At 39.0% G+C, this 285,269-nt stretch overlaps 1 protein-coding gene across 2 annotated transcripts; it reads left to right on the top strand.

Annotated features, from left to right (window-relative positions):
• The first annotated feature begins 66,724 nt into the window (after positions 1 to 66,724).
• LOC136862822 (guanine nucleotide exchange factor C9orf72) lies at positions 66,725 to 278,083 on the top strand. Of its 2 annotated transcripts, XM_067139084.2 has the most exons (8): positions 66,732 to 66,764; positions 67,252 to 67,334; positions 119,304 to 120,777; positions 126,592 to 126,825; positions 183,458 to 183,562; positions 245,239 to 245,420; positions 259,985 to 260,146; positions 276,398 to 278,083. In XM_067139084.2, the coding sequence occupies exons 3-8, from the start codon at positions 119,926 to 119,928 to the stop codon at positions 276,564 to 276,566; spliced, it is 1,704 nt and encodes a 567-aa protein (XP_066995185.2). In that variant the 5' UTR covers positions 66,732 to 66,764; positions 67,252 to 67,334; positions 119,304 to 119,925; the 3' UTR covers positions 276,567 to 278,083. The 2 variants fall into 2 exon arrangements, with proteins under 2 accessions (XP_066995187.2, XP_066995185.2); XM_067139086.2 differs by lacking the exon at positions 67,252 to 67,334 and having other exon boundaries at positions 66,725 to 66,764.
• The last annotated feature ends 7,186 nt before the right edge of the window (positions 278,084 to 285,269 follow it).

Here is a 285,269-nt window from a genome sequence, read left to right as displayed (position 1 = left end):
ATGTTAAATGAAACAGTATTCAACATTTAACATTGAACATGTTGATGGTGTCATCAGTTAACATTTAACATTTTAAACACTTAACATGTCGTTGTTAAATGTTAATCAGTGGAGACCGGCCTTTATAGTCATGCCGCTGAATAAAGAGCAAAGCTTGTTGGATAGCGAATAATTCTGCGGTAAGGATCGAACAATTACTATGTAAACCGTATTGTTTCCTGACATTTATAGAAGGTATACAGAATGCAGCACCAACTCCAGTCGTATTCTTTGCACAGTCTGTAAATATCTCTATGCTTGTAGGGATACAGGAAAGTTTTTAGCAGGCACTTGTTCTTGCTCCTGTACACATATGACAGTTGAATAGTTACTGCGGGTAGACCATGTTATCTGTGGCCGATAATGAAGAACGGAATACGGTAAAGTGTAGGGTATTAAAGTTTCACTTTGCAGTACTGTACCTTGGAACGACTTTAAAGCATCAAAGGCATAATATAAAGCAGGCAGTCTGCGCGGAACTTGACGCCGGGTGGAAGAATACTCATGTAGGAGTTGCGATTTCGGGATTAATGGGTGCATCGTAAGGAAGAATTTTTAAGTAAATATTGCATAGAAAGCGTTTTTCTGCGTACATGTAAGGGAGGTTCGCAGGATTCCACCAAAAGTGCGTTAGTAGGTGATGATTTCAGAGCACCTATACAAGTGCGCAGTGCTGTAGATTGACATATATTAAGAATATTCAAATTTGTACCCGCTGCCATTTCAAAGATATGTGCTCCATAGTCCAGGATCGATCTTATCGTGGACCTGTTCAGTGATATCGCCACACACGGGTCAGCTCCCCATTGTCTACGGGTAACATATTTTAGTATCTGTATATATTGATCACTTTTCGAGCGTAAGTAGAGGAAATTCTGCTTCCATGTAAGCTTATGATCTATGAATAATCCTAAATAATTATGTTGATTAACGATAGGGATTCCATACACACCAAACGAGATCGGCGAGCGATCATAAGTACGATAGTGGGTGAAGATCATCGTTCGACATTTGGTGATAGAAAGATGAAGTCCATGAGAAGCCAACCATGCCATGGCCTCGCTAATCGTGTATACGATATGCTGTCTACAAACATGCAGATTCTCGTGCGTATAATAAATCAAAAAGTAATCTGCGAACGCCTGTATACGAGCATAGCGGAGAATGACTGATTCAAAATCCTTCATAAATATAGCAAAAAGAATGCCGCTCAATATATCTCCCTGGGGCAAACCTGTACTCACCTGACGAGGCGGTATTGTATATTGTGACATTTTAAACGACAATGTTCTATATATAAGTAGGTGTCGAAGAATGGTAATAATTTCCACAGGTATTTTAAGAGCTGCAAGTTTATCCCATAGGATATTCAGTGGTACAGAGTCGTAGGCCCGTTGAATATCTAGAAAAATCGCAACCGTGCTGTGCTTCCTATGACGGGCGAGTAACAAGTCAATGACGAACATATTAAACGCATCATATGAACTTCGCCCCTTGAAAAAGGCATGCTGATACCGTGGCGTTAGACTATAATACTCTAATGCCCAGATAAGCCTCCGAAGTAAAATCTTTAAAAATACTTTTCGAATACAAGAACCTAACACTATACCTCGGTAATTCTTCGGGTCAGAGGGCATTTGCCAATTTTTAAGAATAGGAATGAGAAAAATTCATTCCACGTAGGAGGCGTAATAGAAGTTCGAAAAATAGCATTATACATCTCCAATAGTGCTTTCTTGGTTCGAAGCGGTAATAGTTTAAGCATCTGATACGTTACATTATCAGGACCTGGTGATGAATTCGAACAAGATTGCAAGACCGCTTCTAGTTCCTGATTGTCGCACGGCTGTAATAAAACTGAAAACGGCATATCTTGCGCATCCTGGAAAGGAACACAATTGGGTACAACATAATCTGGAGTCTCGCGGACTAGAAAAGCTGACAACACGTGTTTTGGAATCGCCATGGAAGGTGCATGTTGCGTAGCTCTTGTTAACGCCCGTATAGCATTCCACAAAGATGCAATCGAAACTTGACTAGTAAGGGAAGAGATGAATTCTCGCCACGCTATACGACGATTGTCATGTAAAATTTTTCGAGTGTGTGCTATATGGTGTTTAAGTCGGAAGTAATTGTGAAGTGTGGAGTGTTGCCTATATTGATGGAACAAACGCTTTCGCGCTTGTATCAACAAATGGCATTCCTCGTTCAACCATTTAATTTTCTTAGGCCTCCTATAAGTGGGGGAGGGGGATGTTATTATAGGATGATGCAACTTAATATAATCTTGTAAAATTTGAAGTAACGATTGATAAGTTACCAGGTTATCAGGTATTCGGCGTAATCTATCTTCAAGGTACGTGGTATATAATTGCGGCTTACAACTCCGTAACGAACGGAAAGTGTTATCGGCAAGTGATGGCGAAGTTGAGGAATGAGGTCGGCCTAAACCATAGGAAATAACAATGGGGAAATGGTCACTTGAATAAGTGTCAGCTAAGGTGTGCCATGTGGTAACAAACACCATACTTCGCTTACATAGTGTGAGATCCACTGCACTGGGGGGTGCAGAAGGCGGAGTAAGACGTGTTGCAGAACCGTCATTCAATATTGCTAGAGAATGCTTATTAACAGCATTGAGGAAATAATTGCTTTGAAGTGTGTCTGAACGTCCTCCCCACGGCGTATGGTGAATATTATAGTCACCAAAAATAAAAAGATATGACTATGCATCAAATTGCTGAAAAAAATTATCCCATTGCCTTTCGGTGATGGAGACATCTGGGGGACAGTAAAGATTCACAAGCAGGATATGCTTATAATAAATGCATAGAACATACGTAGAGGGTATTGTCTGAAAATTCGAATTAATTCTGTATGTCATAAATGTGAACCAAAAATGCAACTCCTCCATATCCTGGCCCGTCATTGCGAATAACATTATAATTAGGATACGCAATGTGCTGGGAAGGGTCAAACCAGGTTTCCTGTATTGCTATGCAATGTGGTTCGGTTTCCTGAATCAGTGAGTATAACTCGTGACGTTTATTCATGAGACTCCGAGAGTTCCATTGTGTGATTATGATCATGGAACTGCACAAAATGGTTAACCTTGTCCATTAACTGATAGATAATATGAGTGAGTGTTGAGTTATCACCCAATAATTGCGCTAGTTGTGTTATAATTAGATGGATTCCATTCTGTAGGTGGTCTCTTTGCCTTTGAATAGATGATATCGGTTGCGTTATGGTGCGCTACTAGAGGTGGCAGGTACGTCTGTTGCAGCCACGGCCATCTGGCTAGGAATATGAGTAGAAGTTGATGCTCGGGGAGAATTCGTCCCCTTGCTAGATGAAGCCCTGATCAAATTGTAGTACCCATCCCTGTCGTATCTCAGGGGGGGGGCCACAGGCCGAGGTGATTGTAAAATGACCTGAGTAAATTTTCTCTTTCTTGGATTTTCCTGCGATGAGGTTGACATCTCCCGATTTAATGGGGGAAAATGTTGAAAATTTATCACAGCATTGTATTCGGCAGGTTGAACTGTTTTACAGCTTCTTTAAACGGTATATTGTCAGTACTCATGATCTTTTTAATGTGTACCTGGTGCTGTTATGCCGGGCATTCAGGTGCTCCGGTCAAATGGATTCCCTGACAATGTACACATTGACGAAATGTTTCTGTACAATCTGTAGTAATGTGGTATAGAGCGCAATGCCCACACCTAGGGCCCGTTGCCCTACAATGCTTTTCCACGTGCCCATATCTTTGACATTTCTTGAAAATAATAGGTGCAAAGACGTAGGGTTCAACTTCTAGATGTACCTGCTAAAGGGATACATACTGAGGGAGTTGCTGCGTTCGAAAGACAACTTTAATAGATCCCGTAGGAACATATTGGTTACCCTCTTGTCTAACAATCTTACGATTCAGACGTTGTACTGATTTTATAGTTGCCGTAGATTTTAATTGTTTTAAGATGGTAGCATCAGAGAGAGTTTTCCCAACTCCCCTTACAATACCCACACGCAAAATATTGGAGCTGGGCATATACGCCCTAAGTTTAAGTTCAGCTAATATGGGATGCTTAATAAATGAGTTCGTCTGAACCGCATACACAAATTCCAGTTGTACTCTGTTTCTGCCCTTTCGTGCCACCGATTTAATTCCTGGGATGTTATTCTCATAAAGAATTCGACCCAAGGTCATAGGATGCATATGACCTATGTTTTGAGAGGCGGTAGACTCCACGAAAAGAATAAATGGGCCGTAACGTGAACTGGGGTAGAATTCTTGTGTCACAGCTTGCGGAACCTGATCACTAAGATCCTTATCCGCACTCTTATCTTGCTTCTCAACATTATTCACTGTATCACTTTTATCACTCAAACTATCTTCTGCATCGTGCTCCATATGAACTGTTTCTTCACGCTCTACTATTAGCTTCGAGGGGTCAGGAGCCTCCTCATCCCCACTGTTCGCTGCCATAGCCTACGTCGTACACAAGCACTTTCACTCGTCAGAAACGTCCACTGCACCACGCTACAATAATTAACACCACGACCGCAGGCCATCATTGCTGAGAGGGAACCCTGGGCAACAGTTAAGTAGAGGAGGAGCGATTGAAAAAGCTCAAAAGACTCACTAGTCAAACGAAGTTATAGTTTAATGTTACAATTATCCAAAAATTCTTGAATAGCAAGAACAAGTGATGATGTAGGCTGTTGAACGAGGCGAGCGACTGTTGTGGGTGCTTGGATTTTTTGCGAGCGTAAAGTGTGGAAAAAACATTTTCTATGTAGGGTGAAATGGGAACATTGAAAGAAAATGTGTTTAGCGTCGGCCATAATATTATTACATGAACACATGGGTGAATCCGCTAACATTAATTTTAATTTATAAGCCGGAGTCAAAACGTGATTAAAGCGTAATCTGACAATTATAGTAATATGACTTCGTGAATATTTTATTGTTGAAAATCATGGGTGACTAGCAATACGTGGTTGCAGCTGATAGTAATATTTTCCTTTAAGTTTAGCCGAGTGTGTCCAGTTGTGCTGCAATTTTTGTTGAATAGCAAGTTTAATAATCGCCGTGAAATCTGTGTAGGGAAGGGCTATGGAAGCGTTGATGCCTGTTCCGGATGCTGCTTGCTTTGCCATTTTATAAACCTGATCATTACCGGCTTTGTTAGAATGTCCTTTTATCCATGTTAAAGTTATATCAGCACCATTTTCATCGAGTTCAAATAAAAGGCGTCGAATATTGCAGATGTACCAATTTGTATAGTACCTATGTGGCATTAAACTTTGAAGCACACTTAAAGAATCTGTAAGACTGATCGCTTTGGAGACGTGATTATGTTTTAGATATAGCAAAGTTTGTCGTATAGCGAAAGCCTCAGCAGTAAATATGAGGCATGGTGTGAAATTGTGTATTGCTCACTAACGTGTAACTGCTGAATGCAATATGCGGCCCCCGTGCCTACATTTTGTTTGGATCCATCTGTATATATTATGAGAGCAGGGTTGAGATCATTTATCGCAATTTTAAGTGTGAGTTTAGGTATTTTGGAAGGTCGCATTGTGCTGTTGGTAAAGGAAATGTGCTGAGACACTACAGTATTAGGTTTGTAGTGCATATTATTGTATGGCATTGTATTGTATGGAAGATAAGTATTTTGTTGAATGCTAGTCCGATATTGTCGCGTCAAGTGGAATGCGTCTAACAAAGCAGGAGTTCGTGATTGCTGTTGAGAACACTGCCGATATTCCTCCAGTAATTGTAGTTTGGGTAGGATAGGATGTCTAGCTAGCGCCATTCGGGGCAATAACTATTTAGAAGCTAAATACAAACGGCGATAGTGGAGAGGCATGTCACATGTTTCAACAAATAACGCATTTGTCGGGGTAGAGGTTAAAGCGCCTATACATAATCGGAGTGCTCGATGTTGAATTACGTTGAGCTTGTGAATAAGAATGCAGAAAGCAATATCAAAATAAAAGGATCCATAATCTAAAGGCGAGCGTATTGTATGCCGATAAAGTAATAAAGTTGTTACGGGATCAGCACCCCAGTTCCGTCGAACTGTTAATTTCAATATATTGGTAAATTTTTGACTCTTTTTCGAAAGATATTCAAAATGGGGTTTCCAGGACAGTTTATTATATAAATATATACCTAGATACTTGTGCACCCGTACTATCGGAATTGTCATATTTGCAATTCTGAAAGAGTCTGTATTATAATTGCGCTTATACGTAAAAATCATGGCCACATTTTTAGTAGAGGATAGTTCTAAACCATGCTCGTTTAACCATGCTTTAGCAGTAGATAATGCTTGAGTGACATTAGTTCCGCAGATGTCCAGATTTTCATTAGAAGTATAAATGACTATATCATCTGCATAAAGTAATATTCTTGCATCGCGTATTACGATACCTTCTAAATCCTTTAAGTATAGAGCGAAAAATAGGCCACTTAAAATGTCGTACTGAGGAAACCAATTAGACGCGTATCGTACATTCGATATAGAGGTTTAGCATGTGATTTCCATTCGCCGAAAATATAAAAGATGTTGGAGCATTTTTATAAAATTAGCAGGGAGGTGTATAAATTTAGTCGAACGCAGTATGTGGAGACAAATTGAGTGCCCTCAAAAGAATCTGTGGTAAAATATGGAGTGCCTCAAGGGTACGTCCTTGGTCCCTTTATCTTTCTGATCATGATAAAGGTCTTAGGGCAGATTCAACCATCTGACACCACGGCAACTTATTCGTCTACTAATGTCATTCCACGCCATCTTTCCACTGACAGCACGGATCATACCTCTTAACCGAGCAGCTCATCTTCTTTTCCCTCAAGTCTTATCAGCCTAAATTTTGCAACATGTTTGTAACGGTACTCTTTTGTTAGAAATCACCCAAAACAAATCGAGTTGTTTTCCTTTAGATCTTTTTTCCAGTTCTTGAATCAAGCAATCCTGGTGAGGGTCCCCTAAATTGGAACCATACTCTAGTAGAGATCTTACCACAGACGTATATTCCCTCTCTTTACATCCTTACTACAACCACTAAATACCCTCATAACCACGGGCAGAAATCTGTACCCTTTATTTACAATCGCGTTTATTTGATTACTCCAATGAAGGTATTTCCTTATATTAACACCTAGGTACATACAGTTATCCCCTTAAGGAACATTCACCCCATCAATACGGTAATTAAAACTGAGAGTACTTTTCCTATTTGTGAAACTCACAACCTGACTTTTAAACCCGTATATCACCATACCATTGCCTACTGTCCATCTCACAACATTATCGAAGTCATTTTGCAGGTGCTCACAATGTGGTAACTTATTTATTGCATTGTACAGAATAACATCATCTGCAAAAACCATATCTCTGATTCCAGTTCATTACTCATATCATTTATAAAAGGAAACATATACGTCAAATTATACTCTCTTGAGGAATTCCCCACTTAATTATTACAGCGTCAGATAAAGCTTCGCATACTCTGATTCTCAGAGTTCTATTTTCAAGAAATATAGCCTCCCATTCAGTCACTCCTTTGTCTACTCAAATTGCACTAATTTTTCCAGGTAGTCTCCCACGTCCACCCTAAGAAATGCCTTGCACAGGTCAATCGCGATACAGTCCATTTGATCTTGCTGGAATCCTACAAATTGACCTCCTGTTGAATAACCTTTCTTAAACTCAAACTGCCTTCTGTTGAGTCAGTAACTAATTTCGCAAACATGTGTGATATAATCAGAAACAAGTACCTCAGATATGTCTTCAGATACTGTATTTAGTATATCCCCAGAATTCTTATTAATTACACCTGCTTTTCTAGTTTTTACTTTTGTACCTTATTGTAAATGTCCTTGTTATCATAGGTACATGTCAATAGTTTTTTTTAGTATTAATCACCTCCTCTATCTGAACATTATCCCCGTAACCAACAATCTATACATACTGCTGACTGAATACTTCTGCCTTCTGAAAACCCTCGCATACACTCTCCCCTTCTTCATTAATAATTCCTGAAATATCCTTACTGGAAGCAGTTTCTCCCTTAAAGTGCCTATACATACTCTTCATTTTTCGCTACAATTTGTATGACTGCCAATTATACTTGTCATCAGTTCTCCTTACCTGACTTCTTTGCTAGATTCAGTTTCCTAGTAAATTCCTTCAGTTTCTCCTTACTTCCACAGCCATTTCTAACTCTATTTCTTTCCAACCATCGCATCCTTGTTTTTACTTCTGTGTTAAAGTATAGTGGGACTTTACCAATCCTTACCACCTTTAAAAGTAAAATCCTGTTTTCACATTCCTCAGCAATTGCTTTAAACCCACCCCGCAATGTGTTTACGTTTTCATTTACTGTTTTCCACCGATATTGGTTATGTTTTAAAAACTCCCTCATGCCTGTTTTAACAGCTATATGGTACTGACAAATAGTCCTACTTTTGAGACCTTCCTTTCTATAACATCTATTTATTTTTACCTACGATCAAAACAACTCCGTGATCACTAATACCATCTATTAGGAACTTTGGTTTCTCTATATAGCTCATCTGGTTTTACGAGAACCACGTCCTGAATATTCTTCCCTCTACTTGGTTCCATCACTTTCTGAATCAGCTGTCCTTCCCATATTAAATGATTTGCCATTTGTTGGTCGTGTTTCCTGTCGTTCACATTACCGTACACAATTGACATTTGGTAAATTGAGATCACTTGCTACAATCACGTTCCTTTCCATATGGTTTCCCACATAGCTGTTTATCTTATCAAATAATTTGGAATTAGCGTCAGCACTATCCTTTCCCGGTCCTTACACTCCAAAGATACCTAGTTGCTTATTATCTTTAGAGATTTAGAGATGAGCCTTACACCTAATATTTCATGTTTGTCATCTTTAACTTTTTCGTAGTTTACAAATACTTCTTTCACCAGAATGAATACTCCCTCTCCTAACATTCCTATACTATCTCTACGTTACACACTCCAGTTCTATGAGAAAATTTCAGTATCCATTATATCATTTCTCAGCCATGATTAAATTCCTGTTATAATATTTGGTAAGTATATATCCATTAAACCGAGCTCGATAGCTGCAGTCGCTTAATTGCGGCCAGTATCCAGTATTCGGGAGATCGTGGGTTCGAACCCCACTGTCGGCAGCCCTGAAGATGGTTTTCCGTGGTTTCCCATTTTCACACCAGGCAAATGCTGGGGCTGTACCTTAATTAAGGCCACGGCCGCTTCCTTCCCACTCCTAAACCTTCCCTGTCCCATCGTCGCCATAAGACATATCTGTGTCGGTGCGACGTAAAGCAAATAACAAAAAAAAATATATCCATTAAATTACTCAATACTATTCCTTTCTTAGTACTTCTTGTGATGAGAATTTACGGTACCCTCATTTGTTGGACATATGTATTTGTGTGTGGGAGTAGTATAATTGGATGGTTCTAGCGCCTCCGCCGCATCCTCCGCCGCCCGCCTCCTCCGCCGCCGCCGCCGCCCGCGGGAAATTTGAATTTTGGCGGGAAATTTGAATTTTGGCGGGAGATTTGAATCTGTAAACAAAGCCACGTGCTTTTTGACAGCTGTCATCGACAACAACGCATCGCTAACCTCACTGCTGCCATCTTGACTGGCCTAAACCTCACTAGTACCAACTTAACCTAACTAGCGTGAGGTAAACAAAGCCACGTGTTTTTTGACAGCCACGTGCTTTTTGACAGACAACAACGCATCGCTAACCTCAGTACTGCCATCTTGACGGGCCTAAACCTCAGTAGTGCCAACTTAACCTCACTAGCGCGAGGTAAACAAAGCCACGTGCTTTTTGACAGCCACGTGCTTTTTGACAGACAACAACGCATCGCAAACCTCAGTACTGCCATCTTGACGGGCCTAAACCTTAGTGGTACCAACTTAACCTAACTAGCATGAGGTAAACAAAGCCACGTGCTTTTTGACAGCCACGTGTTTTTTGACAGCCACGTGCTTTTTGACAGACAACAACGCATCGCTAACCTCAGTACTGCCATCTTGACGGGCCTAAACCTTAGTAGTACCAACTTAACCTAACTAGCATGAGGTAAACAAAGCCACGTGTTTTTTGACAGCCACGTGCTTTTTTGACAGCTGTCATCCGCCATCTTTAATCCAGAGAGCACCGTGCTGCCCTCTTTAGATGTAAATTCGTCACCTGTCACCCGCAGTGCTGCCATCTCGGCGGGCCTAAACCTTAGTGCTACCAACTTAACCTCACTAGCGTGAGATAAACAAAGCCACGTGCAGCTGTCATCCGCCATCTTTAATCTATAGAGCACAGTGCTGCCCTCTTTAGCTACTTACCTTTGAAATGTGGTGGCGGATAATTTGAAAAATGCTTTTTGACAGCAGCCATCTTTGAGCACGGTGCTGCCCTCTTTAGCTACTTACCTTTGAAATGTGGTGGCAGGCAATTCCACATGACGGCAGCCATCTTTGAGCACCGTGCTGCCCTCTATGTGGTGGCGGCAAATTCCACGTGCTCTTGTTTGGAAACAAACTCACGTGCTTTTTCGACAGCTGTCATCTGCCATCTTTAATCAACAGAGCACAGTGCTGCACTCTTTAGCTAGATACCTTTGAAATGTGGTGGCGGCAATTTGAAAAATTCTATGTGCTCTTGTTGGGAAACAAAGCTACGTGCTTTTTTGACAGCTGTCATCCGCCATCTTTGAGCACTATGCTGCGGGCAATTTCGTCAGCTGTCATCCGCCATCTTTAATCCAGAGAGAACAGTGCTGCACTCTATGTGGTGGCGGCAAATTCCACGTGCTTTACAAACCAATGTGCTTTTCTGACAGCTGTCATCCACCATCTTTAATCCAGAGAGAACAGTGCTGCACTCTATGTGGTGGCGGCAAATTCCACGTGCTTTACAAACCCATGTGCTTTTCTGACAGCTGTCATCCGCCATCTTTGAGAACAGTGCTGCACTCTATGTGGTGGCGGCAAATTCCACGTGCTTTACAAACCTATGCGCTTTTCTGTCATCCACCATCTTTAATCCAGAGAGAACAGTGCTGCACTCTATGTGGTGGTAGCAAATTCTACGTGCTCTTGTTTGGAAACAAATTCTACGCGCTCTTCAGCTGTCATCCGCCATCTTTAATCAAGAGAGCACCGTGCTGCCCTCTTTGTGGTGGCGGATAATTTGAAAAAATTCAGCAGCCATCTTTAATCCAGAGAGAACAGTGCTGCCCTCTTTAGCTACTTACCTTTGAGGCGGTTAATTTGAAAAATTCTTTTCGACAAGCAGCCATCTTTAATCTAGAGAGAACAGTGCTGCCCTCTTTAGCTAGTTACCTTTGAGGCGGTTAATTTGAAAAATTCAGCTGCCATCTTTAATCCAGAGAGAACAGTGCTGCCCTCTTTAGCTACTTACCTTTGAGGCGGTTAATTTGAAAAATTCTAGCTGCCATCTTTAATGAAAAGAGCATCGTGGTGCTATCTTGCGGGTAATATTTTACATCACAGCTGTCATACACCATCTTGCATTGCTAACTTTAGTGCTGCCCTCTTTAGCTACTTACCTTTGACAAGCTGTCACCCGCCATCTTGCATCGCAAACCTCAGTGCTGCACTCTATGTGGTGGCGGATAATTTGAAAAAATCTTTTTGACAAGCAGCCATCTTTGTGCACCATGCTGCCATCTTTAGCTACTGTCATCTTACATCGCTTACCTCGCTGCTGGTGGCGGCTAATTCGAACACGCATCGGGCAAGCTAGAGTAAGCACGTGCTGTTGTGATGACGTCATTGTGCATGTTTAGACTTGTCCGTTTTCTTAAGAGTAAGTCGATGTAAAGGAATGTGGTAGCGGTAAATTCGAACAAGTTTAAACATGCATCGGGAAAGCTAGAGTAAGCACGTGCTGTTGTGATGACGTCATTGTGCATGTTTAGACCTGATCGTTTTTCTTAAGAGTAAGTCGGAGTAAAGCAGTGCAATAAGTACAACATTTTTGAATGCGATCAAATATTTATTTACAAATGTACTACAACAGTGTTCGTTTTTTTTTGCTGCTGACAAGATTGGTGTGCTTCTTAACAACGTATGCTTCTGAAATGCCTCCTGCAACATTCAGATTAAACAAAGCATTTAGAAGTATATTATACTAAGTATGTTATGCTTTACAGAGAAGATCATGTACTTCTTACCTTGCTGTTATTCCTTTTCGGAATCATCATCATCATCATGAAGTACTAGAGAAAGTTCATTCATACACTGTGTACAGTGTTCAATCCTCGGATTTGGTCCATCCCAATCATCATCACCATTTTCTCCTCGATGCTTGTAATGTCGTTCACAAGTTCTGCATAAAGACACTTCGATTGACATCTTACTGTGTAGAGGAAGGATGTCCCAAAAATTATGTACGTAAGAGGCAGCGTACGTATATAAAAATCCTGGTGGTAAGTATTGAATAAGATGTTTCGGCATCGACGATCTACGTTTATAGAACATCTTAATAGCCTCACTCACTCGTGAAACATAAATAAGATGTTGCGTATGAGCATGCAAACAGCATGCACATTTACAGTTTTGTTCCATAGCGTACGATGTCGAAGCACACACTAATGAAAATGATAAAGATCTATTCTTATTTATAGTCTCGTAACAATATTCGTTAGCGGATGGTAAGTAACATCACTCATATGAATAATAAGACAATAGGCTGCTGTGTTAGCAGGAATGTTTTCAGATGTTTCAAATTCTAAACGAATATCAACTGGAGATTCTTTTATAGATTCTTCATGATAAGAGCAGTCTATAACTACAATCGGTGCTTTATTTTTAAATTCTTGAGGTGTAAATAGCGGACGATCTTCTTTCTGATAATACGATGATTGAAATTTACAAAACATGTCATAGAGCATCCCAAACTTATTTTTCTCAAAGTTAATGTCGATGTTTTCGTAGGGATACGTAATTCCATTGAGATATAGTCTAACGTGTCTTAATTTGCAGTGATCAAACAGTGAGCTATCTTTTTCGTGATTGAATTTACGATTAGTTTGAAATCCAAAAATAATGTACAAGGGTTTCTCAGTAAAACGTGATGTTTTAACAGCCCAGCTATGCTTGTTTGTAGGTGGTAACACAGGATATTCATGCAGCTCCCAACTTCTAAAACGTATAGGTAATGGTGTATCATTTTCTACAATCTTGAGCAATCGAAGTTTTTCACGATCAGATAAGGTTACATGTGGGATCCGCCACAGTATACGATGCAGTGTTATTTTCGATTCTACAGGTGTTTCTACTGCTTTTAGAGAATTGTAATCACTTCGATCACGGATTAGAATAAGCTCTTGTTTTACGTGTAAAGTCTTCTGCGAATCCAAAAATATGTTTCAGTGATAACATACCCGTAAAAGTTCCATCCTCATTAATCATCCAGTTGTTAGTAGATTTTGGACACCATCCAGCCATCCGCAAAAGATTACTTTCTTCATCACAGAAAGAAGGGTAGAGTTTCATTGCGCTTGTAATACCAACATTCTTCGTTCGATCTATTTCAACATTATTTACTTCATATCGCGCTTCAGAAAAGAGAAAAGCTAGAGCATGGTTGTTTAGTTGTGAAGTGCTTGGTCCACTTCCATCAGACTTTTCTAATCGTCCTTCAATATAGAGGTAGCTTTCGTGCGGTAAGGTGTAAACATCTTGTTGATTAATAATAAAATGAATTTCATCATTGTTATTTAATCCAAACGTAAAAGGTTGATAGGAATGAAGCTCACTTCGTACTACACCTTCACGACTTTCTGCTGTATTCGTAATGTCTAGCATTTCTTCCATTCTGTTGTAGTAGTGTATATCCTAAATATTGGAGTATCTGCTTATGGGTATCTGTTAACTCGATGAGTCTCTGCACACATGTAGTATGTCTTCGGAATGTACACCGTGTTTTATAGATAGTTTTCATACTGGTTTAAGATGTAGTTTGTAAGCTACGTACGCGTGCTGATCTAAATGAATAAGCTGATTATGTTTATTTACAAGTCTAAGAGTAATGTTGCTAATGTGTTTTACAGACACAGGATGATAAAGAACTACTGCTGGTTTCTCACAAATAGTATATCCACGTTCCTCTGTAACAATAAAGTCGTGCAGGACGTGCGAAGGTTGTAGATTACTATTCAAGTCTGTAATAATATTACAAGTAATGTTCACATTATAATCATCGAAGAGTTTTATAGGTTGATCAGACTCGTAACGTACGTTCGGTAGGAGCTCCCTCGATGACAATCCAAGCAGTGGTCCAATCGAATCAGGTTGTGATTTGAAGTCAATCTTAAATGATGATTCAATAACACATTTATGCGTAATGTTGCTTATAGTGATTGAGAACTTGTAATTATGATTACTAAAACTATCTTCCCCAAACTGATCAATTAACGTACTTTCAATTTAGTCGTGAATATCATCTACTGTATAACTACCTGAGGGTAGTGTTAGCACATACTCATCGTAATAGAACTTGTTTAAACCATCACGCACATTATAGATTTTATTGTAGCTTTCAAACGATACTAGTCCAAGACTATGCGGCTGATAACCAAGTTCGATTGGCGGATTAAAATAGATGGTTGTTTCAGGTCCTTCTCCACGTACAGCAAACGTTCTTTCACTGTTCGTCATCACGTAGACACTAATACACTTTCTCTACTGTCTGGGTTTGATATAAGAACATAAGACATAATCGTCCGCACATGCGTGTATTAAAGTTTTGCACACGGTTTTTATTGTAAACAATGTCTGCACTGCTTCCGAAATAACGTATGAGCTCAAAAGGAGGAGGTAAATCTCCATAGCTATCAAAATACCATACTTTAGATTTACGTTTTACATAAGCAACGTAATGAGTTCCAGGTCCACGACTGTCGTCTAAGTTAATTACGGCACTTTCACGTTCACGTGGACGTGCTGGTAGTTGATCGCGCATATACACTCCTCGAAAATAATGAATTCCTAGTTGTTTAGCAAACGTAAAAACTTCATCATGCGTTAGAGCTCGATATGGCAGTGCATTCAGTAGACGTTTTTTGGAGAAATGTAGATACCAAGCCCTTTCTTGTATGGCGCTAGCTTCATGTTCACACCTTTGCCTCGTAACGCAATTGCCTCCATCGTCTTTTTATGACGTTCACTCTCTTTCAACTGTTGTTTCGCTTCTTCTACAGCTTTGACAGTTCTCGCTACAGCACTAGCACCACCTAGCAATGACCCTAAAGCTGCTAAGCCAGCAAACAGCGCAGGAAGAAATCCTCCTCGTTTTGGTACAGGAATAATTCGCGCACGTTTACTAAATATTGCTCTGCACTTTGGAGAAATTCTCGCTCTTGCTGCGCGTAACGCCTTAGTAATAGCTACACGAGGATTGTATTCCCCTCGAATAGCTTTTTGCGCAGCCTTTATAACATCTTTCCATCCAACAGTTTTTACTTTCTTCTTCTTCTTCATGTCGTTTGGATATCGTTGTTTCACCATGCTGGACACGACGTTACTAGTCAATAGCAAATCATAAACTAACCGTTGCCTCTTGTTTCGTTTAATATATATATTACTATTACGTACTTTATGATTCAGTTATCATGAAGATTATAAAGCAGCAAGACACGCTACCTGTTACCGACATTGTACCACATCTCTTACCTAGTTCTAGTACAACTACAAGAAAACGTCATGGAACGTTGTTTCCTTTTACTGTTCGATGTATTATATCAGGTCCGTCGGGATGCGGTAAAACAAATCTTTTACTCACACTTATTACTTCTGTAAATGGTGTACGCTTCGAGAATATTTACGTCTTCGCAAAGTCACTCTATCATCCGCTATATACTATTCTACAAACTGTAATGCACGATCTAGTTAAAGATGGAATAAGATATTTTAAATTTAATTCACATGAGCAAGTACCATCACCAGACGATGTGCTTCCTAATTCTCTAATGATCTTTGATGATGTCGCAACAGAACAGCAAAACGTTATTCGTGCATTCTTTAGTATGGGTCGACATAAATATGTTGATTGCATCTATTTGTGCCAAACCTATTCTCGTGTGCCCAAGCAGTTGATACGCGACAACGCAAATGTTATTGTGCTTTTTCGTCAAGATGAGCGCAACATGCGACATGTGTATAACGATCATGTTAACACTGATATGACATTCGATGGCTTTAAACGTATGTGTGCTAAATGTTGGTCATTACACCGTTACAGCTTTTTAGTTATTGATAAAGAAAGTGATGTACAGCATGGACGATATCGCATGGGTTTCGATCATTTTATATGCATTAACACAGAATTACAGTAACTACTTGATTAAAAACCACCATCATGTTAACATCTAGCAAGGAGATCACAAAACATATCATCCAAGCTCGAAACAATATTCGACGGAAATTTAAAGAGCTTAAACGTATTCAAGCAGACACGGATTTATTTTTAAAAACACAACTAAGTACACCACTCAAAGAAATTTTTAATTCTACTTCATTACCGCAGTCTACTTCAAGTTTTGTTTCTATGCAAACATCATATCATAAAGAGAAGCATGAAGAAGAAAAGCATGAAGAAGATACGGAAGAGAAGAAGCAGGATGTAGATCAAGAAGAGGAAGATAAGGAAGAAGAAGAAGAAGAACTTAATGATGCATCACCATCTAAGCGTGTTGAGTTTTTAACTACAGATGTTATTGCAGAAACACCTACTACATCGACGCAAAATCTACCATCTTTGTCTGAGGTGATGATTACACCAGAGTATCGCAATCAGTTTAGAACTTTTATTCAAGATACCTATGGATCTCTCTTTGCACCTTATATAGAAAAACTTTTTACAGGACAAACTGACACTACCTATGGTATTCGCTACGAAGATGACTGTTTCCGGATAGGAAATTCAAATGTTAAGATTAATAGCAACAAACTCATTGTAAAAGGTGTTACCTATAAACCTACGAAAGGACTCTTAGAACTTCTTTTCTCACGAATACCTGACAAGGATATAATTTTACAAGATGATCTTAAAAAGTATAAAGCAATACTTTTTGCTACTGATGCAACACGACGTAATTACAAGAGAACAGAACCTGTAAATGCGAATAAGAGTTACAAGTATCGTGAGTTTATTTCTAAGCTGTTTCCGACTGCACGTAGTCTAGACGTTATCTACAAGCCTTTGTTGCCGTATGTGGATGTAAGATACTGGAATGACCCAAACTTACTCGTTGAACGATTACAACTTTTAAGAGCATCGCAAGAGGCTGGTCACACTGGTCACGGATCAGAAATTCTAGAAATAGAAAGAGAACTACGTTATGCCGGTATTATTTTGTAATGGCTCGTCAAGAGAAGATCTTACCTGTAAAGGTAAACATCGCACATGAGTTACATAAACCAGCACGTCGCACCTACTGTCGCAGACGCGTTATTACACGAGGAAAAGATGATCTCTGGCAAGCAGACTTAGTAGAAATGATTCCATATGCTTCTAGTAATAAGGGCTATAAGTATCTACTTACTGTTATCGATGTGTACTCAAAGTTTGCTTTTGCACAACCCGTGCGTTCTAAAACAGCAGCTCAAGTTAAAGAAGCATTTAAACATATTGTTGAAGATCGAAACGCTGTCCAAGGCTTCTTCAAACTGATCAAGGTAAAGAGTTTTACAACAAGGATTTTTCTTCTTACCTCAAGTTACTTGGCATTCAACACTACTCTACGTTCAGCAATCTCAAGGCAAGTGTTGTAGAACGCTTTAATCGTACACTCAAAACAATGATGTGGCGAGAATTTACAGCGCAAGGTTCATATCGTTGGATTGATCTGCTACCTAGACTTTTATCTACCTACAACGATACACCTCATCGCACTATCGGAACAAAGCCACGTCTTGTTACAAAGAATACACCTCGTCTAGATGCTATTCATCTTGTAATCAAAACAGCTGATCCACGTCGCTATCGCTTTAAAGAAGGTGATTTCGTTCGCATCAGCAAACACAAGTCTATCTTTGCAAAAGGATACACACCTAACTGGAGCACTGAAATTTTTCAAATCAGAAGTGTTAAGCTTACTAATCCAGTTACGTATTTACTTCGCGATCTCAGAGGACAGCCTATAGAAGGAGGATTCTACATCGAAGAACTGCAGAAAACAAAATATCCTGATCACTATTTAGTTGAACGTGTTATTCGACGTCGTGGTAATAAACTGTATGTTAAATGGCTTGGTTTTAATAACAGCTTTAATTCATGGATTAATAAAGAGGATGTACTTTAAATCTTATATGTGTTTCCTTTTAATCCTCTACGTTTCCTTTCTTCTAAGTCACTAGGACATGCTGTAGGATTAAACAACACCTGTAATATGTTTTGACAATTCATATTTATTTTAGACTATATACATACATTTTGATCCTTTGTTTATGTTACGGTCTTTGACACTCAGTTTTCGTTTTATTGCACCAACAACGACAAGTGCTGCTATATTCTTCTGAGCAGCTAAAGCACTAGGTAATAACACACAGCATAACTTTATGAAGCAGATTTTAACAGCTACACGACATACAGGCAGCATGTAACTACGTATCAGGCGAATGTGTTCTAGGGCCGCAGGGGAGATGAAGCATGAAGAAAAGAAGATCAATCACTCTATTGATGAGTCCACGCCCAACATGCTTCCTCATCTTTCTCCCAGCACGTTTCTTCACCTTTTCCTTGTTTACTCTCTCCACAGCCATGATAAGTGTTTATAAGCGAAGACAACTCGTTAGTTTTAGGTCCGTGATACAGTTTAATTAGTTGACATGTACGGCACTGTCTCACAGAAGGTCTTCTAGCTAAACTCACGTGTTCATGATGTAAACTACACGTTTGAAGCTCTGACAAAACAGGATCTTGAGTCCACTCACGAGGCACCTTTTCCCAAATCTTCTTTACAGCATTCGCGGCTACATTAACCAAAAATGCCTTTGGTAATGCATTTAACTCTTCTTCAGTAAAAGTGTTTAGTTTCTTTTTGCATGCATAAAACTTTACGATCGCCTTTTCAACTGCGTTACACTTAGTATCTGTTAGAAATGACATGATGTCTTTACTCTACAAATGTTTCTTTTACACTAAGGTTATTTCGACACTGCACTTTACATATGTTGTTCACTTCCCGGCATGCACTGCGACACAACCAATCAAAGAGCATACCTACATGCTGTAAAGACTGTTTACTTGTTTCTCTGCTATGCTCTTTCGGAAGAGTTTTAAATGATGGGCACCCCAATTCATGCATGTCGATAACTTCACATGATGATGGTAGAAAATCACGCAACCATTCTTTCTTTTCACAACCCCTTAAAAGAACAAGATCTGCTCTTGACAGATGTGCATTCATCATTAAAGGTAGAAAACGATAAGGTATTCCTTTTTCTTCCCACTTCAAACCTAAATTGTTTTCAATCCACTGAGTCTGCTTTTTATCTTCATCTGTTTGCAAACAGTAAGGGAACGGTGGACTAAATACTAAACTAACAAGTTTTGGAGCCCACAACACACTGCAATCTAACACAGCCACCTCTTTAAACACAAATTTGTTTCCGTTTACTTTAAAGCCTTGCACATCAACTATTAATGTTTTCGTCATGTTTGCACTCTACACTCTATCACTATTTCTCGAAGACTAAAGCTTTTAGTCAACGAACGGGTTTAAACATGCACAATGACTTCATCACAACAGCACGTGCTTACTCTAGCTTGCCCGATGCGTGTTCGAATTAGCCGCCACCAGCAGCGAGGTAAGCGATTTAAGATGGCAGTAGCTAAAGATGGCAGCATGGTGCACAAAGATGGCTGCTTGTCAAAAAGATTTTTTCAAATTATCCGCCACCACATAGAGTGCAGCACTGAGGTTTGCGATGCAAGATGGCGGGTGACAGCTTGTCAAAGGTAAGTAGCTAAAGAGGGCAGCACTAAGGTTAGCAATGCAAGATGGTGGATGACAGCTGTGATGTAAAATATTACCCGCAAGATAGCACCACGATGCTCTTTTCATTAAAGATGGCAGCTAGAATTTTTCAAATTAACCGCCTCAAAGGTAAGTAGCTAAAGAGGGCAGCACTGTTCTCTCTGGATTAAAGATGGCAGCTGAATTTTTCAAATTAACCGCCTCAAAGGTAACTAGCTAAAGAGGGCAGCACTGTTCTCTCTAGATTAAAGATGGCTGCTTGTCGAAAAGAATTTTTCAAATTAACCGCCTCAAAGGTAAGTAGCTAAAGAGGGCAGCACTGTTCTCTCTGGATTAAAGATGGCTGCTGAATTTTTTCAAATTATCCGCCACCACAAAGAGGGCAGCACGGTGCTCTCTTGATTAAAGATGGCGGATGACAGCTGAAGAGCGCGTAGAATTTGTTTCCAAACAAGAGCACGTAGAATTTGCTACCACCACATAGAGTGCAGCACTGTTCTCTCTGGATTAAAGATGGTGGATGACAGAAAAGCGCATAGGTTTGTAAAGCACGTGGAATTTGCCGCCACCACATAGAGTGCAGCACTGTTCTCAAAGATGGCGGATGACAGCTGTCAGAAAAGCACATGGGTTTGTAAAGCACGTGGAATTTGCCGCCACCACATAGAGTGCAGCACTGTTCTCTCTGGATTAAAGATGGTGGATGACAGCTGTCAGAAAAGCACATTGGTTTGTAAAGCACGTGGAATTTGCCGCCACCACATAGAGTGCAGCACTGTTCTCTCTGGATTAAAGATGGCGGATGACAGCTGACGAAATTGCCCGCAGCATAGTGCTCAAAGATGGCGGATGACAGCTGTCAAAAAAGCACGTAGCTTTGTTTCCCAACAAGAGCACATAGAATTTTTCAAATTGCCGCCACCACATTTCAAAGGTATCTAGCTAAAGAGTGCAGCACTGTGCTCTGTTGATTAAAGATGGCAGATGACAGCTGTCGAAAAAAGCACGTGAGTTTGTTTCCAAACAAGAGCACGTGGAATTTGCCGCCACCACATAGAGGGCAGCACGGTGCTCAAAGATGGCTGCTGTCATGTGGAATTGCCTGCCACCACATTTCAAAGGTAAGTAGCTAAAGAGGGCAGCACCGTGCTCAAAGATGGCTGCTGTCAAAAAGCATTTTTCAAATTATCCGCCACCACATTTCAAAGGTAAGTAGCTAAAGAGGGCAGCACTGTGCTCTATAGATTAAAGATGGCGGATGACAGCTGCACGTGGCTTTGTTTATCTCACGCTAGTGAGGTTAAGTTGGTAGCACTAAGGTTTAGGCCCACCGAGATGGCAGCACTGCGGGTGACAGGTGACGAATTTACATCTAAAGAGGGCAGCACGGTGCTCTCTGGATTAAAGATGGCGGATGACAGCTGTCAAAAAAGCACGTGGCTGTCAAAAAACACGTGGCTTTGTTTACCTCATGCTAGTTAGGTTAAGTTGGTACTACTAAGGTTTAGGCCCGTCAAGATGGCAGTACTGAGGTTAGCGATGCGTTGTTGTCTGTCAAAAAGCACGTGGCTGTCAAAAAACACGTGGCTGTCAAAAAGCACGTGGCTTTGTTTACCTCATGCTAGTTAGGTTAAGTTGGTACCACTAAGGTTTAGGCCCGTCAAGATGGCAGTACTGAGGTTTGCGATGCGTTGTTGTCTGTCAAAAAGCACGTGGCTTTGTTTACAAATCTGTCAAAAAGCACGTGGCTGTCAAAAAACACGTGGCTTTGTTTACCTCGCGCTAGTGAGGTTAAGTTGGCACTACTGAGGTTTAGGCCCGTCAAGATGGCAGTACTGAGGTTAGCGATGCGTTGTTGTCTGTCAAAAAGCACGTGGCTGTCAAAAAACACGTGGCTGTGTTTACCTCACGCTAGTTAGGTTAAGTTGGTACTAGTGAGGTTTAGGCCAGTCAAGATGGCAGCAGTGAGGTTAGCGATGCGTTGTTGTCGATGACAGCTGTCAAAAAGCTCGTGGCTTTGTTTACAAATTCAAATCCCCCGCCAAAATTCAAATTTCCCGCCAAAATTCAAATTTCCCGCGGGCGGCGGCGGCGGCGGAGGAGGAGACGGGCGGTGGAGGATGCGGCGGAGGCGCCAGAACCATCCAATTATACTACTTGTGGGTATCTTATCTGCCATTCTTGGCCATTGTTTGCATGCCGTTAATTTATGTGCCTGAACTATGCCTATTTAAATGCATATTTTGCCATTTTTACGTCAATAACTTCGATTTTCCTCGAAAAGCATGCGCAGTCTCTCTTGAACGGAGTGTTGCACGGTTTGACTGGCCGGCACGCCAGTCTGTTCCCGGCAGATCGCCATGATGGACGCGTTTGGAGGAGTTGTGTACAAAATGCGATTGAAAGTTGTTGGAGTGGAGTCTGATAAACCAGGCTAATAGCCTCGTTAATTAAGGCATTTGCCTTAGTTGTAGCGCAATAATCTTGTAGTGTGTTTCATATTTACAGTTCTTTAATATTAGTGTGACCGAACTATCTGAAGGAGGGTTCTTCATTGCAAAATGGTCTAGAACGTAAGCTATTGGATCACCGTATATTAAATTGGACACCCAAGGATGTAAGTACAAGTACCTTCTTAATTGTTTCGAAACTGTTCTGCTGCCGAATTAGTTGGAGAAGAGGAATATGTGTATCAAGCTATCTGTGACATCTATTATATTTAAATGAGAAAAGTTTTTGGCAACGCTGTTAATATTATTTCGTGTGTACTCCGGAACTGTAATTGAAATTAAGCCTATAGTTTATGGACATGTCGACCACCGTTTATTCCTTAAATTAAGCTGGAATTTCTTCTTCATCGGACATTTTAATGATATAAATTGTATCTTCTAAATATTAAAATGTAACTTAACGTGATTTTGGTAAAGTTCTATATCCAAATTATCATGGAGTAATTCTGGAACATGGTATATGCGCGGGTGAAAGGGCAATTATTCCATTCCTTTATTTAACTTGTTATGATACCGTTTTCTGTTTCCTAAGGTTATTATTATTATCATTAATTTAGCTGTTGGATTTCTTTCTACTTTTCTTGGTTCATATTTGTGGTAACCGTTGGACTGTTGTCAATGTTTTAAAAGACGTTATGCGCAAGTATTGTTTTCGTAATGGATCATTGTTTAATTACCTTTGGGATGGTTTATTTCCGGTCTTATTCGGCCATTACCGTTTTCCAGAGTCTCCTAAAATTAAAATTTAATAACCGGCGTTTAAATCCTCTATTTATACTTGGTTGAGGGAAATGTTAAATTAAATATATTATATTTATATTATTGTAATATTGTGGTCGCAGGAAGCTGAAATTTGTTTCAACCATTCCTTAAATATACTTATGGTTTCCCTCCTCAGATTATTCGCGTCCGTGTTTTCTTTCCTTCTTTCTTTCATTATTGTGTGTCATATTTTTATCTTATCTCCGGTACGCTAATTTTGTGTGGCCTTGCCTATTGTCTTTTTAAGTGGGATGTTGGCTTCGTTTTTGGGAAGCTGTATGCTTCGTGTGTACCATTGTTCGTTTTCTGTGGAATTTTAAGAGTTTCCCTTCGTAATTTGTAAATTATTGGAGACATATTTTTATTCGGGTTCGTGCGAATTTCTCTTGTGTTCTCTTAATTATTTACGTATGGAAATTTCGGTCGGCTATCGTTGCCTTAAATATTGAGTGTGTTTCGGTGTTTCTTGATGATTGAAATCTTTGTGTACAGGTTCTGGAAACAAATTTCAGTTTAATGAGATTAATTGTTGTATACCTACTCACAAAGAAAAGCTGGCAAGTTGTGTAATTAATTTTTTACGCATGGATCCATTTTAACATTTGTCATTGAGTGATTCTGATGCGAGCTGCAGACTCCGCTTACTTCTTGGTACTGTAAAGTTACTTTGGTGTGTAATCTGAGTCTGTTTTCACGATTTTAATTATTTGAAGAAAAGAAAAAGACGTTTGTCTCCTTTTTCAATGAATTAATAGGGAATTATACCTTTTTGGGGGTATAAGTCCTTCGACTTACTTATTTTATTACAGCATAAGAATTATTCTTCATTGTTATCTGAGTGTACACTCAAAATTTTATCATTTTAATAATAGATTTTGTTTAATACATAATTCATAGAGATTATTTAACATTCAATTATTTGTTCTTGATTTTGTTTATTTTTCAACATATTACAGAAAGTTATAAATATTTAAGTATCATTCATAAATTTTATCTTTTTCCCTAAATTTTAAGTAAAGGTTGATTTATTGAAAATTTCGCTTTCATTTAGTAGTTAGCGATATCACCTGGCAACACCTCAAGTAGCTAGTTTGATCCAGCCCTTTTCCTTTATGTTCTGTGCCCTCCACGCTGGTTTTGTTAATGCTGCTGCTGCTTGATGGTAAGTATTTTGCTTCTTGAGCTCATTTGGTAATATTTATGGGTTTTATTATCATACCTGTTTTTATCTTTGTCCGGTTGCAGTAGTGTTGTGGTAGCAATTCGCTGTGGTCGTTGTTGTTGTTCTAACAACTTGATAAGTTGCCCGGGTCAACGTTGCTGGCTGCCAAAAGTGACCGACCTTTTAAACTTAAAAATCGTAAAACTGAAATGGACCCAAGTAATTGTTCTTAATATGTCTAACATATCTGATCGAGACTTCCTTGTTGCTGTCCTCTTAGTAGTGAAGTATGGCGTGGCTCTGTATCTGTGCACTTGTTGCTTGTTTTATTTACCATATCCTGTGTTCAAGGAATCCTGTTGTGTTTTGGTCTACTTATTCTGTACCTGCCATGTAGGGGTAAGTTGAGGACCATTCTCACCTTTTATTAATAATTATAGTGAAATATTTACTTAACCTGCTTTTAAACTTAAATAATTGAAAATTCCTTCCACATTTTAACTTAATGAAGTGAAGTTCTTTGATCTTGTTATCTGCACCCTCTTGTTGTACTATAGGTTTTACTGGAATTGCAATGCCAGTCCTTGGAGGCATTCATTTGGATTGAATTGTGTTGTGTGTTGGAACTGCTGTTGTAACCCTGATTTAATTTCTAAGTGATGTTGTTATTCCAGCTTCTTTCGTGGTCCAGGTTGAGTGTTACAAATTTGTATTGCGATTAAATTTTCTCTTCCAGTGACTGTGTACCCATCTCGCTGTTTGGCCTGAACATGTGAAATTGATTTACAATCTTGACCCATGGTGACTCTGTCCAGCCACTTTTATTTTCTACAGTCCTGCCTTGTCCAAGTTGCTATGTGTCCTGTGTTATTATTGTGAGTTTTATTTAATGTGGTGAGTTCTCGTGTTGTTGGTGATTCTTGCTTGTGTAGGCCTATATTGGTTCATATATGGGGCATGTGCTGTGGGAATTTCTTCCTATTTTGCCTTATGTGGTCTTATTCATGTTCCCGTTCTTGACATATTACATTTCATACATACATTTATTGAACATAACAGGCGACTTCGCCCCTACACATGTTCCTATGCAGAGTAAAATAAATAATAAAGAATAATAATAATAATAATAATAATAATAATAATAATAATAATAATAATAATAATAATAATAATAATAATAATAATAATAATAATAATATTAATACCCGTGTGGGGATTTACCGGTTACCTCCATCGGGCGCGTCCCATTGGAATTGGGGAAGCTCGCTGGCTCTGCCGCCAGCAGAGTCAGAGTGTAGTAGGGAAATAAAATACCACCGTGAAAAAAACTGGTCCCTTGCCAGGGTTACGGCGAAGACTGGTAAATGACCAGAAGCCAGAAAACATCTTGAGGCAACCTCTAGGGCTAACAACCCTAGTTGTAAAAGGATGGGTACCCGTCCAAAGCAAAGTCAAGTCAAAAAGCATGATGGCACAACATTTCAAGAAACATACCCCAGGGGGTAAATCTTCGGATAAATCCCTCGGCGCACGAGTCTCGTTCGGATTCTGGGGGAGACTCGACATCATGCAAGAGACGAGTCGGGGCGTCTCGGTGTACCCCGAAGAGTCAAAAACTCAGGCCAAAATCTAAAACCTTTCTAGCAACTTTCAACATAAATTCACTTACACAAACTGGCAAGCTGAAAACCCTCACCAAAGCTCTTCACGAAAATCAGATTTCCATAATGGCCCTACAGGAAACAAGGTACCCAGATGAAGAGATTTTTGAATCCGAAGGCTACAGATTTTTCAAGAGCAAAGCGCAAAGAGAAATCCTCAATGGAGCTGTGATGCTTGGAACCGCGTTTGCTGTTAGAACCAAGATCCTTAAATCGGTTGCAAATTTCGAACCTGTGAGTGACAGATTGTTTATACTCACAATTAAATGCGCGAACAAAACCTACGCCCTAGTTAACGCACATGCTCCTACAAACGATAAGAACAAGTCTGATCCAGACGAAGTTGATAATTTCTGGGACCTACTGGATGAAAAATTAAACAAAATCCCCAAACACCATGTCAAGCTTCTTTTGGGTGACTTCAATGCCCAACTAGGTCGTGAACAGAAGTACAAGAAAGTTATAGGAAATTACCCTGCTCACAAAAGAACCAATCCCAACGGCAAAAGACTGGTGTCCATTTGCGAAAATCACAACCTGCAGGTCATGTCGACCCACTTTCGCCATCTACCCAGAAAGCAAATGACTTGGCGTTCTCCCGCCCAAGCTCTCGGAGAGTTCCAAATTGATCATGTTGCAATCTCCAGAAGAAACAGCCCTGAGATTATGAATGTCAAGGTAAAGAAAGGCATCAATGTGGACTCTGATCATTATATCTCTCTTATCAAATTCAAACCAATTCCCGCAAACACAAGGAAGACAACTAAACAGATCACACGCTTCGACAATGATAAACTTCGGCAAAGGGTCGAGGAGTTCCAGGAGAAGGCTAGACCAAATGACTGTGACTTTAACAACACCAAACGTCTCCTTGTTGAGGCCGCCAAAGACGTTGCAGAAATCAAGAGAAGCAAAAAGCATGCCTGGTGGAATAATACCTGCGAATCAGTCCTCCAAGAAAGACTCAATGCGTGGACACAGTACTACTCTACGAAATCAGAAAATGATTGGGAAACCTACAAAATCCAACGTGCCCAAGCAGGTAGGGTGTTCAGAACTGAGAAACGTAAATACGAAAAATGTCTCATTGAAATGATAGAACAAAACTTTAGAAAGAATGAAAGCAGAGAGTACTACAGAGCTTTCAAACGCAAACTCACAGGCTATAAACCACCATCTCTATGCTTTGAGCGAAAGGACGGCACACTGGCGACGTCAAATGAAGAAAATTGCAGCATTCTGGCAGATTACTTCAAGAATTTACTTAATTGCTCTAAAACGCAAAGCGCCATTGAGACCAAGGAACCCTTACTCAGGTACCCAGATTCCAGACCACCCGACAGAGATGAAATGAAGCGCCACATTGCCCGTCTCAAAAATAACAAAGCGCCGGGGGAAGACTCAGTAGTAGCAGAACTATGGAAATATGCCCCAGAGGAATCACTTGATATCTTGCGAAAGCAAATAGAAGAAATTTGGAACAAGGAGACCCTACCCGAAGATTGGAAAATAGCTTTGATCCATCCATTAAACAGAAAAGGCAGCATGAAGAACATAAACAACTACAGAGGAATATCTTTGCTACCCGTGACTTAAAAAATTCTATCACTTGCCATCCTGGAGCGTTTGGAAGCACAAGTCGAACATCAAATAGGTGAATACCAAGGAGGGTTCAGAAAAGGTCGCTCAACAGCTGAACAGATTCAAAATCTCAAAACGATCATCAGATATTGTACACTAAGGTCCAAGCAGTATGCGTCTGTCTTTGTGGACTTTAGGAAAGCGTACGATTCCATTGACCGGGAAGCCCTGCTAAACATCTTAAATGAATTTGGAGTTGATTTGAAACTGCTGGCATTAATTAGAGCCACACTGACCGATACAAAATCCAAGGTGAAGTTCCACGGATGTCTCTCGCATTCCTTTGACATCAAAACAGGAGTCCGACAAGGTGATGAGCTATCCCCGATACTCTTCAACTGTATTCTTGAAAAGATCTTCAGAACCTGGCGGGTGAGATTACTGGAAACCAAGTACAGTCCATTGAGAATAGGAACCAAATCCAAGGGGATCGCAACAGACTGCTTAGCATTTGCCGATGATATTGCTGTTCTCTCAAACGACATAGAAACCGCTAGAACTCAAGTTGAAATTTTAAAGGAAATTGCCGAACAGACTGGTTGCAGATATCGTTTGAGAAAACAGAAGTAATGACTAACATCAAAGAGGCTCCACCAAAACTCCATACAAAATACGGGGACATCACCCGAGTAAACAAATTCAAATACCTCGGTGAGATCATCATGAAAAATGGACTGGACAAAAAAGCACTTCAGGAGCGAGTACGCAAACTGGAAATAGCCTACCAAACATCCCGCACAATCTACAACAAAAAATGCCTTTCCCAAAACACCAAGATACGTCACTATAAAACAGTTCTGAAGCCAGTAGTTCTATACGCATCTGAAACCCTGTCTCTAAATGCCAACAAAGGACTCCTTGAAGAACTCGAGAAAAGAGAACGCAAAATTGTGAGAGGAATCTTGGGATCAAAGTACAGAAATGGAATCCATCAAAAGAGATCCAACAAGGAAGTCTACAGCAAAATAGAGAAAATTACCGAGACAATCAGAAAAAGACGGGCACGATTTTATGGTCATCTGAAAAGAATGGACGGAAGAAAGTTAACTAAAGGAATCTTTCACTTTTTTTGATTCAAACCCCAAAACCACAATTCCCTGGTTTAGAAATACCAAAGAAGACCTGCAAATGCTACATATCTCAGCTGAAGACGCCCTCAATAGAGATCTCTTCCGCAAGAAAATATTGACGAACGGGCTAAACCGAGACGAGCAACCGAAGAGAAGACACGGTGCCCCTTGGACAGAGGAGCGTAAGCAGACCCACTCACAAAGAATGAGGGATATTTGGACTCTAAAGAAGGCCAAGTTCAGTGTCAAATGCAACAAGGCTTAACGTGGTCCTTGATGGCCCAAGCGAATTATATATATATAGAAGAAGAAGAGGAAGAAGAAGAATATATTATTCTTCTAGCAGTCATTAGCTGTAGCAATCACTCACTCAATGTTCAAACATGCTCATCCAGTGTCCTTATTATGCTATGTATTTGCGTCACATTATTGTTCCTGACCTACACCTAATCAATAAATCAAACAACAACACTCAGCATTTCAGCACTTGCATTCCAGCCAACTTTAAAACAAACAGACCATGAAATCCCGTATCATTACCCAACTCCACATAACTAAGTACTCGACCCCTATATTCTCTAATCCATTAGAATTTTATCATACTATCCCCTTCCCTTATATACATAACTATTCCACCCCCCTATTCCCCTGCCCACCCTCTAACTCACTCTCCTTTACTCTCACAGGCCTTTTTTGTCGCACATAAATACCTGTTCAATTCACCCCCTTTTTCCCATTGTTTAATAATCCATCTCAGGATTGCGTTTTCATCCCCTCTCCCCAATATTTCCCGATGCTCGGCACCCAATAATCCATGTCTTATCTCCCTCGTTACCTCACAGTCTCTTAGCAAGTGAAAATCATCATTCACATCTTCGCAAAGTACACACCTTTTCTTATCCCTCGCCTGTAGCCACCCTGTATTCCTTTGCAAACCTAAAAGCCACCACATCATCCCATACCGTTTTGACCTATCAGCGTATCTAATATCCAACCCTGCTATCTCCTCTATTTTCTTCAAAACAGTCAGCGAGTTTCTTAGTCTGCTTTCCCCCAATAATTTCTGCCTATGGATATCTCTAATTCTCCTTTCCAGTATCTTCATCCCTCTCACTTCTGTCTTCGACCATACCTCCCCCCACAGGTGTCCAAATCCTATCCTCTCCAAATATCCCTTTATTTTTTCTAACCATCCACCCCTATACATGCTCTTACATAACTGTTCATACGCTGCCTGTAATACCCTCCCACCTTCCTGTCTTTTTAAATTCATCCAGTATCTAACTATTCTTTTCACACCCTCTGATTCTAAATCCTCCCCACACATTAATTCCGCCCCTACATTTGCTGTACACCTCGGTAAGCCCATTACTAACTTAGCAAAACTACTAACAATCCTTCTTAGTTCCTCTCTTTTCTCATCCAGCCCCCAAACTTCTGCGCCGTATAATACCCTCCCAAAAATTACCGACCTCAACACTAGCCTCAGTGTTTTATAACTGATCCCCGGGTATTTGTCTAGCAAATTTCTGACTGAGGCTAAGGCTGCCAATCCTCTATATTTCACCCTTTTGATCTGGTCATTCCAAGTTCCTTTATCATTAAAAATAACTCCTAGATATTCCAACTTCCTTACCTGTTCCAGTCTTTTTCCCTGAATTACCCAATTACCTTCTATCTTTCTTCTTTTGTCCACCTGGACTACTAATATTTTAGACTTATTTCCATTAATTCTCAGTCCACATTTCCTCGCAAATAGCGTCACTGACTTTAAGGCCCTATTGACCGCCCCTGAAGTTATCGTCATCAATAACACATCATCCGCAAATATCAGTCCTGGTACCTCTAAACAATTAATCACTGGCACAGCCCAATTTTCTGCACCAAACCCCTCTAAAATATCGTTGATAAATAAAATAAACAGTATTGGCGATAACTTGCATCCTTATTTTAAACCCACCTTGGACTCTAAGGGTCCACTCAGTCTCTCTTCTCCCAATTTTACACAAAACCTGACAACCCTATATATTCCTTCCACTGCCCTCAACATCTTCTCCGAAATCCCTAGCCTGCCTAATTTCTCTAATAGGGCCTCTCTATTCACCTTGTCAAAAGCTTTCTCAAAATCTATTGCTGCTACATAAACCGTACTTATAGCCATATTCTTATACTTTTCTAGATTAGTCTTTACTATCATTATATTATCCACTGTTCTTTTCTTTTTCCTAAATCCCCCTTGGTAATCTGTCAAAATTCCATTTTCTTCCGCCCACTCGCTTATTCTGTTCGCTAACACCCCACCGTTCTTGACATTCTGTTGATGTGGATCTGTATTGAACTCGTGAATGATTATGTCATGTGATTATGGTGTATTGATGGGAATCTCACTTGGATTTGTTATGTTTAATGCTATTAGTGTAACCTTGGGCAGTGTTCTTGTTGTCATGTACTCTGAAATGAGTGTCCTCATTGAACGGTGATAGGCTACGTCTGTATGGTTCATCTGAAATTATATTATCTTTTTAATTTGATTTGTCCATGTCAGGTAGTTCCGTCAGTTCTGTTGTGGAGTGGTTAATATCTGTAGCTCATGTGATTCATGTCTTAATTCTCTTGGTACTACTCTTCCCTTTTTATTCACCTTTTTTACTGTGTGCATGTACTTCACTCATGTGGTCTTGTTGTAATGAGGTGTGGTATTCATTTCTTTGTAAATATGGAATTTCCTTGACCTGGTTAATTGAGGTCGTTGTGTATTAGCTTCTTCCCCTTGCATATTTTCTGTCAGGTGTATCTGTACTAAATTCTTACTCTGGGTTTTGTTCTCTGCTGCTTATGATGTGTGACTAGTGTCACGCATGTGTGTGATCTTCTGGTGCTGGTTAATGATGTCAGTTTTGGCCATGTGCTTGAGTGAATTTTTTATTCGTCCTGATTTTTCATTGCTAGTCCTGGTTGGTTGCTGCATGTGTTGATTCTTGGTTGTACTTCTCTCTCTCGTTGCTATGCCTATGTGTTGTTACTGGCACTTCATGGTTCTTGTGTAGGTTCATTTCTGATTTCTGGCATGGAGTACAGCTGGCTTATCGCTGAAACGACCCTTCGCTTTTACTGTGTCTTCATGTTCGGAGTTTGGTTATGGGACTCGCAATTGTTGTGTGGTTACTGGTGCTGTTCGTCGCCTAATAATTGTGAAGTCTGTTCTGACATTAACCTTCTGCGTTAAATCTTCTTTCCTGTTCATTTTCTATGGGTTATGGGAGTGTATTTGGTAAATCTTGTCAGTTCGTTAATGTACACTGTCCTGATCATGTCTTCGTTTGATGTCTAGTGGTATGAGAGCTTATGTCTCTTTTGATTTGTATCTGTGGATCAGATGTTGTATGTGATCTGGTATTATTATGAAAAATTTGTGTCCGAGAAATTTTCCTTGCAACTAGTGGTTGTCTCTGTGTAACCTCTTCTGATTTAGCTTCCTTACATAAGGTATTCCTTAGGTGTTGCCTTTGCTAGTTTCTGAACTGGTTTCGTAGCCTAAACCCTTGTAATTTAGTTGCTTCTGGCTCTTCCCTGCATGTTTTTGCAACTTTATATGGTTGCCTGGTTTTCATCTGACTGTTTTGCGTTCTATTCCTATGAGTATGGGATCATTTGAGGGTAGTTTCGGGACTGTCGCTGAAATTCCTTGTTCGTCGTTGGGGGTATGGGACCCAACTGATTGACTGAAGGTTCCTCTCCATCAACTCCTATGCTTTGTCATCGTGTAACCTATCATTTCTTCATCGTTTATGTTTTATTATATCCCGTGTATTCCGACTGGCTGGTAGGGTGTCTGTGGTGATTGGCATAATCACACAGGGTGGGCCGTTATATTGCCACCATATTATTAGTCCTGGGTTGTCCAGAGGTTCTTTTGAACACTTGATGTTGTGATAATACACCTGTGCTCATTATATTCAAAGATTATTTATATGGAAATGTAATTTTCCCTGAATTTTAGCCCTTATTATGCTGCGTAGAGCTGGTTCTGGTTCATATAATTTCATTTTCATGTCTGGTCTGGTGTTCCATACCGTCCTGACAGTAATTGTTGGCTGTCATGTGGTTGTTGGCCTCGGTAATGGCTGCGTGGTAATCTCTAGCGGACACAAATTGAGATCTTCCCATCATCTACTATTATGCATGCGAAGTCTCCAGTTATTGCCATTGCTTGCTTCATATTCTGGGTCAAACTTCCGTGTGGTTGCTGCATTATGGTTATGGATGGTTGTATTTACTGTAATTTTTCTGCCCCTTCGTTACCTGGTATTCTAATGTTCATGTTCTGGGTTACCTGATTTCTGTATATGGTTTGTCAGTATGCGCACTGCTACCTCCACCTAGTAAATATTTTTTCCATTGTTACCTCCCTGTATCCCCTGGTCTTTTGTCTTCTCTGTTCATTGTCTTGGGATCCTTCTGGTATCTGTATGTCCTGTGAAATTATATAATGTGTGGAAGAATGCTGGTATATCATATCAATGTAAGTGAAAACTACAATGGTCTTCGACTATCAATTTGTTGAGCCTATTGAATTTCATTTGACTTACTGGGACTAAACCTACTGTAACTTGCAACTGGATACCATAAACCATCTTAAATATTCAAAATTATTTCTCTGATCTCTTGTGTTTAGTTTCGATACTAGTATGTTGTAGTGTTGGCTACTGAATGAATGATTCGAAGCAGTGTATCGATTCATTAAAGTGTCCGAGTGAATCGATTCACAGGAACGGCGAGCTCACGGCACACGATTCAGCTTACTCCCAGCGGACAGTGCTGAGTGGCGCACTCACTGGACGTTGACGGGGAGCCGAGCTTCCGCTGCAGCGATACACTGAATCATGACACATCGAAAGAATCGTGAACGAGCGTGGCTCAGTGAGACACATGATACACACGGCTCCTTATCGGCTCACTGGACACGCGGAGAGCCGAGCTTCCGCTGCAGCGAGACACTGAATCATGGCACATCGAAAGAATCGTGAACGAGCGCGGCTCAGTGAGACACTTGCTACACACGGCTCCTTATCGGCGCTCACTGGACACGCGGAGAGCCGAGCTTCCGCTGCAGCGAGACACTGAATCATGGCACATCGAAAGAATCGTGAACGAGCGCGGCTCAGTGAGACACATGATACACACGGCTCCTTATCGGCTCACTGGACACGCGGAGAGCCGAGCTTCCGCTGCAGCGAGACATACAGTGAGCCATGCTACACTGAAAGAATCGTATGCTATAATGAACTCTCGAGCTCAGCTCATTTGAAAATAATACCCATTTGCATTCACTGTCCTCTTCTTACAGGGAGGTTTAAGTAATAGATGGATTTATTTGCAGTGTTAAAAAGGTAGTCACAACATAATTCTGAAGTAGCTAGTAAGTAGGTAGGCTATTAGGTTATACTATTTATTAGTGTAATGAATCTTAGTATTATAACTTACTTGACATTTGACAATTAAACTCGACTCTAGCCTGTCCTATGACTATGAGTCATGCTCATGACCACTCAAAAGTACCTGTTTTATATTTTGGAAGAACGGCTCAGTATTCTCTCAGTTCATATGTCACATCGTTGCACAAGACTTCAATCATATGTGGACAGACGCAATAACAGTATGTTGAATCAGAAAACCAGCGGGCTACTGTACATCTCGGGTAGCCTATACAAAATATGACGATTAAAAACATCCTCAGCTGATAGAAAAATATTTTTTTTAAATAAATGACTGAGCGAGTTGTCGTGTGGTTAATATCGCGTGGCTATGCGCTTGCATTCGGGGGATGGTGGGTTCGAATTCCACCGTCAGCAGCCGTTAAGATGGTTTTTCCGTAGTTTCCCCATTTTCACACCAGGAAATGCTGGGACTGTACCTTAATTCAGGCCAGGGCTGCTACCTTCCTAAACTTTCCCACCCTGCGTCGCCGGAAACCTTCGATATATTAGAGTAACTAGCATTTTTTCTAAGAAAGGAGTTCATTGTATGAAGACCAGATGGCAGCTGAGAGCACTGAATGCTGTTGCTGCTGTCTTACCAGCACATACTACACAGATGCAGTAAGAGCGGTGACCAATGAGCCGTGAATCGGATCACTGTATCGATTCAGTAACGTGAAGGGAATCAAATGAATCGATTCAGTAAAATGAATCGAATGTCCCATCACTAGTATGTTGAAGTCTTGGAATATTTCAGTTGAGTTATTTTCCCTTTTCTTAACGTGTAAATTTTATTCAAAAGTTGTATGGGTAATACTATAACTCATAAAGTGATAATTCAAAAACTGGTGTATGTTTGCTTACTAGCCAGCAAAGGAATGTAAAGTAACTTCATTATTTTGGTAATTCTTCAAATGCCGATATAAACTATGTGGTCTGCTATAATGACGTTAACGGTGTTACTTGTATGTTTAACTCGGATGCAAAATTTGAGCTATTATCTCTGGTAAATTTAGGCATGTGGAACTTGCGTAATCCCTCGCAACATTCTGAAATATTACAAAAGTGTCCCGGAAACCTAGTTGGAAAAATTCTGTGGTCCCTTACATGTGTGGCTGAACCACTTTGGTTCATTGTGATCGGTAAATATGCACTGAGTCCCTCGCTTTTGCTCGTGTGTGTGGTGTTTCAGTTTTAATCGCGCGGCGTTACACCCATACATCTGCTGAACGGAGAACTAGTGTGTTGAACACCTATGGTTTCTTACTACGCTATGTGCTGGTGAGATTAAACTAAGTTATGTACTGTCAACTTGTGTGGTCTGTGATGTGACGCTGGCCCCGTTGTATCTTTTCTGGTCAGACTTAACGTGTTTATCTACTGGTGTATGGTGAAGTTCTGCTATCCTTCAACCAAGTAAGTCCATTCCATGTTTACTGTACTTAATATGTTGAACTATCACCTTCTGTATTCAACGTGTGATATGTAATTTGGACATTGAAATTTTACCATATAATATTGTATACCAACGTCTTGACCCTTCGCCTCCCCGAGTTTTGGCTTTCGGAGGGGAGTTATCTGCGACGAGAATTTACGGTACCCTCATTTGTTGGACATATGTATTTGTGTGTGGGGATCTTATCTGCCATTCTCGGCCATTGTTTGCATTGCCGTTAATTTATGTGCCTGAACTATGCCTATTTAAATGCATGTTTTGCCATTTTTACGTCAATAACTTCGATTTTCCTCATTGGTTCAGTAATCAAACTTTTGACTTGAGCATGCGCAGTCTCTCTTGAACGGAGTGTTGCACGGCTTGACCGGCCAGCACGCCAGTCTGTTCCCGGCAGATCGCCATGATGGACGCGTTTGGAGGAGTTGTGTACAAAATGCGATTGAAAGTTGTTGGAGTGGAGTCTGATAAACCAGGCTAATAGCCTCGTTAATTAAGGCATTTGCCTTAGTTGTAGCGCAATAATCTTGTAGTGTGTTTCATATTTACAGTTCTTTAATATTAGTGTGACCGAACTATCTGAAGGAGGGTTCTTCATTGCAAAATACCCTAGAACGTAAGCTATTGGATTACCGTATATTAAATTGGACACCCAAGGATGTAAGTACAAGTATCTTCTTAATTGTTTCGAAACTGTTCTGCTGCCGGATTATTTGGAGAAGAAGAATGCGTGTATCAAGCTATCTGTTACATCTATTATATATATATAAGAGAGGTTTTTGCCAACGCTGTTAATATTATTTCGTGTCTACTCCGCAACTGTAATCAAATTAGGCCTATACTTTATGGACATGTCGACCACCGTTTATTCGTTAAATTAAGCTGGAATTTCTTCTTCATCGGACATTTTAATGATATAAATTGTATCTTCTAAATATTAAAATGTAACTTAACGTGATTTTGGTAAAGTTCTATATCCAAATTATCATGGAGTAATTCTGGAACACGGTATATGGCAGCTGAGAGAGGCTCTCGGCCATGAACTGTGTTAATGAATATTCAGCACAATTTTGCACTTTTTCTGCGAATTTGCTCACATTCTCCGCCACTAATTTTGGATGTTTCTATATTAATTAATCTGGTGGTGTAGAAGAGCACCGCCTTTTACCACAGCGCTCAATGGATTGGCTGGGCAGAATTTGAGTCTTCTGAGCGCTAGGGAGAGAGAAAGCAATGACGTCAGAGCTGGTGTCGCTCTCAAACTCTGTACCCCAATGTCGAAAACTCTGAAGTAAAGGAGAGAAAACACATTTAAACTGTTGGCCGGTTTGAATGTAGTGAAACACGAAGTACAAGGAAAAATGGATAATAATAATAATAATAATAATAATAATAATAATAATAATAATAATAATAATAATAATAATAATAATAATGTAAAGAAGACTTGTATTAATATACATCCCCATCGTACTCAACGAAGCAATGTTAAATCGCAGAGCAGCTGGTATCTGACGGGAAATTTTCACCACTGGTATTGTTATTTCCCCAAGACTGGAAAGTTCCTGCAGGTTTTTCGGGGCTTTATGTGGTTGTCCAAAAAAAGACATTGCCTCAATTTTCTATTGTTACGTTTAACTCTGCTTGGTTTTTGGTACATCGTCTTGGATTCTGGATGAAGATTGCACGATTTCCCGTTCCCTGCTCTTTTAATAATAATAATAATAATAATAATAATAATAATAATAATAATAATAATAATAATAATAATAATAATAATAATGAGAAGAAGTAAAAGAAGAATTAATCAATTTCCCCGGTATGTTTTACTTGATCCATTATTACGTTTAACTCCGCTTGATTTTTGATACACTCTCTTGGATTCTGCATGGACTTTGTCGACTTATCAGATCTTTTGCTGTCAGTGTAATATGAGTATTACTTCTAAAAATATTGGGAGACATATTCAATTAGTCCCTGGAGAGAAGGAGGAACTATGCTCTATGCTAATGAATCACTGTTTGGAACCACTGTGTACTGCAAGCTTCCATTTCAAAGTAGATATAATAACACATCTTCCAAGGTAACATATTTAATTCCCTACATAAATATGCCACTTAAGCATTCAATTACAATTTTTGCTCTCTCAGATTCTGTTATTCATTTCTTATTCTTCTTTCTCTGATTACTCTCCAGGTTCGGTTTTTCCCTCAGACTCAGCGAGGGATCCCACCTCTACCGCTTCAAAGGCAGTGTGCTGGAGCATCAGACACTGGGTCGAATATACAACTGTGGATGATGACCAGTACCTCGCCCATGCGGCCTCTCCTGCTATGCTGAACAGGGGCCTTGCAGGGGGATGGGATGATTGGAAGGGATAGACAAGGAAGAGGGAAAGAAGCGGCCGTGGCCTTAAGTTAGGTACCATCCCGGCATTTGCCTGGAGGGGGAGTGGGAAACCACGGAAAACCACTTCCAGGATGGCTGAGATGGGAATCGCAACGACCTCTACTCAATTGACCTCCCGAGGTTGAGTGGACCCAGTTTCAGCACTCGTACCACATTTCAAATTTCGTATCAGAGCAAGGAATCGAACCCGGGCCTCCAAGGGTGGCAGCTAATCACACTAACCACTACACAAGAGAGGCGAACTCTTAATTTATGGTAAAAGTAATTACTATTCATTGGCGATTTAAACGTGCACAATGGTGCAATGCACTAGTTTATTTACACACATCTTCATTATAGACTGTTCAGTATGCACATCTCTGTGAACTTACTATACACCTCCACAATCTTCTATTTCTAACTAGCTCTGTGACCACATTTAGTTACATACATCTTATCTTTCTATCATTAGAACCCGATTCTAACCATAATCTAGGTCTACCCGTACTTCTCTTATCCTCCATGACCAAGTCCTTTAAAAGATACATTGTGATTCCTCTGGTAAACTTAGTAGTTTGTGATGTGACGGGTTCATTTCCTGCTGTAATCCATGGTGAGTTTTGTTTGTGTATTTATGCAAATTTAAATGTCAGACGTTGGCCTGTGATGTTATGGTTTAATCGTGGTGACCGTCAGCAAGTTGACTGTGAACTATGACATCATAAACACGGCTACCGTGGCTAAATAGTCTTAGAGCTTGGCAAATATTTTCATTTAATAATCACTTACAAATTGTGAAAAATCATTAATTCTGCACCTATGTTCCTTCTTAGGACATGGTAGGATTCGCCCTTAGGTTAAAAAATTTCTGAAACCCAAATTAGCGATGGTCAGCTTCTTTACTGGACCCGTCCATTCTTCCCCTAGGTAACATATTCTCCTCCATTTGCCTCTAATGGTCCCACCACCAAAGCCGGTTTATGCATACAGCTTCATTAATAGTGTTCATTGCTAACTTTGTATTTATCTTCTCACTCCGAGTGTCCTGTTGCCGTTGCTCCCACCTGCTTTTTTCAGCAATCATTCATGCTAGATTCATGTTTGGTACTTCTAACGTATGAATATGACATTTTGAGTCCACCCAGTTTTCACTTCCGTATAGCAGAGTTGGACTAAAAACAGAAAGTTGTAACACCTTGTGGGTGGGGGAAGGAGATGAAGAATACACGCATGGTATCCCCTGCTTGCCATGAGAGGCGACTAAAAGGGGCAACTTAGGTGCGGAAATGGATTGTGGCTTTTGTACCTGTGTTGTTCTGTGGATGGGAGGGGCGGCATACATCCACAGGTAAACACTGCCCGTTGTAGAAGGCAACTAAAAGTGTCATGTGGCCATTGATCCACTCTTTATATTTTTCCTGAACTTTAGTTGTAGACTGAATCAAAATTTTGATGTGTGTGCAGCTTTGGGAGGGGCCTCTTACGTGTTCGATGATGCTCAAAAGCCCAGATAAAATCCCAAGAGTCAACTTGGGTGGGAGCTCCATGTACTCAGCTGTAGTGTCCGCCTTACAATGCAGATCCCTGCACAGTCTAATGCCAGAAGGACTTTCACATTTTTACATCTATACTTATCACTCTGTATGCGCTATGGGGTACATGCTATTGCAAGTGATTTGTGGAAGGGAGTCCTTGTGCTCATAGTCTCAGTCAGCCTGTATTCGGTACTGTTCAACATTGGACCCCGGGCAATACCTGCTACGACCGGGTGGGTATTGCCTTGGCAGCTTGGTTCGGCTACAGATGCTCCTGATCGGAGTGGGTGGCATTTTGGGAGGATGTTTCTCGGCATGGCTTCAAAATATCTCAGGTCTGCCCAGGTTCGTCCGGCATCCAAGTCTTTAACTTGTGAATCCCTCAGGAACAGGCGCATCATGAAATAATGAGATCCAGCTTCCCTAGGTCTCCGCGTTCAACAAGAGCTGATGGGCAAGATTTCAAGGTGGTGAAGTCTGTTTTGTTCCGTAGATACAGTGAAGAAGTCTAAGGCAAACTGGAAGACTTAAAAAAATGCACAATGGTAGTTTGCTAATCAAGACTCACACTCCACTTCAAGATGATCAGTTGCTCAAGTTCGACCACTTTGGCAAAATCCCCATCAAATAGAAAGATCTCAAAACTTCGAACCTATTTTGTGCATTTACCTACCACTGTCATTTTATTTTGAACACTGACAATGATATGATGGAAGACATGAAGCACCGTGGCGTGACACACATCCTAACGTCCCTTTTTGATACACCTCCTGTTTACGTTTACAAGCTGCTCCCAATTTATCATTCCACCACGAAGTTCGGTTTTTCCCATCTTTACGCACAGTTGTTCCTAGATATTCAATTGCTGTTTCTATTACATTTTCCCTGTAAGCCACCCATTTTCTTTCTATATCCTGAAATTACTTACTATCTTTTGTTTGGAACGTTTCACTAACCATGTTCATGTACTCCTGTCTAATTGTTTAATCCTGCAGATTTTCTACCCCTATTCGTTTAAAGACATATTTCACTTTCTCTATCCTAGGACTAAACATACTTAGTTCGCAGCAGATCAGATAATGGTCTATATCATCAAGAAACCCTGGAATACCTCAACATCCTAACAGATTTCCTGAATAGAAGGTGCGTTATGACAGCCTATTATGGATCTGGTGCTCCTACCTTCCCATGTGTAGCAGTACCTTATGCTTGAATATTAGCACTGAAGTCCAGTAAAGGTTTCCCATTGCTATTAGCTTCCTGTTACATATCTTCCTCACATTTACCCATCACCCTGCCATATCAATCAGTTTTATTTCCACCACTCGTAATGAAATCGCCCATTAGCGCTATCTTACCCTAGGAGTTGATCCGGACGATGATGTCATCACCGATTCATGAAGATTGTCAACTTCATCCTCATCTGCATCCTCACATGGTAAATATACCGTCATAGTTCTCATACTAATTCCTCCAACAGATAAATCTACCCACATCATTTGCTCATTTGCATGCCTAACAGAAACTATGTTCAACGCAATATTATGACTAAGGAAAAGTCTTAAACCCACACTCTGCCGTTCCCTTTTTAACACCTATTAAGAACACATTATAATTTACTAACTCTTTTTCATTATTTACCCTTACCGTAATATCATTAACTCATAACCCATACAGATACATCCTCTTTTCTGAATCAGCAAGCTCTACATTCTTTCTTCCATAAGCCCTATTGAAACTGATAGTCCCCCATCGAATTCCATTTCTTACGCAAAGTTGTTTCCAATGTGTCGTTCACGTGTCAAATGGAAGTGAGACACTGTTACTCCCATAGGTATGATGCTTGCTTAAAATGTTCTGAGCACTCAAGGTAAATAATCTGCGAAGCATGATGCTACCGTACTTACACATATTCCCGGTGAGAATTTCTTGTCTAACGGATTAGAGACCACCGGTGAATCGTAGTCCAGCTAGAGATCACCGGTGGATTGTATAGTCCTAGCCACTTGAGCATAAAGGTGTACATGACTTAAAATACGTCCGAGATGTCCACTCCTATTCTATAGCAACTAGTATCCTGACTCTCAGAACCACTTACTAGGCCACTCAGCCATGGCCCATAGTTCAAGAACTACGACGTGACTACTGCAACCCACAACACGAACCATTCCAGATGATTTTATAACGCAAAATTAATGAGCTTGCAAATATGTGATAGTTATTTAAACTTTCTTTTCAGAATTTGAAGAGTAGCTGAGACAAAAGCAACGAGGAAACAACTCACAGTATTATCGCAGGACAAGAAGAATAAAAAGAAAAAGAACTTATGGTTACAAAATTATATACTATGACTGCCATTGCAAAGTGACAGTGGGGGGAAAACAAATGCAGTGTTTTGGGCTACTCGTTATGGTCACGGGCAGGAAATAAAATATCTCCAACTTACAAAAAAAAGAGAGAAAGTGTTTAGTAGGTCAGATGAGTTTAGGTCTGCCTGCCAAAACGGTGTTAAATTCTCTGCGGGAAAATGTTGGCTCTGAAGTGACGAGTTCTGACCTTTTAACAAGAATTGACCTGCACAACATAAGAAAATAATTCAGTTTAAATATTCTTTCAGAGCGGAGTCATGTAAACGATTCCTGTAGTGTTGACATTTTTGTGTAAGAATCACTGAAGCTTGGGGAACAAAATCCTGTGATTATTTACTAAAACAACGGGATGAATCACATGAGCTGTCAAGGAATTTGTGCTTATGAATGAAGCACAGAGGCATATGCTAAGAAAATTTTCAAGGAATGCCATCTGTATAGATGGAACACATAGCCTAAATGGTTATGACTTCGAACTAACAACTGTATTAGTATTAGATGACTACAACGAAGGTTTCTTTGTATTTTTCATGTTTCCTAATCGAAGAGACTGTATATTTATGAATTAATCTTCATGAAAATTAGGGGAAAAACTGGTTCTCTATATACCAAATTCTTTTTGAGTGATATCACTGAAACGTATTACATGGCATGGAAGAGTATCATGGGAGAACCAGGTTAGAGATTGCTATGTCTATGGCATGTGTTGAAAGCATAGACTGAAAATTCCTCCAAAATTAAAAAAGGCACAAACACGTGAAAAGATCATTACTTCCATAAAGATTCTTCAGTCTCTTCCTCACCAAAAGGGGTTTTCACGGGTACGTGAAGATTTTTGTGAAGAATGTGCACAAGATCCAGAGACCAAAAACTTTGGTTTGTATTTTGGAAGATATTATAGGAGTATTCCACAGATCTGGGCAAAATGCTTCAGAATAGGTTGCGATAAAAGCACAAACATGCATCCAGAAAGAGTTCACAGAACCATAATGGGATGTTTGGGACATCACTGAATGTTTTTAATTATTGAACTATATATTTAATTAATAAGATGTATATATTTAATCACTGATAGGTCATTTTAAAATTAATATGTGTATGTATATATAGGGTTTTATCATCCATTTCAATCATCTTTTCATTTCTTTGTATCGCGGCTATAACGTATTCTGAACGAACAAATTATTGGGTAAAGTATTTCAACATCATGCATATTTATAACTTGCAGTAAATTTTCCAATAGCCGTTGTGAGGTGACCAGAGTCAGCAGGCTAATTTCAGCCCAATTCCAGGAAAACTACGTCATCTAGGTTACGAGAGACCTTACCTTCTCTACCTCATTAAGAGACAGTTGATACATTATTAACACCCACTTTTCAAACTCCGTTTCGGGACGCTTTATTTCAGCGGGAAAGTTCAGCCTATGTGAATGAACGTAATGAAGCAACGTGATGGATTCCCAGCAATACATCGGAGAAGGGATGAGACCTCGAATCTTACTGGACCATGTGATATGGCTGATGGAAGGAGACTTTTGAACCGATATATACCACCGACAAGAGCTGGAGAAGTCATTCACATTCTTATTAGCATTAGCAGTCGTTTTCACATTCATACTCGTATTCTTACTCGTGAGCAGATTGTCACTTGTATTCGGACATTCTGATTCCGATTCTCACGCTTGGAAGATACTCTTACTACGATTCTACGTCTACACATCGGAGAAGATTTTAACTTAGTTCACTTCGCATCTGAGTATATTCTACTCAAAAGTTACTCTCATTGGGACTTGTTATCTCAATGACGAGAGGTAGTCAACGGGAGACCGGCTTTGACTAGTACAGGGCAGGAGAGCTTTTATTATGAATTTAGCTACGCTACTGTTCCGTAATACGGAAGAATACGAATGTATTCTCTCCATGAACATAACCCATGGTGGTTTTGCACTTAAAATTAGGACTCATTACGACTTTATGTAAGGAGTACAGTAGGAAGTGTTAAGGACAGGAAATGTAGAAGCAGGACTGGAATCCAACAACAGAGAAGGCAGCCGGTACGAGATCCACACATCATCAGCTTCAAGACAACAGAGTCTACATATGGTGAGCTTATGGCATAAATTACAGCAAGTCTTCGCGCAACAGTTCATTTTTAAAATTAATTTCATTCAATTTTTCTTTTGCTTCCGTAAGTTCAGATGTCGTTAAAACGCCGTTACGTCACGTTTTTCATCTTAATAAATAGCTGTTTTAATTTGTATTTTATGAAATGATTATTAATCATCCTTAAATTCCAAGTTAGTGTACTTAATGATTTGTGTTCCGTTCACCTCACCCCTGGGAGTTTTTTGAGTCTCATTACGTATTATTATTATTATTATTATTATTACTATTATTATTATTATTTATTATCTACTTTTGTTTTCAAGCCATAAGCTTGAAGACTGGCGCCCTTGGGATACTGTTTATGGAGAAACAATGACATATCATTTATTTACTTTAATATTAAAGTGACCCGCCACGTTATAATTTTGTCGTACATCTGTGGGCCAAGTGGGTACGTCACAATAAAGTATGAAAATTGGGAGGTGTACGTATTAAAAGACTTGATAAGGGTATACATGCTCTATTACAGTTAGTGCGAAATAAGGAATTTGACAGAATACAGAAATTAATAAAAAGCGAGCACCATGAATATTTTAAAGAGTTTGAAAAGAGGCATGAACCTGCATTGACAATGCAGGAAGAAATAATTAATGAAAATGAGTATGAATGGAAAGTGGGCATGTGCATTGTTGAGAGAAAATTGCTGGAGAACTGTTGTCAGTTGCTCTGTGATAAGTGCAAAAGCTGTGTGCATGCATTATCCTGCAGTTTCCTGAATTATCATATCAGAACCATGGTATGCAAACATGTCCACTACTGTATCGTGCATTTGACACAAAACCGTGTTGGTAACTCTCAACAAGAACTTCCCTCTTCCCTAGAAAGTTATGGTTGCCAAGAACTGCAATGTCTCATGAAATAATTGCAAAGACCTGCAGAAGCTACAGAAGAAAGTATTATGGAAGAAATTAAAAAAACAATTCAGGTAACGATAGGGGAATTAGAACTACTTCAAAATGATAAACACAAGCTAAGACTAGCTCTGAAACAGCTTAAAGCTGTTGAAGGGTTTACAGCATCACTTTTTTCCAATGACAGTCAGGATGAAACTTGCTTTACGCCAGCACAAACAGTAGAGTGTGAACATCCAAACAAGAAGGTTCAAATACAGTCGTTATTCTCAACAAATAGTCATTTACAAAAAAGCTTAAAAATAACGAATTGCAGGATAAAACCATTGGTTCCACCATGGTGCATCCACAGCTCTATCATTAGCAAGAACGTGATAATGAACACAACTATGCTGGTTAAAGTTCTTGGCCAGTTCCGTTTAGTGTGATTTCTTTTCTTCATGTTCATCAAGTGTAATAAATCACATTTTAATTTTATTTACAAGACGGAATAAAGACAAACCAACACTGATACCTCATACACCTCTCATTCCTGGTATTGTGGAACAACTGATGGACTGTGGTTCTGGTGCTATTGTTTATTGTATATATGTGGAGCAGACGATGGACTGTGTTCCTTTGCCTTCTTTAAGGAAGCAGAGATTATCAGTGGAATACTGTGTAGGAGGCAAGTAGTATGAGTCAGGGATTCTCGAACCGCCTCCGGCCCACCGCAGAGGCCTCCTCTTCCTCCACATGCCCCTCCGCAGAGGCCTCCACCGCAAGCCACGTACTCTTGTTTGTAAACAAAGCCACGTGCTTTTTTGACAGCTGTCATCCGCCATCTTGCATCGCTAACATCAGTGCCGCCATCTTGACGGGGCTAAACATTATAGTTACCAACTTAAGCACGTGGTGGCGGGCAATCTGGAAAATTCCACATGCTTTACAAATCCACGTGCTTTTTTGACTGCTGTCATCCACCATTTGCATCGCTTACCTCAGTGCTGCTATCTTTACGACACTAAACCTCATCGTGGTTGTGGGTAATTTAAAATCCACGTGCCTTTCTGACAGCTGTCATCCGCCATCCTGCATCGCAAAGTGTTTAGTGCTGCCCTCTTTACGGCACAGCGGGCAATTTGAAAAATTCCACGTGCTCTTTTGACAGCTGACAGTAGCCATCTATAAATAACAGAGCACCCTGCTGCTAACTTTACAGCTACTACCTTCGGTACGTGGTAGCAGGCAATTTGAAAAAATCCACGTACTTTTTTGACAGCTGTCATCCACCATCTTGCATCGCTTACCTCAGTGCTGCTATCTTTATGACACTAAACCTCATCGTGTTGGTGGGTAATTTAAAATCCACGTGCCTTTCTGACAGCTGTCATCCGCCATCCTGCATCGCAAAATTTTTAGTGCTGCCCTCTTTACGGCATTGCGGGCAATTTAAAAAATCCACGTGCTTTTTTGATAGCTGAGAGCAGCCATCCATAATCAACAGAGCACCGTGTTGCTATCTTTACAGCTACTACTTTAGGTACGTGGTAGCAGGCAATTTGAAAAGTTCCATGTGTTTTTTGACAGCTGTCATCCGCCATCTTTAATTAACAGAGCAAACAACGCCACATGCTTTTCTAACAGATGTCATCCGCCATCTTGCATCGCAAACCTCAGTGCTGCCCTCTTTACGGCACTACCTTTGAAATGTGGTGGCGGACAATTTTCACGTGCTTTACACACCCACGTATCTTTTGACAGCTTACACCGGCCATCTTTAATCAACAGAGCACCGTGCTTCCATCTTCATTGCACTAAAGCTCATCAATTGACATGTTGGTAGCGGGCAATTTGAAAAATTCCGTTAGCTATCGTCATTAAACAGTAAAACTTTAGTGCATTCGCGAACCTAACCTCTCATCTATCATCTTCAATGGGGGACTATCCTTAGTTTACGACAAGATGCCCTTCCCAACGCGAATTACTCAAAATAGCACTTAGAGGCTACTACACAAGATGGCGGCGGCTGTTATGGCCTCTTCCTCCTCCTCCTCCTCCTCCTCCTCCTCCTCCTCCTCCTCTTCCTCCTCCACCGCTTTCTCCTCCTCTGTCAAGGCATCGCTCTATCGAACATGCATCGCGGAAGCAAGACTGTGCACGTGTTGCATGTTTAGATTTTTACACATACTGCTGTTCAAGACATATTACAACAAGTGTTTATAACATGTCAAGGGATTCCTTTGTTCTAAGAAGATCAGATTACAAAGGAAATGCTTGAAACATAACAAGACTAGAATCGAACACTGTACTTGATGTCGTTAACTTCAACATGTGATCAGAACATTGATTGATAAGTTCAGAACACCAAATAAGTGATTAAAATATAACAAGACTAGAATCAAACACGGTTTAGAAAAAATCTTTCTCAACATAATCACTGAGCTGCTCTACCTCCTCTTCTGTCAAGGCACATCTCTATCGAACATGCATCGCGAAGGCAAGAGTGTGCTTGTGCTGCAGTGATGACATCATTGTGCATGTTTAGACTTGAACACATGCGGCTGTTCAAAATATCCTATGACTAGAATCGCATACTATAGTTCGATGTTGTAAAACACTGCATTGCAAGACTAACATCAAACACTGTTCAGAGAATTATCTTTTCCCTTCTCAACATACTTACTCAGCTGCACTTCTGAGACGATAACATACTTACGAATCTGAACAAATCTTTCTTGATGTACTTACTCTTCTTCTTCAAGTAATATACAACACTTTAAAGAGGAAGAGCGGGAGGAGGACAAGGTAATACCTAACCTAAAATAAAAGAACATGCCAATTCTACATTATTTATTGCATCTTGTATGTCCAAGTTTTATCCTAAATCATTTGCTGTAGTAATTTCCGCTTCATATATGTACATCTTACAATGTCGGTGTACCTCACCCTTCTTAAATAATAATGCAATTCTGCTAATTTTTATATGTACAAGTTTAAACTTGAATCATTCGATGTACTATGCTCTTAGTGTACATCACCCTTCTTATTATCTTTATACAATATGTACATATATATGTGAAGTAAGACAGTTTAGTGTATACATTACAAAGTACACAGCTCTAGCATAAAATTTACACACACGCACGCACACATCTGCTTTATGTGAAGTTGTACCTGTCAATACGAATATGCCCCCAGGCTACAGTGTGGGTAGAATTTTGAATGACAAACCGTTTGCAATCTTCATTCTTAATGGCTACCTTATTAATTAAATGAGTGTACAACTGATGCTTCTTGCTCCTAATAACAGCCATTTGCTTATGTAAAATAGGTGGATTACTATTAATACAATTTTCATAATTTTCTAAAATTAACCCATTCTGAACTATATTCTTTTTAATTCCTTTCAATCTCTTTATTTGTAGTTGATTTAAGAGCATTATGCAATATAATTTGGATTTGATACCTACAAAGGATTCGATAATATTTCCAGCACATTCATCTTTCATTTTACCTAGAACTCTTTTGTAGTAGATTATAATAATTATTTTCAAGATAGTTACTAGTATCAAACCTACCTTAGTCTGGCTTTATATCATTATAATAGTCATCAGTTTTGATTTGGTAAATAAACGAATCGGTATCTGTGTAGAGCAATTGCGCATTATGAGCGTACTTCTTCATCATATAATCGTAATGGAATTCATATAACAGTGTTTTAGCTAATTCAAGTACAGCAAAGCAAACGTAGGTAGGTTTCTCGTATTTAACCTAAACACGATTCATCTGTATAATAACTCAATTTTCATGTATAATAGTACAGCTATGGAAATTCGGTTTACTTATTAAACGGTTAGCACCATACCTTTGCTTAATATTTCCCCAGTTTGTAATCAATTTTCCATCTACGCGTTTGTCAACATTTCCCATGGTTTTACTAAACACACTGTTATTCAGGAGGTTATAGAAATATTTCTAAACTCGTTAACTGCATTTGTTCTTAAATCATTGTTGAGATCGATAAGTGGTTTTAGCCACGGTGACTAATTGAATTCTAGTTCGCGATGAATTTTGGTTAACTTCAAACCATGCTGCAAACACTATTTTAAATTCCGATAGTGAATGACATACTTAGTCTTGTCACACAAATTAGTGATTAGCGTCTTTGTTGTCGACGTGATGTACGGAGACTTCATATTTTCAGGGCAGAACGGTATGTCATTATCAGAAGTGTGTAACTCTTTAGGATACTGTGAGTCAACTTCAAGGAAATATCCTTTATTAGCTTTATCGTCTAGGATGTGCAGCTGTAAATCGTCAATTTCGCTCCGCGGTAGCCAGCGGAAACTATTTAATGGTAGATCCTGACTCATCGCCCAACCATACTGATTGTTAGCATCAAGATAAACAATATACTTAGATTCCTGACTAGAGTCAAAACTAGACATGTACTTATTATTTGCCATAGAATACCGCCCACTACACTGACCTAGGCCACCTCGAATAGACGATTTTATAAAGTACACCATATCGATTTCTGTTAGCAGTTCCAAATTCACTTGCGTGTATTTTAACATAGCAGCCCAAATTAACCCATGGATCAAGGCTGTAGTTTTTCTGGCAAACACAACAACAATTTTCGAAAACATCGGCTAACAAAAGTACATCCGTCTTTAAATATAAGTCAGAGTATTCGCCTAGCGTTTGAATGTGGAACTGCTCCCAGTTATGTTGTGCATGTAAATAGTCATCATCACTAATTTCATCTGAATTTAGCGAGTTGTAAATTGATTGTTTTGCGGGTAAGGCGCGTTCTTCGAGGCGTTCTACGCAGTCAATATATTCATAACAGAAAACAACCTTACGCCGAATTAAATTAAACTGTTTTTCTTCAGGAAAACACGTCGTTTTTCTGTGAATTGTTCTGGCTGCAAATTACTCGAAAGTTTATCAAGTCTACTCACCATAAAGCGAAACGAGTCAAGAAATCTCAATTTTACAGTATGCTCCTCATCTACTTTTACGCACTTTGTAAATGCAATGTACCGCTCTTTGCTCTGAGGGATTGTATCTATTTTTGCATCTGAAGCTCCAAATTGTGAAATAAAAAAATGTGACTCGTAACCAGATAAGTTATGAAAAATTACAGCAATACATTTTTTAACTCTGTACTTAAGATTACAGCTATTATGAGCAGGGCATCTGTACAAGCCAGTTAAATGGTCATGATCGAAAACTTTAGCGTCACTTTTAGAAAATTCACCATTACAAATACTAAATTTTGTAGCACGTGCATGGTCTTGTAAGTGAATTTCGGTAAGCGGCTTCATAGGTATGTTAGTATTTAGAATACTGCTAAGTCGTGCAGCATCACATTCAAGTCTTTCTAGAAATACTTTAGCAGCATCAGTTCCTCGATACAGCTCTAACTTGTTAAGCGTACTATCATAACTACACTTGATATAATACGCGCAGCTATACGGAACATTATTGTGTGTAGTATTAGTAAAAGAGTTGTCTGAATTAGGCGCGCATGTGCTAAGTGCTTTGAGGATGGCTTCAAAGTCTGCGTAAATAACAAAAGGCACCCACATCTGCTTGTTATAATTCGTAAATTTCAAAATATTATTGCCTGTAGGAGGTATCTGTGTACATACATGATTGCAGTCATTCTTAGAATGGATTGTTAACTGATCTTGAGTTCTAAAATACTGCAAGCATCCGTCGCATAGCCACTTTTTGTACCTTTCTTTTGACACCTGACCACCAACAACTCTACTCAAATTTTTAATCCAACAAAAGTGACTATTCTCACTGTTTTCTATACATAGTAAGTTAACATGAGTAATCTTCTTATTACATGTATAATACAGAGGATCTACTACAGACTTTTTCTCTACACCATACACATTACTTCTAATAGTATTTAGTTGTTCATCTAAATTTAGTTGTGTTGAATAGTGAGGATACGATGAAGTTCTCTTTACTGCAGTTAATTTTTCGGGAATTATAGCCGACACAACAGCCCATGCAAAACACTCCTCGTCATTGTTTTCAACGTTCACAACAGTTTTTTCCGCTTAATCCATGTCGGCAGCTCGATGTATGAAGCTCCTCGCAAATCTCAATTATTGATGATAACTTCTAGATACAAAATTTCAACTAAAGCCCACTCTGATTCTTTTTCTTGAAATTCCTCGCTCTTCGTTGAAATAACGTTCAAGATATCCCTAAATACATCACTGAAATTAGTTGAGTCACTCACTACAAAATTCTTGGTATTAAATGATTTAATTTCAGTTATTTCACTTTCAACTCTGCTCTTCATATACAACGCAAAAAGTTCGAAATTAACTTTAAATAAATTATGATCAGACATACTTTTGTTAAGAAGCTCTTGCACATCCGGTTTAACGCAATTTAAAAAGTTTTCGGTGCTTTGAAACTTCTCACTAGTACGAAGCCTGCAACTGAAAATCCTACTTTTAAATGCAGTATTAATTTCTTCGATGTTTGTATCACTAGCACTTCTACAAGCATTGTTTTTATGCGCATTACTTCGCAAGTGACCCTGAAAATGTGAAGATGGTACATTAGTGTTACAGTGTTCGCAGTGTATAGTTTGAAGTTCTTCAGTAACTTCATATATTCTTGTTTTTTTTTACTACAGCTTTCGACATCTACATCAGTATTTACACGCTTTCTTTGCGTAGCCTGAGGATTATAGTAGCAAGTAGATACCTGATGTACATCTAATAAGTGAGCCTGGTATTGCCCTATATTCGCGAAATACGCCCCACAAACTTTACAGAAAGCAGATGTTATGCTAGGGTGTTTTGTTTTAATATGACCTGCAAGGTTATCCCGTCTTGTAAAAGTAGCCTCACACTGCTCACAGGGGAACATAGTGTTATTGTGTTTAGCATCTTTATGTCTGACAAGATTGTCACGCTTTGCAAAGCTCTTAATGCATAAATCACTCTTAAACATAGTAGATGCTGATAGAAGTACTTCCGTTAACTGCTGCAGCTTGTTAAATCTCTGCGAAAAACAAATACATTAAATGAATTATTCGCAGGCTACTTTATGAAAGAGAACAACTATTTATTAATAGAGATTAGACGAGATTTGCAATGATCGGAAGAATCTAAGTTTCAACCTATAGAGGTCAGACATTGTCATGGGTTTGAAGTTACAAGATTACTACTAAAATTGAATGTAAAAGTGAGTTATTGTCGTAAGTTTAAAGTTGGAAGAAGCAAACAGAGATATTAATGTTCCATACCTAACAAAGTAGAAGCACTCTTGCAGATAACGATCGATGTGGGTGTTGCTGACGTTATCAAAAATATGTTAACTCAATGTCCTTCTCTCGAGTCGCAAGGTTAAGAACTAGAAGAAACGAAAATTTAATTAATAACGGTTAGATACAGTAACCGGCTTGAGGTTTGAAGAGAAACACCATTTATCAATAGAGATTAGATAAAAGAGTAAATAGTTGCAATTTTCGGAAGAAACCAAATTTCAACCTATAGAGGTCAGACATTGTCGCGAGTTTGAATTTACAAGATTACTACTAAAATTAAATGTAAAAGTAACGGAGACACACATAGTTCTATAGTTCGGAAGAAACCTAGCTTTAACCTATAGAGGTTAGATATTATCGTAAGTTTAAAGTTGGAAGAGGCAAACAGAGAGATTAATGTTCCATACCTAACAAAGTAGAAGCATTCTTGCAGATAACGATCGATGAGGTTGTTGCTGCCTTTGTTAAAATGTGTCAACTCAATGTCCTTCTCTAGAGTCGCAAGGTTAAAAGAGGAAGAAACGAAAATTCAATTAATAACGGTCAGATACAGAAACCAGCTTAAGGTTTAATGAGAACTAATTATTAATAGAGATATTACTGTCTAAGAGTAGCACATAGTGATGAAAGGAAAAGAAAGAGCATGAAGGTTAGTTAGATTATCAACAGGACTGTCTAGCTCTAACCAACAGTTTAGGCTTAATTTAGTTGAAGACTGCAAACTGAAGAATGGTCACTGGAATACTGTTAACAGCAGACGGTGATTGTCTAAAAACAAAGAAAAAAGAAATTGTAAAATAATAATAATAATAATAATAATAATAATAATAATAATAATAATAATAATAATAATAATAATAATAATAATAATAATAATAATAATAATAATCCAAGAATTAATCTTACCTTTTGTTTTACTACTAGACGGTGGACGATGATAAGCTTGAATCAAAGTACGGGAATTGAGCAAATTAGTTATCTGCACACACTTTACACACACGGGGAACTGCAACTGCCATGCGTCACTAAATCAGGTAGACTGCGAATTGTTACCAGGCAGCGAAGCGAAATGCATTCGTCTGCTGTACTGTTGTAACAAAAGTTCATGCACTAACTTTCTAAGCGGTCGGGGTAAAACAAAGGCCTTTAAAGTAAGCAGTAGTCTAAAGCCCTTCTTCCTTCCCGTGTTAGTATCACAAAAACGGTTGTTAACAAGGAGCGACTCTAAGTTAACAACAAAGGGCTGAAAAAGGGCGGTATTATCTTCGGTATCCCCCACCGGATCGAACCTGCTATGTTAACAACACAAGACGCTGAGGTGTCGGATTTTAGTCCCTCAAGAGTTATACTAACACGAAGCTAACGTATTTTGAGCACTACGGGACTGAGCTAGGACAGAACCTGCTGTTTTCGATGGCGCCGAAGTGCCGGAATTTACTCCCTCAAAAGATCTTTGTAAATCTACCGAGCACCTTTAAATACCACCGGGCTGAGGCAGGATCGAATCTACTGTTTCTGAGGACGCCGGGGGGCCGGAATTTTGTACCTCAAAAGTTCGACCGACACGAAAATTACGTATTTAAGCACTACCGGACTAAGCTAGGATTGAACCTGCTATGTTGACAACACAAGATGCCGAGGTACCGGAATTTAGTCCCTTAGGAGTTCTGCCACTAAATCTACCGACATAAGGCTGAACCACCGGACTGAGTCAGGATCGAACCAGCTATGTAGGGGTCAGAAGGCCAGCGCGCGTTCCTCGACCTCCGTACTTAGGGAGCGTAGACGGGGCGCTGAGCAAAGTTTTGCATCTTAGAAGAACACTGAGCTGAGCAAACAGTGAGGGAGCCAACATCTACGGTATCCCCTGCCTGTCCCCCAGGAGTTCTTTTTAAATCTACCGACATAAGGCTGAGCACCTCGAAATACCACCGGACTGAGCCAGGATCGAGCCTGCTATGTTAACAACACAAGACGCTGAGGTGCCGGAATTTTGTCCCTCAGAAGATCTTTGTAAATTTACCGAGCACCTTCAGACTAAGCCAGGATCGAACCTGCTATGTTAGAAAGCCATCGCCTGAACTAACTAAGCCACTCAGCCTGACCCGGCAAGAGGGAGCAGACGTAAATTCTGCTGCTGTTACTTATGGCACAGGCTGTAAGCGTGCGATGGACTTTGCACCGGGCGAAACTCGCTGATACACTGCATTCCAGCGAGTGTGCTCTCACGCTGGCCGACTCTTGCAGCAGCTTGAAGCTCACTCTAATAAATATTAATTCAATGTTTCAGTAAAACACACACCCACGTTAATTTTCTTGCCCCGAGGACATACGCATTTCTGACTTTGTTGCATTCAAGAGATACGCCTTTACAGCTTCTCAACATTTAGCTTACTGAAGTCCGGTGCTAGCACATAGCCTACCCCCAAGGCGTAACGCCTAAATAGCGGGGTTCGAACTACACTGTAAATGCTAGGAGGCGGCTGGCCGCTTCCCCGCTCCTAGCCCTTTCTCCTTAAGAATCTGTTTTGAGGCCGGATACCCTTCATGACGCGAAAAGTCTAAGGACTGGGATTTTAAGTCGAAATAATCTGTTTAACAGCCGGATGTCCTTCATAACGCAAGGATAGGTGTTTTAAATAGCAAGAATCTGTTTTACGGCCGGATGCCCTTCCTGACGCCAAAGGTGTAAGGACTGGGAATTTAAATAGCAAGAATCGGTTTTACAGCCGGATACCCTTCTCAACGCAAGGACTGGGGATTTTAAATCGCAGTATCCAGTGTCTTACTTCCCTTAAAACGTTATGTGCATTTTTTACAAGCAGAGCAGACAGTTAAAATATGGTGTTGTTCATTTACAGTCGGATGCCCTTCCTGACGCGGTAAGTCTAAGGACCGGGATTTTAAATAGCAAGAATCTGTTTTACGGCCGGATACCATTCCTGACGTAACAGGACCGGGATTTTACAGAGACGTATATTTTTGCTAAGTCACTTCCGTTAGTAGCAGAGAGGCCGCTTGGCTTGACTCTGAGTTCGTAGGAAAGAAGGCGGCACGCTGCTCTGTTGATTAAAGATGGCCGCTGTAAAAAAGCATGTAGAAATTGCCGCCACCACATTTCAAATGTAGTACCGTAGAGATAGCAGCACGATGCTTTGTTGTTTGAAGATGGCGGCTGTCAAAATGCACGTGGCTTTAAGAAGCACGTGGAATTTCGAATTTCCCTCCACCGCATGCATAAGAATTATGTTTAGTGCCGTAAAAATGACAGCACGATACTCTGTTGATTAAAGATGGCAGCTCGACAAAAAGCACATAAAATTTCAAATTGCCGCCACCACATTTCTAAGGTAGTAGCTAAAGATGGCAGCATGATGCTTTGTTGATTAAAGATTATTATTATTATTATTATTATTATTATTATTATTATTATTATTATTATTATTATTATTATTATTATTAAAGCACATATTATCCGAATCCGGCGTTATTCTTAATTTCCGTTGTCAAAGTGACTAATGGATAATCAACAGATCAAAACTGGTTGTATCCTTTAATTGAAATTATGGTTGCTGCCTCTTGTTATGATACTGTTCGAAAGGGGACACACATTCTTGATATTACGTAATGCACGAGTTTTGATTCTAATTTGTAAGAAAGCGTGTTGATAATGTCCCCTTGGCTATTGTGACTAGGTGTTCTGACAGAGCCGGTTCGACTGACGTTTGTCGTAGAGATAAGATAGGAATGGTAGGATTGGGCGTATTCATTCGGGTGAAAGAAGACTTTGTAAGCTACGAAAAAGCTAAAAATTACAAACATGAAATTCTAGGTGTAAGGCTCATCTCTAAAGGATAACAGGCAACTTGATGTCTTTGGTGTGTACAGACCGGGAAAGCGTAGCGCTGACGCAGATTCAGAATTATTTGATAAGATAATCAGCTATGTGGGAAACGATAAGAAAGGAACGTGATTGTAGCGGATGATCTCAATTTACCAATTGTCAATTGGGGAAGGTAATGGGAACGACAGGAAGCATGACCAACAAATGGCGAATAAGTTAATGTGAGAAGGGTATCTGATTCAGAATGTGATGGAACCAACTACAGGGAATAATGTTATGGATGTAAAACCAGGTGAGCTCTATAGAAAATCTGAAGACATATATGGTACTGATGACCTTAAAGTCGTTTTGTGGTAGTTAAAAATAAATGTGGACGAAAGTATGGTATAATAATTAGGACTATTAGCAGAACCACAGGCTGATAAAACAGGCATGAGGGAGTTCGTAAAAAGTGACTATGATCGGTGGAAAACGGTAAATCAAAATGTATACAGACTCTAAGATGTGGTTAAAGCAATTGTTTAGGAATGTGCAAATAGGTTTGTAAGTTTAAAGGTAGTAATAAATGGTATAGATTCACTATATTATAACAGAGAAATAAAGAGACAAAAGAAGAGGTGCAGGTTGGAAAGAAATAGAGTTAGAAATGGCTGTGGAAGTAAGGAGAAACTCAAGGAACTTACTAGGAAATTGACTCTAGCAAAGAAGTCAGCTAAGGATAACATGATGGCAAGCATAATTGGTGGTCATACAAATTTAGTGTAAAATGGAAGAATACCGATGTATAGGTACTTTAAGGCAGAAACAAGCTCCAAGAAGGACATTCCAGGAATCATTAATGAACGAGGGGGTGTGTATGCAAAGATCTTCAAAAGGCAGAAGTATTTAGTCAGCAGTACGTAAAGATTGTTGGTTACAAGGATAATGTCCAGGTAGAGGAAGTTACGAACACTAAAGGGGTATTAAAGGTTACCTATGACAATGGCACTTACATTAATATACAAGAGTTGAAATCTAGAAAAGCAGCTGGAATTGACACCATGGCACTCAATACCAGCAATGTTATGTGCAGTTCCTTCAAAGTGACGCTCAAGGAGAACGAGAATTATGTACAGTGTGACGGAAGTGTAGTGAAACGTTCCATTTAAACCGTGCGCCTGTTTCAAATGCTGTTTTTAAGGCAATGCTGTCAAATCCGGAGGAAAATTTGTGGCACTGTAAACAACGCAAACATAACCTTACTTCGTCTAAACCGACTTAATACCCTTTTCAGAAGAATAAAGTCAAATCGGACAATACAAGCCTATGTGAAGCTGTGAACAACATGCATCAAATCCTGAAAGATATCTGCAGCTCACTGGCGTTTCAGTACAGAAAATTTTATAAACTGCAACAGCAAAACAGTGAACTTAAAAAGTGCATACACCATTTAACCAGCGAAGTGAACAACAGCAAGGCTGAAAATAGCGCTCTCAAAGAATAAAATAACCATTTGAAGGATCAAATCAATGGTCTTGAACAGTATTCTAAGAATTATAATTTAGAAATCGCCGACATACCCGTCTCTAAGGATGAGAATGTGTATGACATAGTAACTCAAGTTGACAGTGCAGTTGGAGTGGAAATTCAACCTGACTGGGACATTGAATATTGCCACCGACTACCAGCGACAACAGATAAGGACGGAAGGAATAAGATTCCTCTCATAATTGCGAAATTCTGTTCGCGTAAATCAAAAAACATGATCATGGACAAAAAAGAAAGCAGGCATGGGAAACTTCTCTATGCAGATATCAAAGTCAGTGTGGACACAACTGTATATTTGAATGAACACCTAACAAAACAGAACCCAAATCTATATATAGGCTAGCCAGAAGTACTAAACACTCAATGAATTACAAATTCGCTTGGATCAAGAACGGGAAGATCTTCATGAGGAAAAATGAGGATAGCCCCATACTGCAAATCAAGACTGCATCTGACTTACCAGCAGCTCCTACGAAGCAGAGAGACTGATGATTCAAGTTAGGGTATGTATACCAGAGCCAAGTGATTCATAAATATACTTACATTGAACTTGTCTCTCGAAATGTGCACCGAGCAATTACAAATAGTAATACTACATATTAGGCTATGGATATGAAACCAGATCATGAGTTAGGGCTTACCTTACAAGATTATATCACCACAGGCATTGCGAACACCCCTCAAGACTAGAACAAATTAATCCACGATACTGAAGGAATGAGAATTATGCACCTGAATATAAGTGGCATGATAACACGTTTTGAAAGCAAGCTAGTTATATTAAATCAACTGGACCATAAACCAGACATTATAATACTATCTGAAACCCAAATAATCAGGAATATACCCTTCTCTATTTTACGATATAATGAGTACTTCATATCCCCACAAAATTCTTCACATGACAGTTTAATGATATACACACATGTAACCTTCATAAAAATGTTGCAGTATTTAAAGTGGAAACCACCGGGCGAGTTGGCCGTGCGCGTAGAGGCGCGCGGCTGTGAGCTTGCATCCGGGAGATAGTAGGTGCGAATCCCACTATCGGCAGCCCTGAAGATGGTTTTCTGTGGTTTCCAATTTTCACACCAGGCAAATGCTGGGGCTGTACCTTAAGTAAGGCCACGGCCGCTTCCTTCCAACTTCTAGTCCTTTCCTATTCCATCGTCGCCATAAGACCTATTTGTGTCGGTGGGGCGTAAAGCCCCTAGCAAAAAATTGAAAACCCTAAAAGCAGCCAATGGTAGCTCACTCAACTTAAAATATAATAAAGAAAGTTACTTGTTACTTTCAATGTACAGATTACCCTCCACAAGCCCGAAGATTTTCATAGAATAACTAGGAAATACACTTCAGCAGCTACCTGTAGCCACACATTATTTGATAATAGGAGATATGAACATAGACATTTTAAACACAACTGGTCAGTACGCTCAATAATATAAAAATGAATACATATACACCTTAAGTGCTAGTGGTTTCGTTTCATATATCAACTCTGCAACAAGGATAACCCCAAAATCTAGGACATGTATAGACCACATACATGTTAAATCCCGTAGAAATACCAATTTTTAGTCATATGTTCTACATGCTAAGGAAAATTGGGAATCTGTCCTGAATGAACAAGATGTCCACAAAGCAACCGGCTATTAACTAAATATATCTCTGAGCACTCTACTTAGTACATGTAAGATCAAAATTAAGAAATATAACACCATGGATCACAACTGGAATCCTAACTTCCATTAGAATAAGGGACAAATTACACCAGACAATTGTAAAAAAAGATGAGGACCTCAAATAATGTCGACATCACAAACAATCTTAAGAAACATAAACCATACCGAAACTGGATAAAGGGGCTCATTAAATTTGCAAAAGAGAAGTACTATTCTAATAAAATTATGTCAAGCTCAAACAATTCTAAAATCCTATGGAAAAGCATAAATGATATAACATGTAAAAAGGAGAAAAAAATTCAGATATAGACAGCATCAATCTTACAGTCTCACAAGAAACAACCCAACCAACTATCATTGCAGACAAATTTGTAGATTATTACAGTGGTATTGGTTCAGAACTTGCCGACTAAATAATGAACACATGTACATATGACATTCATGCAATACCTCAACCACAATCAATCTTATCTTCTTCCCATATCAGAAACAGAAATAATGAATCACATAGCTGCACTAGAAGATAACTCAGCCAATGGCTATGACAATATCTCAAGTAAACACTTAAAACAATTAGTTCACATATTCTACAGCCTCTGCAATACATTTTTAATCTTTCACTAATGAAAGGACAATTTCCAGGCCCATTCAAAATTGATATCATAGTCCCAATCCATAAATCAGGCGATAAGATAGTGTTGAATAATTATCGCCCAATTTCTCTCACAACCCACCTTTCAAAATTAATAGAAAAATGCATTAAAACCAGATTATTTAATTACCTGAATAAGTATAACATATTGTTTCCAAATCAGTTTGGTTTTGGACCAGAAATTACCCCTCAAGGTGCAATATTCTCCTTAACTGATTATTTGTATAAAAATTGATAGCTCCAAAATGACTATTTCTATATTTTTGGATTTAACAAAGACATTTGATACCGTAGACCACAATACACTCCTTAGAAACTTTGAAAAAGTAGGCATTCGTGGGATTCCTCAAAATCTAATTAAAAGCTTTCTTTCTAACAGAATACAAAGATAAGAATCAAGGATACCCTAAGTAAAAATGCTCAAGTAAAAATCGGAGTACCCCAAGGAGCAGTGTTAGGACCACATGAATCGTTTGTTGCAGAAACAGCACTTCTCCACTTTTTGACATGCTATGAGATATTATTACTGCCATGATTAATGCACGAAGGGCTACCATTTTGTGTAGAAAAAACACTTTTACCATATATCTCTGCCTGTCAGTCGCGAATGAAATTTTCCGTTTTGTGCAGAAAGAACACTTATCCTGGAGAGGTGTTGTTTTTACTTCAAACCTGCCCGCTTCACAAAGCAGTTGTGTCAGTTCTTTCAGCTTGAGTCGCTAGGAAGAGGTGTGAAAAGAGATGCAAATGTAGCGTTTCATATAAATCAATTTATGGAGTTTCAGTATGAGGCAAATCATGTCTTAGTAAAATACTGTATTGATGGAATGTGCGTTCATACTTTCAAGTTGCTTATTTCTGCAACCCGTCTCCCTGTGTTACCAACTAGACTTGCTTATCCACAAGGCTGTGTTCCCTTAAATGAAAGGAAATTAGCAGACATAAAGAATTTGGAATCTTACATACCAGAAGAACACCGTGCGTTTTATAATGAACTATTTACCTGGACAACATCAGCGCAAGAGAAGTGAGAAGCATTGTTCAAAGATAAGAGACTTACATGTTACTTGTATTATATTGTGTTGTTTTGTTTTATATATATTTTGAACATTGGAAAGGGACATAAAATGATTATTCTTCTGTTTATTTTTCTAAACAATGTGGTCTAATCATAATATGTGCTAATAAGGAAGTCATACAAATAACTATTAATTAATGGGTTTGAACACTATATTTCCTCAGTACAAATAAAGTTCCTTTTGAAATTGAAATGACGTTAAAATCATTGTTACAATTCCTTATATTCTCATCAATGGTGTTTGTTACAGAAACAGCACGTATCAACCATTTTCAACAATGTCTGTAAAGGAACGTATCGGACTAATTCATACAAACAACCTATCTGCCATAGTCATTTCAACAGTAGAATAAGCATAATAAATATCGGAAGGATAGAAATGGGATTACACACTACAAACAGTTTTTCCTGTTTTCTGAACAATTTGGTACGTTGGAGAAGTGTCGTTTCTGAAACAAACGATTCAATTCTTTTTATGTTATATATCAATGATCTGTGTGAGCTAAACAGAAATTAACTCATATGCTGATGACACGGTGGTCACTGTCACGGGTGAAACTTGGGAGGACACCTTCAACAGAGCTCAAGAAACCCTAGTCATAGTTCAGAAATGGCTAAACAACCACCTACTTACTTCAAATGAAAATAAAACGAAATTCCTCTGCTTCTCGCATAATAAAACCACGCAACCCTCAGACAACCTAACACTAAAACTCCACACACCAACTTGCAAAAATACTGAAAGCTGCAACTGTTATACTTTACAGAAGTCAATAAATATTTCATACCTAGGGATAATTATAGATAGTTATCTGAAATGGAATTCTCATGCATCAAATTTGATCATTAAACTTCAGAAACTTATTTATATATTTTTACAGCATTAGAACACTTTGGGAGTGGCGACCCCATCGTACTAATAGGCTATATATGATTCATACGTTTCATTCCTGACCCGGTCAATGACTGGAAAACAGGTTGTAGGCTTTCCTTTTCGCAGAATTAGAAATGTTACTTCAAAAAAGCCTTGAAATCTGTATACTTTGCCTTAGTTCAATCGGAACTGCAATATGGATTTAACAGTTGGGGTGGAATCCTTGATTCACACTTGGCTCAGGTAAATGCATGCCAGAACTACATATTGAAAGTCGTGTACAAAAAGCCACTGATGTTTCCAACATATGAACTGTTCCAGCAAAGCATGGTACTTGACATACGGCAGCTATTTGTGCAGTCAATGACCCTATACATGCATAAAAATATAAAGCTCTTCTGCAAAGAAGACAAGTCAAACATTTGCACTAGGCTGCAAGACAGAACTGGAATAAGTGTACCACACCGGAACATTTTTCTTGGACAAAGAAATCTAAGTTGTCTAGGGTCACGGATATACCTGTGGATGTGATCAGTGGCCACCAGAATACCTGAAGAAAAGGCTATTCACATGGCTCATTAACAATTATTACAAAGTAGTTCAACTTATACATTTCCATTAGAATACCACTAGCACACTATTCCTCTCTACTAAGAAACCAACCGCCTTTCTAGCTTCCTGTTTATTACACCAAATGCAGAAAAACAGTTCATAAAATGACTGTAGTCAATTATCACCAAAATGATAATGGAGTAAATGATATTCACTAGATGCCATGATGTACATAAGTCTAGCTATTATATTTCTGAAGCCCATACACAAGTTTACCTTTTGTGGGTTTCACACTGTACTTTTACTACCTCTGTACATATACGTAAGATACTGATTGTGAATAAAAATGGTTAAAATTTTGAAAAATAAAAAATTTGTAAGGTCTTGGGGATATACTAAAGGCAATGGGTTGGGATATGGTACCATATCTGATATACTTATTTGATTATTGTTTGCATGAAGGAGCTATACCAAATGAATGGAGATATGCTATCGTAGCCCCTGTGCATAAAGGAAAGTGTGATAGACATAAAGCTGAAAATTACAGGCCAGTCAGTTTGACATGCATTGCATGTAAGCTTTGGGAAGGCATTCTTTCTGATTATATTAGTCACGTGTGCAAAATTAATAACTGGTTTGTTAGGCAGCTTAGGTTTAAGAAAGGTTATTCCACTGAAGCCCAATTTGTAGGATTCCAGCAGGATATAGAAGATATCCTGGATTCAGGAGGTCAAATTGACTGTATTACGCTTGACTTATCTAAGGCATTTGATAGGGTAGATCATGGGAGACTACTGGAAAAAATGAGTGCAATTGGACTAAAAGGAAAGAGAGACTGAATGGGTGGCTATGTTTCTAGAAAATAGAACTCAGAGAATTAGAGTGCGCGATTCCAGCATTGCTTGGAGGCCGTTGACGGGAAACACATGAAAATAATCCCTCCTGGTGGAAGTGGATCGTTCTTTTGGAATTACAGGGGATCAGTTTGTGTTAATGGCCAGTGTGAATGCAAATTATGAATATATTTACTGTGACGTTGGAACTAATGGTCGATTTTCAGATGGTGGAATATTGGAAAACAAAAGGTTCTACCAAAAATTAGCGGCTGGTCAACTCCAGTTGCCGAAACCAAGACGTCCACAAAAAACACAATCGAACTTCCTTTTGTGTTTATGGAAAATGAAGCATTCGCTTTGCGCAGGGACTTTTTAAAGCCCGTCGGTCAAAAGGATCTTACTCCAGAACGAAAAGTGTTTAACAATGTTTCCGGAATAATGGCCTCACGACTTAGAATTTTTCGCACAGAAATCAATTTAAGATTAGATCGTATAGAAACTGTTGTTTTGGCTTGTTGCTGTTTGCATAACTATTTACGTCGTCGATTTTCGTCGTACGGCTGGTCTCCACAACCTTTCAGTCATGAAGAAATCAACGCGGTGGATATAGAGCTAGCCGATAATGTGTTCATTCCACTACAAAGAGGATTCAATATGAATTATGGTCAAGAGACGAAGGAAGTAAGAGATATGTTCATGCAATTCTTTAATAATGAAGGCAGGGTAGAATGGCAGGACCGAATGTTCAATTAAGTGTAACAGTGATTTTCAATATAGGCTTAGATATCGCTATGCTGATACTTACTTGAAAACTCGACAGGTATTCTCCGATGACACTGCTTGAGGAAGTCTGTGAGTTTCCGCAGTGCATGTCGTCCTCCGTCCGGATGTCACAACTGACTGTAGGCGGGATGACACTCCCCGCGTCACTACTGTTGATGTTCGGTTAAGTGTTCACATCTGAGCCTCAAAATTTGCATCATTGATGACTTTTTTGCAGAATGTTGCCATGTTGTCAGCAAGTGCAGCCAATTCTTCTGCAATGTGCCTGCCAAATGTCACATACTTTCCCTCCTCCTGTGACTTAATTTTTTTTGCAACAATCTGCTCTGCCTCATCAGCTGGGTCGGGATTTTTACTCCTCTTCGGACGCCTTGATGAAGAGGACGCAGAGGATGGAGCTGACGGTGATATCACTTCTTCTATTTCAACCTCATCATTGTTGTTGTCATCGTTCTGGAAACAATAATTTAACTTGCATGTAAAATAAAGTCTTCCATATGTTTTGAACTAATTAGAAAATAATTATATCACAATAATGTCTCTAAATATATTTTTACCTTACCTGATTTATTATGTTATCCTCTTGCATTGATTCCTGCATTGTACAGACACTTGTACTTGGAGTTTCTTGATCTGCCAAATATAACAGTTCATCAAAATACTATAGTGCAGGATGATAAACTCCATCAGTGCCAGTCCCCGATCTCTTTGAGTCTCTCACTTTCTTTAGTTCCTTCCGAAAGCAGGTTCGAAGTGAGTTAATTTTTTTAATAACTCTATTTGCGTCATGATCAACCTCTTTGTGTTTTTATATTAACAAGTCGTAAGCAACATTTTTCTTATTCCGATCTGAATATTCCTTTGATTTAATTTTCCACAGACAAGTATTTTGTCTGTAGATATCAATGAACTCAGAAAAACTTTACGCGGTAACACACGTAAATCACACATTTGCGTACGCAATTTTAACTCAAGTTGAAACTGAACTTAATCGGTCACCACACACGCTACAACTCACACGGCGTCTTGCTTGTACACGCGGTTAATGAACTCACATAAGAATGTACGCGGTAACACACGTAAATCACACATTTCCGTACGCAGTTTTAACTCATGTTGAAACTGAACTTAATCGGCCACCACACACGCTACAACGTGCACGGCGTCTTGCTTGTATACACGCGGGAAAATTTCATGCAGCTCCAGACTTCTGTCATACCATGCCTAGACTGCGCAAGCCTACTAAATCGCACGACTTATTAACACTCACCTTCAGCTTTACACTGCGACTTTGGCTTGCGCATGCAAATCGTCAAGCAAAACGTAGCGTGTGTGACTACCTTTAAATTCTCCCTATAATTCTGTATTTTGTTATATAAAAGTGATACAATGCGATTTTATTACACGTATTGGAACTGGGTGATATAACAAGACCATTCAAATTTCAAGAAGAAAGAAAGAGTGTTTAATGCGTATTTCACTGTGTCCGACGAAATAAATAAATAAATAAATAAATAAATAAATAAATAAATAAATAAATAAATAAATAAATAAATAAATAAATAAATAGATAAATAAATAAATAAATAAATAAATAAATAAATAAATAAATAAATAAATAAATAAATAAATAAATAAATAAATAAATAAATAAATAAATAAATAAATAAATAAATAAATAAATAAATAAATAAATAAATAAATAAATAAATAAATAAATAAATAAATAAATAAATAAATAAATAAATAAATAAATAAATAAATAAATAAATAAATAAATAAATAAATAAATAAATAAATAAATAAATAAATAAATAAATAAATAAATAAATAAATAAATAAATAAATAAATAAATAAATAAATAAATAAATAAATAAATAAATAAATAAATAAATAAATAAATAAATAAATAAATAAATAAATAAATAAATAAATAAATAAATAAATAAATAAATAAATAAATAAATAAATAAATAAATAAATAAATAAATAAATAAATAAATAAATAAATAAATAAATAAATAAATAAATAAATAAATAAATAAATAAATAAATAAATAAATAAATAAATAAATAAATAAATAAATAAATAAATAAATAAATAAATAAATAAATAAATAAATAAATAAATAAATAAATAAATAAATAAATAAATAAATAAATAAATAAATAAATAAATAAATAAATAAATAAATAAATAAATAAATAAATAAATAAATAAATAAATAAATAAATAAATAAATAAATAAATAAATAAATAAATAAATAAATAAATAAATAAATAAATAAATAAATAAATAAATAAATAAATAAATAAATAAATAAATAAATAAATAAATAAATAAATAAATAAGACTATGTTTAATTTTCAAAATTCTTGATATGGGAATAGCGGTGTAGGAGTACATGATTAACTGGAATGATTTCAATATTTTCAATGGTTGGCTCCACTGCGTTGTTTATTCGTTATGTATGTTTGTATACCTTCGGGGTGCTGATGTAGGAATTTTGCGGATCGTGAGTATTGTTTTGGTTCTAAATAGTTGACAGCGATTATTATGGCTCTAAGTGTAAAATTAATCTCATGCTCTTTTTGGTTTTTGTAAGTTTCTTACATTCAATTATTTTGATTATGAAGTCGTTGGTATTGCCGTTTTGACGTTGGAGATAGACATGGTATTTTGTGGCACTGTTATGTTTTGAGGCCTAAGTTGTGGTAGATCCTTCGTTATATACCGTTTGTATTGTTCCTTGGTGCATTACAGCTATATTGAATGGGGTATAATTACTTAACAGTTGCTGATTGGACTAAGTGTGGAATGACATTTATCATAACCCCAAAATCTTGTGAACTGCTAATCTGTGTGTATAGATATATACATTTTTATGTGTGTATTGTGTAGAGTTTATTCAAAGAAAAGAAAGTATTCTTGGAGTGAAAGTAGTTCATCTTTCTAAGGCCCTTTTGGTATTATAAGTTAAGACGTTTTTAACATTGTTGCAGGAAAACGTACCACAACCGAATCAGTTCCCAGTGCCACATTTCATTTCGATTTTGCAGAACGTTTGTGAGAACGTGAAATGAAGGTAATTTTCTAACTTTGAGTGTGGTCTCAGTGGTTTTGGAGTAAAACTTTTTCAATCTTAACCCAGGTAATTCTGGGAATGCTTGAGCCACATAGGCTCATTTTGATTTTGATCGAGAGTTTAAGGTCGGACCCCTTCCTGATTTCACATTATTTCATGTGCATATTTCACCCGGAATTTGACCTGGATTCGAAACTCAACTTTTTGGTAAGAATCCAGCAACGAAGCCACTGCATTATAATTATTCATCTGTGTGTAGGTTTAAAGTATACTAACATTTTAAAAACTATTTTAACAGAACAAATTATTTCTGAATACAGTAGATTAGTTCCTTTCACTGTCGGAAGAGCTGTACTTAATCCTGAAAACAATTACAGCAGAATTTGGAAAATTTGAATCTGAGGGGATCAGAAAAAAACGGAATTATCCAAGAATTCGAATTATTGAAAAAATGGAATTAAATAACTTTCTTCACCAGGCGAGTTGGCCGTGCGGTTAGGGGCACGCGGCTGTGAGCTTGCATCCGGGAGATAGTGGGTTCGAATCCCACTGTCCGCAGCCTTGGAAGATGGTTTTCCGTGTTTTCCCATTTTCACTCCAGGCAAATGCTGGGGCTGTACATTAATTAAGGCCATGGCCGGTTCCTTCCTACTCCTGGGCCTTTCCTATCCCATTGTCGCCATAAGACCTATCTGTGTTAGTGCGACGTAAAGCCACAAGCAAAAAAAGAAAAAAAAAAAAGAAAGATGTTTCTTCATAATTTAAGAAGGAAGCCATGCTTTCCAGTGTCGACTTAGTCAAATAGTTCATAAAAAACTTTCCAGTCTGTCAAACACAATATTTCAATAAAAATTTTTTAACACTATAAGCATACCTGTAAAAAATACACACTATTACACAAAGAATGACGTTTTGTTCTAGAAGAACATCCTCAGATTCTGTCATATAACTTAAATCATGCGGAAATATGTACAGTATTGTTTACGTTGCAAAAACTTGTCAATGATAGAGAGGTGATAATATGAACAAGTATTAACAAATTATGATTTTACAAGTACTCAGCCAACACCTTAGGGAAATCCGAGGTAGTTAGAACATGGGGTAATTAGAACATTATCATATAAATCCCGAAAGGTAACTAATGATATTTCTGCATTCATACACATTATAGAGTGTTACTCAGTTTTTGCAAATTTTTTTTTTAATTACTCTATCAATTTTGCACTTTTAGACATGATGTAGGCCTTTGGGCTTATGCCATGTCAAAAAAAAAAAGGTGAAATTCTGTACGTTTCACAGAGAACATTGTTCTGCGTCATCAGAAGAAAATCTCGACTGTCCACGAGATAGGCTTCCCTGTCCCTTCAGTATTGTTATTTCGTTTTGGTGTTTTCCACAATCATACGTTCCTCATCGCCAGATGTTTCATTCCAGGCTTGTGTCAATGCCATATCTTCATATGTGCGTACACCTGTTATGTTATGTGATCCTCTCAGAATGATTCTGATTGTTCTGTCAGCTTCCGCTTCGAACGCTAGCCATCTGGTGACGATTGAACATACCATTTCCACTTCTATTGGGTAACGTCTAAATTCAAACTTCATTGTTTTAGAAGCCTTTCTTAGTGGCAGTCGAGATTTTCTTCTGATGACACAGAGCAAAGTTCTCTGCGAAACGTAAAGAATTTCACCTTATTTTCTTGACACGGCATAAGCCCAAAGGCCTATATCATGTCTATAAGTAAGTTATGGGCCGTGAAAGCATCAGTGGCAATTTTGTATTTTATTTTCCTACATATGGTATTCATATGATAATGTTTTAGTTACCTAGAGCTCCCCTATTAACATAATGAAAAACAAAATTCTGTACTTATCTGGATTGCCGAAGCTTAGTCCGTTGTCACCAAACACTATTTCACAACTGTGGTCAAGGAAAAGCTAGTGGAAGATTTTGTGAAAGCATGTTGTTCCACGGAGAGGGGAGGGGCTACTTGAACGTTGTGGATCCTTTCTATTGGATAGGGGAGAAGAGGTCACTACTTTCTCCACGTTATAATCTAGCATACTGTGCCATGTAGAGGAGATGGGGAAGTAGGGGTGGGGCGATGTGAGTGTTGTGGAACCTTCCTTCATCTACTGGTTACTGTAGTGGGGGGAAAGGGGAAGGGGGAGAAGGCTATTAACCTTCTTCATGTAATAATGTATTTATGTATTATGGATAAGTGCAAATTAATGATTGAATAAAGTGCGGAATTGAAATGGAGATTATCTATTAGACGTTACTTTTACGATAGACCATACTAAAAAAGCCGTTACGCGGTAATTTAAACAGGAAGTGTTGACCAGATGTTATGTAAGTAGAGCAAAGAGCGGAGAATTCTTTAAATGTGTATGGTCATTTAGGTTGGTTTTGTTAGCCTTTTTTTTTTTTTTTTTCAACGTAAATTTAGATTGTGTCCTTAATATTCAAAGATTTACTTTTATTTTCAATGTGTAAAATTTTTAGGTCTTTGTCAATGTCACTGAAATGGTGCGAACTGTCATATATGTGCTCTCCGAAGGCTGAGTGCCGATTATATCTTATCACGCTTTTGTGTTCTTTGTATCTTGTGTGGAAATTGTTTTGTTTGTCCTATATATGTGGCATTACAGTTAGGTTCTTGGCACTTGAGTTCATAGACTCCTGACTTGGAGAAAGGCTCTTTTTTTTGTTTAGGTTGCACTTGCTCTCACATGTCCCTGCAGTGAGTTGTTCATTCTAAAGGCACAGTAGATAAACTTTTAAATAAACGTAAGAATAATGCCCGGGAAACTACCACACTTGACAGGGAAAAATACGTTGTTCTCAACTATGTTAACAAGAACACATACAAAGTAGCTAATGTTTTAAAAAAACAAGGTCTAAAAGTAGCCTTTAGAATGAACAACACACTGCAGATACACGTGAGCAAGTGCAACCTAAACAACAAAGTCCCTTTCTCCAAGTCAGGAGTCTATGAACTCAAGTGCCAAGAACCTTACTGGAATGCCAGATATATTGGACACACAAAACATAAAAATTTTACACAGTGAAAATAAAAGTAAATCTTTGAATATTAAGGAAGCAATCTAAATTTACGTTGCAGAAAAAAAAAAAAAAAAAAAAACTAACGAAACCAGCCTAAATGACCATACACATTTAAAGAATTCTCCGCTCTTCGCTTTACTTACTTAACATCTGGTCAACACTTACTGTTTAAATTAGCGCTTAACAGTATTTTTTAGTATGGTCTGTCGTAAAAGTAACGTCTAATAGATACCGGTACTCTCCATTTCAATTCCGCACTTTATTCAGTCATTAACTTGCACTTATCCATAATACATTATCCCCCTTCTGCACAATACCCAGCAGATGAAGGTAGTTTCCACAACACTCATATCGCCCATCCGCTCTCCATGGCACAGTATGCTAGGTTGTAACATGGAGATAGTACTGACCTGCTCTGTCCTATCCAATAGGAAGGATCCACAACGTTCCAGTAGCCCCTCCCCTCTCCATGGAACAACATCTTTTGCCCAAAATCTTCCACTAGCTTTCCCTTCACCACAGTCGTGAAATAGTGTTTGGTGACAACGGACTAAGCTTCGGCAATCCAGATAAGTACAGAATTTTGCTTTTCATTATGTTAATATGGTGTTGGTTGAGTACTTATAAAATCATCATTTATTAATACTTGTTCATAATATCGCCTAACTCTCTATCATTGACAAGTTTACGCAACGTAAACAATACTGTACATATTTACGCATGATTTAAGTGATTTGATAGAATCTGAGGATGTTCTTGTAGAACGAAACATGTCATTCTTTGTGTGATAGTGTGTATTTGTTACAGGTATGTTTATAGTGTTATAATTTTTATTGAAATTTTGTGTATTTGACAGATTGGAAGTTTTTTTGTGCCCTGGTTTCTTCATATGAATTGGCAAGTTCATGATCAATTATGTTCTGTACAAAATTTAATTCAGAAATTAATTTACTGTATTCATTGACATAGGCCTGCTACTCTACTGTATTTACCAATTCCTCAAAAAGTCACAGATTTTAACTTGTTTCCCACATTTCCATCTCTCAGTAATAGTGTATGACTAATTGATTTAATGATTGCGAATGGAATCGCTAACATTATTGTGACTTTAAAACAATCACCAAACTTCTCAAATGTGTTCTGTTGCTTTTGCAGCACTCAGGTTAGGCCTTTCCTCAGCCTTTGGAAATTCATCCTCTTCATCTCCAGAGTCCTCAGCTTGACTGTTGTTGACGACGTCAGAAAGAATATTTGCATCAGTCAGCTCGCAACACACTGGCGCATTTAGAGCTACCTCAGACCAGAGGACTGCATCCGGAGTTAGGCTCTTCCAGCTGTTGATAGCAGGCAGATTATCAGTCACAGTTTCATCATTTCCTTTCCTGTTTCTTTCTTGTCAAATCCATCTTTTTTAAAGCACTTCTCAATGGTTTAGTGTGTCAGTTACAGTGGAATGTTTCCTTACACATTTGCGACGATTAAAGAAGTGAAACCTTCCGGCGAAGAAAATCACCAGTAACAATGTTTTCAACCAGCATTCTGTAGAACTTTTTATTATTCCCTGGTCCATGTGCTGAGCAACTGATACAGTAGCCCGGAGGAAAATAATCTCCACGTTCTCCAGAAGGGGAATACAGTTGTGAGTTATGCAGTTGTCTACGAAAAGAAGAATCGTCCGATTTTGTTTGCCAGACTTTTGGCCAAATTTTAAGTGCTGTTTTGCTAAAGGTTCCCTTGTCGCGCATGCTTTTTTTGTTGGATTCACAGGTCACTGGCTTTGATTACACGTCTTTAAAACAACCTGGATTAGCTGATTTTCCGATCATCCAGAACCATCCATATTTCCTCCAATTTAAATTGTATGGAAGTGAAACATGGATGATAACTAGCTCAGAAAGAAAGAAAATAGAAGCTTTTTAAATGTAGTTTTACAGAAGAATGCTGAAGGCGAGATGTATAGATCGAATCATGAATAAAGAGATACTGAATCAAATTGGTGAGAGGAGATCGATTTGGCTAAATTTGACAAAAAGAAGAGATACAATGATAGGGCACGTCTTAAGAGACCCAGGACTTGTGTAGTTGGTTTTTGAAGGAAGTGTAGGCAGTAAGAATGGTAGGGGTAGTCCAAGGTATGAATATGACAAGCAGATGTAGGATGCAGCAGTTACGTAGAAATGAAAAGGTTAGCACAGGATAGGCTGGCATGGAAAGCTGCATCAAACCAGTCTGAACTGATGACTCAAACAACATTATTATTATTAGGCCTATTATTTCATAAGTCAAGTAAAATCAGTGTAGTTGGATTTATTTTTGGTATGATTTAAAAAAAACAAATTTTACTGTAGTCAGCAAGCAAGCTTGTGGGATTACTTGACTGTTGATATTGCGATTATAGCCACAGGACTTTCAGTTTTTTATGGAACCTGAATCATTGGGACATTATTTTTCATTTCAAAAATCCTACTCATTAACTGGGATTAGAACTACAGCCGCTTTAGTGAAAAGTCTGTGACAAGCCTGTCAGCTATCATGTCCCCTTACCATAGTGAATGTACTCATTATTCAGTTTGCTTGTTTCTCATACAGCACCAAACTTTCTTCATTGGTTACAGTGCATTCATTTATGTATGAAAGAAATCGTTGGTAAATATCTATCTTCTCTTGTTTCTGAAGCTCATATGGGTCTAAGCGACTATTTTTGGAACTACTTCATCTTAAGAACTGCTTATATAAATTATTTTGTTAAGATCATTTCTCAGTGTTTTCTACTTTTGGGCACATTTGTGTGTGAAGATCAATTAAACTGGACTGTCCAGTTCAGATGTTTAAGTGTGGTGTATGATATGTCATGATTTGTACACCCATATCAAGATTTTCTATGCCATTATCACATTGATTGTTAGACTGATTCCAAAAAACTATTAAGACGTGAGTTTGTATTCGGGAGATAGTGGGTTCCAACCCGACTGTCTCAGCCCTGAAGATGCTTTTTTGTGGTTTCCCATTTTCACACCACATTAATTAAAGCTTCCTTCCCACTCCTAGCCCTTTCCTGTCCCATCGTTGCTATAAGACTTACCTGTGCAATGTTATGTAAAGCAAATTGTAAAAGTTTATTTTTTATTTTTTGCTAGTTGCTTTACGTCGCACCGACACAGATAGGTCATATGGTTACGATGGGACAGGGAAGGGCTAGGAGTGGGAAGGAAGCGGCCGTGGCCTTAATTAAGGTACAGCCCCCCAGCATTTGCCTGGTGTGAAAATGGGAAACCACGGAAAACCATTTTCAGGGCTGCCGACGGTGGGGTTCGAACCTACTATCTCCCGAATACTGGATACTGGCCACACTTAAGCGACTGCAGCTATCAAGCTCGGTAGAATTATTATTAACCACAGTTCCAAGTCCTAAGTGTAACCAAAGCTCTCTGGCCTCTTTTGGAAGACAGAGTGAAGAAGACATACCTTTCTGCACCTTTAAAGGAGCTTGAGAAGCTTTTACTTGAAAAATTGTATAATATTCCATTAGATGCTGTCCAGGAGTTAAGTGTGAAATACTTATGAAATATTTGTAAAGTTTAGTTAAATAGAAATACTCAGCACACGTCATGATGTGTGATAGCAAAGTATAGTAATAAAGCAGAGTGGATGCGTGTAATAAATAATATTTTAAGACAATCCAGGTGACAAAGAATTGAATATTAACTTCACTCATGACATGCCTTATCATAATTTTTGACCATCACGACAAAGAGGAAGTCCCGATGAAACAGTAGTCAAATTACAGCAATCATTAGTTCAATAAAGTGTGTTCAGAATAGCAATCCATAATAAGAGGCCAGTAAAGAATTTATGGAATCAGTAAACACAATTTTAGTGGGGGGAGTGAGAACATTCTGACAGATAGTATTAGGGATGATCAACATTGTTCATAAGCTTCAAATATAACATTGAATTATTAGTTTCTTCCTAACCGTACACCTTACACTACATTTACAGTACCTAGAAAACATGAGAAAGAGAGGATTTAAGGAAATACATACATATCATAAAGGGAGAATAAATTTACAATATTTAGAATTATAAGGATGCCTGGGTAGGATAGTACAATGTTGAATTATGCCCAAAAGTGGGCAGTGACACCTAACATGACAAAATCTTAAACAGGGGAAGGGAAGATTTGGATATTTAAAGAACATATCTGAAGACTCATAGCAACACTTTTCAGGTTCCAGAATATACAGTCAGTTCTGCTCCTAACATAACTTTAAGTTCATGGAGTGTTTTGTGAGACCCAATAGCTTTTTTCTGCCGAATAACTAGCACAGAGAACATGGTTCAAATTTTCTGAAAATTGGTAGAGAGAATTAAAACTTATAGGACGTATATATTTAAATATGTCAATGAAAGACAGTTTCATACAAGGAAGTAGCGAGATTGCTTAGCACTCATTTTTTACTGTGCAGTCCAATATGAATGACTCAAGGTCCCCAAGTGGGACAAAAACATAAGCGACCGGGTGAGTTGGCCGTGCGGTTAGGGGCGCGCAGCTGTGAGCTTGCATCCAGGAGATAGTGGGTTCGAACCCCACTGTCGGCAGCCCTGAAGATGGTTTTCCTGTGGTTTCCCATTTTCACACGAGCCAAATGCTGGGGTTATACCTTACTGAAGGCCACGGCCGCTTCCTTCCCATTCCTAGTCCTTTCCTTTCCCATCGTCGCCATGAAACCTATCTGTGTCGGTGCGACATAAAGCAAATAGCAAAAAAATATATAAGCGCGCAGTCTCATACCTCATGCTTCTCTTCTCTCTCTGTACAGAAAGTCTTAAAGATGCGGTGGCACAAAGCCGTTTATATATCCATTGGAGAGAGGAGGGGAAGAAGAGATGTAATACACACACACACACATGGAAAACAGCACAGCTTGCTGGAATGCTAGAGAACATTCTTGAACGTTGCGGCTGATCATGTCATCCAATTTTGAAAGTATCCAGGCAACAGCAGTAGGGTTATGATGTTTGGAAAGTTCGGATGAACGGTGCCACAGACCAATTGTACGTAGATTTTGAAAACTTTGGAGAAGGTTTGACGGAGATGTGGTGAGTTAATTACAACTCACAGCTATCATACAGTATACTAGTGTTTGAATCTATACAAAGAGGGCACAAGTTAATAACTATATGCTAGATGTAGACTTGAACAATAATAAATGATAATGTAGGTTAGTTGTATCCCTGAATAAATTTTTTTATTTGTTTTACATTGCATCAACTTGGAGGTCTAGGAATGGTAAAGAAGCGACCATGGCCTTGATTAAGGTAAACATCTGGGAGGTAGTGGCTTCGAATCACCACTGTCGGCAGCCCTGAAGATGATTTTCCGTGGTTTCCCAGTTTCACACAGGCAAGTGCTGGGTCTGTAGCTTAATTAAGGCCACGGCTGCCTCCTTCCCACTCCTAGGCCTCTCCTCCCCCATCATCGCCATAAGACCTATCTGTGTTGGTGCGACATAAAGCAGATTTTTTTTCTCATGTGTAGAGGTAAATTTAACATCTTGGACTGTGTATAGATTACAAGGGTAAGGAAATTACCTAGTGTGCCGCATAAGAAAGCGTGTTTACATAAAAAAATGCTCGCAAACATAACTCCTTCCTTGTAGCATTTTACATTACAGAGCGCAATACTTTGATCATGTAGCGCAGCTCGCGCTGCTCTGCAGGAGAACTACTGAAACAGGTAAGGTGAGTGCACTTTTTCTTCTATATGCTATGTTACTAGTATTACTAATACTACGTGAAGGCAGGGTGGTAAATGAACAAACAATTCGTGGCATTTACTCTAAGATTTACCTAACAATAATTGTTTACACAAATACACAGGCACACAGTTACTCTTGTGAGCATGCTCTCGTGTTCTATTTGCTTTCTTCAGTCACATAAGTAATTTGCTGTGACACTTACAAGCTAAGACAGTTACACTACGTACACTTCTGCAACTGTCACTTGGACCCTAAGGCAGTTCACAATTAAACTCTCAGTACAACTATAGTGGCCCTACAGCTTAATGTTTGCATGCATGCAACACAGTTTCACACTCACAGTAGTCAGCATTCATTGTCCCTTGTCGCTCCGTTGCACTGTTCCGCATTAGCCATCAGTTCACCAACGGCACTCTGTCGACATTGATTCAGTATTCCACAGCAGTACACCCACTTCACAGCACTATCTCACTGACTGAATCGCTAGCAGAACTGAACCACTGAAGCTCATCAGCCTGCCTTATATAGGGAAGCCAGCCCTTCCAGATACTTTGCAAGAGCTGAAGCCCCTGGAATTCACTGGAATTAGGGAGCTCTGGAATCTTCTTGCACTATCGCGAATGCCTTTGATGAGATCATGGAGCACCAACATTGGCAGCAGAGGGGACTGGCTTTGCACTCTTGGCTTTTCTCTGACTGGTTGTTGCAGTGGCGAGAGGGCAGGGCCCTAACTTGGTGATGTCGCTTGCAGTTGGAAACAGGCTACCTTGCCCCTTCTGAGGCCTTGGATTGAATTGGCGGACACCATCACAGTAATTACGATTATAGGCTATAGACTGTGCTTGTGTACAGTCACAGTATTTACATAGGAGTATTACCGGTATTTACATAATAAGTTATTTAGAGGTTCTGTTGTACATTATGAATTAATTCTACTTATACACATGCAGATGACTCCAGCTAGGCTGACTCATTCATACCATGTACACATTCACTCACTCTGAATCACATAAACATCCATCCACCTTCCAACATGTACAGAAACATTCACACAAATATGTTATGTGCAGAAGGCCCGCATAATTACTGTATATTGGTCATACTAATGTAAAATATATCATTTGAATTGTTTTCCTTCTAGCACCCAGCAGAGCTCTGCAGAGAAATCCTAAGACTCTGTATGCTTTCACTTCATTTCTTCAACGTAAATATTCCATTTTAAATTCCGGCAAATATGAATACCAAGCAGTTTTACTGGGGTGCAAGATATCAGGTTCTTACCACACAGTGAAATTTGTTGTTGTAACCATGTTCTGGCTCTAGTTAGTTAGACATACAACCTGTGACAATAAAGTTTGGTGAATGAAGTCAGAACGGTTCATCCGGCAACACTGGCAACACACAACGTGCACCTGTGTAGCAGCAGGTTTTGACCACCTGCTCCCAACGTTGTTCAGTTGAGCATCGTGTGTGTGCTGTGTAAGACCTGTTTGACACAGTGCATGTTTAGTGCGTTGGTTCTGAACTGCGAACAGGAACATGAACGACCAAAAGATCGGTGTACAGTTGTGTTTTAAGCTTGGAAAGGCACCGAAAGAAACGCATGCTATGCTGGTACGTGTTTATGAAGATCAAGCACTGTCCTTGACGTGTGTGTACAAGTGGTTCGCCCGTTTCCAAGGAGGCCGGTAAAGTGTTTCTGACAACCCCCGTAGCGGAAGACCGGCGACCACCGTCAGTGACAAAAACACTGAGAAGGTGAGAACATTAATCACGAACCTTCAGCGATTAACTGTGTGCATGATAGCGGATGAACGGCAGATTAACCATGAATCTGTGCGACAAATCGTTACCCATAAGTTAGGGAAGAGGAAAACATGTTCTCGTCTTGTGCCACATCACTTGACTGACGATCAGAAGCAGGCACATTTAGAGGCTTCACAGGATTTTGTCGAAACGGCGGATGCGACACCAAATTTCTTGAACTGTATTGTCACTGAGGATGAATCACTGGTGTCTCAGGTACGACCCTGAAACAAAACGGCAGAGCGTGGAATGGCGTTCTGTGGGATCCCCTCGTCGGAAGAAGGTCCGAGCCAAAAAGTCACGCATCAAACTCGCTTTGAAAGGAAAGAGATTTGACGGTATTCCTGACATCCAACGAAACGTGACGAGGCTTTTGAACACCATTCCAAAGGAAGCCTTCTTGCAAAGTTTCCAGGACATGTATCGCCGATCTCAGCAGGGCTTAGTTATGGGAGGGGACAATTTCGAAGGACAGTAAGGTCACTGTCATGCATTGTTCATCTATGTTGATAGTACAGGACTATTCACCGATCTTCATTGTCACAGGTTGTATATATATTTTTTACAATTTGTTTTATTTCACTCCGGCGCAGATAGGTCTTATGGCGATAATGGGATAGGAAAGGGCTATGAGTGGGATGTGGCTGTGGCATTAATTGAGGTACAGCCCCAGCATTTTCATGTGTGAAAATTGGAAACAAGGGAAAACCATCTTCAAGGCTGGGTTCGAATCCCACAATCTCCCGATTGCAAGCTGATAGTTATTTGACCCAAACCGCATGGCTACTTGCTAGGTATGGATATATCTACACTTCTGTTCATATATAAACATTATTTTATTTCGCATTTTCTAGTGGTTTAATATCGCACTAACGTGTCAAGGGTTTTTTGCTATGGAAGGATGGGAAAGGGCTAGGATTGAGAAGGTAGTGGCTATGGCTTTAATTAAGGTAGACCCCACCATTTCCCTGGTGTGAAAATGGGAAACAATGGTAATTCATTTTTATTGTACCACAGAGTCACATTACATGGTCTGATTGGAACCTATCCATGTCATTCTCATTTCTAATGAAATGAAAATCCATAGCCTGTTTCCAGTCATTCGACCAGGTCAGGGATGGAATGAATGAAGCCCCCATTTAGTGGCAAGGATAGGAATTGTGCTGGCTGCTGAAGCCTGTTGCACTCCTCTGGGGCAATGATAAATGAATGATAGATGAAATGAAATGATATTGGAGAGTGTTGCTGGAATGAAATATAACAGGGAAGACCAGAGTACCTGGAGAAAAACCTGTCCCACCTCCGCTTTGTCCAAGACAAATCTCACATGGAGTGACCAGGATTTGAACCATGGAACCCAGTGGTGATAGGCCAGCGCGTTGCCGCCTGCGACATGGAGGCTGTACCTCATTTCTAATGACTCTGTAAACTTGTGTATGTTCAAGGTACTGCGCCATAGTGGATGATACACGTTCCATCTTGTTGGAACCTGCCCTAGACCCTATAAATGACATACTGTGTAGTGTGTAGCGTTCTGTTACCTGAGTTTGCTTGTCTCGGGCCATCTGTTGATTTCTTATTGTAACAACACAGGACTTTATTCAGTCCACATATTCAAAAGAACTCTTAACAGTATGTATTAGTTTAAATATAGTCTGCAAGAGATGAGATACATAAGTTTACATCAACACCTACAAAGTTGTAGATCACCATCCCACTTTAGTAATTACTGAATTTAAAGAGTGTTTATAACACATGCAAACTCCTGAAGTTTTGGGCTCCGTGGCTAACTGTTTAGCACGGTGGCTTTTGGCCCAGGGCATCCCGGATTTGATTTTAAGACGGTTCTAGAATTTTAACCTTCATTGGTTAATTGCTCTGGCTTTGAGGCTGTGAGTGTATGTGCGGAATTAGATTTCATTCTATGTAGGTCCCGTCCGCACAGATGCACAGGTTGCCTGTGGGCGCAGAAACAAAAGACCAGCACCTAGCTTTCTGGAGGCCATTCTCATTTATTGTTGTTATTGTTATTTTTTACACCGGTCTGTTTTCAGACCAACTTTGCTTTACGGGAGTGAAAACTGGATGGACTCCAGATATCTTATTCCCAAGTTGGAAGTAACAGATGTGAAATTAGCAAGATTGATCGTGGGTACAAACAGGTGAGAACAAGTGGCAGAAGGGTACTTGGAATGAGGAGATAAAGGCTAAGTTTGGAATGAACTCAATTGATGAAGCTGTATGCAAAAAACAGCTTAGGTGGTTGCATCGTGAGGCGAATGGAGGAGGATTGGTTACCTAGGAGAATAATGGACTCTGTCATAGAGAGTAAGGGAAGTAGAGGGAGACTAAGACAATGATTGTTAAACTCACTTTCCTAATGATTAAAAGATAACAGTTGTAGAACCAAACGAGGCTAGGGATCTAGTTACAAATAGAGGACCATGGCAACATTTAGTGAATTCTCAGAGGCTTGGAGACTGAATGCTGATTGGAAAAACGGTCTGTAATGAAGATGTATGTATGCATTATTATTATTATTATTTCACTTTCATTCACTACACCATCCCAAATATGGAATGTACCATTTTCATTTAGTTTTCTTCACACTAGTCCAACACCAGCCCAGAGCTGATCGCCAGTGGGACTGTTTATATCACCACATACATGACTAATCGCCATTGCTATCCCCTTATTTAGTGTCAAGAATTTCACAATGTTGATTAAGGATAAAAGGTTTCCACCTGTTCTATACATAACATAGTGAATTAAAATATCACATATTTATTATTATTATGGTACCGGTTTTGGCATCTCCTATGCCATCTTCATCCAGGGAAAAATTGCAAGTTTTTTTTTTGGTGGTAATTACATGAAATATTTTTACAGTATAAAAACATATACAGAGCTTGCTATCCTATGTTGTGAAGTTTTACAATTATGTATATACATTAAAATCTATGTGATTAAAATACAAAGACCGATTTATCTTTGTGGGATGTTAGACATGTCATAAAACACAACACTTTCTTGTATGCAAAAAAATTTACAGCTAAAATATATGTGAATGGCCTTGAATAGTACAACGTGTTTCTTTAAAATGTTTTTCTTCTGTCTTTAGACACTTTCTAACGTACTGAACTAACTACTGATTTGTAGAACATTGTTCCTATTTTTATTTTTTTATTATGTGATTAGAATACCTAATCATTGTTCATATTAATGTGAAACAGTTCCTCATAATATGTAATCCTGAAATTTTTATAATATACAGATTTTTTCTGTTAGAATGTCACAGTCTTTGTGTAGCTATTCTAAAACATCTCATTCTTGATATGTTTTAAGCATAAGCTCTGCATTTTAGTGTTGTTCGAAAATGAATGTAAGGCTGAGGCCGTACGTTGATAGACGAGATCTTGAGAATTTCAATTATCAGGTGGATTTTAACAAGTTAATAGCGATCTCGAACCAACACGGACCTCTAACACGAAGTGGCCAAGCGTAGTGTATGTGAGGAACTTTAACTGGAACCTTGCAATTTTTCCTTGGCTGAAGATGGCACAGGAGGTGCCGAAACCGGTACCATAATGATAATAATAAATATGTGATATTTTAATTAAGTCACTATGTTAATGTATGCCTTTGCTGGCGAGATGTAGTGTTTACAGTGCACTATGTCTTCTGGTATGGGCTATATCAAATTTGTTACTTTCATTGACCTGTCTCAGTCTCGTCCTTGGCTTTGTCAATATGAAAGTGACCGAGGTATGAGTGATGCTAGTAATACCATTGCTTATACAGCCAGTCCGTTATGAATGATGTGAAGATATCGCTCATAGGGTCGGTTGGTGCATGCATTTCAGTGGGCTTGGCAGACTGATATGTAATAACAGCGGCTGGCTCGGTGAGGAAAGCAACGTGTACCTCACTCCTCATTTCCCTAGTATGCCTCTTCAGTGACGCTTAGGCTATTTATGACAGCTGTTGGCGGAGCTGCAGAGGATCAAACCAGCCTTCGGGCTGAATACCCAACATACATACATGTTAATGTATTGAACAGGTGGAAACCTTTTATCCTTAATCAACATTGTAAATTGCTATCCCCGTCACTATGAAAAGCATTTTCAGGTGGTTCTATGTGTATATTAGCATCTAATATATCTTCTAATTCCTCCAGGATACAGGACAGTCAACCTGAGAAGAATATATGAAAAATTTGTATCAGTACTGAGGTTGGCCTAATCGTGTCCACAGTCCGCATATATCGAGATGACACTTTTGTGCTCTGCTGGAGAAAAACAACTTATCAGTACACCATGAATGAAGTAAAAATCTGTTAAATGTATGTTTCATTATTAAATTTAATGGAATAGTCCGATTTAACTACTAAAAGTAACAATATAATAGCAAAATATTACTATGATGGAGGCATCATCCTTGTGTCCGGCTCCATGGCTAAATGGTTAGCGTGCTGGCCTTTGGTCACAGGGGTCCCGGGTTCGATTCCCGGCAGGGTCGGGAATTTTAACCTTAATTGGTTAATTTCGCTGCCACGGGGTCTGGGTGTATGTGCTGTCTTCATCATCATTTCATCCTCATCACGACGCGCAGGTCGCCTACGGGAGTCAAATCAAAAGACCTGCATCTGGCGAGCCGAACTTGTCCTCGGACACTCCTGGCACTAAAAGCCGTACGCCATTTCATTTTTTTCATCATCCTTGTAGCTTTACACAGAATGATATTTCATACCCAGTCACTCTACAAAGTACGAAATTGATTGTTTCATGTTTTCGTGTAGTGCAATAAGTGTAAACTGTGAACAGTGCGCCTCAAAAACTTATTCCTGATTACTGATATAAGATCAAAAATATTCAGATATTCATGTCGACAAATTTGTGCTGTGAGCAGAAATGGATTAAGAGGAACAAGAGCAGGTAATTCTTTGTTAATATTGAAATATTTATCTACTCCCCTTACGAATATTGTGAACTGTACAGTATTGCTGTCATCACAACTCTGATTGAGTGCAAGTGTATAGCTTTCAACATTTTTGGCTGAACGTCTTTAAACCAGTGGCTAACTCATCTTACGGAAGCTTGAGTCTGTTGCAATAAGCTTTATTTAGAGAATTGCGATTTCTAGTCAGGGCAAATTATTTCAGCAACACTTTCAAGGCATACTTTAACAAACTCACTGTCTGAAAACTGTTTTGATTTCTTTGCGGTAATTACCACTACTATGAGGGTAATTCCAAAAATAAGGTCTCCTATTTTTTTATAAATACAGAACTTAGTTCATGTGGCTGTTGGTCACAATATTGTGAAGAGTGTTTCCCGCGCTCGCATATAAACACCCGCACACAGCACTGAGGCACTCGGTCTTGGCTTGGCAGCCGTTGAGAATGGGGCTTCCATTGGATGTTACCGCCAAGTGCGAAGTGCGCGCAGTTATTCTGTTTTTGAATGCAAAAGGTACTGAACCGATTGAAATCCATCGCCAATTGATGGGAGTGTATGGTGAGTCATGCATGGATATCAGAAATGTTCGTAATGGTGTAGGGAGTTTGCAGCTAGTCGGACTGAAATTCATGACGAACAAACAAAGGATCGGGAAACTGTAAATTTCCGTCGAGACAGTCGTGAAGGTTGAACAAATCATGCGCGAAGATCGGCAGATCACCCTGGATGATCTCTGCACTTTGATTGCTGAGGTTTCCCAGAGCGCCGCTTACAACTTCCTGAACAGCATGGCGGCGAGCTGGTATGACATGAGCGTACAAAAACTGTCACAGCATCTACAACAATGCATCGACCGAAATGGTGATTATGTAGAAAAATAGCTAAATGTTCAAGCTGTAAAATGATGTAAACCATTGTAGAAATAAACAGGTCTGTGTATTTATACAGAAATAGGGGACCTTATTTTTGGGAGTAGCTTCGTACATAGCTTGCCTTGACAAGCAATTCAGATTGAGTGGACATACTTTTAAAACATGTTCCAAAAGCTTTTATTGAGTTCAGTCACTTGGTCTTCACAAAATTGACCCTCAAATTTATCACATGAAGAAGCATGTTTGGTGTTGTAATGTTGCTGAACATTATATTCTTTAAAAACTGAAACTTCTTCATTACGTTAAATACACTGCTTTGTTTTTAATCCCATTTAAAAAAATACTGATTTGTCTGTCTGACATGAAATGATCTGCCTTCATCCAGAACTCTTCTTTCTTGTTACTAGATGTAGAAGGCATAATTACCACTTGTCAATAGCAATGATTGTTATGAACAGGCACTATTCGCACTGTTTTAAAAAGCACTGGAAACTAATTTCCTCATCAACACTGCTATTTGAAAGCTGACCTGTTACAGACTAAGAATGTGAGAGCTCGGAGCTACATTATCATGTTTTTGTTAAAGTATAAAACAGTAATCTGACACTTCCTGATGTCCCGAATACTGACATCCAGGAAATGGATGGAGACTTCAGAGTGCTATGAGTGGTTTAGTTACTAGGTATCATAATTAAGAGTCTTGCTGGAAACTAGTGAGTAACAATAAACAGATAAAGTAATAAAATAACCTCTCAAAACATCTGGATGTATGTCCAAAGATGAGGAAAGAATGTTTGGAATGAGTTTAGGGTTCATACGAAAATTAAACATTCTTTACTTTATAAATCCGGGTATGGGCCGTGTGTTGGACTTGCCTGCCTTATAGTCTATAAAGGGTCTTTTATTTTAAGATTAGAAATGGAGGAATATATACAAGTATGAGATGTGCTGTTAAAAAAGTATTATATGTGAGAGTTAGTATTTGCTGAAACATTTGCCATATCTGTTGTTTTCGAAAAATTTAGAAGAATTCATTCTTGATCAGTGTCAGTCCAGTCATCAGCAGCTGATGTTGAACTATTTCAATGAGATGCTGCCAATTAGTTGCGGTAACTCATGTGTTTGCTAGGCCTAAAACACCTCAATATTGTCATTACGTTCACAGTCATTCACTTTCATCTGAACATATTCCTAAATCATTGTCTGGCTCCTTGGCTGAATGATCAGAGTGGTCACCTCTGGTTCAGAGGGCCACAGATTTGATCCCACCCGGGTTGGAGACTTCAACCTTAAATTGTTCATCCCCCTTACTCGGGGAGTGGGTGTTTGTAATGTCCCCAACATCCTCGCAACTCATACATCACACACAACCCTGTCCTCTACATGCAGTTTCCCATGCATGGCAGATGCTGCCCACCTTTTGTTGGAGGGTCTGCCTTACAAGGGTTGCACCAGGCTAACAATAGCTGCATAAAATCATGATTATTTCTCAGTTATTTTCCAAATCATAATTGGTAAATACTCCTTACAATTTCACTTTTTCTAAGCATTTACTTGTGCTGCTCAAATTTGCAGCCATTTTTGTTAAAAGGGTTCTGTTTGTTTATCTGTGAATGTTTGACTGCATTTAGCTGCCATTGTTTGAAGTATACTGATAAACAACTACATGGCAAAGTGTATGAAAATTTGTAGATGTGTTTGGTAGTATTGGTGTCACAGAGCTTAAAACTAAAATGTCCATCGATATGTTTAGCAGTCAATGTTTTATGTGTAATTTTGATTAGTGAAAGAATTATCAAATACTCTTAATTGATAACTAAATTCCAATGTTGTATTACACAACTTTGATTTTAAATAAATTGTTCTTTTTTTGTAGTCAGCCAGTATATTTTGAGAATGACATGCAGTATGCTTACAGTTATGCCCATTTGCAGATAAGTTTAATTGAACAGGAGGAAGTAGTATCCAATTTTAAGTGTTTGACAGACTCAGTACTCACTCTATTTATCAAGGCTATTCACAAATTAAGAGCAGCTCGTAATGATTAAGTTGTTTTAGATTTACTGGTAGATGATGATGGTGATGATGATGATGATGATGATGATGATGATGATTGTTGTTTAAAGAGGCCTAACATCTAGGTCATTGGCCCATTGGTATATGAAAAGAAGAGTATATTTTCCTCTTTTAACATCTTGTGCAACTCTTTGGTTTTTCTAAAGCCTTAGAGAGAGAGAGAGAGGTGGATATTGTGTTTTATCATATTCAGAGCTATCTCTTTGTGATTGAGGAGAACGCTAATGGTTTACTTTTAATGTAGAGAATTATTTTAAATTTCTGTTATTGTTCTAGTAATCATATGGTCACACCATGTTGAGTGAAATCATATTTGATTATTGGTGGCCCACAACTATCTTTTTCTTTACTAGATTTACTACTATATAGAATGGTTCTGGTGCCTACCTGCCAGGTGGTTTATAATAATTTTGACATATTGGCACCTTTTTACAATTTGTGCCATGTTGTTGCATTGAAAATAACTGATCACACTGGCAGATTGCATAAATTGAGATTGAATAATAAAATTTTTTTTTCTGTGGTTCTTTCTCTTGCTCTCAGTCAGAATAAATGCTATCATCATATTCATTAAAAGCACAACAGTCTGGTATGATGCAAAAGTAAATGGGATCAGACTGGAAGTGCTTTATTGTGCCCAAATACTCTGAATTTCCTTTTATATTGTAGTCAGAGTTGGACTACAGACAGAAGCTGATCTCTTCATTGCTGAATTTATATAATAGAGAGAGAATATTTCTCAGTTTCATAGTTTATATCCTCAGATGTTATCTGTTGACAGACTTGCATACATCACTTACTTGCCCATTTCTTGTTGTAAGATAGGAATGCTATGTGGTTGTACTTTTTTGAAAAGTGAATTTTCAGTGATTGTGCCATAGAACTGGTACTAATGTAGTATTCTGGAACAAGTATTGATGGCCCAGATAGGTAGAAGCTTGGATAACTGCCTTGAAACATTAATTGCACATAAGGAACACTAATATCTCTAAGCAAAAAAGATGTTCAAGTAATAGTAGAGTGCAAGTTTTTTGGGGATATTGTTAATTAATTTGTTCATCCTATTTAGGTGAACGGAACATCTGGTTAAACAGACAGAATTGATGTTAATAAAAATCAATGGAATATGTTTGCATATGAATTGTTTTCATTTAGCATGTTTTCATCCTTACATTCCAATAACTTATTGAACAAAAAAGAGATCCAAGTTGGATAAGACACTTCAATTTCCTTTTTATGTGTGATAATTGTGGTTATATATTTTGATCAGGTGGCTATTAGGCCTACACACAAATTATTTTCTCTTTATTCATTATATAAAGTAAAAAATAAAATACAAATGTATGAGAAATTATGCTTAAAAATTGTAGTGCCATAAATTGGAATTTACTTTTCTCTTTAGAGTAAGTTAATTTGCAGCTTACCTTCCGAGGTAATGTAATAAGATAACATGTATTTCACTCTGCAGTGGAATAAGTAAGTGTCCCTCTGCAGGTGAACATAATGAAGCTTATTTTTGACTTACCTGTAATCGTAGTACGTGACATAAATGTACTATTTTGGTTCTTGCAATTATTGCAAAAGAATTGTCTTTAATTCCACCATGACCAACTATTCAGTAATTTGACATGGTTGAAAAGACTGTAATTCAAATACCTGTGAAACAAGTATAGTCCAGGAAATCTCGCACAATGTGGTTGAAATTTAAAGTAGATGTGGTTTGGTAGATGGCATGGAAGAAAGTGATTCACTGTAATTCTGTCCATTCTTTGTAGTTTATGCCTAATTGCTGACTCCAAACCAGGTTATATCTTGTAAGCCCTGTTTTTTGGATGCAGTTCTGTGTTTAGTTTAAAGAGTTATTGAACTTCATCCTCTGAGAAAATGGATATTGATCAAAAGAAAATGAGATTGCTCTCTGGAAACATCAATTGTTTCTTCAGAGTATGTAGATTATAAAGGAACAATATTCACATCTAGAATTGATCTGATTTATTTTCCATATTTGAAGATGATGATGATGCTTGTTGTTTAAAGGCGCCTAACATCTAAGGTCATCAGCCCCTGTTTACCATATTTAGATTAAATAATATTGTTTCTCTCTGAGATAATGTGGCAAAGTATTCAAACATTTTCTTTTTCCGGTTTAGTAAAAGCCTTTATGCTGGTTTTCTAGATTATAAAAATTCTGTCACATATAGACATTAGGCCTTTGGCCTGCCAAGACAGTTGCTGCTCAGCTAGATGGCCTAAAGGTATTGGAGTGTTATGTGGTTAGTGTGGTGACATCCTTCCATCACAGAGTCTGCTGTCTCTCATATCAGTTGGTCTCATGAAGCTGAATGACCCCTCTTCCAGCCCGCAGCCAAAAATTAAAATCGCTAAACTGATGGGGAATTGAATTTTGGTCCTCTGAGTAAGAGGCAGGCATGTCAACAACTACACCAGACGGCTAGCATTCCAAATTATATGAGGCTTAAAATAGCATTACTGTGAGTTTTTCCATATACACAATTTGTGTGTTCGTCAGCTCTTATTTGGATAGTATGGTTAGCATGAAGTGAACATGTTTAGTTAATAAGTAAGAAGGTACAAAATAAAAACTTGCCTGTTGACAATTAATGTAACTACAATCAATAATTTATAACATTATTTATCAGTTTCCCTGCAAGGGAGCTATTTTGCTCTGGTGGTAGGATATTATTTTCATCTACAGTTCAACACATACAGATCACACATCATTATCTTATTGTCATTGAACTCTCAAAACAAAGTTCATCCTTACACAGCATGATCCACAGTCAAGTACTCAATTTACAGTGAAATACAGAACTTTAAAAACTATTTGAACAAAATACACTTGAAACATAACACATTCTTTAAGCAAATAAGGATGTAATACAGAATTTCATTTGTAGCAAAAAGTTATCCTAATTATTGAACACTTAGAGGTATGACTAGAAAGGTGCATTAATCTTTCATTTATGATCATTTGTGTCCTGAAAGTGCCTGTGTAATTTTTAAAACATATTTTACGGTCTGAAAAACCCGCTACATTTAAAAATGGTTAATTAGATTTAACTTGTTGAAGTGTATTTACTTACATTGACCTTTAAAATTCAATATAATAAAGGCCTCCTAAATTGGTCACCATTTCCAATAGGTAACATGTAAGGGCTGCCCACATGAAACTTTGACTTTTGCTGATTTCCATAGTGGTGTATTGTTTGGAACATATGAACATACTAGAAGTAAACAGTGAAACATGGGTGACATATCTGCCTGTACAAATTATTAATGTCTTTTTGTACATAGGGGGGGGGTGTTCAAGCTATGAAACCTGGTGTTATACCAAACCATATAATTATATACACTGATCAGCGAGAAAATTATGATCACCTACATAATAGCCGGTATGTCCACCTTTGGCACGGATAACAGCTGCGACGCGTCTTGGCACGGAAGCAGTGAGGCCTTGGTAGGTCACTGGAGGGAGTTGGCACCACATCTGCACACACAAGTCGCCTACGTCCCGTAAATTCCAGGGAGAGGGTAATGAGCTCTGACGCCGCGTTCTATCACATCCCAGATGTGTTAGATCGGGTTAAGATCTGGTGAGTGGTGGTTGGGGGTGGGGGGGGCAGCACATAAATTGCAACTAGCCACTGTGTTCCTCAAACCAGTCCATCACACTCCAGGCCTTGTGACATGGCACATTATCTTGTTGAATAATGCCACTGCTGTTGCAAAACACGATCGTCGTGAAGGGGTGTATGTGGTCTGCAACCAGTGTACGATACTTCTTGGCCGTCATGGTGCCATGCATGAGCTCCACTGTACCATGGATGCTCACGTGAATGTTCCTCAGATCATAATTGAGCCGCCGCCAGCTTGTCTCCGCCCCGCAATATAGGTGTCAAAAAACTGTTCCCCTGGAAGACGATGGATTCGCACCCTCCCATCTGCATGATGAAGAAGGTATCGGAATTCATCAGACCATGCAACGCTCTGCCACTGCGTCAACATCCAGTGACGATGGTCACGTGCCCGTTTCTGTCGTAGTTGGCAATGTTGTGGTGTTAACATTGGCACATGTATGGGTTGTCGGCTGCGGAGGTTCATCCTTAGGAGTGTTCGGTGCACTGTGTGTTCAGACACACTTGTATGCTGCCCGGCATTCAAGTCTGATGTTAGTTTCTCCACAGTTCGCCTCCTGTCATGTTTTACGAGTCTGCCCAGCCTGCGATGTCCAACATCTGTAATGAGGGGCGGCCGCCCAACCCCTCGACGTTTGGACGTAGTTTCACCTTGGTTTTGCCACTTGTTGAAGACACTCACCACAGTACTCCTTGAACACCCGACAAGTCGTGCAGTTTCCGAAATGCTCGTCCCGAGCCTCCGGGCCATCACAGTCTACCCTTGGTCAAACTCGGATAGATTGCGCACCTTCCCCATTCTACACACGGACAGCACGCTCACTGATACTACATGCACAGTGCGTGTGTGTGACTAGCAGTCATTCCTCGTCAGGTGATGCTGCTATCGCCTGGACAGGTTTATATCGATAGTAGGTAGGTGGTCATAATGTTCTGGCTGATCAGTGTACCTTCATAAACTGAATATGCTGTGCACAATAAGTAGCCCTGAGGTTCACAAGCCTACACCAAAAATGAAGAGCTAACCACTCTACTCCAGTTAAGATTACAGATAGTGGAAATCTTTACCTTTCACCCCTCCCAGGACTCCCATGGCTTATACTGGGATAACTTTGTTTTACTTTTATAACTGTAGAAAAATAAAATAAATGTAAATAAAATTAACATTAAAATGAATATTTAATTGAATTCACCAAGTCAGTTGAATATAGTGCCCCAGCGGTTGAATCACTCTTCAACAATGTCTTGACCCAATCTTTGCTTGCAAATGAACAACACTTGAGTGCTTTTTTCTTTCAGTGGCCCGGAAACATGGGAGTCGCATTGCAGACAAGAGTTTGGGCCTGTGAGGGGGTTGATCAAGGCCTTCCCTTCAGAAATATTGCAGCAAATTTTTGCACCCTCTTGTCACATAAGGACAGTCATTGTCATGCAGCAAGGTTTGACAACATTCCAGGTTGAAGATTCTTGATGGCTGTTTTGAGTTTGTGTAAAGTAATATAGGATGTGGTGACATTAACTGTACTATCTGCCTTTAGCCAATCCAAACACATTGGGCCATACTTTTCGGAGACACAGGTGGGCATCACTTTTCAAGCTCTGGTGGAAGAAGCTTTTGGGAGCATGGGGAGGAGAGTTGGGATGTCACTTGGCCACTCTCTCTCTCTCTTTCTTTTTTTATTTGTAGTCAGATCAAAATGATAGCACCAAGATTGATAGCAAACTACAATCCATGAAGGAATATGTTACCCTTTTGGATGATCAGTCTTTCTGCAATCTCATTGGAGGTGACTCGGACATTTTCCCTCACTGCAGCAATTCATTCCTTGGTGATAACTGTGTGTGGCTGACATGGTCTTGGCATGACCTTCATGTTCATGTGTCCGTAATGAAATTTGCTGCGCCATCTAAACACTGCACAGCATGACAATGACTCATTACTTATTACATTCTTTATATGATGTTAAATATTGGTGACTATATCACTCAGTTATCCTGGCCTTTCTATTAAAAAACAAGTAGTGATTGTGATTTTGTTCATATTACAATTGTTTAATTTAAATCTAAGAATTTCATTTTTTGTCCGTATTGAACTGAGAACGTAAGATAGCCCTTTTAAGTTTCCTATCTTATATATTACAATTGTGTGAATACTGTTTTGTGCCCAATAGTTTGTCATCTTTTATGTTGTTGTGGACATACCTTGCAAAATTAATTCTTATCAGCTGCAAGAGTTTCCTGAATTTCAACAACTTCCACTCTTTGTCTGGAAGTTTTCTTGATACGTAATCTTATTTTATTCTGCTTGTACCTTTGATATTGAATTAGCAATTGTGGATGAATTCACTAGTCACCCATCCAGCTCTGTAGTGTAAGAGTTAGCAGTATTAGCTGCCATCCTCGGTGGCTCAGGTTCGATTTCTGGTGCTGCCAGAGATTTAAGAATGGCAGGAGGGCTGATATGTGGCTGAAATGGTACGTGCAGTTCACCTCCTTTGGAGGTGTGCCTGTAAAGGGCTGCCTGCAAGGAGGATATGAGTTTACTTTTTTGATCACCCAAGAGTTCTAAGAAAGACCTTACTGGGATTGGTTAGAGACACTGTGAATTGGCTGTGAGATCCTGGGTTAGATCAGCTGGTAACCATTGTTCATTTAGCACTACTCAGGGGGCATGTGCAGCTTTTAGTTTTCTACAGAAACAACCAATGTTGTTCCCTTTACCAACTTGGAGGACATAAACAGCTTTAAGTTTTGTACAGAAAGGACCAATGTTGTTCTTTTTACCAACACAAAAAGTAGATCAGTAAGTCATAATCCCATGATGAATCCCATTAAAACACATCCCTTATTGTATTTAAAGTTACGTTGTTTTGAACACTTTCTACTCATATTAACACAGATAGGATGTCCAAACATCCCTTATATAGCTTATTTTTCTATCTGTTCAGTGAGGTGAAAAGAAACCACACATAATGTTTTATTTACATATTTAAAAGAAATATATTTTGATCATTGAAATGGTTTGTATTATTTTTAATTTTCATTTCCTCCCTTTCTAAGGTTCTTTATTGCTAATCAGACAGGTTTCTCTGCTGGTAATCCTAGTCTTTCCAGATTATTTCCAAAATTTCCCATGGTTTCATTTGGACTCTGCGATATTATTGTTGTTTTGTTTCTTGCCTGTACTATCCTTATTCGTTCTTGACTGGAAGCATTTTGCTACACCTTTTTACATTTACAAGCTGTCCTGACTTCATCACTCCACCAAGACACATGATTTTTCCCATCTTTACACAATGCTGTTCTAAGACCACCTACCATTTCTACTACAGCATCTTTGTATGCCATCTCTTTCTTTATTTTGAACTTGTTTACTATCTATTCTTTGGGACTTTTCACTAATCATATTAATGTATTTCTAAATCCCTCATCCTGAAGATTTTCCACCCTTATTTGTTTATCGCATACTTAACATTTTCTGTCCTAGGCCTAATGATACTTAATTCACTGGAATCATATAATGCTCTGTACCATCAGTTAGGGGCAGCGTGTAACAAACTGATGGAGGCAAGCATTATCTATCAGTACCAGGATGTGTTCTAAGAAGATTGAATTTGGACCGGCTCATCACTGGATTATTGTTGGTATAACTGGATCAGCTTCAGTGACGACAAACTTGACCATATTGGTCCGTATTGACTCGTAATAACAATACGTACATCGGGTGATTGTTTGGTCCGCCCTGTCAATATAGTTTAATATTTGAATAATTTATACGTACAGTACATGTTTCGGGAGCCTTAACTCCCTTCGTCAGCGTTACATCAAAATCTACCTTACCTAAGTCTCAAGCTATAACATCTTATCACATTAACATTAAGCATTGTCCTTTCTAACCTCAACTCTAGATACTATATGTACACTTTGTATTTTTGTATAATAATGCCTGTTGTAACCCGTCACGTAAGGCATGGAACATTTTAATAACACTCTTGAATCGTCCACTCATTCCTCCTGTCCTTTGCACTCATATAACGTGTATCATCACCCTGGATGGATCCATTAGCTGTGTCGACTACTGATAAAATGTTACTTGTCACTGCTTGCATTGTGTTGTCACTATGAAGCTATTATCTTACGTCCAATTTGTCATCCTTGGAAGTTATAACCCTTTGTTGCCCTGAATATGGTCATCGTTGTAATATATATTAAACATTTTTTTTTTAGCCATGCATGTGCCGTCAGGGCAGATGACGTTTGCTTGATTGTTGCAGGATCGGACTTTTTGAATCAGAGCGGAACAAACCTCCTGTTATGTTTCTGCAAATGCTCCTCTAGTAATAAAGTGATAAAGCGGAGGAAAACTATCCGCTTGCCGGCCAGCCATTAACAGAAAGAATATTAAATATTAAATAATATTACCCGATGTACGTGTTGTTAGCATCAGTGACTACAATACCGCAGTGTGGAAGGCAACAGGAATTCACCACACTAATTTCCTATCAATATCAAAGGGTAGGAAGGGTCCACCTATTCAATGCTATTAGTTTGTATATTGTCTTATAACACTGGAACTAGTTTCGATCCCATATATATTGGGTCATCTTCAGCCATGCTCCAATTGGAAGACATAAGCACACATATAACCAATAATGATATAGGCGTATATGAATATAATACAAATACAAGTTTGTCAAGTGAACTAGCTGACGCCTGGCGCTACATCAGATCCAGGCTTAGTGTTGTGAAATTACCTACAGGGTAATTAGTTACTGGGTACACAAAGTTAGACTCCCAGGCCTTGTGTGGTAAATATGTGATTGGGAGAGAGAACACCATTGGAAAGCTTTTCCTTTGATGCTCAAGTAAAATAGCCACATGGAACATAAGAGGTCATACGCAACCAGGAAAATTCCAGTTAATAGAAAATGAAATGCAACAATATAACCTAGGCTTATTAGGCCTTAGACTCGCTGGAGAGGTAATGTCTTCTTCAGAACTACAAAAGGTTAATAGAAAATGAAATGCAACAATATAACCTAGGCTTATTAGGCCTTAGACTCGCTGGAGAGGTAATGTCTTCTTCAGAACTACAAAAGGTAACATGGCGTACTTCTCTCGACTGAATAATATAAGCATAAACAGTGTAGCAGTAATTATCTGCCAGCACCTGGCGAATTTGGTCATTGTATGCTCATGTGTGAGTGGCAGAATAATACACATCACACTGAAGAGCACGCTCCATGTCAACTGCATAATATTCAAATGTATGACCGTACTTTGTTGCTGTCGAGGGTGAAGAAGAAAATTTATAGTGAGAATTAGATGAGGCAGTGAGAAACTTTCCAAGTAAAGAAATATTGGATGTTCTTTATGATTTCAATGCAAAAATTGACATAAGAACCAACCCCAGTTAAGAAATGTAGGACAGTATGGCATTGGTGGGCAAAATGACTGTCCTTATGTGACAAGAGTGTGCAACAATTTGCTGCGATATTTCTGAAGGGGAGGCCTTGATCAACCCCGTCACAGGCCCAAACTCTTGTCTGCCCTGCGACTCCCATGTTTCCGGGCCACTGAAAGAAAAAAAGCACTCAAGTGTTGTTCGTTTGCAGGCAATAATTGGGTCAAGACACTTTTGAAGAGTGATTCAACCGTTGGGGCACTATATTCAACTGACTAGGTGAATTCAATTAAATATTCATTTTAATGTTAATTTTATTTACATTTATTTTATTTTTCTACAGTTTCTAGAGTTAGGATATTTAAACATTATGACCGTAGACTATGCTGTGCTGCTCACCTGTTGATGTCTACTGAAATCAGATTTTATTCTTGTCAGTTCACAGTGGAGAAGATTTTCCATACTAAATGACAAAATTTGTCCTGCTGCAGACTGTGGATCAGATCAGGGATGATTAAGAACCACAAGACTACTTTGACTAGTAACATCACGTAGGGAACACCATGTGTCGCACTTACTTCTGGGTAATACCACTATGTTAGGTACACAATAGGTTTGTAATCAGTAGCAACAGAGAGTGGTTCACCGTGGGTTTACAATACCTGTGATTAGTACCACTATATGCGGAACACCACGGGCTTACATTGCCTATGATTAGTACCATTATGTGAGAAACACCATGGGTCTGGTCATTGCCTGTGATTAGTACCACGATATGAGAAACACCGTGGGTCTACGTTGCCTTGCAATGTACTACTATGTGAGGAACACCACTGGAATACTGGCGTTCATGATTAGTACACTTATGTGAGGAACACCATGGGTTTGTGTTGCCTATGAGTGGTGCCGTTATTTGAGAAACACCATAGGTCTACGTTACCTGTGCAATGTACAGTACTTGTGAGTAGGTATAGTACCATAATGTGACTGGGCAAGTTGGCCGTACGGTTAGGAGCGCGCAGCTGTGAGCTCGCATCCGGGAGATAGTGGGTTCGAACCCCACTCTCGGCAGCCCTGAAGATGGTTTTCCGTGGTTTCCCATTTTCACACCAGAAAATGCTGGGGCTGTACCTTAATTAAGGCCACAGCCACTTCTTTCCCGTTCCTAGGCTGTTCCTGTCCCATCGTCGCCATAAGACCTATCTGTGTCGGTGCAACGTAAAGCAACTAGCAAAAAAAAAAGTACCATAAAGTGTGGAACACCATGATGAAAACAAATTAGTTGTCAGAATTAATGGTAAAATGTTGTCAAATGGGGTTACCTTGCTGCATGACATCATAAAGATTTTTTTACCAACCAAATGGGATGGTAGTTTCTCCAATTTCTAGCAAGACTTACCACAACTTAAACCCCTGAGCACAATCAAAAGACTTGTTGTATTCTAAGATGCAGATGATCAACTAACTGAAACTGAACATTTTTACAAATTGTCAAACTGTATTTAACTGAAACGCCCTGCTTTCCTCAATTAGATGTTGAATATTCCTTTCCTTTAATAAATCCAGCTCAGTCTGGGAAAATTTGCAAAGCAAGGAAATTGTGAAGCCTCTCTTTCAAAAATTGCAGGATCATCTCACAAGCATGCAAGGTAAGAGCTAGAGTCCAATAGCTGCCACACTTAGTAGAACCTTTTTTGTGTATCTACTCCAGACCACACTCGAGGTACTTGTTTGACAGTACCTTCACTTTATGAAGATCATGCTCGTAGTCTCGTTGTTTAAAGGGGCCTAACATCTAGGTCATCAACCTCTAATGGTATGAAATGAGATAAAATCCAATGACGATTTAAAAGTCCAAAATTCATCCACTACCAGAATTGAAAACGTGATGATGAAGAATGAATCGATGAATATGAATTTAATCATCAGATCCAACTAACAATAATGAAATTTAAAAATAATTCCAAATTCGATTCACCCACTAGAATTCAAAAGACGACGATGACAATGATTATGAACTTTAAACAATCAGTGGATCCGACTCGCAATGCCACAACTTCACAGAATTTATCTTAAAACAATAGTATCACTGACCAAGTGACTGCTTCCAAAGCACAATCCTGAATCGATGATGCTTGTTGTCTAAAGGGGTCCACATTCCAGGTCAACGGCCCCTCATAATGGTACTTATTGTTAGTAAAGTAGAACCATGGTATTTCTAAGTAGCTAAATCCTTAGCATGCTGGCTGTTATTATCATCATTATCTGACTGTAGTAGTAACAGCAGTGGTAAATGTAGAAGTAACAGTACTAACCATAGTAGTAATTATTTAGCCTTATTTCAGCAGGTGAGTGTTTAGATGTAGATTACCATTCTTACAAAGTCTGCAGTAAAAATCCTTTAATACTTTTCAGCGTTATGGATCTCTACAGAAAATTCCTCCTCACTATCATTACTAAATTCATTACAAGTATTGATGTCCTCATGTGTATTTTCTCGCTCATATGCTACACAGTTCAAAAATATTAGAGGAACATGTTTTGGAACTCCACAAAATAATACCTCACACCCAGATATATTACCAACTAAGCCTTTATTCTGTACCATTGAAGTATACAAAAGAACATTGATGGATTTGCGTTCATTTTCAGAACACAAACGGAAATGTCCAAATATGGGCAAAAACAAAGTGATAACAGTCCTTCAGGGTGGATTTTTATCACAGTTGGATAGCTTCAGTATGTTGTATGTCCTCCACAAGCATTTATCACTGCTTGGCACCTACGTGGCATGCTCCATATAGGTCGACGGAGGTCATGTTGTGGTATCAGGTCCCATTCTTCAATAAGAGCCTGTTCGAGGTCTTGGAGAGTCTGTGGTGGAACAGGACGCCCACGAACACTTCTGTCAAGCCTATCCAACGCATGCTCAATGGGATTAAGTTCGGGACTCACTGCTGGCCATTCCATCTCTTGAATGTCCAGTTCTTGCAAGACAGCTCTGGTGATGCGCGCTACATGAGTCCTGGCATTGTCGTGCATGAGTACAAATTCAGAGCCAACACCATATGCAGCAACCAACACATGCTGTAGCAGTATCTGCCCGATGTACCCCGCAGCGGTATGATTACCACGGACGACGACAAGATCCGTATGGCCATCAATACTGATGCCACTCCACACCATCACAGAACCTTGTCCAAATCGGTCACCTTCCTGGACGACATTTGGCATGTATTGCTCACCACGGCGTCTCCATACACGTTGATGTCCATCACGCTGTGTCAGGGGAAGTCTGGACTTGTCTGTGAACAACACAGGTCCCCATTGACAAAGTTGACAGTTGACGTGGGTACGGGCAAACAGAAGGTGAGCTGTGTTAAACGGGGCACTTAGACAGGACGTCTGGGTCGTAAGGACACTTCTCTTAACCTGTTCCTTACTGTCTGGTCAGACACCTAGACTCCAGTGACCCTCCTGAGGTCTTGTTGCAGTTCTCTGGCACTTGCTGAACGTTGCCGCAACGCACAGATGGTCAGATATTGGTCATCCTGTGGGGTTGTCATGCATCCACAACCTTGTCCAACCCCCCTTGTCAACTGCCCTGTCTCATTGTAGTGATTCCACAAGCGTTGAATAACTGATGTAGAGACATTGAGATTCATCGCAAGACGAAAAAAGTCCATCCTTCCTGGATCAAAGTGACGGCCCTTACGACTTGAACCTCGTTAGGATGTCTCCGGGGATGTGCTGATTTACGTACAATGTGCTCAAATGACCGCAGTAGTCTGTGTACCTCACGACGACACACGGACGCACCGCTATTCGCTTTGTTTTGAGGGATCACCTGACAGTTTAATGCATGGCTACGCCTACAGATGGAGTATAACTTTGATTTGACATACCGTGAGTAGCTAAGGTCTCAAGGTATTTTGTACCACCGTTGGAAACCCATGTACCAAATTAACACTCACATACCAGATGTTACAAAACATGTTCCCCTAATTTTTTTGAACTGTGTCTATCAGCTACTTTGAGGCATTTTCTGCAGAGAGCCATAATACTGGAAAGTAATTAAGAATTTTTACTGCAAACTTCGTTAGAATGGTAATGTACATGCAGGATGTTCCTGGAGGAATGGTCAATATTCACGTATATGACAGGAACGATCATTTGAAGCAAACAAATTTGTATGGACATATGCCCTATTCCGAATGGTTTCTGAGATAGAACGCATTTAATGTACATTTGTTTTTGGGCTAGTGATGCGCACATAGGTCTCTTATCCACCCAACATATTTGACGTTTTATTCTAGCTCAAACTGTCTCGTTGCTTTCAACTCCTTTGCTTAGGATGTCTTTCTGCCATTGAACTATCCCGTTGAATGTGCAGTTGTCCGTAGTGTGTTGTGAGTGAAGTAGTGGGAGGGATTGAGAGTGTATCGGAGAGAAGCATCGGTTAACTGTGTCTGTGCACATACTGACTAAAATCACACACATCTACACTAATGAGGAATATGCAGATATGATGTATGTTTACGGCTTCTGCTCCTGGTGCTGTCCAGGAATACTGTCGGCGCTTTCCAACACATCAGATACCTGATCGTAGAGTGTTTACCAGTGTTTTCAGTACATTGCGTAAAACGGGTATTCTTCCACACAGCGACTTTCTGCACGTTTCAGTGTCCCATGAACACGCTTATGTCAAACAATACATACGGATATCTTGTACCCATTTCAAAACGTCAAAGAGGTTGGGTTGGTAAGACACATACGTGCGCGCCACTAGCCCAGAACTAAATTAAATGTTTTCTATCTGGAATAGGGCATATGTCCATATGAAGTTTTTTGCTTCAAATTATCAGTCCTGTCATATCCCTGACTATTTATTGACCATTCCTCTGGGACACCTTGTTTACATACTTGACTGCTAAAATAAAGCTAAATAATAATTTGCCATTGGCACTGATATTATTTACCATGAATAAGCTGTTCAATATCACATTGATACTAATGCAGTCAGCAATTTCCAACCATTCTTCGTTATCTCTGGAACCTGACAGGACTTCGAAGTCCCCAGTATTTTATAACATCAGAATTCCACAAAGTTACATAATGAGCAAAGTCATACTGAAAAATTAGTCATTTTAGATATTCATTTATGAGAGGAAAATATTAGCTTATCATTTGAGCAGTAGAAATGCTATTACAAATCTTTTTTTTTTGGTGCTCAAACATTCATCATAATGACTTCACCAGACTGCGTAGTACCATACATATTAGTAAGGTAGCTGCTGTATATTGTGCGTGGTTGATGCTGCCATCTTTCTCACTAGATTCTGAAACTATTTCTAAAGAGGACTGAGGAGTCCCATCAGGTCTCCAAATAACGTGCAATTTCTGAAGTGATTTTTAAAAGGTGGGACTTCGAAGTCCCATCAGTAAACAAAGGGTTAACAGGGAATGCTCTGAAACCACACTACAGGAGATAAGAGGAAAATTGATTTTAAATGGCATTTCTAAGACAGACATTGTATGGGATTTTGGGCTTATGCCGTGTCAAGAAAATAAGGTGAAATTCTTTGCTCTGCGTCTTCAGAAGAAAATCTCGACTCTTCACGAGGAAGACTTCTCAAAGAATGAGGTTTGAATTTAGATGTTATAATAGAAGTGGAATTGGTATGTTCATCCGTCACCAGATGGCTCACCGGATGCGGTGCAGCGCTAGCGTTCGAAGCGGAAGCTGACGGAACCATCAGAATCAGTCTGAGAGGGAGTCACATAACATAACAGATGTACACACATGTGAAAGTATGATGTTGACACAAGCCTGGAATTAAACATCTGGTGATGAGGAACATACGAATTTCGAAAACACCGAAATGAAATAACAGTAGTGAAGGGACAGGGAAGGGAACTACCTATGTAAATCCTTAATGGCTGGCAACCCTGTATTACTTAATTGATAGCCAGTGTTCCTGTTGAAATTGTTGGGATTTCTGCATATTTCCACAGCTTCCCGTATACTCCTGGACCTGTAGTGTCTAGTTAAGGTAAGAGCTTGAGCATCTTGGAATGCGACATTATGACCCGACGATAGAGCGTGCTCAGCTATTGCTGATTTGTTCGACTGGTTGAGGCGAATATTTCGTTCATGTTTCTTGATACAGGTACCAATGGACCAGCATGTTTGGCCAATGTATAACTTGCCGCAAGTGCAGGGAATGTCGTATACCCCGGGATGTAAAAGTGGGGATATTTTGTCCTTGGTTTTACCCAGACTGTGAGCAAGTTTAATGACGGTGCCGAACACGGTGTACATTTTTCCGTGGATATACTGTGCATGTAGTTTTTAAGTGTGTATGATTAATCCCTCTGGTTGAGGGACTGGGTGTTTTTGTTCGTCTTATTACACTTCTTCTCATTCACACACAACAAACAGTACTACTAAGCGGCACAGAAACACGCAATAGTGAATACATCCTTCCACATAAGGGGTGTCAGGAAGGACAAATCCATATCATGTACTGACCCCAATAAAGTTGGACTAAAGTCAGAAAGTTGATGAATGAAGCAATAAACAATAAGAAAAACAGAAAATATGAAGATCCAGTACTTTGATGATGATGCTTGTTGTTTTAAGGGGCCTAACATCAAAGGTCATCGGCCCCTAATGGTACGAAATGAAAGAACAAAAATTGCAAAGGCATCCACTGACCAAAATAAAAATAAAATATGGCATAAAGAATGAATGGATGGACAGGAACTCAACAAAACACAAAACAAACAAACAAAAACCAGTGGATCGGACTCAATACAGATCGAAAATAACATTATTACCGACCAAGGAACCACTTATAAAGCACAATGATGCTTGGTGTCTAAAGGGGGTGCAAAATCCACGTCTAAGGCCCCACAGAATGGTACATGTTGCAAGTAAAATAGAACCATGGTATGCGTCATTTTGGGGTATTAATGAGAAGTAGCGAAGACTCACGGTGTTCCACAAAAGATGGTACTACTCACAAGTATTGCAATACGTACAAGTAACGCAGACCTATGGTGTGTCTCACACAATGGCCCAACTCAGAGTCAACGCAAACCGAGAAGGTTCCCCACCTAGGTGTACTAAACACGGGCACCGGTATTCCCGTGGGGTTCCTCACATAGTAGGTACTAATCACAGGCAACGCAGACCCACGGTGCTGCTCATATAGTGGTACAACTCACAGGCTACGCCCAGACCCGCGGTGTTGCACACATGGGTACGACGCACGGGTACTGGAATCCACCAGGCCAGGCTTTTACTGCTACTAATCACAAACCTATTTCGTACCGAATTTAGTGGTACTACTCGCAAGTACAGGCAACCTATGGTGTTCCCCGCGTGATGGTACGATTCAAAATTAGTTTCATGGTTCTAATTCAGTCAGCCCTTGGTCGTCCCTTTTAGTCGCCTCTTACGACAGGCAGGGGATACCGCGGGTGTATTCTACATGTGCGTCCCCCACCTGCAGGGGGAAGTGTGTTTGGTCCGCGAGAGGTATTTTATTTCCCTCAAGTCCGCCGGCAAGCCGGTTAGGACCCCCCTATCCGCCACGTGGGAGTATCACCTCTCCCCCTGCTACGCCTGCGTAGCAGGTTCGTGGATCCAGTACTTTAATGAGTTATCAGACATTATTCATAGTGCATTCCAGGACATCTTACTGTTACAATAAAATTACAGTACATATGTTAACATGTGTCATGAAATATGTTGCACTGAATATTTCTTTAACATTCACTGGAATACTTTGTTAACATGTCATATGGAATGATTAAAATTTTCACCTCCTGCCTGAATACAGTGCTCTGCTCGTCTTCGCTCTGTGTTCTGAACAACCTAAGAAATGCTTGGTGTAGTGAGTACTGTCTGATAGGTAGCTACAGTTCACTTGTGGAGAGTTGCAACATCATTCCAGCAGCTAAGTACAATAAAGACTTCAAGCACTGCCCAAGGAAAAGTCCTGTGTGTTTATATGAGTAGAGCATAGAGACCAGGGAATTGGTCCACCTCAAGTAGCCATCCAATGCTCATGATACCATGTATTAAAGTGCTTGTTAGCACAAAGATTGAAATGTGCAGAAACCCCATCACACGTGAAACTTTATACAAACCAATCGGATACGGTTACTTACGACTGGGATGTGGGTGTTACAGTTGGATTCAAGTCAAAATCAATTTATTCACAACTTTGTTAAAAATGTAACAAATATAGGAAGTATCTCCAATTACATTCCAGCAGTTAAGACGTGTTGGAGTGCACTAATAGAAATGGATAATTCAGGAATTATTCATTATTCACTTTACAAGTGAAAATACATTTAATCTTCAATTATTCACGCATAATTTGGTACATGTTTCATCTGTTTAAGACTTCTTCAGCCGTATCGTCTCAAAAATGATTTTATCCAGTTAAAATAGAGAATGTCACTGTCCAGTGACTTAAAATTGAATGAGCCCATGTCCTATCAGGAATGTTTAAAAAATAACATTAAAATCTATGTACACTTTCTTAGAAGAAATCTTTTACAATGTTAAAATTGACCTCATAGCATTATCTTCTCTAATTAATGCTGATTTTGGTTTGACATAGCTTCATTGTACTGATTAAAAGTAGAAGTTGAGCTGTAGCTTCGGGGGTGGGAGAAAAATGGCACCTTGTCAGTTCTTAAATCATCAATTGGAGAATACTGAAGCTTTCGATCTGATAAAATTAAAATGACAAGGTCCTCAGTTAATTCTCCTCCCTATGGCCGGTTACCATCCGAGCCTAGCTCCGACCTGTTCGTAAGAAAGTGGTGGACAGTATTATAGAAAAAACAGAGTGTATTGATTTTAGTGGCTTTTTTAAATCATTTATGATAGGACATGGGCTCATTCAATTTTAAGTCATTGGACAGTGCCATTCTGTATTTTAATTAGATAAAAATAGAAGATGAAACATGTACCAGATTATGTGTAAATAATTTAAGATTAAATGGGTAAAGTGAAATATATTGATTAGGTGGATCATTAAACCAAATATCTGTTCTTAATTAAGCTGTATCAGTACGGGCCAGTATAATGAAATAGTAAATTGCAACAATTATTCATTTTCAGGCTCATGTTGTTAGAACATTTTTTTCCCTTCTTTCTGTATGAGTAATTCATTCCTGAAATTTTGCCCAGGTGGTTTGTTACATCCTATATGTAAGTATATTTTTTATAAGAACACTTCTCAGGTGCTGCTCTATAGAACTTGTAATTACTACAGTTAAGACGTTTTCAGTCTTTCCAACCCAGAGCAGGCGTGTGCGTTTTAGTAACACGAATAGCTGCGTGGGGGACGGGTGTCATCCAAAGTGTTCATGGTATTTCATAAAGTGTGAGATATATATGTATACATTTTTTTGTGTGTGGATAACCTGATTTATTGGATATTCAATTTATGAAGACTTAAAAACAAAAGAAATACATACAGTGTTACATATTTAACCCTTATCATTCAAATTTGTTTAGCTGCTCATACACCTCTACTTGTATATATTCTTTGTGAAAATGTATGGCTATACTGCTGGCTGTTCTTAGAGCTAAAACAATTTATTTTGCATAACTCTGGCTGAAATGAAAGACTTCACCTGCTTACACGAACACTGAATGTGCAGAATTTTAGAAATGTCACTGTGTATGTTCACTCGTACACTTTTTCATTCTGTGGGATATAAAATCAGTGTTGGTAGGCTTGTAGGTTACCCAGCCAGAGTTATTGTCGTCTTCTGATAAACTGGAGCCTTCTTCATCTGCAGATTTACTGGATATTTCTGAAGCATCCTGATAATCAATTTCTGAATCAAGTTCTTCAGTAGAGTTCAAATAATTTACAATCACGCTTATGTCAATACTGCTCAGCCAACTTGATTTGCACAAGGCCATTTTGCACCTTCCAGCTGTAAATACTGCACTCGATATGTGTTCCTCAGATTGCCCGCACAAACCATGTTAACAATTATATTCAGAAGGCCATGGATTCTATATTGTCAAAGTATTGCTTGAAAATTGCTAGCTACTTAAATTCATCTGTTAAAACACATTATTTCTGGAGTAAACATTATGTTAGAATAGTTCTGACATACGAGCACAACAGAAAATTATGATGTTGTGACATTTATGACATGCCGGGCTGAGTGGCTCAGGCGGTTGAGGCACTGGCCAGCCTTCTGACCCCAACTTGGCAGGTTCGATCCTGGCTCAGTCCGGTGGTATTTGGAGGTGCTCAAATTCATCAGCCTCGTGTCAGTATATTTACTGGCACGTAAAAAGAACTCCTGTGGGGCTAAATTCCAGCACCTCGGTGTCTCCAAAAACTGTAAAAGTAGTTAGTGGGACATAAATCAAATAACATTATTATTATTATTACGTTTACAACACATTTTCACAACAGTATTAGACTTCACAAGTCAGTAGAAGATTAAAAAGAAGAATTGCTTTCAACATTCACAGAACTTGTTTACTCCTGAGGAGGCTTGTTCATTCCTTCACCCGGCTTGCTGGAGTGGAGAATTGATGATGACAACGACGATGACATTTTAACGAATGTCACATAATTTGAATGTGGGGAAGATATGGCAGCTAATAGAAGTGGGAAGCATTTACTGGTGTTTTGTGCTAGTGTGGGATTATGAATACATTCTATAAGCATAAGGGTACGAACATACCGAAGATGCATCACGGTTGAGGTTTACGTCGCGGTCGATGGAGGGTGAACATACCGGGGAGATTTACCTTCCAGTGTTCTGAGATGTGTTTACAGTGAGTGGGCATAATGTTTAGATCTCTGCATTCAAGTTGGAATGTAGTGAAGGTTATTTCTTGTCGAGCAGGTTGTTGCTGAGGAAATGCAAGTTCAAATAAGTTTTGTTGCATTTTCATCCTAAATATAAATTTGTCTCTGGGTGATAAGTTCTTCAAGTGAGGTAGAAGAGAGTTGAAAAATCCTACATTCTCGTCATTGAGGTCGTAAGATATTCTGTTTTTCTTCATTGCAAGCCTCTCTTTCTCCAAATCTAGGAGTTGTTTACCAATCTCGGCTTGAAGTGTTAATCGCCTTTTGTAGCCTGTTCTCGTAGGATATTCAGACGTTAAAGATGTAGCTGTACAGGAAGATGATGCCGGGGTTGTTTGCTGTGTTTGTTCTTGGCCTTGAATTGCATGGTGCAAATCAGGTGTAGAAGTTGTATCATCGTCACTCCGGCTGGATTTTTCTGAATCATTGTCAGCGGTGTTCTCAACTGAAGAAGATGATAACTCTTCATGTCTCGCTGTCAAATTACCAGACGTTACACGAGGGTTGAACTGATCCAGAAGGAAGAGCAATTTTTTGAAATAGGGCCACTGACTTTCATCGGATGCGGCATCTCCAGAGTGAATCTTATGTTTTTTCAGTTGCTTTCCAAATTCTTGTCGAAGATTCTTCAATTAGTTAGTGACGAAATAACTATTTCATAGCGAGAGTCAGCATATCCGTAAACTTGGTTTGGAATAACAAAGATGTTGAATGTAATTATTTAAATAATTCGACTCTATATTTGACAAGAAAAATTATACATAGTATTTTAATTTGTGTAGGTATCTAGCAACTGGATGCAGTTTCAAGAACTTGGCCATCTCATTTTGGATGGGAACTTCCACAGTTGGGAACATTGTAAAGCAAGTATGCGAGGGACTTTGGGAAACATTCCAACCCATTCATATGAAGAGCCCTACAACATCAGATTTCATAAGAATTGCTGAACAGTATGAAAACCTTTGGGATTTTCCAAATTGCATCGGAGCATTAGATGGTAAGCATGTTCGAATAAAGTGTCATCCCACTCAGGTTCCATGTTTTACAACTATAAGAAGTTCTTTTCAATAGTTCTTCACGGACTAGTTGATGATCACTATAGGTTCAATTCCATCGATATTGGAGGATACAGGAAGCAGAGTGATGGAGGTACATTGCGAGCTTCAGCGCTCTCTTAATTATTGGAAAGAAATACATTGGGAATTCCAGAAGAGAGAAACCTACCAAACTCAAATAAGAAGGTTCCTTATGTCTTAATTGGGGATGAAGCCTATCCACTGAAACAAAATCTCATGAAACCTTATTCCGGAAAAGCACTGGACGAGGCTCAGGATACGTTCAATAAGCGATTATCGCCGGCTAGAAAGACGGTGGAATGTGCCTTTGGTAAATGGCAAATACTGGCGGGAGTCATCGAAACAAAAGAAACCACTGTTGACAGTGTGATTAAAGCCATTTGTATTCTGCACAACACAATTATTGATAAAGAAAGTCATTTGTTGAATGTTTCGGACGTTCCTGCTGTCCCAGCTGGATCCAATTTACAGGGAACTAGATCACATAACTCCTCAACACATCGAGCAAAATTAATTAGGAAAATATTCATGGATTACTTTGTCACTATTCCGAACATTAACTAAAGTGGTGATTGTGATATTTGAATTTTTCAAAACTATTGTATTTACCCTATTGTACTCATTTCCTACATTTATTAACTATTGTCAGTTGAATGTGCCATAATAATAGCAAATATACACATTCTGTTAACTTCTCTACATGTAATATAGTTAGCAGAACAGTGTTAATATTAAAACTTACCTGTTGCTCCAAATTTTGCTGCTATTTTCTTCCATTCCCTAGACAAAACATGTCTGTTGTGGTGCAGTTTATTGCGTTTGTCCCATATTGCTGGAGTATTAAATCACATCTTTTAGCTCGTCTTTCATAATAATCAGCTGTGATGCAACAGTAGATAGCAAGACGATAATAACAGCTACGAATACACACGCGGGCTCTGTGAACACCTGGATCAAGAACATAACACAACGGGGGGATATATCTCGTGATCTCAATCAGGAGCAAGCTACATCGATGCCTCCCGTTCTACAGCGATGGGAACACAAACTTTCTTGTCATCACACTACACCTGCTGGTAAATCGCGATGTTGAATGGAAGTGAGCATCTTTGACATGAACTGTTCCATTTTAAACTCTGTGTTTGCCTTACCAGGAGGTGACATCTAGGTATCGACCACGATGTAAACTGCGACCGCGAGCTGTGATGCATCTTCGGTATGTTCGTACCCTAAGTCTATTCATCGCTATTCATGGGAGAGTAGAGGCACCAGATCCATAATAGAGTTTATCATAACCAACTTTGAATTCTGGAAATCAGCTAGGAATGTGCTGGTATACCAGAGATTTTTTAATGATATAAACCAATATCTGATTTGTAGCAAACGTGAAATTTGTCCGTAGACAAATATTGGCAGAAAATCTCCAGGATGAGGAAATTGGGCAGAATTACATGGATATGATTAGTAAAAAGTTCCAAAGAGCAGGTTTGGGATATAGAAAAAGAATGGGTTTCATGCAGGGATGCTGTAGTAGAAACAGCAAGGGAATGCCTATAAACAACTGTGTGTAAATATGTTGGTGGAATGAAGAAGTGAGAGTAGCTTGTAAATGTTAAAAGAAGGCATATCAGAAATGGCTCCAGACAAGGACTGATGCAGACAGGGAATTGTTCATAGATGAAACAGAGCGAAACAATTGTAGAATATAAGAAGAAATTGGGGGTGAAACTTTTGGTAATAGCCGGGAAAGGCTAGGTCAGGCAGCATGGAAACCTTTCTGTGGACAGTAATGTCTGGCTCCGTGGGTAAATGGTTAGCGTTGCTGTCCTCTGGTCACAGGGGTCCCGGGTTCGATTCCCGGCAGAGTCGGAAATTTTAAGCGTCATTGGTTAATTTCGCTGGCACGGCGGCTGGGTGTATGTATCGTCTTCATCGCCATTTAATCCTCATCACGACGTGAAGGTCGCCTATGGGTGTCAAATCAAAAGACCTGCACCTGGCGAGCCGAACTTGTCCTCGGACACTCCTGGCTCTACAAGCCATACACCATTTCATTCCATTTTTTGGACAGTAATAAAGAATCTTAGGAAGGGAGGGAAAAAAAGAAACAAATAGTGTTTTGCATAAATCAGTTGAACTCATAACAGATCTCAGGAAATCACTGGATAGGTGGAAGGGTGATGTCGTGAACAAATGAGCTCAAGTGTTCAAGCAGTTAAATTCTCTGTTAGCTCAAAATATGGCAGTTGCATTCGATGCTGAACTTCTGTATCTTGAATATTTGGAATATGATAGGCCTTTTCCAGAAAGAGTTACAAACAGAAGAGATGATTTTCATACAGTTGTTTCAGTTGCTTGATCATACGTTGACTAACATCAGTATATAGATTGAATCCACTACAAATTTTCTGCCAAGCGTTACTTTTAGCTTTGAGCAGGGCTCCATTCGTTTGCTTACTTTCTGTAACAGATAATTCAGTGTTTTTCCCAGAAATTTTCGCCAGCCGGGTGGCAGGAATAAGCTGCCGGGCGGGAAATACTGCGTAAAAAATTAATATGATCAAATTTCAGTTTATTCCCCTCAGAGCATTAACAATATCAGACAGGTAAACATTAACTGCAAAATTGAACTATCTTAATGTTATCATGAACAAGACATAAGAGTGCGGTATTTTGAACTTCTCGTGTTCTGCTGCCGTTCATCATCATGTAGCACCGGGTCTTACCGCTCGGTTGCTGTAGAGTGCTATACGGAATCTAGTGCTCGCATGCTAATCCGGACACCGCTTGCGCACGTTACTACATGATAGTCAAGCTGAACATTTGAACTCGGGATGTAATTGATGCAGTTGTGCTGATAATAATGTAGATTTATCGTTTAAATATACAGTTTTTCAGTATTTACATTTTAATTTGACTCAAAAATGTATTAACATTATGAAACAAGCATATATCTAAGTTATGTTAGCTGGGCGGTCTGTAAAAACAGCAGGGTGGTATGCCTATTAAAAAGTTCCTAGGGAGAACCCTTGGTATATAATTGGAAATAATTTCCAAAGTAAAAGAAATTTGAACCACACATTCTCTTCTCGGCTTTTTTTTTTTTCATATTGAGCTATAGAGCAACAAAAAATTCACGATCAAGACAAAAATTTCAAATAAATGTTGACTTCATGCACCTTGGTTTACAGCTGTATTCAAACAAAAGCACATTAAAGCGCGCTCACAAACTATGTAGTTCTGCCACTGCCTTCTAAATTCTCACTAATTGTGACTATTGGGAGAGTTAACACCATGTTAGCCAACAGTTCCCAGGAAATGGTTGGGTGAATGCAAGAATCTTAATGTGTTGCTAAATTTTTACGCTGTGTTAACAAACAGCATGTTAGTGCTCTTTTAACTGAGATTGATTAAACCAGGCCAATGTGTTTCACTGGCATTTTGCAAGGGAAGGTGCGATCAGTGGTTGAGTGCAAGTTGGATGAAAACCAGTGTTGTTTCAGACCACAGAGGGGCTCTCAGCATCAGATTTTTAGTATGTGCTGGATAATTGAAATATGCTCTGAGAGGAAGAGACAGTTATGATTATTTTCCATAGATTTAGAGAAGTGTACCAAGGGAAAATATTCTTGCCGTACTGGGGGACTGTGGGATTAAGAATAGTTTATTAACTGCAATCAAAGGCATTTACTTTGACGATTGGACTGTGGTGAGAATTGATGGTAGAATGAGTTACTGGTTTGAGGTACTTACAGGGGTTAGACAAGCCTATAATCTTTCACGTTTGTTGTTCATAGTTTACATGGATCATCAGCTGAAAGGTATAATGTGGCAAGGAGGGATTCAGTGAGGTATAGTAAGCAGTTTGGCCTGTGCCAATGAATTGGATTTAATGGCAGATAGTGGTGAAAGCCTGGAATTGGAAAATAGGTGCAATGAGTATGATATACACTGACTGACAGAGCAAATGCAACACCAAGAAGGAGTGGTCAGAACTTTATGCCAATTGCAGGGTAGACTGACGTCACTGAGGTATGCTCATGATGTGAAATGCGCCGCTGTGCTGCGCACGTAGCGAACGATAAATGGGACACGGTGTTGGCGAATGGCCCACTTCGTACCGTGATTTCTCAACCGACAGTCATTGTAGAACGTGTTGTCGTGTGTGTAGCTAAGAATGCCAGGCCGCCGTCAACGGAGGCATTTCCAGCAGACAGACGACTTTACGAGGGGTGTGGTGATCGGGCTGAGAAGGGCAGGTTGGTCGCTTTGTCAAATCGCAGCCGATACCCATAGGGATGTGTCCACGGTGCAGTGCCTGTGGCGAAGATGGTTGGCGCAGGGACATGTGGCACGTGCGAGGGGTCCAGGCGCAGCCCGAGTGACGTAAGCACGCGAGGATCGGCGCATCCGCCGCCAAGCGGTGGCAGCTCCGCACGCCAAGTCAACCGCCATTCTTCAGCATGTGCAAGACACCCTGGCTGTTCCAGTATCGACGAGAACAATTTCCCGTCGATTGGTTGAAGGAGGCCTGCACTCCCGGCGTCTGCTCAGAAGACTACCATTGACTCCACAGCATAGACGTGCACGCCTGGCATGGTGCCGGGCTAGAGCGACTTGGATGAGGGAATGGCGGAACGTCGTGTTCTCCGATGAGTCACGCTTCTGTTCTGTCAGTGATAGTCACCGCAGACGAGTGTGGCGTCGGCGTGGAGAAAGGTCAAATCCGGCAGTAACTGTGGATCGCCCTACCGCTAGACAACGCGGCATCATGGTTTGGGGCGCTATTGCGTATGATTTCACGTCACCTCTAGTGCGTATTCAAGGCACGTTAAATGCCCACCGCTACGTGCAGCATGTGTTGCGGCCGGTGGCACTCCCGTACCTTCAGGGGCTGCCCAATGCTCTGTTTCAGCAGGATAATGCCCGCCCACACACTGCTCGCATCTCCCAACAGGCTCTACGAGGTGTACAGATGCTTCCGTGGCCAGCGTACTCTCCGGATCTCTCACCAATCGAACACGTGAGGGATCTCATTGGACGCCGTTTGCAAACTCTGCCCCAGCCTCGTACGGACGACCAACTGTGGCAAATGGTTGACAGAGAATGGAGAACCATCCCTCAGGACACCATCCGCACTCTTATTGACTCTGTACCTCGACGGGTTTCTGCATGCATCGCCGCTCACGGTGGTCCTACATCCTACTGAGTCGATGCCGTGCGCATTGTGTAACCTGCATATCGGTTTGAAATAAACATCAATTATTCGTCCGTGCCGTCTCTGTTTTTTCTCCAACTTTCATCCCTTTCGAACCACTCCTTCCTGGTGTTGCATTTGCTCTGTCAGTCAGTGTAAAAATTAGCCTTTCCAAGACTAAAGTGATGTCGGTAGATAAGGAAATTGAAGAGAATTGAATGTTGGTTTGGTAATACAAAGCTGGAACAGGTAGATAATTTCAAGTATTTTATTCTTCAGACCAACTTTGCTTTGTGGTAGTGAAAGCTGGGGACTCAGGCTAAGTTAAGAATGAACTCGATTAACGAAGCTGTGCCCATAAACTGGCTTAGGTGGTGGGGTCATTGGGGTGAATGGAGGAGAATATTTGACTGGGTCATGGAGGGTAAAAGAAGAGCCTCCGTGGCTCGGGCAGCAGCGCACTGTAACGGTTCAAATCCCGTTACAAGATGATATGTGTATTTTATTATTATTATTATTATTATTATTATTATTAACTGTGCTATTATTATTATTATTATTATTATTTTATCTGTGATATTATTACTATTATTGTAACTATTATTTTTGTTCAATTCAATTCTGCAATGCTTGTCGCTTGCGTGATTGTAGTCAAATTGTTATGTATATGTGTGTGTAGATTAACACTAAAAACATGTACAGTAAGAATTGCTGTATATCAGATGTGGATGTAGTGTGTGCAATAACTTGTGACATTATAATATTGCAAAATACTGCTGGAGTAACTGCAGAGTCATTGCTACGTCAGCGTGAGCATTTAGCGGTGAGCTCATTTTCTTAGAGATACCCAGGGTGCCGCCGGCGGTTTCACGATAGGGTGTAACATTTGTCACGAGGTGGGAGTAGATCATATTTATTCCTGGAGATTGCGTAGGTGTGTCAAGTAACGTCTATAAAAGGTGGCTGCATATTGTAGCATCAGTCATTATTCATTTGGAAATAGAGGCCACAGTTGGTCATTGAGTGAACGAGATGGAGAGGCCTCAGTCGGTCATTAGTCATTAGTTAAACGGAAGGTGTACAGTGAAGAAGTCAAATGGATAAGTGAACATTCATTGAGTGAACGAGATGGAGAGGCCTCACTCGGTCATTAAGTCAACGAGAGTCTACGGGAAGTAGAGGACTCAGTGAGTCATTAGTCACTGGTCATTGAGAGAGTGAGGCCACAGTTGGTCGGTCACTTAGTTGAAGATACGGATGGGAAGGCTTACCACGAAGTTGTAGAAGGATAGACTTTCCAAGAAGTCATCACATGGATGCTTAGTCGTCAGAGTCGTCAGTGAAACAAAAAGGATACATCACCAAATTAGGCTTCATACATCTACAGCAAATACCAATTCACCGGGCGAGTTGGCCATGCGCGTAGAGGCGCACGGCTGTGAGCTTGCATCCGGGAGATAGTAGGTTCGAATCCCCCTGTCGGCAGCCCTGAAGATGGTTTTCCGTGGTTTCCCATTTTCACACCAGGCAAATGCTGGGGCTGTACCTTAATTAAGGCCATGGCCACTTCCTTCCAACTCCTAGGCCTTTCCTATCCCATCGTCGCCATAAGACCTATCTGTGTCGGTGCGACGTAATGCCCATAGCAAAAAAAAAAATACCAATTCAAAGGAATACGTCGTAATTACACTCAAAAGTGTTGAAGGTACAGTCAAGTGAACCGGTGAGGGATAAATTTTGTGTATAATTGTTTAATGTCCGGTCAAGAAGAATTCAAATTCATGCCTAGTTTCTTTCAGTTGGAATGTCATAATTTTATATTCTCTTCTGTTTTAATCGCAGCAGTTCTCACTATGTTTATTGAAATTATTTCAAGAATTTGTTTTGTTCTATCAAATTAATTCATCATTTTATTTAAACAGTAAAAAAAATTTCTTAACCTCAAATTTAATGGGGAAACTGAACGCTAATCTCCTTTTTCCAGAACTTATATGGTATGTTGTCACAAGTAAGCTTATTACCCCACACCCTAGAGATATTCAAGAATCTCATTTATTCTCTTATTGCTGCACTGAGTTGTACCTGGCGCCCTTCAAATAACGTATGTGTAAGTAAGCAGGTAAGAACTAAGTGTGAGACGATTGTGTATTTTATTTAATATTAATTTACATAATTTTCCATTTAAATGCAGTTTTATATATTTTAATTTAGTAAAGGAGTTAGGAACTACTACAGCGCCAGCCTCTCACTGCTGCATACCGTGGTTCAAATCCCGATCACCCCATGTGAGATTTGTGCTGGACGAAGCAGAGGCGGGACAGGTTTTTCTCCGGGTACTCCGGTTTTCCCTGTCATCTTTCATTCCAGCAGCACACTCCATTAACATTTCGTCTGTCAGCCATTTATCATTGCTGCAGAGGAGTGCAACAGGCTTCGGCAGCCGGGACATTTCCTATCCCCACTGCTAGATGTGGGCTTCATTCATTCCATTCTTGGCCCGGTCGAATGACTGGATACAGGCTGTGGATTTTCATTTCATGGAGGGTAAAAGTAAAAGAATTAGGGGGAGGCCAAGACAACAGTGATTAGACTTGGTTTCTAATGATTTGAAGGTAAGAAGTATAGAACTAAATGAGGCCACAGAGCTAGTTACAAATAGAGGATTGTGATGACATTTAGTAAATTCGCAGAAGCTTGCTGGAATAACGCTGTGAGGCATGACAGTCTATAATGAAGATGTATGTATGTATGTATGTATGTATGTATGTATATATTTCTCCAGGCTTGCTTGGTTTATTTACTCAGTGAAGAATGCCATTGGGTAGTACATTCTTAGAGAACTGTAAGTAAACAAGGTTATAAGACTACATGTTTTATAGTTTTAAGGCATAATGGCGTCTTCCTTTGTGCCGACTTTAATACCAAATGATATAACTGTGTTCGCCAATATACTGCAGTGTTGTGAAAATTCCTGATTTCTTATATTGGGAGGAGGTGTAATAGCCAAGTAGCATGGTTACTGGTTTCTCTTCATGACAGCCGTGGTTTGAATTCCAGCCAGTGAACGTGGGATTCTAAAAATGAAAAGTCATATCCCTTCCATGAATAACTGTAGGTCCTGTGGCTATGATTACAATGTCAGCAATCATTTAAACTAAAAGCCTGCTTGCTTTGATATCTCACATGAAACAATAATTTTTTAAAATCCATAAAAACCAGAGATATACTTATCAGCTAGCTTAAATTCTTTCCAGGACTTTTTTTGCAGAATAACTATGACTTAACTACATTAACTTGAATTGTATGATTTCTCCTGCAATGGAAATTTCAGGCCTGCTATTTTTGTACTAGTTCATTATACACTGGCGGAAAAACATACCCAAACTCCAAGAAGGGGTTGTGCTAGATTATCGAACGTTGGTAGGTGTATTTATGTATCTGAAAGATGTCGTTGATTCAAATTTCCCGCAAATCACATTAGCATGGCACTAGTAGCGGCCCCATGAAGTTGCACATCAGGTTTGCTTTAAATATGGGCTGTACTAAGTGAGAGCGTTAGTTACCTGTGAGATTGAACGGAGTGACTCTTCAGTGGGTCAAGAATGCCTTTAACGATGAAGAGGCCAGTATCAACAGCTCACTGTGGTTGAAAGAGGCCATATAATAGGGCTACATGAAGGTGGATTTTCTTTCTGCGCTATTGCGGAACGACTTGCCAGGAGTGTCTCTATTGTTCATGCATGGCTGGCAGCAGTGGTCACGAGAAGGTGCGCTTGCAAAAAGACCGGGCTCTGGACGTGGCACCACTGAGAGGTAGGACCGCCGTATTTGGCATATGGTTGTGGCACAGCGGTCTGCGTCTGCAGCAGCAATTTGAGCAGCAGTTGACACTACAGTGACACACAAACTGTTCGAAATCGGTTGCTTGAAGGACAGTTTTTAGCCAGACGCCCTGCGGCTTGCATTCCACTTACCCCAAACCACCGCTGTCTGCGACTTCAGTGGTGCAGTGGTGCCAATTATTACGGATTGTCCGTAATTAGTACGGATTTTACCTCACGATTACGGAATTACGGTCAAAGGGGAAATTATTACGGAAAAGCTGACATTATCAGGAAAAATTATTTTCAACGGGAAAAAAGAAAAGGCAAAAGGCTCGAAAGGATTGAACATTTCTCCTAAATCGTCCTCATTTCAATGCTTGTGAATTGGCAATGATACTTATTCGATCGTGATTTCCTTTTGCTACCCATAAGCATTGTAAAATACATTGTGAATGAAGGAGCTCAAGCGCTGCTCTTCTCCACTATAAATCCTTCAATAATGTTGTATTTGCTGTGTTAAGTGCACTGACAGTTGACAGAAAGATTGAGAAAGAAGTGAGGCCTACATTAAGTACATCTGCACTGGAATTGCTTATGGTTCAGAAGACGAAAATGCCATCAGAGTGGGAAGGATGCTTCAAGAAAACCTACACTGAAAAGCTACAAGGAATGTTTTATCACATAACTAACAGGTTGTGTGCTAATGTTATTGTGTAATATGATATACTTTCGGATAGATTGCTAGAGGGAAGGGCAAAAGGGGTGTCATTATCAAGAAGGGGGGAGCATGCTTTGGATTTGACTCAAAATTTTTCTCGGGGGCGAAGGGCGATTACTGACAATCCACATCAAAGGTTGGCACCTCTGGAGGTGTCAATCGAGAACTCATTGAAGGATTGAGTGTAGGTCTGTTGTGTTTTCCAATGAAAGCTGGTTCTACTTTGGTGCCAGTGATGGCCGTGTGTTGGTTGGAAGGAGGTCAGGTGAGCGCCTGCATTCCACCTGTCTGCGGCGTCGATACACTTGACCTATACCAGGAGTTCTGGTCTGGGGAGCAATTTCCGATGACAACAGGAGCACTCTCGTGGTTATCCCTCATACCCTGAGTGCAGATATGTAGGTCCATTTGGTGATTCGACCTGTTGTGCTGCAATTCATGAACAGCATTCCCAGGGGTGTTTTCCAACAGGATGATGCACGTCCTCATGCCGCTGTTGTAACCCAACGTGCTCTACAGAGTGTTGACTTGTTGCCTTGGCCTGCTCGATCCCCTGATCTGTCCCCAATTGAGCACGTTTGGAACATCATTGGACGACAACTCCAGCGTCATCCACAACTGGCATTAACCATCCTTCTATTGACCGACCAGGTGCAACAGGCATGGAACTCCATCCTACAAGCCGACATCGGGGACCTGTTGTCACGATGCATGCACATTTGCATGCCTGCATTCAACAGTCAGGCGATTACACCGTTTATTAATGGACCAGCATGGCATATTTGCGATGACTTTTTGTGCAGATATTAATCTGTAGTCTTGTACCTTTTGTTCCGTGGTTTTTTGTGGATTGCAGAGGTGAAAGAAGGTGCCGGGATGAATGGATCTAACTACAATGTCAAAAATTGAATTTAAAACTGAAGGTTATATTTTCAAAAATGTCAAACTTAACAATTTTTACAGGTACAAGTAGCAATCATTAAACAAGATGGAAAAAAATCCAAGATACAGAATCTTAACACTTTGGGCTTTAAGTCCCTAGCTTTACATTAGCTGAGCTACTAGCTCAAATTTACTAAAGAGCACAAATTTATAACAGGGCAGAAGTCCCCTAATTCAAAGAGCACTTGATCCCAACATTACAACATCTAGCCTTCAAGAGGCATTCATTAATCATACAAAACTTTGAAAAAGAGCTAACAGGCTCTCAGTTTCTCAAGCCTACTCAAGGCAACATTGCATGAAATTCTGATAATCTCTGGCCTTATGAGGCACTATTTACACATAGAAATCTTATTACACAGAGGTATCTAGTACTCAACCTACAGGGCCTTAGTGAAAAAGAACAGGTTAAATAAACAGCCTGGGGTACAGTTTGAATGGAGTCGAACACTGAGCTCAAAAAAAAAAAAAAAAAAAAAAAAAAAAAAAAGACTTTAAAACCTATAGGGCACTTGGCCGATGAAACAGGGGCTATTCCCAAACTACTGAGGTTGCTCAGATGGAAATAACTTTAATACATTGCAGAAACGAAAGATTACAAAATGAGGCACCTCAGACCAAAATGAAGGGGAGCTCGAGAGGGTACTTCATTCTCTATCTCCGATTTACAGTTAAAGGTTTTATGAAGTTTTTACAACAGCCGGCAGAGAGTTACATTTTTAGAAAAGTCGGTTATATAGTTAATGGTTCGGACCTTTCCCTCGGGTTAAACTGCGGAGCTAGCAAGAAATAAAAATGTTATGTAGCCATTACCTTGTAGAAGTTCTAGCAGCTGAAGAAGAGACCTCCTGCTTCCTGCTTGACGAACACACTCGGTAAGATGACGATCAATTGGCCAAGAGACGAGAAAATCTGCAGTTTATAAACCCTCGGGGAAAGTTCGAGACCATTCAAGATTAAATTAGCCACACCCTCTCACCTTTATTGGCCACTTTAAAAGAAGAAGGCAGTGATTGCTAGAAAATTAATTACAGAAATTAGGGGATTGGCTAGATTCAAAACTGGCAGAAATAAAAAGGAAATATTGCCAACCCAAAAACAAATGAACGTCAATCAGGAAAAAAAAAAACTTATGAAAGCAAAACTTCTTTGAATTATAAGTTCTCATATCACCCACCAGGGTGCATGATCATAGTTTTTTGGTAGTGTCATCCATGAGAGAATATCCAAACTTCTTGATGAATGGAAAACAAAACGAGTAGAAATTCACACAGTTCAGGAAACTTCACAATAACAACATTATATCAGATTTTAGTGGTGACATCTTCAGAGTAAAGTTTTAAGCAGGCATCGTTTCAGTTTCACAGTTTTGCCAATAGAGGAGTTCTTGAGGCGCTGAATTTGAATGCGCAGTGTTGGGGTGTACCTCCCGGTACACCTTTAATCAATGTTGCCTCGACAAAAATATTGCCAAAATTTCTGTATTTTACATTCCTTATTTTGTGGTGTTTGGATATTTTTTCTGTCATTGTGTTTTGTTTTGAAAGAGTTCATTCATCTGTACTGGAGATTTACTTCACATTAATTGGTACTGTAGGTGCAGTGTTCATGGTGATCGTGAATTTTAGATATTTCCTTGAGTGTCAGATAACTTATGAGTTCAGGCAAATACTATATATAGAAAACTTTGAAAATATAACTAAATGGAATCAAACAGCCTTTTGCAAATTATTTTTTCTTTCTGTTGCAGGCGGATTGGTGATGTCTTTGTTGGCCTCCTGGATTTATGCTGTTACAGCATAATTTGCTGAGATTTAAATTAATTTTAATTCATGGAATTACATATCCCATTTCACTTCCAACTTAATGAGTAGTTTTCATTTCAAAATATCATATTGGTGGGAATAATTGCAGAACTGCTTGGAAAGAGTGTTAAGAATGGCTTTGCGAACATAAAATTACTCTGTATTGTCTACTAATACAAAACAATCATGATTCTACTGGGAATGACAGGATTGTATATTGCTTTGATTGTTACTATTTGTGGCTTGGGAATTATATTTCTTGCTGTACCAGATCTGATGGAAAATGATTTGTGGTTTGTGACATTTTTAGATTTGTTGGCAAATTGGGTCTTAGTATGGGAACTCACCAGCTTTTGTCATTTTATCGAAGGTATCCGACACAGAAGTGTTTTTGGCATGGAAATAACTACGCTCAGAATATGATAAAGTGAAATAATATTTTTACCTTCAACATTCTGTTACATGTGTGTTGAATTTTGTACCTTTTCAAAAGATGCATCTCTTAAAGTTGCTACTGCAGTTCCTTATATCCTTATTGTGATGAATTCTGTGATATAAATCTTCAATATGGTTGCCATAATGGATACCAATTTAGACTCAAGTAATATTCATAATTTTGTTGATCTTGGTGCTGAAGATAGTATGGAATGTGCAAATGATCGCTTTGCTCAACCTGATGACGAAATGCAGAGAGAGACTGGTACAATTCGTTCAGTAGCAATGAGTGCTAATATTGCATGCACTGTGAAGGATGAAGTGAAGCACTTGATTCGTGTTAATACATTCAAGTCTCCTGTGCATAAAGGCAGTAATGGAGGTACCACCGAGGAAGGAAGAGCATCGAACACGTCGCCTATTGTTCGTAAATCAGACCGTCATGTGAAAAGTTCTGGTGCAACACTTTCATCGTGTTCCCATGTTTTACCAGCTGATAAAGAAAACATTATTTCTTCCATTGTCCTTTCAAAATGGGATGATATTATGGGACCTCAGACAGTACACGTTTGGCTCCCAGAATTAAAATATACTAGAATAAAAAGTGTCCCTGAAAGGAGAGAGGCATCAGATATTAAGGGTGTTGGACAGATTGTGTGTGCTCATGATGACAGAGAATGTAATATTAATGTAATGAAGGCAATTAAGTATGTAACTAGTCACACTGTAAATTACACTGGTGTAAGCCTGTCTTCCTCTAATGTTATTCACGAAGAAAGAGACAGCAATATATTTGTTGTACCTGATTTGGAAATAGTGATTCAGTCATTGGTGCTCCATGTGCATTCTGCCAGTGTATTTGTACCTTTTTCCTTGGCATTGGTGGTTCATTTAGACCAGTATGAATATTTCTTACATTTGCGTCGAATGTGTCATCAGTGGTTACGTCGCATGGCTGCACGTCTTGTTGGAGTACTCCTCAAGGTAAATTTTATTACTTTTTTGTCTAGGTATATAGGATGACTGGTTATTATAATATGTGATTCATATATGCACATTAGGAATTCAACATATGGCATAGAGTATAATACAACATCATAACAGTAGCATTTCAGACAAGCACTTTTTTCTCACATGTTGCCTTTTTGCATTATAGTACTGTGAATTCTGAATAATGCAGATCATTTATAAGGTGCATTGCATATTGATAAGACCACTATGTTTTTATGGTGTACTCTCATGGTAAAGAACCCAAGCATAAACTGGTTATGCAATATAAACAGGAACACAACATTTCTAGAACATACAGCATTGCCAGATTATTTATTGGTAAACTTCAGTAACGGAATATACATTCTTACTGTTGCAAAATGTGAGGTCACTCCCTACCCCCGCTCTCTCTTTCTCTCTTTTGTTGATAGGAATACTGTTCTCTTCACCCCCCTCTTTGTCTCTGAATTTTATAGGGTGAAGTCAAGTAGGTTGGAATTAACTATTGTCCTCCTTTAAGCAGGTACAGATTACAGACTACAAATAAGACGGATTGTCTTCATAGGAAATTGCAAGGTGAATTGGCAGGATTTCCTGAAGTTGAGGGAAAATTGTGGAAAAAGGAAGTTGCCTGGAGGACCATAGAAGCTGATACATAGCAGAAAACATAGGTTATTAGGAAACTTAGCCCCAGTGGAACAACTCTCATAAGATCCCACTATCAATGTTCTTTGCAAGGTGTGTTATTATTCACCAGGATGTTTCCAAACTTTTTATACACTTTTCCATAAGAAGTCCAATTTAAAATCGTCTTATACTGTTAGTTTTTAGTATGTATTCTCACTTCTATAATCCAGTGTGAATATTTAGCTATTTATAAATAGTTGTTTTGAACAATAAATGCACAATTCACAGTTTGTGATTTTACATAATTATCATCTTCCCTGTGTTATGTAACTGATAAGTTTATTGAATTGTTTCATTCATTCTGTATTGTTCTTCAATATCTTGCCAACAGTGATAGGAAAAGGGTTCCTGGATCTAGAGGAATCCTGTAAGTGGATAGTTACAAATTACTGTCAGTTTTGATGAAGAATTGATACTGAGAAGCTATTAGGAATTTTTGTTGATAACCTAGTGCTATTTATAAGAAATGAGGAAATTTGAGCTATATGGACTTATTTCTTTGTGATAAGAAATAGATTGTACTGTTTTCATTTCATAATAAAACATAACAAATTAAATATTTAGAAAATGAATATACAGGGTGTCCTTGGAAAAGGTTCTAGTGTTTACAGAGGAGGCAGCATGCATTACACGAAGAGAAAAAGGTCCTGTGATCGTTGGTCACAAACCCAATATCATCAGAGTTATGGTCTGCTACCATTACCATCAAGATCACCATATCTTTGTTCTACTCTTCACAACATGTGTTCGTTGTGACCACCATCCATTGCAGTGCATCCCTCCACCCTATGTCGCATGGAATCGCACATTCAGTGGAACACTCCTAGCTGTTGCCAGATTGCATCACAGGCATTGAACACACATTGTTTTAGTGTATCCACATCATTTATGGCGACTGCATACGCCATGGGCTTTACATGTCCCCAGAGCCAAAAATCTAAAGGTTTAAGTTCAGACGAATGGACAGGCCAAGTTATTGGCTCTCTACGACCAATCCATCGCTCATGGAAGACCTGTGTTAGGTGTCGCCTAACACTACAGTGGAAATGGTCCAGTGATCCATTATTTATTTATTACATTTGCAGTTATTATTATTATTGATTTAAGCCCACTAAGGAGCGCTGGTGACTAGTTCTTCCTCGATGCTCTTCTTTGTTCCCAATATCTCTTGAGCCCTGCTGATAATTTCTCCTTTCTCTCCTGTGAAAGGGGCTTCCGACTTCTAGGAACTCTAGGTGGTGGGGTCCAAGACTGTACCATAGCACAAAATTTGGAACGATCTTCTATATCAATATCTGAAATCCCAGCCGAATCCAAGTCCTTCAGTACTTCATTAAGCCACAAGCTTCCAGTCTTGTAGCTTTTAACCAAAGAAAAGATCTTCTTGGTAAGCCTGTTGCTGTCCATTCGTTGTAGGTGTCCATAGAACTTAAGCCTCCTACGTCGCATGCTGGTATTGGCTGATTCTAACTGTCGATACAGCTCATTGTTCGATTTAAGTCTGTAGGTTCCATCTGGGAGCAATCTCGGTCCATGAATTTTCCTGAGGATACGTCTTTCGGCTTTCTCTAGATCATCCATGGTGCCTTTTTTGTTCATCAGGAGGGTCTCTGAGGCGTACAAAAACTGTGGTCTGACAACAGTTTTGTAATGACAGATCTTAGCATTTTTCGAAATGCACCTCTTATTATAATGGTTGTGGGATAGTTGATACGCTGCATTGAGTTTGTTACACCTTTCTAGGATGGATGTATCGTCTCTACCATTATGGTGGACCCATTCACCAAGATAGCGGAAGCGATTGACTTTCCCAATCGTTCCATGTATGGTCGTCAAAGGGGGGTTACCGGGATGCCGAGTCTCAAAGTACTTAGTTTTGTCATACGATATGTGTAATCCAGCCTTCACCGCTATCTCGTGCAGGGCTTCAATAGCAATGACAGCATCCTTAGAGTTGTTGGTTAGGATTGCAATGTCATCTGCGAATGCTAGGCACCTGATCTCAATCTTTCGAGTCCCGGCTCCAATGGCAACTGGTTTGATTTCTAGATTCCTCAGTGTACATTCCCAGTTCTTGATGACTTTATTAAGCACTAGATTAAACAGAATGGGTGAGAGGCCATCACCCTGCTGTACTCCAGTTTTTATCTTGAAAGTCCGAGATAGTTCTCCCCTGAACTTCACCTTAGATGTTGTATCCGTAAGAGTCTGTTGGACGAGGGTGCGTGTGTTGTAATCAACACCTCGTTCTTGCAGTACGGAGAAGAGTGTCTGGCGGTCGATGGAATCATAAGCTTTTTTAAAGTCGACGAAAACCACAGCGATGTTCATACTCCTTACTTGTTTTAGTTGGAGAATGGTTTTTAGGTTGAAGATCTGCTCGGTACAAGACCGTCCCCGCCGAAATCCTCCTTGATATTCACCAATCGTTCGATCACATTGGCTTTCTACATTGTCCAGTAAAATCCTTGACAGCACTTTGTATGCTACTGACAGCAGAGATATCTCTCGGTAGTTGTTGACATCACTGTGGTCACCTTTTTTATGTAAAGGGTGTATGATAGCTGATTTCCAGTCATCAGGGATCCTGCCAGTCTCCCAGCAATCGATCAAGATCTGGTGTATGGCCTCTGTGATCTTATTTCCACCTGCTTTTAGAGCTTCCGCAATGATGCCATCTTCCCCGGGTGCTTTGCAGTTCTTAAGATGTCCGATGGCATTAGCAACTTGCTGCATTGTTGGTGGGTTAGATGGGAGGTGTATCTCTGGAGGATCTTCAACAGGTAATCTTTCCGTGGGCTCTTCGCAATTGAGCAGCTGCTCAAAGTAGTTTGCCAAAAGTTCCACGTTCTGGCTGTTGCAGGTGACCAACTCCCCGTCTGTATTCTTAAAGTGAAGACATTGTGGTTTATAACCTGAAAGTTCCTCTTTGAAGGCCCGATAAAAGTTTCTGGTGTTGTACATTTTGAATTCTTCATCTAACTTCTCCAGTCTTGACCGATCGTAAGATCTTTCCACACGTCTGATGGTCTTACTCGACAGTTTCCGCATCATTCTGAAATTCTCCCAATCTTCCTTTCGTTTAGTCGAGTACCACTTCGTCCACGCTGCGGCATGCTCATCAACTGCAAGATCGCATTCAGTATTCCACCATCTATGTCGTCTCTTCCTTCGAGGTTGTCCGAGGTTATTGGTCGTTTCGCATATGGTGGACTTCAGTTGGTTCCAGTCTTTCATATCTTTTTGCAAGATGTCGGTTGCAAAACATTCTTTATTCTCCGACAGGAATTGGGGATCAATCCTTGGTGGAACTATGGTAGAAGGTATATTTCGTTTTGGCAGTAATCTGGTCTTTATTTGTGTGAAGAAATGGTCAGAATCAACATTCCATCCTTTACGAACTCTGACATTCATGATCTCTTTCCTGCATTTTACACTGATTGCAACATGATCGATTTGAAATGATCCTATAGCTGCGTTCGGTGATTGCCAGGTGGTCTGATATTTTGGCTTTCTGGGGAAAACTGTGGACATGATCTTCAACTGATGTAATCTACACAGTTCAATTAAGCGCTTGCCGTTGGTATTTGTTCGTCTATGTGCTGTGTAAGGCCCCAGTATATCTTGGTACTGTCGTTCTTTTCCCAGTTGAGCGTTGAAGTCACCTACGAGTATTTTGACATGGTGACCGAGGATCTTACCGATCTCGTCTTCTAGCATCTGCCAGAAACTTTCGACCTTTTCAGGGTTCTTCTTATTGTCATCATTAACTGGAGCATGTGCATTTACAATAGAGTATCCCTTGTTGCCACATCTTAGAGATAACACAGAGATGCGTTCGCTAGCTGATGTAAATCCGATGACAGAATCCATTATATCACGTCGTACTAAAAAAGCTGTACCAAAAACGCTGGAGCCATGTGTGTTCTTAGATGCTGGTTTCCCCTTGATTACTCTATAACCTTCTGACTCAAAAGCCACATCATCAGTAAATCGGGTTTCTTGGACTGCTGTTATTGCAATTTTGCGTTTATGCAGGATGTCCGTCAATTGCTTGAGTTTTCCGGTCTTACAGAGGGTTTGAATATTGATGGTTCCAAAGTGTGTGACAGTTTTGGGTCTCAATAGGTTGGTGATATTGGGGAACTCCGACTTTCCCCGCACGATGAGGTCAGGCTCCCCAGAATCCGAAGGCCTGAATGCGCCACCATTGGTGACGGGAGATTGGATACTCCCTGGGGTAGTGACAATTGCGTCGTTGTTTATCATCGTATGCGAACTAGTAAAGAAATTTACTAGGGGTGAAGACTAAACGCCTTCAGGGTTGGCCACTCCGAATCTTATTCAGGTGCGTTGATTACAATGGGGTCGCCACTCCCAAAGGCATTTTAGAGCTACTGCCAGCAATTATTTAGGCCGCCCCTTACATGGGGAACAGACGCCCTTACAGCCGCCCCTGACATGGGAAACAGACGCTGCTGATGCCAAGTGTACTTATATTATTCCCTAAGCACTGGGCTGCCTCTTCCGCAATCTCCACCATTCAGAAGTCCATCTTCTCTGCTGTAGATTCCGTTGAGGGCTTCACTCGTAACCCTGAGCTGGGACCCTTACCAGATGCTACACACTGGGTCAGTGTGCTCTGGGACTCACATAGGCAGGGGCGCCAATCCTTGGGCAGGGCTACCTCCGAAGAGGGTCCCTACCTGCAGTCATTTACGACCAATCATTAAGTAGAAACGTATTTCTGTCTTTTGTTGCATACGACCCTCTGTAAATTATTGGAAAATCGTGATCATTGATAGTAGTGGTGCGGACCATAATTCCAAAGATACTTTTTTTTCCCCCTTCGTTTGTTGCGTGCTGCCTCCTCTGTAAATATTGGAACCTTTTTCAAGGACACCTGTATAACATAGTTCAATGTTTATCTTGTGGAGTGAAAGTCTCTCTAGTTGGATATCGATGATGAAATATAACGCTCTGTTGTTGACATGTGGAACCCAATATTAAGTTGGTTTATTAGATGTAAGGCCTCACTGAATTCTTGTGCTCTATATTTTGTGACTGGTCCTAATTATATGTATTGTTGAACTTTATTCTAAAGAATAATTTTGAATGCAGTACCTGTCATCAAGTGGTGGATTGGAGAACTCCAGCATTGCTATACTGAACCACTGGGTGATGGATTTGTGTCACACGGTGTTTTCCCTTGGAGTTTGTGGACTTGGAACAGCAACTTTAGCATGCAGTGCAGACATCTTAAGTCATCCTCTTCTGGAGCGTGCCTTAACATCGCATCTTCAAACGTTTGGCTGTACTGTTGTCATGGGAACATCCCCCATGGATATCAATTCAGTGAGCATTTTCTTTCTACAGTTAAGCTAGAAAACATTCATGTGAATGTTTTGTTTAAAGCAAAATAGTCTTCTAAATACCACTGCAGTCATGCCCATATTGAGTGAATTCATTAACCTCAGTTGTCTGTTTGGTATTCTACTTTCATATTTCCTTAAATTTTCCCACCAGTTTGGTTCAGTTGAAGAATACTTTTTCTGATTCTGGAGGTGTAGCTGTGAAAAATACATAGGACTCGAGTAATAGATCTGGCAGCTTACAATTACTGTCTTAACCCTTTGGATGCCGACCCATAATAGGTCATCATATGCATAGAATACCAAGCATTTTTCAATGGATTTTGCATCACTGTATAAAATATTTTATTTACGTCTCATTTAAAAAGATATGGAGGTAAAATTTGGTATGTGAGCTTGATATACTCCAAGGAATATAAACATGTGACTTGCATTTCAAAAAACAAAATTTCGTGGAATAATGTGAACAAAATATTATTATTTTTTATTTAAAAAAAGGAAAAACATAATTTGAAATTAATTAGCACATTTTACACTAAACCCAAAGTGACTAAGTGAAGATATTTAATCTTAACTCATATCTGGGATCATATATACCAATTTATGTTGTTAATGTAGGTCTACTTTACAATTTATAAACTAATTTCCTAAAACATTGAACATGTGGAGGGAAAGACACGAACAGTGTAACCTGTCAACGATTGAATATTTTATGAATTTTGAGAGAGTAATAGTTATCATTTGAGAGAACTGTGTCTAGTAGCAGTATTTGTTACTACAGAACAGCCCAGAAGATCAGAACAACATACAAAATCAACTAATAGTGTCAGAAATGAAAGTGTAAAGAACAGAGTGAAATATTCTATGGGCGGAGCATCAGAATGAGGTAGGTCTACGTGTTTAGGCCCTGGGATTTGATAAAAATGGTGGGGATAGACAACATTACTTTCAGGGAATATGCATTCAGTCCAAGAATCATCTAATTCACTGTCACTGTCATTTTCATTAGCACTGTCACTATAACTCTTGACATTACATGAAATGTTGTAAGCCCATTAGCCAATGGCACGGCTCCATCATTCTCTGGTGCGCTACCTGAAGACCCCAAAAATATCATAATCATCACTTTCGATAAAATTGGAGTCGCTTACATCTTCAAAGCAACCCAAAGTTCCTCAATTTCTTCTCCCGAATTAGGCCTACGTGACGATATGCCTTGTTGTGATAATTGTACTATTTACAAATTTATTACGACCTAAATACATTGCTAGCTAATTATAACTGCAGTAAAAATAGTAATAAACTTAATATAGTACGATAAATAACTCAAATGCGTCAATTAGAATGTAAAATTATTGAAAACAAGTCACAACAAGCGGACATAAACAAACAAGGAGGCTGCCATATTGGATCATAGATGTCATAATACCAATATAATGGTCCGTTATTGGACATTATAAATTTTCCAGCTAACTCATTCTTGGTTGCCTGCGTTTCGCCCTCGTGTGCTAAGTTAGGCTCGTCAGTTGGGACTTAGCACACCACCCAAGACGCAAGGCTAGTGCATACCGTGGAGGCCACTGCATAGGCTATTTGAAGCCACCAGCAGTGCCAATGCACTGTGAGAGCTATGTCTCATTTCCAAAAATAGATGCCTGCTTGGCCATCAAATGATGTAGATGTTGATTCCCATAGGGAACCTAAAATATTTGTCCTGAATGAGTAAATTTATAATACCAATATAATGGTCCATTATTGGACATTATAAATTTTCCAGCTAACTCATTCTTGGTTGCCTGCGTTTCGCCCTCGTGTGCTAAGTTAGGCTCGTCAGTGGCGACTTAGCACACCACCCAAGACGCAAGGCTAGTGCATACCGTGGAGGCCACTGCATAGGCTATTTGAAGCCACCAGCAGTGCCAATGCACTATGAGAGCTATGTCTCATTTCCAAAAATAGATGCCTGCTTGGCCATCAAATGATGTAGATGTTGATTCCCATAGGGAACCTAAAATATTTGTCCTGAATGAGTAAATTTATAATACCAATATAATGGTCCGTTATTGGACATTATAAATTTTCCAGCTAACTCATTCTTGGTTGCCTGCGTTTCGCCCTCGTGTGCTAAGTTAGGCTCGTCAGTTGGGACTTAGCACACCACCCAAGACGCAAGGCTAGTGCATACCGTGGAGGCCACTGCATAGGCTATTTGAAGCCCCCAGCAGTGCCAATGCACTGTGAGAGCTATGTCTCATTTCCAAAAATAGATGCCTGCTTGGCCATCAAATGATGTAGATGTTGATTCCCATAGGGAACCTTCACAGTATGCACTAGCCTTGCGTCTTGGGTGGTGTGCTAAGTCCCAACTGACGAGCCTAACTTAGCACACGAGGGCGAAACGCAGGCAACCAAGAATGAGTTAGCTGGAAAATTTATAATGTCCAATAACGGACCATTATATTGGTATTATAAATTTACTCATTCAGGACAAATATTTTAGGTTCCCTATGGGAATCAACATCTACATCATTTGATGGCCAAGCAGGCATCTATTTTTGGAAATGAGACATAGCTCTCACAGTGCATTGGCACTGCTGGTGGCTTCAAATAGCCTATGCAGTGGCCTCCACGGTATGCACTAGCCTTGCGTCTTGGGTGGTGTGCTAAGTCCCAACTGACGAGCCTAACTTAGCACACGAGGGCGAAACGCAGGCAACCAAGAATGAGTTAGCTGGAAAATTTATAATGTCCAATAACGGACCATTATATTGGTATTATAAATTTACTCATTCAGGACAAATATTTTAGGTTCCCTATGGAATCAACATCTACATCATAGATGTCAAGCGCTCACAGATCATACACTCGCAATCGACGAGTAAACTAGCAAAAATGAAGCTATGTTAGTGCCATCTAATGACATAAGAAGGAATTACAAACATTCTACCTTCTTTCTACTTGATTTGTGACGCAATCTAGCGCCTTACTACATAACTACACCACTTATAAGAGGGTGCCGATGGAATCGGCATCCTGGCATTTTTCGTACAGAATGTAAGTGCCGATGCATCGGCATCTTGGCACTGTAAGAGTTAAGAAGGATTTTGTCTCCCAGTTTCTTTCTCACATCAAGGTTAATACCAAAATGGTACTGAACGTAAATGCTGTGACACATTTTCTTTTCATAGTTATAAGAACATCCACTAGTCTACTGATTAACCAACATTTTTCTGTACACTTTGTATACAGATGTTCAAATTCGATGTCATGAACTGCAGCAAGTTACAAGTACAGATGAACATTGAGTCAGAACTCTTATCCAACGTCTTGGTTAGGCAGTGAAACTGCTAGCAATTAGGCAGATCTGCATTATATGTGTAAGGCAGTGGACCAACTTGCTTCAAAACCTGGACATAATAGGAAAATGGATATAAAATCCCACAAAACTGTGTTCTTTTTAGATTTTTGGGGTCACAGATTATGAATCCGATGTCAGAATTACAAAATTCAAAATGGTGGAACAAAAATTATAAATTCAGGAGATTCAAATAAAACATTGGGTATAAGGTATTTTGAGGTTGCTGATAATAAATTAGAAGTCAGAATTGCCGTACTGAAATGTTTTATTCAGTTTTTTAATTTTTTTTCACCAAAACCTTGTCACATTCTTCGCTTGCATTATCATCGCTATTGGAAGGGTTGCTGTCAGGTTGTCCACTGGGAGATGGTCCAAAAGAGCAGATCTTTTACGTCAGATGGCATCTGTTTATCTTCTTCAATTGCTATTTTCTGGAAGCTTGAGATAAGTGGATCCGAAGATGCCAGAAGCCGATGGAATATGTCATGCATAGTTTTCCCCCAGGAATATTTGTGCATACAATCTTCTCGGTAATGCTGGTATCCTCATTCCGAGCTTCTACACATCTTCAGATAGCTGACCAATCAGCAACAGAGCAGCTTTGATTACGGCATATCCGTGCATCAAAACTATGTGAACTTTTTTTTTGCTATTTGCTTTACGTCGCACCGACACAGATATGTCTTATGGTATATGGTATATGAAAGGCCTAGGAATTGGAAGGAAGCGGCCGTGGCCTTAATTAAGGTGCAGCCCCGGCATTTGCCTGGTGTGAAAATGGGAAACCACGGAAAACCATCTTCAGGGCTGCCGACAGTGGGGCTCGAACCCACTATCTCCCGATTACTGGATACTGGCCGCACTTAAGTGACTGCAGCTATCGAGCTCGGTACTGTGTGAACTGATGTTGGCATTGGGTACCAGGAGTATAAATCTGCATTCCGTCTGGCCACATTCAAGCAGTACGTTTTAAATTTCTCGACATCAATGGCACACCTGCTTGACATTATTTGCAAGATTGCTTTGCTCTTTGCCATCAACTCATCAATCCCCAAAATTTGTGCAGTTAAGAGCACGTGGTCAAAAACTCACCTAGCAGTATTACTATCATTTGTTGTGCCCGTTCCCTATTTGGGAACGTCAATCAGCAAACTAAAATTGCATTTGAAATTGCTTTGAATTTTCACTTTGCGAACCGCAGCATGCTGTTTTCTGTTCTACAGACCGAGCCTGCTGTATTTTCTCAGTTTTGTCATCGCCGTTCTTGTAAGCTAAATGTATAAACAACTCCATAAAACTTATCCAGGCATGGAGTGAAGATACTCCGAGAGTAAGGTATGCGGAGTTGATCTCCTTATCCACAAGTGAATCAGTGATATTAAATTGTTTCCATGTCCACGATTAAGTGTCTGTCACAGCATTTTTCACATTGCCATCAACCGTAGTGAAAACCAACTGATATTTAACCACTATATTTCTGTCTTGGAAAAGATTATACATCATATTTACAGAAGATGGGGTGGACTCAGGCTGTGTTCAGTGCAAGGTTGGGAAATGAATTTGGAAATAATGAGGGAAAAGTACATCCAACATGGTGTGTCGTAACTCATAAATGCAAGGTAAACAAGCAAATAGTAAAATGACACCCAAAATTGTAAAAGAGGACATCATGATGGCTTGTTAGAAAATGCATCTTTTCCTGTAGCATTAGCCTGATCTCTTAGCTTGTTGTGCTCTAATCTTGGGATTATTCATAAACTTGGAAATAAGTCTATAATAACCTCAAAAGGAAATAATTTTGGTTCCACCTTATTCAGTACTAGTCAGATTTTTACATTACTATCAACGTTTACAAATTGCACATATTGTTTGGTACAAGTTTCATTCCTAATACAAGACTTCTTCAGGCTGTATACAATGACAAAACAATTGATACATGATTAAGAAAAATGTTTAAATCGTCAGACATTACACATAAAAAAAATTCGTACTATTTGTTCATTACTATAAAACAAATGATCACTAGAAAATTGCCTACATAAAATTGTCTTCTTAGACTAAATTGTCCCAGTAAAATATTGATTAGATGAATGAAATGAAAACAGTGTACATTAATTGCTGTGTCCACTAAAAACTGTCGTGAATCATTGGAAGTACATTACCTATTATGCTCTTATGTTAAGGCTCGCCAGAAACTTTTTGGTCCAAATTTAAAATATAGAGATAATAACCGCCAGTACGGAACAACATAAATATTACGTAAATAAAACTAGTACACTAATACTCATGAAAGAAATTTCATATTGTCATGCGGATCTGTTTACTGTCTTGCATGCAGTTTTGTTACAGTACATATACCGTGCGAACTGGCCGTGCGGTTAGGAGTGTGCAGCTGTGAGCTTGCATCCGGGAGATAGTGGGTTCAAACCCCACTGACGGCAGCCCTGAAGATGTTTATCCGTGGTTTCCCATTTTCACACCAGGCAAATGCTGGGGCTGTACTTTGATTAAGGCCACGGCCGCTTCCTTCCCATTCCTAGCCCTTTCCTGTCCCATCGTCACCATAAGACCTATCTCTGTCGGTGTGACGTAAAGCAACTAGCAAATGTTACTGTATATATGTGAGCAGGTTAATTGTAAACAGATCCACTTGAGCATGGAATTTCTTTTGTGAGTACTACTAGTTTTATCTATGTAATGTTTATGTTGTTCCGTGTTTGTGGTTATTATCTCTACATTTTCTGTTTCGACCAAAGAATTTAGAAGTTTCTGGTAAGCCTTAGCATAAGAGCATAATAGATAATGTCCATCCAATGATTCACGACAGTTTTTAGTGTACAGTGCATTGAATGTACACGGTTTACGTTTCATTCATCTAATCAGTCTTTTTATTGGGACAATTTAGTCTAAGAAGACTATTTTCTGTAGGTGGTTTTCTAGTGATCATATGTTTTAATATAACAAACGTCCGACTTGTTGGCTGAACGGTCAGCGTACTGGCCTTCGGTTCAGATGGTCCCGGGGTCGATTCCCGGCCGGGTCGGGGATTTTAACCTTATTGGTTAATTCCAATGGCACGGGGCTGGGTGTATGTGTTGTCTTCATCATCATTTCATCCTCATCACGACGCGCAGGTCGCCTACGGACGTCAAATAGAAAGACCTGGCCCCTGTTTCATAAAACATATTTCACTAATATTATTAGTAAAAACCAATAATATTAACTAATAATATTAGTATTGTGTTTCATAAAATTATTAGTTAATAATATTAGTTATTAGTTTATGAGTCAAAATTATTAGTAGATGTTCCTAATAATATTAGTAAATTGTTTCATAGACAATATAACTAATAAAATTTACTCATATTATTGGGATTATTTCTGTTAGTGTATTTTGACTCATATTTCATATTATTAGTGAAACCAAAGTGTGTGGTATTTTGATATATTGGCATAAAATTGTGAAGATCAGTGAAATGGTTGACTCTGATTCAAATAGTGATGAGGAGAGAGTTTATATTCGCCGTCCAAGAACTTTTAGGCCAAGAACAGCCTATACGGGTATGGAACAATCATATGAATACAATGAGAGATTTAGGTTAGATTACAGAACATTTGAATATGTGCTTGATAGGATTGGTAATATCTTAGAATCTCCCACTGCAAGGAATGAAGCACTAACCTCAAAACAGCAGCTTCAGATTGCACTACACTGGTTAGGTAGTGGTGCACAGTATCATTGTATTTCTGATATGCACGGTGTTTCAAAAGCAACAGTCTGCAGAGTTGTGCACCGAGTTGTGACTGCGATAAATGACACTCTTCTTCAGGATGTTGTACGTTGGCCAGCTGACTGTAGTGAAGTAGTTGCCAGATTCACTGAACTTGGTGGTATTCCTTTAATTTCTGGAGTACTTGATGGAACACTTATCAAAATTGATGCACCAAGTGCATATGAACCGGCATTTGTTGATCGACATGGGAAACATTCCTTGAATGTTCTGCTAGTATGTGGGCCAAATTTAGAATTCTACTATGTATGTGCAAACTGGCCTGGCAGTGTCAGCGATGCTAGGGTTCTAAGATTAAGTGGCTTGAACAATAGGATGGCTAATGGCTGGAGACCTTTCCCTGGTGCAGTTCTGCTTGGAGACTCCATCTATCCTTTAAAATCTTGGCTCATCCCACCAGTAATCCGAGATTTTGCTAGTCAGTCTCGACAAAGATTTTTAAGAGCACATAAAAAAACAAGGAGGGTTATAGAGTGTGCAATAGGACTCCTTAAAGAAATATTTCCTGTCCTTAGCATTGGTATGCGATTAAATCCCACCTTTGCTTGTAAAGTTATCAATGCTTGTGTAGTACTTTGTAACCTGTCAAGACGTCTAGATAACTACATGGCTCCTGAAATGGAAGAGGATCATTTGGAGCAAGAGGATATTCAGGAGGGTGAGGAGGTTCCAGTCCAGGCTCAAGAAAAACTGCAATTCCTTTACGACCACTTCGTGTGAACAGACATTGTGATGAATAAAAGACAAATCATATGAACACCCAACACAGTAATTTTGTGCTTTTTATGATTTTTATTTACACTTTTTACATCTGAGGCTGAACTACAACAAAGTTACCATCATTATTTTCTACAATTAAATATTCGTTTGGTACAGAAAGTTCCTTTTTCCCACGTTCCTGAACACCACTTGTGAGGGGTGAATGCTAAATATTGAGTAAATTTTCCTTCTCCCACACCTCCAGCTCCGGCTTCCGGACTTCAAGTTGAAGCTTCCGTTTTTTGAGGGACTCTATTTCTTTAGTTTCCTCGGGATGCTGGACGAGTACCCTCTTCTTGACAGTACCTATAAAAAAAGGAGAAAATTAGGTGAAAGTTAAGACTTACAGTTAAGCTAATTTATATTGGCTAATGTTTAATAATTTATTCCCACTATTGATCTCAGGGTACCCATTTTATGGACAAATTTAATCTTTCAATCTAAGACTGTACCCCAGATGCAATGATCGAGAGAGACTGATATTAGATGCGACGTGAGTCATACGCAGCGAGTAGTAGTTTGAGAGAGAGAGATGGAGACAGATAGAGTGCGCACGTGTGGTAGCGAAAGACATTTAATGAAAAAGACATACCGGTACTTGTGGTAACCGCTTAAAGGAGGCAGTGCAAGAGATGTGTGATGTATCTAGTAGTACATGTGGTGTAGCTTAAAATTCACTCTTAATGAAACGTAATTCCAGACCTTGATAGAAAAATTAAATGTTCATAGATAATAACTTTTTCCCATTGATTTGTGATTGCCTCGGGGGAGCCCGCCAACCTCCAGAGGCTGCATCCCCAAATAAATACGGAGGGCCCCAGCCAGGGTTATGAGTGAAGTCCACAATGGTAGCTACGGTGGAGAAGCTGGTACAGTGTGTCACGCTCCCAGCGGAGCTGGTAGTCGACATGCACACTCCGGGCGGTGTATTCATAACCTCACGCTGACTCACTGCATTGCCATGAGGAGGTCAGTTACTATACGCAAACCTTTTCTTTAGCTCTGAGCTCCCTAGTGCTGAATCGGTAGACCTCGGTTATCTTCGATATCCATATTGGCAACCTTTGAAACACAAACTATGCATTGCTGTGCGACATCTGGTGTACACTTTACGAACTAGTACTGATGTTGTTTACACAGCAAAGCCAAACTATATAATAATTCATGCTAGGAACAAGATTCGCATCGAGAAATGTTATATAATGTTAAATAATGTATGTGTAACAGAGTTGTTGGCTTAAGATAATAAATGTTTAGAAAATTCATATCGATCGATCATATTATCGATTCAATTCAGATTTCATTTCCATCCAGTTGGCAGTATAACCGGAACCGTCAGCGCTCCCGCCTTACCCCTCACCCCATAAAAATCGGGCTCAAGAAAAAGTTCGCGTATAGTACTCGAGTTTGTGTGTCATGGGAAGCCGTGAAGCGATACATTTGTTACAAGACCGTGTGGGGCTGAATTACAGTAGAATTAATTAGATTAATTACATTATTACAATGTTGAAATGCCAGTTAAATTCATACTAGAACAAAGAATTCTTATGTATGACACATATGTAAAAACCGACTCATAAAGAGGTGAGTAGGCAATTTCAGAAGAGATTTCCCGGGGTTCCTCTTCCAGGTAAAGAATAAATTAACAGGATCACTTAATGTTGTGATTCCTAAACTGAAACGAAGGATTCTATTAGGAAAAAATATCGACATTAACACATCATTCGTACGATCTCCCACTACATCTGTACAATGTGTTGCCCAAGAAGTTGGTATCTCAAAATCCTCCGTACGTAGTGAAATTAAAGAGGTTAGTACTCATGATGAAGGCTATTGGGTGCATGAGTAAGCAATAAATGTAGTAATAGTGGACACAGAATACGCAGAAGGTTATGAATATACCGCTCAGAACATGCATGTAGTCTCCCGGCCATGCTGGGAGTGGGACACACTGTATTTGGAACAATACGGCTGATGGAACATTTGAGCGGTTCGTGCAAGTATGTCTCTCTTTTTCATTCACTCTTCTTCATTACCGCATGTGTTCACTATCTGTCTCTATCTCTCTCTCTCTCAAAATACTACTCACTGCGTTCGGCTCGTGTCGCGCCTAATATCAGTCTCACTCGATCATTACGTTTGGGTACAGTATTACACTGAAAGATTAATTTTGATGTGACAAGCCATTTCCCTGTGTTTTCCATGCTTTCCCTATTTTTCCAGAAAATGGGTACCCTGAGACTAATGACAGGAATAAATTGTTAACACCAGCCTTTATAAATAATCTGTAATACACATATTCGGCTATTATGTTTTAGTCTCTATTAGAGACATCTTCAGCTATTTTTTGTCCTAATTATTATCAATACCATGTGTAATGTGTTAGTCCTAAACATATAAAGGCCTACAATAAAATAGGTATTGGAAGGTGGAACACACTCCATTACAGGTGAGCAAAAGTCAATGCGGGTATATATAATGAAGTTAATAAATTGTATAATATGGAAATGGCATCACACTTGTATCATGTCAAAAACGACACCATTCACTAGCAAATGAGCATTGCACCCATCACTGAGAAAACACAGGAAAAGCATCTCAAATGGTATGGTCATGTCCTGTGTGCCGCATCTGGAACAGTTTGTTGTGTTGTTTTTTTTTTTTTTTTTTTGGCTAGCGGCTTTATGTCGCACCAACACAGATAGGTCTTAAGGCGATGATGGGATAGGAAAGGGTTAGGAGTTGGAAGAAAGCGGTCGTAGCCTTAATTAACGTACAGCCCCAGCATTTGCCTGATGTAAAAATGGGAAATCACAGAAAACCATCTTCAGGGCTTTTGCAGTGGGATTTGAAACTACTATCTCCCGGATGCAGCCTCACAGCCGCGCGCCCCTAACCGCATGGCCAACTCGCCCGGAGCCAATTTAACTCACTCCTTTGAAATTAATGGGCAACGTCCACACGAACGTCCAGAGCAAAGCTGGCATGACACAGTAAATGATACGAAGACTCTCATGTTAAGACCACACGATGCCCAAGATCGTGCAAAATGGCGGACCTTGCACCAACGGGTAAATGCTAGGAATAATAATATAAATTTGTAGGCCTAATTGCCTTGTAATCATTGAACCAAAATTTAAATTATAATATTACAGATTAAAAAGATAATAACTCTTATCTTCTTAATGTTTTTTTTTTTCAAACGCCCAATGTTTTAAAATCTGCCCATATAATTTACATACCGTAGAGGTGCTCAAGTATTGTCAATCAATCAATCACTACTGATCTGCACTTAGGGCAGTCGCCCAGGTGGCAGATTCCCTATCTGTTGTTTTCCTAGCCTTTTCTTAAATGATTGCAAAGAAATTGGAAATTTATTGAACATCTCCCTTGGTAAGTTATTCCAATCCCTAACTCCCCTTCCTATAAACGAATATTTGTCCCAGATTTTCCCTTGCTATTAAGGAGAAAATATTATAGAAAAAATTAAGTTATCACAGAAAAGAATTCTACAAATAAAGTACTGTGTCAGTGGTGTGTTTTTTTTTGTACACACTAGTTGACCAGCTTACATATTTAACGACACTTCCATTTGCAACAGGAACTGGGAATGTACCCAAGTTTCTGAACAATAATCCACACGTTTCTGTTATGAGCGTGTTTAAAACTGGCATGCTCACTCGTGCCAATTTCAAGAAAGGGTCCCTGATGAGCACAGGCATTAGAAGAATGACTGATGGCTTACTGTGAGCAATGTAGTCAATTTTTGTTGGTTGTAGTGGCTGTGTACAATGGCATTGCCGATGATCCACTTCACAGATTGATATTTTATGATGAAGTGTAGCTTTTTTGACATATGATACATTTATTTCAACTTCTTTATGCCATTAGTGTTCATGCAAAATATGTTTCAAGATGACTATACCAGAGTATGATAAACATGCTCAAGCATCACATTATTATGTACAGTGTTCCACTAAATGTAATCCAGGGAAAACAGATCTTGGTTACTAGCGGGCACCCTGAGCCTGTAAGTTTAAAGTCACACAAAGAAGTCGCAGTCAAGAGGTGGAATTAGATACTAGAATACAGTCTTAAGTTAAATCATTTCCAGCTTACCTCTAGCCTTAGGTGTCTCCTGCTGATGCTGGAGCTCTCCATTTTGCCAGCTTCCATCAATTTCAGTGGCAGATATAGGCCTACTTTCTTCCAACGCCACTATATAGTCACTGGTTGAAGCGGAAGTTGGTCCCATTGCAGGAAGAACGATTTCTCCAAGAGAATCTTCTGTTCCGAATCCCTGTAAAACAGGAGATTCTCTTCCGATAATGTCAAGAACCAGGTGGTCTATGACATAATTTTTTTGCTACTTCCTCCCCCACTTCCAGTCTGATAAGCATTATCAACTTTTGCCTGTAAATAAAAGAAACCATGTAAGTCTAGAAGAAGGACATCCTGTTGTAACTGTCTATACTAAAGTACTACCTACATCTATTGTATACAATAATTTTTGTATGCTTTTTTGCATATTATATCAAAGATTTATAAATATCACTGGAATTCATTTCAGGTTATGTTCTGCTCAGTCACAGTCATATAAACACAAAGGATGGCTGTATGATGCATAATGTTAAATGACTATGGGTAATATACAGCACAGTAAACTATACTGCGGAGCTAATAGTCTCCTTATTTCCCCCTCTCCCCCTTTAAAAAATATCGACACCCAGTTGAGAAAAGGGTGGCTTGAAGTTAGTAAATAAACACTAACATAACCTCCAACTAAGAGAAAAACAACAGCTAAAACTTACCACTGTTCTGCTCCTCATGTTAGGCCAAGTAGCAACCCGCACATAAGTGTGATCTTTGTCGGCTGTGACCAGCCCAATAGCCACAGCATAATCCCGCAGTTCCATCCATGCTTGCCTCTTCGAGTCCTTTGTCACGGTTAGTGAAAAGGCTCCGAACAACTGCCCCTTCAACTCCAGCACTTTTCTAAGGAAACTTTCTTTCCTGACATTATTGTCGTTTCTTTTACCCATTGCAGCCTATATAAACTGACAAGAATCTGAAACTGCACTGAATAGCCGGTTCCAGTTGTAGTAAAACACAAAAAGCACAGAGTATGAGCGGGTCAAGCGCTAGCCTACTTCAAGGAACGAAAACCAACTAAGAACATGCAACAAATCGATTCTAACCTCAAACTGTCTCAGCTGACTAATGAATTAATATTATTAGTGAAGCCATTTTATTAGTCATGCATACATCTTTATGAAACAGAATTTTGACAACTAATAATTTGTTTTATGAGTTCTAATATTATTAGCTAATATTATTAGTTAGTTTTATGAAACAGGCCCCTGCACCTGGCGAGCCGAACCCGTCCTGGGATATTCCGGCACTAAAAGCCATACGACATTTCATTTTCAATGTAACAAACAAATGGTATGAAATTTTTTGTGTAACGTCTGAATCTTTAAACATTTTTAAAAATCATGTATCAATTATTTTATCATTGTATATTGGCTGAAGAAGTCTTATATTAAAGGATGAAGCATGTACTAAAAAATGTGTATTTTGTAAACGTTAATAGTAATAATAAGCTAAATATTTTAAGAATCTAATTAGTATTGAATAACGTGGAACCAGAATTATTTCCTTTCTAGGTTATTTTATGATATTGTGTCGGTACGGAGCAGCGAATAGGAGACTAATCAACTGCAGTTGGAATTCAGTGACGTGATCACCTATGAAGATACTGCCATATTCCATGATGCCAGTTTGACCCACTGTTTATTTCATAAAAGAAATCCTCAGTGCTATTTGTTTTATTCTGTATAAATTATATGGTTAATACCTTACAATACATTTCTCTGGAACTGTACTCATAAGATTTCATACTTTTCCCTCTCTACTAATACCTATGTTATTTGAATGTAATCCACTTTGTGAGCAAGATTAAACTGTACATGCCCCTCTGTTAAGTTCTGACCGGGTTGGGTGAGACGAGCAGGAGTCATCTACATCAGGACTGGCGGTACAAGCTCACTGTACTTGTCAGCCAGGCATATTGAGCCGGAGCAGAAAGAGTTTTTGTTCATCTCTAGTCATGATTGTCTGCTAAATCATTTGTGGGATCTCATAACAATAAAATCAGTGTTCGTAAGAGAATCATTATTGTTTTACTTTTAGCTTATTCTCCCAAATTTCTTTCTTTATATTTCTGTATCTAATAATATACACACCTATTTATCATGCTGAGGTAACTCACAGATTGGAAGTAATCTCTCTTGTATGATTTTGCACTGCTATTTGGAGAAAGTGAAACACTGAAGCATTGGTTTCAAACACACCAAAATCAGAGGACGTGTAGAACAGCGGAACCATAATTTAATTGCAGAGAGATAGTGTGCACATAGGCCCAGAAGTGACCTGTGTGCAACTGGCCAGGTTAGTGTTACGCAACACTCAATCGGTGTGAAGCTATCGTACGAAGTGGAAACGTGTACCCAAGTGCCACTAAGTCTTGCCGGCATCACAGGGTGGAATATCAGCATGTGCGTGTGTTCGAACGGGACAGAATGATTGGGCTTCGGGAGATGAGTCTGTTGTTCCATAACATTGTGGCTCGTACAGGGCATACTGCTTCAGTAGTAAGGCATATGTGGAATCAGTGGAGAGAAGAGGGTCGTACATAGCGCCGACAGCATACGGGACAACATAATGTGATCGCAGCATGAGATGAGTTCCATCTTGTCCGCTTGGCCGAAACGGACAGAAGAGCTTCGTCCACAGTGTTGGCGCGACGTTGGAGTACTGCAACGGGTGTGGACATGTTTGCATCGACGGTTCGACGCTGTCTTCTGAGGGCTGGACTGATGGCATGCATGTCATTGCGTCGGCTTCCATTGACCAGTAATCACCAACGCCGCAAACTGCAGTGGGCACATGAACACCAACACTGGCATGCTGAATGGTAAAATGTAGTGTTTTTGGATGAGTCCCGCTTCAGCTTGCCCTACAGTGATGGCTGCATACGCGTCAGCCACCACCGTGGTGAGCGCAATTGGGCAGACTGTATTGTTGAGCAAATTAGCGGACAAATGCCAGGTGTGATGGTTCGGGGCACCATTGCGTATAACATTCAATCTCGCCTCCTACGTCTTGAGGGCAATCTGAACAGCTACCGCTACATCACGGAGGTTTTACAGCCCGAGGTACAGCAGGTCATATTCCAGCAGGACAATGCCCATGTGACGAGGAATGTGCAAGCCTTCTTCGAACGACGACGGGTACCACTGCTTCCCTGGGCCCTGTTTCATAAAACATCTTTTGCTAATTAGTAAGAAACCAATAGTATTAACTAATATATTAGTATTATGTTTCATAGAATTATTAGCTAATAATATTAGTAATTAGTTTATGAGTCAAAATTATTAGTAGATATTCCTAATAATATTAGTAAATTGTTTCATAGACAACATGACTAATAAAAGTTACTCATATTATTGGGATTATTTTCACGAGTGTATTTTGACTCATAATCCATATTATTAGTGAAACCAAAGTGAGTGGTATTTTAATATTTTGGCATAAAATCGTGAAGTTCAGGGAAATGATCGACTCTGATTCAAATAGTGATGAGGAACAAGTGTAGGTATTCACCGTTCAATAAATGTTAGGTCAAAAACAGTCTATGCTGGTACGGTATGTAACAAACATATGAATGCAATGAGAGATTTAGGTTAGACTACAGAACTCTTGAGCACTTGCTTGATAGGATTGGTAATAGAATTATCGAATGCAAGAAATGAACCATAAACTCAAAACAGCAGCTTCACATTTCACTCCACGGGTCGGTAGTGATACACAGTATCATTGTGTTTCCCTAGTGCAGTTCTGCTCAGAGACTACAGCTGTCCTTAAAATCTTGGCTTTAGAGGCGCGCGGCTGTGAGCTTGCATCCGGGAGATAGTAGGTTCGAATCCCACTATTGGCAGCCCTGAAGATGGTTTTCCGTGGTTTCCCATTTTCACACCAGGCAAATGCTGAGGCTGTGCCTTAATTAAGGCCATGGCCGCTTCCTTCCAACTCCTAGGCCTTTCCCATCCCATCGTCGCCATAAGACCTATCTGTGTCGGTGCGACGTAAAGCCCCTAGCAAAAAAAAAAAAAAAATATCTTGGCTTATACCATCATTAAACCAAGATGGTGGTGGTGATTATTGTTTTAAGAGGAAGTACAACTAGGCAACCATCCTCTATACAACACTAATCAGATAGAAAAATGGAAGGGATCCGACACTTTGTAAAAGGAAGGTATTGTCAAAATAAAGTGAAGGACCACGAAGGGCGTGAAAATGAAAGACTGTCTAGGCCTCGCAACCTAATACCGTCAGGGACTGAAAATAACAAGAGTTGAATAAGTGAGGTCGGGTAGGATAGATGAAAATGACGAGCCTGGCACAAGTAAGTGGAAGCAATGCCAGGACTCGGCTCAGCGCCCCGAAGTCTTCAATCCATGCTCCCAAGTTGAGAGCCCCTGGAGCCCCTTTTAGTTGCTTCTTATGACAGACAGGGGATACCGTGGGTATTATTCTACCGGCCCCACCCACAGGTGTAGTATACCAAGATTTTGCTAGTCCATCTCAACAGAGATTTTTAAGAGCACATAAAATAAAAGGTAAAACAAGAAGAAGGGTTATGATGTTCAAAAGGCTGCGAATAGTTGGCGCTTTTCAACTCAATCACTTTCCGCAAAGAAACTTTCTTCTCTCACATTATTTTCACTTTTATCCATTCGCATGTGTATCAAAGTCACAACAACGAAAATGTCAAGTGAGCGTATCGAACATACGGATTAGCCGGTCATAGTCAAGAACTAGCCTACTGTTAGGAACAAACACAAACCAAGAACATGTGCAAAAGACTGATTCCAACCTCCATTTATATCAGCTGACCAGTGAACTAATTTTATGAGTGTAGATATTTTATTAGTCATGTGTAAATCTTTATGAAACAGAATTTGGTTAACTAATAATTATTTTTATGAGTTCTGATATTATTAGGTAATATTATTAGTTAGTTTTATGAAACAGGGCCCTGGCCTGCCCGTTTGCCTGACATGTCGCCCATCGATTATGTCTGGGATATGGTTGGTCGGCAACTTGTTCGTTCAGGTCCTCCTGCAATCAGTGTTGATGATTTGTGGACGGGCCTACAAACTGTGTGGCAGAGTATTCACCAGCAGCATATTCAGGCGTTCTTTGATTCTACGCCACGATGTCTAGTGGCTCTGATTGCAGCACGTGGTGGCTCTACGCCATACTGAAGTTCCACAGTCAGCGTGCATGTACAAGTCTGTAATGTAATCATAATCATTTGTGTCTTGTTATGTCCGTAGTCTGTGGAATAAATTGCATTGTGATGATCACAGCTCTCGGTCTTGGTGTTTTACTTTCTCCAAACAGCAGTGTACTATACCTGATAATTCGTCATGGCGTGTGTTGTTGAAGTGCCAACTTATGCCTTTTCCTTTATTTCAGTGTGGATACTGCTTAATGACTTCAGTAACTATGGATCAAACTACTAAGACACTACACTAACAGTGCTTGGGTCAGTACTTTATATGGAGAATTTTTAAGGTGAGGGCTTCATAAAACATGAAACAGGTTCTTGCTGCATGACAGCTGGGTGAAACTGGGGAAATAATATGTAGATATGCTTTCTCTGAAGTAAAAAAATAATAATCACTTACTGTTGTTTAGAAGTTCAGCATATTGTCAGTGTCTTCAACATTTCTGCATTCAATAAGCAGAAACAAATATTTGAGGTGCTTTGCATAATTAATACTTATTTATGAGAATTGTAACTATTATTAATACATTTGTAATATATGGGCATGGCTGTAATAGTAATTGATATCATTCACTTTTCTCTATAATTTAAGTAAAATAACTGCATGTTTTATTGTTGTATTAAGTAATCTGCAGGCCTTCGGGCTGAGCAGCGGTCGCTTGGTAGGCCAAGGCCCTTCAAGGGCTGTAGTGCCATGGGGTTTGGTTTTTATTAAGTTGCTTTAATTTGCTGTATAAGCTTAGTATAATGCTGTACATGTATTTCACTGTATGTTGTGAAAGTTGAAATGTATACCAACTGAATCTCAAAGTAATAAGGGCGTGTGGCCTCTGAAGAGGCCTGGTGCAGATCCTTTGAGTTGACGCTGTATAGGCGACCTGCAGGTCTGTGAGAATGGAGCTGAACGTTTGATGAATTCTGATGATGAAGATGGCACACACACCCAGCCCCCGAACTATTGGAATTAACCAATGAAGGTTAAAATCCCCAAACTGGCTGGGAATCGAATCGAATCTGGGACCCTCTGAACCAAAGGCCAGCACGCTAATCATTTAGTCATGGAGCTGGACAGTCTCATTAGGACTGCATTGAAATTCCCTGGGTAGGAAGTAACTCTGAAGATGAAACTCATTTGTTTGTCATAATGCTCTTTAAGGCCTTTGCCTGAGAAAAGGTTTAATTTTTCAGTATGAGAATACAAAGCCAGCAAAAAGAAGGTTTATAGTAGTTTGGATGATGTGAGACTATTTCTTGAGATCAGAGTTCTAAAGATTAAATCTGTGTAACATGTGAAATGAAACATGGCTACAGACATAGAGTAGTGGTTGTTCTTAAACCTTTGTAAGTTTGCTACATACACAGTACTGTGACAAGTTAGATGGCAATATAGAATCAAATGCGTATTGTCTGCATAGTATAAGTTCTGATTATCATGGACAGTATTTATTAAGCTGATCAAGTTATTCACATATTAGAAACTATGATTAAGAATTGATTGTTATTAAATGTGGATGAACTCCATCAATAGTGTTGTTTTGCTTCCAATTACTGGATCCAGTTATACCTTTAAGCATTCAGTCTGCAGGCATCTATGAATTAACAAAGTCCCTCCACAATACTTTGCTTGCAATGAGCTCTGTGGCTTCGTTTAGTTCCAAACCTCTTAATATTAGATCATTGAAGACAAGAGGCGACCAATCGTCACTTTGGTCTTCCTCTGCTTCTCTTACCCTCCATGGCCAATTTTATTATATTCTTCTAGGTAACCTATCCTCCATTTGCCTCACATGACCTCAACACCAATGACTAGAAATTTTGAAGTCTGAAATTTAATAACACTACTGTGGCAGTTGGTAATGGGTCAGCTGGGATTATTATTATTATTATTATTATTATTATTATTATTATTATTATTATTATTATTATTATTATTATTATTATTATTATTAAAACAACTTTATTGTGAACGATTTTCTTCATGGTCTTTTGGAAGAGATTATAGAGTGGGGCATCATGGTTTCATGGGAGTTAATTTGTTTTTCATTATTTAGTATGAAATGTGTTATTTTTAAAATTTCTTTAATTTTAATGTAAGTTTTTAGTGGGGTCCTTGTTTATTTCTTTTATGTTATTCATTTTCAAACATATGTTATTTAAAAAATGCAGGCCATGTAAACAAAGGAGTGGATAGGCCTGTCTGCTTCCTCCACCACATCAGTGCTTGTTCTACATCAGACATTAGAGATTTACTTCTTTGCCTGAGGTCCTAAGTCAACTTAAAGACATCATATTATGACAAGAAGATCATAACCATAATTTTTGTTATTATATGTGTACTGGGAGGTACACCTCAACCCCGTGCATTTAAATGAAGCGCCTTGAAACGCTATCTATCACAAACAAATTGAAACAACTAGTGCAAGAAGTTGGGACATTGATCAACACATGTCACTACAAAAAGTGATAGAGTAATGTGTTATTTTAGGGTTTCCTAAACTGACTGGATTTCTTTTGTTTTTTTGGGGTGTATCACAGTTTGCAACAACGATTTCAAGAAGTTTGGAGTTTTCTCCATAGATGTCTCCATTTAAGACTTGCACTATGGTGCAAAGTGGAATAATTAGAAATTTAAAGAAATTTTGTGTTCATAGGTTTTTCTGAACTGACTTGTCTTTCTTCAATTTTGATACTTCGAGGTTTGCATTACTTCTTACTCATCCCGCCAACTTTGGATTCTGGCCAATCAGAAATTTTGTGTATTTATTCTTCAGCCAGTCATAGGCTTCTTGTAACTTTTTGACTGTTCAATAAAATGAGAGGGTGTGTCTGGTCTTAGCCCAGAGCCTTCTCGAACCTTCCTCTCGGGTATAAAAGCTGACGCCTTTTCGAGCAAACTTTGCTTATTGATTGTCGTATTATTGAGTGTTTGTGTTAAGAGAGGAGGCGGAGGCCTCATTCTTTGGCAGGTAGAATATCAGCTAAGGTTTTGGCCACCATTTTTCTATCTCGGTAGTTATCTCCGCTTAGGAGCGCGCAGCTGTGAGCTTGCATCCGGGAGATAGTGGGATCGAATCCCACTGTCGGCAGCCCTGAAAATGGTTTTCCATGGGGCTGTACCTTAATTAAGGCCACGGCCACTTCCTTTCCACTCCTAGGCATTCCCTATCGCATCGTCGCCATAAGACCTATCTGTGTCGGTGCGATGTAAAGCAAATAGAAAAGAAAAAAAGAAAAAGTTATCTCCGCAAGCTGACTCGAGGGGAAGGTTCCAGTCTTTAACTATGTAACCGTCAATTTCCTAAAATGTAAACTTTCTTCCTTCTCATGTAAAAGTTCAAGTAAGTCGAAGGTACTTAAACTGGAAACCAGGGATAGAGAGTGCGTTATCCTCTCAAGTTCCCCTTCATTTAATCTTGAGCTGACTATGATTTTGTAACCATTTTCGCTTGTAAATTGTAACTTAACTTGTCCATCTAGTCACCTCAGTAGTTTAGGATTAGCCCCTGCATCATCGCGCCACAAGGCCAAGTAGGGTTTCACGGAGCGCAAGTGTTCGCCTCCATACATTTTGATGTTTGGGCCAGTAATTGAACCTGTTATTTTCCACGAAGGTCCGGTAGAATAGGTACTCGATACCCCTGTGTAAACCTAAAAGGTAATTGACATGGTCTTATAAATTGTACGTTGTGCCTAGAGAGGCCTGAAATTGTAATTTTATTGAGCAAAGACGCTCTAATCCGGATTGTAAAAGTTAATGGTTGCCTTAAGTAGGCTGTAAGGGTTTGGGAGTGCAGTCTCCTTGGTGGAATTGTAGAGCATTGAGGCTCTCTCTGTCAAATGTAAAATATATTTGTGTGAATATTGAATGGTGCCTTTGGAAGGCCATAACTTATAAACTTTGGAGCAAGTGCTCTTGAAAATTGTGATTTAAATTTTATGTTAAACACATTGAGAGATTTATCTCCTTGCCTACCTGACTAAAAGCAACAGTAGTGATGTAGGGACCTTGTAAATAGGGAGCTGGAAGCTCGGATTTTGTAACTAAACTTTCATAGGTTTTTCTGTTTTCTATTTTGTACAAAACTATCTCTGTACCTGAAATCTTGTTGTTTGTTAAAATTTAATATCTGAAAAGAAATGTAACCTTTATTTTAAAGTTTTAAATTAATCTTCGACTATCGTAGATAGACCCATTCCAACCAGCACCTTCTTTCACCTCTGTGATCCACGAAAAGTCGATAACAAGTGGTAGCAGAGCGTAGTTGAATGGGTCTAGATAAAGCCCCTTTTGACGACTAAACATAGAACTCGCTCCGAACTCTAAGAATTTTCTCGGTTGCCGGAAATTTTCTAAATTGTTTCATTTTTCTTTCAACATGTCTGGTCCTCGCGATGTCCTCGCTCCCGGGTACTTGTGCAAGGAGGAATTGATTTATGAGCTTCTAATTGGGAAGGTCCAGTCTGGAGGCACAGTTGTGGCAGATATTGCCAAACGTAAGGAGTCATTAGAACTTCCTATTTGTATCCCGGTATTTGGGGAGAAAGAATTTGATGAGGCTGTATCCACCATCACAGACAATACCACCGAGCTAGCTTCTATAGTTAGTTCTTTGAAGTGAGTGATCCATCTGCCAACCAACTTAAAAGAGTGTAGGCTAGGCTGTTTCATTTCTACAATAGGGCTAGGGACCTGTTGTCTCTAAAATTGAAGGAGGATCATGCTAGAGAAGCCAGTAACCTATTAGAACACCTCTCTGATATGTCGAATAGAGTTAGTCAATTGTTGACCGGGGCCGCTACTCCTAAGGCTGTCAAGTTCCTACGGTAAATTTATCTACAGAAGAGGATCCTAGTAAATCTAATGAGAGTAGTAAATCTGTTGCCACTCAACAAACATCTGCCCTATCGGAAACTGAGTCGGGTCATCCAAGACAACTTCCACCTTTCTTTTTGACTAATGCAGTGTTTGAGCCTTCTCAACCTCCTATGCCGTCACCTATTATGTCACCTGGTTTCAATAGTTTGCCTCACTCATTGGCTATGTTGCTGAAAGGAATTTCCAAGTTTTCAGTAAATTCAAGTAATGAGGTCATTTCTTAAGGTTTTTAGTGGAATTTCAAGACCATGCGCTAGTTTTTGCTCTGTTCTCACTCCCAAATACTTCAAATTATTTACCCTTATTCTGTAGGCATCCTCTCAGACAAAATATTTAAAGCAATAGCTGATTTATCATCTATAGAAGACTTCCATGCCCACCTACTGGATAACTTCATTCTGGCTAGAGCAATGTCATCGTAAATTCAGGAGTAATATTTTAGAGTACAGCGGTTGGACGAAAACCTTGCCGACTTCATTCAGGATATAAAGTTTTACACCAGGGTTCCCGCTCTTCATTTTCCAGAAGATCAGATTGTCCACACGATTGTTGAAGATATCTCTCCCCCCTATAGGTCGTATTTATGTTTTGCATTTTGACCTCAAACCTTCTCTGAATTAGAGGCAATGGCTGTGTCAGCCGAAGGAGTAAGGTACACCAATACGTTACGACTCGCCAAGGAGCCCCCTCCGTCATCAGATTCTTCTCGGCTACCATCTCGCCGAACATTTCCGACATGCAAGTGTTATGCGTGTGGATCTAATGAACATCTTCGAAATGAATGCCCCTTGATAAAATCTAGTGGAACTAGGAACGGAGCTGGTCCATCTCAAGGTTGCTTTAAATGCGACTCATTTAATCATCTTGGCAAGAATTGCACTAATCTTAACAGCACACCATATTACTCAACTTCTGGTGCTACCTCCGCTAACCCTGATGATAGGAAATGACTGGTGTCAGAGTCAGCATGTTCACCTTCCCGAGGCTCAGTCCCTGTTAAATCAAGTAAAAATTCTGTTAAGGGTGAAATTTCTTCTAATTTGTCATTTGAAGGCCCTAGATAATGCCTCAGAATTGCAGCAGAGACCCCAGGATACCATTTCTGAAAATTGAAGTAAATAACGAACCAGTCACAGCTTTATTAGACTCAGGAAGTGTGAGTTCCATAATTTCTGACGAATGGTATTCTACATTAAAAACAACTTGTAAATTTCCGGACTATTTTATCTCCTCTTTTAAATGTGTTTCGGCTAATTCCTCTCTATGAGATGAGAAATTTTACGTTTCATTTTTGCTAAAGTTTGCATTTCAAAGTTTACCTGGAAAGTTAAGTTGTTTGTAACTAAACAGTTGTCTTGCCCTGTAATATCGGGGGCCGATTTCACGTCCAATACTGGTCTTGCGCTCGACATTCAGAGCAAGTTGTGCACCTTCAAGTTTGCTAGTAACTGTAATATTCCCCTTTTGAAATGTAATTCTGCATCATGTTCATCTGTTTTGCCTACCCAGAGTGAGATGTTGTTAGATCTTAGGCATCTACCTGAGGAACAGGCTGAAAGTATTAGAAGGTTGTGTCAGTCTTTTCCTGATGTACAGTATTTTCAGAAACCCTTGGCATTACTGACCTTATTGAATATAAGATTGAGTTAACAGATTCTATTCCAGTTAGATTTCCGCCTTATAGGCTGTCCCCACCTAAAATGAAGGCTCTTAAGGAAATCGTCGATCAGATGTTAAGAGATGGTATAATTTGACCTAAGTTGGCGTATTCATCGCCCATTTCTCTCGTGCCGAAACCCCAAGGTGGTTTCTGGCCTGTTATTGATTACATGGCTTTGAACCGTAAGGTGGTGTTACAATCTGTGCCCCTTCCTGATCTTCACTCTTGTTTTTCATGGTTTCGAAAGGCGGCTAAGTTATTTACCATCCTTGATCTTAATCAGGCATATAACTACATACCTCTAGCAGAAGAATGGAAACATCTAACGGCTTTCGCCACGGATTAGAACTTGTATGAATACAAGCATGTGTCTTTCGGGCTCCCCACTGATGCAGCTGTTCTTACTAGACTGCTAGATTGGGTCGTCTCTGACATCAAAATCTAATATCTGTATCATTACCTCGATGTCGTGTTTTCAGAGATCTTCAAAGAACACTTAGATCATCTAAAGGAAGTCCTCATTCGCTTTCGGAAGGCTAGGTTGACTGTTAAACCATCTAAGGTAGCTTTTGCTAAGCCTTCTATGTCGTTCTTAGGGCATATTGTGTCACCCGATGGTGTTTCTATTGACCATTCCAGAACACAGGCTATCCGTGACTTCAAGCCTCCTACGGACATCGAAGGCATTGCCAGATTCATAGGCATGGTGAATTTCTTCAGGAAATTTATTCCTAACTTCGCTAACAGGGCGGCGCCCCTGAACTTACTGTGTAGGAAAGGCGTCAAATTCGAATCGGGGCCGTCTCAGCAAGCCACTTTTGAAGACCTGAAATTAGCTCTTTGTAACGCCTCGCTATTAGTCATGCCAGATTTCTCTAGAAATTCATAGTCCAAACAGATGCCTCTTCATCGCCTGTTGCTGCTATCCTTCCTCAGGAAACCAAACTCGGAAGGCGGCCCATTGCCTATGCTTCTAGGACCTTATTGGCTCAAGAAGCCAAATATTCTCTCTATGGACTTGAGGGTTTGGCAGTTTTGTTTGCCCTAGAGAAGTTCCGCCTTTATCTGGAACGTCAAATTTGAATTAGAGACGGATAACCAAGTCTTAGGTTGGTAATTAGCTAGGCCTCGTCGCACTGGACGTATTGGCTGTTGGGCTATCAGGATTTCTGCATTCCAGTTTGATGTGCGACACATTAGAGGATCAGAAAATGTAATTGCTGATGGACTAAGCCGCATGTTTTCCAATGAAGTTGAGACCAGTGAACAGGAAGATAGTTCTTCTCTTCCCGTGCCCATACCTTCATGTATTAATGTTGTTCTGACTGATGCCCCTATGCTATTTCGGGATATTGAGAAATATCAACGTGAAGATCCAGTGCTGGCTCCCATTATGGAAACCCTCTCTTCTGGGGAACATGTTGTCCCTTATGTATTGAGGAACGGGGTTTTGTGTTGCCCTTCGAGGCACGATCAGAAGATGAAAGTAGTGGTTCCAGCTGTGCTTGTACGCATGATCTTCAAATACTATCATGAAACCCCATTAGGGGGTCATTTAGGCTTCTTCAAAACTCGGGAAAAGATCAGTGAGATGTTTATTTGGAAGAGTATAGACAGTGAAATCCGGGAAATGGTTAAAGCTTGTAAATCTTGCTTGCTTAGTAAGCCCACCTTGTTCACTAAGCTTGAGCTATTGCCATCGCATCAAGCATCTCGCCCCATGGAGTGTCTATATATAGACTACATCAGACCTTTCCCCCAATCCAAGGGGAACGGAAATAAATTCATTCTTGTATGTGTAGGTGGCTTCACTAGATTTTCATGGTTGTTTCCGACTAAGCTGGCCACCGCTCAGTCTACAATTTCTTGTCTTAATACTATCTTTGCTTCATGTGGTCCTTGTCAGTATATTGTTTCTGATAATGCTAAGGCTTTCACATCCAACTTATTCCGAAAATTCTGTTTCGACCTGTCTATTTCACATGTAACAACTTCCGCTTATTACCCTCAACCGTCTCTGGCTGAGAGGGTCAATCGTAATCTTCGATCTGCTTTGATTGCCTTTCATCATGTAGATCATTCTAGGTGGGATACTTCCTTGCATTGGTTATCTTTTGCCCAAAATTCGGCTGTTCATGAGTTCCACAAGTTCACCCCTGTTTCTCTCATGATTAAATTTGTTCCCAATACGCCGCTGTCTAATCTATGGTCACTTAATGACATATTGCCAGAGACGATAGATCCTGAGAATATTAGAGATCTATGGAAGAAGGCTAAGAGTAACCTTAAAGCTTCTCATGAAAAAGTTAGAGAGAGATATGATCGTGGACGGAGGCCCACCAATTTAAAAGTCGGAGGTCAGGTTATGATTAAAAATTTCGTACCTGCGGGCAAGCTTGCCCCCAGATTTCATGGGCCATGTATTATTTTGGATTTCTTAACACCTGTCACACTATTGGTCAGCAACCCAGCCATGGAGAGGATATTTAGAGTTCACCTCTCTCAGGCTATACCTGTATAATTCCTTGTTTTATAACATAAGCCATTAAATCTTGACAGTAAGCGAAGGTTATCTTTCTTTTTTCTGGTAACTGTATGGAATCTTAAAATTTATTAGGTATCCCGTTTGTCTGTGGCCTGGTGGCCATTACCTAGCCCCCGTCTCCAAATCCATGCCTCATCACAACATGCAATATAAAAAAAATTAGTACTTTCAATCTCCATCAAAAAAATCTCTGTCACCTAGTAAATTAGTTTCAGTACCTCCTCAGCCATCGGCAGCCGTGTCTCAACATCTGGCGAGCAATTCTGGCGTGGGGTAAGGGCCCATTCCACTCTGGTCCAGTCTCCTTCTGAACGGCGCGCTGGAGCTCCATCCTTTCCGGCAAGTGCTGAGGTGCGGTAACCCAACCGCCAACCCATCTTGGAACAGTACCTCTACATCTGGTCTGCAGCGACCATCACCATGACTACCCCTCTCATGGTAGTGGGAGAGGTGTATCTGAGTTTACTGGCGGGGGGGGGGGGGGGTCCGGGGAACCCCACCCGGGTATCGGCAGCGGCGGCCGGTCTTGCCGTCAAACTTGAACTGTGTATCCCAGCCTGCTATGACTATAAGGAGACTTCAAGACATGTTTTCAACATAATTTCTTAACAATGAACCTTTTCAAGAAAATGTCCGTCACAACTTAGGTTTTTTTTTTTTCTTTTTCTTTTTTTTCTAACAAGTAAATTTCAACTTCAACTGTGAGGAGAGACTTTTGGGGAGGTGGAGGTCTTAGCTAAATGGTTTGCACGTGTTAGCTTTGATTCAAGGGGTCTCGATTGGGTCGAGGAAATTGTTACTACGTGCTTTGCAGCAGCTGAAAGGCTTTGTTTGTCTGCGTGTGTAACATTGGCAGTAGTTCTGAAACTCGTGAAATTGTGTGACAAATTTCTAAGCGATTTAGTATTTTTAGTGGTGTTCGTAATGAGTTCAACTAAGAAACGATGTTATCAGTCTTTTCGGGAGGCATATTCTGCTTTATTTCCTTGTTTTATACGATCACGGAAATTGTTCCCAGTGTTAAGTGAAAACAGATGAGCACTCATCAAGATGTAACTTTGTGTAAGTATATAATTTCAGGAGTGAGGATTTTAACTTTCCTTGGTTAATTCCAACGGTTCGGGGGCTGCCTGTTTGCCGAATTAAAAATTAGAATGCATCTTAAGTAGGGCCGCATTTTCATATGCGCATAGATCACCTATCATGTGACAACTCGAAAGACCTGCACTCAGCTCCAGAGGCCACGCGCCGTTACTGTTGTTGTTTTTATAATAATAAAAATAATAATAATATATTTACATAACGAAAAATGTCCCAATACAGTACCCGCATCTTATCATTTTGCTTTCCCCCTATTTTTTATGTTGCTCGCATTTATAGTTTTCCCGCATCCGTCGTCAATTTTCCCATGCCCCCTGAAAAAGATGCATCGAGGTTTTGCTGTATATGTTATGATTACCCTGGTGAATGTAATGAGAACTGGAAGTGGGAGAGTTACATTGACTGCTGTAGCCAACTTAAATGTACATTATTTCTCGTTCCCCTTCGTTCGTTAGAATCATAAATAATTAAAATTTACAAATTCTAGAAAAAAGATTAAATGATTTTTAATACAAAAATTATTTCACAGCATACCTTTTAAAAAGCAGGATATTTATAAAAAAATTTAGCTTCTTCATGGACCGCAGGATAGGGTGTTAAAAAATTGGAGTATCCTCCAAAAAGCAGGACATCTAGTCACTGTACTTTTAACACATGTTAAGAACAACTTATAATCTCTTATCTCTTCCTCATTATCTCCCTTTACCCAAACATAAACTCCTAAGACATTCAAATAATAATAATAATAATAATAATAATAATAATAATAATAATAATAATAATAATAATAATAATAATAATAATAATCACCGTCATCATCATCATTCAAATGCCACATTAATATTATCAGTATCCCATTAAATTCTGTTTCATTTGCCAAGTTATTTCCAAGGCGTCCCTGGTCTGTCAGTGGGATTCTGTCACTTCCATTGGTCCGAGGCTTGCTAAAGCATTCTAGGCATGCTCAATAAATTTCTATGAATTGAGAGCTATCCTTAGCCCATGTGAGAATTTTACTGTTAACAGTTTTAGAGCCACTGGTAGATTGGTTAGTCCTAGCCGGCTGAGAACAAGGAAGCTATGCTGTGAAATATGTCAGATTTGCATTCCGATCCATAGCAACTGGTTTCCCTACTCTCAGGATCACTTACTAGGCCCATTAGCTATTGCTCTTGATTCACAAACTAGTAAGTGACTACAGGAACTGACACTTGGATAGGAAAAACAAATGGAATTATTCAAACCTTAGTTATGGTGACTTGATGGCTATCTTAAGCAGAGTTTTGCCCTACTCATTCCATGCAGATCTGATATAGTATCTTATTGCAAGTCCTTGGGTGTTAGAGGTACCTTTCTCAAATGCAGTTTGTTGCAACTACAGTCCTCAATGAATATACATCAGATGGGAAGCTAGGGAGGAGTAGGAGCACAAAAAAGGATAAATACAATGACAGAGTAGTGTGGACAGAGAAGACAGCAGGAGGGAAGACAAGGACTAAGATAGAACATAATAAGAGGACAGATCGACGTCTTTATGTTCCGAGCGAGTTGGCTGCACAATTTGGGTCATGTAGCTATAGCTTACATTCGGGAGATGATGGGTTTGAATCTCACTGTTGGCAGCTCTGAAGATTATTTTCATGGATTCCCATTTTCACACCAGGCCTTAATAAAGACCACAGTTTCTTCCTTCTCTGTCCTAGCCTTTTCCTATCCCATAGCTGTAATAAAACATATCTTAGTGCAACGTAAATCCAGTACCAAAAAATATATATCTTCATGTACCACTGTCTTCATAGATGGGCTCTCCTATCATCGGTTACAATTCTTCCAGGTCTGTTACTTCCCTTTCTTCTAAGCCCCAAGAAGCTTCCAAGGTTCATCATGAGGGTAAGCATCCACATGCGTTAAAGTGGTGATTCTTGATCATAAACCATGTGAATCAGCTTCCCCTACCAATATTTAGTTCTGCAGCCCAAGGTGTGAAATCAACATTATGTTGATATTTCTCTGCTAGCATGCCGTATGGTGCTAATGCACTGCAAACACATTCTGCAAATCTTGCTGAACAGTACTATCGTTCCCACCATGTGACTAAAGACCGTTAGAGAAATATGACATCCTTTCAATCATTTGTCATACGTCTTTCTAACATGTAACTACGTTCATATGTTGTGCCAGGTGACCGGGTATAGCTAAACGTGAAATTAATGCTTAAAATTATGATGCAGTGATGTGAAGAGCATACGAAACAATGACCTTGAGGAGTAACGTACTCTTAAAGGCATTCTTAATACTATCTTAGAAGTGAAGCTTCCACGGTGTGAAGAATTATTTAATTTAATTTCCGGGTTGAACCGTGTTGTACTTGTCTGCACATCACGTACAGTTTGCCGACGTTTTGAATACATTGCAGTATTCTTTGTCAAGGCGACTGAAATACCCCTACTCGATCCGAGGTAATCAGTCTCCCAGGCAGAAATTACACTACTAGAGTGGCCCTGATCTTGGCCTTTTATATCCTAGCCTTTCTGGCTGACGTAAGCCCTGGCTGTCTCGTGAGCATTCTGGAAAGTGTGTGTCACAGCCAAGTAGTGGGGGCTTGCCGGCGCTGTTATGTAATAGGGTTGCGGCCCGTGTGTTTACGTTGTGGTCTGTATGTCTTAAACTATGAATGATATGCATCCAAGAATTACTGATTTTATATCCTTCTTCTAAATTTATGTTGTTCAGATGTTTCTTGATTTCGATAGCCTCGTGGATTTTCCTTTCCAGATTCCAAGGGATAGCTGCTAGGATCTTGGTCTTGTCAAATGATATTCCGTGCCTAGTTTCGTAGGAATGCTTGGCTACCGCTGAAATATCTGTGTTTTGGTTCTTGGTGTGACAGATATGTTCTTTTAGGCGGGTGGAGATCAGACGTTTTGTCTCACCTACATAACAAGCTCCACAGCTACATTCAATGTCATATACTCCAGGGGCCTGTAATTCTATTGTGTCTTTTACTGGTGGTAGATAACGGGCTAGCTTCCGGTAAGGTTTATAGATAGTTTTTATGTTGTATTTGTCCAGTATCTTGCCGATCCTGTCTGTAGTGTTTTTAATGTATGGCAATATCACTGTTTTCAGGCGGGTCAGTTCTTCTTTCCCGTTGTTTTCTCCTGTGGTGGCCTTTTCTTTGTTCTCTTCTGATTTTTTTAAGGACTCGTCGGATGTTATTGAGCGAGTAGCCATTTTTCCTGAGAGTTCTCGTGAGGTGTTCTTTCTCTTCCTCGAGGTGCTCTGCGTCAGATATCGCTATGGCCCTGTTTACCAGTGATGTTAGGACAGCCTGCTTTTGTGAAGGGTGATGATGAGACGAGGCGTGTAGGTACCTGTCTGTGTGAGTGGGTTTCCTGTATACTGCGTGACTCAGCGTCCCATTGGAGTTGCGTAATACTAGCACATCCAGGAACGGTAGTTTTCTGTCTACTTCTACTTCCATGGTGAACTGAATATTTACGTGTATGGAGTTGAGATGATCGAGAAATAGCTGTAGGTTATTGCTCCCGTGGGGCCAGATTACGAATGTGTCATCCACAAAACAGAGAAAACATTTCGGTTTCAGGGCAGATGTAGCTAAGGCTTTCTGTTCAAAGTGTTTCATATACATGTTTGCTATTATTGGAGAGAGTGGCGACCCCATCGCGGCCCCTTCTGTCTGTTCGTAGAACTCCCCGTTGAAATAGAAATAAGTGGCGCTAAGGCATTCTTTAGCTAGTGTTGACAGGTCTTCTGGAAGTTTCTGGTCTAATAGCGGAAATACTTCTGTTAGCGGCACCTTGGTGAAAAGTGACGTGACATCAAAACTTGCTAATAAGTCCGTACTTTCAATTGATTGGTCCTTAAGGAGCTGGATGAAATACTAGTTTCACTCACAGCTGTGGTGCAGAGCATGCGCTCAAACTCTAGCCTACCAATTAATGGAACTTAGCATTGATAATTTGAATCCTGCATCGACATGAAACTTTAGTGCTTAAGAACAGGTCAGTCTATGGTACAAGCAAGCAGTAAAACGCCAGAATTATTGTTTTTGTGGCTGCGCACACTGCATTCCTATATGGCTGGAATGAAGTTGCTTCAGTCATTTGCCATGTATTCCATGGATGAATACATTGACCAGCAAGAGTGAATTGGTTGCAGGCACTACGTCTGTATCAAGAAAAGTATCCGGATAGGCGACGTCCGACTGCAAAGACTTTCTGCAGTGTTGAAAGACTTCTGACGATTTCACCCGTTCGAGAGAGGATCATAACATCTGGTGAGAATGAGGAGGCTGTTGTAGACATAGATCGTAATAACCCACACACGAGCATATGGGCAATTGCACAACAGGTGAATATCAGCCAGGCTTCCTTACTACGAATACTGGATGCACATAAATATCACCCCTGCCATCTACAACTAAACGAGGAGCTCTACAGGCAGGATTTTGAATCTCGAATGAATTTCTGTCAATGGCTGTTGGGAAATCTAGAAAATGATGCAACATTCCTATCAAAAATTTTGTTCTTACATGAATCGCAATTCTACAATAATGGTTCCATCAATCGCCACAGCATGTACTATTGGAGTGCTGACAATCCCCACTGAGAGCGACAGGCAGCCTGTCAAGTGCTTTCTCAAGTGCTTTGAGTAGTGAATATGTGGTGTGGAAGCTTGGGTGATTTCCTTGTTGGACTGTAGTTCTTTGAGGGCCATTTAACAGGCACAGGCTACCTGCACTTTCTATGCCAAGAACTCCCACTTCTGCTTTAGGTGTTCCACTTGGTGAACATTGAAAATTGAGGTTTCAACAGGATGGAGCTCCACCATATGAGATGTTACCTGTTCGTAACCATCTGATTGAGACACACCCAGGAAAAAAGGGGTAGGAAGATAAGGACTTTTCTCTTGGCCTGCCTGGACACCAGATTTAATGCCATTGGACTTCTGCCTGTGTGGGCATTTGAAACAAACAGTTTACACCGAGGAGCCAGAAAATTCCAAATGCCTTCAACAGCTCATCACCAAAACTTGAAGATCAATAACATTGGCTGTGTTACTGCACACTAGAATGTTCATTCACTGGCATACCCATTGTGCATCAACCAAGCAGGTCATCACTTCAAGCACTTGCTAATTTAACTAACCATTGTTGGTTCAGTTTGGGCTCCCCCTCCCCCTCCTCGCTGCCTATCATGTCTTTGTCCAATCCTGTTGACATGCCTGCTCTCCAAGTGAATGGCTACTCTTTTTCAGTCACGTAGCTGTCATCTTGCAATTGGGAGATAGTGGGTTTGAATCCCACTGTCGGCAGCCCTGAAGATGGTTTTTCATAGTTTCCCATTTTCACACCAGGCAGATGCTGGGGCTGTACCTTAATTAAGGTCATGGCCACTTTCTTCCCACTTCTAGTGCTTTCCTATCCCATCATCGCCATCAGACCTACCTATGTTGGTGCGATGTGAAAAAAAAAAGAGAAGAAGAAATTGTTTTTCTTTGGGCCACATACCTTTCATTCATTGAAAATGTGCATAAAATAGAATATTTTACATACATTATGAGATGGCGAAAGCTACCATAAATACAAAATAAAATAAAAGAGTATCCCTGCTCTGGACGGAAACTTATCACATGTAAGACTAGAATACTGCAGCGCTTGGCTTGCTCTTATCATTACACAGTTCTATGCAGTGTGTTGATTACAGCTCATGTGATAGTTTTAACACGGTCGCAATGTCCACTTTATGTTTCACTGCCATTTCATTTACATATCAAATCATTTAGTGTATGCACTCGTGGTTCTTATTATTTAACCCAACCGCATCCGTAAGCATATCAGTGCGCTGACGCGATAAAGGGCTCTATAGCCATAAGCGTACTAGTACGTAGCGCTCATTTGTCCGCTAAAAACGAGATAGGCTGCTTTCTGTCAGTAGACGTGTTCAACTACTTGGTAGTTCTTAACAGCTATTTACCAGAGATGAGAGCCTGCACCCTGAGGGCTGATTTAAGAACTATTTAATTTGAGTGGTGTTCGTAAAAGTAATTGCAATCTCCGAACTGGATTGTTTGGAAACAGTGGCTGATGAACAGAAGCATGTGTTTGTTATTGGCTAGGATGATGAAGAATTAATGCGTTATTTCTAACTTCTAGGCTCTGATTATAGTAGTAGTGATGATGAGGAAGATCCTGGTGATAATATGCATATACGTTTGAATCGTTGTGATGCAACAGCAAGTGAAAGTGAAACGGAACTTGACAACACTACATCAGCGGCACATGAAATTATGCATGACACTGGTTGCAGTTTCGGGGGTGTCGTTGAATGGGATTGGGAGAAAAAGCTTGTGACACCAACACAGTACCCCTTTACTGGAGTTAGTGGCTTGGGTCCTGGAGTGGATTTACCAGCTGGTGTTAGCAGGGCGGCAATATTTGCTCTGTACATGAATGATAATTTCGTCGATTATATAGTAGATCAAACCAACAAGTTCGGGTCTAGTGACAGCTAGTTTACGAAAATATCATCTGATGAACTCAGGATATATTTTGCACTCGTGATTTTGATGTGTCTGGTATAGAAACCTACACTTCGGAGTTACTGGAGCACAGAAGTAATATGTTGACACACCCTACCTCAGAACTATTATGCCTCAAAATAGATTTTTAGCCTTAAATAAAAACCTAAATTTTGTGGATGATTAAACTATGGACATATCAGATCTATTATGAAAAATAAGACCAGTAGTTGATATGATATAGGAAACATTTCGATCAGTCTATCTTCCTAAGAGTGCTGTATGTATAGATGAATCACTGATGAAATGCAGGGGAAGATTACATTTTATACAGTACAAGAAGTCCAAGAGAGCAAGGTTTGGTGTCAAATTTTACAAACTATCAGACTTCAGCAACGCATATACGAGGGTCGAGTCATAAGTCATGGCAACTATTTTTTTTTCTCGTGAACAGGAGACAACACGGAAAATAAAAGAGATGCATTTGGAAATGTAGGGCATGTTCTTGTGCATTGTGCCTGAAGACAAATTCTGAGTTCAGGAGATTCTCGTAGGAAAGTGACAGAACACAGGCCATTGGTAAACATTGTTTTTATTATGGTATAGACAGCAAATACACAAGACTACGTACAAAGGACAGGTCTTTACTCTTTACAGACCTTCGAAATAATTACCCAAGGTTTCCACTGTGCGTTGCCAGTGGTGGGGCAGGAGCTGAATACCATTCGCTGCACGTGTATCGCAAAAGCCACCTTGCCACACCTAACGCTTCCCGCAGCTCTGCATGGCATTGGCGTGCATTTGTGCCGTGGAGAACTGCTATTTTAATATACGATTGTTGCTCCTGCTTGTTGGCCTCCATTTTGTGACGCTCTCACTCACGCACTGAACTTGGGGGCATGCTTTTAGTCCCACACTGTTGTTTACATACACCATTTAGTGGCATCATACACAAGTACATACTGTACGTTTCCAAATGCATATCTTATGTTGTCTCCTGTTCGCGAGAGAAAAATAGTAGCCATGACTTGTGACCTGACCTACGTATATGTGACTTCAAAATGTATGTAGGGAAGGACAAAGTTGATAATACACCTTTTAGTACAAGAGTAGTGATGGACATGATTCAGACATGTGGTCATCTGAATAAAGGCTACTCCCTTTATATGGATAATTGGTACAGTTCACCTGATTTGTTCTTCAGACTGTATAATGCAGGGATGAACGTGTGCGAAACAGTGCGTATTAACAGGAGAAACATGCCGAAAGACTTTGGTAAGGTTCGCTTAGAAGTAGGTGAAGCAGTGGCTTGCTACACCAACGGTATTACTGCAAGCAGGTGGAAGGGTAAGAAAGACGTGTGCTTACTAACAGCAATGCATATGCGTTGCTGAAGTCTGATAGTTTGTAAAATTTGACACCAAACCTTGCTCTCATGGACTTCTTGTATTGTATAAAATGTAATCTTCCCCTGCATTTCATTTCTACAATATAACTTTACTGCTTCGGCCCCATCTTGACTTTAATTCCTGAAGCGTTCAATCTTATATAAAAATTAAGGAATGTCCACCAAGATCTTAGAGATCTTTTATCAAGAAATATTTTAAATCAAGAGTTCTTATTCACAACAAAGATCATTTTAAGATTTTATGAATACAACTGTTAGTTCCCGCGAACTTTATCATCAAGAGTTTAATGAACAATTCAACCAGTTTTATTGATTATATGACTTGCAACTTTAACAACGTTTGCCAATATTTTATTTAAAATGTCCTATCATACAATATTGTTTTCAATGTGTCTTTCCAATTTAACCCTTTCCGGCCCTTAGCGCCCGAAAGCGCCCGACTGTTCATTTAGCCTTCCGGTCCTTAGCGCCCGAAAGCGCCCGGCTGCATTATCTGCATTCGTCTGCGATCTGTGCGATAGTTTTTTTATTTTTCTCATCAGTGAAGTGTTTCTAAGGCGTTTATGAACACGCAGTGCAATCTACAAGTCTTAGGGAATAAAAGTCCGACTCGTTGGCTGAATGGTCAGCGTACTGGCCTTCGGTTCAGAGGGTCCCGGGTTCGATTCCCGGCCGGGTCGGGGATTTTAACCTTCATTGGTTAATTCCAATGGCCCGAGGGCTGGGTGTTTGTGCTGTCCCCAACATCCCTGCAACTCACACACCACACATAACCCTACCCTCCACCACAATAACACGCAGTTACCTACACATGGTAGATGCCGTCCACCCTCATTGGAGGGTCTGCCTTACAAGGGCTGCACTCGGCTAGAAATAGCCACACGAAATTATAAATTATAGGGAATAAAAGAAGAGAGATAATCTGTCTTGACGTTGCCTAGGCAACGGTCTTGAACTTCCGCGAGCGCGGGTCAGCTGTTTCGTCCGTAAACATGGCGGGATTGAATATCGCGTATATTGAAACTGAGCTGAATATGGGCGAAAAAAGTGACACAGAATCCTTGAGTAGGGGAGCAGGTGAATTTTTAATGAGTGAATAATGTATCAACGAAGATAATTTTAGTGATAACAGTGATATGAATGAAAACTAATATCGATAAATCGGACCTGATGGCGATGCCACGGCAATTCAGGTAACACAAATATTACGTTTCGTTACTCCGAATGATTAAATGGATGATGTTGAACCTGCGCACAATTCGGAAAGAGTATTAGGGGAAAGATATTGTTTTTACGTATGTTAGGAGGAGAAAAACTATTCAGTGACATAGCCTATTGCGCATATAACAATGCAGCCTTCAAACAGTCGCATTCCAGTAAGATAAAAACAGAATAGGAAGACCCTTGCCAAGATGAAATAAAATCTTATATACATGGGCATCATTCCATTTCCAAAATCACGTGATTATTGGTTTTGAGGGATTCAGACAACATGGGAATGTGACAAGTGCAGACTGTCTCTGTGTCGAGTATCACGAGGAGTGGGGGGGTGGGGGGAACATATTATGACTCAATAAACAGAGAAATAGATGTGATGGTTTATTTTCTAATGTTATTGAAAATTTGAATTCATTGTGACCAATAGTTTTTACTGTATTTAACTTTTTCTGAAACAATACGGTCTGTTTCAGTTTTAGCTAAATAATAGGTTGAAACCTGGGGATAAGCGGAGTGAAAAGGCGGGCGGGAAAGGGTTAATATGTAATTTTGGTATTCTGATATATTGTTGTAGTTTATTATACCTGATGATGTCCCACAGGGGACGAAACATGTACTAAATGTAATAAATTATATATGTATTGAATAGGCGGACCACTTAAATATAATATTTAAGTTAATCTTAAATATTCGGTATTGTATTTGCTTCTTCATATCAACGGAAAAGACGATCTTCTCTGTATGTAATTCATCTGGTGGGATCAGTACCTCATTTTCATAACGTATGGCCTGTATGTATCCTCATCTCTGTCCAGCTGGTAACTGCAAGGGCTGTATGACTGACTATTTGTCAAGCTGACCATCCTTTGTGTTATCAACAATATGACCCCATTCGAATGGGTCGAAGTGGTACTTTTGGACTCTATTACGATGACATGGGTTTCTGATTTGGCTTGTAACATGCATAATTCTGACTTTCCAGCCTGTTCTGTGATCCTTTTAGGCACTGAGAAATAACAACTACTACCCTCTATAGCATGGGTTGCTGTGACGTTTCTGTAGATGCTTTTTTGATGATATACATTTCACCACTGGTACTGTATGTGTCTTGGATTTTATTCCAAAGTGATGACTCCTTACAAGTGTAGCAATTGCCACCTCCATTGCTTTACTTTCAAGTAGTGCAGCTCTGTTCAGACAGCTCAGCTTGCTTTGCTGTTATGTTAAGCTGAGTAGATTAAAAGCTGAGCTGTGTGAAATAGATTTTCAAGCACCAAAACAGTGACGTCTCACCATAATGGAGAATGTTTAGTAGCCTACATATGAAGGTGAGGGTTTTTTCCCTAAATTACGTTACATTACACAGGGAGGTCCCATGGCGAAGGTGGGATAGAAAAGAGCTAGGAATGGGAAGGAAGTGGTTGTGACCTTAATTAAGGTACAGCCCCGCGTTTGTCTGGTATGAAAATGGGAAATAATGGAAAACCATCTTCAGGACTGTTGACAGTGGGGTTCGAATCCACTATCTTCGGAATGCAAGCTTATAGCTGCGTGCCCCTATCCACACAGCCAACTCACTTGGTATTTGAGGTTGTTACTTGAACAGTTGTCACCTCTTACTATTCTTCTTCCTCTTTCAGAGTTTTCATTTCGTGTGTCCTTGAAGATTTAAAACATTGTATCAGATGTGCCAACTGTCTCGATCTAGTGGGAGACTCCTGATTTTTCATTGTTCTTCCCAATCTCCTGAGCGTCTGGACCGATCCCCCGATTTTCAGAGCAGTTTCAGTAATTTTTGTATTATTTTTAACTCCTGCGCATTTCCTTTTTCTATTGATATATGGCTGGTCGATAGTAGTTCTAATAATCACAACTGGATTGCAGTATGGGGCACGGTGGCCAGCCATGCGCTCCTCCTTGGTCTATAATACAGTCAAATAATTGAATAGCTTAATAATAGGAAGTGGAAGTCGTAAGTGAGTAACCTAACCTCAGAAGTAGCACGCCACAGACATCTACCCGGGGCAGGACCTGCGTAAATGCTCATGTTACGTCACGTTGTAGTGCTTCTTGTTTGTATGTCTTAATATTTGTTTTGGCTAAAAAAATATTAAAAAATAAAAGAAATATGTTGCAGTGTTTAAAAGCGCTTACAGGGAAGAGTTTCATTGAATCCAGGAAAGGACCAACGTTCACATTCTGTACTATATGTGGGTGTGATTTTTCAGTTGCGCATGGCAAATGAAAAAACATAAGGAGAGTGTCCAGTGTGTAGAAAGAAACCAGAAACTGAACTTTTCATGTAAAAACTAAGATGTAAATCCTGCGACTAATGCCGAGGCTTTATTTATGCCATTTATCGTAGAACACAACCTGCCTGTAAATTTGCCTGAAGTTGAATGGAAAGGAGCTGCAAGTGAAGCCCATGAACAGAAACTGGCAAATAAGTTAATTTGGGAGGGAGGATTTACACAAGTAGTACAAGAACCGACTCGTCTCAATAACTTACTAGATGTATTCTTGGTTAAACCATGGGAAATTGTTGATAAAACTGAGGTAATTGAAGGAATAGGAGACCATAAGGCTGTAATAATGGATGTAGGACTCGTACCAAAAAGGCTTAATAAGAGGGTTACACAAGACAAGAAATTGTACAGAAATACTAAAGTTGATGAATTTGGGACTTACCTTAAATCACAATTCAGTTGTTGGATAAGTGAAGGGAGTAACGTGGATACACTTTGGGCTAAATTTAAAGGAATTATTTGGGAAGGAGAGAAGAGATTTGTACCTGTTAAGAAGGGTAAAATGACCTCAGACCCTGTTTATTATACAAGGGAAATAAGAAAATTAAAAAGAAAATGTAGAATAGTAAACAGGAAAATCAAAGAGGGTAGGGAGAGTAGAGAAACTAGAAAACAGCTAATGAGGGAACTGAATATAGTGAAAAAGGAAGCAAAAGAGAATTATATGAATGGCATACTTCAAGAGGGTAATGACCACAAAGGGAAATGGAAAAAGCTGTATTCATATATCAGGAATCAAAAAGGAAAAGGAGTCCAAATTCCTACAATGGTGGGAGAAGGGGGTGAACACTATTTAACAGATACTGAGAAAGCAAACCTATTTAGTAGGGAATTTAGAGATTCAGTAGATGATTGTCAAGAGTTGGAAACCGAAACAGAAGATAGAGAGGGAGAGAGACAGAGGGAAACAAGAAGCTTCTCATTCACAAACGAAGATATTTTCAGAGAAATCCAACTGCTTCAGCAAGGAAAAGCTGCAGGAAGTGATCAAATTACTGGGGAGGTATTAAAGACAATGGGGTGGTACATAGTGCCTTATTTAAAATTTCTCTTTGACTATGTCATAAATAATAGTGTAATACCAAAGGAATGGAAGGAATCTATAATAATACCAATTTATAAAGGAAAGGGTGATAAAAGGAAACCAGAGAACTACAGACCAATCAGCCTGACCAGTATAGTTTGTAAAATTCTGGAGAGTTTAATATCGAAGTACATCAGAGGGATATGTGATGATAAAAATTGGTTCATGAGGAGCCAGTATGGATTTAGAAAGAAATTTTCTTGTGAGGCACAACTGGTGGGATTTCAGCAGGACATATCAGATCAGTTGGATTCAGGAGGTCAGTTAGATTGCATAGCCATAGATCTTTCCAAAGCCTTTGATAGAGTGGAACATGGAATATTATTAAAGAAATTGGAGGGAATAGGATTGGACGTAAGGGTTACACGTTGGATAAAAGCATTTCTAAATTCAAGGGTTCAGAAAGTCAAAGTAGGAAATAATGTATTGCAGGAAGAGAAAGTTTGGAAGGGAATTGCACAGGGTAGTATAATCGGTCCGTTACTTTTCTTAATATACGCAAATGATTTAGGGAACAATATAACATCAAAAATAAGATTGTATGCAGATGACATAATTGTTTATAGAGAAATAAACAACATTGAGGATTGTTCAGAATTACAAAGGGACCTTGAAAGTATCCAACAATGGGTTGAAGAAAATAATATGAAGGTTAATGGAGGCAAATCAACTGTTACAACTTTTACAAACAGGAGCTTTAAAACTGAATTTGAATATACTTTGGATGAGGTAGTTATCCCAAAAGATGGCAAGTGCAAATACTTAGGTGTGAGATTTGAAAGTAATTTGCACTGGAAGGGTCATATTGATGACATTGTTGGAAAAGCATACAGATCATTACATGTCATAATGAGGCTACTTAAAGGATGCAACAAAGAATTAAAAGAAAAAAGTTACTTGAGTATGGTTCGTCCATTATTGTAATATGCAAACAGTGTTTGGGATCCTCACCAAGAATACCTAATAAAAGAAATAGATAGTGTGCAGAGGAAAGCAGCAAGATTTGTAACAGGGGATTTCAGGAGAAAGAGTAGTGTATCAGAAATGTTAAAGGAACTTGGGTGGGAAACTTTAAGTAAGAGAAGGGAGAAAACTAGACTTCCAGGATTATATAGAGCCTATACAGGAGAAGAAGCATGGGGAGATATCCGTGAGAGGCTTCAGTTGGAAAATAATTATATCGGCAGGACTGACCACAAATATAAAATTAGAAGGAATTTTAGCAGAAGCGATTGGGGTAAATTTTCATTCATTGGGAAGGGTGTGAAGGAGTGGAACAGTTTACCAGGGGTAGTGTTTGATCCTTTTCCAAAATCTGTACAGATATTCAAGAAGAGAATAAACAGCAACAGAGAAAATAAATGAAGTGTTAGAGGGCATTCGACCGGTGCAGGTTATTGTAAAAAAAAAAAAAAAAAAAAAAAAAAAAAAAAAAAAAAAAAAAAAAAAATGTGTGTGAATAAATTAATTCCATCCCCTGGTCTAAGGAGTTTGGACAGCCAAAGTAGGGGACTGCCTGTAGGGGTGAAGTACAGTGGGGACTTCGAGGGCCCTGGGACCGCTACGGTAGCTGTGAAGGCCCTTCAGGAACTCTGAAAAGTGGTGGCAAAAGGGGCTCTGGTTAAGACGCAGCAGGTCGTTATGCTACTTAGGATCCAGAACGGGTAAAAAAATAGTAAATAAATAAATGCAATGTAAATATTAATGTTATACCAGTTTTATAGTATCATTTGAAGCAATTCCACATACTGTATATCAGTTGACTATATTTGTAAGTAGTACAGGAGATATTATAATTAGAATTTTGTAAACAATATAAATTTATTAAGGATGAGCTGTGTGTTTAATAGAAAACATTGTTAGCGTAAATTGTATAATATTGTATTATAGGAAAAATTTTCTTCTCTTGTTAATTTAATATTTAGTGCTTGACAATAATGTATTTTAGTGTACCATTTGCCACCGAGGTAGACGCCTCATTTGCAAATAAAGAGATTTTGATTTGATTTTGATTTGATGCAGGGCCTTTGTTTTGCAATAAGTTTCCTGATTTGGAAATCGCTAAACGATATGGGTGTGCTAGAACGAAAACAGTGGCTACCGTTACAGAAATGTGCATGGAAGAAAGGGTGAAAATTGTATCACATTTGCAGGTGAATGCATTTTCCATTGCTACTGATGGTAGCAATAAACACGACTTGAAAATATATCCTATTGTTGTAACATTTTTTAGGCCGATCTCAATGAAATTCAGAGTTATCTACTCTCTGTGCCTAAGTTAGGTGGGGATGCTTCTGGAGCTAACGTTGCCAATCTTTTGCTCTCAACTTTTCAGGATTTCCGCATTCCATTAAAAAAACTGCCTAGCTCTTGGTGTTGATAATGCTCCAGTAATGGTAGGATTAAAAGAACGGTGTCGCAGGATGTTTGAAGTAGGAAAAGTAACATAATCATCGTAGGCTGCTCTTGTCACCTAATTAATCTTGCCGCAGAGAAGGGTGCGGTGTTCTTGCCTGTAAATGTAGATGAAAGTATAATTGATATATTTTATTATCAGGTAAGGAGTGCAAAGAGGAAAGAAAAGTTCAGAGAATTTCAGACTTTACACAACACAGAGATCAGGGAAATTCTGAAGTATGTGCCTACTTGATGGTTATCACTAAGAAAGTATTTAGATAGGATTTTGCTCCAGTGAGACCTTTTGGTTACTTTATTTAGGAGCGAAATTGTGAATAAGGATTCTCAGATGGGAACTTAGAAGGCTTACAAAATTCCTAAGCATAGTCTAAGTGCAGATGTGTCTTAATTGCCTGAAAACGTGAAGCATTGTCATAACATTTCACCATACTCCTCAGTTAAAAGGATAACTCTGTCATCAATTTCACCCAAAAAAATGAAACTAGTTATGACACTAAGAGCCATGCTTTGTCACATGAAGAACGACTGTTCATGTCCCTTTCATCAAATTTACATACATCTTTTTGCCTTTTTCTCTCAAGTTTTATGGATATCCTTGAGAATCCAAACGTAGCTCTTCAGTCAAGTATGCTGCACATCGACTTATTGAAGTCAATTTTTTGAGGAACTATTTAAGAATGTGATGGGAAAGTTTGTGAAACCACACGTTATTAAAAGCTCCTCTCTCCTTGATGAAGATTATCATACTCCAGCTTATCAAAAGGATGATTGTGATCTGACGATAGAAAACTGTGTTTGTTTTGGTGAACACTTTGAAGTCTGAGGAAAAGTGAATATTCTTTAAGTCTGTTAGAAAGTGTTTCTTTTCATCATGTGGCTACATGGCACACAAATTTCCGTTCAAAGATATTTTATTTAATGCAGAAATTGCAAATATTTCTTCTGTAAGTAAGGCATCATTTTCTAGCCTTAGATTTTTCATTAAAAGTTTCCGAACATTCTGACTAGTGAAACACAACATTTAGATAAAGCAACTGATATTCTGCACTCCTAGTTCTGTAACTTTTAGCTTGAAGAAACAGACCTGGCAAAAGGAAGAATTGCTGTTCAGTGGGCATTGGTAGGTGAGATGAAATCAGCTGATGGTGTACTTAAATATGACAGACTGACTAAGGTGATGCTTGCTGTTTTATCAATTCCACATAGCAATGCAGAATGTGAAAGGATTTTTAGCAGAGTCACAAAGACAAAAACACAGTTCAGATCCTTGTTGTCTGAACAAACGTTGGAGAAACTTTCAACCTAAAAATCAGTTCAGCAAGGCAAGTGCTTTGAGCAAAAATTTAGTTCCAAGTTTCTGAAGAGAGCTAAGTCAGCTATGGCTGTGTTGAACAACAATTAGTTGTAATGTTTTCAGCATGTTGAAGGTTGAGAAGTCACATGTTCCTCAAGTTCAGGTATGTCCAGTATTTAGTATTCACATATAAATAATAAAAAATATAATTATGTAGGCCAAATAGAGTTGTTAATGTACTGAATTATAATGAATTAGTACATGTTCTGCAATCAGTGACGTGTCATAATAAATCGCGATTCGCTGCCAAATTTCTCCTGATTTTTACTTTTGAGAGTTGGCATGTCTGTTGTATGTACAAGTTTTTTTTTTTTTCTGAAGATAAAATATGTTTTTGAGTTTGACACATTTTCCTTGGTGTTATTCTCATTTTGGAAAGGTTCTGCGATTAGAAGTTTAATAATCTGTGTTCCGAGGTATCTGTGGAACAGCAGAAGTGAAAGAAGGTGCTGGGATGAATAGGTCTCAACTTACGAAATTAAAGTTAATTTAAAACTTTAACAAAGGTTATATTTTCTTTTCAAGATAAATAAATTACAGAATATAACAGGTTCCACATAGCAGATCGATAAATTAAGAAGGTACAATTACAGTTGTTACAAGATTTGGGCTTCGAGCCCAATACTCATGAACCTTGAGCTATAAGCTCAACTTTACCTATCTACAATGTTCAACAAAGGGGCAGAAAACCCCAGTCAAGCCAAGGAGCACTCGCTCCCAATTACCCAGTAAGGCCTCCTCGAGGCACACAGAAAATCAACTTTAAGAAAGAGCAACCCTCTCTCCAAATTCAAGCCTATTCAAAGGCCACACCAAACTCCACCTTTAAGCTGCTCTCCAGGCACACAAGAACAGTGGTAAAAATACCCAACCTACTGAGGCCTATTCAGTAAAGAAACAGGACAATTACATGGCCCCAAAGTACCAACTTGAGTGGAGGCGTACCTTGCACTACTAATACACCTTTTTTAAAACCTATTTAGCTCTTAGGCCGCTTATGCAAGGGCTAATCCCAAACTACGGAGGTGACACGATAGGAAAACTTTATTACATTATGAAGCGAAGAAAAACGGTTATGAAAAGTAGTCACCTCAAAACAATATGAGAGGGAGCTCGAGAGGGTTAGGCACTCTCTATCCCGATTTGTAGTTAAAGAGACGGAATTTATACCAAGTGTCTTTTACATTTTAAAGGAAGGTTACATGATAAAAGTTTCGAACCTGCCCTGAGGGTTAAACTGCTGAGCTAGCAAGAAATGAAGTTATTAAAAGGCCATTACCTTATGGAAGAGGCGCTTCCCGCCCCCTGCTTCATAATCACACTAGGGAAGATGTTACAGAAGTGGCCCGGAGACCAGAAAATCAGCAGTTTAAATACCCTCGTGGAACATTCGAGACCTTTCAAGAATGAGAACCCACACCCCCCTCAATTTTATTGGCTAGGATCAAGCAACATATCCATATCGGAGAAGACATACGTTATTGGTCAAAAATTAATTAGAGAAATTCGGGATTGGCAAAATTCAAAACAAGCGGAAAGAGAAGGGTTATACTGCCAACCCAAAAAAATGACTGAAAGAAATTTAACAAAGAACAAACTTATGAACACAAAATTTCTCAAAAAACAGTTCCTTCACTTCACACTAGGGTGCACAATTGTAGTTCTTCAGTAGTGCCATCTAGAAGAGAATGTTCACACTTCTTACTACAGAGCAAACAAATATAAATTGAAAAAGACACAGTTCAGAACTCTTCAAAATTTTCAATAGCGACATCTTCAGAGAAACTTTAGAATTAACATGGTTGTTAAAGTTCAGGCTTCCTCCAGTAGAGGAGTTTCAACTGGCGCAATGTTTGAATTAGCGGCGTGGAGGTGTACCGCCCGGTACAATCTGAATTCAGTATAATCTGTCTTATATTCATTGAATTACCTCAGCACTTTTCTGGCAGATTGTTTTGTCATAAATTGATATATAATAGTACACAAATACCTCTATTTTTAGCTATGGTTGTGCTGTGTTTTGGGAATCCTCAGCAGTTAGTATGTAGGTTCATCCAGTTACCATTTGCGGATCTAACCTTAGTGATAATTTGTTCCTCTCATAAAGTTTTTCTTTCTTTTTTTACAATTTGCTTTACGCTGTACCAACACAGATAGGTCTTATGACGATATGGAATAGGAAAAGGCTAGGAGTAGGAAGGAAGTGACCATGGCCTTAATTTATTAATACACTGCCTCAGCATTTGCCTGGTGTGGAAAAAGGAAACCAACAGTGGGGTTTGAATCCATTATCCCCCGAATGCAAGCTGTCAGCTACTTGACTGAAACCATGCTCCCACTCTCTTAGTCCTTGCACAATGTTCGGTGTTTGGTAGATGAGGGTGCATATATGATAAGGATGGACTGTTGATGCAGGAAACCCATCAAAACCCCTCCTGTGATGTTGCATTCATGTTCTTGGCACAACCTCTCCACCAACCTTCATTGTGCATGCAAATCACAAAACAACAAAACTTTTACATTCAAGGAAACTTGCTGAGAAAATATGGTGACTTACGAAACTGATGCAGAATTCATTGTTTTTAATAAGTGCATTCCTGCCATACATCATAACATATTACCAACAAAGCTAACACCGTAACTGAAAAATAGCTCACTGGCTCTGTTACACATGGTCACAAAACAATTGCTACAGGAGTATTTACCATCTCCATACCAGGGATGATGGCTGTCAAAGTGTGATCCTGGATTTCATGTTTCATAAAAGGTACAGGCTGATGTATTGATCCCAAATTTTGAAACTAGTTATAACTCCTCTCCTAATTGTGCTAGGACTCTGTTCTGAATTGATTGTTAAATATTTACCCATCATCAGTAACATTTTGAATGTGTCCTCTTCATTCAAAACTTTTATCCTCAAAACCATTTTATGAGGGTAATCCCAAAAGTAAGATCTCCTGTTTTTTATAAATACAGAACTCTGTTCTTGTGGCGGTTGATTACAATATTGTAAAGATTGTTTCCCGCGCTCGCATATAAACATGTGCATGCCGTGCTGAGGCACTCGGTCTTGGCTTGGCAGGCGTTGAGAATGGAGCTCCCATTGGATGTTACCGCCAAGTGCGAAGTGCGCACAGTTATTCGGTGTTTGAACGCAAAAAGTACTGAACTGATTGAAATCCATCGCCAATTGATGGAAGTGTATGATGAGTTGTGCATGGATGTCAAAAATGTTCGTAAGTGGTGTAGAGAGTTTGCAGCCAGTCAAACTGAAACTTACGACGAACAAAGGAGCGGGAGAGCGTCAATTTCTGTCGAGACAAGTCATGAAGGTTGAGCAAATCATGCATGAAGATCGGCGGATCACCCTGGATGATCTCTGCACTTTGGTTCCTGAGGTTTCCCGAAGCGCCGCTCACAGAATTTTAACGGAAAAGTTGAAATACCGTAAGGTGTGTGCAAGATGGGTGCCACGCATGCTGACTGAAGACCACATGTAGCAACGAGTTATACTTCTCGCGCATTTCTTCAATGCTTTGCAGCCGAACAGGACAACTTTTGGACTCAATTGTCATGGGTGACAAAACCTGGGCGTTCCATTTTACACCTGAGATCAAGCAACAATTATGCCAGTGGCAGCATCCCTCTTCGCCAAAGCCACAGAAATTCAAGCAAACACAGTCTGCCGGTAAAGTCATGACAACTGTGTTTTGGGATCGAAAAGGGGTATTGTTGGTCGACTTTATGCCCGCTGGGACCACATTTAACGCTGACAGGTACTGTGAGACCCTGAAAAAACTCAGACGGGCAATTCAGAACCAGAGAAGAGGAATGTTGAACAACGGTGTAAACTGTTATGTACACTTTGTTGTAAAATGTCATGAAGTTTCACACTTGTGGCCTGAGCTTACCAATCCCCTTTTAGAAGAGATCAAAAATGAAAGGTCGATTCCTCTATATCGCCGAGCGTTAATACAAACGGCTTTCGCAAGTATCAACTCAAGATCGATGCGTAAGAGGCAGAATGCTCCAGTATACAAGTTCTAACTCACAAGGCAATAAACTCAGCAGAGCGGAACCCAGAGGAAGGTATGATACACCAAGCCGTACTTCGGAACATTCAAAAAAGTTAATGGTGGGCCATACCCAAGAGGAATTATCGTGGTAAGTGCATGTTAAATTATAGGAAAGGAATACCAGAAAAGAGAACTCCCAAAGCACAGCATTCTTTCTTTTTAAGATAACATATATATATATTGAATAAAGTTTTCAAAATAACAAGATATAGATCCACAAAAAAGAGATAAAACAGATCACGAGGGACTATTGCAATGGTCAATAATCTAGTTTAGATAGGCACACACAGTTACAACGAAGGGTAAAAATAACCCGTAAAAATCAACATTATCTTTGGTTACAACAAGGGATAAAAACCCCGAGAATTACAACTGTCCTTGAGGTACAACCAAGGGGTAAATGCCCCGTGAATTACAAATATCTTGACTCGTACAAATTCGAGTGAAAAGGTTAAACCTGAGCAAATCAATGTTCTTGTTTACATACAAGCTCCCATAGGAGGGCCATTTGATGAACCGAAATAAGATAGTTAAAAAACAATTGGCAGTAATTTTAATTGAAGAAAGGTTTACAATGCAAAAAAAAAAGGAGTACTTTGCAAGATACTACCACAATTCCCCAGATTCGTGTTTCAGCTTAGACATTATAGGAAAACATATGAACATCGAACATACCTAGTGTAGATAGATCATAAAAGGGTTAGCAGACCGCGATACACTACACCATCTTAAATAACAAAGGTAAACAAAAGGATAAAAATAATAAAGGAAGGGAAAGGCAAAAGGAGGGCAATGAGGTGAAGAAAGAAGAAAAATCAGGAGGGATAAGGAGACAGAGTACTGATCAGGCCGCAAAGCTCCCACATCACATGAATGGAAGGCAAAGATCACACATCGCGAGTCCAGTCCACATTCTCGATTCACTTTTCTATCTCAAGTTCGGAGTTAGAATTTTACCAGAGTGACAATTTCGTAATGCCCTTAAAAAAAAAGAAGGACTAAAGTTCGGATTCCAATTAACAAGCCGAAGAAAAGGGCAAAATAGGATGAATGTTAATATGAGAAGAAATATGAAGTCTGCTCACCCAGTACGTTGAACGGAGAAATTTTAAAACCAGTATGTACACGGGCCAGCCGCGCACACTTCCAGAGCTTCCACTGCCTATCACAATATTTGATCCACACCTGAACGTCGAACAAGCACACGCAGCCCGTATATATACGGAACCGAGGTCGCCGTGGAACATGCGAGAAGCGATGACGTCACAGGGCCTCGCGTGGAGCGATGAAACAGTCCAGACAGTCAAGTGGCAGGCGTGAAGGCAGACAGTTCGTGTCGCGAGACGATGCGTTGGGTTTGAGCATAGAAGAAAAATAAGGTAAGCGATTTGAACACGTTACAAAACATTCTCCATGACAACGCTCTCCCGTATGTTGCCCGGCAAACCGTTGCTCTCGTGCAACAGTTTCAGTGGAATATCATCACCCACCCTCCCTATAGTCCTGACTTGGCGCCCAGTGACTATCACTTGTTCCCTAAGTTGAAAGAACATTTGGCTGGAAAGCGATTCAGCCCCGGCGACGAGGTGAAAGATGAGGTTCACAACTTCCTGAACAGCGTAGCGTTGAGCTGGTATGACATGGGCATACAAAAACTGTCACAGTGTCTACAAAAATGCATCGATCAAAATGGTGATTATGTAGAAATATTTCTAAATGTTCAAGCTGTAAAATGATGTAAACCATTGTAGAAATAAACAGATATATGTATTTAAAAAAAATAGGAAACCTTATTTTTGGGATTACCTTTGTATATTCTCCAGACAGTGTTTGAATTGAAAATTTAGTGAACTTTACTGGTTGTGTCTTTAGAAAGCCTCTTCATTATTAAACCTTCGTTTCCATTTTCCATGTATAAATAGAGGCACCTGTTTTTCGCAAAGCACGAAATCATGAAACTATGAATTTGGCTCAAAAACGCAAAACTATTTACATTTAAGCAAATTCGCAAAATAATTTACGAAATTATTCGGAATTGCATTATTTGAAGTTAACGACGGAGATTCGAGGCAAGATGTGACAATAAAATCCAATAATCGATGCCACAATTGACTTTATACCCGTTCGATATATATCGAAAGCTAAGATGTAGTATGTCGATTATCGCTGAATTAGCTTCCTGTGAAGCAAGAAATTTATCGTATTCATAATTAATAGACGGTGTCCTGTTGCCTGTTGAAAATTGCTACTGATCGGTTCATTTAATTTCCTATTTTTTGCTCAGTTTATTAAAATGGTTGTGACAGTTTTTGATCGAGAAAAAGAATTTGCATCGGAAGGACTTTACGTATTTGACAAGACACTATAATGTGCAAATTGAGTAGCAGAGAAAGGACACGTTCCTGAAACACATTAATAACAGAGTTTCACATAAGAAGAACAAGGAAAAGGTGCTAACGACGACAGGCATCAGAAGGCAAGCTAGTCTCACAGACACTAGTTCAGCGGCAAATAGAGCAAAAAAACAATAAAGAGAAATTCATTTTATCTACAACTCAAGTTTTTATGGAGGCAAATATTCCACTGGAAAAAGTTGATCATCCGAAGATGAGAGAGTGGATGGAGAAATATATACCAGGTTTGTGCAATACTATACAATTTTTCTGAGGAAGAAATTTGAGGTTATGTTTTTCTAATAACTTTGTGTGGTTATGCTAATTTTCTCGTTTAATGACATTTAGGCCTAGATAATGCATGCTGGATCCCTCATTTACTTAAAATTATAAATCATTTAATTCATTCAAATGATGTCAAAGAGCCCTCTAATATTAGGCCTATTGGTTTTTTCAGGTGCTGGAGACTTGCCCACAGCTGGAAGACTGCGGGAAGGTTCTGTACCTCGAATCATCATAGAGGAGGAAGAGGAAAGATTAAAAGAAGCTGTGAAAGTTGAGAGAGTTTCAGTTCTGTGAGATGAAACAGCCGATAAAAAATGGTCAATGTGTATTTATGGTTCTGGTAAAAGTGCTTAGTTGTGGCGATAGAACAGTTTGGCAGTTATTTGTAGGGGGAGTGAAAGTTATTGCAAATGCTAATGCTACAGCATGTTCACAGGCAATTATGAATGTAATTCACAAACTTGAAATTCAGTACCAGAATGTAGTTTCTATAACTTCAGCTCAAGCACGTTACATAGGCAAGTGCATAAACGCAGTTAGGGTTTTAGTTTCAGAAGGGTTAGTACACACGCAATGCTGGGCTCATAAACTGAATTTGGTAGGCAGTGTGCGGGCTGTGGAACTTACTGCTTTGAATCAATGTGTTGTACAAGCAAAACACATCTTCTTTAATACACGGAAGAGAAAGCATGGATACATTCAATTCTTGAAACAGAAATATGAAGACGAACCCACTCTTCCCTATTCTTGTAATCACCAGGTGGACCGTTTAAAAGTGTTAAGTACCTTGGAGAATATCTTTGTGATCAGTCAGTAATGTTGATAGTGAGAGGGCATTGTCAATGTATTGTAATGTAATGTCTGACAGGAGAACAGCTCCGACTCCCAGTAATATGGAACTCATGGTATCTTTGTCTTTGTTGAAACTATTGAGACAAGAGTGTTGCTGTGAACTGTTTTAAAGCCTTGACCCCAAATAAAGTAACAAAAATTCATTACCTAGCTGTTTTTCTTGTTAAGCATTGCTCAAAATGTTGCAACTTGCTGCTCACATTAGGGAGCTCCAACATGCTGTTAATTCATGTACTTAAATCTAAGCTTAGTGATCTTTCAAAGGGCTTTAAATTACCAGAGGACACGTTTTTTTTTTTTTTTGAGACAACCTTGGATAAACTTTCCAAACTACCAAAACAAATGCAGACACAGTTAACATCTTTGTTTCAATCTGTAGGTAGAGCAAGCCTAAAAAAGCTGAACCACTTACCTGAACCAGGAAGCTGGAATACACCAACCCCTTGTGCAGTTAGTCATGCAGCCAGTAGAGACATCATTAGGGATTTCCAAGAATATTAGCACTGTAGCATGAGGATACTGGCGAGGTGGGATTACCAGCCACCCCGAGAACAACATTCCAAACATTTCGTATTACAAGAAGCCTGGAGTCAAAGTCGGCAATATTTGTGCCGAATTACGTAGAAAACACCTGGCCCTCCCTAAACCCTTTTGCTCTTTGGCGTCATGCCTTAAAGAGATTTTCTGGAATATTAAAAATAACAGTTGTAACAGGCATTTCTGTACTGTTGAGGAATCTTTGTTCTCTCTTCCCTTTCTCTTCATACATATACTCTTGGAACAAAATTTCAAGCCCTTCATTCTCTTCAAATTTTGCTGTAATATCACACTTATCATGAAATAAGTAAATTTCACTTTAAAATCACCTTATCGCTTTAGGCCAATTTGCGAAAATAAGATCATTATTTTCTTAACCAGAAACATATGATTCCTATCGCTTCAAAATATTTTCTGTCGTGTTTATCATTAATGCGAAAAAATCATGCCTCTGTTTATAGCATTGGGACCGTACACCTCATAAATGTAGTGAATCTCAGCCGTTGACACATTTCTGGCTGTCAGGAACTGGGTGACTGACTTTTATCAGTTTGTCCTGTACTATTTCTTGAGAATCTGTGGCAAAGTGCAGTTATCTTCATATTTGCAAATCTGAAGGGCATTGTTTCTTTAAATATTGAGGCTTCCTGAACTCTCTTTTTATCCAGCTACATTGTGTTAATGTTTTTAACTGTAACATCAGAATGCAAAGAGCAAACTGTGCCTTTAGCTCATCTGAAGTGACTGGGAACCAGGGGGCTTCATCGTAAGACTTATTTTTCATGGGGGTCATTCTTAATGTTAGCAGGAGCTTGACTTGCATAGGAGTTGGTTTCTCTCAAGATGGTTTCCCTGAAACTACCCATGATGAACTGACTTACAACTTGATATTTGATAGAGTTTGTGGTGATTTTCTGGCGGTACTCTCCGGGACATGTACCTGAAATTTTTTCATTGCTCAAGGAAAAAAAATGTTCGATAGGTATATTATAACAAGGTAAATTTAGATAATACTGACATTACTAGGAAAAACTACAAATATTATTCAGTTTTGTCTACGTCTGGATTGTCTGTACATATTAATATTTAATGGTATATGGCCTCTGGAGAGGCCTGTTGCAGGTCTTTCGAGTTGGCGTCTGTAAGAATGGGGCCTACCCAGCTCCCAAGTTAGAGGAATTAACCAATTAAGGTTAAAACCCCACCCTGCCAAGAATCAAACTCGAAACCCCTTTAGTCAGAGGCCAACACACTATAACCAGTTCACTATGATTGATACATTGATATATGGATCAACCTGCCGAAGGGCAATTTGAACATTGAATGTTAGAGAGAGTTTCAAATGTTATGCTGACATGTTCTGTTTCTGTATGTTTCCGATGTTTAATGTACTATGTAGAGTTGAAGAAAGTGAGTTCTAACATGGAAATAAAGCATTTCCAGACCCATGTCCATATAACATATTTTCTTCTACGTGTGAGGAATGTGTCCTATAAGTTTGGACTTACCTTATTGTTACACTCTGTATAATCTCTGTTTCTTGTTTTACAGTCACAGAACTTGTTAAACTTGTGTGCAAGACATTTCTATGGTATTCTTTTATCATGGTTATGCTTTTTTTTAAATATTGCCAAACATGTCCCTCAGAGAGTACCATATTGCTTCTTTCTAAAAATCAGCATTGGCTAGGGTTATCAAAAGACCCTCTTAATTATTGCATTTAGTTTACCGACAGCAGTACATGTATTGGCTTTCAGAATTTTACTCATTCATTCCAACTTCCATGTTTAGGGAACCCTTGATATGTTGAAGTTACAGTCAGGGTTTTATTTTCTGTCTCATTTCCAGATCTGGAGGCACTGTATTCTGATTTACGGACAGAGCTAAAGTTATTATCTGAGAGTCCTTATTGTATCCCTATCTAGAATAAATTGACAAATTCTTTCCTCCTCGTTGCGATGTTTACAAGATATTTCTCACAGTCTTGCTTACCTGTGAACAATATGAACAACTTTAGAAATAAGATACCGTACACATTGATGAAATGGCCTTTGGTCAGTCATACAGACTGTAAAACACACAACTACTGGCTGTGAATATAATGCTAAACTAGAATATCATTGTCAAAATAAAGCACTATTCAGAGACACACATTTCTAACTCGAATACAGAGTGATGGTTTTACCCATCATTAAATGTTAATGAATATGCCAGTTATGACAATTTTACCTGGCATTTCAGGGGGATGGTTAATTTGAAGCACTTTGTTTAATGAACGTTTTCTCAATAAACCAATGGTTCCATATACTGTAAAAGAATACATTTTGTCATAACAATCAGATATATCGTCTAAATTGTTAATGTAGTGTCATAAATTTCTTTTAAAACTGATTTTGCTATATACAAAACTAGTACTGTTAGTTAATTGCTGAGAATAAAATTAACTTTCATTGCTAAGTATTATTTATAATGTTCTTCTCTTATCAATTGAAATAATATTCTGCTCATAATGTAATTTCATTTTATATTCCACCCATCTATGACTATTTTCCCTTTGCCAGATGCACATAGTTTGGGACAACTATTTTTGCCATCCTTTCATCCCCCTTTGTCAATCACCTTGTTCCATACTACATCATTATCCCAGATGGAAGCAAGCAGTAATTAAAACTTAGTTTGACCACAGCAATTATTTGTGCAAACTAACCTCTACTATAAGGGCAGCGAACATCTTTTGTTGACTTTCCAAGTGTACAGCTACAGTGAGGAATACACTTTGATCCTCTCAGCCTTCCACTACCCAGGAAAGAATTCTCAGGAGAGAACAGTATATATATCTTTAATTCCGTGAGCTACTGACCAACCGTTCCTGTTAGCTGTGTGGTTAGGGTTTCATAGCTATGAGCTTGCATTCGGGAAATGGTGGGTTTGAAGCCCACCGTCGTCAGCCCTGAAGTTGGTTTTCTATTGTTTCCCATTTTCACACTAGGAAAATGCTGGGGCTGTACCTTAATTAAGGCCACGATTGCTACCTTCCCAATCCTAGCTCTTTCCCATCATTGCATCGCCGAAAACCTTCAATGTGTTAGTGCGACGTTAAATCACTAACAAATTACCATATATGCATATTATCACATTTCTTGTTCTTCTGAAAGGGAATAGGAACTGCCAAGAGCAGTATTGATGCGAGAACTAAAAACACTAATGTCATTGTCGACTGAACCTACTGATGTATCCACAAAGACGCACACAAAATGCTGTCAGTTAGTACACTTATTTATTTCACCTTAACTTCACATAAACATATACATAACCTAATCAACTGCTGTCACAAACAAAATACAGGCATCAACAAACCACCATCTTGAACAAATGCCTATCACTAAGCCACATGGTGATCGCAATCTTGAAACAATTGACTGCTTACAAGCATGTCATAACACGTTGTCACAAGTATACTCCTGTTAAACCATAACTCCAACTAAGTAGTAACTCCTCTTTACCATCAAGACCACCTCTTTATATATGGCCAGGCTTCTAGAAAGATACATTTTCTCGTAAATTCTAGAGTGCTTAAGGCTCAGATGTAATGTACAGAATATTCTACAGAGTTCTTGTCTACCCAGTACCATTCTCGATGTTACAGTGTGTTTCACGATTCTGTAGTGGATTAAAATCATATATACAGGTAATAATAAATTATAATTAGGTTATTACATTAACTAAACTCATATACATATCTATATGCAACAAATGTTTCATGACATAACCTCACAAATAATGCGATCGTAAACTAATAATGTTACAAATAAGTGGATGTACATCACAAGTCATAATAATAACCATAATCGTAAAAAAATAATAATAATTTGAGCTCGATACTTGCATTATTTACCCATGGGTGAGAGAACAGTGTTTTCAAATTATATCAGTTTATCACACTTGCGTCACTACTTGGGAAATCTGGTATAGCTGAGCATGTACTTGATCGTGTATGCCATGTTATAAATTTAAGGAAACTTGTCTGGCTAGCACCCATCATTTCCATGAGTGTTTACTTTAAGAGATCATTCAAATAGAAAAGTATCTTCAGTCACAAGAATTAAGGTTTGTGCTCAGACAGAACTTTTATTACTTGGAAACGGGCAGCAGTTTAGTTGCGATATCTGTTATCTAGAAGTATAGACTAAGTAGGTGCAAATATGCCCACATAAGAAGAGATCAATTATATTTGACCACCAAACTGTTTAAACAAGGTGTGCTGTTGAGGATGTGGATCATCAGTATTCATCTGCATGCAAACATAGCCTTATAACCCAAAAGATAACACCTTTTCAATATCTGGTTGGTTCATTAAAATGTGACACTTCTAAAAGCATAGATTAATTCACAGGTAAAGCTTATTTTATTCCTGGTGTTAATGTGGTTACAATTTTGTAGTTGTATCACTATCTGCTTCCTGTGTTCATTCCCGCATTCCTGCTTGTGAGCAGTTATGTTGTCTGCAGTGATGGTAATTCTATGTACTAATGGTAATTTTGTGTACTAATGGATAGTTTGTGTTTGGCAAAAACTGTACGTTTTTCTTGTAAGTATGAAACCAGAAGTTAGCGGTGAAACATTTACATAATTTTCATGTTTTTGTTAGGTGTCATATGGCAGCTTTGAAAATTGAGGAAAAATGTTTGTGTTACAGATGATTTCATTACTGGCTCTCTTCGTCGACCCTGATGAGCGATTTTGCTCACGTCTTGTGCTTCCTGCCATGAAGTATTCTTTTCATGTTGGGCTCTTTCTTCAGGTGAATATTGATACCATTCTTAGTTGGTAACCTGCTTTGTGAAATTATGATTAATATAGGAGTATATCCACTGAACCTGAAGAAAATACATGAGAAATTGAAGTTGGAATTGTATCTTTGGTTTGAATTTAACAGTCAACTTAGGTAATTATCATCTTGACCCAAAAGCCATTTTTTTTTTTTGGAAACTTACAACCATTGATACCAGTAGTCGTTAGATCACAAAAATTAGTTTTTCTTTTGGTATGATGAGCGTTGGGCAAAGGAAAGAAGAAGTAACATTAAATGATTTAAAATGTAAGATGTGTTAAAATGGTTTTTATCAGAAATCAATATAAAGAATTGTGATCTAATATTAGACTGGATGATTGATTGTAATTCTGTATCTCTGTGTCAGAGTAAATTGCTTGGTATCTACGTTGTGAAGTGAATATTACACTGAATTTTTCCAGTCAACTTTTACAATGTGGGACATATATAGCTTCATAAATTCAAGATCGTACCCCAATGTTTGAAAAAAATGTTCTTTTAAGAAAGCAAAGTAGAAAGGAACAAAAATTTGATCCTTTTCACAGCTGCATAGTGCTGTTGTCACATTATGTGCTCACCTCCTGCAGTAGACTTGTTAAGTGGTAGTGACATGAATCCCTTGTCTCTAAATTTAATTCAGTGTAACAAAGGAGTGTAATATGCAGTTGCCAGCTATTCAAGTAAAAAAATATGTTGTACCAACTATTTTAGAACCAATGTTAATCATATCATTTGGTGATATAATGGGTTGTTAACCCATTCTGGTCTGGCCCTGGATTATCCCTGACAAAAGTTCTGGAGTGGGTATTTTTGAGAGTTTAAAAAAATTACGGCTTACTCATAAGTTATTTTTGTAATTGAGACAAAGTGAACGTGTATGTTCAATTTCATTCTGAAAATTCAATTGGTATCATTCCAATGGCTTCTGTGGCAAACATTTCAGTTTTCTTATTCAAACAGAGTTACCTAACATAACTTAACCTCGTATGTATCATGAAAACATATTTCAAGCACCAATAGAGTAATAATAACCTTTTCGCTATAAATTATTCTGGAATAGCCTTTCCAAAATGTAACCAGACACCAGAAAATACAGTGAAACCTCGTATTGCATTCCTCATTAAGACAATTTCTTGCTTAGCACGTCGTGAATTTGAAGTCCCGATTCATGTCGTATTAAGTCTATTTAAACATACCTCACTTATCGCGTCACAAATTTTCATTAACGCTCAGTACGATCACACTTTTTCCAGCCCTGAAATTGTTCTTTGTTGTCCCTTGTGAAAGGAACATGATTTCCAACACAGATTAGAGCCCTTGCCACAGGAGCCAGCTCGGGGGAAGTAATGCAAAAACAGGAATGGCCTTAAATTCTGGAAATTTAGAGAGTAAATTATAGCTTCGGGAAGCAAGTCGTTAGCCTCAGGAAAGTTCAGTTTTGCTTTCCGGTTTTTATTGATATTGCTGAATAACCCAGTAAGCCTGTTTGTGTTTGTATTTCGCATTCCATTCTTAAGTTAGAAATTTATTGTGTTGTGAGTGACATAGTGAAGGGTCACAAAAGTAATTTAATATGATGGAACCCACTTTTTCAATACATACAAAGCTGTTGCACATAAATTATATTACAACATTTTTATTATTATGAAGGTACCGGTTTCAACATGTTTTCAATGTCATCATCAGCCTTTCGTAAAACCAAGCAAGAGAATAAATACACATATAGCAACAATACACACATATTAGGTAAAAATCATAAAATGGCACGTATAAAATAGTTCATATAAAATATCTGAGGATTACTACGCGTTGGCAGCGCAAGAGTCTTGTATTGTTACATGAGTTGAGGCACTTTCTGTAAAGTGTGCTTTGGTATGATAAAACTTTATAAACATGTTAAAATCTTGAAAAATATCTTATTCATAGAGAAATGCAGCACTGATGAATAATCTGAGCACTGTTGTTGGCATAGTCTTCTTATCTTAAAGTTGTACTATTGCGTCGGAAGGTGGTTTCTATTGTACGTGTAGGTCCTAGGATGATATGTAGGACCGAGGTTCCTAAGTTTCAGTTCTGGTTCGTATGCCCTGGCCCAAAATTCATCAATAACGATTATTCATGACAAGAATTGATCGCCGTCCTGTTGCCCGCGTGCAAGGTGGTCGGAGCATATTGAATAGTGCACCCACCTTTGAACTTCCGTCAGTGCATGCGGTACCCACCGTGATGTGATTTTGCGCAGTTGCAGCTCATTACGCAATATCGTGTGGACGGTACGTTTCTCGATGCTACTTGCCCTCTCTAACTCCAGTAGCGTCCATCGTCTGTCTTCATCTGGGAGCTGCTCGATGACGGCACGTTCCACGTCGGTCCGCACACTGATAGGTCATCCCGAACGTTGCTCATCACTGAATAAGAATAAGAATATTTATTAATAATAAATAATGTTATTTGCTTTACGTCCCACTAACTACTTTTACGGTTTCCGGAGACGCTGAGGTGCATGAATTTAGTCCCGCAGGAGTTCTTTTACGTGCCAGTAAATCTACCGACACGAGGTTGATGTATTTGAGCACCTTCAAATACCACCGGACTGAGCCTGGATCGAACCTGCCAAGTTGGGGTCAGAAGGCCAGCGCCTCAACCGTCTGAGCCACTCAGCCTAGCAGAAGTATATTTATTCACCATTGATCATTTACATGAAATAGGTTTTGTGATCCAATACTACTGTATTATTTCTATTATCTATATACAGTTAATAAAAGTCAATATTAACATTTTTCATTTGTAAGAATTCCTTTGGTCATAAAATGGATTTTCCAACATCCAGTTATACAGTTTTCTTTTAAAATTATTGATGGACACTTCCTGTGCAGAGAATGGTAATTTATTAAAAAATATTATACAATTTACTTTATGTGAGTTACCTGTTTTCACTAGTCTGTGTATTGTGTTGATGGATGTTTTCCCTGATGGTAAATTTATTCAGAGTAATGAGATAAAAATATATAGATTTATAACTGTTTATATTTTAAGCCTGATAAAAAGGGGACGACAGTGCTTAGAAGAACCAGCTTTACACATTACACGAACAAGCTTCTTCTGTATTAGCAATACATTATGGACATAAGATGAATGTCCCCACAATAGCATCCCATATAAAATATGGGAGTGGAAAAGTCCATAATATACCATTCTCATATAGTCTGCTGTTACTCATTCCCTCAATTTCCACATAAGATATGAGACCCGTGATACCTTTTTACAGGCATGATTGAAATGTATTTCCCAGCTTAATTTGGTATCAATATGAATACCCAGTAGCTTGACTGACTGAATTTCTATATGCTTTACTCAAATCACATAAAACCAGAGAAACCATTTTTCTATTTTCAAAGGCTGTTAAAGTTTGATTGACATTTTCCAGAACCACAGAGGTAGTACTTTTACCCTGTCGGAATCCATATTGATTACTAGACAACAGGGCGTGAATTTCAAAGTAGTTACTAAGTTGACTGTAAATAACCCATTCAATTATTTTAGATAATATGGGAACAGTTGAGACTGCACGGTAATTTTGGGGAAGATGTTTGTCACCACTTTTGAAGACTGGAATAACTTTTGAAATTTTAAGCATATTCGGGAAAAAACCCAATCTTTAAACATTTATTGATACTAAACGCTAGTGGTTCACAAGTCAGATGTATTGTTTGTTTAATAATGTAATTGGACAGCCAATAACAGTCCATACTTTTAGAATTAGATAATTTTGAGACTGTCTTTATGATTTAATTTGACATAATGTCAACCCATTGGAAAGTATGTCCCCATAATTGATGTGGGCCAGGCCTAATGATAGCAGATGTACCTGTTGGATTCACTTTATCACCTATTTCTTTCACTTTGTTCAAAAAGTAATCATTCATGTTATATGGATTCAGTAATATATCATGTGTATGATTAGGAGTATTCTCTTGCGCTATAATATCCCAAGCTAATTTTTTTTCATGTGCAAGTTTTGTTCTGTAGAAATTTTTACAACTGAGATATACTTCATACGCATCTTTCTGCACATTCTCTTGCACCCAAGAATTATTATAAACTCTATACAGAATCAACATCCTTTCCCTTATTTGGGTCAATTCATCAGAATACCAGTTAAGTATTTTATTCCTAACAGTGCGCACATTATTGACCTTTACCATGGGGGGCAAGAATGCCACAATTCAACATAAGTTTTAAAGAAAGTTTCAATAGCAATTTCAGCCTTCGCTTTGTCGGTTTGATTTTCGTATAAAAAATTCCAGTTTACTTTCTTCAAACTTTCCCTGAATAAGTTAATGTAACAATCTTTCTGAGCTCTTATCTATGAAATGTCAGGTTCCCTATTTGTTCTTTTGTCTGTGTAAGACAAATTTTCTGGCAAAAAGAAAGTACCAATGGTTCATGATCAGCAAAAGACCCTCCAACGGGCTTGACATTATACATACATCTTGAGAATTTGACAATAATATTATCAATGCATGCATTATTGCGTGTTGGTGTTTTGTTTGTACACGTTAAATTTAACAATCTTAAAAGGTAAAAAAATATTCTTGAAGACTGTTCGTCTGATTTTGCCATTTCTATATTAAAATCACCACAGACAACTACTTTAGTATTAAACTTTAACAATTTTCTCATAACTATTTCAAAATTGTCAAGAAATACTTTCACATTGGTCTTTGGAGATCTATACAAACTTACAATTATTAGATTCTGATGTATTATTTTAACGCAACTAAACTCTCCGTCTAATTCTGCACAGTACTGTCCTAAGTCAACCTTTACAAATTTCAAACAGTCCCTGGCTAAAATTCCAGCACCCCCACTCTTCTTATTACTTCTACACATAATATCTGCCATAATATACCCACTGGGCACAAAGAATTCAACTTGATCATCTACGAGCCAATGTTCTTTCATGCATACCACGTCAATTTTTTTAGCTTTACAGAAATGTTCTAGTTCTAACACTTTATTTCTGACATATTGAATATTAACCTGCAGTATAGTCAGTAAACTATTGTCAATTTCTGTTTCCTGGACACTATCAGTATTGTGGATGTCATTTTCCACAATAGGCCTACTAGTAGATATTTTTGTTTCTACAGGTTCATTGGTTTTAGTGATCTGATAAGAACCTAACCTAGTCTGTCTACCTTGCACATTAACACTATTCCCCAATACAGTCTTAAGAGAACCTAACCTATATAGACTACCACGAGGTTTTTTTTTTTTTGCTAGGGGCTTTACGTCGCACCGACATAGATAGGTCTTATGGCGACGATGGGATAGGAAAGCCCTAGGAGTTGGAAGGAAGCGGCCGTGGCCTTAATTAAGGTACAGCCCCAGCATTTGCCTGGTGTGAAAATGGGAAACCACGGAAAACCATTTTCAGGGCTGCCGATAGTGGGATTCGAACCTACTATCTCCCGGATGCAAGCTCACAGTCGCCCGCCTCTACGCGCACGGCCAACTCGCCCGGTACCACGAGTATTAATACCATTCCTCGACTCTAGCATGACAGACCGACCTATGTCGGTCACTTCATCTAGTTTTTTTTAGAGGAATGGGAGTAGTTACACATTCTACATCTTGAATTAGCAAACTCTATTATATGTCGCAAGCACCGATTCGCAACACGTCCTTCCGTGGGAAATTATGAGGCGAGCGCATCGAACGAGATTTGATCCGTGACCTCCCAGTGAGAAATCCCTAATACTCATGAGTAATTTAAGTGTAATATATAAAAGGAAGATACAGCAAGAAACAGTGGAAGTGAATGAGTAAGTGTAATAGAATATCAGTGCAGTGAATAAGTGCAGAATTACAATTATAATTAAAAGCATTTCTTAAAGCTAGTCTCAACTTGGAACATTTCAGTGAGCTGAGAATGAGGCAAACTTGTGCAATCAGAATATTGGTCAGAGAAACAAGTAAACAGGCTACAAGGTCATAGTTAGAAGCTTTTAGAGGGTGGACCAGGAAAAGCAAACCTGTTGTTGGTCACATAGCAAGGTGCCCTGTAAAAATAAGAATGCATGCTGTGGTGCAATAATTATTTCTAGAAAGAATCTCTGGAAGGTCACCAGTCACATGTACATCCATGAGATGGGTGGGACCACACTTGAAGTAACGAATAGGAAACTAACAGATCAGTGATGTGAGGGAACATAGTAGTAGGGGATGACTTGTTCCAGAAGCTCAGAGAAATGATAAAGGGGAGTGACAAAGGAGCCTCTTGGTCATTTGGTCATTTGGTCATCGGTCGTTCGGGCATTCTGCATCATTCTGGTCATTCTGTTGGTAGTAATCCTGGTGTCATTCAGGCAGTTATTCTATAACATTGGAAAGGAGCGTTCTCTTGGGAAGGGACAGACACTAGATCACTTGGCAGAGAAGAGACTCTGTAGAATAAAGTCAGTGAAGATAGCAGTATATGAGGTTAGTCAGATTAGGCAGTACTTGAGCCTGCCATCAGTATAAGAAGTTATTCAAATTAGGCAGCAATTAAGACTGTCAAGCAGTAGAACTGGCTAGCAGTGTTCCACAGGGTAAAGTACAGAGACAGTGCATAGAGAACTCACTGAGTGTTCGAAGGAGACTGTAGCTTCAGTTAGCATTCACCTTAGAGTTCTGTGTTCGAGTCCTGAAACCGTCAGGGAAGATTCAGAGGAACACCACAACGAGGATTCAAGAGAGAAGCAAGAAGGAAGAAGCTTCAAAACCCGAGATAAGTATCAACTAGTTAAGAAACTTTAAAGACTGAAGGGAATTTATAAATGTTGTAAAGTGAATCATAGAAGTGTGTGTATTTTCCAAGGAAGTCAGAGACTGATAAACTGGTTATTTAAAAGTAATATTGAGAAGAGAATAATTACAAGTGTGATGTAATATTATTGGAGGGGTATATTTGATAGTTTGTTTAAATAAATTAGACTAAGAATTTAATGGTGTCAGAAGGTGTTTTATATAAAGGTCAGTCTGATATTCGAACCCAAGTCCTCAGCCTGTCCTGTTCATAGAATACGACATATACTATTTACAACATAGCTTTCTCCCAACCTATTTAGGTGCAGACCATGCCAGGTATAAAATCTTCTTCCCAAATTACTTATATCTACATATTTTACATTTCTGAAGTGCCTACATATTTTCAAAAGTTCTTCATTAACCTTGTTTACCTCGTTAACACAAGACCATGCCGGAAGATCATGTCTGTGAGGAACAGAAAATTCCACAACATTGGTGTGATGTAACTCCCTGTAGTCTTGATCTGAGGGAAGAGATCATTCCTCTTGCATTATTTCTTCCCACGTCGTTAGTCCCTGCTAGATAAACTGCAACCCTCGTAGCTCCTAGATGTTCACAGTATTTTCGACTTTCAGAGGTTATGTCATTAAAATTTGCACCAGGCTTAATCACAGCAGAAACATCATGCTTACTGTTCCTAATTAATTCAGTAGCAGTATTCCTCCCCGACTATCGGCAGAAAAGTCTTATCTTCACAGATTTCCGCGAGGTTTTGCAACTTGGTTTTACAAGATTCTTGTTACCTTCACTTCGACCTTCCAAGAAATTTACTTCAGAGCTGTTACCTAGAGATTCATGAGTACCACTTGCAAGGGGTTCAAACCTATTCTTTAAAACAGGAAAGTGACAATCGTCCTTTATCTTTTTTCTGAAACCCGCGTATTTTACTGGTAGCGATTCCCATCGTCTACAGTTTCTAGGCCCAATTGATTCACTTCGCTTAGGTTCATAAATCAAATCCAACTCGAGCTCTAATCCACCGTTCAAATACTTACTCTCCATCACATTAATCTTATCTTTAAGTACGTCATTTTCAGCATTAAGATCCTGAATGTCATTTCGCAGAATATTTATAGTTTCCAACGCATTTTCATACTCTCTATCTTTAGATTTCGAGCCACTATCACTGATAACAACATTCACAACGCCACAAAACCAGTCTTCATTTGCATTCATTTTTTCCTCCCTGGGCCTGTTTCCGCACTTAAAATGCCACCAACGATCGCACAAATCACACAGGATGCCATTTTTAACTATTTTGCGGCATTTACCGCACTTAACATTAAGTTTTACACATACTTTCTGGGGAGTAGACATAACTATGTTCTCATTACCGGACGCCATGTTGAGTGTTGGTTGACACATGTCCTTGCTGAAACTTTCCTACCCACTGTGCTATGTACGGTATGGTAGGGCATTATTTCCAAGGGTTTTCACTAATTGACTGTGACATTCCATCGCATTTCTCCCTCGGAGAATGGCTATTTTGATGTAAGCGCACTGCTCATCACGGGATACTTCCATCTCGCACGACACTCACCAACTGACTGATTTCACAGCCCTCGCTGCGCTACTACCAGCTATCACAGAGCCATCTGTTGTTCTGCATACAGACTGCCTGCAGAACTTGCACTTGACACATATACGTTTGTAATCTGTTCACATATCTACAAGAAAAAAAATAGTTGCCATGACTTTTGCCCCAATCCTCATATTAGTAATGTCAAAAGAGTGGATGGAACAATGGGGTTGAATTTCAAAGTTATCTGATTTCTTGATCAGCTCTATAGTGTTTTTTACAGATTTGACAAAAACCTGTAGTTGTTCTTTAAGAATTTCTGAATGAACTGAGAAAGTTTATAAAGCAGGCTAGGCCTATAGTTAATAATTGGGTGGATGGGGGCACCGGTCTTGTGGATCTTAGGGAATGTTTTGGCAGTGGGCAGACCCGGATTCATGTTGTAAAGTTTTGCATTTTCTTGATTGGTGAAAAGAAACGAGGAGTTTTTAGGGTTTGTTTTAAGTGACGTTGGATTTGTTGGGTAGGATCTTTCTTTGCTATAGAAAAGGAACTATTATTAAAAAAGTATTTTGTTTTATTTATGTACTCGTCTTTGTCCATAATGACGGTTGTATTCCCTTTGTCCGCTTTAGTGATGATGAGGCTATTATCCTTGATTTTCTTTTTTAAGCTTAAGGACCTGTTCCCGTTCAATGAAATAACTTCTATTGTTGTTGTTGTTGTTGTTGTTGTTATTATTATTATTATTATTATTATTATTATTATTATTATTATTATTATTATTATTATTATTATTATTATTATTATTATTATTATTATTATTGGTTGTCATTTTATTTTCAGACAAAGGGAATACGACCGTCATTATGGACAAAGATGAGTACATAAATAAAACAAAAGACTTTTTTTAATAATACTCGTAGTTCCTTTTCTATAGTGAAGCAAGATCCTACCCAGCAAATCCAATGTCATTTAAAACAAACCCTAAAAAACTCATTCTTTCTTTTCACCTGTCAAGAAAAGGCAAAGCTTTACAACATGAATCCGGGTCTGCCCCCCGCTTCCAAAGCATTCCCTAAGATCCACAAGGCCGGTGCCCCCATCCACCCAATTATTAACTATAGGCCTACCCCGCTTTATAAACTTTCTCAGTTCATTCAGAAATTCTTAAAGAACAACTACAGGTTTTTGTCAAATAAATCTGTAAAGAACACTATAGAGCTGATCAAGATTTTAGATAACTTTGAAATACAACCGCATTATTCCATCCACTCGTTCGACATTACTTATATGTATCCAAGTCGTCATCATCATCATCATCATCATCATCATCATCATCTGCAGTTTCCAGCTGTTGGCCAGGTCTGCTTGGAACATAAGCCTCTCCATCTCCTCTTGTCTTCCCACCACTTCTCCCTAGTCACTCTTGCCCAGTCCCCTCCTCTTCTCTGTACACACTCTTCCACTCCTTTTATCCACCTGTCTCTTTGTCTTCCTCTCGTTTACCTGTTATCTCCATTTCATGCATTCTCCTCGGTATCCTTTCCTCTGTCATTCTCTTCATGTGTCCATACCATCTAAGTATAGATGCCTCTATCTTATTCTGTAGTGGCTCTTTTACTATATCTTGAACCTTCTCATTTCTCATCTTATCCAATATTGTCACACCTATCCTGCTTCTCAGAAATTTCATTTCACTTGCCTGTGTTCTCTTCATGGCTCTCTTCCTCATTACCCAAGTCTCAGCTACATACGTCAGAATAGGTATATAGTACATCCTGTATATCACCCTTTTACTTCTCTGAGGGACATCCTTGCTCCAAACCAGGCTTCTGACACTTTTCAGGAATGCTCCTGCTTGTCTTCCATGCTCAATTATTTCCTTATCATTTCTTCCAATGATACTTCCTAAGTACTTGAAACTCTCTACCTTCCTAAGCTCTTCCCCTCTCGTAGGTCTCTCCTTCTTTCTAGTTGTGATCACTATCTCGCTCTTTTGGGCATTAAATTTCATTCCATATTGTTCCACCTCATCTACCCAAGCATCTAACTGTTCCTGGATATCCTCTTCCTTTTCTCCCCAGACTAACAGGTCATCTGCAAACATCATCACTTTCATTTTTCCTTCTCCAATTTTCCTTGCCACTTTTGTCATTATCTTGTCCATTGTTACTACGAAGAGCAAAGGTGACAGAGCACTTCCTTGTTTTAATCCATCTTTTTGCTCAAACCAGCCTGTCCTCTCTCCTCCTATTTTTACACAACTGACACTCCCATTGTACATCTCCTTCACTCTTTCTACGGTCTGTTCCTCGACACCTTTTCTCTGTAAGGCTTCCCATGCCGTGTTCCTACACACATGGTCATAAGCTTTCTTAAAGTCCACGAAGGCCATCTCAAGATCCTTACCCCATTCATAATGACGCTCTTGCAGTTCACGTACTTGGAGTATAAGGTCTACTGTGGACCTTCCTGATCTGAAACCATACTGCTCTTCTCTTAACTTTTCTTCCACCCTCTTTCTGATTCTCTTCTCCAGAATCTTCTCAAACACCTTTGCACAGTGGCATATCAGTGTGATTCCCCTATAGTTCTTAAACTCTTTTCTATTCCCCTTCTTGAAAATGGGTATGATCACCCCCTTCTTCCAATCTTCAGGGATCTTCCTTTCCTTCCATACTACTTTCAACACACGATGAAGCCACTATTTTCCTACCTCTCCTGCTGCTTTCACCATCTCAATACTCAATTCATTTAACCCTGGGGCTTTCCCTCCTTCCATCTTGTCCAGTGCTAGCTCCACTTCTGCCCATGTTAAGTCTTTTTCTTCTACTGTATTTCTTACTTCCTCCCTGCTTCTACTTTCTTCCTTAGCACATCCTTCTAGGTTTAGTAAATCTTCAAAATACTACTTCCACATTCCTTTGAGTTTCTCCATTTCCTGCACATCATTTCCATTTTTGTCTATCATTATAACATCTTCCCTCATGCCTTTCCTCTTACTCTTGACCATTCCATACAGTACTTTTTAATTTCCTTTGCTATCCTCTTCCATCATGTTCGTCCACTTTTCCATCCATTTTTTCTTCTCCTCTGTTACAACCTTTTTAGCTTCTTCCTTTTTTGTCTTATATTCTTGTCTTTTCTCTGTTGTCCTCTGTTGAAACCACACTCTGAAAGCTTTATTCTTCTCCCTAACTGCCGCTTTGGCTCTGTCGTTCCACCATGGGGTCTCCTTGCATCTTTTCCTGGCACTAGTTCTCCCACAAACTTCCTCTGCAGTTTTTACTAGTGTCCTCTTGAACCTTTCCCATGTATCCAAGTATTAACACCAAAAAATTCCCTTCATTGAAAGAAATCTAAACACACACAGTTCCCTAAGCAAACTTGAGATCCAAGACTTCATGAAGGTCCTGAAGTTAGTAATCAATAATAACTTCTTTATTTTTGACAGCATCATACATCAACAGGATGGATTGGCAATGGGGTCACCGGCTTCGGGGATCTTAGCGGAAATATATGTAGATTTGTTAGAACATACAATAATTGACAACTATGACACTTTTTCTAATATTCTATTTTGTTCTAGATATGTCGATGATACTTTGGTAATACTAGACGATAGGACTACTAGTGCTACCTCTACTCTTGACAACCTCAACAATATAGATCCAGATATAAAATTCACCCTCGAGTCGGAATCCAACGAACAAATTAGCTTTCTAGCCTTTAAGATAAGCAGGCTCCCATCCTCCCTAACATAGAGATATATAGAAAACCCACACAAACTGCTACAACTATAAGAAAGGATTCCACACATCCTCACACACAAAAATGCGCTACTTATAATAGCATGGTAGACCGTGCAGTTAAAATACCAATGACAAAAACAAACTTAAAGAAAGAATTAGACACCATCCGTTCCATTGCCAAATTTCATAGAAAGAATACATATACATACATTCATACATTATCATTATAGACTGTTATGCCTTTCAGCGTTCAGTCTGCAAGCCTCTGTGAATTTACTGAACGTCGCCACAATCCTCGATTTGCAACTAGTGTTGTGGCCTCATTTAGTTCTATACCTCTTATCTTTAAATCGTTAGAAACCAAGTCTAACTATCGTCGTCTTGGTCTACCTCTACTTCTCTTACCCTCCATAGCAGAGTCCATTATTCTCCTAGGTAACCTATCCTTCTCCATTTGCCTCACATGACCACACCACCGAAGCCGGTTTATGCGTACAGCTTCATCCATCGACTTCATTCCTAAATTAGCTTTTATCTCCTCATTCCGAGTACCCTCCTGCCGTTGTTCCCACCTGTTTGTACCAGTAATCATTCTTGCTACTTTCATGTCTGTTACTTCTAACTTATGAATAAGATATCCTGAATCCACCCAGCTTTCGCTCCTGTAAAGCAAAGTTGGTCTGAAAACAGACCGATGTAAAGATAGTTTCGTCTGGGAGCTGACTTCGTTCGTACAGAATACTGCTGATCGCAACTGCGAGCTCACTGCATTAGCTTTACTACACCTTGATTCAATCTCACTTACTATATTACCATCCTGGGAGAACACACAACCTAAATACTTGAAATTATCAACCTGTTCTAGCTTTGTTTCACCAATCTGACATTCAGTTCTGTTGAATTTCTTACCTACTGACATCAATTTAGTCTTCGAGAGACTAATTTTTATACCATACTCATTGCACCTATTTTCAAGTTCCAAGATATTAGACTGCAGGCTTTTGGCACAGTCTGCCATTAAGACCAAGTCGTTAGCATAGGACAAACTGCTTACTACATTTCCACCTAACTGAATCCCTCCCTGCCATTTTCAATTCTCACTGAAGCACAATTGTCAACATAAATGCCTTTGATTGATTTTAATAATCTACCTGTAATTCCATAGTCCCCCAGTATAGTGAACATCTTTTCCCTCGGTACCCTGTCATATGCTTTCTCTAGATCTACGAAACATAAACACAACTGCCTATTCCTCTCGTAGCATTTTTCATTTACCTGGCGCATACTGAAAATCTGATCCTGACAGCCTCTCTGTGGTCTGAAACCACACTGGTTTTCATCCAACTTCCTCTCAACGACTGATCGCACCCTCCCTTCCAAGATGCCAGTGAATACTTTGCCTGGTATACTAATCAATGAGATACCTCGATAGTTGTCGCAATCCTTCCTGTTCCCATGCGTATAGATAGGTGCAATTACTGCTTTTGTCCAATCTGAAGGTACCTTCCCAATACTCCATGCTAATTTTACTACTCTATGAAGCCATTTCATCCCTGCCTTCCCACTATACTTCACCATCTCAGGTCTAATTCCATCTATTCCTGCTGCTTTATGACAATGGAGTTTATTTACCATCCTTTCCACTTCCTCAAGCGTAATTTCACCATCATCATTTTCCTCCTCCCCACGAGCTTGGGTGTTCGCAACACCACCAGGATGATTTCCTTTTACACTTAGAAGATGTTCAAAATATTCCCTCCACCTCTCCAGTGATTCCCTGGGATCTATTATGAGTTTACCTGAATTACTCAAAACACTGTTCATTTCCTTTTTCCCTCCCTTCCTAAGATTCTTTATTACTGTCCAGAAAGGTTTCCCTGCTGCTTGACCTAGCCTTTCCAGGTTATTACCAAAATCTTCCCACAACTTCTTTTTGGATTCAACAACTATTTGTTTCACTCTGTTTCGTTCATTTACGTACAAATCCCTGTCTGCCTCGGCCCTTGTTTGGAGCTATTTCTGATAGCATTCTTTTTACGTTTACAAGCTGCTCTCACTTCATCATTCCACCAAGATGTTCGCCTCTTCCCTTCTTCACACACAGCTGTTCCTAGGCATTCCTTTGCTGTTTCTACTACAGCAGCCCTGTATGCCACCCATTCTCTTTCTATATCCTGAACCTGCTTGCTGTCCACTGTCGAAACATCTCACAGATCATATCCATGTACTTCTGTCTAATTTCCTAGTCCTGGAGATTTTCTACCCTTATTTGTTAGCAGAGAGATTTCACTTTCTCTACCCTAGGCCTAGAGATACTTAGTTCACTACAGATCAGGTAGGGGTCTGTATCATCGAAAAATCTGCAAAAAACTCGTACATTCCTAACAGATTTCCTGAATTCAAAGTCTGTTAAGATATAGTCTATTATGGATCTGGTACCCCTAGCCTCCCATGTGTAGCGGTGAATAGCCTTATGCTTGAAGAATGTATTCGTAACTGCTAAACCCACACTAGCACAGAGGTCCAGCAAATGCTTCCCATTAGCTTCCATATCTTCCCCACATTACCAATTACCCTTTTTTTTTTTTTTTTTTCTAGGGGCTTTACGTTGCACCGACACAGATAGGTCTTATGGCGACGATGGGATAGGAAAGGCCTAGGAGTTGGAAGGAAGCGGCCGTGGCCTTAATTAAGGTACAGCCCCAGCATTTGCCTGGTGTGAAAATGGGAAACCACGGAAAACCATCTTCAGGGCTGCCGATAGTGGGATTCGAACCTACTATCTCCCGGGTGCAAGCTCACAGCCGCGCGCCTCTACGCGCACGGCCAACTCGCCCGGTCCAATTACCCTTTGGTATCCTTCAGTTCTATTTCCAACTCTCGCATTGAAATCGCCCATTAGCACTATTCTATCCTTGCTGTTGACCCTAACAACGATGACACTCAACGCTTCATAAAACGTGTCAACTTCGTCCTCATCTGCACCCTCACATGGTGAATACACTGAGACAATTCTCGTCGTAATTCCTCCATCTGCCAAATCTACCCACATCATTCGCTCATTTACGTGCCTAACAGAAACTATGTTGCATGCAATGGTATTTCTGATAAACAGCCCTACCCCAGACTCTGCCCTTCCCTTTCTAACATCCGTCAGGTACACTTTATGATCTCCTATCTCTTCCTCATTATCTCCCCTTACCCGAATATCACTTACTCCTAGCACATCCAGATGCATCCTCTTTGCTGACACAGCCAGTTCTACTTTCTTTCTTCCATAAGCCCCGTTAATATTGATAGCTCCCCATCAAATTCCATTTCATTCGCCAAGTTTTTTCCAAGGAGTCCCTCGCCTGTCAAATGGGAGTGGGACTCCATTACTCCCATAGGTCCGAGGCGTGCTTAAAATGTTCTGAGCTCAGTAAATTCATGAAGCAGGATGCTACCCTACTTACACATAGTCCAAGTGAGGATCTCTCCTCTAACGGGTTATGGACCACCAGTGAAATGTATGGTCCTAGCTGCCTGAGCACAAGGAGGGCCATGACTCAAAATATGTCCGAGATGCCCACTCCCATTCCATAGCAACTGGTATCCCGACTCTCTGGACCACTTACTAGTCCACTCAGCCGTTGCCTATGGTTCACGAACTAGGACGTGACTACAGTAACCCACAATCATGAACCAAGAATAATAAGTAAATTCAAGCATCGACTAAATACAGTACAACGTTACAAAAAGAAAAACCCAGCCCTATCACATATTCTACCTTTACTTTCAACAAAAACGTTTACAGTGTCACCAACATCTTTAAGAAACATAATATCAAGATATCATTTCGTACCACGAATAGGAATGTTGAAATAATACACAACTGTAACACAATAAACAAAAAATAACACCTTCTTGAGGTCAGGGGTATATACCGGTTTATTTGCAATAAAAGCAATTCCTCGTACATAGGACAGACCGGACGAAACATCAAAATCAGGTACATAGAACACATCTTACTTACTTACTTACTTACTCCTCGGCGCTACAGCCCTTGTAGGGCCTTGGCCTCTCTGATGATTGTAGCCCAATCTTCACGATCTTCTGCACGCCTCCTCCATCTTCTTATTCCCATCTTTCTTAAATCCTCCTCCACATCATCCAGCCATCTTTTCTGGGGTCTTCCTTTCCATCTTCTACCACCTGGATTTCCCTTATAGATCTTCTTGACAGCCCTATTATCTGGCATTCTCTCCACGTGTCTCAACCACTTTAATCTGTTGCTTTTTATTTCGGTTACGATACTTGGATGTCCATAGAGTTCTTCCAATTCCTTGTTTTTCCTTATTCTCCACAATTCCCCTTCCTTCACCGGGCCAAAAATCTTTCTCAGTATTTTTCTCTCCCAACAGTTCTTCATCTACTTTGGTCATTGTCCATGTTTCAGAGCCGTAAGTTACCACTGGTCATAATACTGTTCGATAGACTGTCAACTTTAAACTTCTACCAAGGCTGCGTGATCTAAACACTTTCAATAAAGCTAAGTAAGCCCTATTGCCCGCAGCAATCCTCGCTTTTATTTCCTCTTTCATGTCATTATCTTTTGTCACCAGCACTCCTAAATACTTAAACTTTTCACATCTCTCGTAGTTAATCCCATTTAATTTTATGCACTTGTCTTCCCTTACTACTGTCCTCCTAGATGCAAACAAGTAACGAGTTTTGGCATTATTCACTCTTAGGCCCATTTCACCTCCTTCTTTTTCTAATCTATCCAGTCCTTCCTCTAGGTCTTTCAATCTTCTAGACAGCATATCAACATCATCAGCATAAGCCAGATTCTGTGTTACACGGTTGAACAGCGTACCGCCTGAATTACTGACCTCCGCCTTTCTCATCACACTCTCCAAAATCACACTGAAGAGCAGGGTAGATAACACATCCCCTTGCCGCAAACCTTGGTTTACTTCAAACTCTTTAGTAAGATTTTCTTCTATTTTAACCATGCATTTAGTACCTGTTAGGGTCATTTGTACCAGTCTTATCAATTTAGTTGGGAACTCCATGTCCATCATTGTTTGATACAGTTTCCTTCTCTTCACACTATCATAAGCCTGCCGAAAGTCCACAAACAGCTGATGCACATCCACATTATATTCATAGCATTTCTCCATTATTTGCCTGACTGTGAAGATGTGATCTGTTGTTGATCTACCCTGTCAAAAGCCACTTTGGTAGTCTCCTAGTATCTGCTCAACCAGTGGAGTGAGTCTCATAGACAAAACCTTGGCTAAGACCTTATAAACCACACTAAGCAAAGATATACCTCTATAATTTTCACAGTTACATAGAACACATCAATGCTATTAAAAACAATAGGTTTTTGGCAGTGGACCAACATATGCATGACGCTAAACATACTTTTACCACTGTAGACCAAGACATGGAGATTCTCAGGACCTTAGTAAAAGGCCCTCTCCTAGATGTCACCGAAAATTGCTTCATACACCTCGATCAGTTTTTCAACCCCAATTTAAACTTAAATGAAATTTCTGAGAAACCCAAGGTTCTTTATGACTTTCTTATTACGGTTCTTAAAGATGTTAAGTTTACGAGAAAGCGTTTGATCTTCCACGCATTACACAACACCCTACCTTGTTATTCGTCCCCACTGCATAGCCCTCCAGACCCGCCCCCAACATCTCCCCCGTAGGCGGTTCCTCTCCAAGCCCCTCCCTTCCTTTCCTCCCCTCTCCCAACTACCTCTACCCACAAACCTGCTCCAGTTGTCAACTCCTCTCCATAGAGTAAGCTTCCTGGCACACTGCGGCAAGGTAAGTCTCACACTTTAACGCTCTACACCTTTGCTTCATTTGACTTGCCCTTTATAGAACACCATATTAAAATCAGCTCTCCGTTTTCTCTAGGTTTCACGTTCTGCTTGAACTGAGGAACCTCGGTCCTACATATCATCCTAGGACCTACATGTGCACTAGAAACCACCTTCCGACGCAATAGTACAACTTTAAGATAAGAAGACCATGCCACCAACAGTGCTCAGATTATTCCTCAGTGCTGCATTTCTCTATGAATAAGATATTTTTCAAGGTTTTAACATGTTTATAAAGTTTTATCATACCAAAGCACTCTTTACAGAAAGTGCCTCAACTCATGTAACAATACAAGACTATTACGCCGCCAACGCGTAGCAGTCCTCAGATATTTTATATGAACTATTTGTCATTATACGATTTTTACCTAATATGTGTGTATTGTTGCTATATGTGTATTTATTCTCTTGCTTGGTTTTACGAAAGGCTGATGATGACATTGAAAACATGTTGAAACCGGTACCTTCATAATAATTAAAATGTTGTAATATAATTTATGTGCAACAGCTTTGTATGTATTGAAAAGTTGGGTTCCATCATATTAAATTACTTTTGTGAATCTCAGTTCAATACGGAATGGCCATGAAGTTTTTAACTTTAGACATTCAAGGGTCGTGAATATTTGTCACGTGATAAGACTACGTAAGGATTAGGACGGCATATTTTTCTTGTGGTAGCCCAGTTATAGATACTGAAAAAGTCATGAAATCGCTTACTAATGAAGACAAAATCCAGGAAGTGGACAGGCATCCGCATCTTTCAACTGTATCGTAATCTATGATCTTCATTTCCGTATTGACGAATTACACAATTAAATATAGGAAAGAATTTCCACCAATCAATACTTGTTTATTGCTTATATTAAGCTACAGGACCGGTTTCGACCCCATATACAAGGTCATCTTCAGCTGAACCATGAATACATATTTATATGATGAAGCTTTCATTAAATTGCATTGTCAAAGGAATGTCATATGATGATGTGCATTTAGTCATATACAAATGGGGCATGTCTTAACGTGAATTGGCATATATGTCAGTATGTACAATATTGCAACTGTATGTCTAAAATATTATGTTGAGGTCCTAAAATTAGTGTATAAAACATATCTTCACTTAAACTAACTTATATGTACAGGATAAAATACAGTATATAAAAAACATTTCGTGAAGATATGTTTTATACACTAATTTTAGGACCTCAACATAATATTTTAGACATACAGTTGCAATATTGTACATACTGACATATATGCCAATTCACGTTAAGACATGCCCCATTTGTATATGACTAAATGCACATCATCATATGACATTCCTTTGACAATGCAATTTAATCAAAGCTTCATCATATAAATATGTATTCATGGTTCAGCTGAAGATGACTTTGTATATGGGGTCGAAACCGGTCCTGTAGCTTAATATAAGCAATAAACAAGTATTGATTGGTGGAAATTCTTTCCTATTTTTAATTTTAATTGTCCTATTTTTAATTGTTTTTTTTTCTTTTTTTCTTTCTGGCAACTTTTTTTTTTAAATTGGAAAGTGTTTTATCCCACATGAAGACTAAATCTTTTACTCGTGTAATTTTACAACCATATCTTTTAAACTCCAAGAACAGCAGCTGAGTGTACAACTGCAAATGGGACTTAAATACGAGAGTTGATGAATTGACCAACAAGCAAGACACGAATGTTCATGTGCACGAAATGTTTTTTATATATTGTATTTTATCCTATACATATATATATATAAGTTAGTTTAAGTGAAGATATGTTTTATACACTAATTTTAGGACCTCAACATAATATTTTAGACGTACAGTTGCAATATTGTACATACTGACATATATGCCAATTCACGTTAACCCCTTCAGTGGCACGCCCGAGAAATTCTCGGGTGGCGCACGCCTGCCCATAACGTCACCGCCCGAGAAATTCTCGTTTAGCTGCAGTGTTCATTTCGCGATCGCCCAATAATTTCTCGGGTACTCTAATCGTTTGGGAAAATGTTTTCAAGTATTCTCAACAGATGGCGGGAGGATTTCCGGCTGTATTCACGTAGCGTCTGGCTTAAAATATGCCTTTTCTTCTCTACTTTACATATACAACCTCTGGCCAGCTGACGAGGTAAACAGAAATGGCGAGCGCGAAACGGAAGAGAAGTTTGTCTGAAGACAAAATAAGGAACTACATCAAAGATGAATCACTAAGTGACATTAGTATTTCTGATAGTAGCTATAATGATTCTATTGATTCTTCAGATGATGACCTTAGTAATTCTAGTGAAAGTGAAGAAGATATTACGTCAGACGCTAAGGTGATGGTAGATGTTGAATATACATTCCTTTGGAAAAAGTGTAAGCCTGGGGATAGTGTGTGAACTAATTTTATTCAATTTACGGGAAATCCTGGTGTGAGGCTTAGCTTATTACCAGAGGTGAGTGCGATTGACTGTTTTGAACTGATTCTAACAGATGAAGTTGTAAATTTGACAGTGGCCGAAAAAAATTCGTTGGCCCTATGCTAAAAGTGCATTGAAAACCTTGTAAATAAATCTCCGCATGGAAGGGTACAGTTTTGGAAAAAAGAAGCTCTTACAAAATTTGGCAATTTATTGCGTTAGTATTGCTGATGGGAATAATACAAAAGCCTGAAATAAAAATGCATTGCTCACAGGACAGTATAGGCCCTACTCAAAACACCAATATTTTATGAAACTATATCACAGGCCTACTCTAAGAAGTGTAAATAGAGTGTAAAGTAAGTTTTTATTAACCTTGAATAATATATGAATGTGTTCCCTTAATAATTGTTACTCATTCCTTGCTTCCTAAAAATAAATAAATTCCTCCGAAAAAACCTCACTTTTCTGGCACAGGAGGTCTGCCAAAACCCGCCACCGAAGGGGTTAAGACATGCCCCATTTGTATATGACTAAATGCACATCATCATATGACATTCCTTTGACAATGCAATTTAATCAAAGCTTCATCATATAAATATGTATTCATGGTTCAGCTGAAGATGACCTTGTATATGGGGTCGAAACCAGTCCTATAGCTTAATATAAGCAATAAACAAGTATTGATTGGTGGAAATTCTTTCCTATTTTTAATTGTCTTTCAACTGTGTCGTGTATGTTGAATTTTGCACCTTCGAGTATCGACTTGAGTCGATCGAAGTGTTATCACATTTGAGATGACGGTCAAGATCATTTCTCTTGCACATGACCGAGTTTATCCTCCAAATTCATGGTCGAAGAGTGTGACCAGAAAACAGTGTTTAACGCACTGGTCTGAAATATAAGGATTCAGCTGACATTTGTTTTAGAAGGTGTGTGATCTGCAATAATGCGCTGATACATTTATGGGGCTCCACTGCAAACATTTCTGTGTGTTGTTAGGTGTTTTACACACCTTTTAATACACTATTTTTATTTAATAAGCCTCAGTGGAAAACGTTTTCACATTTGTTCTCTCATCTTTTTTATGCCTTTTAATACTTTCATCGCATCTTTAGAAATGGTAGATAGCCTATATTATTCAATGCACCCATGTATACACAATGTAAATTGCACGCAAGTCAGGAAAAAACATATCAAGTGTTTACATATTCTTGTTGGATTGTTTTTGTTACGGGGTTACCCGTGGAATGCAGAGGTGAAAGAAGGTGCGGGCTGGAATGGGTCTAACTACAAAGCTGAGATATTAATTAAAATGGCATTAAAGGTTATATTTTCAAAAATAGCAAAAAATTTTCACATAAAACTTCAGATTTTAACAAGTAACAACAAGTCAAATCAGGTACAATACCAATAACAAAATTTAAGTCTAGGAACGACAAGATTGGTGGTATAACAGAACTTCGGCTTCAAGCCTTCACTTTCCATTTTCTGAGCTCTCAGCTCCCAACCACATATTTACCAAAGGGCAGAAAACCCCTAATAACATGGAGCACTTGGTCCCACCTTCGAATATCAAGCCCCTCTGAGGCGCTTTTACCACAAATAAAAGAGCTGACCCACTCTCAATTTTCTGAGTCTATCAAAGGCCACCACAGACTTTACTATTAACTGCCCTCAAGGCACACGTACAAAGAAACAGGGGTATCTTGTACCCAGCGAATGGGCCTTAGTAGGAAAATAATAGGTTACGTTAATGGCCCAAAATGCAAAACTGAATGGAGGCGTGAATATGCACTCCTATATGAAACTTCTTAAAACCTAAGAGGCACTAGGCCAATGAAGCAGGGGCTATTCCCAAGCTATGGAGGTGACACGTATACAGAATAAATTTAATACATTATGGAAGATTAGAAGAACGGTTACGAAAACGTAGTCACCTCGAATTCAAAATGAAGGGGAGCTCGAGACGGTAAAGCACTCTCTATCCCCGATTTTCAGTTAAAGTTATATGAAAATTTTACATCAAAATGGCAAAAGTTACATTTGTGGACAGATAGGTTACATCAAAAAGGTTTCGGACCTTCCCCGAGGGTTAAACTGCTGAGCTAGCAAGAAAATAAAGATGTTAAACGGCCATTACCTTTGTGAAGAGCTGCTGCCCGAAGGAAGTGGCGCTACCCGCCCCCTGCTACACTTCCATACACTAGGCTAGATGTTGTTCGAGTGGCAGAGAGATAGGAAAATCAGCAGTTTTTATACTCTCGGGGAAGATTCGAGACCTTTCATGAATAATTAAGACACACCCACAGGCGTTTATTGGGTAGCTTACAGTTACATGTCAAAATCGAAGAAGAAAGACACGATTGGTCAGAAATTAATTACAGAAATTCTGGATTGGCTAAGTTCAAAACCGACAGAAAGAAAAGATTTATATTGCCAACCCACAAATGAAAGAACTAAATTTAGTAAAGAACAAACTTATGAATACAAAATTTCTTCAAATAAAGTTCTTCCCCTTCGCACCACGGTGCATGGTCATAGTTTTTTGTAGAGACATCTATCAGAGAATGTCCACACTTCTTGATCAATAGAAAACAAAACAAGTTGAACTCCACACAGTACTGACAATTTCGTAATCACAAAATTTACGGTAGTGACATCTTCTGAGAAAACTTATGAGTTGATACAATTGTTAAAGTTCAGAGTTTCTCCTGGAGAGGAGTACTTTAAAGCGGAAAATTCAAATGTGCGGCGTAGAGGTGTACCAGCTGGTACAGTTTTTATTCATGTATCCAATAGTACGTTTTCTCGCTTAACACATTATCTTTCCTTGTCCCCTGCAGAAATGCCTAATGAGGTTTTACTGAATAAACTAACCTCCAAAATCAGTTATCCACTCTGCATCATATTATGAGGTGTATCATATTCTTGCTTAATTTCAGTTCATAGTTTTAAAATGAAGCGATCGTTTACTTTTTAAAATATATTTCTAACGAGTTACCTACTGCTATCGGCCATGTTATTTATGCATTTATTACAGAAACTTGTTCTCTTTGATTTCAAATTGTGTTTATAGAACACCAGTTGACGAGTATTACTAATCGACGCCGATACCGCCTTAGAGTTTGATCGATGAGAGCGTTCGCTAGTGCACATAGCGAAAAATGTATACCAGAGATGATCCATCACATTCAATATAATCTCTGGAGTGCATAACAATCTCACTACACTGAAAAAACAGGAGTTGATATGATTCCGCCTTGTCAGTACTGGAGAACAAACTGCCGGGCTGAGTGGCTCAGATGGTTGAGGCACTGGCCTTCTGACCCCAAATTGGCAGATTCGATCCTGGTTCACTCCGGTGGTATTTGAAGGTGCTAAAATATGTCAGCCTCATGTCAGTAGATTTACTGGCACATAAAAGAACTCCTGCGGGACTAAATTCCGGCACCTCGGTGTCTCCGAAAACCGTAAAAGTAGTTAGTGGGACATAAAGCAAATAACATTATTATTATTGTAAAACAAACTGATTAATACATATTATATACTGTAATCATACATGCTTCAAGAACACAGTGCATTCTCTTAATCAGTGAAAAATATCTCCTAAACATTTTGAGGACTTGATCAAAATCACATGCCACAACATGATAGAAACTAACTTAAAAAATCATATGGCCTCAGCTACTGTGTGCAGACATTTTAATTCATGCCATATGGCTGTCTGCTCGTAGGTTTCAACATTCCGTTTTACTCTAGGTTGAGTAAACCAAAACTCTTTTGGACGTGTATGGCTAAGTTTTAATTAATTTTGTCGGGTAAGCACCAAATGTGTCACCAGAGATCTTTTACATGCTGACATTGTATGACATGGAGTGTCGAATGGAATTTCTTTCTGCTCTTCAGAAATCCGACTGCCCCTGCCGGGTTTGAACCCGATATCTTGGGATCCAGAGGCCAACATTCTACCGTGATCCACCGAGGCTGCTAAAATAAAAATAAAAAAGCTGTTACTATTAATTATTTAACAAGAACATAAATAAATGGAGAAATGTGACGTGTTAAAGAAGAGAGCACATGTTCTAATTTAGTATTACTGGCATATTCGTTGTGGCATTTAAAGAAATAAAACACACTTACTGGCAGTTTTCACCTGATTTCTCTGCGGGTACAGTCTTCCCGCAAGAATTGACATATTCCTCTCCAGAAGCTCGTGCTTTTCTGGTAATATTATGCTTATGATTTTCATCATATCATCTCTTAGGGGTCATTTTTGTGTGAATTGGAACTAATGGTTTTTAAGTTATTCCCCTTCCCCCCTTGAAACACTTAACTTCAGCAAATAACTTTTAAACAGTTCACCTCAAGATTCAACAAACAGATCATATCTGACATCAAACACTGTTTAGATGGTGTTGATAATACCAAGAAGAAAAATAATTACCACTTACAGAGATGCTTTCTATTATCCATATACTGAACTATATCCTTAAATGGCAAAGAAAGGAACTAAGCCTCTGACTTGGTGCATTTCTTTTCCATAATATGAACAGCACATTGTTACTCCTATAGGGAGAGGCTTGACCAAATTCTCTTTCTTCAGCATACGATGTGTCTGGTCAACGTTATTCATCTGAGAAATGAAAAACGCAGTTTTTGACATAGTTCCTTTCTAAAAAGTGCAAATCAGACAAACAGGAGGTTGAGAATACGAGAGCTGCCTGAAAAAGACAGTGGAAAAAAAGTAAGTAGAACAAACATTGACTAATATTGCTGTTTATGTACTAAACTTGTATTCTCATAAATAAAACTAACTACAATGGATAATGTTAATTTCAGGTCCAACAAAGCAAACACTCAAGAGCAGGCACGGGTGACATATACATATACCAACATTGTGGTATTATGAATATTTAACACTTCGTGATGAGAAGAATACAGTATGTAGTAGGTTGGACGCTAAGAACACTTGTGATGACGATGTTGAGGTAAGTAAAGGTTTCAAGCTTATCTTGTGACCTGTCTCTGATAATCACCCAACACATTTACCAGTTTTGCTTGGAATGGTATACTGCTGTTGTCATTGAAGTATTTGGTATATATATTCTGAACATTTTTTCCCATCCTCTCTTTGTTCTCTTCGGTTATTTCGCTTGAGACCCAATAACTTATCTTGTTGCCGCCAGTCGCCACCCCGGAGTGTTCCATTCTTGATACCTTCATAGTCTACTCAGTTATTTGTAATTACCTACTGGAATTTTTCTGCAAGTAATTACGCAGAGAATAGCAGGCTAAAATAACCTTATTAATGTTTTTAACGTCCAGCATATTGGTCTCTGAAATGGGAACATGATGACAAAATTCCAAATACATCCTCCACTGTTCACCTGGTTTGTGATAATCTGTAATTAAAAATCCTCTTCTTGTGCATTAAGTTTTTCTGAGGAAATGGTTTCAGAAGATGTTTACTTATTGTAAATGCATTATCACCTATGAAAATATAAAGGGGTAATATATTTGTAACCTGGCTCCGTGACTAAATGAATAACGTGCTGGCCTTTGGTCCAAAGGGTCCTGGGTTGATTCCCAGCTAGGTCAGGGATTTTGAACTTCATTGGTTAATTCCTATGGTTTTGGGGGCTGGATCTTTGTGCCATTTTCAACGTTAGAATTCATCTTAGGTAGGGTCCCATCCTCACAGACACGCAGGTTACCCATACAGTGTCAACTCAAAAGACCTGCACCAGGCCCCTCTAGTGGTCATACACAAAAAAGGAAGAAAGAAAAATATTTTTTATCAGGCAACAGAGGTAGATTTGGTCAATTTAGTGTCCCGGAATCTAGCTTCTCGTAAAATCTTGTCTGTTTTAGAATTCCACCATCGAGCACTTCCATTTACACCTAAATGAACGTGTATTAATTCATAATTAGCATTGACGACTGCAAATAAGACAGTGTTGAATGCTCCTTTGTAGTTATAAAACAGTGATCCGGTTCCCTGTGGTTTATTTATTAAAATATGTTTCCCATCCATTCCGCCGACAGAATTGTTTCGAATTGATTTGCTGTTTCTATCCAGCCATTTTCTCTTGCAGGAAACTGAAATGCAAAACAAGAAGACAAGTTGACTACCAACTACCAAAATGCGTGCTATAGATATACTTAAGAAACAAGAAAAATAGACTCTGTGCACAGATTTTACTATTAACAGAAGATAATCCAGCTATGTCTTATGGGCAGACAGTAGGATTACAGTTATAAGAAATGAGTCCAATGCAACATTTTATGCAGAACAAAATATTTTGGAAGTTATCTTTTACGGAAAACTGGAGAAACTGAAAGTTCAGTCATCTGTTGCATTGGACAGTTCTGAGTACACTCCCGTACTGTTTGCATCTTTTCCCAGCTATAACTCCTCCAATATTCCATAGAGTAATTTACCATTGTCGCACACCGGTGTCCATTGTACTTATTTTGTCCCTTGCATATGATAAGACTTAATGTTAAATTCTGTATTGATGTTAACTATTCACTTACTGAGCAATATAGTAAACCCACCTTTTCAATACAATTTGTGATGCATTAGATCACTAGGTTAACCAAAACATATTAACATTGTAGTACATGTTTCGTCCCTCTGTGGGACATCTTCAGCTACATAAATTACAGGACTTAATAACTGATAATTAAAATGACACTGTTCTACATATTGAAGTGAGGAATTATAATCCTTCTGTGGTCTTGAAAACACTAGATGACTATCTGTTTAACAGTGCCTTAGTAAAATGCAGTAATGTACACTATACTGTTGATAATTTAAACACACTAAAAACATTTAAAATTGAACTTTATTAATAATAGTACATGAGTTGTGTTCAAGTCACATTAAAACACTGAATGACTGTGTATTTGATAATGCTTTGGTGAAATGTAATATTGTACAATACACTGTTGTATTCTGTGACTCACTAAATGAACTTTTTTTATCTTCCATTGATGTTGATAGATCAGGAGTTGTGTTAAAATCACATTAAAATAGTCTATTATTGAGGGAACACATAATACACAGAGGGATAGAACATATATTACAATGTTAATATGCTTTTGTTAACTTAGTGATGTAATACATCATGAATTGTATTGAAAAGGTGGGTTTAGTACATTTCTCAACAAGTGAATACTATGTTCCTGCTGCATGAAGCCCTGCAGACAACTCACAAATTTCTGATAGTGAAGAGTGTGTAATGAGAAACATTCTTTATCAATAAAGCATTTTTGTTTTCACAGTATTTTATTTCTTACCTGTATGTAGAGTTTCAGAACATTATAGATAGCCTCACACATATCTGGGATTATTTCTGATAATGACTGTGGTGAAACTGCAGTGCTATAATTCAGAACCGCATAGTCTCTTTCAGTTGCCAAGTATCTTAAAGTGGCAACGAGGCTTTCTTCAGCAGTAATTGCTTCTCTCATGGCAGTACTCTTCTTCACAATCACTGGAGTTACCAAATGCAGCATTGTACTAAAACTGCCGTAGTCCATTCACAGATACTTATGAAAATCATCACCATCCAGTTCTTTCAGTAATGTCATATGACTGAACTGTTTTTTTTTTTCATTTGCCATTTTTTGGCCCACATCTTTTGTTCTCTGACATTAGACCTAGTTAGCGAGGCTACAAGCGCGATCCCTCCTTTCAGGTGTTTCGATAGAATAGGAGTCATGACGTGCTCTCTCTTCACATACCAAAGTCAGCTGACGGAATCGGGCACCGAGTCATGCCAACTGTATGCAGCTTCTGACTCAATCAGGCTGACTGCCAGCATGACCGATAAGATTGTCTGTAGGCTGCTTTACTCTCGATAATATGAGAGTTCATGTCCACAGAAAACAATGTTTGTCATCTGTGGACAAGTCATGCTCGTGTATAGGCATATTATGTAATGTAAGACAGACGACAGCCAACTAACATTTGGCATGCGCTCCAGCATATTTCATTGGTTGTGAGATTCAAAGATTGGTATCAAAGATACTTCTATTTCCATTTTCAAACCAAGATTGAAACTTAAATGATGTCTTGCTAAACACTGGTTGAACATTCTTTATGCAGTGGAACATAGTGCGTTACTTAGATGTCGTTTAGGTAGACATCACCTAAGGCTTAAAACTGGTCATCGCTTGTGTTATCAGCCCTTATGGAGAGTATTTTCTTTCAATAATATTTTGCATTTTTTTAAAACAGTAATTTGTGCAATTCTCACAAAAAATCAGATTTTGCAATACAGTATTTTCAGAGTTCATTTTGCTAAAATACCTGAAGGTCATATATTGTCAATAAAGGGGATATGAAAAATTTCACACTTATCTCTTTTATCAAAATTTCAGCCCCTAATGATAACTGGTAATACCACAAAACAGTAGTTACACTGAGGGTTTTAAGCACAAAGTGATTGTTTCTGCAGAGAAATATGGTGTATGTGCAGTTGAGGCTGCGCAGGAAGGCAGGTAGGTCCCTTGTCCTGCCCACTCCCTTTGCAGAATGGGACCGTCCCGAAGCAGCCCGTTATTTGACCGTGATGGGACAAGGTGTAAGGTATCACGCTACTGCAGGAAACAAGATGGAGCAGGATGGTTTAGATCTAGCGACCAGCTTGTGCGGGCTTGAGCGCAGGACATGGCAGGATGTACGAGCAGGACTAAGTTATTTGTTTATGGAAAATTATGAAATTGTGTGGTGGTTTTGCCATTATCACCACTGTGAAAGTATCTCATTTCAAACAACCTTCTGTTGAAACATTAAAAAGTGATGGGCATGATATTATACATAGGTTCACCACTAAAATCCAGAAATAAACCCTTCAAACTTTATGCAACCAAATGACTTGTACAAAAATTTAATCTTTTCCCTTCATACTTCTGTGTGCAGTTACATAGGTCACTCCCCATCTTGAAACAATACCTGCCTGCCCACAACTCTGTTCATCCTGACACAGAAAAAAAAAATCAAGACGGGCAGAATCGGGGCACGGGATGTGAAATGCGTGTTGTAACTGCAGGTAGGACGGGAAAGACAGCCCATGCTTCACAATAGGATGGAATTGGAAGCCCATAGCGCATGAATTGGGTAGGATGGGCCTGGAAAATGGGACAGATTTACAGACATCTACCATCTAGCTTGCAGCAGGGCAAGAGTTTGGGATAGAACTGAAATTGATTCGGTACTAGTAAAATGAAAAAAAGAACCTTTATTGACCTCTGTCGTGACCAATCATTCTGGGGTCTCAGATCTGGGGAATTTCAGGGTGTTGAAAAAGAACTACTAGAATATGTAGTTGAATTAAGAAATAATGGAATGGTAATAAGTCACGAAATGATCCAGCTGAAGGCAGGGGACATTGCAGAATTGCACAGAATCTCAAATTGAGAATTTAAAGCCTGCAAGAGATGGGCAACATGTTTTGAGACGCCGTAGACTTACTTTGCCAAGAAAAACGACTTTAGGACAACAGCTTAGGATAATGTGGACAGATGTGAGTTCCAGTGATTCGTTCTACATCAGTGGCAGGAGCATAAATTCCTACTGTCATAAATCAGGAATGTGAACCAGACCTCTGTATTTTTTTTTATGAGCCAAGGAACAGCTTTGTGAATGCCCACAAAAAGTGACAGGAGGAGAGAAGCTTCGCTGACGGATGGGAGAAAACTTCCTCTGTGTATCATATTTAACCTAAAAACTCTTCCAAAAGGACAGTTTTCTCAAGGAATTCATGTACATGTTCAGGAAAAGGGCTAGATGACAGCAGAATTTGTGAAGGCCTGGGTGTGAGTACTGTGGAGATGGCATCCAGGGCTTTATTGCACAAGGAAACCATGCTGTTGCTCGACAGTATCTGTGTACATCTAATGGAGACAGTTAAACTGGAGTACGAAAATCAAAACACTGTTCTAGGCATAATTCCAGGTGGGATAACTTCTTTACTACAACTGCAGGACTAATCAGTAAACAAACCCTTTTAGGACCATCTTTGTCACTTGTACTCCGAGTTATTGGCCTCCGGAGAGCATGCTCTTAAGCCCAGCAGGAATATGCAGTAAAAAAGTAATCGCTTGACCTTTTGTGTATATGGATTCTCAGAGCATTGGCTTTGATTATACAGTAGAATCTTCTGTGGAAATAAGCTTCGAGAAGACTGGCATGAGTAATGCTTAGACGGCTCCAAAGTCCATCTAACATGGGATAGTGATGACAGTGATGATGATGATGATGATGATGATGATGATAAAGAAATGGAAGACTACCATGGTGGTGATGAAAAGGTGGACCGGGCGAGTTGGCCGTGCGTGTAGAGGCGCGCGGCTGTGAGCTTGCATCCGGGAGATAGTAGGTTCGAATCCCACTATCGGCAGCCCTGAAAATGGTTTTCCGTGGTTTCCCATTTTCACACCAGGCAAATGCTGGGGCTGTACCTTAATTAAGGCCACGGCCGCTTCCTTCCCACTCCTAGGCCTTTCCTATCCCATCGTCGCCATAAGACCTATCTGTGTCGGTGCGACGTAAAGCCCCTAGCAAAAAAAAATGAAAAGGTGGACAACAGCACATCCAGGTAAACAGGATATTTTATGTAATTACTGTATTTTTGAATTTATTTGCTAAATATCATGACATCAGTCTCTCTCTTTTTTTTTGTTTGCTTACAAATTGCTTCACATCGTACCGACACAGATAGGTCTTATGGCGATGATGGAACAGGAAAGAGCTAGGATTAGATAGATATATAGATAGATAAAGAATGGGCCACACGTAGGTCTGTGAAGACCCTTTGTGTCCCTTAAACGGGTTTGCCTAGTCCAGCCCTAGTGCTCCTATAAAGGATACCAGTGTCCGGATGTTGGCATTCCTGATGTCTTCCAGGCGCACGAAATGTGAGCTTGCAAGAGCCTCGCACTGACGTAACACGTGCGGAGGTCTCTTCCTCCCTACCGCATCTTCTACACATCGGATCCTGACTGATTTTCATGATGTGTAGGTGTCTCTGTAAGGTATTGTGGCCTGTCAACAGTCCAACTACCATTCACATTCTGGTCCTATTCAAATTTATGAGGACCTTTTTATAACTTTGGCTAGACCCTTTGATAAGTTCACATGCCTGCCTTGCTATGGTTAACCTCTTTCAAATGTCTAAGGGAGACTGGTTTGTCCACTTGGATATTACCAGTTTCACGCTTTGGAGTGACACTCCCAGGAAGGGCTCTGGTCCTATGAAAGGACCTTTTGAGCCTTGTTTCGCTAGTTTGTCAGCTTCTTCATTTCCACTGATACCTGTGTGCCCAGGGACCCATAATAGGGTAACTGAGCTATGTTCACACAGCTGATCTAACATCCTTTGGCATTCCCATACCATTTTTGATGTTGTTTTAACTGCGCATAGTGCTTTTAACGTTGCCTGGCTATCGCTGCAAATGGTGATGCATCTTCTATGTCCAGGCATGTTCCATATATTTACAGCACAGGCCAGTATTGCGTATACTTCGGCCTGAAAAACAGTAGCATATTTACCCATGGGAAGGGAAAGCCTTGTCTTAGGCCCCCAGACCCCGGCGCCTGTGCCCGTCTCTGTCCGCGAGCCATCTGTGTACCATGTACAGCCCCCAGACCTAAGACGGGCCCCAGCATCCGCGGCCCACTCCTCACTTGTGGGTATCACCACAGTGAACTTATAATTCAAATTAAAACTAGGCTTCATCAGGTCCCCGATCATCATTGTCGTAGGGCAGGTCTGGTAAAGCCTTGTAAGAATAGAGGCATGACCTCTATTCGGATTCTTGAAGGACCATCCTCCGAGTGACCAGAGGCGGTAAGCACTCATTCCCGCTATTTCCTTAACATACAAATGTAAGGGGGGGAAGACCTAGGATGGCCTCCATTGCACATAATGGTGTAGTATCCAGTGCTCCTGTTATTCCTAGACACGCAAGTCTTTGGACACTGTTTAACTTGGTGGTCACAGTTTTACTCTCCGAACCTGGCCACCAGACTAAAGATGCAAAGGTGATCGTGGGCTGTACAATAGAAATATAGAGCCACTGGAGCACCTTAGGTCCTAGGCCCCAAGTCTTTCCGACGGCCCTGCGAAAGGCCCACATAATCTTGCGAGCCTTATCCACCTTATGGTCTATATCGGCGTGTCACAATTGATGAACTCTGTGATCATTTTCCTAAGGCGTCTCGAACAATTGTTCATGAATTGTCGAAGACCATCTGCATTATTCAAAAATCTGTGCAAGATGGGTCTGTTGCATACTGATTGTAAAGTTTTTCCCCAACTTTTACGAGAAAATCGGATTCGTATGGGAATCAACATATTTATCATATACTGTAATGACAATCAGCTATAGCAAGTAAATTTTCCGCCATTATGAATTCTCGCTATAACAGACTTCTACTGTACTAGTTTGCATTCTAGAGTTATTAATTCTTATGTATATTCCAATCCTAGCAACATAGTATACAGACATGTGACTTCCAGCTGACCACAGCTGATAGCTGTTCCTCATAAACGATAGAGGTAGCCGATGCTCACAAACAATAAATTGTATGCATGCCTGGTGGAGTGGCTCAGACGACTGAGGTGCTGGCCTTCTAGCCCCAACTTGGCAGGTCCGATCCTGGCTCAGTCCGGTAGTATTTGAAGGTGCTCAGATATGTCAGCCTCATGTTGGTAGATTTACTGGCACGTAAAAGCACTCCTGCAGAACTAAATTCTGGCACTTCACCATCTCCGAAAACCGTAAAAGTTGTTAGTGGGACGTAAAGCAAATTATTATTTTTATTATTATTATTATTGTTGTTGCTGTTGTTGTTGTTATAATATACATTATATTATGGTTATTCTCATTGCACAAGTTTTATTTTAGTGGAAGTGCTTCATTCTGGAAGGTTGGAGGGTGGGAGGATTAGGTGTGGTACACCAATAAATAAATCAATTTTTATTTGTTAACTTTGTAAGTTTTATCTAGTACCCTATAGGTCACTCCATGTTAAGAAAACAGTATTGCTCTTATGGACCTACAAGGAGTGAACACACCCCTCTTAGACACAATTCCTCGTGATTAAAGAATACTGTACTGTACTTAATATTGTAATATGAAAGAAGGAAAATGGATGAGGCATGTTTTTCACCATGAGTTATTAAAATAATTACTTAACATTCTCTATTTAATAAATACATTCGCAGGGAGGAAGGACAATGCCAGAAACGGCCATCGCTTTGTTGCCTTCCTTCATTTTCCTTCTGAGTTGCTCTGGTATGGTACATGTTATGTGTAATCCGTTACACTGTGAATCGCTGGCAGATTGTCACTGTTGAAGAGAAGTCATCTATTTATTTATGTGTGTGCTCTAATATTCTTGTATTGTACAGTAGTTGTTCCTGAAGATTTTGATGCTGTAATATGCAGAGATACATCACGGCATGACTTGTACTGATACAGAAATTTGCTATGATTGTTATCTGTGCTTTGTTTTGTTATTTAGCTTTTGTTTCTTAAGCACATTTTATTTTTGCCACATTTTAACCACTTTTTCACAATGTGTATTTGATTGTTACCATTCCTTTTGTGGGGCGACTTGACGGCATAGTACCCGGCGTTGCCTGGGCAATTTTATTAATTGCAATTAAATGCATTCCCCACCCCAAGCCTATAGAAGTTATCTGTTGTCTATTTTCTCCCAGTTTGTCTCGAACTTCAATAATGAGGTTTTGTATGTGCGGTAGTTTAACCATGTAGCTGTAGAAACCGAAATAAGCCCTCTCCCCGCCCTACAACCCCTGTACCCTAGATTTCAAAAAAATGATTTGCAGCTTACCTTCTTCTTTGAACTCAAGCACTGAGTTTCACCAATATATATGCCACGGCTTTCCCGTGATGCTGTTGAGCCGAGTCGTTTGATATGGCAACCTTGTTGTCATACTGTTTTCTTAACATGGAATGAGCTATAGTAGTGGTATTTAGCAAGTTACTTCTCTTGGTGTTTCTCCATTTTGGTCATTAATAGTTAATATTATTATATAAATTTAACTCATCATTTTGTTTTTTAACACGGCAATTAGTCACTTGGGATATTCACAAGCATCCCACTGCTGTGGAGGGGCATTTCAACTAAATTTTGCAAACGAATAGGAAAATGTATTTTAAGGATTTATTAGATAAACTAGCTGTAATACCAGTCGTTGACAGGACGATCATGACATTTTAGTCTACCCCTCATGTTATTCCCCAGATTTTGAGGCATATAAGTGGGCATGTCTCCCCTGTCATTGCCTCCTTGCCCTCTGTGGGCCTTTACAGTTTTAATTTTTATTTTTGCATTACTGCTGATCTGCATTTTATCTCTTCCTTCTAGTATTGGGTAAATAGTAAAAATAGTAAATAGTAAAAAAGTACTGACAGATGTTCAAAGCCTTTAAAACATTGGCGGAACGATCTCCATAGCAACTCTCTTCACACTCTCTACAGCTAGTTACTGGTTCATGGAATTAAACTTTCACATGACTGCCACTGATATTTTCCTTATTTTTCAGTGTATCGCATAGATATAGGACTAAAATTCGCCATGAGCTGTTATAAAAACCAAGTGTAAGGGAGAGACATAGAGTCTTACCAGGTGTATGCATAAGTCTTTTCCGGTTTCACTAAGAGATGGCACCAGCGAACAGTACGTAGCATATGAATTTGACATGTATGTCAGTTTGTTCATCTGACATTTACCTACCATTACACACAAGTTGAGTCCGCCAAACACTAGCGTCTGTGTTGTATCGTTCAGTGATCATGTCGACGTTTATGCCTGAAAAAAGAACATTTGCGACATGCATTGCTTTTCTTATTTAATCAAAACAAAAAGGCTGTGGAAAGTCATAGTTTGCTATGACGACCTGAATGGGTCAGAAGACATGGCAAAGTGACTTTCATACACGACAATGCGCCGTCTCATACAGCAAAACCAGTGAAAGACACCTTGAAATAGCTTGGATGGACGTCCTTCCGCACCCGCTGTACTGCCCCGACCTGGTGCCATCTGACTATCACCTCTTTGCATCAAGGGGGCATACGCTTGCAGGGCAGCACTTCAGCAATTTTGAGGAAGATGGAAAGTGGCTCGACAAATGGTTTGCCGCAAAAGACGAGCAGTTTTTCTGGCATGGTATTCATAACTTACCTGAAAGATGGACAAAGTATGTAGAAGCCGTTGGCCAATATTTTGAATAAACAAAAAATGAATTTGCCTTGAAAATTACGTGTTTTCTTCATCACAAAAACTGGCAAAAAACGTATGCATACACCTGGTATGCTTTAGGTTCCTTCTGAAGCATCCTCTCCTGGTGAATCTTTTGAACATAGCTAAGATCCTACTCAATCTTATTCTAAACTGAAATTCCAAGTTCCATTAAAATCCATTCATCCATATTCCCATGATGCTGTAACAGACACGGACAAATATTAAAGTGAACTCAACATAGGTCATTACAATTGCACGTAATAAATTTCGTATTAGAGCCCGTATTGTCAAAGTATCAACTTGTGAAAATTTAAATTTATAATTCCACCTACAATACTGTAATTTTCTTTGTTGAAAAGACTACATTACACTATATTAGTGACACATGTTTCGTCCTCTTATGGGACATCTTCAGTCACACATACGAACATTGAAAATAAGGTGAGGACACGTTAAAATAAGTTAATGAAAAGTCTTAAAATATAGTGTGGGTTCTTGTCAATCTTGAATCGTAAAATGGTGCAGCATGGATATGGTATGAACCATGAAGTCCAGTTAAAACTCAGATTAAAATGTTGTTATATGCATAGAATTGCCCAATTATAAAACAACATGAGTGGCTATGCGAATAAAATTATATGCATATTGTACATAAAATAGTGTGATGATAATGCCACATTAAAATAGCTTCCTTGATTAGATGAAGAAGGTGGAGTTATGTTGATGATGCAAGTTGAACTTGATTGTGTGTTGACAATATGGGCCTAAAAAAGAAAAAGAAAAATATGAGTGAACTAAAGAAAAAATTCAATTGAAATGTAAACTGAGTGCCCATCTGGTCACTCACCTCCTTGCCCGTCCTGTGTTGACCACTCCACCTCAAGTGTTAAAGCTGACTGACTGACGTCCTCGAAGGCCATTGAGGACTGACTAAGAGGGGAGTTGGATGTAAGGGGAGAAGTGTAAGGTAAAGCATTACTCACGTGCCTTCGTGTAAAGAATTTAATTATTATCTCCTTGAAAAGTATATTGATTTCCTCCGGTATTTCATTCAGATTATAAATCGGGTTGCATTCTATATCAATATTTATAAAAATATTGATATCCTCTGATATTTCATTCATATTATAAATTGGGTTGCATTCTATATCAATATTTATACAAATGTTTTCCAAAATATTCAATAGAATCCCTTTCTTATTTAATTGGAGAATTTGAAGGTATTGTTTGTTGTCCGTGAATGTATGATTGGTATCGACCATATGAGAACCGAATGCCGAGAATCTGCCGTATTTTGAAGCATTAACATGTTCCTTATACCTTATGTTAAAATTGCGGTCTGCCTGTGCTATATAACTGGCAGAACATTGCTGGCACTTTAATTTGTAAACTCCTGATTTCTGAAATTTGCTATTGCCCTTATTGATAGTGTGTTGATTATAGAAAAGATTAGCGTTGTTGTTGGTTGTCTTGAAAGAAACTTTCATATTAAGTTTCTTGAAAGCATTTGTGATTTCGTAGATTTTACTATGACTGTAGGTGAAAAGGGTGTAACTATCTTCTTTCTTTTTAGTATCCTTGGTTAATGTCAAAAATGATTTCTTCTCGATTTTGCTAATTAAAAAAAAAATAAACAGACACGTAAGGAAACAAGAAGCTTGTCATTCACAAATGAGGATATTTTCAGAAAAATCCATTTGCTACAGCAAGGAGAAGTAGCAGAGAGTGATCAAATTACTGGGGAGGTATTAAAGACAATGGGGTGGTACATATTTCCTTATTTAAAATTTCTCTTTAACTATGTCATAAATAATAGTGTAATACCAAAGGAATGGAAGGAATCTATAATAATACCAATTTATAAAGGAAAGGGTGCTAAAATGAAACCTGAGAACTACAGACCAATCAGCCTGACCAGTGTAGTTTGTAAAATACTGGAGAGTTTAATAGCAAAGAACATCAGAGGGGTATATGATGATAAAATTTGGTTCATGAGGAGCCAGTATGGATTTAGAAAGACATTTTCTAGTGAGGCACAACTGGTGGGATTTCAGCAGGACTTATCAGATCAGTTGGATTCAGGAGGCCAGTTGGATTGCATAGTCATAGACCTTTCCAAAGCCTTTGACAGAGCGGAACATTGAATATTATTAAAGAAATTGGAGGGAATAGGATTGGACGTAAGGGTTACACGTTGGGTAAAAACATTTCTAAATTCAAGGGTCAGAAAAAAGTCAAAGTAGGAAATAATGTATCACAGGAAGAGAAAGTTTGGAAAGGAATTGCACAGGGTAGTATAATTGTTCTATTACTTTTCTTAATATACGCAAACGATTTAGGGAACAATATAACATCAAAAATAAAATTGTATGCAGATGACATAATTGTTTATACGGAAGTAAATAACATTGAGTATTGTTCAGAATTACAAAGTGACCTGACAGTATCCAGCAGTGGGTTGAAGAGAATAATATGAAAGTTAATGGAGGCAAATCAACTGTACAACATTTACAAATGGGAGCTTTGAAGCTGACTTTAAATATACTTTGGATGAGGTAATTATCCCAAAAGATGGCAAATGCAAATACTTAGGTGTGATATTTGAAAGTAATTTGCACTGGAAGGGTCATATTGATGACATCGTTGGAAAAGCATACAGATCGTTACATGTCATAATGAGGCTACTTAAAATATGCAACAAAGAATTAAAAGAGAAAAGTTACTTAAGTATGATTTGTCTGTTATTGGAATATGCAAACATTGTTTGGGGTCCTCGCCAGGAATATGTAATAAAAGAACTAGATGGCGTGCAGAAGAAAGCAGCAAGATTTGTAACAGGGGATTTCAGGAGATAAAGTAGTGTATTAGAAATGTTAGAGAAACTTGGGTGGGAAACTATAAGTAAGAGAAGGGAGAAAACTAGACTTACAGGATTATATAAAGCCTGTACAGGAGAGGAAGCATGGGGAGAAATCCGTGAGAGGTTTCAGTTGGAAAATAATTATATTGGCAGGACTGACCACAAGAATAAAATTAGAAGGGATTTTAACAGAAGCAATTGGGGTAAATTTTCATTCATTGGGAAGGACGTTATGGAGTGGAACAGTTTACCAGGGGTAGTGTTTGATCCTTTTCCAAAATCTGTACATACATTCAAGAAGAGAATAAACAGCAACAGAGGAAACAAATGAAATGTTAGTGGGCATTCGACCCGTGCAGGTTATTTTAAATACATTTTTTTTGTGAATAAATTAATTCCATCCCGTGTTCTATGGAGAGTGGACAGCCGAAGTACGGGACTGCCTGTAGGGGTGAAGTACAGTGGGGACTTTGAGGGCCCTGGGACCGCTACGGTATCTGTGAAGGCCCTTCAGGAACTGTGAAAAGTGGTTGCAAAAGGGGCTCTGGTTATGACGCAGCAGGTCGTTATGCTACTTAGGTTCCAAAATTGGTAAAATAAATAAATAAATAAATAAATAAATAAATAAATAAATAAATAAATGCAATGTAAATTTTAATCTTATAGCAGTTGTATAGTATTATTTTAAGTAATTCCACATACTGTATATTAGTTGACTATGTTTGTAAGTACAAGGAGATATTATAAGTAGAATTTTGTAAACAATATAAATTTATTAAGGATGAGCTTTGTGTTTAGTGTAAATTTTATAATACTGTATTCTAGGAAAATGTCTTCTTCTCTTGTTAATTTATAATTTAGTGCTTGATAATAATGTATTTTGGTGTACCATTTGCCACCAAGCTAGACATCTCATTTGTGAATAAAGTGATTTTGATTTGATTTTTTTGATATTATTTTGCCATCTCGGGTGGTGAGAATTTATGTTCCTACTTAAAAGGTGTGTGCTTCATGGGAAGGATACGTAGAGTTATGTTTAATGTTGTAACTGGTGTTACTGGTATCATGTTTGCGGCTGTTTTTATTGCAGATACACTGATTTTTTAATTTTATTTTCTTTTTGCAGCATTGTGATTGTATTTGTCACTTTATTAACAATTTAATTTAGATGCAAAATAGTTTGATGACATTACATGATCAACAATACAGGCCAAACCACCAAACCAAGCAATAGACACCAATTACTGAAAGTGTTTAGCATCACATCAAAGTACCCACCCGGGCAGTTCCATAGGCTTGTATTCTCGCATGCAGACGATTGTACAGATGGTGAATATCATCTTTTGGTACAGTGTTCCAAGCCTCTTGCACCTCTTGTCACAATCATGCAATGCCATACAGACTTGTTCAGAAATTGTCCTGTCATGTCACAAACATGTTCAGTGGGAGGGAGGTCTGGAGATTGTGCTGGCCAGGGCAGTTGTTGAACTGCAGAAAGAGAATATCACATAGTAGCAGCATTATCTAGGAGAGCATTATTCTGCTGAAACAGTGCTTCGCCATCCTGTTGTAGGAATGGCAGCAGAACGGGTCGAGCAGTGCCCTGGATGTAGCAGGCAGTGTTTAACGAACGCTCCACAAACACCAAGGTGAACGAAAATTGTGGCTTGTTGCACTCCGCACCATGATGCCATGTATTGGGCCTGTATGTCGGGGGCGAATACTCGCTGGAAGATGATGCTCACTAGATCGACATCACACATGTAAACAGCTGTCACTTGTATGAAGGCACTAAATACAGGCAGTCCTTCCCGACATTGTAGGAGACATGTTCTGTGGTATTATGGTGGAAGAGGAAGCCGAACAAAAGGCACACATGTTCGTAGTCGTGCTGCAAGTTGACAGTTCCAAGTGGTACATGTGCATAGCCCTGGTGCCACGTTAGGTCAGATCTCTGCTGTGGATGCGTTAACATCTGCCAGTTGATATCCTAACAATACACAGATCTAGACTTACATCTGTACTTCCTGGCCGTCCCAGACCTGGTCTGTCAACTGACCACCATTTATAACACTATCACACTATGGTTACATCATGACGAACGAATGCAGCAGTCTGTCAATATGTGCATCTCACCTCGCAAAAACTCACGATACCCTCTCGAATGTTTGTAATGGCACAACAGGGATACATAACCTTTGTTCTTGGAATGTTCATTACAAGTACAGTTTTCCAGCATGCAACTATTGTACGCACATTGAAGTAGATGTCACTCTTTAGTTTGTTGCAGTTATTTTTTTTTCTGGCAGTGTATTTAAATATTCATACCTAGGAAGCTTTAAAGGAGGATAGTAACACATACAAGGAAGAGTATGATGATGGGCTGCTGTGAGCAGAGGGAGCCCTTGAAAACACAAAAGGACAAGAAAGAAACTTCAATTCTACACGCACGGCCATCTTCATAGATAAGCTCTCCCCTCATAAATCGTATTTCTTCCAGATCGATTTGTTCTCAGCCCACAAAGAGCTCATTTCTGCCGTGTAAGTGTACACACTCCTTGTGGGAGCTGTAATGAGAGTTCTTTATTCTTGATGTGAGAAGAGGAGGGTAGCAAGAAAGCCAGAAAAAGAACAGGAGAAAAGAAAAAGAAGACAACGAACACAGAACAGACATGGAAGGAGACAAAGAACCCAACAGGTTTAATAAAAGTTTTGGAGGTAGAACAGGTATACAATGTAGAGTTTATCCTTGCCCATTTGTGTTTTCATATTTGTTCTTTATTTCTCCTTTCTGTTTGTTCCCTCTGTCCATATTAGCCTGTTACGATGTTCTTTATGTTTGCATCACCTCATTCATGGCTTCCTATCCTTGATGATTTATTTTTGTACAGTTGTTTGTTCCTTTGCTATTACTTAAATGTATCTTTGGAGATTCTTGTGGAGTGGGTTCATTTATTGCTGTGAAAGGAATGTTGATTAAAGTTTCTGTTGCAGTAGCATAGCAGTGTGTCGGAAGTATTGTGCATGTAGTGGAACGAATGTTGTTTGTTACACCTTGGGATGTTGATCATCAGATATATCATGATGAACATGATTTGAAATAACTTTTGCTATCTGAAGTTCCTTACATCTTATAAAAGATTGTTTATTTTTCTTACAAAACATCTGAATTATCAGATATAATTCAAAAGGTTCATTAAACATCTTTCGTTCTGTTTTTTAGCATCAATATTTTTTCCTTAAGTGATGTACTGTTTATCCATGGCATGTAACCTGTCTATAATCTGTGGTTTTGGGCTATCTCACATTATATATAACTACACCCAAGCATGTGGCCAATCAAGGCTACTGTCGGTTCCTTCCCACTCCTATCTCTTTTCCACTTCATCATCGCCATAAGACCTATCTGTGTCGGTGCAACGTAAAGCAAATTGTGAAAAGAAAAATGTGTAAATACTGACTTTCAGACACATAGGAATTGAATTTATGGTTTATGTATGCATTCACATTTTTGCAAAGCTCATATTTTCTCTGCCTGATATTTCTGTATTGTAATATTCATATTCATCCAAATTTATGTGATATTCTGAACAATTGAGCTTATAATTTGGTGCATGTAATTACTTGATTGCCGGCCCTGCGGTGTAGGGTAAGCGCACCTGCCTCTTACCCGGGGACCCCAGATTCAATTCCCGGCCAGGTCAGGGATTTTTTACCTAGATCTGATTCCGAGATCCATTCAGTCTTTGTGATTACAACTGAGGAGCTATCATACAGTGTGGTAGTAGCCATAGTCTAGAAAGCCAAGAATAATGGCCGAAGGGATTTGCCGTGCCAACCACATGATGCCTCGTAATCTGTAAGCCTTCGGACTAGGCAGCAGTTGCTTGGTAGGCCATGGCGCTTCAGGGCTGTTACACCATGGGGTTTGGTTTGGTAATTACTTGATTCCTTGTTTCATATATTACCAAGCTAAGGCTAATCCTATGGCATGTGGAGGGAATAACCTTGCCTTATCCATTTCTCTTCAGTTGTTTGTAATGAAGGTTCCATTTAAAGTTGGAAATACAGTATGTTCCTCTAGAAACCCATATGACCATCTTGTGCATATGCTGAGCCATGTTATACGAGGGTTGGGGCAAAAGTCATGGCAACTATTTTTTCTTGAAGATACCAGTCCGGTTGGAATATGTGACATATACAGACGAAAGGACAAGGTGTTAACTACATGTGTGGACAATGAATAGCACTGAAATATCATAACACACTAATTTATTACGGTAGTATACAGGGCAATATGGCCTTCCCGGTGCAAAAAATGACAACACAGTACACATAAAGTTGACATGACAAACCTGGGCCTAAAGACCCTCAAAGTAGTCCCCTGCTACTGACACCACACATTGCCAACGATGTGGGAGGGCGCTGAATACCATCTGCCTCAGCATTTGCCACACCATGTGTGAATCGGATCACCTGTTGGCGTACAGCATTAGCAATGTCCTCTTGTGTTGCAAACCGCCTACCACGTAGTGGTTCCTTTATCTTTCGATTGAGATCAAAGTCGCAGGGCGAAATGTCGGGAGAGTACGGTGGGTGTTCCAATTCTTCCCATCCCCAACGTCGCACCGACACAGATAGGTCTTATGACGACGATAGGACAGGGAAGGTTTAGGAGTGGGAAGGAAGCGGCCGTGGCCTTAATTAAGGTACAGCCCCAGCATTTGCCTGGTGTGAAAATGGGAAACCACGGAAAACCATTTTCAGGGCTGCCGACAGTGGGGTTCGAACCTACTATCTCCCGAATACTGGATACTGGCCGCACTTAAGCGACTGCAGCTATCGAGCTCGGTCTGGACGTTTCACTCGAACGCCACATCGTACCTATCACACCAGGAAGTCCCTGTAGTACTTTGCGGTCACTGTTCTGCCATGTGGAACAAAATGGCAAACAATGACACCCCTGACGTCATACGCGATGATCAGCATCAATTTGACTGGGGAAGGATTCTGACGAACCTTCTGCCTCCTTGGTGATCCAGCATGTTGCCACTCTGCGGACTGATGTTTCAGTTCTGGTTTGTATACCCTGGCCCAAAATTCATCGATGGTGATTATTCGTGACAAGAATTGATCGCCGTCCTGTTGCCAGCGTGCAAGGTGCTCGAAACATATCGCATAGTGCACCCACCTTTGAACTTCCGTCAGTGCATGCGGTACCAACCACCATGTGATTTTGCTCAGTTGCAGGTCATTACGCAATATCGTGTGGACGGTGCATTTCTCGATGCTACTTGCCCTCTCTAACTCCAGTAGCGTCCATCGTTTGTCTTCATCCAGGAGCTTCTCGATGACGGGACGTGCCACATCGGTCCGCACACTGACAGGTTGTCCCGATCGTTGCTCATCACTGGTTGACGCACTTCCTTGCTGAAACTTTCCTACCTACCATGCTACTGTGCTGTATGGTAGGGCATTATTCCCAAGGGCTTCCACTAATTCACTGTGACATTCCATCGCATTTCTCCCTTGGAGAACGGCTATTTTGATGTAAGCGCGCTGCTCAACATGGGTTACTTCCATCTCGCACGACACTCACCAACTGACTGATTTCACAGCCCTCACTGCGCTACTACCTGCTATCACAGAGCCTTCTGTTGTTCTGCATACACACTATGCCTGCAGAATTTCCACACGACACATATGATTGTGATCCGTTCACATATCTACAAGAAAAAAAAATAGTTGCCATGACTTTTGCCCCAATCCTCGTATTACTTTCATTATTTCCCAATGCTGTGCATTGTACTTTGTGGTCAAGTTTCATGTGTCTAGTGTTTTGTTGTTGTTGTTGTTGTTGTTTTGTCCATATTTCTCTGTCTTCTGAGAGATATATTTGATTTAACTGTTACATATGTTTTTCTTTTAACCAGCTTTGCAGCACAGTTCATTACATGTTTATTTCCTGTGCTCTGGCTTGCAAGATTGAATCCCAGCAAAGTAAGCTGGTACTTAAGAATGTTTAAATATAAGAGACGTGGAAGCCTGTGTCCATAGACATAATGGTATTTGAAAGATTCCGTTAATGATGGTAACATTTATTAAAAGCCAATAGCAGTTGAAGGAATTTTGAAACAAATACAATGATTATATATTTATTTATTTATTCATTCATTCATTCATTCATTCATTCATTCTGGCGTTTACTCAATTTTCGATTGATCCAGAAGATTTTCATTAGCTCTCTGTGTCAAGCAAGGCGTTCATCCAACCACTTTGCACCAGTTGTCCACTTCACGTCCCTAAAGTTACGATGCTTCTTCTGAAAAGGTCTTTTTTGTGTACATCATCTGTTCATAGGCCCATTTCTTCGAGGTCTTTCTTGACATTAATGTACCAGGGAATTGTTGTTTTTGGTTTTGAGTCGAAATTGTTACTACTGTGTTTTGTCCGTCCGTCATAAGTGACCATAGAAGCGAGCTCTGGGTTTGCGCATTGTGTCAGTGATCTTCTCTATCTTATAGTAGATTTCTTGTGTGGATTTTCTTATGTACATCCTGTTTTCGTAGTTTGGGTCAAGAAAGTTATGGAGTGTCTTTCTCTCTTTTTGCTCTAACTTAGCGAGCGCACATTTCTGAGTGAGGATTAGGAATTCTGACATATAGAGAGATACCTGCTTGACGACAGTGTTGTAATGATGAATTTTGGTATTTATAGGAAAGGACCTTTTGTTATACTGTATATGTTCCAGGTGGTTTGGTATCTCTTCATTTGTGATTCGATCTACCCATCTCACCTTCAGCATTCTTCTTTAAGACCACATTTCAAAAGTTTCTATTTTCTTTCTTTCTTTCTTTCTTTCTTTCTGAGCTAGTTATCGTCCACATTTCACTTCTACTGGGCGAGTTGGGAGTGCGGGTAGAGGCGTGCGGCTGTGAGCTTGCATCCGGGAGATAGTGGGCTCGAATCCCACTGTCGGCAGCCCTGGAGATGGTTTTCCGTGGTTTCCCGTTTCCACACGAGCCAAACGCTGGGGCTGTACCTTAATTAAGGCCACGGCCGCTTCCTTCCAACTCCCATACCTTTCCTATCCCATCGTCGCCATAAAACCTATCTGTGTCGGTGCGACATAAAACCACTAGCAAAAAGCATTGCACTTCTGCCACACTCCTGATGAAAGTCTTCAAAAGCATCTCTGATTTTTATGTCAATGTTCGAAGTGAGCAAATTTCATTTCTTTAGAAATGCCTTCCTTGCTGTGTTCATCTGGATTTTATTCCCTCCTTACTTCTGTCATCATTAGTTATTCTACTGCCCAAGTAACAATATTTGTCTATTTCCTTTAAGACTTCATTTCCTAATCTAATATTTTCTGCATCACCTGACTTTGTTAAACTTCACTCCATTACTTTTATTTCAGATTTATTAGTTCATGGTGTGGGTTACTGTAGTCATGTCCTAGTTCGTGAACCATGGGCAACTCCTGAGTGGCCTAGTAAGTGTTCCTGAGAGTCAGGATACCAGTTGCTATGGAATGGGAGTGGGCATCTCGGACATATTCTGAGTCATGGCCCTCCTTGTGCTCAGGCAGCTAGGACCATACATTTCACTGGTGGTCCATAACCCGTTAGAGGAGAGATCCTCACTTGGACTATGTGTAAGTAGGGTAGCATCCTTCTTCATGAATTTACTGAGCTCAGAACATTTTAAGCACGCCTCGGACCTATGGGAGTAACGGAGTCCCACTCCCATTTGACAGGTGAGGGACTCCTTGGAAAAAACTTGGCGAATGAAATGGAATTTGATGGGGAGCTATCAATATTAACGGGGCTTATGGAAGAAAGAAAGTAGAACTGGCTGTGTCAGCAAAGAGGATGCATCTGGATGTGCTAGGAGTAAGTGATATTCGGGTAAGGGGAGATAATGAGGAAGAGATAGGAGATCATAAAGTGTACCTGACGGATGTTAGAAAGGGAAGGGCAGAGTCTGGGGTAGGGCTGTTTATCAGAAATACCATTGCATGCAACATATTTTCTGTTAGGCACGTAAATGAGCGAATGATGTGGGTAGATTTGGCAGATGGAGGAATTACGACGAGAATTGTCTCAGTGTATTCACCATGTGAGGGTGCAGATGAGGACGAAGTTGACAAGTTTTATGAAGCGTTGAGTGTCATCGTGGTTAGGGTCAACAGCAAGGATAGAATAGTGCTAATGGGCGATTTCAATGCGAGAGTTGGAAATAGAACTGAAGGATACCAAAGGGTAATTGGTAATGTGGGGAAGATATGGAAGCTAATGGGAAGCATTTGCTGGACCTCTGTGCTAGTGTGGGTTTAGCAGTTACGAATACATTCTTCAAGCATAAGGCTATTCACCGCTACACATGGGAGGCTAGGGGTACCAGATCCATAATAGACTATATCTTAACAGACTTTGAATTCAGGAAATCTGTTAGGAATGTACGAGTTTTTTGCAGATTTTTCGATGATACAGAGCCCTACCTGATCTGTAGTGAACTAAGTATCTCTAGGCCTAGGGTAGAGAAAGTGAAATCTCTCTGCTAACAAATAAGGGTAGAAAATCTCCAGGACTAGGAAATTAGACAGAAGTACATGGATATGATCTGTGAGAAGTTTCGACAGTGGACAGCAAGCAGGTTCAGGATATAGAAAGAGAATGGGTGGCATACAGGGCTGCTGTAGTAGAAACAGCAAAGGAATGCCTAGGAACAGCTGTGTGTGAAGAAGGGAAGAGGCGAACATCTTGGTGGAATGATGAAGTGAGAGCAGCTTGTAAACGTAAAAAGAATGCTATCAGAAATAGCTCCAAACAAGGGCCGAGGCAGACAGGGATTTGTACGTAAATGAACGAAACAGAGTGAAACAAATAGTTGTTGAATCCAAAAAGAAGTTGTGGGAAGATTTTGGTAATAACCTGGAAAGGCTAGGTCAAGCAGCAGGGAAACCTTTCTGGACAGTAATAAAGAATCTTAGGAAGGGAGGGAAAAAGGAAATGAACAGTGTTTTGAGTAATTCAGGTAAACTCATAATAGATCCCAGGGAATCACTGGAGAGGTGGAGGGAATATTTTGAACATCTTCTAAGTGTAAAAGGAAATCATCCTGGTGGTGTTGCGAACAGCCAAGCTCGTGGGGAGGAGGTAAATGATGATGGTGAAATTACGCTTGAGGAAGTGGAAAGGATGGTAAATAAACTCCATTGTCATAAAGCAGCAGGAATAGATGAAATTAGACCTGAGATGGTGAAGTATAGTGGGAAGGCAGGGATGAAATGGCTTCATAGAGTAGTAAAATTAGCATGGAGTGTTGGGAAGGTACCTTCAGATTGGACAAAAGCAGTAATTGCACCTATTTATAAGCAAGGGAACAGGAAGGATTGCAACACCTATCGAGGTATCTCATTGATTAGTATACCAGGCAAAGTATTCACTGGCATCTTGGAAGGGAGGGTGCGATTAGTCTTTGAGAGGAAGTTGGATGAAAACCAGTGTGGTTTCAGACCACAGAGAGGCTGTCAGGATCATCTTTTCAGTATGCGCCAGGTAATTGAAAAATGCTACGAGAGGAATAAGCAGTTGTGTTTATGTTTCGTAGATCTAGAGAAAGCATATGACAGGGTACCAAGGGAAAAGATGTTCACTATACTGGGGGACTATGGAATTAGAGGTAGATTATTAAAATCAATCAAAGGCATTTATGTTGACAATTGGGCTTCAGTGAGAATTGATGGTAGAATGAGTTCTTGGTTCAGGGTACTTACAAGAGTTAATCAAGGCTGTAATCTTTCACCTTTGCTGTTCGTAGTTTACATGGATCATCTGCTGAAAGGTATAAAATGGCAGGGATGGATTCAGTTAGGTGGAAATGTAGTAAGCAGTCTAGCCTATGCTGGTGACTTGGTCTTAATGGCAGATTGTGCTGAAAGCCTGCAGTCTAATATCTTGGAACTTGAAAATAGGTGCAATGAGTATGGTATGAAAATAAGCCTTTTTAAGACTAAATTGATGTCAGTAGGTAAGAAATTCAACAGAATTGAATGTCAAATTGGTGATACAAAGCTAGAACAGGTCGATAATTTCAAGTATTTAGGTTGTGTGTTCTCCCAGGATGGTAATATAGTAAGTGAGATTGATTCAAGTTGTATTAAAGGTAATGCAGTGAGCTTGCAGTTGCGATCAGCAGTATTCTGTAAGAAGGAAGTCAGCTCCCAGACAAAACTATCTTTACATCAGTCTGTTTTGCGACCCACTTTGCTTTACTGGAGCGAAAGTTGGGTGGACTCAGGATATCTTATTCATAAGTTAGAAGTAACAGACATGAAAGAAGCGAGAACGATTGCTGGTACAAACAGGTGGGAACAATGGCAGGAGGGTACTCGGAATGAGGAGATAAAGGCTAATTTAGGAATGAATTTGATGGATGAACCCGTACACATAAACCGACTTCGGTGGTGGGGTCAATTTAAAGATAAGAGGTATAGAACTAAATGAGGCCACAGCACTAGTTGCAAATAGAGGATTGTGGCGACTTATAGTAAATTCACAGAGGCTTGCCGACTGAACGCTGAAAGGCATACCAGGGTTTAATGATAATGTATGTATGTTATTTATTTTCATCCTGTACTCCTTCTCCAAGACTGTGTCCATACCATTCAACAGTTTCTCCAGATCTTCTGCAGACTGAGGTAAAATATCATAGACAAATCTCGAGAGTTTCATTCTACCCTCCTTGGATTGCGATTCCCTTTCCAAATTCCTTTCTGATTTCCTTTACTGCCTTAATGAATATTATTCTCTGCAGCTACATGCTTTTGTTTTGCTATTTGGAATGTTTCAATATCATAGGCACTAATTCTTATCTTATTTTAAAAAGTGCTGTATTTTCCCTACACATTAGATTTTGGATGGCTGGGTGGAAAGATGATAGGTACTATTTGCCAATAGGATTGACAAATTTGAGAATTAATTGAAATTTATTGCGGGAAAATAAAGTACCGAACCAAGAAATTTGTCCTGAATTAGTCGACGGGTAGGAAAGTATCTTTGGTCTTCCTGTAATATCCATTTCCAATAATACTATCACAAAAGCTTTTATGTCTGTGACAGTATGTGTTGTTTGGGTCATCAGTCCATAGACTGGTTTGATGCAGCGCTCCATGCCACCCTATCCTGTGCTAACCTTTTCATTTCTACGTAACTACATCTGCTCTAATCTGCTTGTCATATTCATACCTTGGTCTACCCCTACCGTTCTTACCACCTACACTTCCTTCAAAAACCAACTGAACAAGTCCTGGGTGTCTTAAGATGTGTCCTATCATTCTATCTCTTCTTCGTGTCAAATTTAGCCAAATCGATCTCCTCTCACCAATTCGATTCAGTATCTCTTCATTCGTGATTCAATCTATCCATCTCACCTTCAGCATTCTTCTGTAACACCACATTTCAAAAGCTTCTATTCTCTTTCTTTCTGAGCTAGTTATCGTCCATGTTTCACTTCCATACAATGCCACGCTTCAAACAAAAGTCTTCAAAAACATCTTTCTAATTCCGATATCAATGTTTGAAGTGAGCAAATTTCTTTTCTTAAGAAAACTCTTCCTGGCTTGTGCTAGTCTGCATTTTATGTCCTCCTTACTTCTGCCATCGTTAGTTATTTTACTACCCAAGTAACAATATTCATCTACTTCCTTTAAGACTTCATTTCCCAATCTAATATTTCCTACATCACCTGCTTTCGTTCGACTGGACTCCATTACTTTTGTTTTGGACTTATTTATTTTCATCTTGTACTCCTTACCCAAGACTTCATCCATACCATTCAGCAACTTCTCGAGATCTTCTGCGACAGTAACAGTTCTCTATTGTTGTGCTGTTGAATGGGGTGACATTAGCATAAGAGTAGATAGGAATTTATTAGTGTACCTGTTTGTTTCTTTCACAATTAAATTCAAAATATGTAATGTAGAAAACCAGTATGGAATACTGTGTAAGCTCTGCATCAGCTCGAGGGGCATTGATAGGACCTTGCATGTGATGAATTTCATTTTTGATATATATTTACCTTGAATGATCACTCTTTCAGAGATGTACAGTATAATTCCACCTCTTCATTACAATGATTGTGTATTTTTAGTGATTTGATAAATCATCAGTTGTATTGAAAAGGTTCGAATTATACATATCAGTAAGAGTGATCATTGTTTAGGACCTGGGGTTTCATGATAGAGCAGGGAAGGTTCAAACAAGAGTGTCACTTTCAACTGAAACGTCACTAAATCCTGTATTATGCATAAGTTATACACATTGTCATTACCTACACTGTCTTCATTTTCATCACTCTCTGAATCTGTAAAAGCAGTGCGGCCAGTATCCAGTAATCGGGAGATAGTGGGTTCGAACCCCACTGTCGGCAGCCCTGAATATGGTTTTCCGTGGTTTCCCATTTTCACACCAGGCAAATACTGGGGCTGTACCTTAATTAAGGCCACGGCCGCTTCCTTCCCATTCCTAGGCCTTCCCTATCCCATCGTCGCCATAAGACATATCTGTGTCGGTGCGACGTAAAGCCAATAGAAAAAAAAAATGAATCTGTAAAAGCTATTTTCACTAATGAAAATACCATGAGGTTTATGGTACTCTAGAATGTTATCGCTACTCTAATTTCCTGCCTCAGAAATATCACCATCTTTACTACTGGACCCTCGGAATGAGGAGGAAAAGACTGATTTAGGAATGAACTTGATGGATGAGGCTGTACGCATAAACCGGCTTCGGTGGTGGGGTCATGTGAGGCGAATGGAGGAGGATAGGTTACCTGGGAGGATAATGGACTCTGCTATGGAGGGTAAGAGAAGTAGAGGTAGACCAAGACGATGATGGTTAGACTCGGTTTCTAACGATTTAAAGATAAGAGGTATAGAACTAAATGAGGCCACAACACTAGTTGCAAATCGAGGATTGTGGCGACGTTTAGTAAATTCTCAGAGGCTTGCAGACTGAACGCTGAAAGGCATAACAGTCTATAATGATAATATATGTATGTATGTAATTCTATGCCCGTTCAAAGCAACCCAGACCCCGATTTTCTCGTCATAAAGCAGTTGATCAAACACTATTTCTGGTTTTGTTGCACTATAGTATCTGTTATTTTGTGAGCTTACATGGCCATGCAAATGGAAATTAGCATCTGAAAAAAAATTAACTTGGGGTCAATTTCACCTGAGTCTACCTTCCCAATAACCCAATTGCAAAATTTCACTGTCTTAACGGGATCTAACGGTTGTAATTGTTGCACTGCGCTAATCTTGTATGGTTTCAGTTTGAATAATTTTGTTGCTTTCCAGACAGAAGCATGAGATACTTCAGTTTCCTGTGCCATACGCTTAAGTGATTTTTGTGGTGTTAAGTTCCCATCGAACAGACTGCAAATCCAGTCGTGCTCAGCTGAAAGATCTGGAAATTTACCATCGAATTGTTGATGGAAGTTTCTGAAATATTGCTACAGCAGTTCCACTAATTTTACCAAAATCTAACTCAATTTCCTCCAGGAATTCATTCAGACAACGAATCATCTACGTTACATTTGTCCATCTGCATTTTCCAAACAGCAAGTTTTCTCTTAAACTTAAGCACTTAAGCACTTTCTCACTTAGAAAGATAATATTTACTATTTCATCCTCAAAGTGATCAGTTTCTAAAACACATCAGCCAAGTAGCACAGTATTAGAAAAGCCAATTTTCGGACTGACACAGAGGTGTGTATGTAGGACTGCTATCCAATAGGAAAAGACAAAGTTCATTCCTCAGCTCTACAACGCGACAAATGACGACTATGAGACACCCAAAGTACTTCCATGTGCAATAGAAGCAAATCGTGTATAGATCCCATCTCTTTGCAAAAAATGGAAAATAGCGTACTGTTTAAAGCTCTTGCTTTCACAAAATTTAAAACACTGACTGCATCTTTCAGCACTGTATTAACTTCTGATTGTAAAACTTTTGAAGCTAATGCCTCCCTGTATATCGTGCATTGTGTCAATTTTACAGAAGTAACAGCATTCACTCTTGCTCTGAATCCTTTTTTTGTTCCAGTAAATGCTGCCACCCCATTGGTATATATGCCAACACGATTTGTCCATGACAGATTGTTGTCATTAAAAAAGGAATCCACAAGAGAGAAAATATCTTCATCTCTAATCCTCCCTTCCAGAGCTTTACAAAATAGAAATTCCTCGTTCATTTCATTTTCATGAGAATGTCATACAAAAACAAGAAGCTGGGGTCTATTTATAATATCAGTTCTGTCACAAAGTTACAGGGTGAATTTTGGGCTATCATGAAGACATGGTAGCAGTTGATTATTTTTTCAGTGCATGATTGTGCACATTTCCATGGCTGCATGAGAAAGTATTGCCTCACCAATGATGTGGGGATTTGAATTTTGCAATTAAATAGGATACCTCTAAGGATGTTCTTAGCACTTTCTTAGGAACTGTTACCTGCTTTTCAAGGAATTTGACATTTCCTTTTAGTTGTTGCTCATGATGCTTAAAAAATTCTGTCAGTTTACTTACATAGTCTGGATATTTTGTCTTCAAGTTTCTCTTGAGTTTCAGAGGCTTAGAGCTGTCGTTGGCTAAAATCTCCAAACAAAGAACACATTCAAGTTGTTCCTGGTTATTCAGAAGAATTCTGGTAAAGTCTAATGTCCGATAATAGTCTTGATATTTACGCACTTTGGTTTTGGGTGTAGAATTAATGTTGCTGTTGGGAGCAGAAGTAGTCAAAGAGAAATGTACTTTGATTAAATACGAATCTTGTTCCTTATTAGAATTGAGTATTTTCGCCCCACTATTGGAAGCCCTGAAGATGGTTTTCCGTGGTTTCTCATTTTCACACCAGGCAAATGCTAGGGCTATACCTTAAATAAGGCTACGGTTGCTTCCTTCCCACTCCTGGCCCTTTCCAATCTCATCGTCATCTTAAGACCTATCCGTGTCAGTGCGACGTAAAGCAGATTCTAAGAAAAGAACATTTTCAAAGGAGAACAAGGACTCGATAAATCGCTTCCATGGGTTCTTCTTTTACCCCTGCCAATCAGCCACTTATCTATGGGTATGGCGATACTTGTATCTGTTTATTGTAAATCAAGATAAATACCTCCACTGAACATGCACCAGAATTCAGCTGTTCACTCACTGTCTTTGAACTGACTGCAAAGACTTAGCTGAAATCTAGTCGACAGTAGCGGAAATAGAAGAATCTATTCTTGTTGTGTTGCAAGGAAGTGGCAGTCACATTCTCAAGTGGCTTATTGTCATTAATGGTTGTAAAATATTTGGTAAGGTGTGGCGGGTGAAAGGGTGCTGTAGTTACTGGCATCTTTTCTCAGAATTCCTGCTGACAGGAACTGCTGGTCAGTTCTTGTGAAATAAGATAGCAAAAGTACGAGTTTACTAGTCTTGAATGGCGGTGGGAGAACTTCCTGCCTAGGCTTGTGGATGTGAGAATCTGAGGATAGCAATATTTGTTCACAAAGTTTGTTACAGAATCATCATCATTCCCCCATTTCCAGCTGACATTGGGTGGGGGCAAATATGGTTCCTCTACACCTTGTCCTGTCTCTCCACCATTCCTTATGCATCACTGTGTTCCAGTCCACATTCCATAGTCATATGTTGTTCTTCACAGGTTCCACTCATTGTAATCATGGTCACCCTTGTCCTCTCTTCTCTGTCATCTGTCTTTCCGCTGCTTGTCTTGGCAGTCTTTCTTCTTTCATCTGCTTGACATGGCCAGACTACCTCAGTCTTTTATGTTCCAGTTTGTCATTTAGTTTTTGCACATTTAGCTCTTTTTGCATGTCTTCATTTCTCACTCTATCCCTCCTTGTCTTTTGTAGCACACTCCTCAGGAATTTCATTTCAGCTGCCTATACTCTACTCTCATCTCTCAGAGTCATTGTCCAGGTTTCTGCTGTATATGTCATTATTGGTAAGTAATATCCCTTGTACATTACTTCTTTAGCCTTCATTGGTATATCTTTATTCCATGTTAATCTCCATATCTGGTGGTAAAAGGCATTCCCCAGTTCTAACCTCCTACTAATTTCCATATCCAGTTTTCCATTTTCAGTCAATTCACTTCCCAAGTATTTGAAGTGTTCTACTATTTCCAGTTCCTTTCCTTCAATTCTGATAGCTCTTTTTCCTTATTTACTTTCTCTACTAATCACCATTGTCTTGCTCTTCTCCATGTTGATCCCGAGGCACTTTCTTCTCCCTCCATGAACACACGAGAATTCTATCAGTCCACTGGAGTCCCACTGGTCCTCAGAATTCTATCAGTCCACTGGAGTCTCGCTGGTCCTGCAGCCTCGATCATTTCAGTGGCTACTTCATCTATTCCCACAGCTTTTCCCTTTCATCTTTTTAACTGCCCATTCCACCTCTGTGATTGTAATGTCTGATTCCTTCTCTATTACTTCTAGTCCTGTTGCCTTCTCCATATGTCTGGTTTCTCATGTTCAGCGATTCACTGAAATATTTTTCCATCTGTGCGTTATCTTTTCTGGTTTTGAGACTATTACTCGTTTATTATTCTCAAATCCTGTGTTCACCATTTCATTCCTACAGTTTCTTATAATTCCAAATAATACTTTTATTATTGTAATCACAGTTCAGTACGGATCAATTATCATGAAACTTATATCTTATAGTTCCATGTATCTGGCTCTACTCTCTTCAGTCTTTCGTGTTTTCCATTCCTTCCAAGTTTTCTTCTTTTCCTTTACTTTATCTTTCACTCTACCATTTCACCATGTTGTCTCTCTCTCTCTCTCTCTCAGCTTTCCTGATATTCTGCCACATGTTCTCTCTGCACACCTTACAAATGCACTCTTAAAATTATTCCATTCCTGTTCGACATGACTAATATCTGTCCTTGGTATTGGTTTTTGTAATTTTTTCCTGAGCCTCCTTTTTCTTAAATCTCCAGAGTTTTGTGACCTTGCCCACTTTCAACTTTGCTATCACCCCCAAAGGCTTCCTCAGGGATGGCTGTAATATCCGTAAGATCTTTCCAGTTTCCATTTTCCACTAATATGTAATCAATCAACGTTTTCATTCTTATATCTCCCCATCCATATATGGTAATCTTCTGTCTATTTTTCTTCCTGAACCATGTGTTTTCCATTATTAGTTGGTCCCTGTGGCAGAAGTTCATCCTCTTCTTGATTCTTATTGCCATATCCATGTGGGCCCAGAACAGTGGCGGTTTCTGGTATAGCGCAATGGGGCAATGAACCTCCAGTTTATATCACATTGTACTTAACTACTTAATTTTCACAACTGCCTTGTCAATCTCGAAGCCTTTGCTAAGCTCAGCTATCCGTAATATACTCGTACTGACTTTCAATTCAAGCGAGCCGCGCGAAGTACTGGCTGGATACTCGTCTGAAATGCACCCCCCATGCAAGGCCACATCTCCATCCGTACCTGTGCGAAGGGTGTGGTGAGGTGCGAGGAGATAGCGACCAACACGTAGACAAGACCAGGATATCGCAGAAACGAATATCCGTGATTTACGCATGCGCAATATGCCACTCTCTCTCACCCGTCTTCGTAATCGCAAGTCATGTTGTTGGGGTTAGAAAACTAGTACATGCCTGCCATCTGTTGCCCTTACAGGAATTTAACTACGGTAACAAAGAATAGTACATGTAGTTAACACTAGAGTTGGAAAGCATCATTACTACCAAAAGTCACATTAAACTGCCTAATTTCGATTGATATTTTGTCCCAAATATATTACTAATACTTACTGAACATCTATTCATTTGCCTTCTTTGGAGTAATTACTTCTTGGAGAGAAACTTAACTTAAAAATCATTGAGGCAAAAAATAGCGGGAAGATAATACCAGTGAAAATGCTGTCTAGCCCACACGAGTTCGTAAAATTATCAACGTTGTCAACAGTGTGAACACACATCCCTAAAGTTTCCTTCTGTTTTTCAAATGTGATACTAGTGTTTATAAAACTTTGCAGTATTTATCATAATTCGTTATATTATTGTACGCTGTGCAAGCGTGTCAGTGTACTATTGTCATACAGAAACTTAATTTTTAGAACATAAAGAAGTTACAATCTTATGTCCATTTGTGTGTTTTTGTGCATTGTGGTTGCGTCCACAATCTTTGCGCTCGGGAAAGGTAAGGAGCTACAAAATGAGTATGAACAGTGTCCAGATACCTATAAAGACAAAATTTTCTTCTCTCTCTCTTGAGCGCAAACTTGAGATTAAGAATGCCAGCTGCCCACTGCCTGTTCTTGATATAACGATGCAGATTAAAAGTAAAGAAATCGTGCGTAAATTCATAAGGGATATAGGCCCTATGCAAAAGAATCGAGTGGATGTGTGGGTGCGAAATTACCAACAGGATGTTTTGTTTTCCCTGTTCATTCTTTGTGAGTGATGAAAGCAAAGGGACTTGGACCAAAGTCAGAGTGGTAGTATGTGGGGGCGAGGGGGGGCATAAGAATTCTTCCTTCTGTTGAACCCCCAGTGACGAAAGTCACGCGCCGCCCCTGGCCCAGAATCTTATCTCTCTCCTGTCTCTCTCTTCTCACTTGTGTGTTCAGATCTCCATTATATTTACTTCTTTGTCTTTTGTGTATTTTTCCAGTTCCTCAAGGAATTGTTCTGTATTCCCTTCTTTATTTCCAGTTTGTGGAGCATGTACTTGGAACAGATCTCATGTTCTTGTCTCAAATTGTATCCTTGCTGTGATCATTTGTCGTAGGTACGACATCATAAGTGGTGTAAAACCTTCAATTAGTATGTTTAATATGTTTTAATTATAGTTTTTTTAATGATAAATTATCTTTTATTAAAGTTTAAACATGACTAGTACATGGTTTCTCTGTAAATATGTAGTGTAAAATTTTATAACCTCAAATACGTATTGTGTATAAGTTTAACCTTAAAATCCATATAGTCGAAAGCGGTAGAAAATTCCATAATGTTCGTATATTAGACTTATTGTACTATAATTTGGTATATATATATGAAGGGTTCTGGAAACTTACTGTAAGGTTTTATTATCCAGATACATGTAGAGACATTACAAATGTTGTAGATGTTTCCATATGGATTAGTAAATAGTTGACGAATGTTCGAGTACCCATTCGACTAGCTGGTCGATCGATGTTTCGAGTGTGTTCCATTGGAGTGTTGTAAGAACTCTTCCAGAAGTCAATCATTCTAGATGGTTGATTGAATAGTATATATATCGAGCTGTCAGTCAGTGAAGTTAGTTCTTAGGACTCAGGCAAGTGATGGACTGGGAGTGACTGTTGGGCTCCGAGGTGGACTCTGAGTATTGGACTCGAGTGAGTGAGGCAGTGAATTCAAGAGAGTGGATGTTATAGTGCGCGAGTCAGTGTTATTGATATCTGTACTGATCAGAATCGACTTCAGGGTACTCCGCTATTGAGTGTTGTATATAGTGTCATTTGCGACTGTGTATAATTGCGTGTTGTGACGTACAGTGTAAATAAAGTAATTTATATAAGGAAGTGGACATGTTCTCGTGTGATATTTATTTACGTAAACGTAGAACGATACATTCTGTCATTGATCTCCTTTACCTCCTCCACATATTCCAGTACATCCTTTCTAATGATCATTCCTACTCCATTTACTGCATCCCGTCCTTCTCTGTAAACCAGCCTGTATCCTTACTTTAGTTTTCTTTCCCCTCTTCCTCTCCATTTTATTTCACTGAGACAGAGGATGGCTATGTCCTTCTATTTCATCTTTTCAGTCTTGTCCGTCAGGGTTGGGATTTGGTACAGAATATGAAATATAAGTATTTCAGTCACAGCCAGGTCCCTCCCCCTCCATTACTCTCTGCACCCATCCCACTTTGAGGACCAGTATTCTAGTAGATGACTTTACGTTATACTGTCCCTAGACATGAAAGCAAGTCAACGTGCATTAGACATGCTAAAAATTGTAATTTCACAGTGTCCAACCCCACCTGCTTCTCTTCTTAGGCTTACAGATGCTGACAGAGAATTGGGACTGTTTACAGCTAGAGCAACTTATGACCTGATACAGAGCATGCCTGATAGGGTACAAGAACTCTTACTCCATGAGGACGACATACTAATTATTAATGCATGATTGACATCTTTTATAACTCATGTAATGTGTATTGACATGAGGTGTTTGTAGATAATAGAAATGTTTTATTAAATTTTATGCAATGAAATTGTGTGGAATATTAGATCAGGAATATTGCATTAAGTCTTGATGAGGAATAATAGCTCTGGAATTATGGTGCTGATAATTACATTGTTTTATCCCTTGAAACAACATTTCTCACTTCTGTTACCAGCTTGAGGACTTAGCTAAGGTTCATTACTATGTAGAAGATCAGAATGTAATCATTCTTATACAGTGTTGGTTAGCATAACCTACCAATCCCTCTGCATTATGAGGAGAATTGGTTTATTAAATTACAGTGGTTCAAACCTTGTTGAATATGGTATTACTAGCACAGTTTTCCTTTTGAAAAGATGGGTAAGCACATGTCCATCAAGTTGTTGATATGGTACGCACTGTTTGGATGTATGATACTATGTACTGTATGTATGAGGAATGAGCAGTGTGACCATTCCACATGTTCTTGTATGGATCACAGTTTCAGAAGTTGATTCGTTAAAATTTGCTCTTCGGTGGAATTGATGAACTGTATTGATGCTAATGATGTTTTGATCATCAGACTTGGAGGGTGGAATACATGCATACCAATGCAAGTGCATTCTGGAAGAATGTTAACACTCTGTCAGTGTTGGCTACGGTTATCTGTACTAATATTATAAAGATGGTGGGAGCTTCTCGCTTCTGTCAACATTGCAGGCCAAAATAACCGTAACCCTCTGCTTGGATTTTATACCACCATGGCGTGGGTCACCTTTGAAGGTTAGTGACTTGCTGGGTTGAAGATTATAGAAAAGTCTGGTTTTGTCAGCGTTGAACACTTCCTTCGCTTCATAACCTTCAATTAGCTGAAGAAGCTGATCTTTCCAGTTGCTGACCTTAGCAGAATTAACAGCCGCATTCTCCCCAGAAACAGTCTTGTAAACAAGATTATGTATTTCCTTGAATCGGTCGATCCAGCCGTTTAGTGCTCTGCAGCCATCGATCCCAAGCTGTGCAGCGACATGTAGCGCATTTTCCGTCAAATGTGATTCATCATTGTTTACATTGGCAGCCCGGACTTTCTTAAACCAATTTGTAAGGATGGACTCCGACTCCTCCAATGGTGACACCTTCATAGATTTGCAATCTTTTGAGGAAAAAACGGCTGCAATGCATGAAACTGTCTTTAATTTCTACTTGTTTCTTCATGATAGTATTTAACGTAGAAATATGCAGGCCAAGTCTTCCAGCCAAGTCGATGTACATCTCCAGGTGTGCATCAACTTGGTCCAAAATTTCCATTTTCTCATCCTGAGAAAAGACGTTCTGTTTCTTCTCCATGAGTACATATTATGCAATGCTTTACACCTAGTAAAAGTTACTAAAACAACGTAATTCACTGCGTTAAGAAACCCACAAAATGCTGATTGCCTTGTTTAACCTCAGTTGTCTGCTACACATTGCTGCTTTGACTTATCAAACAAACACTATGCGCTACAGTTCTCACTCCCACTAAGGCCAATGATGTATTATCATCATCGTTCTCCACAACCGCCAAAACTTTGCAAACATTTCATGTCATTCTGCTCATAAACAGTGAGACACATAATGTATTCCAACTAATAACTCATAGAATCGAGATTTTTCCTTATTGCAAGACTTCAGAATCCTTCCATATTTTCGAGGAAATCATAAAATCAAGGAAACTTAACTTCAAGGAACGTTTTACATTAATTATATGGACTTTCAGTATGGACTTGCTTTTTTGGCATAAAGTTGGAGAAAATGTAGAATCAGAGATCATCAGTTCGAAGTTGCACTGTAAGCCGCAGGAGCTGCTAGTTATATTTTTTGAGGTAAATACAGGTCTCCTTTCTTGTATCTTAAACAATGTTAAGTAGTAGAACAATTAACAGTTTAAATGAATGTATACATATTTATAAGTTCTGACTGAGGATGGAAGTCTAGAAAGGGATGAACGAGGAATTGCACCCAAAATTCTTCAGTATCTTGGTTGGCAAAGGAAGCTGGGGAATGGAAGGGTAGTTTAGTTCAATTAGAGCACTCAGTGTGAATATGGAATTTCTATGATCAGCTCCCAGAATAACACTTCCCATTTTTTCCTGCTATTTCCAATCCTTGAACAATACTATGTGTACCTTAATTATCAGATAATGTTTAGATTGATATCACAGCCTAAAATAATGGACATATGCTTTTGGGTTCACACCATGTGAAAATAAATAGACTACTGGATAACTTAACAGTTCATGAAGACTTTGCTTTGCTTCTCAGGAGTAAACCACTACTGTTCTAATAATGCTAAAAGTTTAGTTTCAATGACTGTTGTTCTGTTGATAAAATGGTATCCTCATTGGGGACCAGATGGCTCACTATGCTGTCGCTGAATAATTGTTCATACAGATGAAGAAAATATGAATAATAATAAACTAGATTTCTAAGATATACTCTGTTCAAGTTAATATGGGATTATTTTTGGAATATCTCACTGGAGTGCCTGTGCATATACACATCTTTCTTTAATTAATCCCTTCTACTTTCTCAGTCATGTCTTTTGACCATAGCTGTGGGACTGACTGGTTGTTTTTGTTTGTATATACTCTGCATATACTGTATATATTATGTCTGACAGAAATTACTTTGAATGAAGGATTGAATGAATGTAAATAAATATGAGTTGTTTATATTATGATTTTTTTCTTTTTTGAAGATGTGTCACTACATATTAAACATGTATAGCAAACATATCCAAAATTTACTCAATTATACATCTCATTTTATCTATTAAAACTTAAAGTATCTGCAAATTAAACTCTAGTTGGTTTTTCTGTCACAGGGACTTCTTTTGGATGAGTTTGGTTGCCGGGAACTTAGCTCTGTTGAATTAGCAGCCAATCCATACCTAGTTACTGCTGTTGATTTGACAAGGGGTGTTCATCCTAGTGCAGTTAAGCAGACTCCTCCCAGCCATCTACAAAGAGGAGACTGGGAAGAACCAGGCGAGGGCTCTCTGCATAGGTATTCTTCTGCTTTGCACTTATTGACAGTTGATGACCATTTTGGTCATGCAGGTAGTATGGGAGTGACTACTTGTGATTGAAAGTTAATAAAGACATTTTGAAGTAGCAAAATTGGAAGGAAGAATAACTTCTTGTTATTGCATGCTGCACTAACATCTACTTTTTTTACAGGAATAAAGTTAAATAAAAGTTTACATAACGGTTGACATTGCAGGTTAAGGACTTATGAGCTAAAACCTACAGCTATTCCTAGAACAGCTGTTATGTATTTATTAACTTTGAGTTATATTTATCCATAAATATGCTGTTGTAACAGGAAAGAACCAGTGTAACATACCTGATGTACGCAATAAAGGAAATGGTCTTTGAAAAATTGAAAGGAAAATGCCCTTTTAGCCTTTTCTATACCAAACATATCACACATCTATTTGTTCATTTCTGTTAAGTTCTCCATGATTTCTGAAAATGCTGGAAGATTTCTGCAGGCATTTTGTTTCCTAATTCAGTGAGATCAGTGAAATAATATTTTTCTGCATATTTTTCCGAAGAGGTGGAGGGAATATTTTGAACATCTTCTCAATGTAAAAGGAAATCATCCTGGTGGTGTTGCAAACAGCCAAGCACATGGGGAGGAGGAAAATGATGTTGGTGAAATTATGCTTGAGGAAGTGGAAAGGATGGTAAATAAACTCCATTGTCATAAAGCAGCAGGAATAGATGAAATTAGACCTGAAATGGTGAAGTATAGTGGGAAGGCAGGGATGAAATGGCTTCATAGAGTAGTAAAATTAGCATGGAGTGTTGGGAAGGTGCCTTCAGATTGGACATAAGCAGTAATTGCACCTATCTATAAGCAAGGGAACAGGAAGGATTGCAACAACTATCGAGGTATCTCATTGATTAGTATACCGGGCAAAGTATTCACTGGCATCTTGGAAGGGAGGGTACGATCAGTCGTTGAGAGGAAGTTGGATGAAAACCAGTGTGGTTTCAGACCACAGAGAGGCTGTCAGGATCAGCTTTTCAGTATGCGCCAGGTAATTGAAAAATGCTACGAGAGGAATAGGAGTTGTGTTTATGTTTCGTAGATCTAGAGAAAGCATATGACAGGGTACCAAGGGAAAAGATGTTCACTATACTGGGGGACTATGGAATTAAAGGTAGATTATTAAAATCAGTTAAAGGCTTTTATGTTGACAATTGGGCTTCAGTGAGAATTGATGGTAGAATGAGTTCTTGGTTCAGGATACTTACAGGGGTTAGACAAGGCTGTAATCTTTCACCTTTGCTGTTCGTAGTTTACATGGATCATCTGCTGAAAGGTATAAAATGGCAGGGAGGGATTCAGCTAGGTGGAAATCTAGTAAGCAGTTTGGCCTGTGCTGACGACTTGGTCTTAATGGCAGACTGTGCCGAAAGCCTGGAGTCTAATATCTTGGAACTTGAAAATAGGTGCAATGAGTATGGTATGAAAATTAGCCTCTCGAAAACTAAATTGATGTCAGTAGGTAAGAAATTCAACAGAATTGAATGTCAGATTGGTTATACAAAGCTAGAACAGGTCGATAATTTCAAGTATTTAGGTTGTGTGTTCTCCCAGGATGGTAATATAGTAAGTGAGATTGAATCAAGGTGTAGTAAAGCTAATGCAGTGAGCTTGCAGTTGCGATCAGCAGTATTCTGTAAGAAGGAAGTCAGTTCCCAGACGAAACTATCTTTACATCGGTCTGTTTTCAGACCAACTTTGCTTTATGGGAGTGAAAGCTGGGTGGATTCAGGATATCTTATTCATAAGTTAGAAGTAACAGACAAGTAGTGAGAATGATTGCTGGTACAAACAGGTGGGACCAATGGCAGGAGGGTACTCGGAATGAGGAGGAAAAGGCTAATTTAGGAATGAACTTGATGGATGAAGCTGTACGCATAAACCGGCTTCGGTGGTGGGGTCATGTGAGGCGAATGGAGGAGGATAGGTTACCTAGGAGAATAATGGACTCTGCTATGGAGGGTAAGAGAAGTAGAGGTAGACCAAGACAACTATGGTTAGATTCGGTTTCTAACGATGTAAAGATAAGAGGTATAGAACTAAATGAGGCCACAACACTAGTTGCAAATCAAGGATTGTGGCGACGTTTAGTAAATTCTCAGAGGCTTGCAGACTGAACACTGAAAGGCATAACAGTCTATAATGATGATGTATGTATGTTCTCAGTGAACTTGGGAATATGTCATAAATTGGTAACCCCTTTAATAAATCCAAAGTGACATTGTTGCTGGCTTCTCACCAAGGTTGCCACGGTTCAGATCATGGCCAATGCATTTGTCATTTAAAAAATGAAAGAACGTTTTCCAGAGATTCGAATTCCATGTCCTGTGAATGCATTCGGGATTTTTAAAATGAAAAAACGTCTTAAACTGGTTCGCCATGTAAACCTGAGGTCTTTTGGCTACGGTCACGATATTCACAGTCACGTAAAACTACAGACTTTTAATCAGTTCCAAACTAAATGTCTTGTTTTTCCACTTCAGAACAATTATATTAAAACTGTTATCATTCAGCAATTGTGTACTTTTTATGATGTAATTTAAGAGATCTACAGTTGCTGATACAGAGTGTGTGTCTCCCCTGGAAGGTGTGGTTGTCCACAACACATACAGGTCAGAGGTTAGGACATGCAACATGGTCTTGCCGAGTTACATTCTGTTTTGTTGTTCTTATGTGGTCACAGGACGTGGCTTATTAGGTCTCTCGGCCTGGGACATGATATATCCGTCCAGTGGCCACATTATTCGTAATGTGTGCACTATGTTTTGACCCGTGGTCATGTTATAGGGGAAACGTCAATGAAGGGGAAGGGAGAGAGTTGGAGGGATGGGAGCAGCTCACTTGTTGCGTGTTGTTGAAGACTTATTAGTTTGTTGTTGACTAATTATTTTCATTATTTTGTCATAGAGGATTTTTTTCCTGAGATTTTGTTGAGTTTGAAGTTGGGATTCTTTCTTTGATCAAGATGTATGTTTATGTTTTTGTGTATGCTTAGGAAGGATCCTAAGTTAGCTATGTGAATGATATCTAGATCATGATTTCATCATCATCAGAGGTGCCAACTATTACGATTCAATCGTAATAATTACGAATTACCCATCACAATTACGCCTTTGCGAATCACACACCTCAAATTACGATTTTTTTGTTGATATTTAATTCTAAGTGTATGAAGTGTTCAAAAGGATACACAAGGAATGCCATAACAGCTGGAATTCTCAAAATATTATTTTTGGATTTCTCTGTAATCATTTATACTCCTTTCCTATCCCTCATTTAAGAATATTTCGAGTTTTCACGCACTGAACGCATTGTGTGGCTTCCAGTACCAGAGAAATAGGCACCTGTGAAGTGGTATATCTTGCGGAGCTGTTGTCTTTGTTCGTCACATGGCCAAACTTCCATGCAAATATGCGAGTTATTTTGTCTTTGTTTTGGCGGCAAAGTGGTGACAAACTCCATAGCGTTGTGGATACTGCGTGCATTCCTGTTGAAGAAGTATTTATTGCGATTTTGATTGCCAAATTTACATACATTACTCATCTAGGATATATGCTAATCATGTGTTACAAAATACAAAAGGTTTGAAATAATGAAGCTATTTCTTGTGCAGGAAAATACGTGTGGTGACATTACCATGAATAGTGGTGCTAGTAATAAACCAAAAATAGTTCAAAAATTCTCCCACGCTGTCGCTGTCTTGTCGCGATGTGGGAGCTTGTGTGCCTAAGTGATCCTGAGAGCTATGCCAGCGGAAGCATAAGCTCCTGGTAGGGCCTCCCAAGCCGGACAGGTCAAAGGTGATCGGTCAGGCTAAGAGGGATACCCTGGTCCTCCAGGTTGGGGTTTGATCATGGAGCTAACAACCCTATATCGGAAAAACAACTCTTTACAAAACTCAGAGACAAGAATAGCCAGACTGATGATAATGGTAAACGACCCATGCAAGGAAATGGAAGATGGAAATATGATATGTATGTAGCAACCTGGAATGTACGAACCCTGAATAAACCAGGAGCCCTAAACAGTCTGAAACAAGAAATGGAGAAATATAATATTGGAATAGCAGCAATTCAGGAAGTCAGATGGAAAGGAAATGATGTTTTTGGAAGTGGTAGATATACAGTTCTGCATAGTAGTGGAGCCAGAGGTACAATAGGTGGCACAGGCTTCCTAGAGGATGACAGATATAAGTCAGCAGTTTTGAATTTTAAACCTGTAATATGCACTCTAAGAATGAAGGTCCATTTTTTCAATATCACCCTTGTGAGTGTGTATGCACCTATAGAACAGGCTGAGGATGAAGAGAAAGATATGTTCTGTGGACAATTGGAACAAGAAATAGAATGCATCCCAAGACAAGATGTAAAAATCATACTTGGAGATTTCAGCTCTAAAGTGGGTAAAGAAGAAGCCTATAGGGAGACAGTTGGGAAGGAATGTTTCCATGATGAGTCAAATGATAATGGGCAGAGGCTAATTGATTTTGCCATGAGAAACTCGATGGTGGCGAAGAGTACATGATTTCAGAGAAAGAATATACGAAAAGCCACTTGGTGTTCACAAGATGGTGTCACCTTGAATCAAATAGACCATGTAGTAATCGATAGGAGACATGCATGTGATATACTACAAGTTGACAGTTGTAGGGGAGCTGATTGTGATTCGGACCACTACTTGGTACGGGTAAAATACAGGCAACATAGCAACATATTGCAACTTACAGATCTGCTAAGAAAGCGAAAGCTTCAAGGAGATATACGGTCTCAAAATCGAAAGATTAAGAAACTGCGCAGCTATATGAATCCAGGATGGAGAAGAAATTGGAGGCTAAACAATGAAGCTGGGCAGTGGAAAACATCGAAGGAAAGTGGACTCTATTGAGCGATGCATTGCAGGAAACTGCGGATGAAGTACTAGGAGTGGAAGTAAAGACTGAAAGGCGAGGATGGTTTGATGATGATTGCAGAAGAGCAATTGAAGAGAGAAATGAAGCAAGGAAGAAAATGTTTAGCAGGAAAACAAGAACATATGTAGAAGAATTTAAGAAGAGGAAAGAGGCAGATGGAATTTGTAGGAGAAAGAAGAGGGAGGCAGAGAGGAAATGGATTACAGATTTGGAGGAACAATATGATAAGCAAGAAGTACGGAAGTTCTATGGGAAAATAAAGGACGTACAGAAAAGTTTTCTACCACATGCTGTATCCTGTAGAGATAAAAAAGGAAACATGATTGGGGGAAGAGAACGGATTCTTGACCGATGGGTGGAATACTTTAGTGAACTGTTGAATGTGGCTGCAGAGATGGTGAGATTGGAAGAAGAGGATGGGCAGCCTTGGCAGGATCCTCGCCTAGATTTAAAACCAGTGCCTGTACCATCTATAGAAGAAGTGAGGATGGCAGTTAAGTACTTGAAGAATAATAAGGCTCCAGGAAGTGATAACATTTCAGCTGAGATGATTAAATACGGGGATGAGCAGTTGACGCAACTTGTTCACCAACTAATTGTGGAAGTTTGGGAAACAGAACAAATGCCAGAGCATTGGAGCTTAGCAATTATTTGCCCAGTTCATAAGAAGAACGATAAAGCAAATTGTGAAAATTATAGAGGGATATCTTTGCTTAGTATGGTTTATAAAGTCTTAGCCAAGGTTTTGTCTATGAGACTCACTCCACTGGTTGAGCAGATACTAGGAGACTACCAAAGTGGCTTTCGACAGGGTAGATCAACAACAGATCACATCTTCACTGTCAGGCAAATAATGGAGAAATGCTATGAATATAATGTGGATGTTCACCAGCTGTTTGTGGATTTTTGGCAGGCTTATGATAGTGTGTAAAGGAGGAAACTATCAATGATGGACATGGAGTTCCCAATGAAATTGATAAGACTGGTACAAATGACCCTAACAGGTATTAAATGCATGGTTAAAATAGAAGGAAATCTTACTAAAGAGCTTGAAGTAAACCAAGGTTTGCGGCAAGGGGATGTGTTATCTACCCTGCTCTTCAGTGTGATTTTGGAGAGTGTGATGAGAAAGGTGGAGGTCAGTAATCCAGGCGTTACGCTGTTCAACCGTGTAACACAGAATCTGGCTTATGCTGATGATGTTGATATGCTTTCTAGAAGATTAAAAGACCTAGAGGAAAGACTGGACAGATTAGAAAAGGAAGGAGGAGAAATGGGCCTAAGAGTGAATAATGCCAAAACTCAAAACCCTTCAAGAAAAAGAATGAAAACGGTTGCTACTTACAATGTGGACATTGCTACACTGCAGTTGTTTAATGAGATGCGTGCGCAGAACATTCCAATTAATGGCCCCTTGATATGTCAAAAAGCCTTAGATTTCGGTAAGTTGCTTGGTGATTCTAATTTTAAGGCAAGTAACGGGTGGCTGCAGAGGTTTAAGGAGCGACATGGGATCATTTTTGAAGTTATTTCAGGCAAAGAAAAATCGGCACCTTCAAGTGATGCAGAATTTTGGTGGAAAAACACCATGTGTAAACTGCTGGAAAAGTACGGTCCTGAAAATATGTACAATGCAGATGAGACAGGATTATTTTATCAGCTGATGCCAGAGAAGACGGATGGCCTTTAGAGGAGAAAAATGAAAAGGAGGGAAACAGTCTAAAGTACGCCTAACAGTTCTTCTCTGCAGCAACGCGGCGGGGACACATAAATTGACACCATTGGTGATCGGAAGGTCAGCAAACCTCCGATGCTTCAAAAATGTAAAAAGCTTACCAGATAAGAGTACATACATTTTATTTTATTTTTCTTTAATTCATAAGTTGATACAGTACCTAACTGTAGTCATTTTATGAGTATGTATGAAGAGTAGATACATAGAGTACTGTACTCTACCACATTAATTTCAGTTTCTTTATTGTAATCTTAATGTGATTTTTTATTTCAGTCAATTACAAGGCAAATCGAAAAGCATGGATGACGTCAGCTCTCTTTAGTGAGTGGTTGCTTTTGCTTGATAAAGGGATGGCAAGAAAAAAGAAGAAAATTGCATTGTTGGTGGATAAGTGTAGTGCGCATAACAACATGCCAAACATGCCAGCGTTGAAGAATATAGAACTTTGCTACTTCCCCCGACTGTACTTCAATCATTCAGCCACAAGACATGGGAATAATTGAGAACTTCAAGACAAAATATCGCTCACGTGTAGTTCAATGTGTGATTGCAAACATTGAAAGAAAGGTGGACAACCCATACAGTTTCAATGTGAAGAAGGCTTGTGACATGATTGCTAGTTCCTGGAACAGTGTAGAGCCGAATGTGATTGCGAACTGCTGGAAAAAAGCAAAGATTATGGAAAGTAAAGATGTTAGTGAGAATGTTGTGGTGAATAAAGAAATACAGGATGATGTTCAAAGTGATCTTGAGGTGTATTCAGCAGTAACTGGGAAAACCATAGATGTATCAGTGGTTGAATATGTGTCAGTGGATGATGGGGTGTTGGTGTTTGAAGCATACACCGATGAATCTACCTTCGAAGAATTAAAGGGAGATTTGTCTGTTGACGATTCTGATGATGACAGTCATGTGGTAAGTGTGAATCCTCCTCCTCCTCCTCCTCTGATGGAACTAATCGGCCAGTTGGAAACCATCCAGCAAATAGCATCCTCAATTGCCAGTGTTCAGCGGAACAACTGATTATGTTAGAGGAGTTAAAAACAATATTTACAAGAGAGTCGTTAAGGAAAAAGAAACAAAGGAAAATAAGTGAATACTTTTGTACACAAGAGTAAGATACTCTATTAATAAATGGAGTGAATGAAATATGTTTCATTAATTGTATTTTAATGTTCCTTTTCTTCAAAAGAGTACTGTATATACTGCACTTTTCGGTACAGTACGTACAGTACCATAGTAGCCACTATTTAACAAAACCTCATTATAACAATAACCCTGGTATAACAGTATTAATTTTAAGGTCCTTTGGTTATTGTTCTATCGAGGTTTGACTGTATCTTATTATTTATTCTTTTCCCAGACTACCATAAATAGTTTTTTTGCTAGTGGCGTTACGTCGCACCAACACCAATAGATCTTATGGCGACGATGGGATAGAAAAGGCCTAGGAGTTGGAAGGAAGCGGCCGTGGCCTTAATTAAGGTACAGCCCCAGATTTGCCTGGTGTAAAAATGGGAAACCACAGAAAACCATCTTCAGGGCTGCCGACGGGATCGAACGCAGCTAATTTTTGTTAGGTATCTGATTTTATTGAAACCAAGGCACTACACACACTGGACATTCAGGTTTTGTTTGTCATTGTCTACATTTCCATATAAGCCCTTGCATTGGCAGCACGTTTCCGTAACCAATCTGGTATACTTGCAACTGCCGTTCTCAACACATCTCATGGAGCGTTCGTTAGCACAGTGATGATTGTTGCTTCCAATTCTTGTTTTCTATCAGTACACCTCTTCCTTTGCCCATCCCCAAAGGAACAAGTCACACAGCGTATGATCTGGACCACGAGGCAGCCATTCCTGGTGTGGGCCATGTCTTCCAATCCACCGACCTGGGAAATGGTTGTGCAACCATTCACGATCGTCACTTCCAAAATGTGGGGGTGCACTATCATGCATAAAGTGAAGTTCTGCAATGTTGTCCCACTGAGCAGTTACTGGCCACACACGATCTTGCATCATTTCCAGATAACTTTCACCATTCATGTTATGCAGAGAAAGAATGGACCAAAAATGGACGACGATGTGATTCCACACCACACTGTTACCTTCGCACGCCCGTGTGCCTTTTCAACACAAATGTGCGGATTTTCATTTGTGCAATAATGACAGTTGTGTCTGCTTACAAAACTGGCGACATGAAACACAGCCTCATCTGATGACACATTGTCAAACAGTTCTGGACAATCATTATTCCATGCCAACAAGATTTTGGTGAACTCCATCTTGCAGTCACAATCTTCAGGGAAGAATTGGTGGACGTAATGTGGCTTCCATGTCCTCCAAGAGAGATCCTTTTTTGGAATGGTTCTAACCACATGAACTGTCAGACCATTTTCATGATCCCCTTGATGCAGTGATTTGTGTGGACTCCTGGTAAACATGCCACTAATGGTAGCAACAGTGACATCTGTTGTCAAGGTTGACGGTCTTCTTGATCTCCTCGCATCAGTGACACTGCCGTTGTTAGCAGCTTCTGGTGACAATTTTTAATTGTTTTTTCATGTAACATCACATTAATACCACATTCAGCCCTCCACCACCTTTGTATGTGTTTCGCAGATCCCCAAACCTCATATCATGCCGTTATCTTGACTCTCCCTTCCACACTTAACTTATGCACCACAATTCACCTACAACAAAGAAACAAAAAAATCATGTCAAACGAAACCTTATGGTCCTGTGCGTGTAATACCTTGGTTTCAATAAAATCAGGTAACCAATGAAAATGTTACAACAGTTTGAAAATAGGGTGTGACTTATCAAACACCCTGTAGTTATCATGCAGTATGTCTGTTGGCAGTGGATTCAAAGCAAAACAGCTTGGAGTTTTATGTCAACTTCTGTGTCAAAACAGCATAGGTCCAAATCCCACTGCAGGCAGATTGTTCTTTTCTTTAATAATGTGAAGTAAGATACACAGACTTAATACTTTATTAACGGTAATACCACTTTACATAACAGTAGAGAAGAATAAACAAAACAAAACACACTAAAAAGAAAGTTCAATGGTGTATAAGTAGAAAAATATGTACAGATATATACACAGGTTATATTACAAGTAATCACAGGAAAGTAATAGTCAATTCTGGAGATTATGTAAGTGATTTCTCAATTTTGACAATGAGCTGTTAAATATATCAATATCCACTTTGTTTAGAGATCTTGACATTCGTTCAATTGGCCCATTGAATGCGTAGTTAGTTCTATGCCAATTTGTAGACAATGTATTCTTGAACCTTGTGCGTCTTTCTGGTACATGTACGTTAATTTTTGCAAGGAGTTGTGGACAATTCACCAAGGAATGAAGCAATTTAAAAATGAAGAGTGTATCCAATAATTCACGGCGTTGTGACAGGCTATGCATATTTAAGGACTGTTGTAAGGATGTATAATCAACATTATCATATGAGAATCCTGCTCTAAATGAATATAAATGAAAAAATTTATGTTGTACTGAATCTAATCTATGGATAGAGGTCTGATGAGAAGGGTTCCAAACAGGTGTACAGTATTCTAGTATAGACACATACAGCAATCGATAGGTAGCTAAGTTTGAAAATTCTCTAGAATATCTAGTAATGCATCCCAATCTTTGAAATGCTTTCTTACAAATATTTTCAATATGTTCAGTAAACAACAGGTTATAACTGAATAAAACACCAAGGTCATTAACTTGTGAAACAGGAGTTAGAATATTGTTATTACTAAATTTGTACTGAAATGATATTTTCTATAAAAAAAACTATATTATTTTACATTTCTCATGATTAAGTTTCAACCCATTTTGAATACAGTACTTTTCCAGATGATGTAAATCTTCTTGAAGTTTTAAACAATCAAGTGGACAATTAAGTTGCATAAAAATGTTTGCATCGTCAGCAAACAAAAGCAATTCAGAATTCTTAAGTATATTTTTAATGTCATTTATGTAGAGAGTAAAAAGTAAGGGCACAAGGTGAGACCCTTGAGGAACTCCACTGGTAACAATAATAGGTGCAGAAAAATGATTCCTTATTTTAACAATCTGCAGGCGATTTTTAAGATACGATTCAAACCATGAGAGGAGAGGCCCATTAATTCCGTAGCCTGTTAGTTTTTGCAGCAAGATATCGTGGTCAACATTGTCAAAAGCTTTTGAGAAGTCTGTATAAATGCAGTCCACTTGGGAGTGGTTCTCTATTGCATCCAAGAGGAACTGATAAAATAAAAGCAGATTGCTACAGGTTGACCGTCCTGAAAAGAATCCGTGTTGCTCATCAATGATGTTTCTAAAGAGAGGTGTGATTTTGTCAAGAATTATTGAGTCAAATTTTGGATATATGAGAAGAAATTATAAGTGGTCTATATTGTTTTATATCAGTTTTATCACCATTTTTGAAAACTGGACTAACAAATCCTTTCTTCCACTCCACTGGAAAAACGCCTTGGTTTAATGATAAGTTGAACAGATAAGAGTGCTTCACATAAAATAAATGAGCAGTACTTGAGCAGGTACGTTGAAACACCATCAGGTCCGACAGTTTTCTTTAAGTTACATGTAATTAATCTCTAATTTCTTTCATTCCAGAGATATCAGTTTGTTGTAAATTTCTGCCTTACTAATGTTTATAACTGGTAGATTGACAGAGAAAGGATAATCATATGACATACTACTACTACTACTACTACTACTACTACTATTCTGATAAGAAGAATAAACGGATGAAAAGTGGTTAGCAAAAAGACTGACAATATTTTCTCCAGTATCTGCTGTAACTTCATTAAGATGCATTGTTGAAGGAATATTATTACATGACCTTTTAGAACTTAGATATTGCCAGAATTTCTGTGGATTGGAAATAATACTTCGTTCACAGTTGGAGACATACATTGTATAGCAAGATTTAGATTCAGACTTGCATTCATTTCTTAATTTCGAGAAATGCTGATAATCACTATTGAGACCTGATATTTTGTATCGCTTGTGTGCTTTCTTCTTTTCAATAATCAGGGACTTCAATTTATGATTAAACCACTTTGGGAATTTGGGAGTCTTAAAATTCCGTATAGGGATGTAAAGTTCCATGCCATAATGTAGTACTGAATAGAAGATTTCTACTGCTTTATCAATTGATACATTTTGAAACATCACCTTCCAGCTGAACTGTGACAGATAATAATTTAGTCCATTATAGTCACCATTTAAAAAGTCAAAATAAAAACCATCAGCAGGCAAGGAATTGTATAGCTCATTTATAAGTAAAGAAATCTCTAACGCTGGGTGGTGTCTATCGAGGGGGACAATGCTTTCATTACTAGATTTTACTTCAATGGAACTGGAGTTACTGAAAACCAAATCAAGAAAGTGATTCAGAAAATTTGGGATAGCATTAAACTAATTTAAACAGATAAGAAAAAGTGTCTATAACTAAACTGGACTGCATAGTGTGGTTACCTACTGACATAAGGCCAGAGGATGTTTCTTCATTTACTATCCAATTAAGATGTGGTAGATTGTAGTCACCAAAAATGAGCAATAAATGGTTGTCAGATTTGACATAATTTTTTCAACAGCACTGCAATGTTCGAAATATTTTTGGACAGGAGACTTGGGTGGAATGTATACAGCACCAATGATTTTGTGGTGTTAAAAGTCAGGGACACAAACAACTGTTCATCTGTGTTAATACACGGTATCAGAGTAGGTTTAAACCTCTTGTTAATACAGATCATTACCCCCTCCATTGGATGCCTTCGTACTCGTTAAAGAAGACCTATCACATCTGAAAATTGAATACGTTTCGAGTCCGAGTTCCACATCACTAATTTCATCATTTTAGTTTGTTTCGGTTAATACCATGAAGTCATAGTCAGCTAAACATGAAGAAATTTTAAGTTCAGTTAGTTTGCTTCGAAGTCCTCTAAAAGTGTTCAACTAACCTTGGTGCTTTCTTAGTATAGTGTATCTGATCTCTGTGAAATGATTCCCTATCTAGATTTTGTATTCCTGATATAAGTTATACTTTCTAAATCATTTTCTGTATCACTTAAGTTTTTGCCATTAGGATTAGCATCCCCCCTCATTTTCTTAATTAGTTTCCCGAGAGCATTCTACTAGATATTCTATTGAGAAGTTTACCAAACTTAGAGGTTCCTTTTCTGTTAAGGTGCAGCCCATCTTTTCTAAAATCACTACCTCTAAGCCAACTATTACCCTCTACAAAAAGGACATCTCCATTTCGGCAAAACCAGTCAAGAATGGAGTTTACAGCATCTATATAGCGATAATCAACATCTTGCCGATATAAAACTCCACTGACACAAAGCTTTGCTGCTGGAAACCTCCTTTTTATCGCAGTAATAAGCCTATCAGTTTCGGCCATTATGTCACTAGGTGTTGAGAAATTATGAAGGTCATTTGTGCCAGTATGAACTATCAGGGCTTCAGGATTTTCCTTAATACTGTCACTGTTTACATGTTCAGCAAGTTGACCCACTCGTATGCCTGGATAGCAATACTCAATTCCTTCTTCCACTTCGGGTCCAACATTTCTTATCATCGAGTCCTCCCACTATTACTGTACGGGCTTGTTTACGTACCGGTCGCCGACGGGATTTTTTTTGTCTTTTCGACACTGCAGCTGAGTCATGTTCTATGATTGCCTCATGATCATTACATTCTAATGCTTGAAAACTGTTTTGTGTCACTATATTACTATTTACAGAATCTTTAAATGCAATATGTTTCCGGTTAGGCCTAACATTCTTCGACTTAACCTCTTCAAAATCATTTTCGTATTGTCTCTGCATTTCAACATTATTTTGTTTAAAGTTCTTCAATTCCAGCAGAGCATTTTCTAGATCCGTTGATAACATTTTAATTATTTCATCTTTGGATGAGAGTTCAAGTTCCAGATCTCTTATTCTAAACCTCAAATGCAAGGAGTCCAAAGTGAGGTTATCGGAAACGAGATCGTCTACCGGATCAGACACTTCGCTAACAAACGTATTCTTAAATACGCACTCATAAGAAGCATTAAGACTATTAAGACTAGCATTACTTCCGTGAATAGATCCATTGCACTTCATACACATATTATTACTAAACATATCACCACTCGGAGAAAAAACTAAATCACTGTTTACCGCCATGTTGCTTAACTGGTGACAGGATATAATATGAAGTACATAGTGTGTACGATAGCAGATTTTGTATTTTACACCCTAATACTCCAGCCATTTCTGTTTTGACTAGAAAGTGTGAGCTCTGGAGCTGTCGGGACATTTCTGTATCTTCTTGCAAACTAGAAAACTCTGTTATGCAGCCCATGGCCTCCCATTTGTTAGCCAGATGTACTTCACCATACATACTGCAGACTGCTGCATGAGTGCTCGCATATATGGGTTTATCTCAGTAATGATATGAATGGTCATTCGAGCACAGAATCGTAGTTCCAGTATTGCCTGTGAATCTGCGGGAGTATAAAACTTCACAAGATGTAAGGGGAATAATTACACCTGGTATGGTATGAGCCTAGCACTTTGCCTGTACCGTACATTTTTTCCCTTCTAGTACATTTGTAATGCTTTGCTCTGTTAACATTAAGTGTTTCCTGAGATTGAATGTTAGGTGTAGTTCTCTGTGTAGATGATAATACCTTGTACAGATGGTTTGAATATAAGTTTCCAGTTTGTAGGGAGGATAATTTTAAGATACAGTATCCACAGCATAACTTTTATAAACTTCGTTTCTAAATATGCGAATTTTAAAACTCACATGTGTTTGATGGGGAATGTTGCTTTATAAAAGGTATTCCTTCTTTTGCAGAAGTATGTTACATCCAGTCAAAGAAAGTGCTCATCTTGTAAAGGCACTCTTGAATGGTATGAAGCAGTTACCTCCTGACACTTGGCAAAGCTTCATAAACATCTTTTTGAAGAAGATCAGTTCTCTAGCTCACACACTGCTTAGCATCATTCATTATTTACGGTAAGTAGTACACTATTTAGTTGTGGATTTTTTTAAAATATGGTTTATATTTTTGTTTATCTTTAAAATCTGATTTGATGCATAATTTATGAACTGCGTCTGTAGGTATAAAATTACCGTTTGGGGTATGCAGACGAGTAAAATCATTGAGGAAGTTGTGGAAGGAAATACAGTATGTAGACAGAATTTTTATCCTTTAGGGCTTATCTATCATTTTTTATCACCTTGATAAATAGTACCCATGGATTGGTTGAAGATTCATTTTTCACCTTTGGCCATAGTCAGTACCACATTTACTCGTGTATTAGCCCCCCCCCGGCTTTTCGAGACAAAGAAAAAATAAATTTTGCATACAAGTCCCCCCTTTTATTTTTAATTTAAGAATTTCATCTTATACCCATAATTCGTCAGAGGAGAACGATTCCGCTTTGAAGCGGGTACAAACCTTACTGCAGCTCCGATGACATCACACGAATTTGTGAATAGTTTTGTCCATACGACCCACACAATGAAAACACGCGTCAAAGTCATGCGGTACATCTGTGTTTCGTAGTTAAGAAATGTCCGCCTCTGTAGCGTAGGCCTACTGCAGCTCTGATGACGTTGCACAAACACGTGAATAGTTTTGTGTCCGACTTGCGCATTGCAAGCAAGCATCAGTCATGTACTGTATATATGTCTGTGTTTTGTAGTTAAGAATGTCCACCAGCGTAAGGGTTAGCACAATTAGCTGCTGTTCTCGGGAACCTGAGTTTGATTCCCGGTTCCGTATTGCCAGAGATTTACGAATTGTAGGAAGGTTGATATGCGGTAAAAATGGTACATGCAACTCCCTTCCACTGGAGGCCTGTCTATAAAGAGCTGTGAATATAGCAAGGCAAGATCATTAACAAAGTGATCGTAAAATATCTCGTAACTCGGGCCAATATCTTTTTCTTTTTTTGGGAGAGAAGTAGGTTTAAAAAGTGATAAAAACAATCCAATCATAACGATTGTTTTAACTCACCAATGTACCTCACGAATAATAATAATAATAATAATAATAATAATAATAATAATAATAATAATAATAATAATTTTACGCCCCCACTTAACGATTTTTGGAGACGCCAAACAAAACATACTATGCGTTAATAAAAAAATGGAGACAATGATCATATGAAATTAAACATTATGATAATAAATACATTACCGCCACACCTGTAGATATCCATAAATGTGGCAAACTTTCCTGTTATTTATTTTTAATCTTCCCATAGTGGAACTTCTGGCACTATGCGGGCACTTGATAGCATACCTAACCTAAACAGTGCGGTCTCTCTTATCTCATTTACAGCTGTTTAGGTAAATCCTGATGTGATAAATGTGGAGAACAAGCATGAAATATACTTAAAAATAAGGGTTTTGGCTTTCAATAGCAGCAGTTAACCAAAGAACTCTTTCAGTCACTATGTATTACATTTGGAAGAACAACTCGTAACACACGCTAGTTATCAGCTGGTTGTTTGGCATGCGTTCTACCAAAGCACGGCTTTATTCGGAAGGAGTGGCTTCTGCTTCACATACACCAACTGTGAATATCACAGACCGTCTCCAGAAACCATTTTGGACTGTTTTGGACTCTATAGTCGAGAATGAAACCGTTTTTAAAAGTTACAAAAAAGGCGGGACCTCGAATGCTCTCAATGCATGGCTGACGAGATGGTGAAGATGGCGTCATTTGGAATGACGACATGCCAGTAGCAGGGAAGTTGGCGACACAAGACGATAATTCAAATGAAAGCAGTGATTAGGTTTACTCAAGTTTACTGTGTGGTAGGCCTAAAGGTCGTGTTCACCATCTATTGTCTTGTTACATTTAGATATACTGCCTTCCAATGAAAATAGCCAGTATAACTCAAATACATTCATAAGTTTGTTAAAGAATAGTGTAGAATGTTTACATGTATAATTTATAGCTTTTTATAGCCTAGAAGCCATGTTTTCACTGCACAAAATTTGAGGTTATCGCATATTGGCCACTCCCTTACTTTTTTGTGCTGCAAAAGTGGAAAAAAAAAGGGGAGGGGGTCTAATATAAGAGTAAATACGGTATTTTATATCTAGAGATGTACTGGTGAAAATTTAACACATATCATTGGGAAGTACTTGAATTGCAATTACTTGTCTGCAGTAAAATGATATGACTTTAAAATTAAGATTGCATCAGTGCTGTCGTTTGGTATTGCTCAAAACTGTATGGAAACATTCATGTTTGTTTGCTTGTTTGTGCTCTGCATTAGTCATTGTATTATTCTTTGTGAACCATATGAGTTGGCTTCATGGTGTGTATTGCATAGCTATGAGCTTGCATCTGGAAGACGCCAGGTTTGAGCCCAACTGTTTGCTGCCCTTGAAGGTGATTTTTCATAGTTTCTCCATTTTCACATGGCTGCCAGTATATTTCGCATCCCAGCATCACCAAAAGCCTGTGTGTGTTTGTGCAATGTTTAAGCTGTAGGGAAAAAAGAGGTGCACTACCTTCATGTTTGGTAGGCAGCATCATGTACCACATATACTCAGATAATTAACAGAATTACTGATTTTGTCTTGGATGGCTATTATATGCAGGTTACAATATACTGGTCGGGGCATGAACATACAGGATGAACCCCTAATATATGTAACAGCAGTGGTAACTCCCAGCTACCTGCCTAGTGACACACACATTCAGCATGTTTCAGGAAGCCCTGCAGGACTTACATAAGCCAGAGGGATAGGAGGCTATTGAAAGGCGAGACACAACAACCACTCTCGTAGTTGATTTTAGCTGTTTGGGGAGACCGATTACCTTGGATTGAGTAGGGGTATTTCACTCGCCTTGACAAAGAATACTGTAGTGTATTGAAAAGTCAGCAAATTGTATGCAGGGTACATAGAACAACAACGTGATTCAACCTGGAAAAAGAACTAAATGCTTCAACAGACCATGGAAGCTTCACATCTAAAATTCATCATCATCATCATCATCATCATCATCATCATCATCATCATTATTTCCTTTATCCAACTGTAGCCAGGTAGGGGCAAATATGGTTCCTCTCCATTTTCTTCTGTCTTTCCACCACTCCTCTTCCAACACTGTGTCCCAGTCCAGGTTTCTTTCTATAATACTGCGTTGGATTGTGTCCGTCCATCTCAATCGTGGTCGACCACGGCCTCTCCTTCCTTGCATTTGCATTTCCATCACCTTTTTTGGCATTCTTTCATCACTCATTCGCTTTACGTGCCCAAACCATCTTAGTCGGCTCTTGTCAATTCTATCATTCATTTTTTCCACTCCAATTTCTTCCCGGATTTTCTCATTCCTTATTTTGTCTCTTCTACTCTTCTGTAACATACTCCTCAAGAACTTCATTTCGGCTGCCTGTATTCGACTCTCATCCTTCTTTGTCATTGTCCAAGTTTCTGCTCCTTAAGTAGTTATGGGTACGTAATACATCTTGTACATAGTTTCCTTTACTTCAATTGGCACATCTTTGTCCCATAACATGTTTCTTACACTATGATAGAAACAGCTTCCAGCTTGAATCCTCTTACTAATTTCAGCATCCAGTCGGGCATTCTCCATTAATTCACTCCCCAGGTATTTAAATGTTTCCACTACTTCCAGGAGCTTGTCTGCAAGTCTAATTTGACCTTTCCCTTCTTTCTCCCCTCTAGTCATAACAAGGGTTTTACTCTTCTCTACACTTATTTTCAACCCACATTTTTCTATTTTCCCATTCTCCACATCCAACTGTTCTTGAACCTTCCTGTCGTCTTCTCCCCAAATCACAATATCATCTGCAAATAACAGCATGTTCATTTCTCTTCCTTCATATTCTGCTTTTGCTGTTCTCATGATGTCATCCATTACTATGGTAAACAGGATTGGTGATAGAACACTTCCCTGCCTCAGCCCACTAGTTATTTTGAACCAACTTGTCCTGCCAACTTGTGTTTGCATGCAACTGCAACATTCCTTGTACATTGCCATGATCATTTTTATTAATCCCTGTCCAATTCCTTTTTGCACCAGACTGTCCCAAACTTTAGTCCTGGGGACACTGTCATATGCCTTTTCAATGTCGATGAATGTCATCACCATATCATTCCCGTACTCCCATTGCTTTTCCATTAGCTGTCTCATAATGAAAATGGGCTCTATTGTTGATCTTCCACTCCTGAAACCAAACTGATTTTCCAGTGTCTGATTCTCAACCTTCAACCTTATCCTACTTTCCAGTATCCTATCCATTATCTTAGCAACATGGGATATTATAGTAATTCCCCTGTAGTTCTTCAAAACTTTCTTATCACCTTTCTTGAAAATTGGGATGATTATTCCTTTTTGCCAATCATCATGGACCTCCTTTTTCTCCCAGATAATCCTGAGAACTCGATATGTCCACTGCAGGCCTACAGCTCCAGCTGCCTTTATCATCTCCACTGAAATTTCATCTATTCCAGCAGTTTTTCCATTCTTCATCTTTCTTACTGCCATTTCAATTTCATTCAATGTAATTTCTTTATCGATTTCTTCATCGACTAATTGCCTTTCCTGGTCGTCCGTTGAATGACTGTCGTCAGTTCTTACGTTCAGCAACTTCTGAAAATACTCTCTCCATCTATTCCTTATTTCTTCTGGCTTTGTTAATATTATGCCGTCCTCATCCTTCACAAATCTGGTGTTTACTTGATCTCTCTTTTTGTTTCTTAGGATACCATACAGTAATTTCTTGCTGCCCTGCATATCATCTCTCAATTTCTGTGTGAATAAGGCCCAGCTCTTCATCTTTTCTTCCTCCACTACTTTCTTGGTCAAATTCTTTGCCTCCACATATTTTCTTCTACTTTCTTAGATGTTTTCCATGCTTTCCATGCCATTTTCTTTTCCTTCACTTTCATCTTTACCCTATCATTCCACCAGTGTGTCTTTTTGTCCTTAACATTTCCTGATGTTCTACCACATACCTTTTCTGCACATCCCACCAGTGCTTCCTTAAATCTTTTCCATTCATCTTCAACACACCCCACCTCCGTCCTGGGTACCAAGGGTATTATTTCCCTTTGAAATTCTTCTTGTATGCTTTTCTCCTTCAACTTCCACACTTTAATTCTTTTCTCTCTTCTTAGTGGGGGTTTTTCAATTTTTCCCACTTTCAGTTTTCCTACCACAACTCTATGATCTCCACCGAAGGCTTCTTCCGGCATAGCTGTAACATCTACAAGGTTCTTCCGGTGTTCTTTTTCTGTGATTATATAATCAATCATGGTCTTTGTTCGTCTTGTCTCCCCAACCATACCTTGTAATCTTCTGACTGTTCTTCTTCCTAACCAGGTGTTTCCAACAATTATTTGGTTCCTCATGCAAAAATCCACCAACACCTCGCCTTCTGGGTTTACCTTTCCATATCCAAAGGGCCCTACAACATCTTCCTTTCCTTGTCTTTCCATTCCCACTTGTGCATTTAGATCTCCCATCAATATCACTTCCTTATCTTCTATCTGTCTCTCCACTTCCTCTAAAAAGTCCTCCAGATGTTCATCTATGCACCCCGTTTGTGGCGCATACAACTGAAATAGATCTTTCACACCATTTTCAAAGTGGAGTCTCATCACCATCATCCTATCGCTGACAGATTTTGTATATTCCACATATTCTTGGATATCTTTTCTAAGTATGATGGCCACTCCATTTTTTGCTGCAGGTCCTCCGCTGTAATACAGCCTGTATCCTTCTTTCAGGGGAATCTCTCCTGTGCCCCTCTTCTTCATCTCAAACAGTCCAAGTATGGCTATATCTTTTTCTTTCATAAAGTCAACCAGTTCCTCGGTCTTTCCTGTCAGTATCAGGACATTTGCTGTTGCAATCTTGATGAAGTTTGGTGCTGGTTGCCCATTTCTCACAGTTCCCCCAGCACCTGAAGAGCTGCGCGTCGCTTTTAGCAGGGGACGCCCTAACCTTTTCCGAGGCACCATATCTGCTTTGTCCCTATAGGCTATTGTTACGATGGGCTCGCCACACCCAAAGGCATTTTATACCTTCTGCCAGGTTCAAAATTAGGCCACCCCTAACATGGAACCAGACGCCTTTTGTAGCCGCTCCTCTGGAGTACAGACGCTACGGGTTTGCCCCTTCCGCCATCTCCACCGTACCGAAGTCCACCTTCTCCGCCGTAGATGCCGTTGAGGTCTTCACTCGTAACCCTGAGCTGGGACCCATACCAGATGTTACACACCGGGTTAGTGTGCTCTGGGACTCACATAGGCAGGGGCGCCACTCCCTGGGTAGGGCTGCCTACGAAGAGGGTCCCTACCTGCTACCTGCCACATCTAAAATTATCAAAATATAATTCATCTCCCCATTTAAATACAAACCCTGTGGAGACCAACAACAATCATATGTATAGGTTCAGTTGTTTTTGGGAAACGTACCTGCGAGGAACTTATGCAATACCATGTGCTTTTTATTTATTTATTTATTTATTTATTTATTTATTTATTTATTTATTTATTTATTTATTTATTTATTTATTTATTTATTTAATTAATTAAGGGGCTGGCATCATGATAAGAGCAGTCTAGCCTCCTGTAGAGATAATTTTCTCATATTTAACTTTATATCAGTAATCGCCAATCATCAAGCAGCAAGTAAGCGATCGAACAAACAAGCACTAGTGGTAAATCTTAAGACAGTCACTCCAGCAGGTGAAAAAGGCATGGCAGGACATTCAACAATAGGCTATTCAGCATCTTTATGATGGAATGCATGCATGAGTAGAAGCCAATATGCAGCAAGGGATGTTCATACTCTGTACTAGACATGCAAGAGTAATGTCCATTATACAGGGAGTATAATTTAAGGCTTCATAGCAGAGTACCGAGGCATAGGAGCACAGAGAAGTGGTGACAGTGCATGCAGTGCCCGCAGTGGCAAGCGGACATAGTCATCTCAAGAAGCGGCATGATTACGTCTGTAGGAACCAAACAAAACTGAACTCGCCAGCTACATTCATGCTCAGGAGAAATAAATATATAAAGCAAACAAATAAACTTGTAAATGGTACTGAACTCACCAGTATTTACAAAAGACGTTGAAAGTCTCCAAGCTGCGATGCAAGCTTCACATCTTATAAGATTTTGAAACACACTTTGCATTTCATGAACATTGATGGAGGCAGGGAAGCTATATCTAATTTCAATTTTTAGTTCTTCTGCAGTTCCAGAATTATTCCTGTAAACTTTTCCTTTCAGAGTTCCCTATAGATAAAATTTGCATTTGCTTAAATCAGGCGAACAAGGGGACCATAGGCCTTTACTGATGATCTGATTATCATCAAACTCTTCCTGCAACTGTCGTATAGAGCTATGCACCATATGGGCCATCGCATCATCCTACCAAAAATACCCGTACCTTTTTCCTTCTTCAATCATTTCAGCAAAAAGTGGTTCAAGAATACTGTGAATATAACAGTCAGAAGTAATAGTGTCCTGAAAAAATCTGACTGATAATTCGTCAGATACTAATAGCGCACCATACACCCACGCACCTTCACATCATGTAGAGATCTCGGCTGTTAAATGTGCAGCTTTTCTATATCCCAGATCCTACCGTTCTTTGAATTGACATATCCACTCAAATGAAACCATGCTTTGTCACTCATAAAAAGAAAGTTCAGATCCACGATGCCATCATGGACACTATTCATTAAACAAAAACCGCACTACAGGCCTGATGGACCTTGGCCTACCAAGCAATGCTGCTCTGTCCGAAGGCCTGCAGAATACAGGGTGATCTGTGGTCAGTACTTCGAATCCTCTCGGTCATTATTCTTGGTTTTCTAGACCGGGGTCACCATCTCACCTTCAGATAGCTCCTCATTTGTAATCATGTAGGCTGAGTGGACCCCAACCCTCAGAACCAGGCAAAACTCCATGATCTGGCTGGGAACCAAACCGGGGCCTCCGGGTGAGAGACAGGCACACTACATCTAGACCACAGGGCCAGACACTATTCATTAGCCAGTCGCAAAATCTTATTCTTGCAATTAAATCTGTAGACTGTATGTTATGGACTGAATGAGTCCGGTAAGATCATAAATATAATCATTTTGTTTCATTACATTCTGACAAATGCGAAATACCAGTTTCCTGATCTACTCTCTGAAGCAACTTATGTGGACTGACTTGCAGTCTTGCCTGTATATCTTCTAACCTCTCCTTTGTGGAAGCTTTTTTTTTTTTTTTTTTCCTCCATCGTTCTTTCTTATTAGTTACGGTACCAGTACTACTTGTGAACGAGTTGTTGCACATAACGTTTTGATGGTTAGTGTAGAATTGGGAAACTGTGTACGGAATTTTTGAAGGCATCTATTAACTGGTTTCTTGTTCGTGTGCAAGTAACACTCGGCCAAAAATATTGTCTGTGCTGTAGAGTACTTAACCATCGTGATACAACACATCTTAAAACTCCAGTAGTTACTAGCGAACTGCTACGTCAGCTGTCAAGACTTCTTATCACACCAAGCTTGACAGAAGCCATTTGGCGCTCATTTGGGGATTCCTGTGGCCTGCGAGCAGAAGTGTTAAGTCTTAAACTATACACCCTGTATTTCAGCTTGTGTAATAAATATGGTCACTTGTTTTGCAAAATTAGATGATTGTCTCAGTTAGATTCCCAGCTTTGCTTAAGAAGCATTCCTTAATGTAAGATCATGGAATGGAGTTGAATCAGCTGACTAGGCCATGGACAGTTATCTGATTCAAGAATTATGGTTTTGAAAATGTACGCCAATGGTAGTGAGCTTCCCTATGTTCATTATGCAGCACCTGGTACTTTCTCAGGGAAGACAGCTTTTGGTTATTAGCTTTTGACACAGTCTAGGGCTGTATTTATCAATTTCTCTCTACTGTGCCTGGTTAGTGAAGTAAATAGAAGTTCTTCAATCTTCCCATTCATGCCTAGAAATCTTCCCTTTCTTTCTTTCTTTCTTTCCTTCCTTCCTTCTTTCTTTCTTTCTTTCTTTCTTTCTTTCTTTCTCAGCCAAGTATTCCACATGATCTTTTGATTTCTTGGGCAAAAATCAGTTAGCATATCCTCTTCTTGATTCTTATTGTCATATTCGCAGGCTCCTCTTCTCCCTTTGCATTCACGCCTGCCATCATCACTTCTTTATGAAGATTTCCTCACTTTTTCAAGGAAGTTCCTTATTGTCACCATTATTTTCAATTTGTGGTGTATACACTAAAAGCAAATCCCTTGAATTTTTAATTAAATGATCCTGTCATGATCCTGTATTAAACTATGGAAAAAGTGTTGGCGTCAGAATGCAATCACTAATATTGCATCTGAATTCCAGAAATTTTGTCTTTATTTTATATTGGCAGTTCAAGTTACCTAAAAATATTGTTTTAAAATTAATTATTTGTGACCCACCTTCTGTTGGGTGTTGTCACATTTTACAGTGGAACCACGCTTATCCATTCCCAGGAACTACGTTTTCTCGGATTGGCAGACTGAAGAACCTAACAGTTATAAATTAACTGAATTGAAACTGAAAAGAGATGGCTTCAGGTATTACAAAAATTCTGCATTATCCGTTCTCCTAAGAAACTATTTTCCGCATCAACTATCCAGAAATTTCAGTCCTATCAAAGCTAAATCCTCGATCAGGCTATTTTTAAGGAACAGTATCTCACAAAATGAGGGCTACGACGTATCCGTGGATCTTGGTGTTAGCGTCCCATCATTGCGGTAATTATATAGAGCAAATACTGTACTTGGAAAGCGATTGACGGTGAACGTGCATAAGGGATCATCTTAGCAACACATTTGGCTAGTATTATGTAGGTAAACCTCATAAATCATCAAGTGGAGAGTGGCCGCAACAATTGGAAAGACACAGTGCACATATCGACAGCACTGCTGGAAGACAGAACAAGTTTCGTCGTATGTTCATACTTGTAAAACATCTACGAATCTGCATTATGCTCAGGGATAGACATTTTTGACTTTCTTCTATTGTACCGCCGAACAGGGTCTCGACACTTCTCTCAGGGCACTATATAGTCACTGGGTTTTCAGACAGGAATCAAAATTGCTTCTACCTAACACGAATCTAGTATTTTAATATGATCAGACACAATTATGTTCTTGAGACCAGAACAGATGTTGCACCTTACATTTATAAAGCCATGGGAGGTCATGGTTGTATAAAAACCACAGTCGTTTATATGTACGGCGTAACTAGGGTGACCAACTATCCGGCATTTGCCGGACATGTCCTCCTTTTTTAATGCTTGGCCTCTGTCTGGCAGGCATCTGCTATTTGCTATTAAATGTCTTGCTTTGTGTGTATTGTGTTCTTCGTTATTCAGTTTCCTATTGTTTTCTCTGTTGCAAAACTATTTTTGTTGAACTTCCTCTGTCTCAGTCCATATTCTGGATACCCTTGTCAGAATACATAATTTACTTATTTGGTTATTCGATGCGCATGCACTCTGATTTCATCAGAAAGGAAATCTTGCAATGCAGTCGCAAGTTGCACCAGTCCATTCATGTTCTCCCTCCCTTCCCTGGCTTTCAGATGAACTAAGACAGGTATTCACAGAGGTAAGTTTTTTTCCTATTATTATACAATATTGTGACTATAAAGAAAATGATGTTCAAACTAAAGTCTTAGAACTACAAACGTATCCTAATGAAACTTCAGAGACAGTGTCCAGTTATGTTTCCAAGGCTTTAAAGGAACATAATATTTCTGCTAAATGCATTGCTTTTAATGGAGATAACGCAAATGTAAATTTTGGAAGGGTTAATTGTAGAGAAGGCAAAAACCTGTTTTCAGCACTGGTACTGCATAATTGTTTGCAACATGGTGCTGACACATTGCCAGTTGATGTGGAGAGTATAATTTTAAGTCTTCAATTATTTCCATATCTATACAATTCGTACTGAATAACTTAAAGATTTTTTGCGAGTTTGAAATAAATTATGAACAGCTTTTGTGTTACAGCAAAACAAGGTGGTTAAGTTTGTTTCCAGCAGTAGAAAGGGTGCTAAAACTGTTTCTCAGTTTTCAAATTATGTTCCTTCTATAATTAGGTCCTTCTTTTGAAAACAAATTTCCTGAGCTTTACCTGTGGTTTATTCATTCCACTGTGCACGTTTTTCACAACAATATTTCATCCATTAAAAAAAGAAACGATCTCTATAGCAGAAGTCTCTGATATATTAGGTTCAACTCTGGCCACAATGAATGATAGGATGGAAAATAAATGTATACCTCTGTAATCCCTCACTGAAAACGGGCATTAAATTTGTAGAACATGTAGGTTTTTATGAAATTGGCATTGTTAAAGTGGAGTAACCCTATGATGGAAGAATTTAAGTGTTTCCAATGGACAAAGCTTCGTAGTTTGAAAGACATTAAGTTTGAAGATGTTCTACCTTGTCTTGAGTATGTACAATCTAGAGGTATGGGCAGATAGATGATTCTAAACTTTTTTGACCAATTTTGCAATGTTCAGCATTACACTAGGAGATTTGAAATTGATAAACGTACAACATTAGATAAGCAGTGGTGTGAGCTTTTCAAATGTAGCCGTGACATTGAACAATTTAGTGAGCTGCTTAAAATTTGTCAGCTTTATTTTGCCATTCCAGGTTGCAATGCAACCATTTAAAGAGTGTTTTCCCTGATTAATACATAGTGTTCAGTAGAAAGAAACAGTTTGCTAATTGAGTCAGTTAAGGGTATTATAATAGTGAAGTACAACTTTAAAAACTTGCCATATGGAGAGATTTACAATTATTTATTATTTATCTTAGCTGTTGAAAGTGGGTGCACTTGATAAGTATCAGCATAAAATAGCTACAATTTCAGCATTTTCATCAACATAACAATTATAAGGTATGCAATACTAAACTTTGTATTTATAAATTAAAATTCCATTTGTCCTCCATTTTTATGAAAAGTCCTCCTGAGTCTGTCCTGAATTTGAAAATTTAGAGTTGGTCACCCTAAGTGTAACATTTAAAAAATTTGTATCATTTTCCAGTCGTATTGCCTTTCACAACGAATGTCTCAATGCTTCTTCCAACTGAGCTTAAGGTTATGAATGAACCAAAATGTATGGACTTTGATGAGTTTTTTCTCTTTCCAATTTGCATGTGATTAGTGATGGGCAGAATTGAATATAATGCACTCAAGAACTTTTGAGAATCAATATTTACATTCGAAATCATATTCTTGAGCTCAACATAACCTTTAAAAGTCATTATAGGCCTAATTTATGCAGTACAAGGCTTCCAGAAACTTACTACAAAACCTATACCAATGACCAGATTACAACGAAAGATAAAAATATGTAAGGATTTTGCCATCATTTTGGGTGCTTTTGTATAGGATGTGCTTTATTCTGTTACATTACAGAATTAAAATCTACTTGCCATCGATTGTTCTTTGGCTTGACATTATTTATTAGATAGTTTTTGATGCTCTTGGCTGATCTAAGTTGCTGACCTGAAAGAAGTTTCCCCGCTGAAACTGAATGTAAATTATTGAGATTGTTAACTCATGTAATTAATGTTTGAAGCCGGCCCCGCGGTCTAGCTTGCCTGTCTCTCACCTGGAGGGCCCAGGTTTGATACCCAGACAGGTCAGGCATTTTTACCTGAGGGCTGGTTCTAGGTCCACTCAGTATATGTGATTATCATTAACTGAGGAGCTATCTAATGGCGAGATGGCAACCATGGTGTAGAGAGCCAGGAATAACGGCCGAGAGGATTCATCACGCTGACTATGCGTCACTTCATAATCTGCAGGCCTTCAAGCTGAACAGCAGTCACTTAGTAACCCAAGGCCTATTAAGGCTGTAGTTTGATTTGGTTTAGGTGGTTTTGTGAGTTTAAAATTATACAGATTTCATTATTGTGATGTTTAGCCAAATTGTTGATGGTTTTAATTCGTTCGTGGTTTTTCCGTTTTCCCATATTGTACGTTTTATTTTCATTGTCCCTCCAAAAATGGAGAATCGAAGTCCCACTGTAGTTGGAGTGTCTGGATAATATTCAAGAAAGTGGTAGAATACTCTGGTTGTAGTTATCTTATTATAGTTTAATTTTTGGCTCTTATTTATTGTCGCGGCCACGAAATTAGGTGGGTCAGAGAAATTACGCTGTTGCCAAGGTTATGTAGCAACTGGCGAAGAAATGTCTAACTGAACACATCATTTCGGAGCGTGAGGCAAGTTTTTCTCTCTCAAGCTTCTGATGTTACTTCATACAATGTTTCGAGACAAATTATACTACAAGCTTCAGAAAAGACTGCCGATTCCAGTGGTATAACTATTTTCCATATAAACCACTTTAAATAATTATGAAAAATAAAATCTTGAACGAGTAAGTTCAAATCCGTAGAATCATGTATTGAAATTTTCAGTAAGCGGCCAAGTTTTTATTTCTTCAGCCAATAAAATTTTGTCTGCGGGAAAAATGTAGAAAATTGCCTGACTTATATTTTTTATCTGAAACATATTTCCGTCAGTCTTGTAATTTTCCTGGAAAATTGCCCGGAAAGTGATCATGTAAATGTCGCTAGCTGAGGCAGTTCGGGGCCCGCGCACCAGCACAGGCTGCAGGACCCCGTAAATACTTTCGGAGTACATATTAATCCGTATCAGTTTTATTACATTATAAATATTTGAATACTGTATATTGTACCGAGTAATATAGGAAAAGAACTACTTTGAAGAATAGGTTTACATTAGTTTACAATGAAGTAAGAATCGGCTTCTGGCTTCAAAGCAGTCTTAGTCACTGTCATCACTCATCTCACTATCTGTCAAGTCGCCTTTTTACACTAATGATGAATGGCTCCTTTCTTTCGTCCCTTACTATTTCCTTGGCCCAATCGTCTGTTTGAACATCTTCCGCGCGATTGAAGCACTTTTCCCAATCTGCAGCAGTCACACGGTCGATGGCTTCTGACATGAGTTTTTCTACGCCCTTTATTTTGAATGTCTTGTTCCTCTCTGCCACTTCTCTCTTGACTTGAGCCCAAATCAATTCACATTCACTATCCATCTTTAACTGCCTTTACAATGCGAGCTCAACAGCTGCTTGACAGGGAATGACTCGGGTAAGGTGGGCTGGAGCGGATGAGCTTCAGTTTGACAGCACTGCACGATCAGCGTTGCCAATTCGTGCCCAGGGGTAAGCGACTTTCGACCATCTGTCGCTTCGCCGTTCCCATATCTGACGACACCGCAATTTTCCTCACCCGCCTAATTTGGTGGCCGTGACAATAAATTGAATGATAGATTGTGAATTCCGATGTCAGTTTCTTGTTAATGTATCATTTTCAATTGCTCTTCAATGATTATTACAGTAATTTCATTGTCTATCCTTTCTGGAAATTCCTATTTTTTTCCTTGCTCTTCCCTTGAAATGACATGATTAATGACTGCGCAGAATCTGATATGTTCATAATACACTGACAGGTAAAAAAAAATGGACCTATAAAATTTTTTAAATGATATTTATTTACCTGAAACCTTGTTTTGTATCGATTACACCACACATTGCATTGATTGTGTCTTGTGAACATTATTCTCATTGTCAAAGGTCAGTTTTCAGTTCAATTTTTGCAATTTCACTGATTTTCACTGAATAGACTTAAAGGGGCACCAAATTAATTGTCACGGACCGCTTTCCACTTCTGGTGATGATGACAGACTCCATGCACTGTGACAAGCAACCCACATGGTCCTGGATCAGTTCCTGTGGGATGTATATCCTCTCCTCCAATAGTCCTTGTCTCATTTCATTAAGAGTGTCAAAATTTCAATGTGGACTTATTATTCAAGCATAACCCGTAGGTGCTCAATGAGATTGAAGTCTGGGCTATGTGCTGGCCAGTTCAGAGTTGGTGTCCTGATGTCGCAAAGGAATTCCAACACGAGTGACATGGGGGTGGGTGTTGTCGTGCATCAGTCTGAAGTTTTCACTGATAAATGGAGCAGAGGGGATTACGTTCTCTGTTAACACCACCTCGATATATCGTTATACTCGAGGCATCTCCATCAATGACGACAACTTCATTCGTGCCTCAAGCTGATACCACCCCAAGTGGTGATGGAGCCTACTCCAAATGGCATCTTCTTTTAGATATTGCTGGGTGAATATTGCTCCCCAGTCCTTCTCCACACTCTTCTCTCTACCATCAGGTGACCAGAGAAAAATCACTACTCATCTGTGAAAAACACCATTGACCACTGGTCCACAGTCCAATTCTGGTATTGATGCTCAAATTCTAATCATTCTGCTTGGTACTGGGAAGTAAACTGCACTCTGTGGCAGGTCTACTTCACCTCAAATTAGCTTCCAGAAGTCATCATCTTATAGTCCTTTCACTTCTAACGATGTTTCTTACTCTCTACAGACAATTTCTGGCCTGCACCATGGTAGTGTGGCAATCTCGCAAGCCCTGAAGGACTAGGAACCTGTTATCCCTCCGATGGAGTAATCCATGCCATCTCTGATAAGTACGAAGTTTGCAGAATCATCTCAGAGTACTCAGGATACTTCCAAACTATTCATCAATCAAAGTAGCAGGATTATGAATGCTTCGTTTGTCCTCAATTGATGCGATAATTCTTGTAGCGTCTTCTCAACTAAGAGGTATCTTTACCAACAAATATTAAGGAAAAACTTAAGAATTTTGTTTCTTATGATAAAAATTATACCATATATTGATAATCTATCAATAGCTTCTGCTCTGATATCACAGAAGCTTTTCAAAGGTTCATTTGCCGGCGGGTGCAATGAAATCAATGCCTAAAACTTGGGTGTTGAAATGTGGCTCATGGAGAGACATGTATGATCTCGTATCTCTGAAATGTTTGAATACATGTTTTTTTAATGCATAAAACCTACCTAAACAGAAGCCATCTCTGTATGTTGGTGTTAGTTGCTGATTCAGTTTTTACAATGTGATCCACTTTTTTTGCTGGTGAGGGTATATGCAGTTTATGATATTATTTTGGCTTGTGTAATCTCAGTTAACATTGCCTTTCCCCCCATCACACACTGTGATACATAGTGTCATTTCATCAAGGTTGGCGTGTGTTGTTGGTGTAATGGGTGGATTTTGTGTCATTGCTTGGTGATGGAAATATTTAGTGTTACAAGCAGTTATATGATGTGAATTTTCTCTCTCTTTCAAGTGAGGATAGTTTACAAAGAAGTATTACTGGTGGAGGAACTCTCGCAAGACATCTAATGTGGAGCTTGAGCCTGCATGAAGGAGATTTTTTCATTGTGTTGGCTGCAGCTGAAAAATTGAAACCTGGAGTTTACTCGTATATCATGGGGTTGGATGCTTCCCACCGGTGACAAGTTGTGAAAGTGTACATTTCATACCTGGTTTTAGTTTTATTGAATATCTGACATGAAATGGACTTGTCTTCTTTTAACAAGATGGTGACAGTGTTTCAGTTTATATATGATTTATCTGTATGGTATTCCTTGGAAAGAAACCAAGACTTCAGTCACCAAACACTGACTTTGCTAAAATGTGATTAAACTATTTCCTATAGGACTAATATGTGAATCTTTTATGTTGCTCGAATATTTTCTCCTTGCAACATCATCCTTTGTATTATCAGGAAGCAAATTATCTGGGATGCACGTTCTCATGTTAGAATTGTCCTTCCATGATAAGTATTTTTAAGTGATAGCGGTAGTCTTTCTGTCTTGTAAATAGAATAACAACACAGGTTAATTCAGCCAAAACTCATGTTAATCAAAATGCATTCTAGCCCATCCAGTTTTGGACATGGGCAAAAAGGTTTTTGTTCATTTTATGTACTAAATGATTTTTAGAGATGAATGACCTTCATGTTAAGTCATCCTGTGATGAATTCAACTATAGCAAACCTGAAGTTGTGGTAACAAGCAATATTTTCTTTAGTCATTGAGTAAGATTAAGTAAGCCTAGATAAGTCTGTGGAAAATATCTAAACTACTTCTGATTCTGCCTTGGTCACTGCAATGCAGTTGAGTTCAAGTAGAAAAAATGTGACTGAATATAGCAGCAACAGTTACACTCCTGAATGTAATAGGGGAATAGATATATTATCTTCTTTCTGTTATAGTTTTGGTGTAGTTAACAAGTAACACCTGTAAGAAAGAAAGAAATAACAGAATCAGAAGTATACTTAGTTAAACCATTAGCTTTTTAAATGTTATAAATAAGATAATTATCATCCAGAATATGCCCATTCAGAGGAAAACTAAAATGAGATGGCACTGATGAGATGACTGTGAGGTAGGTCTTGTAAATTATGTAGAATAAATTGCATTATTGCTTGAAAGGGAAGGAAAAAGATATATCTGATTGAATGGGCCCAGCTGCGGATGGTAATAAAAATTGCTCTTTGAATATCACATAAGTGCTAGAGTGATTCACTTGGCAAATGCATATAAAATATTACACTGGTGATAATGGCAGATGTGGTGCATGGTTATGGTAGGAGGAGAAACTCGCTGGTAGTTCACTGAACTAGCATGATGCTCATTTCGTTGTTGGAATGACTTGTGAAAGATGTGTAATGTTAGCACTTCCAGCATTATCTATGCAGTGTTCTATAGTTTTTATGAAGGATGGTGCTAAATTTTTATACCCAGAATAGAAATATAGTATATATTTTGCCCTGTCATTTTGTTGTTTTTATGAAGTCCTGTGGATGTGTTGTATGCAGTTAGTGCATTTACATGTATTCAAATTGATTTGAGTACACTTTCTGTACTGAAAATGCCCTGTAAACAATGACTCTGTCCGGATTGAGTCTCAAGGTTGATATGGTCAAATCTGGGATCATATTGTACTCAGTTCTAATCGAGTTCCATGTAAATGCGGATCATACTGAGATCGTATTAAAAACAACTCCGCGTGCACACCATGTTTGTTTTGTCAAATAATTTCCATAATGGAATTTGTGCTTTTAATCTTCATTCATAATCGATACCCGTTTGAATATTTACAGGCAAAAGAATCACGAGAAAATGATGAATAGTCATCCATAGATGTGCTTTTAATATTAATCATCAATGATCAGCATTTAGTGCTGCTGCCCAGGTGATAGATCCCCTATCAATTGTTTCCCTAGCCTTTTCTTAAATGTTTTCAAATAACTTGGAAATTTATCGAACATTTCCCTTGATAAATTATTCCAGTGCTCTGCCATATGAGGTATTCAGCCTGGCACTGTTGGATGAAGCCTTTTGCATAGAAAAGCATTGTTCATTGCAAAAATACTATTGCTGTAGGAAGCTTTAGAAGATGCTGTGGAAAAGCAAATGCACAGAAATGGGAACACGTGATACTGAACTTGTAGGTTAAAAATTTGATTAAGATTACAGTAAAAGTCTGCTATAGTGAGTACGGCATATAGCGAGAACCCCATTGTAATGACATTTTTTTCTGTCCCTTCAAAATTCTTGTATTAAACTGTGTATATACGCTTCGGTTACAGCGAGAGCCCTGTCACTGATGCTTCTGTTATTATGAGTGATTAAGTGTGCGTTATCTTTTCCTTTATCTATATTTATGCACTCCAGCAATTATATTCAACGTAATCAACCTTTGATATTGTTTTCTCGCTACGTGCACTAGTGGGCTCTTCGCCGACATTCAAAGGTGATGTTGGAGTCCATTAGTAATATTTGTCATCTCGTGTACTGTAAACAAAATTTAATGTGAAAGAGGAGAGCCTGTTTTTTCAATAAATGTGTAGATAACATGGCTGATAGCAGTTGTCAACTCGTTAGAAATAAAGACTGAAGTAAACAATCGTTTTATCTTAATACTAGGTATTGAAATTAAGTAAGAATATGGTACACCTAGATATGGCAGAGTGTATCACTGATTTCAGAGGTTAGTTTATATTTTCTATGGCAGTTTCCTTGTAAATTTATAGCAAAAATGTTATCATAACTACTGGTGTTTGAAATGTATTCATGATTCATATACAGTTAAATTAGGTTAGGTGATGCTGTTTGAATAAGACAACTGAAACATTTGCCACAGTAGCCTTTACAATTTTTAAGAATGAAATTGAGCAAATGTGTTCATGTAGTAACGGAATTAGAAAAATTATGAGTAAGTCATAGTATGGAAATCATCCGCAAAAATGCAAGTTTTGAACAAACTGATTGCCGTTTCATACCGATCGCTCAATCTTAATGCTAGGTACTGAAATTATGTAAGAATGTGATACACCTCAAGACACGTCTGAGTGCATCACCCATTTCAAAGGTTAGTTTATATTTTCTTGCATCTGGTTAAATTTCGGAAAGGCTATTTCCATCTAAATTTACAGCGAAAGGTTATCATTAACTCTATTGGCACTTGAAATATGTTTTCATGATACATACACAGTTAAATGTGGTTAGATGATGCTGTTATAAGACAACTGAAATGTTTGTCACAGAAGCCTCTAGAATGATATCATGCCAATTTTTAAGAATGAAATTGAACATAAGTGTTCATATAGTAACAGAATTTTAAAAAATAATGAGTAAGCCATAATATGGAAATTGTCCATGAAAACACAAATTTTGAGAAAACTGACTGCTGTTTCATACCGATTTTAATGTGTGTGGGTTTTTTTTTTACTTTTACAAAAAGTCTGATATAACGACAATCTGCTATAGCGAGTAAATTTTTCTCTTCTGAATTCTCGCTATAATGGACTTCTACTGTATATATTCTCAAGAATGATTTTTTAAGGAACTAGGGAAAGGTTTTTAAAATCATTTATGTAAGTATATTCTCAAATGTATAAAACATCAGTTGTTTGTTTTATTGCTTATTCCACTGAAATATTACATTAAAAAACAGAACAGTTATACTCCTTCTAAAGAAATTTGTTATATGTTACAAAACTTCAGAGACTCACCTCATTCATTTTCACATTGGAGTCCTAGCCATGGTGTGACCCAGTATAGTGGAAAAATATATACTAGATTTATACAATGATTCAGTGGTTGATGATGTTCTGTCATTAGAAACTAGAAAACTTGTGGGGTTGCTCTGCCCCTACAAATTCATTATATGTCATGTAAAACAGTCTTGTGACACATTGGAGAAAATTTCTAATATCCTTGGTTGGTTTCACTGAAAGACTTATCATTATGCCAATATTTTGGCTAAATATGCATAAATTTATGATTTCATATTCTTATCCAGATATTCAAATGAAATAACGAGTATAAGAAGTCATCAGCTTCTTATTTGTAATATGTAGTGGGGGCTTGATAGATGAGTCGCATCATGACTGGTTTCTCAAGGCAGTTGAAGTTTGAATCCCACCCAGGCTGTGTGGAAATTTTAAAATGAAAAGTTTGGATTACAGTTAAAACTAGAGGTCCTATGGCTATGATCACAATACCATCAGTCTGTAAAACAGTAAGTTTGTTTGCTTTGCTCTTATATATACAGACTAGCTGATGTACCCGCGCTTCGCAACGGAATTTACATTGTATATAGAATTCTAAGTTAGTTTGTGTACGCGTTGTGAGTCAGATTGTATTAAATTGCATAGCTCTTAACGTTACCCTAGAAACGTGACGGGGAAGTCACCAAACGTCTTTTCTCATATGAAGACTGAGTAGGGAATTTTCATTGTAATGGTAGTCCCGCTTGCCTACCATCAGTCACAATCAGGTTGGGGAGTTTTCATTATAATGGTAGACACTCACTCTCCAATTGCATTTTTAAAACCTCAGAAAGACTGTCTTAGTGGTTTTCCCAACTGAAATGAGCATACGTCATTACAATGATGTCAGTAGGAATGGCGCAATTAAATGCAATGCCTTCATATGAAATACTCAATCAGATGAAATATCACACATTTTCTCACTTTTAATGAACAGGACTACGGTGCCGATCTAACAGTCCAAAGTTCCAGAGCTGGAATGATCAAAGCTGCAGACAGCCGTGATCCGTGAACACACTTTGTCCTTTTCCGGCAGGGAGGGGATCGAGTAGTGGAGACTCCCAGGGAAAAAACTATGCCCTTTTACTAATCTGTTTCCTAGGAGTACCCAATGAGTCGGAAAATCTTAATTCACTACACTGGCGGCGGAAAAATCCATCTGACTTGGAGGCAAATTTTTCCTCCAAGCCAGAGGAGAAACCCCCTCTTCACTGCTAATTTGGAATAAAATGAATATAGAATTTAATAAAAGTGAAGAGGACGAAGCTTTTCATAAGAAACTGCTCTTTTCAGGGTTGAATTTTGAGTTATTTAGTGAATTGTGGTGCTATAATTTGGAATAGGCCTAAATTGTAATTCTAGACCAGGTCATACTACTACTACTACTACTACTACTACTACTAAGTGAGCCTTTACCATAGGCCTAAGTGTGCACACTACTCATTCAAAACAGTGCGTCAGAGTAGGGATCGAATAGCTGGAATACTATGATGAACCAGTGTGTTACGTACCAGCTGTATCAGAAAATGTATGAACCAGAGGAATGGCATGCTAAAGAATAAAGTTTTCTAACTCCCCAGATATTTCCAGCCAATATTCAGTCAGACTGTTATACTTGGTACGCAGCAGTAATCCCATCTATCGGAGTTAAGAGACAGCATAAGAGACAAAGAACATCACAACAAACAATGGTGAAAGTAATGTTATTGTTGATCAATGTTATGCGCTTTCGATATTGTAGGCCTTCACATTTAGTTTTCTTCTGACTGAAATACCACTCTTACCATAGTCAGTACAGTAAAACTGAATAAAACATAAATGATTGGAAATTGTATTCTTTATAACTTTTGTTATGTAATACTTTTCGGTAGGACCAATAACATAGGTATTTAAAAATTACATTTTAGGCGCCTTCCCCTAAACTACAATTTCATCCAGGGTGAATAAATTTGTTTGTTTTTAGGCCTTCCCCTAAACTACCATTTCACTCTGCGTGAATAAAATTATTCGTATCCTGTATTATAGTGGCTAATTATCCGACTATGCATACCAATTTGCATTGACATAGGACCACTCATAACATAAATATTTGAAAATTAAATTTTAGGCCTTCCCCTAAACTACCATTTCTATGAGCGTAAATAAAATTATTTATGGCCTAGATTGTAGCGACTTATTCTCCGACTTTGCATACCGATTTTCATTAAATTTTCTTTTACCGTTTTCTAGTGATGCATGTACATACAGACAGACAGAAATTACGAAAAAGTAAAAAGTACATTTCCTTGTTACTGTTGACCTGACCGATACAGAAATACCATTCTTTTCAAATTCTGAGCAATGTACAGACAAAACTCTTATTTTATATATATATAATTTAATATCCACAGCATCAGTTTCCTCTCACCTCATCCCTTTGTGAATTCAACATGTAATGACACAACTACTTTCCTTGGAACAGTATTGTATATTGGATGCTACACGGTCAGTATGGTGGATGTTAATGCAAATTCACATATCAAACGTTTCCATCTTTATTATCAAATTGTCCTCTGAGATATAGTCAGTCCCATTCCAAGGATAAAACTGTAAAGCTGGAAGTCAAACATGGGCAGCACTGATCACAAATTAAAACAATAACCCTTGATTTTATTTGGAGTATTAGAGTTCAGTTCTGTATTAATATTAAGATGTTGAGGTATCATGATTGCTGCATCCTGTATGCTGAATAACTTCAAATTTTTGACCAGTCAGATGCAGACATCATTATATCGTTTTTGGCAGAAGGCACAACTGTCTCTCCATTCTATGAAGGTCATTTTGACAATATTGTACTTAAGTTTTGCCGAAACCTACAGTATTTTGCAGAACCTGTTGACAGCATTTCCTGTACAACTAATTAAGTTTTAATATCCCTTGCATACAAAGTATAATGAGTGAACACTAGAACATTAATATCAGGGGGCTTTCCAGTAATATTTAACCATACCCTTTAGTGGTATCTACTTCAGTCCGTGTTGCACAAAGTAATTGATTTTCAAGTTACATAAATTTAAGCCGTCTTATCTCATCTTGTGGTACGCTGATCAGTTAGGTATTTAGCAAGTGTCTTCTAACCTTAATAATGTTGGCACCATAGTTTGTTTTTCAGCTTTGGAGAGTCTTAAAGTCCTACCGAGGTGATCTTGTGCAGCGTTATCAAAGGTCTTACAGATGTCAAGAAATACTAAAGTTGAGATTGTAAATGTTACTAAAGTAACCAAATGAGCTTGTGAATCCTTGCTGTGATTCATTTAGGATGATTTTCAAGCACAACTGTACATTTAAAATGCTTTAATCAATGCTCATGAGTATGGAACCAAAAATTATTGGTTTCTGGTTAGATAACATGATTTGCCTTTTCTTGAATGTAAGATTCATTCTTGCATTTGAGTCACTTTAATGTGAAATGAGTGAATATATTGTTTGCTTTATTACCAGACTTTTGCACTAATACCAGCATCATGTTAAAATCACAGAGTACCAGCAGAGAGTAAGGCTACTTTGGGAAGACAGTGCCTATTCTGTATCAGTTTCACCAGTGTTACAAATCTTGGATTGACTGTTAGTTCTTAAAACTTTAGGCCTGTTATTTTGTGGATTCTGTGAAACTTCATAATTATATGTATACATAGTTATATATTTTATACATATGTAAGTTCAATATATATCTTAGGTATGAATTACTACTATTGTGTATGATATATCTAAAATATCATTTGTTTAACATTGTCAAGGTTTACGTGATATTAGATGGATGGTAATCAGCAAGTGCCTTGCTGAAGGAAAATCAGGCACTGCTGCTTACAGATGTTCCATACAATTTGCTCAAAATGTATATATATAATGTTTAATGAACACTGTTATTTGAACATGTTGCTATTGATGTATTTTATCATTGGTATTCATTTCATTGACTTAGTCAATGTAACTGGTGTTCAGTTAATGAGGATGTAGCCTGTCTTACTCTCCCGGAAGTGACTACTTGTTTTGTCGTTAACCGCTTGCTCTTATTCCTCAAAAGGGCCGTAGAGTGCCGATTATCCAAATGAATTGCCAGTATAAGTTGTAGATTTAATTGATTGCTCATGACAATATATTGTTTACTTTTTTAAGTGTTCATGTTCTGTGATAGCATCAGTAAAGTCCTTAAAGTCACCTTCTTGGCTCCAAAAAATATAGTTGAATGGTCTAGACACTTATTTATATTATAATTTTGGATAATTGGTGCTCTGTTAACATGGGTATAACTTATGTAGTAACTTCCATTTAGTGTAATATGACTTCAGATAAACTTCTTTAAATTGAGGAATATTACTTGTCTTGCCCTGGTACCAAAAATGGTTTATTTTTGAGATTTATTTTACCTCTGATGTGATAACAAGTGTCATAATATGTAATGAAATAGAATTAGAAGTCCATGGTGCAGTGGTGTGACCTCTTTTTTTCGTGCTATATAAATATGGAATTATGTAAAATAATTTCTGTTTGTTACACAATAGTACTCTGTCTCATGGAAATGAAAATTCTTAATATATTGATAAGGACATTGGTTTTTTTTTATGTTCACTGAAAACACAAGTTTTTAAAGATGTTGATAGTATCAAAGAAAAGCAGACTGTCCAGTTACTCTCCAAGTTGACAGCCACAGTAAGAACTCTTAAGAGATGTAGCAGTATGTGGTCCTTAAAGATCTAATGTAACTTTCTTTGTTAGCAAAGAACATTTGTTTTTCATAGAGGCTGTGAATTTAGTGCCCATTTTCCTTCCAGATTCCACCATTATTATGAAATTAAATTTCCTTCCTTCTACTAATTCTGCATGTACAATTTTACTAAATATTATTTGGAATTTTGTTGCTGTTATGTTCTGTAATAATAAATTTGGAGCTTAATCTATAAGGAAAATAATTTATTGTACAGAAATATTTCCTAACACCATTATTGACAAAAGCACTTCCACTGGAACATAGAAACACACGCACTTGCGCACTTCACAACTGTCATCAGTTTTTAAACAAAACTTAAGGGAGGGCTGTCATGATACCAACCACTACAAA

The sequence above is a fragment of the Anabrus simplex genome, chromosome 2 (assembly GCF_040414725.1).
Source record: "Anabrus simplex isolate iqAnaSimp1 chromosome 2, ASM4041472v1, whole genome shotgun sequence".
NCBI lineage: Eukaryota > Metazoa > Arthropoda > Insecta > Orthoptera > Tettigoniidae > Anabrus > Anabrus simplex.
Note: the sequence above shows the minus strand (reverse complement) of the source record. Positions and strands in the feature narration are given on the sequence as shown.

What these genes read in the sequence shown, in the direction of transcription:
- LOC136862822 (XM_067139086.2), top strand. Translation starts at nt 119,926, where the DNA reads ATGGTTGCCATAATGGATACCAATTTAGACTCAAGTAATATTCATAAT. An exon ending in GGCGAGGGCTCTCTGCATAG is followed by an intron (nt 245,421 to 259,984) that starts GTATTCTTCTGC and finishes CTTCTTTTGCAG; the next exon opens with AAGTATGTTACATCCAGTCA. An exon ending in AGCATCATTCATTATTTACG is followed by an intron (nt 260,147 to 276,397) that starts GTAAGTAGTACA and finishes CTCTCTTTCAAG; the next exon opens with TGAGGATAGTTTACAAAGAA.